Source organism: Trichoplusia ni, chromosome 5 (genome assembly GCF_003590095.1).
Source record: "Trichoplusia ni isolate ovarian cell line Hi5 chromosome 5, tn1, whole genome shotgun sequence".
Taxonomy (NCBI): domain Eukaryota; kingdom Metazoa; phylum Arthropoda; class Insecta; order Lepidoptera; family Noctuidae; genus Trichoplusia; species Trichoplusia ni.
In genome coordinates this window covers 1,160,323-1,430,609 of record NC_039482.1, presented here as the reverse complement: position 1 = coordinate 1,430,609, position 270,287 = coordinate 1,160,323, and the positions used below count along the sequence as shown (strand labels likewise).

At 34.8% G+C, this 270,287-nt stretch overlaps 10 protein-coding genes across 29 annotated transcripts in view; 5 read left to right on the top strand and 5 right to left on the bottom strand.

Annotated features, from left to right (window-relative positions):
* The first annotated feature begins 14,108 nt into the window (after positions 1 to 14,108).
* Positions 14,109 to 15,402, top strand: LOC113493864. Its single transcript, XM_026871896.1, has 2 exons — positions 14,109 to 14,150; positions 14,667 to 15,402. Exons 1-2 carry the CDS (start codon positions 14,109 to 14,111, stop codon positions 15,177 to 15,179), a joined length of 555 nt encoding a protein of 184 aa, XP_026727697.1. The 3' UTR covers positions 15,180 to 15,402.
* Positions 15,403 to 30,504: 15,102 nt separating this feature from the next.
* On the top strand, positions 30,505 to 31,642 carry LOC113493977 (flightin). Of its 2 annotated transcripts, XM_026872054.1 has the most exons (4): positions 30,505 to 30,617; positions 30,706 to 30,900; positions 31,132 to 31,392; positions 31,515 to 31,642. In XM_026872054.1, exons 2-4 carry the CDS (start codon positions 30,722 to 30,724, stop codon positions 31,528 to 31,530), a joined length of 456 nt encoding a protein of 151 aa, XP_026727855.1. In that variant the 5' UTR covers positions 30,505 to 30,617; positions 30,706 to 30,721; the 3' UTR covers positions 31,531 to 31,642. The 2 variants fall into 2 exon arrangements, with proteins under 2 accessions (XP_026727855.1, XP_026727854.1); XM_026872053.1 differs by having other exon boundaries at positions 30,509 to 30,617; positions 31,132 to 31,642.
* A 74-nt stretch (positions 31,643 to 31,716) lies between these two features.
* Positions 31,717 to 44,634, top strand: LOC113493975. 5 transcript variants are annotated; one of them, XM_026872050.1, is made up of 6 exons: positions 36,298 to 37,727; positions 37,807 to 37,919; positions 40,440 to 40,617; positions 41,352 to 41,901; positions 42,122 to 42,479; positions 43,287 to 44,634. In XM_026872050.1, the coding sequence occupies exons 5-6, from the start codon at positions 42,435 to 42,437 to the stop codon at positions 44,202 to 44,204; spliced, it is 963 nt and encodes a 320-aa protein (XP_026727851.1). In that variant the 5' UTR covers positions 36,298 to 37,727; positions 37,807 to 37,919; positions 40,440 to 40,617; positions 41,352 to 41,901; positions 42,122 to 42,434; the 3' UTR covers positions 44,205 to 44,634. The 5 variants fall into 5 exon arrangements, with proteins under 5 accessions (XP_026727853.1, XP_026727851.1, XP_026727852.1 ...); XM_026872051.1 differs by having other exon boundaries at positions 36,298 to 37,732; positions 37,847 to 37,919; XM_026872049.1 differs by having other exon boundaries at positions 36,298 to 37,732.
* A 170-nt stretch (positions 44,635 to 44,804) lies between these two features.
* LOC113493851 (vegetative cell wall protein gp1-like) lies at positions 44,805 to 48,021 on the top strand. The gene is made up of 2 exons (XM_026871882.1): positions 44,805 to 46,269; positions 47,093 to 48,021. The coding sequence occupies exons 1-2, from the start codon at positions 46,237 to 46,239 to the stop codon at positions 47,948 to 47,950; spliced, it is 891 nt and encodes a 296-aa protein (XP_026727683.1). The 5' UTR covers positions 44,805 to 46,236; the 3' UTR covers positions 47,951 to 48,021.
* A 14,814-nt stretch (positions 48,022 to 62,835) lies between these two features.
* LOC113493974 (protein grindelwald) lies at positions 62,836 to 83,486 on the bottom strand. Its single transcript, XM_026872047.1, has 5 exons — positions 83,208 to 83,486; positions 69,168 to 69,376; positions 65,350 to 65,415; positions 63,537 to 63,670; positions 62,836 to 63,269 (listed from the first exon to the last, which is right to left on the bottom strand). Exons 2-5 carry the CDS (start codon positions 69,367 to 69,369, stop codon positions 62,952 to 62,954), a joined length of 720 nt encoding a protein of 239 aa, XP_026727848.1. The 5' UTR covers positions 69,370 to 69,376; positions 83,208 to 83,486; the 3' UTR covers positions 62,836 to 62,951.
* Positions 83,487 to 85,399: 1,913 nt separating this feature from the next.
* LOC113493972 (period circadian protein) lies at positions 85,400 to 117,010 on the bottom strand. 12 transcript variants are annotated; one of them, XM_026872034.1, is made up of 30 exons: positions 116,737 to 117,010; positions 115,348 to 115,455; positions 109,411 to 109,494; positions 108,663 to 108,820; positions 105,989 to 106,083; positions 105,512 to 105,592; positions 104,895 to 104,969; positions 103,396 to 103,527; positions 103,233 to 103,311; positions 100,851 to 100,922; positions 100,532 to 100,735; positions 100,179 to 100,407; positions 99,812 to 99,923; positions 99,577 to 99,696; positions 98,592 to 98,741; positions 97,963 to 98,081; positions 97,020 to 97,115; positions 96,580 to 96,729; positions 96,183 to 96,360; positions 95,827 to 95,989; positions 94,764 to 94,925; positions 93,177 to 93,275; positions 92,883 to 93,043; positions 91,802 to 91,933; positions 91,298 to 91,390; positions 90,414 to 90,611; positions 89,975 to 90,064; positions 89,610 to 89,711; positions 88,794 to 88,925; positions 85,400 to 87,699 (listed from the first exon to the last, which is right to left on the bottom strand). In XM_026872034.1, exons 2-30 carry the CDS (start codon positions 115,434 to 115,436, stop codon positions 87,580 to 87,582), a joined length of 3,675 nt encoding a protein of 1,224 aa, XP_026727835.1. In that variant the 5' UTR covers positions 115,437 to 115,455; positions 116,737 to 117,010; the 3' UTR covers positions 85,400 to 87,579. The 12 variants fall into 12 exon arrangements, with proteins under 12 accessions (XP_026727835.1, XP_026727836.1, XP_026727841.1 ...); XM_026872035.1 differs by having other exon boundaries at positions 103,248 to 103,311; XM_026872040.1 differs by lacking the exon at positions 91,298 to 91,390.
* Positions 117,011 to 120,075: 3,065 nt separating this feature from the next.
* LOC113493971 (coatomer subunit gamma-like) lies at positions 120,076 to 124,279 on the bottom strand. Its single transcript, XM_026872033.1, has 2 exons — positions 123,616 to 124,279; positions 120,076 to 122,624 (listed from the first exon to the last, which is right to left on the bottom strand). Exons 1-2 carry the CDS (start codon positions 124,150 to 124,152, stop codon positions 120,576 to 120,578), a joined length of 2,586 nt encoding a protein of 861 aa, XP_026727834.1. The 5' UTR covers positions 124,153 to 124,279; the 3' UTR covers positions 120,076 to 120,575.
* A 3,707-nt stretch (positions 124,280 to 127,986) lies between these two features.
* LOC113493970 lies at positions 127,987 to 240,156 on the bottom strand. The gene is made up of 17 exons (XM_026872032.1): positions 239,420 to 240,156; positions 209,058 to 209,201; positions 151,426 to 151,494; positions 147,992 to 148,125; positions 147,243 to 147,433; positions 144,694 to 144,822; positions 144,263 to 144,380; positions 134,417 to 134,698; positions 131,989 to 132,181; positions 131,640 to 131,768; positions 131,290 to 131,521; positions 131,019 to 131,195; positions 130,705 to 130,913; positions 130,342 to 130,454; positions 130,098 to 130,184; positions 129,800 to 129,964; positions 127,987 to 129,670 (listed from the first exon to the last, which is right to left on the bottom strand). The coding sequence occupies exons 1-16, from the start codon at positions 239,895 to 239,897 to the stop codon at positions 129,812 to 129,814; spliced, it is 2,838 nt and encodes a 945-aa protein (XP_026727833.1). The 5' UTR covers positions 239,898 to 240,156; the 3' UTR covers positions 127,987 to 129,670; positions 129,800 to 129,811.
* Positions 240,157 to 260,468: 20,312 nt separating this feature from the next.
* On the bottom strand, positions 260,469 to 263,121 carry LOC113493863. The gene has a single exon (XM_026871895.1). It carries the CDS (start codon positions 262,982 to 262,984, stop codon positions 260,606 to 260,608), a length of 2,379 nt encoding a protein of 792 aa, XP_026727696.1. The 5' UTR covers positions 262,985 to 263,121; the 3' UTR covers positions 260,469 to 260,605.
* A 613-nt stretch (positions 263,122 to 263,734) lies between these two features.
* LOC113493967 (RING finger and SPRY domain-containing protein 1-like) overlaps positions 263,735 to 270,287 on the top strand; it is a 30,716-nt gene continuing 24,163 nt past the window's right edge. For all 4 annotated transcript variants that reach the window (XR_003400621.1, XR_003400620.1, XM_026872030.1 and 1 more), the window contains exons 1-2: positions 263,735 to 263,988; positions 266,363 to 266,541. Coding sequence is in view for 2 of the 4 variants with exons in the window: in XM_026872030.1 (XP_026727831.1) it covers positions 266,366 to 266,541 (176 nt within the window). In the remaining 2 variants the exon portion in view is untranslated. The remainder of the gene's footprint in view (positions 263,989 to 266,362; positions 266,542 to 270,287) is intronic.

Sequence of the window (270,287 nt, the reverse complement as noted above, 5' to 3'; positions counted from 1 at the left end):
CTTGCTCTCGATAAAGTCCTTAACAATTCTAACATATGGCTCTTGGTAAAGGCAAAAATCTCTCAAGTTCTTTTAACTATTGCTTATTGTATTCAAAGTTGAAGGATGTATCTCTTGCGCTTCTGATTGAAAATCATGTTACAGAGTTTTTAAATAAATAATAACAGAATTGTCGCAACTATACAACAAAGAAACACACATAAAAAATAAATAATGACGGGTAATTATAGTTTGTACAATGACTTCTGAAGGCCCATCGTTAACGTCAGATTTTAAACAAAATAAACTTTAAAACGGTGCCAGGGAAAATACATGACACAGTTTTTCTAACGGCCTATTTTTATTGACAAGTTGCCACGTTTCCGTGTGTTGGATTTCCGTTTACTGTCGTTAATGTATGTAGTTTGGTTTCTACTTAAAGGTACTTCATAAAATAACAATGATTTTAAAACACAACCATCAATAATTCTGAATACCTGCAGTGCTGGTACGAAAAAAGAACGAAAAATTCGGAAAACGTGAGGTATTTATTGCAAATAAAACGGGAATTAACAAACATTTTTTTCCGTTCTACGAATTGCGCATATTTGCTGTTGCATAGTTTCAGGTTCGATCAACAGTGGAGTCGTACATGCAAGTTCCCTCACCTGACGATGTCAAACAGTGCTTTTGAGTGCCCTCCAGGCTTTTTCCAATTTTTGTGACATGCGATCCACTCAACAGAGAAGGGCCCGTTTGACAGAAGCCTTTATGTATAGTGAACCGTTTAACTTAAAACTTGTAAATATTTAAAAATTGAAACTGGAAAAAATATGAATATTAATAACTTCCACAGAACGCCATCTAATTACAAACTAAGTAAAGCGCTATTTATAAAATTATGGTTTATAATAAATTGAACTAGTAGATAAAAAAACGAATCCCGTAAAACATTAAAGGACGCAAATAAACATTTTTTTATAAACTCAATTCAAGCGAGCCATTTATTAGTGTATGTTAGGTATGACGCAGTTTAATTCCTACAAGTTAGTGCAGAGAGCCACTGAATTCGAGAAATACGAAGCTGAATTCAAAAGCGAATATTGCAGCTTAGGGGCGATTCACACAGCGTTGGACTCACACATCGGGAGCGCACTGAATGACGAGAATAAATGTGATACATTTTGCATGAAGCTCGCCGACCGCATGGCCGTGCTTTTACACGTTTATGCTACGCGACGATATTTTATGCCGTCATTGTTAGGACACGTCTATGTCGCGACCCGCCGCTGCCCGCCGTTGCCCGCCGCGGATCATTTGCGTGACTCGACCAACAATCAATTGTATTCGTGGAGCTTCACACTTAATTTAAGCAATTAACATTTACACGTAATACAAACTTACTAATTCAACATCGAAAGCGACGTTTTTTTAACAATTAATTTTATTATAAGCTTATAGAAATCCTGTATTACGTACTTACTGACAATTTTCTACTAGATACTCCAGATAGCAAAATAAAAATGATATTGTAAAGCCTCTTCTTCAATAACAATGGTCATTGAAAATAATCCTATTATGTTACAAGCTTATACGTAACAACGGAACAAATAAGAAATTGATACATCATTACTATTAAAACAATGTTAATACACATTACTATTAAATGTGGATATAAAACGAAAACACTAATTGCAAAACCTATTTGAGTATGTGCAGTATGTTGACACCTTTAGTTTGTACGAAAACCAAATATTGCGAGAACGTTGCTTCGATAAAATACTGATACGTACTCAATGCCGTGAGTAGTGAATAAAAAGCATACACGCGCTCTTCAAGGGGTCTGCCGGTCAACGTATGCAATGAACAGCTTGAACACACTAGGCAAATAAAATTAAAATGCCTCTCTCTTAGGCCTCTTTGACATTTAGTGTTTGACTCACATGAACATTTTTAGTATGTACCTATTAATCATTTGATGCTCTTATTTTAATATTAGTATGTTAGTTTTCGTTTTTGACAAAATATGTGAGTTCAATTTCCTTACAGCCGTTTTTAAAAGAGAGAAAAGATCACTCATTTTTGATGAATGTTGGCATATCAGTTCGAAAGACCGCCAAATAAACCTGTAAATAAAAAATGAAATAAACATAACATAATAACTCCAAAACACGTGCCTACCTATATCATATCGAATCCGTACCCATTGTCTGTCCGTAGTAATCCGATATTTCCCTAGAAAAAAAACGCACTCGAATGCCAGCTGCGTAGAGAAATGCATCGTAATTTTATTATTTTTCCAACTACCACTCCTGCCTAGCCGCAAGGTATTTCGAATTTCACAATTTTTCCATTTGGGCTTTCATCTTTTGCCAGCAGATATCAAATCTCAATTCGGCTCCATGCGCTTTTGTGAATTTAGAAAATTACTAAAAATACGCATGAGAAATTCGATTCTTCTTTGTTACATTACTGTGCAGTTTAAATATAACGAACTATTTTAATGAAGTTGTTATGATCAGGATCGATAGTATTCGTAGCTTAATCAACTAAAAGCCGGTTCGAGTCTGAACTAAAGCTTGCACGTACATCAAAGGTAACGTCGCCGAACTTGCCGGCGAGTCCTAACTCGCCCAGACATATCGACGAACTTGGCAATTATTTTGTTACTTCCGACGTCATTCCTAATTGGATTAGACGGATTAAAACTACCACGAAACCAAATTGAATTAAGTTTACAAATAAACTTACTCATAGGTACGAATAGTTCACAAATACAGGATGTGTTTCATTGGTGTAATTTAAATTTAAGTATATTGTATCGACGAAAAATGTTCTGAAAATTAAAATGTATTTTTTATTAAGAAACTCATCAATTCCACATGTCCGTTCCTTTTCATACATAATTGACTTTGACGTTGATTAACTTTAAAGTTCCATAAAGGCATTAAAAATGATTTAATTAGGGACAAAAACTGTACTTGCTCGTTCAAATAACTGTAAGAATATATTCAAAAAGATATGTTGATAAACACTGTGTCTATTCGAGAATGTACACATTTACGAGCGTTAACAAAGTAATCTGGAACGTAGCCGAAGGTTACGATAGGACAGCTGATACATACAAAATTATTACGCTGTGACGTTCAGTCCGGTCTAAATATAAAATACGTTTCACCGTTTATGAAATATATCCATACGTTTATAAATAGATTCGCCTAATAAGTCTTGCGACCATCTTGCGACATTACGATTGTAGGTTAATAAAATTACAGTCAACAGTCTATATTTAATGTTATGAGCTGTTGAGACAGGTGTGCACGTGGCTGTGAACATGCGCGACTGGTGCAGGTGTTTAGCGCATTATATGACGCTAAGAGCTAAGCAGCCATGTATGAGTAATTCTAATTACCTATTCGCCTTCAGAATAGTTCCCTGTAATCTTTGATTTGTACGGTCGATGAAACGTGAGTGGACGACTGTGATTTGAAATGTTATTCGTTTAGTTTATTTAGTAGTTCATGTAATATTTTGTATATTTTTGATAATTTGCCTTGAAATGGCATTTAAATTTTGTTGATTACACTATTTGGTGTTTATAAGAGACATATTTCAATCAAAGAAAAACAAAACTAACCAAACCGTTACCACTTCATTTAAATACGTAAAATGAGACATCATTTCAATTTTCAACAATTTCTAGCCTCATTCATCATTTTGCTAATAAACCCAGGGACATGAACTAAATAATAGTTTAATACTTAGTAAAATAAAATACGTTCGCGGTACAGTAGACCACTAAACCCATTAACGTTATTAGGCTTAGTTCCGATGAGCGTCTGGATTCCTTAACGCTCGGTTAAAACGCTTTCATAAAACACGTTGTTTTAAATGCCTTTGCATAATTTAAAGAGGTCGCTGTATTGTAGAAGTGGGTCCCGACAACGCTTGTCAGTGTAGACTTAGCTTTATGGGACGCGCACATAAAATAGAGGTAAAGTGGGCACTAAAGTTATTGTCTAGGAATTGAGAAAGAATGTTTATTTTATTGTTATTGCTGTTTGTTCTAGCTAGTTTAGATACAGTATTGTAGACGATTAGGTGAATAAACAACTTTTATTTTATTTATTATTTATTTATTTATAAATTGGCGATTTCCATTTATTATCTGGAATTATTCACGATTCTCTTTTCAATGGACATCAAAAAGGAAATGGTTCTAGGTTTTTCTTGTTTGTTACTTCGGAACTTTGGACTAGATGAACCAGTTTAATTAAATCATTTAACGCGACGTTACTGACATTTTGTCCATAAAATTTAATCGATTGCAGCTCAGTAGTTTTTTACTTGATTGTTGTATGTTATGTTGTTTAAACTAAAAATAATTTTGATTGTAACGAGACATCGTCAAATCTCTGAAAAAAATAAATAAACGAGACATGAAAACTAATAACTCACACTAAGTCTACGACCATTCAATAAAATGTAAATATATTTTATTTTCCAAGATCATTACATACACATTTTGATATGTTGACACACAGTATATAATGTGCTATAAAATAATTTGATGTGGTTGAGAATACGCATCATTAAAATGATATATAGTTATTCAACAGAGTTAATCTGCTTTGGAACATTTGAAATCATTGATATTCCGTTCCTTTGATATAAGAAAATTATAAAGCTTATTTTAAATTATATTATATAGGTACTAGTGTATGCCCGGTTCACCTACGTAATTCTTGGAAGTTTGTGTTTCGTCGTTGTAGAGTATCGGTATTCATTTAGATTTTAAATTGTCATATTTTGTTACAAACACGTAAATGTTTACAAATTTTTAATACAATAGAAATGTCTAATCCCCTTTCTATGATCGTTTCTTATTGAACCTTTATAATACATTTTCTTAAATCATCAGCATTCATCTATAACTTAAAGATTAAGTTCGAATATATATAGGTTCATGAAGGCAGCATTAGCAATTAATTACATCATTGATTTGATGGACATCTTCACAAAACGATGTCATAACGTTTCAAAAATTATGTAATTATGACCGTTTTACAAAGAATACTTATTGAAGCAAACTTGTTAAGCGTACATATCTATACTAATATATAAAGCTGAAGAGTTTGTTTGTTTGAACGCGCTAATCTCAGACACTACTGGTTCAAATTGAAAAATTATTTTTGTGTTGAATAGACCACACATCGAGGAAGGCTTTAGGCTATAAACCACTACGCTGCGACTAATAAGAGCGAAGACACAATGGAAAATGTGAAAGAACAGGGCAGGTATAAATCATAACTTACCTATATCTTCTACCCACGGGGACGAAGTCGCGGGCAACAGCTAGTCATTCCATAAACCCAATGTTTCTTAAAATCTATGAAACATTAATATTTGCTCAGGTATATGTATAAAGAGTTAAATTTTAATAGTAATTTTCAACTCCCTTTCGCAAATAAATCATAACGTCTGCGAGTTACAGACGGCCGGTATTCCCTACAGACAATGAGGGATGGTTGCCATGACAACCGATCGCTTAATCACCACTGCGCGGGTCTAATTAGCCATGCACTGAAGTAATACATAATCTTTTAGGGACATAATTTGTCTTTGAATATGAATGCTACTAAAATTAATAAATCCTAACATCCTTGTTAAAATATCGTTATTAACTCAGGAACTAAGAGTACCTTAATTTCAGTCGGCGAACGTAAAATTATAACTTTTCTATAACAAACCTTCATACACTAAACTTATTTAATACTCATTATATGAAGTTATAGTTAAATATTGAAAGTTACTATAATGCAGAAAAACGAGGTGAATTGGTACAAGATGCATTTTAAACGTGTTCAATAATTTCAAATTGATTCATTAATAAACAATCGTCAATAACTTAAGCCCATGGAACATGAAAACATGATACTGGATAATCATTTTAAAATGAAAACAAGCACAAATCCCTTAATAGTTTGATCAAAATAGTGCAAAAGCTCACGCACAGCGCGTCGCGCAAAGAGCCTGAAACCTCCCCAAACACTAGTACGTGCAATTACACAAGTTTCGCAGACGCATCTCTGTAATACTTTAACAATATTTGCGCCGATATTACAGGCTGTGCTTGAAAAGCATTCTGGTGAATTACCAGTTGTTTGTTTGAGCCATAGGCAGAGCAAACAGTTGCTATTTACAAGCATAATAAAACAAACCGAACCAGACTATGTTTACGGGTGTTATTTGAGTTTGGTGTAAATTAAACAAGTACCGGTCGAGTATTGCTGGACGACGAGCAAACAAGGACTCGTCCGCGAACAATAACGAAAACAATTGACGAGCGGTTATCATAAAAATAATAGAGATCCGCCTAACGTGCTCTGAACGCATATTAGTCAGTCATTGATATACCTGCCATAAAGCAGATTAATCAGATACAGTAGCAATAATACTGATTGCATCAAACAGTGTCAATGTTGCTCTAATGCCATAGAACGCAGCGATCCGCATTCTGTGGCAAACATTTGCCATTCGCCAAACATCTATAGGGTAATATCTTAATGTGAGATTATATCAACTAAGTCCCTTTGCCGTCGCAAACAGATTAGATTCCTTGATAAGATACATCTAGACAGAGATTCCTATCGTTGCTAATATTGAAATATAGCTTTGTCGTCTGTCATTATAAAACGCAACTTTGTTAGAAATTATATAGCGCAGTTTTTCATGAAATAGATACAAAGATATTGATTGCTTCAATTTCAAAAGAGAGATAGGAAATACTGGCATTATTAAAAAAGCACTGAGCTTAAATAAACCATGGCATGAAAAATAAATGCAGTAATGTTCACTTCATGAGTACCACTTACCTCGCCACATTTACGTCCATCATTGCAAGGTATTTTCCAGTAAAATGGAGTTCAACTGTCCACTCTGTAAACTGTCATGTCTTTCGTTAAACGAATCATCTAGTTGTTCCAACGTCGAGCAGAGAAAAATGTAGATAATTTATGTATAAAGAAATTTGAACCGTATGCTCTTTACATTTTAGCACTCTATTCCTTCGGCTGTTTTAAAATAGTTTTACAAGTTGATGAGAACACCTCCTCGTAAAACATGCTTACATATTCAGCGTTTTAAATAAAACAGTGACGAAATTTTTATAATAACATTATAATATAAATTTTAATTTTATTATGGTAGTTATTACATTTTTGCACAGGAGTTTTTTTTAGTTAGGGCAGATTTAACAAAGTGATGTCGAGTTTCCAACTAGTTCTTTAATTTGAACGCTTCGAAAGTGCCAGAAAAAAGATTACTTGAAATGAAAACTCTTTGACTTCTTAGCTTTCACACACAAGCGATTGGAAATCCTAGAAATAGATACTATGGAGTAAGAATGGAGTATTATCAGTCGGGTGAAGCCCGTTCGGTTTAATTTGAATGTAGTCGATGCGACGCTCGTAACCAAAATCAATGAAGATATTCAATATATTCAATTCCTCAGTCCTTTGGTACGGTGCCGGCTGAATCTCTGAATTTCAACGCGAAGGCAAAATATCTCCAGAGAATTCATGTGAATGTATCTTCATATTGTTTTAGATGGAGTCCTATACGGAATGGTCGTCGCTATGAATAACCTAATCATTCTCATCTTGTGCGCCAAGCTAAGACGTTTCATTAGTCACGGCGGAGTCTAAGACAACATTTACATCTCCCATCATTTATTATGTGCAAGAATCTACGAACATACTTAAATAGACAAATAAGCTCTCAGTTGCTTCGGAGAGATTTAGTTTTAGAATAATTCAACCAATAGGAGACTACATTTATGTTAAACCTTTTTTTATTCTATCAAAACTTTATAAACACTCCTAAAAAAATCACTTAAATAAAATACGAATCCGCTGTCAAAGTATTGAAATAAGCAACGTTCCACATGAAAAGTCATGGCAATAACTTCACAAGGAAAGATGTCTTCATGTCAGTGGACATGAAAATTGCACGTAAATCAAAAATACTTCGACAGACAGGTTCCTTCAGACGTTCAAAGGCGGCTGAATATCAAATGACGTAACTTCAGAGCGAGAGTAACGTTACTTGCAAGAAAGCTCGTTATAGGGAATCAAAGATGCAAGGAAATATAGCAGACAGGCTATTTTGGAAGCTAGCTTACTTACCAGTATTTATAAACGTACACAGGGTGATTAAATACTCAAATACATGTATACAATCCGCAGAGATATATTTACAACACCTGAATCACCCTGTATAATGTTTTATTGTCGAATAAAGATTGCTGCATTGCTGTAAAAGCAATTTTATGATCAAACATTCCGTAGGAATTGGTAAAATTTTAAGCTTACGATTTTTTTTATTTTATCTTCTCTGTCTTTCTTTTTCAAGCTCTCTCCGACAAAATAATCTGTACTGATTAAAAATTATTTTAAGATTAAAGTATCGCTTTTGTTTTGAAATAAGAATACTATTATCACTGGCCAGTATATTCTAAAGAATGGTTAAACAAATTTTGATTTCAAGTTTTCTATTAGTTTTTTTTTTCTAATCAAAATGCGATTCCACTGCCTATAGGACCAGAGCTATTTAATAACATAAAAACATTTATTTTATAAAGCAAAATAAACATAAATACTCATACAAATTCCTGACTCATATTAAAGGGAATATTCATTTACAATGCTGTATTGTTCTGAACTTGTAACAATGCAATGTACCTTAAAACAGACGAATATTAGTCTGTAACAGATCCTAAAGGCTTTCGCTGAAGCACGTTCAACCTCAACCACGTTACAGCCTGTTTAAGCCCCATTTTCAGTCTCAATTAATTTTCCTTTAGAACACATGAAACAAAACCTACACAGTTATGATAATTAAATACTCAGACATGATTATAATTATAAAGAAGACTTCAATTTGGAATGATTTGATTTTGCTGTCTTATTATTGATTAAATAAACTAAAATTAATTTTATGTTAAGCGATACTATTTTTGTAAATCGTTTTAATGTTATTTGATTAGATATTTTTACTTCTACATTAATCGCCTACACGATTAATTAATTGGCAGCACTGTAATGGGTTCTATTTTTTTATCGTGGTATCGAGATTAATTTATTAAAAAAATACTTGTAAAAATAAAACCTTTTTAAAAGGTCGAACTATTTCATATTATTTGTTTTGATAAACATCAGATGATGTAAAACATTAAAGGACGTCACAAAACCGGTTGTTGTTCAAATAAATTCTAAATTTAAATTAGCGATTTCGTTCTTTCAGTTTCCGTTCACGTGTGCCAGTATTTTATGAGGATTTACTCAGTTTCTTTTTTCAATTCATCGATAGCTTGTTTAATAGCAATGAGTATTAATTAGTATTAATACATGCTGTTCAATCATTCAATCCAGATTAGTCAATTAGACTAATTTGATGAAATGATAATCGTGAATTTATCTTCAAACAATGTTGCATTCATCCAATCTGCTATGATGTAATGCTGATGTACCCAACATTTAACGTATATAATAATGTATATAGTCCTTATACGAATTATAATGATTGTTGAGTAGGAGGTATGGCTGGAATCAAACGATAATTGTATAAAAATGTAACTTACCGTTATTTAATTAAGACCGTGTTTACGTTGGTTCTAAGAAAATGCCTTAAAACTCGATAACCGAACTATTTGATTCTATTTGAAAAACAAAAACGGCGAAAACGAACGCGCTAACGAAACCTTATAATAAAACGATTTTTTTACAACTCGTGACGCAAGGTTCCGACAGTCGCTGACTGTACCTATATTTGTACTTGTAACTATTAAACTAATTGCCTTACAGTGCAAATAGTATCAACAATATTTCGAAAACGATCGACGTTATTCAAATACTCTGAAAGGTCACAGAACACGATAATTTATCGGGAATTCATATGAAATGTAAACCGCACACGATGGATTAACACGAAGCGAAACGCTAGCAAATAACTTTAGATACATTGTTCCATATTAATAGAATCAAAATTCTACAAACAGTTGAGGAATTTATTTATGAATTAATTACCAGAACGTCAGACACATTGGGACAAGCGGTATGCAGCCGTGAACGGGTATTGGTTGGTTAGTCTAATATGCGCCATATTTCAAATTTGGTCACAATAATGGCGGATGATTTGTATTTCTGTACACCAAAGACATTAGTTTGGTTTATTGTAAATTCGTTTTCTATATGTAGCCACACTAAATGTATGGGAGAATATTTTTGGTAATTTTCTTCTGCTATTCAGGATAGAGATCTAGGAATCTAGAAGTTCAAAAGAGTTTACAGTCTTTCAATTGATGCGTCCACCTATAAACATGCCTACATACATACATTTGTTAGCAGGAGTAGGTTTTCCACACAGACACAAACAGTTGAATTTACGAAAAAAATCGTGTAAATTTCTTGTCTTAAAAGGGAGCAATTTAAGATTTGACATTTTAGATTTGGGCATCTTATTCTGCAAATATAATATAGTCATCGGTGTGCAAGACTAACCTTTTACAGTTAATATGTATAGCCATACATAAAACGCGGTGGCTCGGTATCGTCTACGCAGCCATGTCGTCAGCCAAACTTACTTAGATAACACCTCAGTGAGCAAAGGCTCTGTGAATTCAAAACTATTCAGGCATTTACGAAAAAATCGCCCGAGTAAACCATACACATTCAGATGCACTTATATTTTTGTACTAAGATATAAATATATAAGAAACATCGTTTGTTTCGTAGTATTTTTTTTATTTCGGGCGAACAGATAAAAATATAGAATTTCTCCAAGGAGGTTGCAAGATAATTTCAAACTGATACAATAGCCGAAAACACAGTTGATGTTCTGTAAAAATAGCTATATCAATGACCTATTAATCATTTACCGCGGATTTTAACATTGTTTTTTAATCTCTGTATTAGCCATTCATACCTACCAGATCGGTTAATGCATACAGTTGTAATTCCCATAATTAAAAACAGGAGTGGAGATGCCTCGGATATATCAAATTACAGGCCGATATCTTTAGCCACAATAGTGGCCAAAGTATTGGACAGTCTGCTTGACCAGCACTTGAATAAACATATCAACCTCCACGACCAACAATTTGGCTTCCGGACAGGTTTGTCAACAGAGAGTGCTATCATGTGCCTCAAGGAGACTGTTCAGTACTACGTGACCAGAAAGACGCCGGTGTATGCTTGCTTTTTGGACCTGTCAAGGGCGTTCGACCTCGTTTCTTACAGAAAGTTATGGGAAAAGTTGGAAGATGAAACGTCTTGTAACCAGGAGGTTGTGTCCTTATTGAAACATTGGTACAACAATCAGACTAATGTAGTGAAATGGGCTGGGGCGTCATCAGCAGTGTACAGGTTGAATTGTGGAGTGAGACAGGGTGGCCTGACCTCACCCAGACTCTTCAACCTGTATATGAACGGACTTATTGGTGAGCTCAACAGTACCGGCGTCGGATGTCACATAGACGGTGTTTGTGTTAACAACATAAGCTACGCAGACGACATGGTGCTGTTGAGCCCTTCAATGGCAGCGTTAAAAAAGTTAGTTAGAATATGTGAAGTGTATGCGGAGGCTCATGGACTGAAATACAATTCGAGAAAGAGTGAGATTATGATATTTAAGGCTAGCAACAAAAGTTATGCAACAGTTCCTGTCACCTTAAGTGGTAGCGAGTTGAAGCAAGTCTCGAATTTCAAGTATCTCGGTCACTGGGTCTCCGAGGACTTGAAGGATGATAAAGACTTGGAGAGGGAACGTAGGGCGCTGGCGGTCAGAAGCAATATGTTGGCCCGCAGGTTTCGGCGATGCAGTGATTCGGTAAAAGTGACTTTGTTTAAAGCCTATTGCCAGTCATTGTATACGTGTTCTCTGTGGGTAAACTATACGCGGATGACGTACAACGCCCTGCGTGTACAATACAACAATACATTTAGGACGCTGCTCAGGTTGCCGCGGTTCTGCAGTGCCTCGGGCATGTTTGCTGACGCGCACACTGATGGTTTTAATGCCATCATCAGAAAACGCAGTGCTTCACTTCTTCACCGAGTGCGGACTAGCACCAATAGCGTCCTAAACGTATTGACTGATAGGTGGGACTCTCAGTTGCTTAGACACTGGTTAAGCCTTCACACTGTGTTGTAATTTGTATTTTATTTTATTTCTTTGATGTTTTGTGTTACCTACTTTTTATATGGACCTGGTCTGAAATAAAGATTTATTATTATTATTATTATTATTATTAAACATTTAAAAAGCAATTTTACCGAAAAGCCTTTAACATTGTTAAAAAATGTTGTTAGTAAATGCCATAGGACTCCACAGTCAAGCTCTCTGAAGTTATAACGCTTCCCTTTCAGACAATAATGGCGTGGTGGCCGGAGTTTAAAACCCTATAACTAATCACGACTCTCGTCTGTACAATATTACGTTAGAAAACTTTCTATCAACGGCTACTGCACCTACACTTTCATTTAAGGTTTCTCTTTGAATTAGGTTAGCATTCGTTTTTGGTCTTAAAACCACAAAATGCTAACTTAATTTACCGATGAAAATTACCTCAATTTTATAAATGTAAAAATGTTCCATTAATCTCTGTGAAACTAGAGGCTTTAACTATTTGGTATTTACTTTTATTCCTTCACACATTTATTTAATTCCTGCCTTATACTCTTAAAAGCAGGAAGATGGTAAACCCAGTACACGAAACTGATATGTTTATATTACATAATGAAATTCAAACACACTTAGTGAACACCTGAATATAGATTGTTCACAATACCAAACTCGAACTATCGACAATTGTGGTTTGGTACTCCGACACTTCCACTGACACGGCGGGCCATCGCTGTTCCAATTCAATTAGTTTAGCACTGATACTTCTAGCTATTCAGATACAGATCTAATTGTTACTTATTTAAGCTATTACAGATACAGTAAACAGGAGTTAATTTTCGTTTTGGTATAAACTAATATCAGTACTTGGGCACAGGTCTCTTTCCTCATGGTTAGCTTGAAAATTGATCATCTCGCCTTTCTCACGATGTTTTCTTTCGCCGTTTGTCGGCGGTGTCTTAAAATAATTAAGAAAGTACATATATCTAAGATTTGACCACCAATGTGTCTTACATTGGTACTTTTCCTGCGTTGGGATTGGCGAAGCAAATCCATCACTAGGCCACGACAACAGTTTTCAGTTGCCAAACAATTAATAAAAGAGATCAACACCTTATCAAATGTACGGCTAACCCGAAAAAAACAATGGAAGCTGAGCAAACAACAATTGTCAAAACAACATCCTTGAATCTATTAAAAGTCTGTCAACTGCCATATCACAATCATATCGTGAAACCGAATCGGAACGATTTATAATGGGCCGTCATTCATGTTTCACTTTTCTTCGGTTCTACCTGTGTCTACGCCAGTCGAAGCCGCCTTAACAGAATTGATGGCATCGAACCAAATCGAACATAGTGAAATCGAATTTCATTCCATCCATCCTATACCAAAGTTCTACTATTTACAATGGCCGATGAATTAATGGAAATTAGATTAAATTGAAACTATTCGTATTATTCTAATCATTTTCCTCACACAAAAATGGGAAATTCAGTACGGCGCGGATCACTCGCGGTCAATACAATGACATAATATAATGTACATACAATTATTGGGGTAGCAAATGCATAAGACAATGGAAATAGTTTCAATTACCTTTCATTAACCTCTCAGGTCTCAATAACCTCATAGAAAAATATTACCGACCTCTAACGTGTACAATCCGTAATTGAACAAAGGGTTAAACACACACACTCACGAGGCCCTCAAAGTGCATGAATAATGTTCATAAATAGGTGCAACCTTTAGTAGCTCGTTACTGCGGCACGTTAGTCTAATGCAAAGCCATGTTTACATCAAATAGAATAAAAAACCGTTCCCCGAACTCGCGCTAGTCATTACCTGAATGCACGTACATTTACGCAGCAAGATATATACAGAGACCGCTACCTTGTTTTGTAGGATCTAATGGATTCTTGTAAAGTAACTAGATGACTTAATAAGTCATGGCAGAGAAAACTAATCTGTTGAACAAGCTGCCTGGAAATGTTTGTACAAGTTGCATAATTGCCTAAGAATTTAATTCTAATATAATTCTTATTATTTTAACAGAGTCCACTTAGTCTTTTAGTTAATTTAAAGCTTCTGAGATGTTTTTGTCAGGCTGTGAATCTAAATAATTTATATTGTTTCGAAGTTAAATTTAACAATGAGTTACCGTTACACACATGTCGGATCGTCAGTAGTGTGACCGAAATAGCTCGGCAACGTCGGCAGATGATAAGACTGCCAACCCAAATGACTTGAGCCACTCGAATCCCAAACACATTTTTATTACATGCCATTATGACGTAATCGAGATGGTTTACAGAGTTATTGCGAAAGGGAAATTAAATACAGCTGCTATGCAATTGAATGATGATTATTCAGGTTTCGTTCAAATAAAAGTTGTCACTGATGCAGTATTCTTAACTAATCTATGTAACATTGTCTCCCGTTTCATAAATAGATTTTGTTAAATTTATTCTCTTTTATACGAATAACTCTTGAAATGTCTGCTACAGTTTCTAACACGATGTATTTATCATTTCCAGATCACAGAGTCACTCAAGCGTCTGCGCGCTGGCAAAAAGACATCACGTTTCTCTGAGGACATTGACTTCGAGAGCAACGTCTCCAATCTTGAGAACCGCATGAGGATTTCCGACAAAATCCTTGAGAGCGTCGGCATCGGCCAGTCTGAGGTCAGCGGTGCCAGGAGAGCGCTGCAGGAGAACGAGGAACGCACAGAGAAGAGGATCGCGCGCAGGCTAAACGAAGAAAACTCACTCACAAAGTGGACCGCGATCAAGTCCGACGATGAGACCGCCGCCGCACAGCGAGCGAAGGTCACGAGAGCGCGCCTCACTGACTTAGAAGACGAAATGAACGAGCTGAACGAAAGGACCGCGTTAAGGGAAAAGCGCGCCGCTCGCCTGCGGGCCCTGGTCGCCGACTCCGAAGCCACCGACTCCACCGTCGCCTCTTCCAAGATCACCATCAGATCCGAGAGGGAAAAGAAGCAAGTCACTTTCTAAATAACACCGCGACCCTCGCGCAGCTCCCTGTTCTAACGACACGTTTTAGAACACGACGAGTTCTGGTTTCGAGATAGATAAGTTTGCTAGAATGTGTTATCCTGCATTTGTCTATGTACAATGTTCGAAGTTGATGTCTATTTTATATTTGGATAGAATAAAATGCTATGTATTACCCTGTTTTCTATTTATTAAAGAATTAATAGAATAATTTTACATTGAATTATTTTCTTTTGTTTTGTTGTTTATATCTCTGAACAAATATAAAATATGTATGTAACGTAAAGTGATTAATAACAGAAAATTAAAATCAATATTCAAAAGTCCAAAATGAAGAAAATAAGAGAATATCAGAATATCTGATAAAACGGCAACGCAAATCAATATCTGTCAGAATTTTCAAACGGATAGAGTCAGTTGTAATATTAAGCAAACGATACCACTTTGGCGGTAAACCGTTTAGACTGAAAACACCTATACGATACCCTTTATTAATACTGAGCCCATGAAATGTACTTCAATAGAGAGAATGCGTCCGAAATCCTCGTTCACCAGGATTCCAATATACGCCTAATCCTCTTTACCTATAAGCGTTCATAAATGTTTTGATTGAAGGCTCAATATGTTGATGTGATTTCATCAGATGACTATTTCCACTCAAATCCTAATGGCAATTAATGTTTCTCAGTATTATCTGAAGACTTGCAAGGCTTCTTCTCTCTTACTGCAATACAAATATTAATTTCACTCAAAACACAAAGGTTTATAAGTCAAGAAGGTTTACAACACCATTCTTGTACCCAGTTTATAATCCTGCCTACAGCACACGGTCTTCCAATAACCCAACACACACTTCAGAAAATCACTTCAAATAGAAATGCACGTAAAATAGGCACGGCGTAAAGGATTGCAGAATTTTCAATCTCGGAGCGATCGTCCAACTGACATAGAAATACTTCAGCAATAACATGTTTGCCCATATTGCTGGGCCACAACACAATGCCGTTTCTTGAGTAATATTGCTCTTATTTCTAGTGACCCAAATACACCCACGTATTGAACAAACGTGTATCAGGAGACTGAATAAAGATATCTATATCAATAATATTTCTAATCGAAAGAGAATTTTTGTGTTGAAACTTTTAATGCAGCATTTTAATGCGCGTGCACTAAAATGGCTTAAGTTGTCACGAACATTTTTAAGACAGCAATAATCAACTTAATATTATAGGATCTGAATTGGCTAATGGGTTTGTAATCAGACTAGGTACTGTGGTGTAAATTCAATAATGCTCTCAATTTGCCCTTTGCTAGTAAATTGTTGCTCTGATAATGCCATGAGGGATCATTAGCGTGACGTGTAATTGTTTATTTATATGTCTGAATAGCAAACAGATAATCACGGATGAATCAACAGACACACAGCCGGACATAATCCTATTAAACACTATAAAATAAATATTGCGTTAACAGGATTTGAGTGTGGTTTCAACCACAGCATAAACTCTATACTACTTGAGTGATTAACCAACAGTTGACATTTCACTGTAAACAAGCAAACTAAACTTTAGACGTTCAGTACTTATTCTAAAATAATGATTTAAACAAATTATCTTAATCATCCTTGTTAGGTGTAACCTAATTGCTTCTATAATTAATTTGTTATCATAACACCTGCCTGATTTTACATCAAAACTTTCGAACCAGAAGTTATTTGACGATTCATTAGGTAAAGGTGCCTGAACAAACAAAACGAACAAATCAGATTAAAAAAATCGCACTCCAGTTAAAACGTTTTATATATTTTATTAGTTTTTGGTACACCCTAGAAGAATAAAATTAAATTATAATTACCAAGAAGAGTCCATAAGTGCGAGAGCGAAGTACGACCGTTTTGCAGTCGCTTTGTTTTCATGGTCGAACCTAGCACCTAGCTCCATCTATTTGAAACAGCAAGAAATATTGTGAAAATAGATTCAGTCTGACATTATTCACTATTGGATTTACAATAGTATTCTGTAAAAGATTCTGCCTTTGTCCACTAGATGTCTCTACGTTTGAATAAACAAATCGATTAGTATTTTAGAAAAATAAAATACCGTGAGTCTGATGTAGGAATTAAAGCAAGGTTAATTTATCTAAAGTCTACCCTAACATGGCATAAAATATAGTATGGAGCAAGGTCTAAGCGTACATTAGTAAATAGGGTTTCTTTTTTACTTTTTGAGTTACACTTTTATACCATTCTTCCTTCTTAACGGCTGGACCGAGAGGACTATAGACCGAGAGGATTATTCCAAATAAAAAAACTGTTGAAGTGGAGCCGTGATTGCCAGCCTGTTCTCTGGATCCGAGATTCCATGCCTACACCTGCTGTAGGGAGGTTGCCCTCCAGGTCCTTAAAGATACGTTCTGATGGAGTCCTCAACTTACCTTGAGCTAAAGATTCAGCCCCTACAACTCTGTTATGGCTCTGAGGTGCTACTACTGCACCCTACTACTTCTCGATCTTTAATCGATATTGTTGTTTTAAATTTTAGATACATGAATACATTGTTGACGTGTTTTAATTTGATGAGTTGAAAAAAAAAACAACAAATTGTACTAACACTAAACTTTGTTATCTAATAAGATACTGCGTGGCTGACTTCATTGCCTTTTTATAATTTTTCGATACAGTGGCTACAAAATAACATCTTTGTAATCTAGCTATCACGATTCGTGTGATACAGCCTAGGGATAAACGGTCAGGCTAGTGCGAATATTTATTAGGTACTTCAAAATATTATAGGGATATTTCTTTATACTACCTACTGAAATAGAATAAACGAGTGCTCTAAATCTCGTCGTCTCATCATTGAATTTTATGATTGCATTGTGTGCAGTGCAAATTACTACAAAACGTGATTATTTCCTAAACAAGGCAATATCGTTCACGCTGAGGGCTCTTATCTCTTAGGTAACTGTGAAAATTATGTGCAACTACACCTGATTATCACAATTTCTGAATACAACTTACGCAACTCATGAGTCATCTATAATTCAGTGTTATAGATGACTATATTACTTAAGGTTTAACACGTCAAATACATAACGCGACGTGTCGCCAGTTCGATCCCGGCGTAGAACAAGCGTTCGTGATCGCCTCCTATCAGAGTTGAAGATTAAATGAATTATTGCGGAAGTCGTTTAAAAAAACTGGTTGATATAATTAATTTTGAAGAACACATGGAATTTCTGTGCTGAAAACAAAATGCAAGTTACACAAACAATTTGTCAAATGATCTTCAGCTTCTAAAACAACGTTTCTTAAATATTTATAAGGTTAAGTGCAAAACTGAAGTGTTTACCTTGGCTGTTATATTACTAACAATGCAAGATCACGCTATTTATAGTACCAACTAATCTAATCAGAACATCGCTTTAAACATTTGACCAGCACTAACCCGTGTTTCTATCTGGGATGTTTACCATGGAGTTTGATTTAAAAAATACAATCACTTTATCTATAGAAGAAATGCAAAGTTAGGTAAACGAAGCAAATTATAATGTCCATAATAACAGGAAATAGTCTGATAAAATGTAGGTAAAACCATTGGTTACCCATCTAAAGCTATAACCATATCAAATTATGCTTGTCCTTAGTTTTTATTCTTAAGTTTTTTTGTTAAAGCGGCAACAGAGAACTTGATTTGCTAAAATTAAAATTCCAGCTGCCTAGCTATCACGGTTTTTGAGATACTGCCTGATGACAGACGGATAGACTTAGATATGGTTACGTTGTTATTCTTTGGGTACGGAACTTCAAAATCATTTTTCGCTTTACATCGCTTGTGGAGCCGCAGCTTAAAGACTATGAAGACTTCATTTCACATTTAAGTCTGACATTTTACTAATTGGGTAATTAAAACTTGACAAAACCCCCATATTTCGATCTCTATCACGCGCCGGCAGTACAAGGTCTGAAAATGACTAATTAAAACGATCGCTTCATATATTGAGAGCACACACTTACAGGGTGTGCACTATTAAATTAAAATTGGAATATGGATTTTAAGTGGAAAATTGGATAGGCAGACTTCACTCCCCTTGGACGCGGCAGTCAATTGCATTGTGGAACCACCATAATTGGTTTTTGGTCAACGACGCGTTATCTAAACCTAAAACATATCGTATATTCACTAGAACATTTTTAAACCCGAACACACTAAAAAAAAAACAAAAAAAACAAGGAGCAGACAACAAAAAAGGTTTATCTCTCTTGTAACTTTGCTATTATTACATTATCCTTATGAAAAGTGCAGCTTCTTAGAACCTAACAACTTTAATGGGAACTTAAGCAACTTCTTGATAGAATCTCGGTGTATAATAAAACACAGGCAGTAAATGTTGTTTCTCAAAAATGTTTTTTAGAAACTTCTTTAAATTGTCAGTCAAATTGTTTTATCTTGTAAGAACGAGACAATTTGATAAAACGTAGGTAATATAATTTGTGTCTCTTTAAGTGTGTTTAGAATATGTTTTTTCTATAGCACAAATAAGTGAAGATAAACCCCTCAAACTCCACCTACTTCAAATTCGTAATTTTTAGTTAGCTTTATACGTATGTATATTATAACATGATAATACTACCCATGCTATAAGTCAATTACCAGAAACACTAATTAAAAAAAGGAAAGAAAATTATTTTACGAAAATTAATTGGTAGTTAAATTATTTTAAACTACTTCATTTCCAGTTTGCGAATTTGTGACAGGTTGTCTACCTGAAACCGCAACGCCTGCGAAGTTACTGAAATGTCGGAAACGTAAAATAATTTATTAATTCCTCATATGTTTCAGAACAGTTTATAATTAAAAAGACAAGTATGTACTATTTATGTACGCAATGGTAGGAAAAGCAATGCTATGCAAAATCCAGTCTGAAAAAATATGTACTTTTTGTTAATTAAAAAAAAAATGGAACTACATCAGAAAAGAGAATATTAATACAAAGCTCTAACATTTGTCAACAAAAAACCATTCATAATATAAATCTGTTAATTCCGTCATACCGATTTCCAAAAAATATTGAATACGTATTTCCAATTTTATCACATCATATTCATATCATTTATTTCATTAAAAACTAAAGATGATTAAAAGCACTTATAACATCTAGTAACATCACTTGCTAGTAAAAGCTTACTGGTAAGTGACGTCACACGAAATCTGTCTTACGGACTAAACAGAATTATTTTTATCAAATAACCTGTTACAAAAATAAAAGAACGTTCAATGTCTCCAACAATGTCCTAAGTACCTACATCCTCCAAAATATCACTGTAAAAAAAATCAACAAACCATTACTCGTATTGCCACTTACAATAGTTTCAACCTTCAGTATTGCATCAAATGTAAATGGTAATAGTATGGAATCAACTAACCCTAACTCAAACGTGGTCTGTTGATTGGATTTAATACGTAGCGCATTCGAGAGCACGTGAGCCGTAGTTAAGATGCACATGTCCAGACGCTCGTGACTCCAGACCTTGAACTGGGATACTAACTGATTGGTGACAGCTCACTTAGGCCATTAGAAAACTGGTGTATATGAGTTGTGATTTTTATTTTATATTTAATTTAATTTATATTTAAGTATTATGACAGTTCATTATATTCTACTAGAAGACATATGATTCCGCTACGGCGCGTAAGAAAATTCAGGAGTACGGACATTTGGTGGTATATGTTTGTGTATGTGTATAACATTAGTAACATTACTCTCATATCATTTATAATACCAAATAAATGAGATTATATTACTGACTGTAAACGGAACAAGTAAATATGATAAAACTTTTTTTAATGAGCTTAAGACCTCTCTTTTCCTATGAAATTAACCGAAACCCAGAAATACAATCAAACGAGACTTAATCGATGGAATTTTTAGAGGAGCTCTTATGTTCACCTTCGGCATAAAGCATCAGATCAGCTTTATGTCATGACATAGTATTGACACGCAATATACAAATATTATGCTGTCAACATCTCAGCTAAATTGAAAGCCGAAAAGTGGATCAAGTTTAACTTTCAACATTTGATTACAGACAGACTAGAAGTCTGGTGAATTTAATGAAACTTGTAAAAATACGTTAAGGTACCATATTTAAACCGACTGTAAGTCATCATTATTGGATGACGTTCATTTACTATAGATAGAGCCTCGAAACAACAATGATCGCCTTCGTAGCGCATCGCTCGAGGGCGTTGAGAAACCTATTTGTTTAGACGTATTCTGCCAAGCAAACATCAATGCCAAACATCAATACCAAGCCTTGAATATATGTTGAGGCCTATTCAGAGTCAGGTTTCAATTAATACCCTGCAGCGTCTCCTCTTTCCATACAGTCTGTGTCTTGTCTTTCTCAGATAACCAAAATATCCTGTCAATGCCCATTCACGGCAAGAGTAATCCGTTTCACACAGTGGGACACAGGCCACAATGTTCTACGTCTGGTCACCTTGTGGGACCTCGTTGGCACCGCAATTACGTATGTATGTACATCGGAACAAACCGCATGGGCACGTTGCCTCCTTGTTCTCTAGTTTAGGAGAGCAGACGGTAAGATTGATGTGACACGTTTTCCTCGCCGTTTCTTAGCACGTGTTCTTATGTTCTTTTACACTGGACATTTATTTTACCTTTTTTGTTTTTTGTGTCATTAATAGCAATAGGGACTAGATGCTTTTCAGATCGTTTCAGGAAATTAAAGACGAGGATAGACTTTGTCTTTTAGATGAATTGTAAAGCGGATCTGACAATAACTTAAACTAAGGTTATAACTGACGTATTATTAATAATAGCACTAGAGGCAGGTATAGACAAGATTTTCACAACCGACGTATCGAAAGCCATCTAGTCATCCAGACCAGCAAAGACATTTTAGATGAACCGATAATTTCGTGCTACGTACGCTCCATAACCAAAGTTTTCGACCGATGTTCAAGTTCAAAAGATCCCTTCATAGAAAAAATGTTCAGAACATGACGAGAATAGTAAATTAGTATCACGCTGTAGACAATCGGCTAAGTAGGTCAGCGTATGACCCGATGATTGCAGCCAAATCATCCGTCAATATTTTATTGTGGGTGGCAGCATCAATCACTGTCGCGTTGTATGTACTCTATAAGTCGTCTAAAACCTATCCTTTCTCTGATTTACGTCGTCTGATTATGTAGCGAATGTCAATGTTATTTTAATGAGAGCAAAGGTCATTGTACTTGAATTTTCTTTTGTTTTGTAAATGTCGGTACTCTTTTGTACAAAAATGGAAGTCGGCTTCTGTATCGCAAGTTTTATTCAAAATTCGAAAATCATGGGTTCCATTAAACCTTCGGAGACGTCGCGAAGATCTGGATGCATACTACATGACAAAATATGGAACAAGCAATAGACAGAAAGCACAGAGAGAAAAAATCGAAGGGCTTCCCATAGAGTTTTCCACTCTCAGCCAGTTATTTGTTATTGCACTATGATAGTAATGGCTCAAAAAAAATATGCTGCTGTTTGCTTGAATATCAAACCCTTTATCAATCAGAGCTAGCCACTGAGCCATCGTGGTGTATTAGTCATAGCTATAAAAAAAAACTAATCGAAATGTACTTAGTCTAAAACTAATATTGGCAGGGTTTTTGTTGACAATTTACTACCTATACTTATCTGCGTCGTCTAGGCTATTTTCGGAGTCGTTGATGAAATCACAGTCCAGTCTTTTTATATCATTCCTTAATTGGAAAGTCAATGGTTAAAGAGGTACCTCCTGCAAAAAAAACATAGGTTGTATACAAATTCGATTCGATTGGACTGCACGGATAGTGTCACCAAGCCAAACCCACTGTGCGCGAAATATCGCGGGTTCAATCCCCGCCTATGACAAGCGTTTGTGTGATCACGAGTTTCTCCTGATTCTGTGTGTATTTGTGTTTACGACTTGACCGCGACTCAAGGATTAAATTCCTTGCTGAAGAGTCGTTTGATATTAAAAAATGCTTTATTTAGCTTGTTATATTTTAATAACTGTATTGAAGTTAAATTCCGTATCAGAATACTGCAAAATCAAACCTTTTTCATAAGTACACATTTAGCATTTACAATGAAGCGATGGACAACAGTCTAAAATGGACCAAAACTCCATATCATTACAGACTAAATGAATACGCAGTGATTCGGCATATATCCGGTTAATTTAGACACTAACTGACAGACATGCGGGCATGTTCCAACGGATAAGGCTTGACCACATAACACGGTGCAATCGTAGTGGACTGGGATGCATTGTGATCTGGGCCGGATTTAGCTATAGGCCGAATAGGGCTGGGCTTGGGGAAAGTTTTCATGCCCTTTTAAGGGCACCACTTACTTTATTTTACTTTATTTCGACAATTTCACCAATTTATGAGATAAAATCTGGTTTACAGTCTGGAATACAGTCTGGCTAGGACTGTATCTCATAAATCGTTATAGATGAATAGATGGATACGTATTTCTTTTGCTGCTATAAAAGGATACAATAACATGAATTTAGAGAGTCAACAATCAGTATTTATGGTTTAAAAATATATTTTTTTGTTATTTGTTTCCTTTGTGCGAGTTATGTTTAAAACATATCCTATATATTTTTTATGCTTTAACTTCTATTCTGTTTTTCATTTATTTTTCTTGTTATACATAGAATACGGGGACGACAATATTTAATATACCTATAGTCTGTGCTGCAACGCACCAAATCCGGCCCTGGCCATGGTGTGCTGTGTGACACCGGGACTCGGCAACCCCTCGCCTCTGATTCATTGTGACACTGAACACTCGTATTACAAACACTTACGTTCAACGACTATTTATTTGTGGTTGTGTATATTGACAGCCAATTACCGGAATTATCAGAATATCTACTAATTATAAGTACGTGCTTTTTTCTGTATTACTGAAAATACATTAGTGTTTAATTAGTTGATTAATAGTCAGTTGACTATAGTGGTAACGTTATAATACAAGAAAAAAATAGTGCACAATGATCATAAGTCCTAGAAGACTTTTTACCATTTTAACTAAATATTTTTTCGATCTCTACTTTTACGTCGACTTCTGCTAAAAAGAAGGATAAGTGTGGTAAACTGCACCTGCGCTTTGGATATATATATATACTACTTACACTTTAGGATCTGACATTATTATTATTTCGTTAGGTAATTGGATTTATCGGTGCTCTTGCTAAATTCTTTCTCCAACTTTAGCATTTATTCCAAACGAACGTACTAAAAAACAAGCGAGCCTCTCTCCAATGCAATGCAAGACCGCGTGACCTGTGGTCAGGTCGGGAGATGTGGGTACAAGTCCCGCCGCGGTCAAATCGCTTGAAAATTCGTACAACTCCAGTCCAAGTCGGACAAGAAAAATATTTTCATAATTTTTAGCGGCAAAAGAAATACGTCATCTTTTAAGGGTTCAAGTGTCTAGCGTTTGAAAATTTGAATGAAAATGCAAAATCAAAGTCAATTTGGAAAGAATATTACTTCTACATTCACGTGTCTTGACATCGGTTTGCATCCTAGAGCTTGTTATTTTATAATATTTTCATACTTGACTTAATAATTAAGGTTTAAAAATCACATCTATGTAACTAGGCAAAATTCACAAAAGAGTGACTATGTAACAACAACAGCAACAATAATGTTGCTTAAATTGCATATTAATTATATGTAATTTGTAACATTTAATATTAATTATATGTAATTTAAGCACTTTATTTCTTTAAATACTTTATTTCACCTACGGTATGCAGTAGAAAATTGTCTTTACCTAGAGAATAACAAGGGACTAGAAATGTTAAACTTAAGCATTTTCTTTAAACTTGCACCTGGAATTTTAAAGACCCAGATGATTAAGCTAACTCAAAGGAAAAATAGAGTCTCTTAAACAAGACTTCAAGTCACATTGAAAGGCAAAAAAAGTAAATATCTTTGGAGCAGGCTTAGGTTTAGCCTCTAGGGTGGATCTAACAAGAGCCTGTTGACCGGCTCGCAAGTATTGTTTGAAGACAAGACGGGACTAACAACCAGATCTACTGAATCATCTAAGAAGATTAAAGGAACATCTTTACATAAAAGGAAAGAATCGTTCGTACAAACGCAACAATATTCTGTTTATTTTTACGTATTTATTTTTTCAGATCTATCGTGTAACATTCCGCTTACAATTAATGTAAAGACAAACTAAGTACTTCTTTAGACTTCTCAGGTAGAAAAGGACTTATTAAATCACAAAATGCTTGTAGATAGATATGCGGGAATCGAACCCACAACAATGGTTTGGCTCAAAGGACTAAACCACTCGGCTTTCCACAATTACAATATTTCCATACCCATTTATCAGTCTCATAAATTAACTATTAAAAATCGACTAAAAGAAAACTTGAGCGCATCATTTGACAATCGTTATAGGCTTTATATATCGTATAGGCTATAATCGTCGGGCATATATCCATGATCTTAGTTCAAAATTAAAATATGCTGCCAGTCGCCACCGGCCACCACCCTACCTTCAAGGACACAATAACTTACGTACCGATACATAATATACATATTCATGTATATATATAAAGTAAATAATATTCGTAATACATGATGAGGGTGGTACAATTATCTAAAGTGCTGTCTGTACTACTAAGGCCGGCGGTACACGAAAATGTAAAGAAGTTACCTTTCTTCGTAAGCCAACGTTGACGAATTACATAAAGAGTATTGAATTGCTCAACCAAAATATACCACATATATTTGAAGTTTTTTTCCGAATGAAATTTAACATTATGTGTAACATTGTCAGTATCTGCTTATTTTCCTTAAAAACCGTAGTTAATTACGGGCTGTACCACTTACTCTCGTAAGCAAACTTGAACTTGACTGGCCTGTTGGTCTAGTGTTTAGTAACCCTTACTGCTATACCAGAGGTCGTGGGTTCGATTCCCACCCAGGACAAATGTTTGTGTGATGAGCACGATAGTTTGTTCTGTGTCTGGGTGTAATTTATCTATAATATGTCTGTATTTAGAACTATATAAGTATGTTTATCAGTGGTCTAGTACTCATAACACAAGCTCTGCTTAATTTGAGACTAGATGACGGTATGTGAACGTTGCCCAATATTAAAAAAAAAAAAAACTTCTAGAAGATTTTGCTTGCTTTTTGTTTCGATATAGGATGTGTTTAAAACATTCAGTAATGATTCCCTACAACTGCGACTGCATAATGTAACCAGTGACAGTGGCTTTTGTTCGCGAGATTTGTTCTATTCTTTTCTCATTTGTAGATGATGTCTTGACTTTTTGCCCGCATATCTTAAGTAACCTGCTCGAGTAATCAGTGTACGACCGGCCTTAAGCATCATAATAATAAGAAACAAAAGACTGCTGGATAATATTTGTTACACAAGAGCTCGGTATTGTTTATTCAAGAACTTTTTATATATTGATTTTTCATTAAAAACGTTCTTAAGCTAGGTTTAACAAACATGCAACAAGTCGCCGCAGCTTTATTAACCTGGCAACAACCACTCTTCATAGGATGTTCTGCAAAAGTCGACTGGAAACCATTCTTATCATGTACCTTTACGTTTGTACTTACTAACTTTTTGTTTTATAATTATACATGTAATAAAAATAACAGCCTATAGGTAAGGTTTCCACACGACGTTTTCCTTCACCACTTATCACTGGTGACTTAGGATAAAATTAGAAAGCAGGTAAAATTTAGAAAAAAAATGCATTGGTATATTACCTTCTTTCTAAACGAACCTGCACCTCAAAACATACCTACAATAGAAATCCATGCATTGAATGGCAAGACCACCACTACTCTAGATAGACTTCTGACGTTAAACGAACAGGTTTGCTGAAAATGTTCTAGTGTGTATCATAATGTATTTAACACGTTGTTTATGCAAGCTCTCCTCTGTCGGAACACTGCGTTGCTGCACCCGAACGATCAATCATCACGTCACTTTTTTAGAACTCTATTTAAATTCGCCATTGTTATGACTACAGAGTATACAAAGATAGAATCTTCATTTCAAAACATGTGCTAGGTGCAAAGTTTATGATTATATGCATCGATTTATTAAAAAAGTATGATCGCTTAGAACGCTGGGGAAGTTGCCATGGGAGAGAACATTCTGGAAAATAAAACCAAAATAGAGAGCGGTGCAAACGTGGTGATGTGGTTAAGGATACTGCAAACTAATTCGAGTCTTGGGTTCAATTTCCACGTACCAGCAGCAACATGTTTATGGTAAGCCTACATTTTTGTTATATATTCAGTCAGTTTCATATATCATTGATTGTCTCGTTATCATAATACAGGCTCTTCCTAGATGGGCTAGAGTTCGATTCCCGGTACCGGAGTGTCCAGTCAAAAGTTTGTCTATGAAGGTTTACAACGCATTGCCATACCGACACAAAAAAGATGACGTATCACAGCGGTTCAGGTTTAATCAGTAAGAGTCTGATTCTACCCATTTCTTCCCCCGAGGGAGTGGGTATCCATGAGGATTCCTCAGCGTTACCAAAAAAGAGGCTCTACCTAGATTCGAATCAGAAAAACATGTAATGTAATGTATGTAAAAACATGTATAGATATAAAGAGACGATGCTTGAATCACATGACTATACGGACGTTTATTTATTAACTGTCACATAGCCTAAATCTATTTACCTGAGAATATTCGGATGCCGATGTCTCTATCAATATCAGGTGACAACTATATTTAGATTTAATTAAATGTTCGTTGAAGAGAAAATGGTATAAGTCTTATTAATAAAATATTGGGACTTAGATAATGCTTGGGTTGGTTGGACATGGCGCAGGATTAATGATGTTAAAATAATATGACATAATGTTGAAGGATTCGAGGTGGCTTTACGCAGTGTGGAACGGTTACAAAAAAAAGGTTAACATAAAGTTATATGGGTTGATGGTTCAACATGTTTTTTTTTCCCACACGGTAGAATTTAATCTTTTACGGTGACAAACTTTGACAGAAAGTTGTACATCAACGATGCCAAGGAAGAAGAATTTCTAAATAATAGACATTAATACAAATACTGTCTAATGTACTAAATAAATGTTTTTTATTGCTGATGAATACCGTTTAGTTTTTCTCTGAAAAAGTTAAATGGGAATGTTGTAACTGTTTATTGAGTGTAAGTAATCGAATCGTTTTGATAATTGATGTCTGTGGGCGGTAGTACCTTGTTTATGTAAAAGTGACTTGACAAGAAATTATGTTCAAAAGTCCGCCGTAAAATAAAAAAATCTGGACACCTTATACGAGCACATTTTATTAAATAATGGGGGTGTTATAAAATAATATAAATATAATAATACCATTGTGATATTTGCCTAGATTGGAGATGTACGATACCCTCGGTAGGTGAGCCCAAGAAACACTTGTCCGGCGTTTTAAAGACATCCTTCGCCTTGCATTTTTGATGGAAACTCAGCCTTACTCAACTATTGAATAAAAATGTCTCGAGTAGTTTATTGGATGGTTTTTTCATATTTATTTAAAGTTGTTTGTGGTACGTTCAATTTGTACGTCTTTTCCAGTACAAATTGAAGGTTGTTTACGATTCCAATTGAAAGTTGTTACTTTTCCGTTATTTTTCTAATATTGCGTTGACCTACAACGTTAATATTTTGCAAAATTGCATTTTATGGGTTAATTGCCTACGTTCTGTTTGTGTTCGATTTTCACCTTTTTCAGAATGATGTAATCTATTTGAAGTAGCAAAATTATTGCAATTTACTTTAAAATCGTTTTGTACAGATTTATTTTACTCTAAACATATTTTTTAATCATAAATCGGTATAAAATATTTTTTGTTGCCCGCAAAACGCTGGATTGGGAAAAGTCTGACACTACACACTTTCTACCGCAAAAGATGGCTGTTAAAGAAGATTTTTATGCATAAAAAATAAAGAATCCAACCGTTAAAGACGTAACTGGTACTGTAGAAACATGACGTCACAATACTTCATAGAGCGGTGTCTTCCTTCCACAATTTCAATTAAACTTCTTGATGTAGTGTGTGGTAGACCCTTTGTCTTTCCGACCAAACAAATTTATTTTAGTCATGCTTGTATATTGACCGAGACGTTCTAAAGCACGTTTGGCATGCACTGCCTCCATTGATCGCACTGGTGTGAAATCTTCGATTATCGGTAATTAATCTCATCGGTAATTTAAACTCGAGGAATGTCGTAATTAGCTATCCTGGACTACATACCTCGTGGACTAATTAACTTTAGTATCAAAACATAGAGGACAATCTCAGTATTCCAATATATGGAGAACGATTATACGATAATTTATGTCCTTGGTTTGCTGATTCTTTTTCATAAGCAACTTTGGTTCCTAGCATCTACGTTAGCTAGCGACTTTCGTTTATGAAAGTATCTGAATGAAATTTGTCGTCCCTACCGAACTGGTAACTCGCCGGCTAGTAAGAGAGACTAGTGGAAGAAGACTTTAAAGGCCTTTGCCCAACTGTGGGACATTCCAGGCTAGTAAATGTATTCTTTGTTCAGCAAAATATTGCTATTTTGTGAAAGTTTGACATAAAAATATGTAAATACAGGTAGTATATAGTAACTATAAACATTTACATACTCACAGAATAATAAATAATAACCTATCAGTAAGAATCATAAAAAAGCTTTAAAATAATAGCAATCGAAATTTATTAATTTAGGTTGAACTTGATTAATTGGCACACCTATAAAACAATCGTTTACAAATTAATATGTATAAATCATTGAAGGTCTGCCGGACAACAAATGTAACATCATTTATGTAAGAGTTAGTGACAATCTGGCTCATTTCCACCCAACTCAAAGGCAATCTAACGGAAATTTATACGTTTGTTTTGTCTTTTCATCTGACACCCGTAACTAATGACCTCGGTACGATTAATACATTTGTGTGTAGATTACAATTATAGCATTCGTAATTTCTTATGAAGGTAATTTGTAATAGCAAGCTGATTTATTATAACAAAACACACCATACATCATCTCCATACATCCAATACTTATATCTTTTACACATAACATTATGATTCAGTCAACAAATATTTAAATTATGATGGTGAGTTTTCCTAGATCAAAAGAGACAATGCGTCAGTTGGCACACTAATTAAAAACGACTAGGAATTTGTCAATACAATGCACGGTCAGCGTATTGACAGAACATCATTGGCAGCGAGTCGCGCAAACATAGCGCTTGCGACAGCCAGGTGGGGTCAAAGGGAGATAAATCGGGAGGCTGCGTACGCCACCGGGGGACGGAGCTGACAGTCGTAGACGAACGAGCATCCGCACCACACGCTTCTCCAAACCCAGTTAGGTCTGTGTCGTAGTGCCTGGACTGTCGTGATTACTTGTGAAGTTTCTTTAGCCAGTGTTAACAATAACGAAGTGGTTTTTGATCGCAGAGTACCCCTTTGCGAGATGTGGGACGATGTAGAAGAAGAAACCCCTGCACCAGCAGAGCCTGCACCGGAGGAGGCCCCCGCCGCGGCCGCCGAGACTGCCGCAGCAGCCAAGCCCGAGGAGGCCGAGCCCCCTGCGCCCGAAAACACCGTGTTGGGCACCGAGCCTAAAAAACTAGTGTTCAAACACTGGATCAGGTGACCCACATAACACTTACCTTATACTTTTTTAAGAAGAAGTTGATAGTTACTAAATAGAACATAAGTAATAATGCCGGTCATTCACTATAAGATATTCAAAACAAAATTAATTTAAATGAATTTCGTTTGGAATAACCGTAGTCTTGAATAACTGCAGTAATTTACGATCGGAATTGGTTTATTTATCTTAAGAAGCCTTATGTAAGTGACTCGATTGGTACGTTTCAGGCCGAGGTTCCTCCAATACACGTACCTGTACGACTACCAGCACAACTACTATAACGACGTCATCAACTACCTGGACAGGCGGAACAAGGGCCTGCCCGTGGAGCGGCCGCGCGCCCAGACCTGGGGCGAGCGCGTGCTGCGCACCTACCTCTCCAAGGGAGGCTACTCAACCTCCAAGTCTTCCAAAGACTCCGCTCTCCTCAGACACATTTCGACGGGCGCCAGGTTCCACCGCTACCATAGCAAGTCCCTCATCTCGAGGAAGTATTCCAGACTCGGATTTAACACCGTCTCCATCTAGCTTCGCTCTAACACCCTCGCTTGACCTCGCTTGGCGGACTCCGTTCCGAAGTGCCGGCGTGACCTTTGTGTCGATGTTACAGGATTTCGTTGGTGTGATGCAGCAAACAGCAGCCACCGCCTGAACGGTACAATACAGAGTTCGGAAGCCGTCCGCATTCCTATTTTAATACCTGTCTTATTTGAGTAAGACAATAAAATTTTAAGTTAATTTAATTAGTTTTATTTGCTTGCGTTACCTCTTAGGGTCCCTAGAACTTTTTAATTGTAAGTTTGCAACATAAGAGTCATTAAATAATCTATCCAATCTTAAATGCATGGCGATGGTTTAATACTTTACTGCAATGCGATGAAGTATATTTCATAATATTTCAATAAAACAAGACAAGTACGGAGATACCAAATGCTGACTAAAAATATCAAGCCATAAATCTAAGTAAGCATAAGAGAACTGCAAACATAACAACAAGCAGTTCCTAAACACAAACTGTATACTGGGAACAGGATAATATATTCGCAACAAACTATGATGTAGTGCAGTGCTCATATTATTTACACGTGTTCACTCTGCATCTGGAACATAAGCCGACAGAACATCTGCTATTACACATACTTCAATTAAAAGCACTTGGAATACCGCACTGCACCGACGCGGGCCAACAAGTCTCTTCATTTCATATTTTCCTTAAAATTTAACATCAGATACCACTCGAAAGGAACTGCGATCAAAGAATTTATAGTGACGGAAACATTAAAAAGCTTTTAGAATGTTTACCTCTGTATCGCGTTACATACTCAAGTTTACGCACAAATTTACATGAATATATAAAACAATAATAATAACCGCAATAGCAATGTGTTCGCATATTTCTAGTCTCATACAAGACTAATGGTCTCCAATCGATCCTCAGCTTCGACTAATAAGGTACCGTATATTAGATTAATATCCAGATAAATTGCTCCCATTAACTTCGCTTAGAATAATAAATCTGAGCGTTGATTTCTTAATAAAAGTGATTTATGGGTGAATAATTAAAATTATTTATGGATAATCCGAAGGTCCGTTTAAAATTTTTAATTAGATTTGAACTGTTAAGTTAAAGTGTAGGTAATTACAAATTGCGCATAAAATATAGCTATAAGAACAGGTTCGATAGGAGGAGCTTCATAATTAGGTGGTGAGTAATAACATCGAGAGTAAGTGTTGTGTTAGAAACACTACACTGTAATCAAGTACGCGTGACAGCGCACCCGCATGACGCGCGAACTAGTAATATGGCTCTTAATACAAGACGTTCAATGTCACAATCGCGTGACACATCCACTCAGTGGGCGCACCACAAAATTTCAATGTCGAGATATCTAAAATAACTTATCTTTGACAGTTCAGTGAATGTAATCGCTTGGGCGTGGGCCAAAACGTTGGGCTACCTAGCAGGTAAAGCAGGCAATCAGCCAAATTGAAGATAATTAAATGTTACAATGACCAAGGGAGCTCAGACATCGATTGGGTACTCGATGGTTAAGAATAGATCGTCCAACTTGTGACATCGATGCTGTTGCCATTTTAATTACTTAAATAACACTGATAAATATTTATATAACAGTTCTGGCTCAGATATATGATCAAAGTCATAAGTGGGGTATAATTTAAGGCATCACAAAAAAAATATAGGTACATAGATATTTATATTCATCAAATTATAGAAGTTTTAATAAAAAGCTAGGTCTCGTTACGGGACCTTTGAGTAACAAACAAGAAGCATCGACGTAACATAACAAGGCTGTGATAGGATTACCTGTTTCGCTATTCCAGTATTCTACTATTCTCGATTCAAAGGAATGTAGTAATAACAAAATGACTGTTACCGCTCGCTGTCTCGTGAATACGACGCTGCTGCACTTTGCACTAAACTTACAAATAAGTATTGCATTGAATATAAAAATGGGTAATTCCAGAAGCTTGCAACATCTACAATAAGGGTATTTTATTTCATGACCACATTCTTCGCTCGTGAGGTGAAAGTATGCATCTACTTAATTAAGATCTTGTTGCTTGGTAAGTAATATCGGTTCACTTCAACGTTGTATTATTGATTGTCAATAGTAGCGAAGCATAAATGAGTAGTTGGGACGCTGCATCATCTGTCTGCATCATTTCTGTGGACAAGCCTCATCAATTCATTCATAAATGACCGAATAATTGATCGTTCTGGCAGGCAGTGAATTTTAATTACGGGTCATACCGGGCCTTCCATACCTATATGTATCTACTGCCGACACTGTTACTTTGCGATGAATAATAGTAGTTAAATTGAAGGTAAAATTAATTTTCGTAAAAAATGATAGCTTATTTTTTATGCAATCTGGATTTTCGTAAGCTCTTTTTTATTTTTTTTACAAATAGCAGTGTTAACCGCCTATCATTTAACGTTAACAAAGAAGCAATCTATTAACATATCAACCCTCCAAACGTATGCCAAACTCAATCTTATAGAGTGGTGACAGATAAACAGCTCATGCATGCAGCAGATGAAATCTCCTGTAATTTTCTCTTGTATTTTGTTTAAAATAGGCTTATTATTTTTGTTTTGCTTTTTGCAATTAATAGGGTAAATAGCTTTCTGAAATCTGAATCGTAGAGCCATTGATTGTCTGATTAAACAAATGATTGTTTAGGAAAAAATAGTCGATTGGAAAGTTATCTAAACAAATGCATATTATTTTTGTTAATTGAGATATTTCTGAGAGTCTTGTTGAAAATTTACTATAGTATTGAATTGGGGTCAATATTTTGACAACGAACTGATCACAAAATAAATTAATCCCGTTCTATATTACTTCGCAGACAAAACAAGTAGGTAAACTAAAGAAAGTAATTGTCGCCGGTCACCGCGGATGTAAATTTTATTACAAAATTTATTTGACATTATTGCAGTGCGTTTAGAAAACAGTAAATCAATCAAATCTAACGTGCTCAACATTCGTGTGATGCCAATTTGGCGGATAAACATGTGCAAATAGAAAATAAAAAAAGCGATGACGCAAAGGGAACTAATTCTGATGTTTACTTTTTAATTTTGTCAAAGTATAACGGGCCACCTGTATCTGTACATCAAAGTATTTTTAACTTGTGACATATAATGAACGAAATCCTCGGTTCTTAATGAAAGTGTTCTATTTTGAGAGACTCGCAATTATATACAATGTTATTCAACGGGATTTACGTCCAGTTAGTTAACAGAAAATAAACCATTCGATTTTCGAAACAAATAGTCGAGCTGCGAGTATTCAAACTAATGCAGGTAAATATAATATTTAATTTAGAACTAAGCGGGATCGAGTTAATTACTCTCGCATTTTACACGTTCCACATGACCACTATTCATCTAAAGCTATAATAAGTTACAGCATCCAGCACAAACATTCAGCAAATTTTAATGAAATTTCGAAATTAAATGAACTGAATTTTACTAACCGGAGTGCAAATATTATAACATTATACAGCCAATTTTGTTTGGGACAACAAATCATAATTTATGAATGCGATACGAATTCGTCAGAATATTTTATCAAAGTCGCAAATGCATGAATTTGTTGCATTATGAAATAGATGACCATCGTATAAATATCCCCTGGATATATGCAGCTGTAGGTAGGTATATCAAAAATATATTTGGTTCGGAATTCATACCTACGTCAGACGGATCAACATTAAACCACTTAGCATTGCACTACACACAACATTTATTTGCATTCCATTGCACATTCAAATCTCAGGATCCTTGAACCTGAAGATATTATTGAATTCGTGAATGGGCACGCGACCAGGGAAGCTCAAAACACAAACACAGGAAAAAGAGAAGGATGGAATGATCGGAAAACCACAAGAAGGTAAAGGACAAATAATGATGAGCAACAAAAGAAGAAGAATTCGCACTAGTCCCATGAGCTTAGAAATAAAGGTAGGAGAACTCATCAATTCAAGAACATTTGGAAAAAGGAATTTTCCTTGCGAGGCAGGTCAAGTAATAAATAATAGTATTAGTATCTATTTATAAACAATGATCAAATCAAAATCTCTGCTCTTGTCCCCTTGTAATGACATGTCGAAGATTAGATGTGGCACGTAGCTATTATTTTAAGAGCTTTTTGTGGTTACATATTATCTTGAAGTAGACGCTTAGTTGTTTCTTTACCGTTAACGTTTACGTAACGTGAGAAATATTTCGTGACATTGATTAATTATTGTTATTTTGATTTTGAAAATTTCCCAAAACAGAGAATTTTCTGATCAATTTAAAATTTTGAGAGTAAATCGTTTTTTCTTCACTCACTGACAAATATGTTCATTGACATATAGTATGGATATGGGCTCTGTATCTAGAGTTCAACCATTTTTATTGTATTAAGTATTTCCGTAACTTTAATAATACTTGTATATAGATCGTGTATAGATCTGTACAAACAACAAACCTGAATGGAAACGTAATACGAAGTTCTGAACATACGTATGTTCCGTCGATACTAAATTACTGAATTAGTTTTGACAAATGAGGTGACTATCGATTCATCTTAGTGACGGATGTGCGCGCCATGATAACACTTGTATAGCTACCGGACTGGTAGGGAATTGATACCAGAATAGAGAATATTGACATCATGTTCAGATGATCATGTGTTTGTGACATCAATGTGCTGTGATTTATTGGATTTGAACTCGTCGACCAAACGGCCTTTTATGGTCAAAATTGTGGATGATTTGACACTCGTATTCGTTGATTAGTGTTTGTTTAATGGTTAGACCGAAAGCTATCGATCTAAAAAAATTTCGTTTTGTTTCTATGACCAGTCAAAGGTAAGCAGTTTCGATACGATTATTTCTTCACATAGCAATGTTGACTGGTATTAGATGCCTAAAAAATATCACATATTAAACGATTATTTCAAATAGTAAAACAGAACTGTTTCAAAGCCATAGTATATTATTTGTAAACCCATGAACTTGTCCATTTGACCTTTCAATATTGTTACAAATAACGGCAGACGTTTCCAAGAATTCTGTATTCTTTTGTGTAAACTTGAAAACACGTGAGTTATGTCACTAGCGGGGAATAATATTAACGTTCTCACCATAGGCCAGTGTCTTGGACGACTATTTTTAAACATTGCCCAGCGAAACAATTGTGTAGAACTCTTTCGCCAATTGGAAAGAGTTGGGACTCGGTGACAGTTATAAATTGTTGTACATAAATATTTTCCAATGTCCCGCTTGAACTGGGCGACAACGGCGGAATGAATCACAATAAGGAAACTCAAGATAAAACTGACTGTAGGTAAATGAAGCGAATTTGAAATAGCTGAGGAGATATCGGCTTCCGATCAACGCCTGGCGATACATTTCAAAAGAAGCACTCGTTTAGAATTAATATTTATTTATTTTATATACCTTGATATTATATTTGATCTCTTAAAAAGATATGTCTAACAATCGAAAGATAAATTAGTTTTTGGACTTATCAAGAATCTTTGGAAAGTGGAAAGCTTTGTGATAATTATCTTGTTAATGAATAGTTGTCGCTGTCGTTTATCTTATCGAAGCTAGACTTTCTAATCCGGGACCCTGCGAGTTGTCTTCTCTTAGTCGGTCTACTTTAGCGGACACTTGAATCCTTCGAGGTCAGCCCCAATTAATCGTCTTAAAACAAATACTTATTCATTTAAACAATTGTTTGTCGCAGCAACTTTACTATTGCTTTGTTTTGGTCTATGCGTAGTCCAATGCGATCTAATTAGCCAAACCAAACTTCTCCATATGTTGGCAGAGTGAGGTAACACTGCCACTAAAATGTCACCAAGCCGATTAAACTTCCCGTTTTGTCGTGTTTGACTTTGTGTGGTCAGTGTAAATAGCTAACTGCTTAAACTAATAATAACTATGGCCAGGTACTGCCTCAAAAGAGCGATAAATTTACTATTTTGTTACACTTAAACTATGAAACAAATATAGCTCTGCCTTATTTTATTCTAACTTTAAGGTTATAATTTTGCATTATTCTATCAACAACTATTTAACGGTATATTCCAAATCTAAATTAGCTTAATCACAATAATATCAACATCCAATATTTGTTTAAACTACCTATTTAAAAGTAATCATGTGCAAATATTTTTTTAATACACGACGCAGTACCTAACATTCTCGTAACGTTAATATTCAATTTCAATGGAGAACATAAAACTAAGGCTCATAGCTACAGCGATTTGGTCGCGCCACTACAAACTTCGTAAATTACGTAAGGTGAAAATAGAATAAAATTTGTTCAAACTGATGATGCTGGCTTATCCGTATCTAAAAATATACACTGTTTTTAGTTCATTTCTACTGATAATTGGTAACGCTTTACGAAATCAGGAAGCAGCTGACATATTGGCTCAGGTTACGGAGGACGGCGAACAGTTTCTTAAAAGAATCTACAATGGAGAGAGTAAGTGTCTTATCAAATCATACTTTTGTACAATTCTACGGCTATCTCAAAACGAACTTAATTATCTATCGTAAATTCATTTTAGAAATATCTCAAAAACCTGGAGTGTTAATGTTCACTGCACCTTACAAGCTATGTGATGGTGGGTGCACCGGGAATCAGAATAACATTCAGATGCAGTTTCCACTTTTTATTGGGAGGAGAGGCCAAGATGCTTATCGACGTATGTTTCGGAGAGATTTCGAAGAGTTGCATTCGACAAGAGACATGGCTCCATTTAAAAAGAAAACCACTAGAGCCACCACGACGTCTTCTCCTTGCTTTATTTTGAAAATGACAGTGATTCCCAGAACGGAATCCACAACTGAAGCCACAACAACGCCTACGACCACGCCAACAACTACTACCACAACCACAACTACAACTACAATTGAAACTACAACTACAACTACAACTATAACCACAACCACAACACCTACCACGACAACACTTACAACCACAACACCAACAACGACAACACCTACAACGACAACACCTACAACGACAACACCTACCACGACAACACCTACCACGACAACAACCCCATCAACTACTACAACAATGACGACACAAGTCACTGCCTTAAGATGTCCATATTTTCCTCGCGATATATGCTTCAAAAAGAAAAAGAAGCGCAAAACGTCACCACCTGTCGCTGAAATATACGAAAATGCTATGCCCTATCCTGAAATGCCTAAAATAAATGAGCCTCCACCTGAAATGAGTGTGTATGCCCCTGAAATATATGGTCCTGCACCTGAAACACCTGTTTTGAGACCTGAAACAATAGTGCCTTCACTTGAAATACCTGTTGCTACACATGGAATACATTTCCCAGCACCTGAAATATTTCAGACTGCACTTGAGGCAAGGGATATAGAGGCTATGCCCGTTACTGAAATACGTCCAATGTCTGTGCCCTCCCCTGAAACAAGTGCGCATTTCCCTGAAATATATGTTCCTGCACCCGAAATTCCCATGTTTACACCTGAAACAGCAATTCCATTACCTGAAATAGAAGTACCTTCACCTGAAAGGCCTGTGAATGCACCTAACATACCTGCACTCACAAATGAAATACCTATGTTTGCACCTGAAATGGATGGGCCCGCACCGGAAATATATGGCACATCTGAAGTACCTATACCTCCACCTGAAGCACATATTTCCTTAACTGAAATACCGGCAAATGAAATATCTGTATTTAGACCTGAAATGACTGCTCCAACGCCTGTACCGGAAATATTTGAAATTACGATTCCTGCATCCAAATTACAGGAAACGAATACCCCGGTACCCGAAATACCTGTAATAACTGTGCCTTCAACAGAAATACCTGAAATGGGTGAGCCTGCACCTGAAACAGCAGTACCTGCTGCTGAAATATCGAAAATAGTAATGCCTGCTCCTGCAATGAATGAAATAGCTGAGCTTGCACCTGCAGCACCTGCAACAACTACAATTTTTCTAAGATATACTACAACACCGAAAAGCAGTGATGTTATTTATTATTTGGAAGACGTAGCAAGCGCCGCATCAGAAAATGTAGAACGTAACGGAAATGACGACACACAATTTATGGACATGGATACTTTATTCAATGAAGATTTTCAGACTAACGATCAACTTATTTCGAAACTAGATTTCAGCTCACTTTGACAAATGCTAACTACTGGCAAGTAGTTTCAACCCCTAATACAACGTCTTGAACTTGAATAGCCAAATTATATTTCTACCTGCCAACGCTGTGGAATCCCGCAATTGTATTGAACTGACAAGTATTTTTTTTATTTGTCGAAAATACATATAATTACATACATTTCAGGTTTTTTATTCGTTATTACGACAATGCAGTGTAACATTGTCTAAGCCACAATTTTACTAAATTGTAGTCAATTTTTATCACTTCAAATGATATATATGCCGGTAATCTCTTATTTAAGTCTGTCATTGTAATTTTTTGTGCAAGTTATTTTTTTCTTAAATATTTTTTTTATATTATTATAGCTATGTCCTGATTTAAAATAAAATCCGTGTAATCAATTTTTCTTACTCAGTTATTATTCATATAGTTGATTTCAACATTTCATCTTGAGAGCATGCATTTTATAGTACCTACAATTAGTTTTGGCCGACTGTTTTTCTAATAAAAGTCATCTTAAAGTAAGGACATGACAAAACACATAACAAGGCTTTCCGTTTTAAAGCTGCCATGCAAAAAACAATACTATCAACTATGCAATTGAAAATGTAACACTCATTAAGTCTTTTACGTTGTTCTATAGTTACCGTTTTATTATTTAAAACAGCTGGAATTTGAGGAATCATTCTTAAACTTTATATTTAGTGAAAGTCTTAAGGCATGTGCAGCTGAATAAGCCACGAATGTTTACATTGCTTCTTTAATACAATTCTATGTTTAACTTTCGTCATCAAACTGTTTTTTTTTTAAATATTCACATTTCTTCTTATTCTTTACAGATCGCCTTCGTCGTTTTTATTATGATGTCGTCTGCTAGTGGAGTACAACAGTCCATTATGCCCTGGGACCGATGGTCTTGGTCTATGCCGCAGGAGCCCATCGAATACTTTTTTAGAAGACAAGACAACGTGCCCATCAAAACGCCGACCTTTACTTGTGAATGCCCACCATATAAAGGTATGGAGTATATGATTTACGTTTAAGTTTTGTGGCCCCACAGCTTAGCCTTATTGGAGGCTTTGTCTGCTTTAAGGGACTTAAGCCTCAGCGTGACAAAGGATCTTTATAACACCAGAAATCATTAAGATACAGAGCAAGATACCCTAGCCTTGTCTTACGGATAATCAAGTAAATAGTCCTCCTCCTTTAACAGCCAAATGCAAGATCGACATTTAACTAAGTAATACATTTAAACATCAATTTTTCTCTGGTTACCAATTGACAATGACAAAAACCAGTTACGGTCATTAATTTTTTATTGTTTTCAACCATCTGGTTTAATAATAATAAATGCGGACAACATCACATACATTGTTCTGAACCCAAAGTAAGTTGCTAAAGCACTTGTTATAGAATTCAGATACAACGAAGGTACCACAAACACCCAGACCCGAGACAATGTAGAAATGTGAATTTATACATTGACCCGACCGGGGATCTAACCCGGGACCTCAGAGCTAGCGACACCTTGAAACTGGTGCGTAAGCCACTCGACCACGGAGGTCGTCAAAACTGAGACCTAAGTCGTTTGCTTGTTTCGTTATCGACAATTTTGGTAATTCCACTATAACGGTTGAATGCCAAAATCGATTTTCTTCCATAATTGCAGGTGTCTTGACGATATTTTGCAAAATCTAACAGGCATCTATTGTATGAATTGTCTCCTCGATTTCCTTGCACCTATTTTTTAGAATGCGTCGTTGAATTCAAAATCAACGAAGACATGGCCGACTTCCTGAACATTCGAGGAGTCATCAAAAAGGATGAATTAAAGACATTTCGAGAAGATTTGAGTAAGCTGGTGCGTAAGTCAGGGGCATATGATGGGGACGCGCAGAAAGGCCAGGAGCTGAGCAGGAAACGGCGCAGTGGATATGACTTGGCTTCTTGCTGCTGCCCACCTAAGAATGTAATGATGCCAACATTTATATCAGAAAAAGTATTCGACGACATGACCTCCAAATTTAAGAATAATGAAGACAATTTGGAATAGGAAATTCACGAAAGCAAAATAAATTCCGAAAATTACATTTTTATTTTATTGCCTTTATCGGTACATTTTATTTCCTTTATGTTGCCCAACAAACCTATATTTCATAAGCCACATCATAAAATCAGTTTCAAATAAAACAATGCTCGCGGCAGTTTTTTTTTTTAATCTTTTGCTAATCAACCATTCAATATGCCAGATCATGCCAGAAATAGCGTTAAAGGAATTGACTAATATTGTTCAACCTAAACGTACGTAATATATTGTATGTATGTTCTTATTACTTAGATTACAATTATTTTTCACGCCATATGATGTAGAGTGCTTTTCAGTATTGAGCCAAATTACTAGAAATAATCGCAGACAGCCTCAAAAACTTTTCGTAAAAACTTTGGTGATTGTAAAAAATGCTGTTGTTCAACTAAATAAATTGTTATAATAACGTTATAAAACATTATTTCGTTGTTTCAGCTGATTGCGCTAAGCCTCCAGTAGTAATACAACCTGTGGTTATAAAATTATTCCGATACCCAAATCAGGCGAACGACAGGAATCCATTCAAAGGACTACAAGTTGCTGACTTTTTGGGCTGAAGTGAAATAAAAGACTGTTATCGCAAAAACGTATTTTAATTTGTTAGTGTATTCATAATTCTTTCCATTAAATTGAACAAAATGCACTATTACATAACCACGCAGGTGGTAACACAATAGAAAACGACGTCAAAAAAGTGTCGGTAAAAATAAACAGAACAATGCGATAAGTAGGTGCCAATAAAGTGCGAATGAAAGAAGTTGACGTTAAAAAGCAAACACAAAGAACTATGACGGTGAGTCTTTAACTGATTAGGAGCCTTGCGCACGCGACGAAGTGAATGACGGCGCCGGCGACACCACGTACTAGACAATACAATGTTTAGATGAACATCCAGTGTGCTTGGGCTCTTAATCGTTCGTCTATTTCTACACACTTTTTTCTATTTCTTTACTTTTTGCTGATCTTTTAATCTTTACCAGTGTTTCAGCATTTTACTTCATTTCTAGATCCAACGTAATTTCTCAAAATATATTAAATCTGAAAAGAGTTATGGCCGACACTTGATCAAATGTTATTGGGCGTTGAAGATTTTAATGGGGATATTTATAATTATTTGCTATTTAATTAATATTAATTATGAAGATACATAAATTATAAATGCCGTACGCCTACATATTGGCATGAAGTTACACTGAATATTTATTTAGCTACGATTCTCGCGTGTTTGTAATTTCCATCAGATAGTGATCTGTGGCCCTAATGAATGAATATTATATTACTGATTCATATTCATATGTCAGTGTCCATCTATTGGCTCATAATTATTTAACGTAATTAAATTAATTTCATAAACAATTAATCCCTTTCAGACGGTGTTGAACGACATCGGCTATTGAGTAATTAATGTAATACAAGGCCCCGACATGTAGAAATTGTCACCGACGAAGTGTGATAAAAAAATGTTGTAGTATTTTTTTGCCTTAAATCAGATTTTACGTCAATTACGTCAATTTATGTCAACTCTATTTCATACTTAACTATATTTAACTAAAAATTAATCATGGTCGCAATTTGTATCAAAATGGTTTTACATTTTCAGCTGAAATGGAGTCTACTCATGTTGTTGCAATACGAAATCATAGTAACATCGCCATCCATCACAGGCGTCACGTATATGGACCATTTTGATTTCGAGGACAGATACAGAGATCTTAACGAATGCAATCCGTTCCACTGGCATCCTCTGCACCTGCCGGCCTACTGCACCAACATATTCGAAAAGCTGATACGATCCAGATTAGCTACCAAAACACCAATTAGGATAATGAGAGAAAGGGAAAAACATAAAAATAAGAAATCGAAGGACACTGTTTACTCCCTGAACACTCATGACACAAGATACGGATATCTAGGCTACAACAATGAATTCCAGTTCCCAATATATCAAATGAACAGCGCAGAGTACGAATCATTCAGTCCACCCTACGGTAAACCATTACCAATGACGCCGTACGAGAAAATCATAGAAATCCTAAAAGAGGACATTAAAAAAGATCCCAGTAGGCCCACTGTCACTGTCATGCCTAGTTTGGGACCAGTCGCAGTGTACAACCAAAGTATATCGAAGAAAAGTATGATTTTGATTAGGAAGTTGGCAGAAGCCTTCGTAAAAGAAACTAAGAAAAGTTACGACGACTATTACCGATCATTTCCAAAATACCCGACTGATGATCAATTATACGTGTACGATAGCGCTAAGAATAAAACTAAAGAAGAAGAGGAGAAAGACAAGGGACAGGAAGAAGGTAAGAAAGAGAAGAAAGATAAAAATAAAGTTTACAGAATGAAGACTAAGCACGGTGACGTGGTCACTATAGTTGAAACGAAGAATCTTGAAATGATGAAAAATGACGGGTATTCGTTCTTAAACGTCGATGCTTTAAAAAAACAACAACAACAAAAAATGCAGCAACAAAAAATGCCCAAACCAGAATTGGAGAATTTTGATGGACTATAGGAGTCAAGAAATTTAAATAGCAACATCTAAGTTAATGTTTTTTTTTCATTCCACCAAATTTTATTAAAATAATTTCAAATAAAATGCGTTTAAAATATATTTTCGTGTTCATTTAGCCTTCCTATTCTAAAAGTAACATCGTGTATGAGTATTGCTCAAAGCTCTTCTTGCGTAAGCTCCAATGGATTTGTTACAGCTTAAGCGAAATACGCTTAAACCTCGTATGAGCCGGTTTGAACTGGCTACAACCGATTAGAACTTGGAAAATCCGGACGTGTAGGTACATGAAATGCATCAAAAAATTCGTCATACTTTCAATTTACAACATTTCAAACGAAGAAAAATAATCTAAATATCCCTTTTGATATGAATGCCACTACTGTTATACTAAAACTAGCTGACCCGGCAAACATTGTTTTGCCGATGTTTTTTTTCTAGTTGTATGTATTTTTAATGCAAGAACAATTTCGTCCAAAAAATAAATTTTGGTGTGGGCAACCCTTATCACTTAGGGGTATGGAAAATAGATGTTGTTCTATTCTCAGTCCTACCCAATATGTATACAAAATTTCGTAAGAATCGGTCGAACCGTTTCGGAGGAGTACGGTAACTAACATCGTGACACGGGAATTTTATATATTAGATAACTAAACGAAAGGTTCGACTCCTGCCAGCTATCGATTCTTCTAATTATAGTTTTAAAAATAGTCGCAGATCATGGTGGCCGGCTAGTCCACAAAAAATAGTGGGCACAAAGTTTCTAGTTCAAATACGGGATACCTATACCAATATGGTATTTATTGCTTAACGTATTATGCGCTTATTGATCTAAAATTCTATTAAACTATAAATGTCTTATTCACATCAGACACAACCACTTACATAGGACAACACGAAAACATCACGAAATCTTGGATTATAATCCATAATTAGGAAATAAAAACATAAAGACCAGTCCTAAGGTCCAAAAATTGAATTTAAATGTTGTTTTTTTTTCTATTATGTGGGTGTACTTGGCCAACTGTAGGACATTAACAAATCTTTAAAGGATAAATAAAACAAAAAAAGAAAGTTTGGTATATATAAGGAAAATCAAAAATAACTAAATTATAAAGTATTGCAAATATGAGTAGTTCATACCTATCCCTTACAAATTACCTATTATTATATCTAGGATTATGAATTCCGTGGCTTGTGAGAACAGTAAGAAAACTCTCCAAGAAAGTCTAGAAATTTCCTCACCAGACTCCAGCCAGACGTAGAAATATCAAGTAAAGATTTTTAATACCTTAAACACCTTTTCAAGACCTACGTTAATATACAACTAAAATAGTACATTCTATGATTTTACTCTTTATAAAGCTTTAAAGCTATCATAATTAGCATTTTATGAAGTTTTATCCTTTATTGCGCCATTACATAATCTATTCTCCAACATAAACATCATTTAAAATAGGATGTCCACAGACAAACTGAGGAATAAATTTAATATATTTATAATAAAAAAGGCTTGGGTACGCTTGTGGAAAGATTCTTGGAAAACCCTTGGTTAGACACTAAAAATGTGTCAAACTGTTATCACATGTTCTACATTAAAATGAAATTTAATCATGTATTTTTTTTAAACCATGCTGTTAAGGTGTAAGAGAATCGTTACAATGAAAAGAAATGTACGAAACAAACATAGGAATCGCGGTCTCATTCAATGTCCAGACAATCCAAAGAATAAGAATCCTCTATCGTTTCCGAAATGCCACACTAAGCCTGATCAAATCACTTACCAACCAATATACCATTACTAAAATGGATAGGTCAGTTACATCTCCAATGACGTGTCAGTTATATCAAAACATAAGTCAATTACAAGCTTATCATGAAAAAAAATCCCAACTTAAAGGTATTGTAGTCAGAAAATAAGAAATTCCATTGTCTACTCATTAAAAGGCTCATTGTTCGGTTAAACTCGGAGCAGTGTTTATAAAACCCTCTTGCAGTTCTCACATTTTCAGTTTCAGTGCTCAGGACCAACATCATGAATAACTTTAAGTCAATGATAAAAAGAAAGGTAAGGTTTACTTACGTAATATTTTTTGTTACAAAAATATCCTATTATATTCTGTGCTATTCCATTGATCAAAACTTTCCGGTATATAATCCAATTCTCAATTGTAAAAATCGAATTTTAAAGAAGGTTCAATCAATACTAATACCTTTTTAATAGTAAAATAAATACGTAAAAAAACTTCAGTCTAAATAGCATGAAAATATAAAGCACATTGAGAAAACGACGGAAGGCTGTATGATCTACAAAAAAAATATTCTATTTCATATAAAGCATTCATATAAAAACTGGCTAATATTGTAAATCGATATTTTTCATTTATTCTTTAAATGTTAAACTCCTTTCCGAAAATTCACACCCTTTAGTATACCCCCAAAAAGAGACGTGTCGAGTACCGTCATAAATATTTTCATTTTAACGATAAATAATACACTTTCATCCATCAGAGATGAAATCATGTGCTTAACTGAACCTCGTTCGGTCATTACACATAAACTCTAATAACTCTAACACACGATTGGCCGCATCTTAGTTCTTTTTCCCCAGCATCAACGCGCATCAACGCGCACTCGTGTGAACTGTCGTATGTCAATATAATTGCGTTCCAGCGTGCGAATTTAAAACGAACGACCTATTTCGCTTGCCTGAAAGATTTCAAATATAAAATAAATATCACAGGTGCTTGTGCAGCTACATGATTTTCTTTTAATGTCGTGTCTTGAATTTTAAGAATTTTCGTTTTTCTTTTTTATGATCATAACTAGGAAATTCAACCTTAAGCGGTTAAGGCGTTTGAACTAAAGCTATGGGTACTATTTTGTTACAGCTTGTATTCATCGTCTTGACGTTACAAGGCATAAAATGCACAATAGATGGCACGATAAATTACCGCAATCCGAACGACACGAAGACTCCCGATGATCCTTGCAACCCTCCATACTGGTACCCCCAGCCTATTCCAGATTATTGCAAGTTTAAAAACATGCCCACGCCGACGCCTCCAGGGCCAGGCGATGACAACCCCGGGCCGATTCCCGTACCGATACCTGTGCCTTTGCCCATTCCTCCTCCACTTCCACTGCCAATACCGTTAATGCCTCCGCCTGTTGTACCTCCGATCATGATGCCTCCTTCTGTAATGCCACCGGGTCCACCAGGCCCACCTGGACCATTGCCACCAATTATGGTTCCTCAGCCAATGGTGCCTCTGCCAATTCCATTGCCTTTTGGGATTCCCTTGGCTCCTACAAACCCTATGGTACCAGTTGCCGGGATTCCATTGCCGCCTCAAGTGTATCCTTATGCGCCTGCTTTCCCCGCACCATACCCTCCTATGCCACCGATGCCGCCTATGTACCCTGCGCCGTACCCGCCGCCGTACCCCGCCCCGTACCCACCACCCTATCCGTCACCTTATCCTTCTCCTTACCCGATGCCGCCACGCCGGGGTATCGGCATGGTTCCTGGAATACCCGGCCTGGTGAGTCCCGACGGTGGTATAAACATTTTGCCCTTCTCAGATGCCTACTCTGACATGTTAGAGAAACATAAGCAGAAGATGATAAGGAAGCACCTACAGAAGTTGATCAGCGAGTATGACAATTTCCCGTTGAAGCTCCGCAAGAAGACAAGGCGTCACAATGCGAAGGAAGAGAAGCCAGAGGATAATAACACTATCGATTAATTAGAATTTGGGTAACTGTCGTTTTATATTGCTCTCACTAGTAGAGTATATTAATTTTTGTATTTCGTGTTAATTAAATTATTATTTTTAATACCTTCTTATTTTTATTTCTATACTAATTACGAATCCTCATTCTAATACTCAACATCTACAATAAACAGACCTTGTCAGTTTCATAAACTCTAAATCTTCGTGTAACAAGTGTACAAAAATAAAGCTAGGTACGGGAAATATTGATTTTGATCGGAATATAGTTCGTTGCGGTTTTGAATTCACATTTGCCAATCCAATTTTAAATCCGAGGTACAAATGGATCCCATATACCTAAGCCAGTACAAATCCACGAATCTAAATTAAAATCCAATCCACTAAATTTTACAAAACCCACAACAAGATTTTAGAGTCTAAAACCCAAAAGATTGTTCGACGATATTTTTAGGGTTCCTTACACAAAAGCCAAAAATGTCAACCCTATTACTGAGGTACCACTGTTTGTCCATCTGTCACCAGCCTATATCTCAAGGACCTAAGAGACAATAACTTAACAATTGGAATTTAAAGAAAGTAATTTTTTTTAAACAATGGATTTCACTGTCAAGAATTAATTTAGAGACTAATACATTTTTGGGTACCAACACCCAAAGTACTGTTTATCCAACTGATTTATTTTTAGTCTCTTTGTACAGAATTCAAAGTGTCGCGAATCCGATTTACACTTGACCGGTTATTGGAATTAGGCGAAAATACGGAACATTATTTTGATTGTATACTAGTACATACTACACTTAGCTTAATCCCAAAAAAAAAATTTATAAAGTACAAATTAAAATATTCTGTTCATTAAAACCAAAATGAGTCCTCGAACACGGTTATTTTCCTCTTTGGTTATCGGTTTGACCTGTCAGTTTCGAGGATCATACATATGTATGCACGCTGTGCTTGACACCAACGAAAGCCTGTTCTTTGAATCTGGGATTTCAGCGAAAAGTGTTAAAATCTGTCACACGCAAGCACCGTTCACATAAACCAATCAACAATCTACCCACCAAAGTAAACATGAAAACCATACACATTACATTCTCTTATGACTAAAAATAATCTCTTAAGTGCGACTTTAGTGAAATCTCAAAAGCTTTGATTCCAGCATTTCTGTTACGGTAAACGTGATCTACTCTCAGCTGCAATACACATATTGCAAGAGCGCGGCGTTTACGAAATGAATACTCTATATCACAGATATAGTAGGTACATGGAAATACGTTAGAAACCTTTCAGGATTAAAAAGTCCCGTACGTTTGGCGGGCACTCTATTGAAGTAGCAGTTGTTAGTAAATATTGTATGTATCGGATTCTATTGTGTTTTGACTGTTTTTCACAATAGGCGCTGAGTGCAGTTTGTTTTTATACAATACCCCACTTCAGATTGCGTTTTGTCGTCAGTACGAGCTCCAATTATGAGATTTGTTACCAAAAAATTGATACATCGGAAAGATCTATTGTAAAATAAAAATTAATTGAATTGTGTTCAAGTTTGTAAATAACGACAATAGTTTTTTTGAGACCCATTGTTTTAGGTCTCCACACAAAACCCACTGTGCGCGACGTGTTGCAGGTTCCAACCCCGAGTAGGGCAAGCATTTGTGTAATCAACGAATGCTTGTTCTGAGTCTAGGTATGTTTGTGGATGCGATCTGAACGTATGTAAAGTTTTACTGCGACACAAGATTTAATAATTCTTTAGAGCGGGGCTCGTTTTATATGAAAAAACTTAACAAACACATGATCAACTGAATAGAAAAGTGTTTGGAGTTCTTCATTATTTAATAAGTAGCATTGTTTAAACTGACCTTAACGAATATGAAATAACGCAATTTTCTACTAGCACAGTACGTGTATGTGGTTAAGGTACATGTCGAAAACGCCGCGAGTCGATTTCGTACTTTTACCACAATAGTAATGACGCGTGTATAACATTTCGAGTTATATACAGAAATTATTTAAACTCAATTTTACTTACATGAGGATAAATATAAGTAGAAAATAATATTGAACTTTAATAGCATCGCTCTACCTGTGTCTGTTACGTGATAGGTGAAAAAAGGTAGTTTTCTAAGTAGGTATTGTGTACCTACCTATACGAGTCTATTTCAAAGTATGATAGTTACGCGTTTGTGGCCTATATAATAACGTGGTGTATAATATAAGGAACACACTTTATTTACAAAAATAGTGTTACACAACTTTCACATAAACTAAGCAGAGCTGGTATGGCAATCGAACTCACGACCTCCGGTATAGTAATCAAGGCCACTGGCGTCTTAGTCTAGTGGTTAGACTAAGAGGCCAGTCAAATGAAACTATCCAACAACATCCACAAACACTGATCGACAAGTTGACAAATTTGTTCTTTCTCGTCCCCCGCCTCCCTTGCAAAACTGCAACTCAAAGACATAGTTATAATTCCCCATACTCTTTGTGTTACTGTATCCCCACTTAAAAAGCTTAGACGTAAGTTAGCAACTCATACACAAGATAAAGAACTCCCTTATTATAACAGATCCTAAACAAGAACAGATCATAGACTTTGTCTTAAACTAACTGAGTGTTAACTCGTCCGTGTTGCTCGCCTTAAACTTTTGACTACGCCGAACATGTTGTAAAACTGCATTATGCTCGGGATGTATCGTTCGAAATTTTTAATTGGGAATTAGTTAGGGATTAGTTTCATCGCCCTTCTAGATGGTGCAGGCGTAAGTGTTTCGTTGTAAGAAGTTTTGTTTTGTGACCTACTCTTGAACTGATGACCTATCTAGAGTGTTACATTCTCTGCTGTTTGGTGCAGTTTTATTGAACATTTTTGTAGCCAAATAGGCGAATCAATAGGTTTGCTTCTCTATTTATGACCAATACGAAAATGAATTACAGTGTCAAATGATCGATTAAGAATTAATGAGACGTTCATTAAAATAAATTATATTTAAGTCAATCGAAACTTGTATATGAATTTTCTCAAAATTGTTGTGTCGTTATTATTTCCACGATTAGCTGATAAACTCAAAATAAAACATGAATTAATAAAAGTTATTCTTTTAGGAGTAGATCAATTTTTTTGCCCATCCCTTGATTCTTATAATAATTCTTGAAGTTGAAAGGCACATACATTTACAATTTATTTCAAAATTATAACTATAGTAATGATTAACAATGTGAAAGAAAATGACGCAAGCATATTTCTTAGAAGATGACTTTATTTTAGAATGCTTTACATGTGGCGAGACCGACAACTGACTGTCGGAAGTGATGTGTCTTACACACGACGGAAACTGTACAAATGACATTTTAAGTGGTGTTTCTAATCAACTATTGTGTTTTTCCACGAATTGTTTCTATGGTTACCATTTTTACCACCTTTCTTTTATTAAAATACCTGAAAGAAAATTATGAGTTGATCAAAGACTGTAGTTGTGTAGTGAACTAGTGAATGACTGAAAAAAAAGTTTTTGTCATACATCCTTGTAATATATTGTTTCGATAACACAGAGCCGACCACTACAAAAAATATTAAGTGTCCAGCAAATTGAATAAACTGAATAAATATTTTTATTTGAATACATCGATACAGGTTGGCTCTTGAGCCCGGGTGCGACCTGGTATTTACAGAAAATAAATCATTTATCTGACATCCGTTTCGTTATCAAAAGCATTTCACATCCCACACACGAATCCTTTGTACACCGTCAACACAAAATATATTTGCCGAGCAATCTTTATGATGTAAAGTACTCGTTACTCAATGGATGTCCAAATGAAAATCCACTGGAAACTGAGAATCTCAATACTCATTAAAAGGGTGTTCATTTTTTGTTCCGTCGAGGTAATAATTTAAGTCGAGGTCCAATTTTAATTATTGTAGTGCGGGACCTGGGTATTCGTAGGTGGAACATCCCTGCATTCCACTGAACATATTGTGAAGGGGTAGCCACCAATCTGCTTTGAGTAAAGCTTGCAGTTGTTTACGCGGCACGGTTGCTCTGTGCCATTATTTTTTATAGCAGTTCCTATTTGTTTACTGTGTTTCACGTTATTTATTCACGTCTCAATGGGTTTCCATTACATAGTGTTTTTATTAAGTACAAAACGATAAGGGTGAAGTTCGTGAATGATTTCAGATTTTGATGACTTTTTTCGTTTATTACCAGCTATATGTGAATGTCTTTGTCATGTGTTTGGAATCAAATATTGAATTCATTTGGAGAACTCCGTCGTAACTGGAATCTGGGTTTGGAAGCTTTGCTGTAAGGAAATACACCTTCTCAATTAGTATTCGTATTGATCTATACTTTGATTTCCTAGGGAAAAAAGAAAGCTAGAAACCTTTTTTTTATATTTATCAACTTGTTCTGTTATACTCCAGCCCCTAAAAAAACCTTCTAACTGAGGGTGTTTTTGATTTGTTTGCAATTCCGATGACTAAATGTAATAACACTTGTATATTTAGAAAGGGCTAAATTACGGAATCTATATTTAAAATTTAGGTAATAAACGCATTAGGGATTTACAAGTTTCGCTCACGGACGAGTACATTACAAGTTTAAAAGTAAAATGAATAGAGCATAAAACCTTATTTATTGCACGGCTCGACCTGTAATTTAGAACTGAATTTAAGTTCCGTCGAGGGTACAGTCTCATAGAAATTATTTGTCAATGTCGAATGTTGAATAGCCCAATAGGCTATAACAGACAGACCTTTTTTATCCTACTACTTAATGTTATCAACGCGAAAGTTTGGATGTTTTTCCACGCAAAAACTTCTAAACAATTTCGGGTGAAACTTGGCACAGTCAGTACAGATTTTATTAAGGTATTAAGCTTTTTGAGTGTACTGGTAATTTGTATTATAGAAGATGCCACTCCGAAAACACATTAATAAATAAATCTAAAAATAAAACAAGTTATATTATTCTAAAACATTTAATCCAATATAAATTTCGTTAACAAATACACCAAGATACAATTCTCAGTAAAAACATGACCAAATGTTAAAATTTTGATGCTACTCTTAATCTATTGAATATTACTGTTTCTATATCTATATAACTTCGTGCAAATACCAACATGGCGTACAGTTTGCCCTAAGTGCTTGATGCGTATGACGTAATAACATAGCTTATAGCTTTAATAAATAGCGAACTACGTGTGATGCCTGCTATAGCAAAAACTAAACTACACGTAACAATATAAGTTACAAATTGCAATGGAAAATCGACCTTAAGTACATTCATCTTAGAATAATCTTTAACTTGAAATCTATCGCAATCTTAGTCGTAATGATTTAATAAATCTTAAAATTAACATTTATTTTATTTTAAATTTATTATACTATACCTTAACTATTGGACGGACTTCCTGAAGGCTTTAAACATTATATACAGATTAAATTTAATTACTTAGGAATATTTTAACATACTAGAGTACTAAAATAGTGATCGAAACGTGTAAAAATTACCGAAAACTACATTTAAAGTACATATATTTACGTTGATCCAAACGCTGAAATGTATGGAATTGACATCACATAATGTCAAATCCATACACGTTACGACGAAAAAACATATTTACTACAGAGCTAGTGACCATTAGATTCAGACAATCAATGCTAAAATGCTTCTATAATTTGGTATATACGAATTAAAATGTTATCCAAAATTGTTTGTAAAATCGTATATAAATAGACATGATAGTGGTTTCTTAGGTTTACGCGAATGTTAGACAGTCTGTCAGTCTGCCCGTGACCATGATACCTGCAAAGGTTTCGAAACGTCGGGAACTAAAATCTAAAATTAAACCGCGATAAAATCCGTAAAAGTAATAGACATGATGTTAACAAAAGACTACAGGAAAGCAATGACGTCATATAAGCTCCACTTATTTCTATCAAGAACAATGAAGCTCAGTTAATCTCTTAAAAATGAAAAAATCATTAGCATCAGGCTAAGAACACACTCACCAACGTAAAGCCACGTTAAATTGATGTTATGATGTATCTCATAAGCGCCCTCTCGAGCTCTTGACATTACAAGGGTACTACAAAACACGCATTTTGAACGAGCAATTAAGTATATATTTGAACTCGTTTTTACTTTTTTCCAGCTTAGTTTTAAGTTAATGAGTATATTCTGCCAGTGTTTTTTATCATTCGGTAATACCCGATAAGTGGATTCGTTTTTAAAAAATTGACTGAGAGTAATATTATTAATCTGTGGCAATATGTTTGTTGTGTTTTGTTGATTTTTTTGTTATTTTGAATTTTATCTTTTGTAGCTAGTCTCATTATCGTTGAGCAAATGTTAAACTGTTTCTTGATTTGTGAGCTGATGTAGAGTTAATTTAAATAATAAGTTAATAATTTACGTGCATCTTAAAATTTTGTGCTGGTGTAGAAACTTTTTTCGTTCAATGTCAATGTATTTGATGTTTTTGAATAATTGCCTACATAATTTAATCCTCATTTTTTCACCGTTTATATATATACAACCTCTTTAGTAACTTCTAAAATGTATTTTGTTTAAGTACATTCACGCCGATGGAGCAAATAAAATCTTAATTAAAAATCCGATATACAATACAACTTATATGTAAGATTATTATGAAAATAATTTCTAAATAATATAATTTCAATACCTGTGATTCTGGCGCTAATATTACTAAGCACCTAATTTCGCTTTTAAAGAGAATACGAGAATTGATATTATTTAAATAGACTTGGTTACTTAATACGCTTAAAAATAAACTTAGAAATTAATTGAAATACTTGAATAAATTAATATCGTGCATTTCAAAATAAAATTAGTGGAATGTATCGTATGGACGGTTCGTGAGAGAACTCCTAGCTTAGAACTATACTTAGCCTAATTATACCCTTATATTGCCCTCAAATATATTACAAATACTAAAATGTGATGCTCGCTTAATTAATACTTGTCACGATTATAATTCATTCCCATTTTACAGACATTTAAATGTTCCAGTACCTAAAACAGTGTATAGTCAGAAAAGAGATAAAGAGAGACAACACTATGTAGTGCTGTCACCCTTCCACAATTATAATGGTTGTCTCCAGATCTTCCAAATTCGAGATTCAAAACAAGTCTTAGGGTTAAGTTATGGGTTGCTTAAAAACGAATAAACGCTTAAATTAAAATAATGACAAAAAGTAATGCAACGTTTTGTTTTTTGTGTGATTCTAAAATTTAACGTGGAATTTTAAATAATAAAAAAAACAACTGCTCACTAATAAAAAGAGTAAAATTAATTATAATATTTATAACTCGCAGATTTGTATAACTAAAATATTGCTACTTTGAAATATCAAGTCGCCTCTCTTATTAATAATTAATTTATCTGTACGTGTATAGGATATCTTAAAACAGGAATATTGCAGAAGCGAGATGGTACTACATTGCTCGTAGCTGTCTCTTTCTTCTACACAAAACGGCCTATCCTGCTCCAGATACCCAATCCTAATAACTCCGTAATGTTTGTGCGTTTACAAATAAAGATGTCTTTTGAAAAACTTAATAATATGAATATTACTTTCTAAAACTATCTTACTAATATATACTATTGGTCAAATGTCAAATTAGTCTAAAAGCCTAATTATCCGATAACTATGATAAATTAGTTTATGTTTAAACCAAGTTTGAACAGCCGATTGCTTTTAAATCCTAAATAATATAGGAATAACTACAGTGATAATACAATATCTACTTATATATCAAGAGCCTTTAGTTGGTAGATCGTTGGAAAATGAAGATCAAATACTGAAACGTCAATTATGTTGGAGTCACGTTGATGTTTTTGTCACGTGACTATCAGATGTCTAAGCATGTCTTAGTCGATGGACAGACAGCACTGCGCTTCGCCGCGGGGGGCATAAAGACGTGATATAGGTAGATGATACACTGTGTTAAGCTTCAACAGATTAACTAAATACCTTTGAAACATGCAATGCGTTTCTACGTCTACCGCGGCCGTATGTTCATCACCTTAGAATTCAGTCAGATATTGTTCAGTATTTGTTAGCAAGACTCGCTATAAATTAGTATAAGTACAATTGAAACCAACTATATTAACCTAAATATTATTACAGCTACAATTAGAAAAGCAAGTCAACCAGTGCTGAAGGCAAGCTCTATACAATTTAGTTAACTAATACTCGATTATTATTTAAATCAGAGTGGAAACAGTACGAGTCGGAAGACGATGGATTAGGAGGCCGCAGCGCAGTTCCCTCCGACGTGCGAGAGGTGCTGTTATAAAACAAAACACTACATGTACTAATAAACTAACGGCTAATACTCCAATGTAACTCAAGTAGCTATAGGTGTGACCTATATGACCGGGTTTTTGTTTTTTAAATCGCCTTAAACGTCTTTCGAATAAAACGAATTCATTTGTTTTTTTGAGCCGCTTTTTAAACGACGATAATTGAATACAGCAGTATTATATTTACAACGCACGACGTTTGGTTTTAAAGTTGAAATTTGATTAGCAGATGATCTGTTATATTTTAAATGCGGCGTTTAAAAAGCATCGTATGCAACTGGCTCTTTACTTGATGGTGGATATTTCTTAAGCTGTGGCAGACATTCAAGAACTAAAGTTACATTTGAGTATAAGAAATTAGTCACTAAAGGTTCAAATCAAATAACTGTGTTCTAGTGAAAACGATACTAATGTCGAAATACCAACAAGAGCCCTTAAACTATCAACTTATTATAATTATACTATTAACAAAGATGGTTCTAGACTTTCACAACCAAATCGTTTAATTTGTTTGATAAATATTCAGTTATTTATACATAACACTGGCTTATAATACACTAATAAGGTTCAATATGCATGTACCTTAGGACTACAACTGTGGATTTTTAAATCAAATATCGTGGTTCTCAAAAAAAAGTCCTGAACACAAATAGAATATTAGTAAATATTGAAAAAAAAATAAAAAAAAAATGTTTCAAGAGATCGGAGGTTTGAAACGAGCTTAAATTGATGGGAATGCAGTTTGATTAACTGTTTTGAAGATATGAGCGGGACCTAAGAGATGAATGTTCTAATCATGAAGTGCGGGCCCAAATTAATTCATAGCCATCACTTGCTCAACATTCGGACATAAAACAAAAACCACAAGAAAACTTCTAAATTCAAAACACGTATTCTAAATAGCGCTCAATTGTTTTTACATTTGCAACACTGAACGAGGCTCACAACATAATACACACGAGCGGTAAGCAGAAGCATTATACCTAATGCCCTACTTACTTACATTAATTTCTATTATATTTAATTAAATAACCTTTTTTACAACGCTACTAACACGGTTTTATCTAGTATCGAAGAAGGTTTAGCATATTCACAAACTGAGGTAGGAAGACGGTGGATTACGGGGCTGTATGCAGTCATCCCGTCGTGCAACTTTGTGCAATATTTAAAAAAAAACCATCTAACCTACAACCGATTTTTTAATGAAATAAATGAACCGTGGTCTTGTGAAACCCTGTAGGCACTTACAGAGTAAAGATATAGCTTGAAAAAAGAAAACCACTCCATAAAGTATTACAATGAAACAAACGAATACTATTCTAATTCACCTTTAAACTATTTATGAATGTATGTATTTGTTATGTCAAATTAAAATAAAAAAAAACGTATTTTACATGAATACAAAAATAAAAAAAAACTATTATAAATATATGACATAAAGTATAGATAAAAAAATAAATAGTAGCAAGCAAAAAAGTCTAATTGTGTTTGATTGTAATTAAAACGTAATCATAAGACTTAGTATAATACAATACTATTACAAAATATATTATATTTCAGTTATCCTATATTATTTAGTTTAAAAGCAATCGACGCTACAATTAAATGTATTACTTTTTAATACTAGGGAAGGAAGACTGAATGTACTATTACCAGTGCAGAAAAAAAAACGAATGGAACGCCCATAGTGGTCTATCTTCAAATTAAGTTTTTTTTTCTTAAATATGTCTACACTATTTCGGTGAGCAATAGCGACTAACACAATAACAAGTGATTATTCTTATGGTTTACTGTAAAACAATAAAAAGTTAAAATTCTAATGCTTCATTGTGGTTTTTTTTTGCCAGAAAACCTAAATATAAAAGAAACTATGAATTTCCGAGAGAACTAATAACTGTTAAATAATAATGTCATTGTTTACGTGCTTTTAATTATTTCTATTTTATTTAGGTAAAGTGCAGTGTAGTGTAACCTAATAATAACTATAAATTTATTAAATTCACTACCCTTTCTTGCTGATACGAGTATCCGATACCTGACGTTAAGTTTTCATCGACCACCGCTGTCCAAAATCACAGAGATTTGCACGAAGGCACGTATTGGAAACTAGCCTTATGATGAACAATATTGAGGACAAACTTACAAAGCTTGTACATAGTTAAGTTACATTTTTCCAATCGCAACGTTGAAGAACCGCTATTTCATTATACTAGGTCGAAAAGGAATGTCACTCAACACTATTCGTCTTATATTTATAATCATCATATTATTTAAATTCAGTCTAACCGGATAAGCTAAGTACCAGTGTTTTAGAAGGAGCGACTGAATATCTGATCCCCTCAACCCAGTTACCTGGGCAACACGATACCCCTTAGTTAGCCTGTGTGTCAGACTTTGTAGGTTCTGACTACCGTTAGAGACTGACAAAGATGTATGAATAACAGCCGAAACGCACAATTTAACGTGCCTTTTAAAACACGCAATCTTTTCTTATATGCAACACTGTTTAGCCTGTAAGTATCGGACACCTATGAGAAATTAAATTTAACCTATTTGTGAAATTAAATATATTTAAGAATTAATCACAATCTTTTTGAGAATAACCGCAGCAGGTACCCTTAATTTTTTAAAGTAGCAATACGCTTAGTTATAATCTATAAAATCAATCTAAAATTGATTTAAACAATTCATTATTAAATTATGTTACAGATACCAATAAAATATCAATAAAAGCGAAAATAAATAAAAAAATAATTTCTATTCTTTTCCATCTATTTCCTTCCTCCATTACTTTATATTTTTCCAAGTCATTTTTATCAACGTAATGCATTGTTTCAGAGTTTACTTCGAGTTTTCCTCTAGCACTGCACTACAAGGCCACAATAAGATTTGTTTTACATTCAGAAGATTACGACATGCAACGCAAATACTTATGACGTCACGACTTCTGCTGTTATATAAGTATACATTGCTCATGCATAAGTATATGTTTTGCATGCAAATGTAATTATTATTAGACGATAGATGTTATAATCGTCAACAGGTAAGCCTATATGTAAGTTTACCTACTAATTTTATACTATTGTGTTCCGTTTGATTAACCGCGATCTTAAAGGTTTGACAGATATAGTACGCTCGTTAAGGAAGTCAAACAACACTGTATATATATTATATAACGTTATAGCCATAAGATTCGGAAAAACACGAGTGAAACCACGAAACTCAACTAGTCTATCTATAAAAGTTGTCAATAAAATCACTATGAATCAACGCATAACGTTTTCATTTTTATGTAACATAGCTGTGCCTCGTGACTTCACTTATATTTTCAGATATATTTAATAAGTATATAAGCCTTCCTTAACTATTAAGCTAACATAAACCAAGGGCAAATGGCTAATCTCATAGTTCTCAATATAGTCGCACTCAAACAAAACTCAATAGATGAATAAATAATTGAACATCAGCATATTGTCCCGTTTAGTTGACGAAACATTAATTAAACTACTTACATTGATTTGAGCGCACTCACAAAAGGAAAACCCGATACTCTGTCGAAACTTTTGCGTTTAAGGATAGCTGGTTAAGTAGTCGCCCGACCCTTATCAATACTCACTGTATAACTAGCCGATATATGAATGAAAATCACTTACAAATTCATTACTTACTTGTAAATAGAAAACTTACGATAATACTTAAATTATTTTAATAATTACGTTTATTCTAATCCACGTGTCACCACGGGCCGGGAGCTAAACTATTAGAAAAGGCACTGTAGGGAATGCTTTTATAACGAAACTAACCTTAACTTAAAAATTAGCTGCCATCAACTTAATCTAATTTAACCAAACCGTTCGTAACCAGCGGCTTAAGTCGCCTGCCGATGTGTGCGTTGCAAAAACGTGACTTATTTTTATACCTTAATATACCTCTAGATTACGAAAGTATTAATTTCGTAATATATAAAATATTTTGGTGAGCTTATAGGCTGCATATATTACAATAGTTAAAGCAAACAATGAAAGCAATACCAAAGTTCACTTCGATGACGTCATAGCTGTATCATTCAGTCGTAATATTCAAGTGAATACGAATTGACATTGTATTGTTAGGGAAGCATTGCGGTTGTGAGTTAATGTTCATGCGTTAACAAACATCATAATTAACCATTCATAGATCAAAACATGGCGGAGAGTCCATGGTAATTTGTTTTGAGGGCCCTTTCGAAATTACACGGTGTTTGGCACACATTGTTTTAGGAAAGTGTTTAATTTTATAGTGATTTAGGTAAATATAACATAATGCCTTTGTAGATTCTTTGACTTTAAATCAATCAATCGATTCAGCTTACTGAGGTCCGCTGCTCGATATACACCTACCCTAAGTTGCGCCACAATACCCTTTGCCTTTACGACTAACTCAATTCACATTTATCATGATGTAAAATATTCGGTCAATATGTATTTACACCTAAATAATACAGCTATTAAGTGTCATCAAAATAATTTACAAAACCAACAATGATCAATCCAACACCAACAATAAATATAACATACACAAAACCCATTAAATAAAAACACTACCTCAGCCATGCTGAATATTTATTTAACCCGAGTCGAACTCGAAAATATACATGATTAAATTAAAATATAAGCAGTAGATAATACCTTAAATACTGAAGCATAACTTTATAAAATGCGGGGAAATGCCAGAGAACGTTACATGGGAATAAATGCAGTGCAAAACTATGTAAAATATTCAGGCTAACGCATGTTAATATATAAATATTTGATATAATATTCGAACCGAAAGGCGTACAATAATATGTTAATATTGCAACCAAAATTCTGTACGGGGCGGTTTCCGCATTCGTTTTAAAACATTTACTACCAGTGAACAAAAGGTGTTACATAAAACGTCCAGATTGACGAAACACTTCGACAGAAAATAGCAACTTAATTAAACGTATCAGTCAGTTTAATTAAGCCCTTATATATCAAAATAGACTGCGGTAAGATTATTAAATTTTGCCCTTTATTCGACCCTTTAAATCCCTTCACATGCGGCTAACAACAGACTGAATACTATTAATTAGTCGCATCTAAATGCAGCAAACACAATACCGAATTAGTAACTTGATGACTGATGGCAATTAATACTATTATCTACGGAATAATATCGAAATATCAGTGGTCACATAATGTCCTAATACTCATCAATCTTGTCTGGCAATTCCCCGCGATATACATGTATAGGTTAATATTCAAAATCAAATTATTGCTGAACGAATACACGTCTGAAAAAGTCAACATTAAATAACCTAATTAAAATTATTATTACCAACTCGCTGCCCGTGTCTTGTCTATCAATTTCCATTGTTTATTTTTCGAGACAGTACACGGTAGCTGTGAGCTTGCCAAATTAGCAATGCTTAAAAAAAATCTCATTATTACACATTAGTAGATGATTTGAGCACAAACGAAAGATATTTTTGGACGGATCGTCATTGCTGTTATAAAATAAAATTTCAGAGTACTACTTTACATATCTGTCCCAAAGAACTGATGTTTGAAAGCAAATTTTCGAAAGATTTTGTACAAGGCTTTTGGTAAACCGATCTTGGGGCAGCCACTTCAGTACTGATATTAAAATCTAACTTTTCTAGCAAAAATATTGGATGCATATTTGCGTGAACTCGATAGAACCACCCCCGGGGACTATATTTTGAGAGTGACCTATTACATCAATAAAATATGGAATGCAATAAACTACTTCATATACAGATACAATAATATACAGATCAAAATATACATACATATATACTTTACACAAATATTTTGAATACTTAAATATAACTCTACCTTATAATTATTTAATTTTAATCTCATATTATATACATACATTTAGCTGCACTCAAAGGGCCTATTATCAAATATTATAATTATGAATCCTAAGCTATGAAATTGGTGTTAATCTTACAGTTTCTCCTTATTTGTTCTATGTATATAGACATTAATTCTTATAACTTTATTCACTAGATTACGACTAATGTTTTTACTTAATCCAGCTTTTATCTGTCGTCGTCCAAATTGATGTTCTCATCACAGTATTGATTGCACTTCTCGTACGTATGGCTTTAGAACAAGGTAGAAAATTTTACTAAGTTTCCAAAAGAGAGCTACAGATAAATACAAAGTTACAAAATGTTATTCTACATGTTTAATCTGATGGGCAACATAGTTTTTTTCCAGAAACTGATTATCGTTGGTTCGATTTATAACGCTCAGAACGGTGAACTGTAGATCTGTAGGTGAATTTTCTAGCATTTAACATCAGCTCAAGATGACTCGCAGAAATTCGTAATGAGAAATATCTGCATTCCAGCTGTAGCAAAGTTTAGTTTTCGAGAAAAGATTTCTATCTGCAATACTAAAGAGCAACAGAAATGCATTGTAGTCAAGATGGAAAAGGCTGCAAAATTTCCTGAAATCCTGTCATGTTACCTGTTACATAAGTAATAAGCCGGGAACGTTGGAGCGCATTGAAATTGGGTAAAGTTAGACCTTCCAAGGTTTGTAATAAACTGTGAACTTTAGCTTTTGGAGGTGGCAGTACTGGCGTCGCTGGTGACCTCTATAAACCTGATAGTTTCGCCGCCGAAGCTGACGGCCGGACCTCAGAATTTGTGGCTGGTGGCGGGTTGCTCGGGAGGCGTCACGTTCATGCCCATGTTGTCGTAGGAGAAGTCTAGCGTCGCGTCCTCAGCGGGGTGCCGGTTGCTCAGAGCGGTGCTGATCGTCTTTGGGGTGGTGGCTCCTTGGCTTTTCTCGGTTTGCGACGTTCTCGTTTCGAGGTCTCTCGCGTTGAGAGGTTGTTGCGGTCGTTTCGATGGTTCCGGGTTCCTTATCTCTAGTTTAAGCTCGTGCTTGGGTTTAGGCATCTCAGCGTGCGGATTGTGGTGGGTCAGATCGTTTGGGTACTGCTTCACACGGTTCTGGAATAGTTTAATATTTTTTTAAACAACTATTGAGCAATATTTGTTCACCTAAACAGCTAATTTCAACTTCAATTAGGTTTTGCTGAACATACCGATAGCTACGCGCCATTGCAACAATTTTAAACATGAAATTCAATTATCTGTAACCTTCGCGGAATCCGTTCATGACCACAAACTCGAGACCGATCTATGCGGGTATGTTGTGTACGCGAAAATTAATAGCAGGACATACATTGCGTAAACGTTATTCGAAATAATATTTACCTTGGCTGGTTGGAATTTTTGTTTGATGTATCTCCAAGAGAATCTTCCTCTGCAGACAATAATCAGGATGAGCACCAAGATGGCTAGAGCCACTGCGCTGATGATCAAAGCAGTTTGAGCTTGACGCTGGACACCTTTGAAATCACAAATTTGGTCAACCTCCTTACGACTTAGCGACTCTTATAAAAAACTGTTAAGTATTTGAAAAAAGTAAGAAACAATAGTACTTAAATATAGAATCATCTTTTGCATGAGCAGCAAGCTATCTTAGTTACACATTTGCAGTACTTCGCGTTTTGTCATTCTGTTCATTTTCTTCAACAAGGATTTGGACCTGCGACTTCATAATTAAGTATTGTCGTACAGACTGAACAGTAAAAACAGGTCTTACTGGCAATCTGAATAATAATGACTGTGAGGGTTGTCTAGCAGAGTTTATAGATCGGCAAATTTTTCAACCGAAGCAAATTCGACGCTTAGGGGCCCTAGGGGTGAACCCCTTGTATGCCCTACGTCTAACTTCACAGAATTATGCCTTCTATTACAAATTCGAAGCCGAATTGCGAATTCATGTTGTGTCGAGCTTGTGTACATTAATATAGTGCAAAATTAAAATAAGCAAACACGGGCTTGGTCGCTATTGCTTTAACGAGGCAGGAGCATGACATTTGCATTAGCAAAACAAATACAATACTAGGCTAGTCGTCAATCGTCATTTCGGAGTGAGCGGAAAAGTAAGATAGATATTAAAACACACTGAACAAGTCAATACCACAAGTAACAAATAAGAAGGTAACTTCACCGAACATTCGCATTATACATGTCTGCAGTCCAATTAAAGTCAGAAACTTGGATATTTGCAGCGCAATTTCTATCACTCGCTGAAATGTATAATATCAAGCCAATTCTCAACATTATTCAGGGCACAAAATTGTTTTTACTAGTATTTATGTAGTATAAAATTTGGTTCGTGCAGCTCAACAAAGTCTCGGCTTATTTAATATTAAACCGGCGAAGCGCTCAATTGGACAGAGAAAGGACATTCTCATATAAAAAGCAGAAACCAATTTATGTCTTGTTTACAAGAAAAATAAACTTGGGATATTTTATGAGGAGGAATATCAATAGATTTAGGATAAATAGAGTTACACTATATACTGTGATTTGGTTTTTAATGGGGCACGAAATTTCCGCATAAGGACCAGTTCCTTGCAATGTAAGCTTATACCAATAGCGTGTTTGTAAAATCTTTGAACATAAATGATGTACAAAGTGTAACACTTTTGTCAGATAAAAAACACATTATGGTTTAAGTAGTTATCGTTTACGGCGTCAGAATGTACTACTTAACTTTGCATTAAGCTTACAAAATTAAAGTAAACATGGGATTCTGACAAGACCTGTGGGTTAAGTCACTTACACAATGATAACTGTCTCTTAGCAACGAAGGGCTACGGGCATAGCTGAGGCAAACCTAAGGCCAGTGGGAGGTCAATGACCAAGATGCATTGGCGTAACTGCCGTAATACTATGACATTTCGGGGGGTCCTATTACGGCATCTAAAAATAAGGTTGGTGCAGTTTTGGAAATTAAATTTCCGTCTTGTTATGTATAAATGTCTTATATTGAGACACAGGTAATAGGCCCCCCATTTCTATGTGTTTGATTTTCACCTGGTTGGTTGTATGGTGTAATGAATCCTAAAGATAGTTTTTTTCATTTGTTTTTCGCAATAGCAAGTACACAGAATGACATCACAGTTGCATGAGCATAATACAATGTAAGATAGGATATAATAAAATAGATACTTACTGCTGAGATCGCCGGGCGGTTGCGTCTCCTCTGTCCTTCGCAAATATCTCAAGTCCAGGAGATAGCCTGGAAATAACAAAATACATGTTAGATATAAATAGTCCGTCATATTCTAGTTTTATTTTAAATGTTTTTTTTTTAATAATTCCAATGTTCGAGCACTCCCTATCTCGGATTTGGGAGCTAACAGTTGCGACACAGGTTTTTTTATTAATTGTGTCTGTAACAAGAAACTAATAATGTAAGTAAGAAATGATTAATATTATCACTAGTTTTAGTTTCGGTTACTGATATTGACTTTTGATTTTATTAAAAAATATTGAATCAGTGAAAATTAACTAGTTTTGTAGTTAGACTAGAAACAAATTAAACAATTTACATTAGAAAAATTCCGCGAAAAATTACACGATGAAATATTTCAACAAATTCTTTAAACATTGTTTCAAAAACATAAACGACAAAAAAACACTAATACGACGGTGGAAGTGTCGAATGATGCCGAACAGAAATATGTGTATTATGGTTCAAGACAATTACTAATTTTGAGTGATCACCCGGCTGTTTAGCGGTATGTGCCAGAAATTCTAGTACGAATGACAAGATTCTACTCGTTTCATTCTCGGCCCCAAGGTTAGTCCTCAAGAACTCTAAGAATCCCTTTTGCAGACGTCCTAGTGACTAGTTGCTTTAAATAATATAAACCTCTCCGTACTAAGACTAATTCACCCTTAAGGAGGTATTTCATTACGTCATAATTAATTTAGACTTAAAATTTCACGTTAAATAAAAAGCATCAACAAAATCGGTTTATCCAGTCCGGGGTTCTAATCAAACGTAACTAACATAAAAAAAAACAGTCGAATTGAGAACCCCCTTCTTTTTAAAGTCGGTTTAAAGTAAAATATTTTGTGGAAGACACGTGATAAGCATCTAATTATTTGAGCAATTCCTACCATATTACATGCGTGGGCTGCAAGAAACGTTGTCAAATTCAAATGTTTTTAGGATACGGAACAGAAACGCAGCAGTATACGTATCTTCGCTAAGAGATAACAAAAAATTGGGGCAGCGTATTATGTTGACACAGGTGAGATCAGGGGAAAAATGTCCCGAGCAAACAATTAGCAGGTCGAGCTGCGCCGACAGGTGCCCGGGTCACGCACACATATGTACACACTTGAATGCACTTCATAGAAAAAAAACTATAACTACGATTCATTCTGTTTCTTGTATTTATGTATAGTGTTGACCCTCCAGACAACTGATACAAAATTTCAAACAGATACAAAATATTTATAACGAATTAAAAAACGAAAGAATATGCTTGTTTGCATCACAACTTTATTTAAAGGTTGTGTACTTAACTTTGTTTACGAGTGAACTAATTGATAACTCGTTTTAATTGCATCGCGACGCAAGCGACAAAGGCAGATTACACTTGCTCAATTTATAAACAAGGAGCCACCTGTATTTGTACACACATGCTGTGACTTAACGGCGGCAGCACGCATGTGTGTATATTATTATGTGTGTGTGCGTACCGTACCTGTCGAGATCAACAGAGCATGACTTTTATGGGTATTGTTATACCCCCTACCAATGATCCTACGACCGTATTCTATTCAGTCGTTATAACTCGCGAAACAGGACGTATAACGAGCCGTTCGCCGAAGTTAAGATCTCGGGGTACCGGCATATACCCGATACATTAAAATTGTGCAGATATAAAAGTGGAGCACGAAATGTTAGTTTACTATGAAGATAAAAAACATATTTTTTTAGTTTATTACGTTCCGATGTATTATTTAAATATGGATAGTTACACTATTAATTAGTCTACAGGCTAAGGCTGTAGGGTTTACCAGGAATATTAATAAAGCGCAATATTGATAGTCTTCGATTAAATTAAACCTTGGGGAAGCCTTGTCTGGTACAGTCTGCTACTAAAAGGTGAACTTATGAGGCGATATTAAATTAGTCTCGATTGAAAGGTAGGTTTTATTTAATTAAAATTCCGTGAAAATGTTATTTATTCAAATGTCTGCGCGTTTTAATTGATATTAGTAAAAGTTATTCGTCTGTATGATTTAAAATTTCAATATCGACTTGCGATAAAATAATTTCAATAGTTTTTTTTCCCCTTCAACTGCGCATGTTTGTCTTCACTATTTTTTTTTCACAATTGTGGTTCCAAACACCTAGGTATTCTAAATCATCTATCATCTAAGGAGTTAATAATTTGCTTTCTGTCTCAGTGCATTTCCTGCTATCTGACTCTTTTAAAGGCTTGATGCCTGAGTCTCAGTCATAGCCTTTTAAAAACATGGCAAAAGAATTAAAAGTTTACAATTTTTCATTAAAATTCAATAAAGGCAGACTCAAAGGAGTTTTGATGAAAACTTATTAGTGCTGTTACAAAGGTTTATGATGAAGAACATTGTTTTCCGGGTTATACATGTTTAATTAAGGACAAAGTGTTCAGGAACAACCTGATCGAAGTCTCATAATGAAAAGATTTTTTTTACAAACGACGGCGTCTAGACTAATTAATATCTGAACGTTATATGAGGCTGGCTGACAAAAGAGAACATTTATTAGGACCTCTTTTAAAATCCTTTTGACTAAAATTTAATTTACTGCTTTAACAAACGTTTCGCAACAGGGTTTCTATGGCGATGGACAATGAGACGGAATCTCGGCGAAGTTGGAAGGTTAGTTATTATAGAAGTGACAAAAAACAATAGCAGATGAGTTTATAGTACTTTTACATAATATATTCAAACAGGTTATGTTTTTAGTGTTATACACTGTTATCAAAGGCTAGTTTGCGGTCATTTCAATAGCATGAATATTTTTAGCAGAAGTTTTCACATAACATTTTTCGAGCATTTTTTGTTGCTTACTTTAACGTCGATATAACCAATATATTAAAGAGTTTTAAAAGTTACTATTGCTCATTACAGTTAAATTTTAAATTGTTATGGGGAATATAGTACGAGCGAACTCAGAATGGTTCGTTTTCCGTTAGAAATATTGCAGTCACGTCCATGGTCACATTGTGTTCTATAACCACTACACCATTGTAGGTGCGTCGCTACTAAATGTATAAATGTGACTCTCGTCAGAGATGCTTGACCTGAAACCTACACATTCTTCGCTGAAGTGCGAGCAGGACAAATCATCAGACAGAGACGGAGGCAGTGGTAGGCGGCTTGCGGTCACGAAACTGGTTATAAAGCTTATTGTATAATGATAAGAGACTTTATAACCTAGACAATTGAGTGAATAATCGATTGTCACCGACATTAGGCTCCTATTATTATTTGTTCATATTAGTCATTCTCCAAGGATTACCGACAAATGGAAACACGGCAGTTTTTCTAAGAAATTAAGTTGTAGATAACAGACGTACTTCGTGAAGCGTGACGTCATAATTGGAGTGTTGACTCTCCCATTACAGAAGCGTGTTGGCACTACAGACTGTAGTTGGACACCCGCTACACTCGCTACTCCTTATGTCATAACAAACCGGACTCTCAAAAACATTGTAGTCACAACGTCCGCTTGCAACAGTTGTTATCTGATACAAACATACGAAATACATAAACAGAAATCTAATAATCTTGCTTTTGTCACCTTTCTCTACAAACTCAGAATGAACTCTACAATCCATCAAATAACATAACAAATCTTCGTACTTCAATAAATGTAGAAATGCATTCTGCTGAGCGTAAGCCTCTACTAAGTATACTTTTACCGTCGAATGACGAGAAACTGAAAACTGGAATTGCTACAATGCCTTAAACGTGGTAGCTTACCTTGGCACTCTTTGACGCAGAGCCCGGCATCGTAATTGTGGTTGGTTTTGTTACAAACGACATTGCAGGGGGCGCATCTATTCGTCTCCGGTGAGCAGTACTCCTCAAGCTGACAGAGCAATTGGCCGCACCTGATGCCGTCAAGCGTGAGCTGTGCAGACGCGGCGCCAGCCACGGCTAGCAAGCATGCTAGGCTAGACATGATGGATCTGCAAATAAATAAGAAAACGGAGGCATTAGTCAAAAATCCTAACATAATTTGACTGCACGGATAGCCCAGTGGTTGAGGTCAAAATGCTAAACTCACTAAGCGCTTCATGTCGTGGGTTCGATCCCAGCGTAGGACAATCGTGTGATTCACGAATGCTTGTCCTGAGTCTGGGTATTTTTGTGCATGTGACTTGTATGTTTGTGAAACCCCAGCTACACAAGGATTTAGTTCCTTAAAGCGAGAGTCTTTTTAAAAAAAAAAAGAGCTCTTAAAGAAACATAGACCGAGAATTAATCAAGAAGTATGTCTCAGTTCAGTGATATGGGAGTAGGTAACTATGTATGCACTTGATTTATTCAGGTAGGACAAAACAATTTCATCATCAAAGTTGAGCGAATCTTTAGGGATTTCGGCCTCTAACGTGCTTTGACGAAGCATAGCACAGGTGAAGCCAAAGTGAATTCCTATGTTCGAGCTAGAAATCCGTATATTAACAATGTACTCATTGTGGAGTGTTGCATACTATAAATTAATTTGGACTAAAAGGAAGAGCTAAAGAAAAATCTTCTATTGTATAAAATTCTTCTGTTCTGCTCTGAAACGACTTGAAAGATTATAATGAAAATTTGTGTGCATATTGGGTAGGTCTGAGAATACGATAGCATCTATTTTTCATAGGCTTTCTTTTTTATTATTGCCTACAAGTAATTTTTATGGCAATACTACGTTTGCTGAGACAGCTAGGGAGCTATTTATCATAGCTTATTTTGATAACCCTTTACGCATTTAATAAAACACATATGCATTAATCGTCACGCTTGAGCACGTAGCGTTCTGTTCCAGTTACACATTGCAATATAAGTAGGTACTTACAAGGCAATAAGGATCAGTTTCCTGCAGCAACATAATCCGCAATAAAAGTTCTATTAGACACATCGGTTGCGTAGACCTCATTGTAAATAAATTGCAACGGCAATCAGCTCTTAGCTGCCGATAATGTAAATTAAATCTTCTTGGGTCTTCGGTTTAATGGTCACTAGATAGCTGTGACTTCGTCTTATGTAAAATTCGTTTATTTGCACATTATATTGGCATATTTAACAAGCTTTAATAACTGATTTACATACAGCACAAATTAGCCCTTTAGCCCAATAAAACGCGTTAGTACTTTAAGTATTACTAGAAGAATATATTTATCTATAGAGTCTCCTCACAGAGCAATGTCATGGCTCTTTTCAACATCCTCAGCAATCCTGATTTGGCATTTTTCATCCATTTTATTATTATAGAAACCGCATTTAAGAATTGAATCTGTGTGTCGTGGATGGTTTCACAAACATTCAAGTCACATGCACAAAGATACCCCGACTTAGGGTAAGTATTCTTGGATCACACAAATGCATGTCCTGCGCTGGGCGACTCCCTGTCAATGCGACATTGGCAGGTAAGCTAGAGATGACTCTACGGCATTTAGAGGTAGGTATTCATATTTAAAATACTGTATGTAATAATCTATATATCCCTACTTTACAACTAAAGCATAAGAAAGTCAAGATCATTAAAATCATCAGAATAAATGCGATAAAATATTCTATTAATCTTTCAAAATAATTAAGTTTACTAACCATTATTATGTATTCTACAAAGGAAATTTCTGGAAAAACTACGCAATAAATTGTACTCCTACAACCATTTAATCAATTATTGATAACCAGTTTAAATTACGACACAAAATACAATGTGTACCTATATTGTACACACTCTTAAGACAGATTGTTAATTTTGCCGTACGATTGTTTGGTAATAATTTTGAAATGAAACTACTTTTACGGATTTTATCGCGGTTTTAATTTTAGATTTTTGTTCCCGACGTTTCGAAACCTTTGCAGGTATCATGGTCACGGGCAGACTGAGATGGTGTTCGTCTTGACAGAAGATGTTGCTCGTTCTACCTTCATATTTTAATTAATTATTTGTGGTCCGACTTCGAAGTCTGCAGTCGCCGAACATGCTGAAGGTTCCAGCCATTATATTAGATTTGACCAACCACAGATCCTCGCTAAAGAATCCAAATTCCTACCTAGGATGTTTCGCGAGGCTATTGAGATTAAAAAACACCCTAATTTCAATAGAGAAGATGGCTGGAAGATATCACCTACTTGGGATCCAATAATAAATAAACTCAAGGCCAAACCCAAGAGCAGCGCTGCAAGACATCAAGACACAGTGAGCTCATACTGCGTAGGTCGGACCACAAATAATTAATTAAAATATGAAGGTAGAACGAGCAACATCTTCTGTCAAGACGAACACCATCTCAGTCTGCCCGTGACCATGATACCTGCAAAGGTTTCGAAACGTCGGGAACAAAAATCTAAAATTAAAACCGCGATAAAATCCGTAAAAGTAGTTTCATTTCAATGTCTAACATTCGCGTAAACCTAAGAAACCACTATGGTAATAATTTTTTTTAAACATGCGACTTTTACTACCGAAGCCTCTTCGTCCGTTTTCTGTCAGTACTATTATTTACTCTTAAACAACCGGTTGCCTATGAGTCATGCCTCGTGCCGCCACCACATCGCGTGTGGCAGTCATTTGAAAAAATATTTTAACACACCATCGGACATTCTGAATATCTTTGGTAACAGTGTAACGAATTTAATAATATACACTTTTTGTTTTTCAAATAATTATTTTAAATTGTGGATATTGATTTAGGTCAATTTCTGCTGAAAAGCATTTTTTATTCTTGCACATTTTTTTAAACTGTTATATTTAAATCAGCCGCTTTAAGAAACAGAACCTAAACCAAATTACGTGAATACAATTACCGAACACATTAGCTAAAAGCAAACTTTATCAGCATCAAAATTACGTACCTCAAAATGACGCTACATTTTGTTTCATCTATTTATGTAACTACAAAAAAAAACCGTTGCACACAATTGAATAGCCACAGTTAAGGCGTCGATAAAAACAATAAAAATATTTAAGGCGATGTCGTACTTTCGCTGCATAGTAAGGAGGATGAGTCATACACGTTCCAACTACGTTCGTTAACCGTCACACCGGATTAAGGCACAACAATAGTTTACCAGGTAAAGCAAGGAGTTTTTACAATATTACACGTAAATAGGTTCATTACTGACCGATTGCGATGTGGTTAGTTATTCTGGCGGTAATTTTTTTTTTTCGTTTGTAGACAAATTTTTTTACAGACATAGCCGAATTTGAATATTGCATGGGAGGTTTATTACTTATAATATTTGCTTCTCAAAAATACAGTCGATGTTTAGTAACCCACTTTTACCACATCGTCCACAAATTTAAAATGACATTTACGTTCAAGAAATTACGTTACAAACATTGATCTGCCGTTAGTTTATTCTCTTTGACTCAGCAATAAATAGTTCGATAGTTAAACGTCGAGAAACATAAGACCTGTAGGTATTTGTACGTGATGGCGGATTGACCACGTTTGTATAGCTCGTGCTGTGTCCGACATCATCGAGACCGACGTGATGTTATTCATAAACAAAAGAAGAAAATAATTTCAAATATATTTATAATTACATTCACATTTTTCATTTTCAAACTATTATTTAATCGTTTTATATTTTTTTATTGTAATAGTAATTTGCACTCCTTGTAAAACACTGGCACTAAGCTGAATGCGTTTGGACTGTAAGCCGCCTCCAGCATATTTGTGAAAAGGCTAGGACGATGACGATTAAATTATGTTCCAGGGAAGTTAAATTACCTAATAAGTTTTTCTTGATGATAATAAAACCAATTTTTATTCGTCCCACTAGTGAAAGGCGTATTCCCGTATTAGAAAGGTTCTAGTCCTCATCAACACGCTATCTCACAGCGGGTGTCTTTTTCTTTATTATTTAAAATCAATTTATTACTACAACTACGAGTATATTATATTACGTCATAATGATCAGAGTAATCTATTTAAAATCTCTAAGCAACGATAAACAACGCTGCTTCCGCGTTGAAATCTTTGAAAAAAAATACTACGCCTCTGTAGTTTAACGTATGAAATAACAATAATGGAAGAAAAATTAGACGTGTATTCTAGCTTCTAATTGAAATTTTATAGTAAATATAGATATCCGTACCAATGTAACATAAAAATTAAGTATTTTCGTCAAAGAGAAGATACCTTCTCTTAATTTTGCGATCATTAGTTAATGGTCATTCTAGATTAGTCAAGGTTAGGTTTAGAACATAATTACGATAACAATATTAAATTGATAGAACGCATCGCTATCACGATACATAGGTGTAGTAACCTAACTAAAATTTTAACGCCAGAGGGAGTTTAAGTGATTGATGACTGCACATCCATTTGTTGTCACACCCGTCCGTTTATAATTAAGATTGATCAAAATGTAAATAAATCAAACTAGAACCCAGTAAAATGCCTATACTAGAAAATAGGTCGAGACACGCATTAGTCACCAAGTAGGTTCAAGAAAAGAGTTTGGTTACCTGACCCGAAACAAATGAAACTCCTGTCACTAATTCAAACACATACTACACTACACAATGTCTGATAATATTTTTCAGGGAGGAAACGGCGGTTCAAACATTTCACACAATTTACTCATGATTGTAAGCAAACACATTTGTTCTGAATCACAACTGAACTAGTAAGTTTTTAATTCGGTTGCTTAGCAACGGAAATCAAATATGCGTCGCTTGGAATCCATACTCGAAGCCAATGTAGTACACGATGGGAGTTCAACGAATTGAAACTCATGCTTTTTAAATCTTCATAATTTACAGGACGAATATATTGAAGTTATTTTACTAATACTACCCTTCAGACAAATTTTGCCGTTAGAAAAAACCAAGAGCCATTTTTTTTCCAAAAAGTGTTCGAAAAGGTAAAACAAACAATGAACTAGATAACTATTGTCTGGGACCGATAAACCTTTTTTTTTTAAAGATGCAAAGTAAAGCAAGTCGACTGTGTTTCCAATGCCTTATTATTACTGTTGTCTGCATTAAATTTAAAAAGGAAAAAACCTTCAAAGAGAAAAACAACATCGAATCACAAGGCGTCGGGATGTCAAACATGAAGTTATAGATTCTGCATGTTTATGGAGGAAGATAAAATAATAAATAAGACTGCAAATGCGCTGACGGCTCAACTTGTTTATTATTCATGCATCAATCGCTTTAGCCGGAGTCAGCTGTAGCCGAAAGTGTTTAAAGCCAACAGTCGTGGAATTGGTTTTGAGATAAGTGAGATGCATTTAGACTGAAATCCTAGAAATTGTCGCACTGTACAGTTATGTAGTTTAGGTAGATGATAATTTGTTGTTCTAATGCTTTAGGCTAGGTTAGGCTGTGTTTAGTTTCTTTCTACACAAGGCTGTTTTAATATAGAAAACATTATCAAAGTCAAAAGTTTTTATTTCAAGCAGGCACTTTAAAAAATCTTACAATAATATTATCTTATCTGACTCTAGGTGCACCGTGCACCTAGAGTCAGATGTCCAAAATGTTAATCTTATGAAGAACAACCGGCAAAGGTACTCCTTTTTAAATAAATATATACACAATATACATTATTATTTTGTACGCAAAATAGTAAAATGACAATCCATGAAACCATTTTTCTTAATCTGAGTGAAACTTTTTATATATATAGATAGCTTTAAAAGTCTATATTTGTATTTTATTTACAGTCGTATGCCGAAAATACTTTCCCAATATTTTATTCACAGCCACTCATTAAAAAAAGCATTTGCTTTTCTCCGAACCAGATAATACTATGATACAATGTGAATCCTGCGACCAGCTAATTAGACCTCATTGAAAGGTAGACCCTTAATCTCCTGCTAATCCTCTTTTCGGTTAAATCAATCGAGTAGCATTTATTGCAAGGTATTTGTACTAATTAAGAGAATGCAAAAAGGATCATGAATGCTTAATCACCAATTTGTTACACTTCTAAGAGAAATACGTAAACCTGTACGTAGGCTTTTGGTGTTTTTTCATAGGTAAGATAAGTTTTTGATTTATATATTTCTTGGGGTTTGATGGAGTGCTATCTTTTAATACAATAGGCCGATCATGCTAGTGGATTCTGACTTTTGGCTGTGTGGCCAAAATAACTCTACTCGCAATGTACCGAGTAAAAACTGCCCAATTTTTGTTCCCGGCCTGTAGAATGAAATCCGTCAGTCAGTTGGTAGGCCTCTTAGCCAATTTTAAGCCGACTCCATTATAAAACATTACTGCTCTATTTAAAAATAAAAAATATATTTTATTTCCTTTAAATATCGGCGAGTAATATGAAATAGAGTGCCCCATTAACAAGGATGGTGCAACCGCGAAGTCCAGTGCGCCTGCCGCGTACCACCAAGCCTTGAAGTTAAACCAGCATTAGTGGAAGCGAGACGGAATATTACACGGGATAGAGCGGCGTCTCTTTTCCACAACTGGATCTTTCTTATTTTAGATTGTTGTAGAGTCTTGGACCAAACATGTCTACCGCATGTCGGATAAAAGCTTAATATCTGCGAACGCACTTTTCCCATTTACCCTATTACCTAGATGTCAGTGCGGGAAATGGGGTTGCAGTAAGTACCGTTTAGTTATCAAACTTGCCGGTTCTCTGAAGTATTGCTGTTAATGTGTTGAGACTTTAAGGAGGCTTTTTGTTAATAAAATGATGATAAAGGCTCCGCTGTCACCCTAGAGCAATAAGGTTCCTATGATGATTTGTTTTATGGCAAACTAGAAAAATAAGGGTTGGACGCCTTAGATATAATTATAATGATGATTTGATTTAGCTAAAAAAAGTTATTTCGATATTTGTACTCGTGTATTATAATTTAAGGTAATATGTTTTTAACTCTCAATAAAAATTAGATGTAAATATTTTGACCATTTAATTTTCTCAAGGACCTAACTTATCAACTTCCTTAAACCAGAACACCGTTTAACACTTCATTTATCAAAACGAATAATTTCGACAAAAACCTTCAGAAAAAAATTCACCATATCTTTTTTTCTAATATTCTACTACGAGACAATTGATAAATCGGTCCTCATTTTAAAACAAATATTTGTAAATTGGCGGTCAGACTAAATAGGTTTGATAGGAGTTGAAAATAGTTTAAGGTGTATTAAACGTGACATGTTTGGTATGCTGATCTAAGCGCGGATCACCTTGAGGTGAGGCGCGCGCGGCACTTCTCGTGCATCTTTACTTACTAAAACATTAATGACAATATTTAATGTTCTATTAATTATTCAGTTAGAGCTGCGATAGTATTGGTCACGCGACAGTATATTGGTGTTTCGTTGGGTAAATGTTACTTGAATCCAAAGAAAAAAAAATGTTTTGCATGAAACGTGATTTTTTTCAGGAAAATTGACAATTTGAACAATGCCTTTTATGTTATATTAACCCGATGGTAATACAGTAAACTGGTAAAACATAAAACTTCAATTTAATAAAGTGTGATTTCAGCCAGAATAATATTGTCTAATATAATAATATCTGTCACAGAATAATATTGCTCTTCGATGTTCAGGAAAAAATTGTAGCTATTCATAATAAGGTAAGTATAATTAGCCGCCTTCAACGTGATCTGTCATTGACGAACTAACCTCACGTTTCTATCAACAAGGCCACGTTCTTCGGCGATGCGCCGCGACTCGGCTCGAGAAAGCAACGTATCGAAGACGCCTCGAACCTACAGCGGCATTGTACTCACTCATTTGTATGCAACTAATACCTCCATGAGTGTCCCAACCCAACGTTCTATGTCTTATACAATCACAATAACCGCACATCGTAAAACCAACTCTATATCTCACACGATAAGACCCCAATCTCAACAATCCTCCAATAAAACAAAAGTGCAATCGAGATTAAAGGAAACAACTTCGTGCACTACAGTTGTTTGTAATATCTGTACATTCTGGATGTCAACCGGCATTATAAAACCCGTTCCAGTTAAAACTGATATATAATGCAAGCGATGCATGTGTTATCGATCCGCGGGCTTCCCAAGACCAGTACATTATAAATTAACTTACATAGAAATCATTTTCTTTGTAGCTCCCCCTATATGGAATTGATATAAAATGCAATCAATACATTGCCGTATATCAATGGTGTTTGAATAATTAAGCGCTATTGGCATAAAATGTATTTGTGGCATTACCAAGCTGTGGTACTAGGTAATAACGCTAACAATAACTCTAGTATGTAACACAAATTGTATATGACATGTTTATAGTTATTTTTTATTAAATTGCGGAAGAGCTAAAAGCCTAGAACAAATTGAATGCACCAATATGTCATCGGGTGAACGAGGACCGGCCGGATATGATTGGGACATACTGTTCTGGCCCGGATATTGCGAAGAGCTGTCTCAAATACTATTCGCTGTTTGCTCACCTGCCGGGATAACCGGTTTGCACAAGGCTTTAAATAAAACTGCATTTACGTCACTATTTATTAAGCCTGTGGACGGATGTTTGACGGACCCGGTTAATATTTAAAAAGTTCATTTTCGAAATACTGCAGTACGGTGGTATATTGTTGGGCTATTTTTAGTTAATCACGCACTAAGGTACAATTAGCATTTTACTGTGTGAAAGCCTTTTGCGTTGTGGTCTAATTAAACACAAACGATTTGATAACATCCGTTTTTTTGGAATCTATAGGCTTACAAAAGTTAAGAAAAATTAAAGCCAGCTCTGCGCAAATATTCAAATGAAAATCAACGTCATATTAATGATAAATTTATTATTAATTTTCATGACTTTATAAAAAGGTCAACAAAGAACAATAAAAGACACGCAAACGTATAAAAAGAAACACACAATCAAGATTTTATGAATTTCTTATAACTCATTCCTCAAACAAATTCCATCTTAAATATGTCTCATGGTGGAATACCCGGATATGACAACATTAATTTAGTCATCCCATCCAAGGCCATGATCATTAGATGGTTTACTGATAAATATCAAAATATCTATAAAAAGCGTAGCAAAAAACAATATCACTGCGAAAACTAACATACCGTCATATAACAGCAACAGCTTTCTCTCGTAATTTTAATTCAAAAATTTTGACGATAGAAATTATGCAGCCTAAAAACTTTAAACACTCAACTTTCCGGATCCAAATGAAAAAAGAACCAATACCTACTTCGAAAACAGATAAAACCTAGTTATAAAGCAAACGCAATTCCTAACTAGTATTGTAAAGAAAATGTAAGCAAATTGCAATTATCCATAACCAATGGAAAATAAACAAAGCTGATGCCCGGTCTCGTTGACTCACTGTAATTGCACCTATGTCACCTATTCATTAATCATTCTTATTATAATTAAGATACGTACCTATAACGCCAATTTTCATTTCTTGAAACACAAATCTCTTCCTGAATTTATGAGTTTTCAATAAATGCAACATCATCACGTTATAAAAAACTAAATTACTAAAATCAAACTCTTCAAAAAAATCTGTTTGAATTTCGTTATTTAAAAATAATAACTTCGATTTAAAAACAAAAAAAAGAATACTGAATTCAAATAAATTGTTTTTTTTTTAAACTTTGTACTCTATGAAAATCGAATTGAGTTAATTTATTTTTTGACGTCCGGCCTGCATTTCTTGGATCGCTGGAATGGCGTTGCCGGGCCACCAAGCAAGTAACAATAAGTATGGGATATCCTACACATATTGACTATTTATTATTAGCTACAATCAATACTTGCACGGACTTGCCACTAATAACATGTCATCGTATGTGCAGTTTTCGTTGCTCGAGATATTAAACAAAGGGGTCGGAATTACTTGATGACTTGTACTTGCGTGATAGGTGAACAAACAAACAGTGGGATTATAAAATGCCATTGAGAACCTTAGGGTAAGAAAACTTTAGGTAAAAAAATATTGCAATTAATAAAGTCTTTAAACCTATTAAATAAAATGTATTTCTGTTATTCACTAAACTACGTGTAGCATGTTATTTTATGCTTAATTATGTGGGTCTTTTTTAAGGAAGGCAAAACATTGATTTTGTAAAATTAATTTATATTTAGGGTATCTATTTTTCTATGTTACATATTAAGCGGGGAGGTTAAAACAGCGGTTACAAGAGCGCCATTTAACTGCCACGACCCATTGTCCTGCGGCTGCGGGTTCGAATCCCGCATGTGAAAAATATTGAACTATAAATATACCTAGTTCTTGTTTTCCTACTTTACAAAACTCTATACTTAAAAGAGGGGGTTTGAAAAGCTGGTTTGTATTATACACAAATATATATTTCTATCAATCCATAAATAATTACTTAAATAGTGTTTAAACATGTCAACGATAATATAATATAATTAAATATATTCGTTAAGAACTGACTACCAAAATATTTCATTTATATTTTCTATTCCTATTTCAATGTTACGTTTCACGCTGTACATTTTACAATTTTCATAAATTAATTATAGGGAAAGGGCAGGTTCTTTTTACCATTTTCTTGACTTAACTATCTCCATACCCCACGTATGCAGACAGCCAATGTGCTTTGAAGTAATTGACTAGACATGACAGTAATAAGTTCCCTGTAATAGGGTTCCAACCAATTTCCTATTAAAGGGCAGAATTTAAAGCCTTGTCCGTCATCGGAAATTCCAAAGGAAATACCCCATAACTGTTTACATAATCTGGGAATCGAACATTGTTTCTCACGGTAAGAAACTACAAAGGATCTACGTACCGTACCTGTTTAAGGCAAAAAAGAATTTAAGAAAAAAAACTTTACTGTTCTATACTTTCTCTGTGCCTCGTTCAATATTTTCGAAGTTATGAACAAGAAAGTAAAAAATATGGAATTTAAAAAAAAAAAATTGAGTTTTCTTAGACATCTTTGATAAAAATCTTTTAAGCCGTTTAAAAGTTGTGAGGGGTGAAAGCGCACTGCAGTTTTTAGCTTTATACGATGATAAAACTAATGGTGGGAAAATGAGATATGGAAATCCGACTGTCAAGTATCTATAAGTATCAATGACTGCATCCAGGTCTTAAAATTTTGCCACAGATGATTTGTCATGTGTGTTATTATCGAGGGTTTTTTTTTAATTTCCCAACTTGTTATAAAAATGTTTAGTTACTAGGTATCTCGGAAGATCGCTACATCCACATAGTAGTGACAAATAGTTTTACGATCCACTTCCGAATCTTGATATGTGTTAGTCAAGTCTGATTCATGTAGAGCTCACAGTACAGGGAATTAACTATACTTAAGCTATTTATTAAAAGATATACCATTTACTCATTAATTACTCAACTTTATCAAATCTGTACTATGTAGCTTTTAGCCTAATTATATCTCAGTGGATGATAATTACAATTATTTCACGGATAAAGCACCATTTCCAAGTACCAAATTTTATGGAAATCGGTAAAGTATTTCATTGATAAAGCATAAAAGATCAACAGAAAAATCGCTTTGTAATATTAATCTGCATTATAATCTAATTACCCTAGCTTAAATAATCATTATGCGTATAATAATTTGTATTTTAATGGAGGAAACCCCAACCAATGACGTGTATAACCTACTTTCAGTAATTTATTGCTTCCTTCTCATACGCGAAATAATCCCACTTCATTGTTTCTACCTTTAGCAAAGCTTAATTTTGGCAACACCTGTATTTATTAATACAAAATATGAATATTAAAATTAAGCACAATTATTAGACTAATCTCGGGATAGCCCAGCATTTTCATAAGGAATGTTTTGCATTTGTATGTAAAACAATTGTATTTAAGATTTTTCTAAGTTGAGCATAGGTACTAGATAATAAGAAACAAGTCAATCTATGTTTTCTTAGTGAAGTTAGCTAATCAAGACCTGATCTTGCGATTATATCATCAATAGTAATTGTTTTTCGATCGAGGCAAGGACTTTATGTTATTTCTCAAAGATTTCTTTTGGAGATGTCTTTAGTTTTAAAAACGTAAATTTTTACTACAAAACGTGACTAGATAATTAAAGTTAAAACTAAAATTAAACTTCTACAAAATTATCTTTCAAGCCTTATCTTACAGGTAGTAAACTAAAAATAAATTAATGTAATGTCTACCTTGACCGAGTCAGATATAATGTTACAAGTATGTAAACTTGACATTCAATTTGTAATTAAAAACTATTTTCAATAACGCTGGATATAGAATGCAGTTGTTACTATAAAAGTTTCCTATAATTTTCCAAGTATAGTTTCAGCTTTATAAATATTAATGAAGTAACTATTTGAAGTAGGTACACATCAATTATTGTCTATTTTAGGTTATAAAGTACAAGTTCATACCTAATACCTACTCACAAGTTTGACAGTGGAATCTTCCGGGACCACGATTCTGCTATTTAAATGAATAGCAATCGAATAAAATTTGCAATTATTCCGCAAACTGTTAAGCATTTTGCCAATAAAATAATTGGAAAATGGTTGTATTTACTTTGAGTGCACCGTCCCTTACTGAATTTCCAATTATTTGAAACCCACATTATTATAAACTTAAGTTAATATTTCTGGATTATCTAATCTAATAATAATCTTGATACAACACCGACTGGCCGCCTGGGAGCTGGTATGGCTAACATAATGATCGAATTAAGGTAGTTTAGCAGATAAACTACTAACTCTGTCCTCTGGCCTAAGTGATTACTTGGAGATCATAGTTTCTAGTCTAGTTCGGACTTTACAAACTGAACTTGTACTATTCATTTGGTTCTAAGTTATTGTAAATGGTCGTATAGAACTAGGTATTACTAAGTGGTAAAGAGAGAATAGTTAACACATGGCAGCTAATTTCTAATCAACTTTCATTTCGATATTCGCTTGAGCTTGAGCAGAAGTGATTTGTTTATTGTTTTAGTGATATATAAATAATAATGCAGGTATTTTTATATCTTAGCAAACTTTAGCTTACTAGCTCTAACAGTTTGAAATTTATTTTTAGCCGATGAAGGTTCTCAGTTTGTATGCATGTTTTACCGTTTACTTATTTTTGCGTATGGCTCGCCAGAATCAGATTTTCTAAAGTCGAGAGTTCTATAACATTCTAAAAGTTTTAAAAAATAACTAAGCATTACAATGACTACCTTTTCAATTTCAATGACTTTCCTAGCTGTTATAAAACCTCGTTATGAAAACATAACGCATGTTTTAAAAGTAATCAATTCGCCCAGCAATGTAGTATTATCACATAGTTTACACTTAAAACAGCAGTCAAGTCAACATGCCGTGTTAAAAATACACTACGGCGACACAGTGAGCAGTCAGGTGATTACACCTGCTTTCTGATAACGACTATTTAGGACTCTCGCAGTTTACATTAGTCTAATGTTGCGAATTCCTAGAAATAACAATGATAACAATTAGTAATGACGAGCCATTGAATAATAAGTTAACTCGTATGCGTTACTTGCTTTGAAGAATTTCAAGCATTACTCATCGAATAAGAATAACTTAAAGAATGGGCCTCTATAATTGCTCTTAGCTTGTTCCATCACGTGATGACCGTTAAAACGTAGTTAAGCTGCTGTAACAATAATAAAAACTAAGATACTGGTTGTAAGGATGTTTAACTGCACATATACACTTAGACACAGGAGAAGTTAACCCACTTGAGCATTGTTTAAACTACAGACCTTATATACATCCGTCGTAGGCTATGTATCTGTGAGAAAATGTATATGAACTGTGCACACTAGTCCTTCGTCCCTTACTTCTTAAATTATTTCACTCGCAATATATTCAAAGTTAATTCTCACCTTATAACACTGTGGACATTATGCCGCGTACCGAACCAATCACAAACACTGAGGCAAACTTTCTAAATTTAAAAATTTGTAGCGCTGTTCGAAGCCTTCGCAGGCTCGGCGGCCAATCGCGGAGGTGGGTGACGGAATGCGACTCTTGCGCAGGTAGAGCCGCCCGTGTCCGCGTACCTGCCTGTGTGTGCGTGACTGTAATTACACTGTAATGTTATACTGTTGATAATGTGTGTGACGTAGCGAAACATTCAACTCTGACGTTTTGTATAACTCCCCGTGCATGAACGGGTCCCATCAACTGTGACGATATTATTACAATGACGCTTCTTTTGTAAATAGATAACAAGTGCCCGTTGTAGCACCTGTTTGGAATATTTCAATCGGAAGTTTATTAAAACAGTCATTTTATAAGTTGCTTGATATACAAACCTAACATAGGTACTACGTAGGTAGATTAGGTCAACTCTATGAAAATGTATCCTCTTATTATATTTCGCTCGTTTTTCTATTATACATATACCTACATAATATATATATATATATTAAAATCTTTTAAGGCTTTCTGCACAAGCTGTAAACAGCTCTGATCATTACAGAATGCCTTAAAGCGAGCTTAAATAATAAAGTTTATGTTAAAAGTTCGAGGAGATTCACACAACCCCGCCTGAACAGTTTTTTTATTAATCATTGTGTATTTTTTTAATTTGGTAGGGTACCTACTAAAATATGACTACCGATGCCTTAATATCCAAGAGCCTGGACCAACAACCTGAGGAGGTTTTCGATGGGCCAAGAGACGTATAGAGACATGAACAGAGAGTTCCTTCGTGACACGCCTCGAATCGTGAAGAGGTTCCTCTCTCTGGAGTCCAAACTAGCGTGGCCTGTATTCCTGACGCCGGCTGGAGATTGTACTTTTAAAAGCAGAATCTATATCTATATACTAATATATAAAGCTGAAGAGTTTGTTTGTTTGAACGCGCTAATCTCAGGAACTACTGGTTCAAATTTAAAAATTCTTTTTGTATTGAATAGACCATTCTTCGAGGAAGGTTTTAGGCTATATACTATATACCATCCTAATAGGAGCGAAGAGACAATGGAAAATGTGGAAAAAGCAGGGCAGGTATAAACATATCTTCTACCCACGCGCACGAAGTCGCGGGCAACAGCTAGTGTGATATAAATATATACTTACTGTTAATTTAATTAATATTTTAAATAAAGGTAATAATAATTAAAAAAGCGTTCTATAAATTAAGTATATGAGCTCTTAAGACAGACTAATTACGGTTTTATATGCCGAAGATATTAATTCACTAAGGAATTCATCTAGGTAACTAAATAAATTACGAACTATTTTCAACTCTGTTAGTTTTATCTTTTATCATTATTTTTTTACAAAGTTGCATAAAATTCATATACGGGAAACTAAAGCATGGAACAAGTTTAATGCAGGTCGTAACTGCAGATACGTATTACAATGTTAGCTCTTGAACTAACTTCAAATGGTTTTATAAATTATAAAGTGGCAAGCTTTAACTCGTTTATACATTTTTAAAACGCGCCATTTCGGGACGCCCTCTGGTGCAAATGTCCTGAGTTGCACAACCTAGATTAAACATTATTAGCTTTATCTGTGGCCGTATAGTACGTCAACCCTTCAATAGATGTCGCTTAGCAACGAAATATAACAACATAAAAGTACTAGATTCGATACTTGGATTCTAAGTTCGTATTTGACAACTTCTTCGTGTTACAATTACAAAACTTTTACTATTGATAATAATATATATTTGAACTATTGTAATACAGTAATTGTTGAGGCTATGACAATGAGAGCATTACAAATAGAAAATGACATAAAATCAAGGAATATTGTCATGTATAAAACGAAACAAAATAAACAATTAATTTTATAAAAGTCAAATTTATTTGCATGTTTGTTGCTCACGCTCAAACGGCATACACAATTCTGATAAAATTTGGTATGGAGTTAGCCGATACCCTGAATTAGAACATGATTATCAGACTGTGTTTTTTATCAATTTATGGATACCTAAGTAAAATTGTCCCTACGATTTGTTTTAGTTGCATTAAATTCCTTGTGCAATTTAATGCAACTAAAAAAGCAACAAAAAAAGAAAGCAGACACAAATTGAAGGAAAACTATCAATTAAACGAAGATACACTTTCAATCATTTATTTCACAGAAATGTCATAATATTAGCGAATTAAACTTACAATAGAAAATCTTTCATAACTCAATAACTAAACATAACAAAAGTAGAAATCTTTGTAGGTAAATGAGCAATAATGATAATCATCGAATTTTTGCTTCTTTTGAAAATTAGTAAATTTTTAATAACTCAGTTTATGATTCCGGTTTTATAACTACTCTTATATCAGCCGAATACTGAAACGTCAATTATTTAAAAATCGACTTTAAGTTTCTTGCAGTCTCATAAACTTTAAGGTTAGAGAGACATATCAAGAACGTGTTAAAGTCAAACTGCGTTTCAATCTTCGGGGCATACATACAATTATATCCTAACATAACATACACCAAAATTGTATAACTTTACGTACACAATTGCAAATAAATCTAACACACATTAACGAACGATATAACGTACATTTATGTATTTTAAATATAATAATAGGTAACTTAACACATCAACACAAATGTCGCCATTAATTAAACATTGCAAGCATATAAATGACTCGAATTTAAATAAGCACTAAAAGCCTGTAAACGAACATTTAGAATTATACAATAACACGAAAATTTTAAAGCATCACACATAGCGCGACAACATACATTAATTTAATTTGGACTAAAGTAACACTGTCATTAAATTAATTTTAGGAATGAACTTTAAAGACACATAATTACTACTACACAATACAATTTACGTAGATTTCATAAATATACCGGTAACTGAGTCAACAAACCATAACTTTCTTCTTTGCAAAAGTAACCAACCCAATAATTAACTAAATAATAAATTTCAACATTGATCGATTTATATTTTGATTTCTATTTCACTCTAAGGCACCCGTATAGATTTGTCGTTATAGAAAAATATGATCCATTTGTATAGAAAATATATTGGCAATCATTATTAGCATGTAACAGTCAATTGAGGTAAATAGTTGCTCTATAGAACCACTGTGCGAAACCAAAAGCTTTCCCAAACTCCATCTAAACCTACCTTATAAAATAATCACTCGATAAAGTCAAAATATGGTTCTAACACAACATAAAAAGTCCGAGAGTCTCTCGGACACATCTCTCTCCTATCACATAATATACGTTAATATCAGTCCAGCTAAATAGGAGTAAAAATGCACTAAAAAGGACATAGCAAGACATTATACTGGCAGCAATGAATTTAGCGTTTCTCGAAAAGAAATAGATCACTGTTTTAAGCGTGCTAATTGAAACTTTTCCAACTCAAAACGTAAAATTCACAACAAAATAGATTGGAAAGATTTGATATTTTTACTATGTATACAATCCGATGAGACATAAGTGTCATAGACACTGCAACCTATTATTTTAATAAAGGATAATTTTAAACTTATTTAAAGCTGTCACATTTTACAAAACATGCACGAACTCATTGCCGCCAGTATCAAATAATATTGTCTTGTGTATTCGAGTAAATGCATAAGGTTACAACTATGAAAATCTACGAGAAAGTAATTTGAAATAATACTTTATCCAATTCTAATACTTTATCAAACATTTTCATCATAAGCAGACATCGGAATGTTAAGCCACCCAACTTGTCAGTTAAAGATTTATTTTACTCTAACTTAACATTCCCTAACTAACGCACATCAAAAATTAATTATAATTTGAACAACTTAATATTAAATAGCATAAACTTATAAAATCTGATGAACGATTAAATCAACACTAACAAATAATATACATCTACAAAGTTTATTTGGTGCAAAAGGCAGTCAATAAAATCTGGTAATAGAGAAACAAACCCAATATGTCAAATCGAAGTAAATCTTTCAAACATGAATTGTTATTAAATCAGTTTTGTAAACGAATGAGATCTTAATTTATAATTTCCTTGATAATAACTGTAATATACTAGATCTTTGTTTTCCTTTAAAAGGTTAAAAAGAAATGGTGCGTAAATCTATCTTATTCTACGTCACCTGTTAGCCTGGTTGGGCATGATAGCTACGCAATTATAACATTTAGTCGCTTATCGTGCGTTTACTTTATATCTATGTTGCACGATACAATTTGTGCAACATTGGTACGAAGAATACTAACTAGGTGACCTGGACTTGCGACTGGACCTTGGCTAGGTCTCAATGTGCATTCTAGAACATTCTGGTTGGTTTAGAAGGTGGAGGTGCTGGAGGCCTCGCCCTCGACTTCCCCCTCCGGCGGCGGCGGCAGAGGTGCGTCCTCTTCGTAGATCATCACAAGTTTACTGTACTCGCGCTTCCTGCGTGAACTCTGTAAGATAATTGTTTATTTTATTAATAGTTGCAATATTTTAGCACATGTAAGGCATTTTATACAGATAGAGCGACAATGATAGTAGTCAATTGTTATGTAAGACAATACTTGAGATGTACAACATAGAGACTCCATAAAATGAAATGAGAAATAATAATTCATTAAAAGCAATTTCAATGCATTATAAATAGGTTCCCACCATTTTCCTTGTTTTCGTCGTAACGACCGGTGATTTGCTAAATGCGGGCTAATTAAAGAGAAAATTATACGTTAATAACTAAACTAAAAACCTAACAAGAGTAATTTGCATAGCTCACACTTTCTATGTCCTTAATTAGTATTGAATTAAAAGAAACCCAAAGATACATCTCGAAGATTGTATACATCTTTTTTTGAGTGGGCTATTGGATATTGATAGGATATTGTTATGCAACTTTATTTTTTAAGGCCTTCAGTTATATATGTTCAGTAGAAATATATTGCAATCACACATTTATGATAATATTTTTGAATACAAAAGTTTTTCAGTTGCTTGACTCAAAAATGTATGTTCACATAATATCTTGCAAAAAACTGAGAAATATAGGACCCGCAAATCTTGTCATTCATAACTTAATCTTTGATTTAAAGTGTTATAAGAAACGGTCTGATGGCATGGTGGGAAACATTAACAATGGCTTAATAGTTATCGATCGTTAACACATACAAACATTACAGAAATGTTTGATTTCCTAATAGAATAGAATATTCTTTATTGCACACCACATAAATACAGGATTTGACAAAGAAAAATAGTTACAATATGCCATAGTGAGCTGTCTTATCACTAAGAGCGATCTTATTGGTTGTAAACATAAGTACAATTGTCAACATAAAATTTCAAGTCGATAACTGCACAGAAGATATCTTAATTCATAAACCTGTACCCAACACTTACTGTCTGTTTACTCTCACAGCCTGATGAGATGGCAACCTAACACGACCAAAGAAACCAGGCACAAAATCCACATTATTACGTGTCATTCGAAACATAGGATCCGTCGAAAGCCTACATTAGTTCTACATTAGTTGTATAAAGTATGGTTATTCACCTTGGTAGTGGTGGTTTCTTCGCCGGAGCTGCTAGAACTAGTGATACCCTCCTCAAGAGTCAACCTCGCAGCGACACCTTCCAGTTGGAGATCCAAATATAACTGGCCGAGTTGTTCGTTTACAAGGGATGGCTGTAAATGTTTAAGATACATTATTTCAACCGTATTTCTTCTTTACTTTACTGGCTTCAAAAAAAAATCAAAATTATTCAAAATACAACCCACTATTTTTAAACAATAGTTCAACCTAGCTTTTCCTTCATAAAGCTTAAGACAGAAATTAAATCAAAACGCACAAGTATATACATTGTGTGATGAATCTATACTAATGGGCGTGTAATTCCACTCTAACAATTTATGTCAATTCTTAAGACATCCAAAGATATCTGAATAGGACTACATGTCTATCAAACATTAGTCAGTTAATTATTGTGGTCTTAATGTTAATTATTTAAATTTAAATTCGAAAGTAACTTATATATAGTCAACAACTAACATGACCATTAAAATCAGTGTTCAGTCCCTATTTTATAATAGCATTTAATGCAAAATTTAAATACCATGCAATAGAATAAAGAACTATTTAGATACATTTCGAAGATACTGATATCATACGAATAGGAAAATAAAATATCATATGCATGAGCTTATATAGGATGTAACTTGCAACAGTCCACGAAATTTTTGCATGCCAGTCGCAAGCAATGCATTATTAAAACATTAATATTTCATCACTTTACTTTTTTAGTATTACTTGGAGGCCTCTGCAAGTAACTAAACTTGTTAATGAAAGGTAGTTCGTATAAACTTTCGTACCTGCTCTAGAGTCTTCATTTTTTGCTTGTCAGCAGAAAGAACCTCTTCCATATTTTTGGTAAGCACTTGATACTTGTAGATCAGCTCCGATGTGACGCACACCTGTAAAAACACAAATAAGACTTTGTTAAAATTGCAGATTATTATTTTTGCTTAACTAATGCTGGCGTTGGAAGGTGGAACGTTAAACGTGCCTTCCGAGTTCCGAAACACGGGGGAATTCGTTACGACATAGATGGTCATCCATTCACGTACTGTCCGTATCAAAATTGACTTTTCCTGTGCTTGATTAACTTCTGTAGTTGTAGTTTAGCTACGAGAACTTCTTTATAACAAACTGATGATAATTTAATCAAAGAACTAACCTGTTCCATCCATGGTGGTTCCATTTTCCTCCTGGCGACCTTCTTGACGGGGTTGGGTTGGTAGTACGATGACGAAGCGTTCAATGGACTCTGAAACAACATTTCTTGTTATGGGCTGGACAGCAAGAAACGAAAACAAACAAAAATCTTAAATTAATTCGCTAATAATTTCTTATTTATTTATATCAAACGTCTCTAAACGTATGGACGTAGCGCCACCTGCCGAACAAGATTTTGAACTCAATCTTCCTTACGTCTTTTCTACAAACTTCCTCAAAAAACAGACTACTTAAGTGTCGGTTTTTATATAGGAAAATTACATTTGCCACACAATAAACATTGTTATTGGTAAAAATTGTTGCCTGGATTTCTAAGTGTGCTCTAAGTTGCTCCTAAATAGTTTTATAGGCGTAACTAAATTTTTTTAGCAAATAGTTACCCGAAATCTCTTGTCTTTATTAAATTTAGGGTCCCCGCTTTCCTCGGCACTGCCAGATTCAGTCTTAAAGAAGGATGAGTAGAATGATGAATAACTAGATTCTCCATCAGTTTTGTCGGGAGTTTCTTCACTCTGTCCTACTCTGCCCAGCTTGTTCACACGGGCCAAGGGAGGCGTCTTCGGTACAGCCTCAGTACTCTGTAGGCAAAAACGTCACGGATTTATTGAAACAGAGTTTTTGGGGTTCACTTTCGTAAAATATTAATACAAAAAAAAAACAAACTGAAAGTGCTTATTTTAACCTTCAATTAAAAATAAAAAGAAAATAAAAGTCTTTATCTTAACAAAATAAATAAGTGTTGTGTACATCAATTTTGATAACGGTAACGGTTTAAAAATTAATTGGAATGTTATGGTTAACACATTTGTACTTAAAATGAATACTAATGTACTCACATACTTGAAAATATTATGCCTTTTTCATGAAAATAAAGAGCAAGTTTGTAGTAAATTATTAAATACAGAGCCTCGCAAATCATAAACATGTATGGCGTAATTAAACAAAATTGTGCGTGAGACGTCCTACCAAAGTAACGTCACTACTTATATACATACTTAAATACTTCATAGCATTAGCTGCTTTCTTAAAAAAACAGGCGTATATAAAAGGCGCACAAAATAATAATCCCATAAAACGGGATTTTACTGAATGAACCGGTTACACAGTAAACAGGTAATTAACTGTTATGTTATCATATCCGGATGTTTGTCATAATGTGTTAGTATAACTTGAAAAACATAAAGAATCTGTGCTCAAACAAGAAGAATGTAATTTAAATTAATCGTGAATAGTTTCAAATATGAGCCACTGGTGCAGCTCTAACCTTAGGGCTGTAACTGTTTGACGAGGATCTGATGTCTGTTGAGTATTTTGTTGACTTCTCGTTTCCAGCATGACTATCGTTTGCCTCCGACTCCTATAAAAGCATTTAAACAGTGCAAAAACATAGATTCCAAAAAGAAAAAGAATTCTAAAAATATGTTGATTGCAGAACTCCAATACTAAATTTAGCAGAACATGCAACAAAAGATAATAAGCACAAAAGCTTACTTCATTAATATTTAGCTTAAATAGTTATGAAAAGTTTAAGAAACAAGATTTTGTAGTTTTGTGAATGAGTGACATTGTCTGTCACAAAGTGCTAATGAATCAAATTCCCTGAGAGGATAATCAAACAATATTATCATGTACACATGCAAGACTGCAACTATTGCAGCTTTTATACAAGCAACAAAACACCAGCGATCAAAATAACCAATCATTCATATTAATGCAACACCTGAACAATGTATGTAGGAATAATAACTCTTATGTCTATATTACATACCCGATTCAATGCATTTGTTGAAGAGTTACTATCGCCGCTTCCTTGGTCTAATTTGTGAGATTCTGCTCTTATCTTGTCGCGCCAGACACTGGTAAACTTGCCTGGCCTCAATGTTAAACTGGGCTTACAGGCCTGTGCAGGTTATCATAATCGATAAGTACTGTGTTACTATAGTCAATGCTAGAATATGCCGGACATGAAGAAAACCGTGATCGGGAACTCAAACAATACAATACTCTGTAACGTACTTCAAAGAGAATGAATTATAATAATAAATTAAAACTAATATAAAGTTTTCTATTCGTCCTGTTAATATTCCGTCGTAATATTGCCTGCTAGTAAAAGTTATAAATGAATATTTATTTTAGGATTTAAACGATGGCACTATTAGGTCTAACAGGTAAATAAATTTAATACACCGTGCCATTAATTTCATTTTCATTATTATATTTCACAACGATTGCAGTAGAATTCAACTTGCTGTAAAAACAATTTAAAATGACACTTACTGCAATCCTTGTGATTAATACCGACCTGAGTCTAATCTGACTCATCATTTGAAATAGTTTTTTCGTACTTTAGACATCATTTCGAAAGTTTTTCTAAGGCCACTAGTTTAGGTCTTACGGCACACCCTAAAACTTGTACCATCGCAACTCAATTTACTTACTCTTAGTGTTACTTCGCAAGTACCATAAATTGCGTAAAACAGCCGTATATTAATTATAGAATATTAATAAATCAGTCTCTCATAAAGATATCTAAGTAATGTAATACAAATTCGTCGCGTTGCCGTAAAATTCAGATCAAAACTGATGTTGATGCCGGACTAGTATCTAGATCTGGCAAAACAAACATTCAAAATACCGTCTCAATCTATTGCGACATCGACTTAGTTTAAGTCAGCTCGTATATAAAACGGAAGTTGTGTCTCCGAGTATGTTGAGTGACGTGTCTAACCAAGCTCTGTGTATGTTAGAAAACCAGTCAAAACCAAACGCTGTTCATGCTGAAATTCTGTATAGCAATAAGTTTGTGCCAATATACCGGGTTAGAGTAACAAAATAGTCGCGTGACGTACCTCTTCGTAGTTGCTGCTGGTTAGTCCGAGAGGGTTCATACTGTTAGTGTATTGCATAGATTGTGCCATCAATTGTGTTTGCTGCATAGGATATGACATCTGCGGGTTTATCGCCGAGTACATAAACGGCGATCCGTACATTGGCTGGCCATACATCATCACTGAAATAAAAGTAATACACTGTAAGTTTTCTGAATGTGATATTAGAGCTTTTACATATCGAACCCTTAAACAAACATTTTCGATATATAATAAACTTAAAAATAGCTCATAGAAAACACAACTTATACTAACTTGTTGGTGCCTGGAAATGGCCTTGTGGTGGATTTGTAGCCGACGAAGTCGACGGCATAGGTTGATGTGTGGCTGGTGCATAGTACATCGGAAACATGCCTATAAACAATACGATGCAAAAATGAAAACTTATTCATTCATTTTTTTTTGTATGAAACAAGAATAAAACTTGGTGCTGCCACAGATAGATCTATTAATGCATGAAGAAGCATGTCAATTCGCAGTATACAAGATAAGAACAAAGTTTAATAGAATGCCAACTAATGTGATTTGTTGGCACTGGTAATGCATTCATAAAACCCACTATTTTGGTACCCCACTCGATTCTTTCTGAGAACACAGAATATGAAGATAGGCGCCAGTTATCGGCCACTAATTTTCTACATTTTAACGAGCCTTAAATTTGATAATTTGACTGCCACGATAGAGTCGAAGATTTCAAGGTAAAACCGGGCATGTAAAGGAAACATGCATAATTATAAAGATGTTTTTGGCAGTCGACGGTATAAATGACGGTCGCACTTTCGAGTATTAACTAACCATCATTAAATGTAAAATAATAATTTAATGGTTCATTAGTTAATGTGAAATTCGAGTAAGCATTACGCATATGATAGTCTATATCGATAGGGTAGGAGGAAAAGGCAAAAATGTTAACTAATTATGATAATTTTTGCGTATTAGGACACTCTAGTGTTAGTTTTCACGAATCAATCTGTTAAACTTGTCCGAATGCAGCAGTATGAGTCCTATTACTAAAGTTAATGAACACTCCTTATTAGACTATCTTACTAACTAATGTACTACTAGCGGTGTTAACCACGACTATTTTGATACTCTAAAAAATGATTTATTTTACAGATGGCGTAAATATGAACATTACTAGAGAATGACTATTTCAAGTTTCTAACAGCAATTTATAAAGGCGAATGTTTGTGAGTGCGCTTAAATATATGCGTGTTATCGGTTGACGCTCAAATGGCTACTTACATACCAAATTTCAGAAAACTTGGTTTACCCATTGGAGCGTACAGGAATCAAACATACACAAAGAGACATTCGCATTTACAGTATTAATATGATGAAATGTCATGACAAACTTCTAATCCCTGTTTTTGCAAAACATTGTAAGTTCCGTCTTTATATATTACTAAAAAAATCTTGTAAAACCGTGGGTAAAAAGTAGCCAATGTGTTAGTCCATGCCCTCAGCTACCTCTATTTAAAATTTGACCAAAATTAGTCCAGCCAATTCAGCGAGAAGAGGTAAGAAACATACAATCTTTCGCTTCAATAATATTAGTATGAAGTATGATGTTTCATGATTATGAGTTACTTCTGAGAGTTGGCTTACTTTAAATCTTTACCAAGAAATTTCGTAACCATTCCAAGTGCGGCAGGAATCGATCTTGACACAAAATATGTTTGTGTTTTAAAAATAATTTTGTATATTAAATACAGAAGAAAAAGTGGAACGATCTCTGCGCGGAACGGGCCCCAATCTGCCATAGACAGAGTTAAGCGTAAAGAGAGAAGGAAAGCCTCAGCCCAGCCATTAGAACCTAACAGCGCCTAGTTATAAGGTTACCTGGCATTCCTGCCATGCCCTGCATGCTTGCCATACTTGCCATGCCTGGCATAGCGGGCAACGCGGAGACGGGGCTCATGATAGACATTTGCTGAGGGATACCCACTCCTAGGATGAATGCATTCATGTTGTTAATGGGGGCAGTGGGCCACTGATTTGTTTCTGTAACATAAAAAATATGATTTACTTCAATAAAAACAATTAAAAAAAAGGGTTGAAAAGAAGTAGAGACCTAAAAGCGATTGTGCCTTCGTGGCTAAGGTTGCCTATAAGATCCATAGATTGTCCCCAAAACAGCCTATCAATCTATCAACCTACTTTAATCAAATTCCGATTTCTTAATAGCTGGCCTAACAGTATAAAAATAATGTGATTTTTCTTAGTATTCCTACGAACATGTGGCATCATCGGCTTCCAGACTTACCATGTTCTATCACGATATCAATATTTTACATAAAGCGACTGCCCAAAACCACAACCCAATCACAGAGGACTACATTATTTTTGGTGCGATGAGACTGGCTGTCAAAATTTTGATAAGGGCCGGCGCATAGTAAGTCTGGCTCAGGGCAGTAGATTTTTTTACTTGAAATCAGATTTTAAAACCATCCGCATTAAGGGCAAACGTTTTCAAATTAGAGCTGAGAACACATAAGCATATCAGTTGACACTTTTTGTAGATCATATTGGAACTGTGCGCTGGCCCTGACGCCTATCAACAGGTCAAACACAAAAAGTGAGCCTTAACATCATTCGTACGGTAACCAAAAAATAGCAGTTTTACAAACAACCAATCACATTAGTTTTACAACATCGAATCACAACATTTAGTTATAAATACCTTGAACTTATTGATTCCCAGATCTATGCGAGTGTTACACATTAAAATAAAACAATTTTAAAGAACTTAATCGGGTCGTTATTTAAATTTACATAATTATGCTTACTATAATAATCATCCATGAATGCTATTCGTGAAAAGAGTCCAAACGTAAATTTGAATATGAGACCTCGATAAAATACGTTAATAATAGTTTTATTTTTAATGTGCTTTGTTACTTACCCATAGTGGTAGTGACTGCGGTGGACACGGCGGGTTGTGCGACAGCGGCGCTGGTCGACAGCGTCCTCTGCTTGCGACGCGCATTGCGCGGCGACGGGCAGTGGTGTTTGTGGTTGCCGGCTTCTGTGTCCAGATGTTTCGATGCACGTTTTGTTCCGTGTGCCTGTTTGTATAAAATAGACGACATTGTGAGACAAAACTAAAATGATTCAAATAAAGCTCTTTTGAAACGTTAATAGACCTAGTAAAAGCGGTCAAACATTGTTTTGTGCTTACGATATATGTTTTCTGATATATTTAGCATTTTATAATAAACACGAGCAAATGAAAGTTGGTAAAATAGGTATATAACTAACCTGCAAGGCTGTAGTAGTGACCCCAGCTGCTGTGGGATGATAGGACGCGTTACAGCGTGCTAAATGTTCCTTCTTCTTCTGTCTGTTTTCATTCGAATTCTTTTCTCTATCTCCCTTGCTGCTCGAGCGAGACTCACGATGTATCTTCAAAAGTTCCTTCTCCATTTCACTGTTGTGCCTAATAAATTTAAAACATCTATAAGAAAAGTTTTCATTAAACACCAAAATTAAAATATGGACAGGCAATAAGCATAAGACCGCGTCTTAAAAAATAAGTTTTATGTTGTCTGTCAGTAGGTCTGCAGCTGTCTATTATAAGGTACTTGATTTGAAAGTAAATTTTATTTTTGCGTACGTTAGAGTTGTGAATATTGTTAATAAGATTCTACAAACTAACTTGTTAAGCAAGGACTCTGTAAGGCGGATCGGTGGGTAATCCCCGAACGGCGCATTTGGGCTGTTAAGGCATAACATCCCATTGGAATCTGACGAGCAAGTCAAGTCACCGGAGTCACGGGAATGCTGCGCTATTGGCGAGAGGCAATGACTGAAAAAAAACAACACAAGTTATAGGAACATGCATAAATGATTAAGAGCAGATCGCAAAACAATTTGCTTGACTTGAATTTAAACGCGAGTTGAATATTACATAGCTTCTTATCAAAATACACATATTACTTCATAAAAAGAAATTTTTCTGAATTCCTTACCGGTCAAAGATAAGACCAGGTTTTAAATCCTTTAAAAATGAAATAGTAACTTAGCTATTTGGTTAATTACAATGTTAATTAAAAGTTCATATACGAGTAGCAATTCGCTAATAAGAATAACACGTACTTTGGAACTGGTCTCGCATCTTTCAGTCCAAGAATATTTTCGCCGGTGACAGTGTTGTAGTCCTCAAATGATATAGGTTGGTGACTATCGAAATACCTGAACACAAATATAAAAGTAAATACAGATCAATGATTAATAAATACGCATATATTATACAGGATGATGATTTTTGGACGGTGTAAATAAAAAAAATGTTATTTTACTTATTAACTTCAGTTTTGCCTATATACCTATCTCTCGAATATGGACAAATAATGGATGGGTTAACTAAATTAGGAGGTAAATATTTTTATTTCTGAGATCTCAATTCCGTAATTGATAAAGAAATAAATCATTTCTTAAAGCAAGCATATGTCAGCCGTCGCCTTTGATATTTCATCCGACAAATTATTTCGTTTGGATTGTAAAGGCAACTGAGTTTTTTATGAAGTTTTTCTTAAGGGTTGCGATTTGCGAGACATATGGATACATTGGATCGAAATGGATCCATTCAGGTCTTAGCGTTAAAGAGTAACACAAATCCATACATTTTCACAAATTCTTAGTAGACAATATTAGGGCTACATTTTAAGATACACATAAGATATGGCAACGAGTTTTTTTTTAAATTTCATATCACCATTCTGTATAAGATGCGATAACAGGATAATGTTTGGACTATAGGGCTGTCACATAACTATTCGTTTGACATGAAAGTGCTTTCCATTAACTAAAGTCGCGATGGAATGACGGGTTAAAAAAAGTGGATTTTGGGAAAACTCAAATCCGAGTCAAAGCAAAATAATTGTTTTAATAGGGAATCGTAACTCAAGTCAGGACAAAAACAAAAATGAAATAAATAACTAAACTATATAAAAACGGAAGGATGAGAAGGTCAATAAAAAATAAATTAAATATGAGCAAGAGTCGAGATCCTGATAAAATACATAGTTTAAAAGCTTACCGCTGCAATGTTTCATTGTAGTTGAGTTGGTTGTAACTCAACGGCGTTTCTGTGCTGGACTTGCTGTCATAGTAATCGTGATGCGGCGATATACCGCCGAGCATCACCGAGTCTCTCTCCTAAAACAAAACAGCTTTTAATATGGATTTCTCTTATAAATAACTGTGATATAAGAAAAAGAGATCGCTTTCTTATTAGCTGTAAAGAGTCTTCACTTAAAAAGTAATTTATCCTCCTCTGATCTTTTTTTAAAACAGAAGTCTGGCCGGAAATCTTCCTAATGTAGAATAAAGGTCATATCTCATTCCAAAAAGGGGAATTTAAATAAATCATCATGATAGCGCAATTCATAATTGAATTTATTATTTTAGTAAAGCAGTTAATAGCCCAGCCATCAGGGCCGGCGGTATAGACCGATCAGGACAAATGTTTATTTAATGTGTACGATCATTTGTTTTGTGCATTTTTGTACGAATAGTCATAGCCACCTTGGAGGAGGGAATAGTGTCAGACTCTAACTTAACCTAAACCTGGGTGTAATTTTTCTAAAATATGTTTTCTTTTGCTAAGCTTTGCTTACTATGATGTTAGAAGAAGTTGTGTAAATGATAAGAAAAAAAGGAACTTACATAGTAACTATGGTCAGGATCCTGTATCTCCAATCGGAGCTCATCATCAGTCTTAGGAGCCTCCTCCATAAGACTTTCCATGAACGAAGCAAGATCTTGGCAACGCTTGCTCATCTGTTGCTTTGCAACTTCAGCCGGCTTGGTCAAAACCTGTACAACAGAAGGACGAGTTATAATATCTAACATACATGGCGCTTAAGATGGGTTTACGACATTAACTTCTCATGCTTTTATTGATTAACATCAAAGTCAACCATGCTTTTGATAAATTAAGCAGACAGATACAATTTAATAAATCAGTCGTCCAAACAAATGTATTATTTATAATTTTGATTGTATTTTTTTTTTGGTTACAAGCTTCGAACAATTTATTACATGTGACATTGTTAAAATTTTTGTAGCTCAAATAATTACTAAGCTTTTAACATTTGTTAGGTCTACATGATTATAGCCAAACGATAAACATAAATTAAACATCAAAAAATGATAACTGTCAATTCACGTGCTTAAATAGGATAACCTTTTGAACACACGTTTTTTACCTGTTATATACTTTGGTTTTAAACAGAAAAACATTTAAAACATGATTGTTTGACTGCTTGTTACAGTGCACACCTCACACAACAGGGACCTGTTTACTCAGAATCTATCTGAGGATAATCTCACGTACTAAAAATCCTGCTCGGAAGGCTAAATTAGTGAACGAATTTTGAAAATAATTTAAGTGTAACCGAATGGGTTACCTATTTGGTTGTGTATAGGCAACTTAATTGATGCTTTTTTAATTTTTGATAATAGCTGTACAATGTGACAGGGAACTGAAACCCTATAGTCAAGCGGTAAAACAGATTACGAGTCGTCTGAAGCGCATTATGCTGACCCGCATATCATAAAACATGCATTTAGGTCAAATTGGCAACCGTTGAACCTATTTTAGTATTTAAGAAGAAATAATGAGTTAGTTTATGTGAAAAAGGTCGCATGCCTCATTCAAGGTCCGTATGATAGAGTCGCGGAGCTTTTGTATTTTATTCCTTTCCTCCTCGCATGATTTGGTGGTCTTTTCCGGCTCTGGGACTTGAAACACATCAGGGTTATTCGGCCCCTATAAACAATACAACATAACAATTAATTCGGGAACGACGATGAACTTGGACTATTAGATTGACACTTCTCTGGGTAGAATTTCAATATAAGGTTTGTTTAAAGAAAAAGCTTACCTCAATAATATGATGTTTTCCAATCACAAACTCTAGTTTCTTAGACCAGGGATTAATAAATGACGACCATTCCGTCTCCAATCTGAGGTAGTCTCCGTTTTGCGTCAACATCCTGTAAGAATATTTGGAGCGATATTAAACCATGCGCATCACGAATACTGAAATATTGGCTTGAAAAAGAATAATCGGACTTAAATGATTGTTGCAAATATCTTTTTACTATGATTTAACCGGAAAAACGGGTCTGGAAACTCTAGTAAATTTACCACATACGATCCCGAAGCGGAAAAAGTACAAAAAACTTCAACGAAATCCAACGGATAAAGTCGTGTATAATGTACAGAAAAAGCAGTTTCTTAAGACTGACCTGTATGGTTTAGATCTAGGCAGTCCGCCTTCCTTGACTATGGTATCGTATACTTGATGAAGGTAATGCAAGTCGTCCGGATGGTAGAGCTGTAGAGCTTCCTTGTCAGCCAGGTCTTGTGGAAGATATCCCAGGTATGGTACTGACTCGGGATCCACGTATTCAATATGACCATTAGCCGCGTGACGCATTACGAACGGAACCGCCTTGATTACCACTTCATTCGGTGCTTTAGGAAAAATATGATATAAGTTGGTTGTTCAGAGAAAACGTGTTCTAATGTTTTGTCAGCTGATAGACAAAAAAGCAGACTAAGAAAATTACAATCTGGAATGGTATGGAAGTGAACTTACTTTTAAAGGCCGAGAAGAATGGTGTAGCTTGTATGACCAAATAGATGACTTTGCCCTCTTCATCACTTATATTCTTGAAGGTCAACTTTAGCAGGAAGGGCATGAAGCTGACGGTCTTGTCCTTTACACTAAACCCGCTCGTGAGGCCCCTGTAGCGGCGTATGCGGCACACCATCGTCGACACCGAGTTAGCTGGGGATTGGGCTAAAGACAAAAATATACGCTTTATAAAGGAATAAGTTTTCAGGAACAGCTTTCAACAATAGAAAATGAATAATTAATGATTTTGATCGCTAATAACATATGTGCCGAGTCTTACCTATTTGAATAGCTTTATTTAAGTGTTCAGGTTCAGCGTCGAAGACAAACCGGTTTTCATAACCTTTTGACACTGTGTACAACGTAGTAGAAAAAATGTAATGTCTCCCATATTTAAATTTAAAATGAAAAATTCTTGTCAAAACATACTTCTTATCTTATATATCTTTTCAGGTTTGTAACGTACCGAGCATTGAACGCTACAAAGATGGTTTTGTCGCAACTCAATAGCGGGTCACCATAAAGGCCATTGTAGGTCTGCCGTGAAAAAGAGATAGCGACACATGTCTATACAGCTCCATCTCTCTCTGTCGATAGAACAATAAGGCTCTAGATTCATAATATGGACTAACCCTTTACAATAAAGTAGATTACATAACCTGAAGTCGGTTCAATTGTTTAAGTTTAATATTACACATCAAACAATACAGACTTCTACGATATATAAATGAACACAAATAAATACAGTACAGCTGTACTAACCTCAAGCCCAAGTCAATAGAAGTTTCTTGGTCATTCAATTGGTACAACTCCAAAGTGTCAGTTAACCGTCTACATTTTATTATTCTACGGTGTGAAACAGGCACTGAACAAATTACCAGTTTAGTGATTTTGACGGGCATCGTCTTACTTAACGTCTAAATTAAAATATTTTTTTGCAGAATTGTTAAATTAAATTGTACCAGATTCAATATGGGATCCATTAAATTCGATGCTACTTACTTACAACATCAAGAGCAGAACAACCATAAAGTGTACGATTTAAATAAATAAAACACTTTTTTCAAACCCGTCGGTAACGGCTTACGGTTAAATATTACCGTTTAAAACACAATACACGAATAACGAGGAGATTCACAAAGCAATGGAGACTTGAAAAGTCGAGACAGAATTGCAAGCATGAAGACCGGTCTCAAAGGAGATAGGTCGACAGTCGACTGCAGGAGATTTCCACAAATTTAATTTAAGGGTGAAAATAGCACGATCTAGCACTCGCTCATGTATACATAAAATGAGTCACTATATATAGTGAGATGGTAGTCTGGAGAGGAATCACGGGGTTTATTAACACCACTTAAAGTAAAACTGGTGCATTTGTGGAAGATTCTAAAGTGTCACAACTGCAACAGTCTAACTTTAAGAGTCCTAGAAAGTGACTTTAAGTGGTTAACAGGCGCAGTACTAGAATATCTACTTGTAATCTAATCGTTATTGAGTGAATGAGAAATATTCGTTCGATTAAAATGATGCAATTGATAACTACTATGTTCTCATTATATGTATGTACTGATAATTTGATCTTTGCAAAAAGCAATATCAAATAAATTAGAAACATACTTGCACCGTAACGGTTAAAATAACAACATATAAGTCAAAATTTTGAATTCATAGAAGAAAGTGAATGCTGGCCGAAACTGGTTAAAAATTTATATTTATTTTAAGACTAAAATTTTACAATTTAAATATCACATAGTATTAAGCATAGCTCCAATTTCACGATGCAATAGATAAGTTATGACTCTCAGGATGTCGGTATCGGGGTCACCAAAACTGGCAAAATTTTGAGGGTCCGAAATTTATTTGACTAAACACACGTGGCATATTGTTCTAAAACCAATAATTTGTTCCCTAAAAATTTTTTATAATACAATTATTGTGCGCCTGAAAGTTTTTAATATAACCAAATTCGCAGAATCTTGGCACAATTAAGATCAATCACAATAACAAATCCAATTTGTACTAAGTAATAATAAATTTAGTAATGAGCATTCTGTTTTCGAAACTTTTAAAGTCCATCAAGAAATGGTGAAGTTACTGAAGTATTTAGAACGACTTTTAAACACGCGCTTTCTGGACCGCTTATAATGACGTCATCTGTCGTAATCTGTGATTTATGTTACAGTTTTGAAATGTTTGTTATTCGTTATTCTGTTTCGGTTAATCACCAATCGCATCAAACGAAAATATCGATGCTACGGATTCGAATAAAAAAATCGGCCAATTTGATGCCACTACTAGGAAAAAAAATAGTAAGAACAATATAGGGCTTTTATAAAAATGGAGCAATTGCTTAATACTGAGTATAGTTTAAATATACATATGACAAGTTCATGGAAGAAAACAACAAAATGACAAGCATTCACTTATTCCATCCATTTGCCAATCTTTCAATTGAATATCCAAGACACATAATTTAAAATTGCCGTGCTTACACAACGCACAAAAGTACTAAATTAAGCTATCGCGTGATATGTTACTTATATATGCGACATTTAACTAAATACAAGGGTGCATGTAATTCCTATTAAACAAACAATTAGGCAAATATGTACATTGACTACGAGATAAAGATGGCATAATGGATTTAGTCAAACGGATTTACCTTTTTCTATCGTACCATTATTAACATTTTTTGGAACTGCCAATCCGTTGGTAATTTGGGACGCGAAGGTGCTGCGGTCCTGTAAAATTTTGAACATTGTAGTTCATTCTAGCATTCGTGAAATCCCGGTTTTATAGAAGTAGGTATATTAGGAATATCTTACCCTTGGGTGAACGAAGTCTATAAAAGACCTGCCAATCCACATGTCCTTCGGAAAGCCAAGAGTAGACGTCAATGATGATGTTGTGTACATTACGACGCCGTCATGCATTGAGATCACGCATGAAAATCCATCCTGTAAACCATCTCATAATATTACTTTTTGTCTCCAAGTCATTATAAAGCTTATTTTTTTAATCAAACGAAACCAAAAAAACTACTTAAACTCGACTAGGCTAAGTTTAAAAAGTTACAATTGTCAAAAATGTGTCAAAGCGGAAAATTTTTGACGACGTAAAGAAAACTTTTAGGAAAATTTTACGCACAGAAAATAACTTATTTCAATTGTATGAAATGGAAAACGGAAAAGTTTCGAATAATGCACGCTAAGAGAACAATAAAAAAGTTTTTAAAGTTAACGCAGAAGCACTACAACCGTCACGTGCGCAGTTCGAGTAATTAACTTTTATGTTTTGTCTATTCTTTTCGGAAAAGTAGGCCCGAATGACTCAAATGAGTTACACAAAACTAGTAAATCTATTAAGGATCTTTTTGGACCATGTTCACTATCAAACACACCTTCATTACATGGGTCCATAGTCGTAAAATATGAGCCAGCATCTAACAAATTTTGTCCGTCGAATTTGACGTATACGCCATACCTAATATACCCTTACAAAAGTACATAGATATCAAATAACATCAAAAACAACAACAATAATAATCCAAAATCATCTTTAAATTCATGTAGAATTGCTCACGACGATTACACGCACCTGAGTGTGTAATCGTCGTGAGATGTTGAGAATATAGTGGAATACTTCGAAACCTTTAGCTATTTCAATGATTTTCATTGATCTCAATTTGATTTGATTTTTCATCAAGGATTTTGAGGAATAAATGGTAGTGAAGCGGGAGCGTGTGAATTAAACTTAACCCGAATTTGGACGTATAAAGTAGTATCGATCTTCGGAAGGAAGGAGTCTATATTTTCGAAAGTAATGCCACGAATTTTGAGGATGATATGAAAGGCGACGACTATGCTAGACCGAAGACTGTGCAAGTATCAATGAAACCATACATTTTCCGAGAGAAATGTAAAAGGAACATAGCATTAAAATCGAAATTAACGACATTAAATGTTTTTCAAGTTCTCTTTATTATACCTAGGTAGAAGTCGTTCTAAGAAAAATTCCCTGAAAATCAAATAAGTAACTGGTAAAACTCCAATAATAAAAAACCATAGAAAGTAAGTCTCGTGCTCAACGTTTTAAAGAAACCTTATGACTTAAAAAGTGGACCTAAATTTGTTTAAAACGTGCTACACAGTTTAGAGGTACAAATTATATAAATAAGTTTTTAAGTATCCGTAATATATAATAGAACGTATACCTACTGATTTGCGCTACTAATTTCTAGAAATATATTCCTTACATTCTCTAGAACCAGTGAAGATAGAATAAGTGGTATAGTTTGATTAATAAGAATTAATTTCTAGCATACCTTACACCGCATTTTTTCAGTGTTCTCACATCGCATCTCGTAACGGCCAATCTCTTGGTATCGTTCAGGTGGTACCTTAGGATATTAAGAAAATTGAGCTTTGACAAGCGCGTTCACTACTAACTTTGTCCTCATTTATAGACATTTGTCATGTCGCCCATCACCATATCGGTTTTATTCATAGGCATCATCAACATATATTTGCCTAAACAGTAGGTACCATAATCTATGTCATAAAAAAGTCTACGTTCAAATGCACTCTATATTAGGCTCCTTTCTGCTACAAATATAACTGTTTACCTGTAAACATTATACAGTTACAGGCTATAAATACACACGATTTCCATTCGTTCTTAACGTTTTGCTCATAAATCTACCATGTCGAGCTTACATTCCGTGACCTGTTCTTCTAATATGTTCCTATAAATGTTATCGTTTACTAGAAGTATCTTTTGCCTGTACCTAATGTCAAACATAATACATGATTTGTCATCTGACTCATTTTCGCTTCACCTATGGTTCTGTATAAAGTCTTCGGTTGTCTCGTCTCGTCGCTACGAAATAGATTAGCTGCAGGTGTTACCTAATGTGATTGTAAACTATGCTTTAATATTTACCATGCAGAAATTAGCTGGGAGACTGCGGTTGGAGACGTAGTTGGCTGTCGCACTGACAACAGGCATGTTACAGGAAACCACCTAAAACAAAGAGGGAATTAATAAATAACATTAAAAAATCTGTAAGTACTATTTATAGTCATAGAACAAGGAAAATCTTATACGCATTCCTTGGTACTTCAGAAAAAGGTCAAAACATATTGCAATAGTGTTCATGTTATAAATAGCTTATAATAAGCTCGGCTAATTTTGTGCCGGCCGCTAGTCGCATATCGCCATTGTTATTGTAACTACTATTAGTTATTGGCGCTTACGTGGGCTTCGCGTCATCAGTATTCTACGTCAACACTTGTTGGCATCGATTGGTTTTAATATCCACTATTATGCGTAACCAGACGTCAGTGCAGGTGAGACAGAAATACGTCACGTTGCAAAACATGCCATGGAATTAAGAATAATAGTAAAATATATTAGTACCTCATCCTTCAGACTGTTCAGCTCCGACGTGCATATGTCCATATTCTCCACCCCCTTTTCCGACTGCGCATGCACCGATGGTGGAGTCGGGATAACTGCACATAAAAAAATTCTGACGGAAGATAAACATGCACCTACATATTTAAAAACATTTTATTATTATCTGAAAAAAAAGACAATGCCAACACTATGAAATACTCGAATGATTCTCAATATTTAAAAGAAAATAACTTACAAGTACGTACCATGCATTTCCAGAACCATAATCTTAACCTGTCTATACTTTACCTCGCCTATGTCTATATTGTCGGACAGTAGGCTACAAATCCGGCGATGTAGAATCTACAGAATATAATAAGAGGGGTAAATATACATTAAACAACTGACACGAAGTTTGGAATATCCGATCGCTCTGGCCTTCTGTAACGATAATTAATAATTGATTTAATACAAATTCGAGGCCATTAGCATCATCTATTCAAAGCCTCGATTGTGCTAATGTCTCGATATTAGTATATGGTAAGCAAACGATTAGTCGACCTTTTAAGATGGCGCGATCATATAAAATTACTGAATATTTTAAATACTTTAATATTCTTTCATGCACTTCATTGCTTATTTAGCACCTGAGTAAAGATGCAATACATAAAATAATTTATTCAATATTTTGTAATTTATATCAAAGCCTAGCACACGTATGGTAATACGATGGAGACATTGTTTTAACTTGTGACCGATCGTTTTACGTAATACGGCGACATCAGTATGAGTGAAACGAAGACGAGAGACCTTGTAAAAAATATCTATTAAAAATTATATCATAGTTATGTATGTATAATGACAACTATTACGTAAACTGCCAACAGTTGTGAAGAGCCGGACATTTGTAAAAAAAAAATGTTTAAAAACTGAAAAAAATACTGAAACTTACAGCAAAAAAAGATTCATACTATTTAAGAGAATTTGAAATAGATTTCTCTAAAACATTTCTACATACTATATTAAAATAGCTAAGCAAAGACAATAAATAAACTAGCGACAGCTGATCGGAAATTGAAAGGTTACTGTTGGGTCTAAATCGCCAGTATATGAAACATTAGCAATATAATATCCGAATAAGGTACGTACGTATTAAAAGTATAGAAAAATAGAAAAGATACTTCGCTACTCAATTAGACGTTGCAAGGATCATTGAAAGGCAATAAACACAATTGATGCTTCAACCAAATGAATATATTTTAATTGTAATTTTTTTATTGGTTTTAAATCTGTTCACATGCACTGATTCACAATTAAATCAAGTTTTTATTTAAGCCGTCGTTCAGGAACTTTTAAAACGTTACAATAAAGACTCTAGTTTCACGTTGTGTTATTATGATTTAGGTGTAGATAAGGGATTGATGTTATAATAATAATGCTTAACCAGGTGATAAAAGACAGCAAACATTAATGAAATAGTGACGAAGCTCCTTCATTAATTTGTAATTAACTAGCAGTTGCCCGCGACTTCGTCCGCGTGTTAAGCAAACCCGTAGTACATCATTGTGTTCTATTGTCAATAGTATTAGCAGCGTAGGCAGAAATAGGTTTCCGATTTTACACCTTTGGTTACAATATCGCAATGTTCTTACAGAACCCTAATATTTTTCAATATAAATTTTAGCCTATGTTCAGCGGGGATAATGTAGCTTCTCAACAGTGAAATATTTTTTCAAATCGATCCAGGAGTTTCGAAGCCTATTCGTGTCAAACAAACAAATCTTTCGTCTCTAGAATATTAGTATAGATAGAAAAATGTAGAAATATTTTTATCACATCTTGTAAAATCTTATGGCTTCATTTATTTTACTATCCTTTTTAATTTACTTGCATTACCGGAATACCAATGGACCATACCAATGGCTTATTCATATTTTAATGCGCCAGAAAGGACTTAGTTTTACGGGAAAGCGAGCATTAAAATACTGAATCTGGCTGAAGATCTACCTAATGACATCTTATACATCATCATTACTGTTGAAAAAAGAAATAGCCACGGACGATAATTTTTATATTTCTAAAAATATGCTAACATTATGTTACCCCTCTACTAAATCACCTACTAGTTACAAAAAACGTTTATCAATAATGAGTTTATTATCCACTGAAAACAGACGGACAAAAGTTTCTATGAGATATTAGAATACCTATTGAAGAACTGACTAAAAATAGGCTCTATAAAATGCTATCTATCTAAAATCTTGAATTCTTTTTAAATAGTACCGACAATCGCGCAGACGTACAAAAGTTTTCGAGAAATATTGGAATACCTATTGAAATGAGTGAGTTAAAAATAGGCAGTTCATAGAAATGCTATCAGACTAACATCTTGAAATCTTTTATTCAGTACCGAAGATTGCGTTCGGGTAACCTTAAAATTGTGTAACTTAGTATAAATTTTCCGAAAAACTTGATAAAAACAAAATTTATTCATTTGTGTTTTGCAGCGTTGCGTTTAACTTAATTGGTCCTTTTGTGTTTAATCGTTTATTATTGCTATTTGTGCAAATTTCGAATCATTTGCGGTATTCACCAGAAACGAAATTTAGAGATCTACGATCGAATCATTTGAAGCGGGATAAAGTAAGGGTCTAGAGATAAAAAGTTAGACAGGATCAATAGAAGCGTTACCCACCTTCGAGTTCTTCTTGTATGGGGGCATCGAAGACAGGGACGGGCTCGGGAGCCCGGGCCTCCGCCTCAACGATTGCATCGGAGACGATTGTTTCTATTTGCGGTAACTTCTTTTTCTTCGACTCCTTTTCTTTCTTGGGCGGCTGGCCCAAGTTGTTGCTGTGTAATAAATTTAAATATTAGCAAATAATCTTTCATTAGCAGTCTTAACTTAAATTCGATTTTTTTTTCTTATATTTCATGCGGAAACTTCAACTAATCTTTTCATCTATCACTATATTAAATAATTTATTGCAAGCTGTTTCTTTTAACTTTCTTCATTTAGGAAAAAAACAAATAGTAACTACAAAAAAATACATATATCTAAATAACATTGAAAACATCATAATATATTGTATTATTGGATCATATAAATTCACAAAATAACAGTCGCCAGAAATGTTTATAAAACAATGTAAATATCTGCCAAAAGTTAAACTCGAGTCATATAACATCCATAATCAACCAATATTACATATACCACGATGAGACCACAGTCTGTACTATTTAACGGTACAAATGCATGTGGGCAAAAAGAAAAAAAAACTATTTCACAAAACACATAAATCAAATAACGAAATAACACATGAAGATCCAAAAAATATTACTTCGCATGATTATGCACTGCAGGGTATAAGCCATATTTTTAGCAAAAGATCTTTTTAACTCTAGAAAAAAAAAACTCTAAAAATGCATTTATAGGAACTAACCTGCTTCCAGAAGTGGACGGCTTCCCTCCATATCCACTGCTTCCACTTGAGTTGCTCCCAGAATGTGTAGACTTGGAACTATGACTAGGGATAAAAGAATAGTCAGAATCAAAGTCACTATTTAAAATATAACTGTTCATGTTAAGCGTTTCAGTACAGGAGCTGCCTCGGGCACGTATCCCGACCGACTAATTAGGTAGCCGGCATATTCCTTAATGGAGCCAAAAGGAACACGTGCCGAAGGGTAACATGAACTTTACAGGGAAACATTACGAATGCCGCGATTTAAAAATAGATTCAATTGTTTAAAAAGTATTTTCCACAACCCACGGGAAAAGTTTTTCTTTACTGTTTTTCAGTTAGTAGTTTACTCAGTTGCTAATATTTAAATTTCTAGATTAATAAAATTAAGCTTCCGATGAAAAAAAACGCATCAGCATACTATGCCGAAGAAAAATCTATCGAAGACTATCTAGTTTAATACGGCAAGCACAAATTAGTCTCATCCATATGCCGATTTCAAATAGAAATTTACAATACCATCAGCCTTGATGTTTTTAATATTTTATTTACACCTGTAGAGGTTTACAAGTGAATATAAAACTTAAATTATGGATTCATAAACGCAACCATAAAGCATACATATTACCTATGCTGCAAGAATGAGTCGAGGACTACCTAAAACGTTCTACTGGAACTCAGTTTGACGAATATTGGTGCTTAACACCACTTCTTAAATTATTACTGTTGTGGAAGGAAGAAGATGATATATTAGCGTAGAGCGACGTCTCTTTTGCACAACAGTTAATTCTTTTTTAAGATAATTATTGGCTTCCATCCCGTTTGCTAATTAATCAATAGGAATTAGACTATTTCTGTAAAAGTATATCTTTGCATCAGTTTCGAAGGGAATATTTTAAGTGTTCCGTAAATGGAAAGAAAATGAAACCACGATAGGATCACTTCGTCTGTCTGTCAGTCAAGCTGAAATGCATATCAAATTCTCAGGTTTAATGTCCATTAAAGCTGTAAAAAGTTAAACACCTAAGCTAACGCAATAGAAGGGTACAGACCGAATCATAACCTAGAAACCACTTTTCTGTGAACTCAGAATCTTTAAAGTATGTAGTAAAATACGTAGTTTTGAAGTAGAAAAATTGCGGATACCGTACATTGTAAGTTATATCGTTAACCCCTGACGCAAATAGAGGTTTAATTAAAAGAAGTGGAAAGTTTTACAAATCTGAGTCTAGCTGTCTGTCCGTATCGTAGCTTTTTTCATTTAGGTGAATTATGTGCAAGTGTTCTTAACCATGTTCAATAAAAATCGGTTGAGCCGTTAAAAGTTGTGGGATTGAAAGAGGGGAAGATTAACCGATTGTCTGCAAACTTACTCGTGTAATTAAAGCGCATTGAAACATGATCTTGGAGACTTCATCAAGAGAGGTGGCGGGAAAATGGGATATGGAAACCCGATTATCGAGGGAGAGTATCAATTACGGTATAACAGCCTTTACAATTATAATAAAGATGTGGCTTTTTATCGAAGCTTTTGAAATTTTACGGTTTTACTACAACAACTTAATTTATCTAGCATCTTAAAATTTGATAATAAGCGTCGATTTATAACAGAAGTAAAAAATGTCACCTTTGCGAGAGACTGATTCGCACTCGATTTTAGATCGTTTGCTTGTCAAGAAGGGAACTCATTTACTTACTCAATACTGTTTTAAATGGTAACAGTCGTCTATTTTTGGATACAGAAAAATATCTGCATATTTTTTGTAGATAAGGAAAACGAATCACCGACCTTTCCAGGGTAATTACGTAAATAAATCCTCGAGTTGTTTCGCTCGGTTAATCCCAAATTGTACAAGTTTTTTTACGGTTTCCATTCATAATAAAAGGTCAGATTATCGAAAGTTGATGTTCTTCGGAAAACGTGAACTTTATATAATTACCTACAAATCTTCTTAATATAAATAAACAATTTGATAAATCGAGTGCAGTGTTGTACAAATACTGTTTAATTTACACAAGCACTAAACTCCTAGTACTTCAACTAAGTTAGAGAAGTAAAAAACCTTATTCAGTAATGAAGCCGAGCATTTCCTAAGTTGCTATCAACGTGACTGAGCGGACGTAACCTAACAGGAGACACATGGGGGGAAACAAGTCACGCGGAGCACATTTCTAACCGACCGCGTCAGGAGAGGAGTTTTATTTTTCTATTGTTTGTGTGTTTGTTTATTTGGTACGCCTTAAAGTCTGGACTGTTGGACGCTGGACCCTACAAACAGGACATATTTTGACATACTGGAAACTCCTCAGAATTTTACTGGCACTACTTTGATAACGAAAGACGCTTAGGCAAGAAAACGGGGCGGTACAAACCGTATCTTTTTTATTAAATTTTAACGTATGTTAGTACTAAAGGTATTTTTACTTGTTTTGAAGTTTGTGAACAATCAAAGTTCAGAAGCATATTCGCAACATACGAACATACCATTACTTATAGTACTTTTGAGTAGTTCCAATGGCGCTGATTTACCCTTATATCGCTTTAGGATGTGCCTTACACTAAAAGCTGATATTTTAAAATGAATGTGGAATTTTCATCGAAAGATTCTTAAAAACACGTTTGTTTTGAAGTTTCGAAAGTCTAATTAATTATATTAAATATCGTATCATCAACGTGCCACGGGAGTTTATGTATCCGAGTACCCAGTCACTTAACGCCGACGCCAACTAATGAGTTTCGCTATTCATTGGATTCACGTTCCTACAAACGTGTGATCGACCCAACAAATGCAAATAGACGTATTTCTGAAGGCCAACGATCGTTCGGTAACAATCATCCAACATCGATTGCCGGTTACCTTGCGAGTGAATCTAGGGTCAAGCATTGAGTTTACTTATTACAAGATTTTTCCTGTTTTTGCTTTCTATTGACATCATTTGAAAAAGTTTTATGGTCGAAACATAATACCGAAAATGTACGTAATGTTTGGATAGTTACACTTTATCAATTTCAGCGTTTAAAATTTAATACGATAGTCATTCTCAAAAAAATCGTGTTAGGTATACGTTTTGAGTTTCAATAGACGGTTAAAACGCATTTAAACATTATAAAACGTTAGCCCAACAAAAGCGCTTGTGGCTACCCATTAAACTAAATCAGGGATCAAGCTTTGTGTTCCATGCCTTGTAATAAGGATACCGCTTCCAGCTACCGAGGGCTACTAACTACATTTAGTAGGTACATTATGCAAGTGCATGACCCCGAGGCAGGATACGACGGATGAATCCGATGGAATTTATACACAGTATGTCTGATTAACGAGGATAAAGTTGCAAGAATGACCTACCACAATAGCACACTACCAATTACCAAAATGGTATTCCTTTCTACATTTTAATAAGTATTCTAAAGTACCAAAGTATTACAATACCAAAATATTAACGAAGATCTTTTAAATGAAACAAGTAATCTTATAACCGACACGTGCAAATGTCGATGCACGTGTTGATAATATTGTCCTATCTAAGTATCTACCTACATTGAAACTGCATCGTTACGTTTTATCTATACAGTTTTCGGAAAAATCAAACGTAAATAAGCTGACTACACCTTTAATTTTGGGATTTTTTGAATCGAGTTATAATTTAAGAACCGATAGGAGGAGGAGGCAAATATTAAAAAAAGAGAGACGAACGATTTACTTGTACAGTGACATATATTTATTATAAATTAAAACTGATATAAAACTTCAACCGCGACAAATTGGTGATCACTCTCAATCATCATATTGCTATGCGATGGCGTTGCCTTTAGCATGGCGCTGATTTTCAGGTTTCCCCTAAGTAACGGACGGACACTGAGCCAAATATAAACAAGATACGTAAAAAGCGGGAAAATAAAGATTCTTTGTACAAAGAAGTACCTTCAGAGTAGACTGTGACTTTTTCATACGTATCATATCTTAATTTCTACAGGCTCGCCAAAATTTGCTGGTGTAGTTCCGTCGACTAATTACCGTTTACAAACCGCGACAAATAAATAAAAAGAAAACAAATATTCCTTTGAATTCATGTTTCCAAGTCACGCATATCAACAGACTTTACGCGGATTCGACAGCTTTTGTGTTACGGCTTCATATTGTTTTAAATTGCGCGCAATTTTTAAAATCACTTGACCCTAAATTTTAAAATAAAGAACTCAGTCGACAAAGAAAAACGTGCAGACCTGAACTAAGGCGTAGGAAGGTACTGTAAAGCGTTTCTCCCTACAGCTTGCGTAAGCAACGAAGCACGAGTTGGCCTGGTTCAGGCTAGGTACAATATTTATAAAATACTTTATGAAATAAATTCATAAAGTTTTATTTATGACGTTATTAATCTTATTTGTACACAAAATTTAAGGTTTCGTTCGCCAATTATTATACTTGAGTACCTGAGCGACCTGAGTCAACGCTAGCTCGGTGAAGAAATTTATTTTATAAAAAATACTTAAACATTCAATTAGCTACGACGCAACGCGAACAACAACAACAAATTTTATGTCACGTGTGTGACGATTCTCGTCATATAATTGTACATGTGAGGTATCCTATCTTGTAGAACTGTTTTAACGATCTGGAGGGTTCTGTTTAGTTTCGACTGTATTTCTATTTTGACGATTTTCTTAGATGTTTTACTAGTTAGTGATATATTTATCGCTTTGCCATTACGTTATAGCTGTAGGAATTCGTCATAAATAACATTGGTCTATAGGTGTAAGACCTAAAATACTAACAATTAAATTCATGCCACACGAAAAATAAATACGTCTATTTTTGAAAGAAAGGTATACCATAATAAAAAAATGGAAACATTTAAAAATCTATTTTATATCATTTAATAAGCACATGAGAGCAAAATGATACCAATAAAGTCTGTTAAATCCGTCTTTCTATCGAAAAGAATTGGCTTATCAATTGGCTGAACGAATTTGCTCTAAGAACACTCGCGATTAATATTTTCGTTCAATCAATTTGGCGGCTACGACGCTACAGATACCGGCACGTGTTAAATAAATAAACCCCTCTGTTTACATTGAGGATTAGAAACTCATTAATAAAAAAGATAAACGTCAAAATAGTCCTCCACGAGCACTAAATAGCTGATAACACAATTTGGTTTTAATTTATGTACTTAATTGCATTCTATTACAACTTGTTATTGTTGCATCGTTAAAACACATAAGTAATTCACCTGTAAACCTTAATCGCAGGTTCTTATCACAAAAATGCGAAATCACTGACCTAAACGACCGCGCTTGTATTCTCAACCTTGTGTAAGGGAGTAGTGATTGCACTTTACACGGCGCGTGCATACAAGGACAGATGCGTCGTAAACTATATAGGAACAGTTTTGACAACTCGCTCGTTATCGATTAGGTACTCTCAGTGACGCGCGTGCCAGCGGATGTACTTCCGTATTCGCAAAGAAGATACATTTTTTAAATATTTCGTATCCTACGGCGATTCAGGTACATAAACCTTATTATGTGTCGCTGTTACCCTATATTTTCTTCTAACCTATCCCCTTGTACCAGTAGATTTTCTTATCATTTTCAACCTGAAACCTGCAGTTATTATTTATAATAATTGATGTTTAATGTTTTCTGCTTTACTAAATGCCTATTACTTCATTGTAAGAGCTTTTATTTAAATGTTGTGTACAAATCGGCGTGCGCTGTTTGACGTTATAAGAAGTGTTTACAGAAATTTTACAAATTTTGACTAGGATTTTAGGATAACAGAACTAATATGATTACATGTGCTTCCAAGGTGAGAAAATTAAGTGTCTCTGAACCAACTGTTCCATATGAAAAATGTACAATACAGTTGCAATAGAAATCAGGTCAGTTGTTAAGGTTATGATATTGAAACTCACCTCCTCCGCGATTGACTGTTGCTGCAGCTGTTTGAATAGGCAGAATCTGATATCTTCGCATTGTTCTCTGAATCGTCTAAGTGGTCCATGTTGCATTTATGTTTAATTCTGGCAAATGATAAAAATATATTGGTATCATGCTACAGTTTATCGCAAAGCATACAACTAGATTTCTGCATAAAAATTGCTGAGGCATTATTTGTCTCCCACATATTTTTGCAATACTTTCGCTTAAGGCACAAACATAGAATTTCTAGAAATTATAATGGGTAGCATAAGCAAATAATTGGGGAATTTACATTGAACCAGCTAATTTAACTGTTTAGGACAGCCAACCTGCTGTGTTTTAGTAATTTCCTGTTGAATCACAAAGTAAATAAACTTGATTTTCATAATCTGAAGACATGAAACTCTTATTTGAGGTGTCAAGCAAGCGCAACAAAGTTTCTATTACCAATAATTAATGGGATATTGAAGTTACTAATGAATATAGTCAGATAGATAATTATTTATGAAAACTGGTATCTTAATGTTCTCTGAAGCAACTTAAGCATTTTAATGCTGTAATTAAACACTTTTTAATGAATTTACTTCTAATGGAGAGTAAAGAGAGTAGTTTTAATATTGAAATCTCTTTTTATCAGATAATAAATAAATACTAGTTATTCAGCGTATTTAGAAAATTATTAGTGGCAATAGAATTATTTTGTTTCCGTTGACATGTCTTATTAGAATTTTACTTGCAAATTGCTGTTAGTGAAAGGATTTAAAGGCTTATATTTGTTTTTAAAAGAAAAGGAGGTATTTATATGGAGGTACCTATAACAAAACATACAAATTAGTTTTACTTAAATCTTACTTTTGAACTTAGCATGACTTTAATAACGCTCAGCATTAATGAAGCATAATAAAAAGACAGCTGTCTGAACTTCACATATCTTAAAGTTATCACACTTAAAGTCAAGTCAACAACATCCACATGCCAACACTATGTTAATTAGGTCACACTGTAATTAGCAAACAAACCAAAACAATGTGTTCTATATTATTTTAAAAACAGAACCTGATTATAACAATACTTAGAGTAATTAAAACAAAAGAGTGTTGCATGCTAGTAATATTAAAACTTGCCAGTATAAATTCTAGTTGGAAAGAGTTTGACTAGCAATTTTATTATGATTAAAAAAAGTTGGTTCTGTTTAGAAATTTGCTGTTATAAATAAGAAAAGTCTTTTTTTAGGTTATATAAATATTATGTGAGAACAGTATGTTAATGAAACAAAGCCGAAGCCTGCCGAAGTATGTGTAGTATTTATATAAGTATCATAATAATTATTAACAATAACCTTGAAAAATAAAAACAATCAATCATAAGGTAAAATTACTTACATATACTTTCACAAGCTCAAAAAGTCCACGGTAAACTTTTTAAAACATATAAGTCAAGGCAATATCCAAAAATATAAAGTTTATTTTCACCACGTATTAATTATTACCTACAGTAAAATCACAACGCACTTTTACAAATTTGTCTTCATTATCAATATTATATACCAATAACTTTTAAAGTAAAATCTGATCGTTACGTTTTAACGTAAGTTTATTGCTCAGTCCTCACTTCACTTGTCGACATCGTTTGGCTATGAATGTGAGTAGTTGAAGTTTGAGTACCTTCACTAGTGATGTCCATTCAAAACACTATCGTTACACAATGTCTTTTATTTAAACTGATCGAGTAAATTAGAAAGTTTTCCGTCCAAATTCAAAACAAATAAAAACAGTACCTAATGGAATCCACACAAGTAAATATTTTCTTTATTTCTTTCCTGCCTTCAAGAAAAGGTATTCAACATTTTTTTGAGAAGACATATAAAGTACACAACGCAGCATAACAATGCTGTCAAACTTTGTTATTTTTTATATTATTTCTCCACGAGCAGTATACCATTCGAGTACACTACGTTAAGTGCGAAACGTAAGATGTGGGCTAAACGGGAATCATACAAGTTTCTTTTGTCAAACCAGTACTGCGATAAGTGCTTAAAAACATAAAATAGGACAAGTCGACAGTTGAGTATACAGAGTGAAAATAACTTCTTGGTTTGTAGTATCTAACAACCTTTTTTAACTAAGATTTTGCACAATTATTTATTAAGCTATTTGTATACAGTTTCATAAGGGCTCTTAAATTTTTAAGAATCTTATAGTCATTGAAGATAAGCTTCTCTTTCTTATACTGAGTTGTTTGTTTGGAAAGTTCTACTAAGTTTGTAGTTTAATTTTCTGGATTGAATATTTGTGTAAATCAGATATCATTTTATTTAAATAAATAGACAACAAATAGTTTTGGGTTTTGCTTCATTGTTTGAGATATTTAAATACAAATATAAAACTATGCTATTGGATTTAAAACAAACAGCACTTCATATATTTTCTAATTAACGGATACTGGGACTGGTGACTACTGGGACTTTCAAAAAGTTCATTTTATTTATGGAATGACTTTGATCCAAAATAAAATTACACCCCAGTGCTAAATTTACCGCAAATTCTTCCTCTACCCTAAACTACTCAGTGGTGAGGTAGATCATCGAATTTTCACTTGAGATTAATTTAATGAGAATTAATGAGAAACATAATAGCTTATATACTAAGCGTCCGTATTTTACATAAATACATACGTGTCTAAATCTATCGTATATTCGGTCCTTTATTTTAAAGATTAGCGAATCCTGCAAACATTTAATACTCCTGTGTTGTAAAATGCATTTCAACAGAGCTTGCAAAATTGAAATCTTAGTTTATCTTATTTTGTTGTATGTACATCATAGTGAAATCTATTCTTATATGTAAAAAACACATTTTGAATTCTTAGAAATACTACCTGAAACATAATTCCATAAAATATTTTTTTCGGGCTCCAATAGCAAATATAACTATTTATTTAACATTACCTACGTATACACAACAACTTTATTAATACTGGCAGAAAATAATTATTTGGAAATACCATTAAATATTTTTATCGATATTATGTTTTATCAGTAAATAAATGAATGAACATCACTAACGTTCACGCACAGAAACACGTGAATGGTCTTCGATAGAGTGGGATAGGCGTTCTCCTTCTCGGATTATTCCTAACCGCACGTGGCTAGTGAGCGAGATAGCAATATTTAAGAACTTATCTGACTAGGCAGTCGCGTGGCCGTGACGCACTTTGCATTTACTACTTATATTATTATGGCCAGACGTACTTTTCCCTTGTAAATAATTGGAAAAAAATACGAATTTAGCGTTCGATAAAATTATAATTGTACAGATAATATTGTTTATTAAAATAACGCGCGTCCCTTCCTTTTACAAGTAAAAATAATAACTTACAGTTATTCGCGACCGCCTAATATGCAAAAGGTCAATCGCAAAGCCTAGCATTAGGTTCATTGACCTAGTCTACGAATTAATCTTAGTTTTTTTTCCTTTTAAAACTAGAGGGATTTTTAAACTAATTTTAACAAAAAGTAGTCACAAGGAATCTTTAGTAGGTACCTAAGTACTAAGAAATAATTTTACAGAATTTATGTGTATTGTATGTCATCAATCAATAACAACTTCTTGGGTCCAACTCGAGCTGTTACTCTATACATTATCTTGCAAGCAACGGTTTCCGTGCAGCTCTTTATATAAATTTACCTTTGCTTGGTCACCGATCCCTCATATAGTGTTTACCATTGTTGAGAAATCGATAGTGCTCAGGTACATGTACCTACCTACTACTGTAATGGAACATAAAATAAAGGCGCCATTTAACCTATTCTTACGTAACCTCTGAATACGAACATAGCTGTAGTAGTACCTACCTATATTACCTGACGGACGTAGAATTATCTGTCTTAGGGACTTAAAGAAAAAATCATCAGTAATCAACATTTAATTTGTCTGTTTTTCGGAGTGTTACAATTACGGCCACAAATTCAGGTCATTCAATATACTTATGAGTGTTATATACATTTATAAGTGAACATATTTCGAATTCGAATAACGTGTGCACTCATGCAGAGCGTTAAAAACAAATAAAATCAAACACTCTTGTTTGCCATAATAATATACCTAGAGTTCTTTGACCGTGAGTCATGCGCAGTAGCAAGGGGCAAATAGTGGAATGCCACGACGATAATGCATGATCATTACTTAGGATTTTAGCGAACTGTAAACCAAACGAAACCGGCCGGTTCAGCATCTACGATTTAAACTGGGGTTTTATATTGTTTTAAAGAAGGGCACTCATACTTCTCAGTTCACAACTATACATTTTAATTGACGTGTACTTGTAAAGCGTATCGTGTATAATATACAGGTCAATATATCTTGCCTTGTAGTTACCTTGCATCGTTTTATGCAGATTGCTGAGAAGGGCAATGACTAGATTTAAGTATGCACTACGCTAGATGTGGGTTTGACTTTAGAATCAGGAGGATAACTAAAGCATAACCTAAAACAAAAGAAATCGAATTATGTTGCATTGACTGCAAGTACAAACGAGGATACCTACAAATTTATTATATACTAAGAATGTAGTGTTGTCTCGTAAAATGACACTTGGCATCTGAAAAGCGTATATTTATAATGTTTCTTATCTCGTGTTTACTTTGTTAAACTATTCTGTTAAATAGGTCAAATCTTAGTCTAGTAGTAGTTAGTAGAAGGATATAAAAGTAACACTTCACATATGGTTAAAAGGCCTTTATTGAGAAAAATCATTAATTACAAATTGTTGTATGTAGTATGAAGTAGAATAGTAATAAGATGTTTAAAACGTCATCAGTAAATCTTAGTATATTGTAAATGTATATAATAGTATGTTTTCAATGACAATTCTTCAATTATAATCATGCCAAGGTAGGTTGTCCATTTCGATCAGAAGTCAGAACATTACTACAGTCTACCTTATAGAAATACAGACTTCACGATTACAATCAGTTTAATATATATTAATATGTAATTACTAAGATATAGGAATGTGTAAAATTTTACAAAATTTCCTTTAAAATTCGATATTTATGCATTACATATAGATATAGTGAAATGTATTTTAAATTTCAAATGTACGACATTGTTAGGTAGGACCCACTATGATATTAAATGTATCATAATAATCTAGGTAATTTTATTCCCGAAGGAGAAAATATAAGTAATTCAAAAATGTAAAATGATTGTTCCAAAGTGAATTAACCAACAGCGGCTAACAACAAAGTGGCAATGTCCTCGCGTGGTGAACGTGCCACTAGTTGCATAGTGACAGCTCCCCCAGCAACCACCAGCCTGGCTCTTACGAGCACTGGTGTGCCCGCGCGCCATATTCCTCCACCGCGGATCTCTTTCACTGCGTCGCCAGTAATGGCTGCCTTTGGTAGTCCCAAGTGCTCACACACTGCTTTGGCAGCCTCGCCGACGTCAGTTTGTGATAATCCAAATGTATCGCACGCTTCTGGCGCAGCGGCAGCTCTCTCCCAAGATGCTTCCCAATCATCAGTAGCAGCGCGTGTGCGAAATTGTTCAGCACAACTAACTTCTATCTCTTCCAACGGATATGTATCCGCATAACCCTCACCAGTATCCGGCAGACCTGTAGTGGGGTCGCAGTCGCGTACAACAAATTCGAGTGTGGCTCCGAATGTTCCCAACGTTTCGATCGGATTTTCAGGGAATTCCAAAAGGCAAAATACACTACCTTGTTTATCATAGGGCAGTTGCTCACAAGCAACTTCAGCCAGCACCTTGTAACCGGGAGCAGCTTCCAAACGTATATGAACTTTTTCAAGAAGCTGGTCGCTTAACGTATTAACGCACTCAAACTGGAAAATCAAATGACGTGCGAAAATATGTTTAACGCATTGAACGCGATATTCGGTTTCTGGTTCAGTCAAATCAACAGCATCACAGGTTTTGAATATTGGTCCCAATTTCTCAATACCTGGAATAACTTTCAACTGGTCGGCGTATTGCTCTTCGCGAGACACGGTCGGTGCCCGTGTTTCGATTTCCACAGGAGTTTCCTTAGTTTCTTGTGTATCTTCTTCAAGAGTGGGAACAGTAGCAATGTTGAAGGGTTCGGTGTTTCCAGAATTTATGTGGTGGTACAGTGCCCTCTCTAAAAGTACCGGGTTAGGTATAGGCACATTAATTATATAATCATTGATGAGTTGTCCATCTCCAGAATCTAGAATTGCACTATAATATATAGCACGATCGCGAACTTCGTCGTCATCATCTAGTTGACATCTAGCCAATAAAACTCTAATATTTGGCAGCAGTTCAGAGCGTGCTGCACCAAAACGAGCAACAGCAGAAACGGCAGCAGCACGAACTGGACCTGACTCCAAAATAACTCGATTGTAAATGTATCGTATATAACGAGATGGCTGACGAGCCTTTGGTCCTTCACGACCTAAAATATGTAAAATGCGTACAGCTAGAGAGGCGTGTTCGCAGTCTTCAATAAATTCACAAAGGTGTGCTAGGCCTGTTTCTTTGGCGTCTGGGTTTTCTTCCACGAGTGCAATGATAGCATCAGCAATTGCAGTTTTGTATTGAAGTCCTCCTTCATCGCGGAGCATACCAGCCAGGAATGAGGCAAGAGATTGGTGTTTTCTCGGGTACTTAGAACAAAGACGTCTAATGGCTCGTACAACGACGATTTTGAATTCATCAGATATTTCAGACATAAAGCTTGAAATCTGTTTCATTAGACGATCAATGGAGCTTTCTGCTCCAGTTGCTAGCAGAGTAGTTACAGCTAATGTCGCAACTGAACGATTAGGATCAGAGATAAGATTTTCCAAATCAACAGTGCAAGCAGCTACGGCGTTAGGGTGTTTAGTGGTGAGTTTTGCCAATGTGCGAGCACCCGCTAAGCGTAGTGTAGCTTTAGATGAGCCACAGAATATTTGAAGGACCGAAACAGCTTGGGCAAGATCTCGGGCAGATTTTCTTAAGTTGACAATTGCATGTGCAGCTTCATAAACCACGATCTCAGATTTATGGCGCAAGCAAGATTCAATGAACTCCATGTAAGGTTCTGAAGCATCGCTTTGGTCCTCTTCAGCCAACTTGGCTGCGTGACGTATCAGCAAGCAGAGTGCGAATGGTGATCGTAGAGGCGTCCTTGCCAGTTTTGTGACCAGCTTCACTGTAGAAAGGCGATCGTTGCGTCGGGCTCCAGCTACCACAGCCAAAGCATGGTATGAAACCATTGCATTGTCCGATGTTATAACACCCTGGAATTGAGAAAATAATTTTTTGTTAAAATTATTCACAATATTTTTAATTTTTGAATAATATTTATAGATGTTTAACGCTCAGCTTGAACATGGTTGAGACACAAAAAAATACTAAAATTATGTCAATCAGCAGAAGAAAAAAACATTAAATTATGAACGATGTTAACAGCACAATTCAGTCAGTTACAGATTAACTCTATGACTGCTACATAATAATTGCAAAAGCATACTTCTACTTCATGGTGCTAAGCATTAAAGCTGTTTAAGTACATTAGCCACAGTACTTGCTGATCATAATTGTGATGCAAAAGTTTTATGTGTGCAAAGTCATTTAGTTGAACAATTCGCAGTGCATTAATTATTTAAACTCTTTCATGGTTATTGCAAGTAGTACAATATAACAATGCAATGCAATGTAAGACAAATTGAATGTTTCAATGAAATCACATCTAAACCACACAGCACAAATAAATTCGCATTTATTGATTTGAGAGTTAATTGAGACAGGTTCACAGTAACATGTTCGCAATGACAAAAACGAAAAAGCATATTTTATTAAGATCTCTCAGCAGCTAAGTGGTAATCATTCTATATTAAGAAAGTTACAGTGCATACATTAAAAAAAAAATTGCTTAGGCATTTGCAAATAGGCAAAGATTAAGAGTCACCCATAGGAAAATAAAATTACAACAACAATTATCATAAACAAATGTATTATAACATGTTATAACCTACAATGCAGCATCTCTATGTCAAAACTTTCATTTAGGTATTTTATGTCAAGATGGTAGAAACAGATGCTTATCTAAAGTCTGCAGCAAAAGAGGTTAAGCAAACATAGAAATAAGATAATTTTGAGCTATAATGTTAAATCAATATAGAGAACATCAGGACCGAGTTTCTATAGTATCATAAAGTTATTGTCAACAGCTTTATAAGTTCAACACTATTTCATATAAACTCTAGTAAGAAATTGAATGTTAATTACCTGAGCTTCCATCACCCAGCGGCGAACAAGGTCAGGCACACTAGCTGACAGGTGGAGAGCAGACACAAGTGCTGCCGAGCTCACGGCAGGGTTTTTGTCCACTATTGCCTGCTTCATGTACCGTTCAATAGCTTGCAGCATAGTGCTGTCAGTTATTGTGCATAGTGCTCGAATAGCCGCAGCCCTGTACAGGTCTTCCTTGCCTGTCATGTCCTTGGTGAGGGAAGATGTCACAATTATCACATCTTGCGCCATTGAACTCAGTTCTTTGATACTCAGATACACCAGCCGGCGTAGCACTACATCTTTCGATTGAAATAGCTTTGTCGTAGCAAAAAATATGTCAGTTGCTTCCTGAGTAGTCAACTTTTCCCCTTGGTTCAGTAAATACAGAATTTTCGTAAGAATATGTATACATTTTTTGGGATTCACTGGCGTCGAGTTAAAGTATCTTGCTTCTTGCAAGAGAGTTGTTTTATCCAGATTTTGGAAACTGTTTCCGCTATCTTCGTCTTCTTTCTTGTCTCGGCGACTCATTTTGAATTAGTTAAAATTCTGTTTTGTTTAGTAGTCAACAAGTACCTTACAATATTATATTCCAACAGTACAAATGTTGAGTATGGTGGACAACAGACGACACGTCAATCGCAATGTGACATATGTGTGCTCAGTATTGCCATTTAAAAAATATGATTAGGTTATGACGTTTTAAAATCGGGAACTTAGTATTTTTGACTACGCTAGCACGAAACAACACATCTGCTTTGTTGTTTTAATCCAAGTTTTTAACAAATGGTTTAAGCAAGTTACGTTAGTGTTAATACTGTGCATAGAGAAACTATTCATTGTGTAATTTAAGTTTGTTCTAAAATAAAGTGTTTGTTAGAAAAAAAAAATTGAATATTAAATACATTTTAGTTATAAATTAGTTAAGACTCCATTTCAAGTAATTTTTTTTGTAATATTTTTTGTGAATTTTCGAAACACGAGCTATTACGCCTGCATAAAGATGTGAGGATTTATAAAAATATGTTCAGAAGCTACAAATTATTTGAATATATTTATATTCTCGAGTTACAATGAATTAAAGCGCTGAAAGTTTTATTAATAATAAAATTATATATATATATTTGAATATAATATACTTAATGTGTTCTTGGGGGTATCGTTAGATCAAACTATTTTCATTTATACTGTTTTTGGCTACTTAATTTGTGTTGTGTCGAAAATAAAAACCAATAACCATAGACTAATAATTGGTTTTTAACAGACAGAATGGCAAGTGGTTTGGCGGTAAAAATTCAAATGTTTAATGTTGAACGTCATTCACATTTGAGTTAATATTAAAAACAGTTTCAATAATGATAAATAAAACACGTTTTAGTAATTGTGATCGTGTATAGTTATTTTAAAGTTTAAGTAGTGAAATGCCCTGTCGATTCCTATTGTGTTCGTGGTCGTCACCACAACCACAAACTAATTTTGAAGAGGAACGGGTAAATAATAAAATGTAAACCTTTTTGATATTTTATTTGTTTACCGATCTACAAATACATTTGTACATGGGTATTTTGAAACATATTGTGGCGAATTTTTTGCCCTAACACTCATTATACATCTCAATTTATATTAAAACTACGTTTTTCATAATAGCGTCTAAAGAAAAGAAGGTGTTACATTATTCGTATCTTACTCTGGTATTAAATACCTAGGTTTTAAATTGAAATAAATTCTTTATTTATACATAATAACAATAATAAATAAGTAACAATTTTTAGAATCCGCATGCACTCAATAAACATATCAGAAATACCTAATAAAAATACATTGCTAATAAAACGATACAAAATTAAAATGGCTGCGTTCCATCTTAATAATATGTAAGTATGATAGATTTTCAATTTACCTACCAGTACTCTCTATCGCAAAATAAATAATATTAATCTTTATAAATTATGGTTTACATTAAAATTTTCACAATACAATTAAACGATTTGCTACAAATTGATGGCAAAATATTGATAGAAAAGGGCTAGTGAGCCTCGAAGAGAATAGGTACTTATGTACTATATTTTATGACATCTACGAATATCGATGTAGGTATTAAAATACTTACTTAATATTTAATTTACCAGCTAATGATCATTTGTAACATTTTTTGTGGTCGTTAAAAACCTTTTTAATCACAATTATGAATCTATATACATACATTATATGTATATAGTTGGGTATATTTAAATTTCTCAACATAGTCTCATCGCAATGTTAAATGTAGAAATTGTAAATGAAGAGTTATTTTTTTACGATTTAAATGAGTTCCATAGTTATATCTAAAATAAAATACATAGCCAATTTACATAAAATTTGTGATAAATCATTTAAATTTGGAAAATACGTCAGTCTATTTCAAGGTCCCAGACTTGCAATGAGATTAAATTACTTTACGATTTTTGGGATTTTGTGCTCTCTATACCTAAAATGTTTGTAACCGCTGTTATGACGCTAAGAAAGAAGGCGATCTTTCTAGTTGTTAACTAAGTACCTTGTAGGTATACATCAACCTACTCGTCTTGATACTTTTTGAAAGTGACATTTTTGAATGGATTTCGTCCATCTAAAATTTTTAACGGCAGTAGTAACGTTTCACATCACCATAGCTTCATGTTTAAGGTAAAAACTTTTTCCCCAAACTCTCTGGTAGGTATGTCTGCACATGGAAGAAATATATTTAAGAGTTCCTTACATTACAGGCAGAGAAAGATAAAATAAACCCCTTACATACCTACCTAATGTAATGACTACTCACAACATCCTTTTAGTTCTTATGTGTTAGTACTTACAAATTTTGCTCACTACTCAACACTAAAATACATAAATGGCGACTATACAATTTTGAAAATAATACTTCGCATTGAGGCCACTTACACGGTTATAACAATTAGCATTCCATATCAAAAGACTGCTTAACATGGAAAGGTATAAGGAGATTTTATAATATATGCCTAAAATTTAAAAATAATTAAACTAATTGGTCGCAAATTTGACTAGCTCGGCGAAAAGTAAGCGGTTTGTCTTTACTAAACGCTCTGGATAACATTAAAATATATATTATTTACAATGTAGCATTGTATGATATTTTTAAAGTTACACAATAAATAATCTGCCAAGCAGAAAAACAATTATATCACAAGGCAAAACATAACGATATAATCTAAACAGACATTTGTAAAACCATTAACGTAAAATGCAATTAAACTACATTTTACGGTCATATCATGGCAATTATCAGAAAGGCGTATTTAATCATCAATCTTGTAATAAATTTGTGATCGACATAATGTGGCAAGATAGAAACATCCTTTCATCTGCGTATCTGTATGGGACTTTATATCCATGTAGCTTTATTAAATACAACATTTAAGTGAAACCATCAAGGATACTTAGCTGTTAATGAACTTAATTTCTATATCATAATAGATACCTATTAGGACATTTAAACTGGAACGTCTTATATTCTACTCTAGGGATTTGGCTTCGAATTTTACTTATTCAGTTATTTACATAGCTTAATTTTACAAAATGTTACTCCAATTAACCGGCAACATGAATTAGCTACATTTTTAACACGAAAATGTATTCCTAGTACTTTTTACAAAATCATCTTTTCAAATACCACGATTCTTTCAATAGAAGACTATCTAATTTGTCAATTAGTGAAAGAATTTATTTCGTTATCAACTTTTCTATGCCCCAAATTATAGTATAATTACCGTACAACTTCCTGGTCTTGAATATCAGGCCATACTTGTGAGAGATAATTTTCAAGGGGCACTGTCTCTCATACCGATTCGACCCTTGATGACCGCGATACCAATTACTTTAGCTTGGAATTCTTTAAATCGATGTTACTTTTTCGAGATATCTGAATTGTAACAGAGCCTTGATCAATAAACTAGTCGAGGTAACATGCCCAAATATACACTATTATCATAAATTTCAATATCTCTACGCTTACAGAGATGACACTAAATTGGTGTACGTTTATTAGCATGATACCAGTGCCGATGTCTCAAAAATATTTTCTATCTTTTAACAGAACAAGCTTGAACTTTGGTCTCCCTTTTGGTCTAGCAGTTGTGCGACATTGCTTCGATTTCTATTGTAATTATAAATGAAAATTATGCCGAAATTACTCTTATATAATAATAATAATAATAACTACATGATTTAGAAATACGAAAGTCTACCTCATTATTAAAAATAATATCTTACGAGTCAGTAACCAATAAGCAAAAGCAATCTTATAGGTACGAGAACGTATTCTTTATTGTCCTAAAATGTACTGAATAACTTTATTGGTATAATAACAATTACAATAGAGGTGTCCGTTTGTTCAGTAAGCAGTTGCAGTTGGGCAGATAATCTTTAGTTCCTTATAGCGTAGTAATCGTTGGTGGCATATACCTACCTATGTTAATTACTTATTTATATTTGTAGGCCGGCCAGGAAATTACAAACGTGCCAATTAACCAATTTCAATACTTTTGCTAAAGTCGCTAAATCGTTCATAATAATTTGGCACTCGTTATAAATAGGTAGTGGTAGCCATAGTATTTTTTTATTACTGTTTACTAAATCCAATGAGAACTCAGTTCTCTATTTCTTTAGAAGTCAGTAAACTTTTCACTATGTTAGTGTTCAAGTACGGCGGCTTTTTAATCAATAACAGATTTTATTCGTGTGGCTTTTAATATTTTTTGTCAATCCGGACTTATTGCCTACTTACAATTATTTAAATAATCTCGGGTAAAGAAATCCATGACAGAGGTCAATGAAGAGTAATCTGATAGTAAATGTATTGTTTGTAAATATATACCCGGTAGGCCCCAATAAGGCCAATTCACGAACAACATCAACAATGAGATCAAAGTTATTAGGTACCTATATTTTCAATATAAAATACGTCAAAATCTTGGTTCTCGTAAAATGGAACAAGTAGATATCGTATTTTCATCAAAACTACTGGTTATTGATAGACATTAAAATGACATTAATATTAGGTGTATTCACTAAGCACATAAATTAATTATTCTTATACTTAGAAAATATCTCAGGTATTTTAGCTATTTAATGAAATGATTCAACTTTTGAAATGCAAATTCCATTTAAAGGAAGTTTTACAATAATACTTTTGCTCTACTTAACATAACCAATTCTTCTAGGCCGTTTCATTTTACACATACATATACAATACAGACAAAGCTGTAATAATTAAAATTATTTAAGCAGTACAACATCCTCAGTTGCCAGGCATAAAAACAGTAAAACCTCAACATACGCGACGAAAATCTTAATATGAGTGGATTACAGGTTTACATTAATTCAACTGTTCTTGATCTAGTCAACGTATCTAAAATAATATAAAAACAAAAATAATTAATTCACTCACTAACTCTTTATACTTTTTAAACCAAACAGTCTAGATACAGTACTTAGACTAATAATAAGTAAAACAAATTTATGTATGAAAAGTTACGTCAGATGTCCTCATACACTTTGGCAAAATATTCTTTGGTATTGATCTAAGTCGAGACTGTTTTGAGGATTAAGCTAATTTTTGAAATGATTGGCAAGTAAGTATTACCAAAGATTAGGAATCCCTTGCCAATCAGACAAGCAAAATTTTACATATAAAAGCAAATAAGTTTGATTAAAGTAAAGTCCATTTATCTACAACGAAGACATAGATGTGATTTTGTTGTATTCGGTCCCAAAGTAACGATCCTGACTCCACAGAAAGCTTGTGACAATCATTTTTCATAAACATTTCCCTCTGTGCCAAATCGATGCCTACATAAAATACTTTTCTTGTAACACTTCAACAAGCAAAGCGGAGACAAAGACCAAATAGGGACCTTGCCATCGAATCTGCATTTGATAGGATTCGATTATAACTACAACTTTATTTCTGTTTCTTTGATGATTCTGCAGAATTCGCTGGCGGCGGCTGAACGCTAACATGGACCTTGCCGGTAGGGTCCACCACGATCCTCACCTGAAAATTTAAAGATTTTTATGTTAAAACCATTCCCCTTAAATCAATAGTACTGTTTTTGTCCTGGTTATCTGTCCATTTTTCTAAATAAGATTATACTTAAATTGAAATTTTGAACGAAATAGTTACCTAGTCCCCCCGTCAGACATTCATCGCGTAGTACACGGGGTTGGAGGGAGGTGCCATTGGGGATGTGGCCGACTGCGCGGAAACTCCCGACGGTGCACCCTCAGGGGCTCCCCTTGCTACTCTAGACGGAGAACCAGGAGCAGGCTGGTACATTGGAGCAGCAACCTGTAGATTGAATAACAAAAACACCTCGTACAAAAAAGCAACTTAACTTTGTCAAAGATATATTGTGTATAGATTAAACTTTTAGCTTTCTTATTTATTAAAGCTATCTCCATATTTTTTTAGCCGTGTTTACCTTTTCGGAGTAGCAAATCATTTGTTTTCCGCCTCCAGGCTGAGGCGCTGGGACAGGCCTGTATCTTGCGGGTGCTGGGCACAGCGTCTGAAAATGTACAAGTAGTTCATAAAAAAATTGTTACCTGTCTTTTATTTATTTTAATAAAATATCAAATTACTCTCCAAATAACTGTCATTTTAGCCACTATACACAATAGATTTCGTTGAACTGATTATTTGAGCAGATACTTGTGTGTCTTTACCTGTAGCTGGAGTGAATGTGTGTAATGTGCCCGTTGCGGTTGCACGGCTGTAGATTGCGGCGTGCTTGCCCCACTGCGCGTCTGCTGTTGATAGTATGTGTGCATACGGTTGTCTGTAAAGTTACATTTACATACAAGTTATTATCACATACAAATATTTCATTAGGATTCCTTTTGAGAAATGCTGAAATGAATGCTGAAGAGAAATACTTATTTTTCTTCTATCACTAGAATTTATATCGTGTGGACATGGCTGTTATTTTTTTAATTGTCCTACTCTCCAAGAAAACTTAGACTGTCCAACTAGGACAAGTATTTTTACATTAGACATTTTACATACATTAGTAGATTTTGAATACTCACAATCGTTAGTCTGCTGCCACTGTCCCGCTGTCCCATAGTCATGGTGTTGATAATGGTAATGGGTGCTGTATGGCACATACAGCAGCTGGTGGTGATTTCTGATCGGCGGAGGTGATTCAGGCCGCCGGCATCGTGGAGCAGCTCGGACTGGCGATGTCTGTTCTGAGCTCGTCTGAGAACTGTATAGCTCCTGGCTGCTATCCGAACATCTAGAATATACACATGCGTCATACAGTATAATAATTTCATTGTTTTTATTTTTCATTGGCTTAGAACCATACAAAATCCATAATATCCGAACGATTAAAACTCACCCGATGTTAGCATACAGAGAGCAGTTTCTGTACATGGTTTCTTGTTGCTGCCTCTGTTGTTGATAATGAGCATAGGACGCCATATTCTGCGCGTGAGCGTAGCAAGCATCGGAGTGCTGTTGTGGTACCGGTGTTCCTCCACACGGGCGCGATGACATATAGTCCGAAGACTTCGACCTGTTATAGGTTAAACGTTTTAGATTGGACTAGATGCCCTCCAATAATCGAGATTGTAAAGGGTTTTAAGTAAGGTATAATTAAGTCTTCTCACCAGTTCGAATTGGCACTGGCTCTGCTTTGCGGCCTAGAGTTGAGATTAGCTTCGGAGTAATACGGCCATGAGTAGTTTGAGTTTGTGCGCTGGCAAGCATGTGTTGGCATTTGTTGAGGAGTCGTGCCCGGTGATGGCTGTAACTCGTTTTGCATCTGTTGCAGTATTTCGTCAGATGCCCCTAGCTGTTGTTTTATTGCAATGCCTCGAACGGCAGGACGGCGATGAAAACCTAAGATCAAAATAAACTTTTAGGATCAGAACTAGAAACATTTTTTTACTTAGTAGGTATTATATCCATTTTATGTTCATTCGATGTAATATGCTATTAAAGAAATAGGTTTTAATACCGTAATCATCGTGTTCATCATCACTGCTAGCTGGTTGTGACTCCTGGCCATATCGCTGCCTTAGTCTCTCTGTTCTCGGGGCTGTGGCTCGGGCAAAAGCAGCCAATCCATCGTCACCTTCACCAGCTCCTGAAAATATTAAAATTGCGCAGATAGTACATAAACCTTAATTAATAGATTTTTTTATTTCAATAACAACTTCTGGTTGATTTATGTCACTTTAGGGATAGAATTATATGTGAAAGTGTGTTAGACCACATTAAGTGATAATAAAATTTGTCATAACAAGTCTTACTTCATTACCTAACTCTCAAAACCATTAGAACAAAAATAGCCAAGCGTGTTTTACCCGGGGTGCCAGCTACCACATCTGGTGCTGGTGCGTCATTATGTTCCTGCATATCCAGGTTGGTGGCAGATGACGCGGAAGATCTGTCTCCCGGAGGCAGGTAGTAGAAACCCTCATGATGAGCTGCGCTACCAACACACGCTGTCAGCGGGGCTAGAGTAGACAGGAACTGGCGGCGTGGTTCGGACTTTGGCTGAAAGATATTTTTGTTAATGAGTTAATATAGTGAAATATCTAATTAGACCTTACCTTCAAAAAAATAAGGCGCTCATGTCTTAATTGTTCAACATTTATAATACAACATGCATTGTGATCTCTTTGAATTATTAAATGGTACAGAGAAATATGTATTTTTAAAATATATTGCTTAAAGCTTTTCTGAAAATTTTACTAGTAAAGAGTAATAATTACAATCCAATATTTAATCATAAAAAAAATACATCAATCAGTGTACTGTCTTACTTCTATATAACTATAATAATTTTCGTGAGTTTTAGTCGTTTAGGTAGTTTGAACATTGTTGGATACTGGCTACAGATACCAAACTTTGTTTCTACACTTTGACGAGTTTCCTGCATAGAATAACAAGCTATAATAGATAGATAATCTTAGCTCCATACCGCATATTTGCGGCTTATGGCAAACCTGTGCGCGCTATTAATTAGTTCACCTCCATTGGTTGCTAGCGGGATCCCGAGACTTCACCCGAGTTTTCGTAATAATACAGGCATATAATAAAGGCTTAGTTATTTGCTGGTCATGTAGTTTTCTATAAATGAAATTTATGCATAATTGCTTACCTGGTGGTTTATGGGCGCAAGAGTAAAAAAAAAACAAACTAAGTCACATTACCATTTATCTACCTATACTTTAGTAGGCATAGATGTAAAGGTTTAAAGTTTGTGAATTCTGAACTTGTAAGAGTTAACCTCAGGGTCTAATGCTAACCCGAAGAATACGCCGACAGGCTATCTGGTTACGTTATAATAAGCAAGGATAAAAAAAAAATGATAGCTGCTATTAAATCCTAATTCACAAAAAGGGCTAAATATAAGCATTTCCGGACAATCCCAAGTCTGAAAGTTTCTAGTCATTATGCCTAGTTGAGTAAGGGTTGTTAAAACAGCGGGCAATTGTTGCACAAACGTTTACATAACAAGCACCAACATCTGCTATTCAGCATTTAATTTCCCGGAATCAAACAGTCTCTTTTTATTCGCCTCGCAAAGTTACGCCACTGTTAAATAAAAATAAAACGAACGAACTTATCGTACTGTTGAAGTTTTTTCATATCGGTTAGCTATTCTCGGTAACTGGCGTGAATGAAATAGTTTTCCAAGTTTTTTTTTCATAACTTTTATAGGTGTTAACTTGTTGCTATGTAAATTTATCTTTAAGGTTACCCGTTTGACAATTCACACGAAACAAGTTTATCTTTTATTTTACCGAATGCACAAAAATCCAGTTTAAGTTAGCTTAACAGTCTTTTTCAACTAGACAACTTCATTCAGGTCTATAGGTGCATCCAAAAATAAAAACAAATGTACTAAGATTTGTTCCACTGTACTCGTATGTATAAGATTATTTAAGTAAGGAATAAGTGTAAATATTCTATACGTTCACCATTTTAAAATGCAGCAAATAAGATTTCGACAAACTTTTCCGAACGATTTAATTATTCAGGTGCTCACGAATAACCTACACCTATCGTCATTTTACCTGTCTTAAAAGAAAATTGACTAACATTTATGATAGACAGTAAAACAGTATATGATTGTCATACCTTGATGAAGCTACGAGCGTAGTCAGATCACAGGTAGATATCGAAGGCATGTTATATAACATACACGTCACGAACAGAGATACAACACTGACATGAATCGGTGATAGAAGTTTCAGAACATTTGCTGTACTGTTCACGGAACACCGCTATCGGAAATTGCACGTAAACTAAACACATAGGTGTATTGACAGTCCTCTTTTAATGGGTTTGTTAACAAACAGGTCCGTAAACAGATTACCCGAGGATATCTAACAGCTAAAACTCACTGAGCGTAAACCCGCTTTCAATGCTGTTTCGAAAAGCTTTTGAAAATTCGATTGGATATAGCTGTTGAGGCGCTCTCGCTGTTGTAAAACGCTAAATAACTTCCAATAAAATATTGGAACATAATTTAACATTAGCACAATCTATGTACAGCTTAACATTTAATACCTCAACAGATTAGTATAATTTCAAACATTTTAAAAACCATATAATACCCGGCAGACAAATCTTTTCCAACGTTATTTTAGAATTGACCAATCATTGCAACATCATAATTCTCTCGCGGAGGTTTAATAGTTCAAATGTTACGTATTACTTTAGTGCTTCCTCCAATCACGGGCAGGACCTAAAAATAAGATCGATTAATTTCTCTAGTCTCACCTTTTGTGGCTCCTGATGAACATCTCCCAAGTCTGGAGGTTGTTGGCGAGTGGGCAGCGGAGCCGATATTGTTGATGATGACGAGCTGGACGAGGCACTTCCAAAGGCCTTCTCGCAATTCTTGTCGATGTTAAGACTGTTGTAAGATTTGTCGCTGGACTTGTCACTACTGTTCGACATTTTGTCGACACTCGCTCCCGCCGGTGATGAGCGCTGCTCCTCTTGATCATCTTCCACGTCACAAGTCAGCAGTCGGATGCGCTCCGCAAGAGATGTAGTTTCCTGTTAAAAACACTATATTGTAAAACTGGTTTTAGAGTAAAGCTGGCCGCAAGATGGCTGCGCGCTAACCGTCGGTCTCGGATAAAATTTGTTCGAATTCTTAAAAAGTTTCAGTCTATCAAGACATAGATAAAGGGGAATCGAGTGTGCAGTGTTGCCAAATGTATGTATCAGAAAAAGACACCCAAAAAGTAAAGGTCGGTCATCATTATCCAATATAATCCGCGCGCTTAGTCCGAGGGGCATTTTCTACTTCTTTATATTCGACGATTGTAAGTATTGTAAGACGAGAGATCTGTACAAATTGTCTAGCTGCTGCTAGCAATCATAGAACAATGGACGTGTTCCCGTTTCACATTGTGCGGATTATGTTCGACGATTCTCTTAGCAAGTAACTTGCTACGGATGAATAGTATTTACTCGAGTTTGTTGTTGTTGATTGTTGGTTCAACTTAAATCGAGGGCATTTCAGTCGACGTAGAATTTCTACACAGATTTAATCACTCGTTGGAACTGGTATTTAGAGTAAAACGGTACAGTTAATGGCTATTACCTACAAACGATCCCTGATAATGTTATTTAAATAGGCTATTAAAATTGTATTTGATTTAAATTGCCAAATTGTTTTGCAAATACCCTTTACATTAGCAGACTATTGTGTGGTATTGCGAATACGTCGCATTGTTATCAATTGTATCAGCGTCGGCCAGATTAAAGCATTGTACGGCATTCGATCGGGGCTCATTAACGCTACAAACACGATTGTTGAGAGAACCGAGGCTTGAAATTAATTGAAAGACGAAGTACAAAAAAAGAGAAACCGGCCAACTCGTACACGAATATTTTTCGTGTAAAATCATGTTTGTTGAATAGCAGCCTCATGAATTTCAGTCAATGAAAACAATACAGTGGCAATATAAAAATTAAGTATGTCAAGTTATGTTATCCTTCAAGTTCTATTAAAATGCACACGGTGTGTCACAAATTTGTATTAATAAAATCGTTTATAATATGTAGTTTGAAGGCCTACCGAGGAAAAACAACTCGATGCTTACTTTTTATATAGTTATAAAGATTTATTTGTAATTTCTGATATAGCGGGAAAAGCCTTTGTGAAATTACTGTTGTAACAATTGCAGCATACATCCGACTTCAAATGAAAACCTACTGTTACAAAAAACTACTTTTTCACGTTAAATGAAAAACGAATCAACAAAAGCCGTTCATCCAGGCCGAAATCCTGTGGTAACAAACAGAAAAAAAGACAAATTTTAAACCTCATCTGTTTAAAGTCAGTTGAAAAAAAGGTATTTTATTTAGGCGAAAAAACATAAAATAAAAATAAATACCTAAATTGCATTTAATCAAGCTAATCACTTAATAATTGATTTATGATTTATGTTTCAATTAATAGTTGCCCTACTCATAACTGCCTTAAAAAAAAAAACCAAATAAAGCCAACTTGGAAATCGACCGCCAAGTACACATACTTTAATACCGTTACAACTTTCCCGACACATTCTGTCATTGTTTGAAATCAAATCCCATCAGATGTTGTGAATAAACTTTAAAAATACAGTTAATACTTCGTTGTATCGGTCTACCGCGGTCAAGTTATTTCGTGCAGCTTGACTTTATCCGATCACAGTGTGAACCTGTGTGTTTTACTGAATAAACGTATCCTTTGATCCTCTTTAACGACTAACTAATTTGTTTGTTGTTCCGTTTGGATTTTTGCAACTCAATTTTGGGGCACTTCCCGATAAGCTAGCAGGCCGGCTTCAAACCCAACGACAATGCACTTTCCAACTATAAAAACGGCTGGATTTTTTCTAATAGGAAAATTTTGTATGGAGTGACATAAAACGTAAGATTTTTAGATTTTTTTAGTCTTTTTATTTTTGCGGTTCAGATAACTATTACCTACCTCTTTGAGTTAAGGAACCATACGATTTGCACTCAAACGAAAATGCCGGGGGGTCTAGATTAACAAATGACCGCTTATTTACAAAGTAGGTCTTTAAATATTGTTACTAGCTTATAATTAACTCCGAACACGTCGAATATAAACAGGAAAATAAACATTGCAGCATCAGAAATAGGTGTCCATGTTCAAATATTAGCGGAACTCTTCGTAATTATTGAGTGCGAGACTTGGCGTCGAAAAAAGTAGGTCAAGCTCTTAATAGGAATATTTTGATCGACAAAAATATTATTATTGACTGCAAGCCGAGTCATTAAAATATTTGTTTTCCGATAACGATGTGTAACACTAGAATAACATGGAGGCAATTAACTTGTGTATATAATACTTGGTAGGGACTTCTAGGAGCTACACTTGATACGGTCTTTCCGTGAATGGATGACCATCTATGTCAAAACGTTTTTCTTGGCGTTTCGGAAGGCATGTAAAATTGTAGTGAGTCGAAGCTAAAAGCTGTTGCTAAGGTCAAGGTGATGCTCCTTGTAAAACACTGGTACTTAGCTGCATTTTGTTAGACTTTATGCCAAACCCAACATAGTTAGGAAAAGGCTAGGATGATGATGTTATAATAGGACTTGGAAGTGTACTAACATGAAAAGTAACAAAATACTATACATTTCAACATTTCTAGTTCACTCGACTCGTTATTCTGTGTAACCCAAGCAATGTCTATTATTCCACTGGTTCGGAAAAACAAACCTGAATCGTTAAAATGTTTCTTTCTTTTTATTTGTATAGCACAGGTATATACATACCCTTATCATGAAAATCATAGAAAAGTAAAAGTCTGATGCTAAGTGAATATTGAAAAAAAAATTGAAGATGAATTCTTATTTTACAGTTATAAAAATGCATGTATTGACAGCACACTGACAAATAAAGATAAGCTTAATAGTTAGCTGAATAGTTTGATTTTTCTGAAATACATCGCCTAATTAATTACTACCTAGTACCTAGCGTCTACTATACAAACTCTGCTTTGGATAAAGCGGCTCGCTTTGATTATTAAAAAGTACATCTCTCTTTATATATCTTTATAGTGGAAAAGCAGTCTCTGTCCTTGTTTTCTGTATTGTACTATTTTGAGTGTTTTCCTTTGATTCAAAACCAAAATCATAACCTTTTTTTTTCGATAAGCTTTTTTAGGGTCACTCGATTCGTTCATAATTATTACAACTCTTATTTCGTGGTTCCAAAATGTAATTTGAAGGTTATCGGTTGTTTTTTAAAACTTCTCTTTTTGCTTTAGAATTATTACATTGTTTTGTCATTGGTCTTCTTATGTACCTACAAAATTCACGTGTTTGTGGGTGGTACTTTTCTAAAAGTCTTCACGGAGGTTAATAGGTCCGAGAATCGGTACCATCTATTTTCACATTACTGAGTGTTAGGGTTATCCAGCCGTCAGATATTTTTTTCTTATATACATCAGCAAAACTAATTAGGCATATCAAAACAGCGTTCAGATATTATGTGTATAATTTCACCTATATAATATGTTTAAAATAAATTGAATGGTCACATCAATTTGAATTTGAGGCTTACGATCCGTTCGGTGTATATTACGCTAGCGGAATAAGTGAGTATGATACATAACACGGCCCACATAAAAGGGAATGATTAATGAAAATATTTGTAATCAATGATTTTCGTAGAATAATTTTCGAGTTAATTTCGTTTTACAAAATGCTATACAGTATGAGGGATTTTAGTAGACGCAATATTTAAAAAAAAATTATGCTGTTGATTTTCTGAAGCAACGACTTTAACGGTAAACATAACATTCGTAAAATCCGAACAAAAATAGAAGACCCTGAAATAATATACCCCGGACCGGGCGTAAAAGTATACGACATTTAAAAGTGCATTGCTATTGCTAAACTCAGTAGCTAATTATAATAAGTCCAAAGCCGTTTTACATGGCAAAGTAGCTAACGCACAAGCTTCGACTGCTTAAAACCAAAAATCTAATATAAATTCATCCGAATACGGCACTCACTAGTCTATTTAGTAACCTGTTCCACATTTAAATAATGAGAATAATTCAAAGAGAGCGGTTGTTAATTAAAATACCCTCTTACGTTCTGTATAATTTTATCTTGAGCTCGAAATACGTTCATTTACGTAAGCATTTTTGCAGGTTTTTGATATCATATTTTTCAGATAATTACTACTTACTTATGTGTCATAAGTAAATCTTATTTATTCATAAATATTGGGGCGTCCTACAAATTTTATCGTAGAGAGATACACGAAAATACGAAGGTATAAAACCAGCTTTAAGTGAATGACAGGCGTGAAGTTTACCGAAAATGCATCGTATTTATTTATTATTCGGAAAATGTTTAATGTTTTATCGTAATACTTCAAAGGTTAATCTGACGTTTTTTGACCTGTTGACCTGTCCCGGTTTCTCACGGCAAGCTCTGCATTATGAGGAAATGTTGTTCCGGTTATTTTGTTTCAAGTATAAGATATTTGAAAGATGTGCTTTCGTAAGCCGTACGTTCCGTAATTGTTGGCCGGGTATTCGACTGGTCTATTAGGTGCTTTGAACATTAACGTTACAAAAGTCCTATTTTAAATCTGAAGTAATCGCTGCAAAGTTGAGTCTATGTAGTATTATCTAGTACTAGCTGACCCAGCAAACGTCGTTTTGCCTAAATAAATATTTATAGTTGTATGTATTTTTAGTGACAAATTATAAAAAAATAAAAACAAAAAAATTCGTCCTAAAAATAAAATATATTTTTTTAGTGTGAGCAGCCCTTATTACTTAGGGGCATGAAAAATAGATGTTGGCGATTCTCAGACCTACTGAATACGCATATAAGATTCGGTAAAAATCAGTTAAGCCGTTTACGGTAACTAACATCGTGACACGGGAATTTTATATATTAGAAGAAGATTTACATACTCCCAATATTTTTTTTAAAGTAGACTATTGATAAGTGGTTAGACACAAAAGAAGTTTTCAATTCTTACGAAGAATATAATCATCTTAAATGACAACTCGTAAAGACGCTGACCAAGAGACCGGCCTCGCTGCCACCCACCATAATCATTATAGAAACACACATATCAGAAATATTACTGTCTTAATTGAAGCACGCAACATGCAACAAGCATTCAGTTTGTCAAGTCTCTGGTGGTGCGCGGTCAGGGCGGCATTTATTTCTATTTTTGGCATATTTTACTTTAAATGAAACCATTTAAATTAAATATGAAAAACAACATAACTACAACCACATACCTATTTTTGATTTACCAAATACCAGTACAATGAAAGCATGGTGTCAATTACGTGGCTGTAAAACAATAAAGGTAGTACTCAGTAAATAGTTTTTGTTAAAATGAAATTCGATCAAAGGCTTTTCGGTAAATGATAGGATCCTTTTGATTGTTCACGCAGAGCACGAAATGTAAACATACAAAAAAAAACGTTTTTTTATTGCACGCTTTTGGTTTATTATCATTCCCATAGCTATAGCTATAGCTCTTCGTATTGATTGTAGCTCTATTGATACCATTGTAATCGAAACAGGCATACTACATTTTTTTTTATTTATTCAAGGAACAATTTTATTTTGGTCTTACTAACTCGAATCACAATTACCTTCAAGCCGAAATTTAAAAGTGTTACCTAGAAAATTTACAACTAAAACAAAAGAATAATAGAAGTTAGAGTAAATAAATACTAGCTAATCTAAAAATAAAGTACCTATTCTCAGCTCAAAGTAAAGCGATATCTGCTACGTAGTGACAAGGAATCTTGTGCTAAAGAATTTTAAAGAAGTATCGCCACTTAACATCATTTTATAGAATATGTTACAGTACACCGTAAGAGCGACAGTTTAAAATAAAAATTTGAAAGGAAAGATAGCCCAGGGACTTAGAACTTTTTTTTGAAGTGAAAACTTCTTTAGCGGCGCTGTATACTTTTTTGTAATGAGTAAAATCTCGAGTGAGGATACGTCACCTGATCGAAAATTCGCAAGACGAAAACTTCTTTAGCACAATACTGCATCGATAGCGAAATAAATAAGTACCACATACATGATAGTAATTTAATAGTGACAATAAAAGCAATTCTAGTACTCCCAGAATGCAGCCCGTGTTTTTTTTTATAAAAATATATTTAAGCTCTCTCTGTCTCCTTCGTTCTTTAATTATTTTAGTTTCAGGTTTCATCCTCTCAAAGATCAGGTACTTAGTTTAGTTCGACATGTTCTAAGGAGTTCGTATATCGAAATATCAGTTTGTTGGTGAAATACAAACTGAATCTGTTTAAGCGGATATGCAACGTGAAATCTGTCTTTAACAAACCTCTCTTTACGTCTTCAAAGCTCTGTATCTCGATATAATATTTACAAGCTTAAACTTTACTTAAGATTTTAGTGACGATACGCTGTTTATTGGTACGATGGTGTAGTTGAAATTTGAATACTATGTTAATTATTGCGAAAATGTTCTATATAAGCACCCGTTTATTCTACTGGTAATCATGAATGAAACAAATGTAAATAGTAAAAGTAGTGTCGCAGTACCGTCCATCATTTCATTCATTATTCTATTTTTGCAATCATCATATATCCAGATAATTGGATGAAAACTTATTGCGAGAGAGAACAGAATAACAAAGGTATTTTATTGTACTTATATTCCAAAAATGAATTACAATCTTCTATATTTAACTTATAAAAGAACAATGAGCCGCGCTCTTAAACTGCATCACCGCTAATTAAAAGCCGAACATGTTGGTGTAATATTTCGTGAAGCTTTATAGAATGAAAAAAGAACAACGGAACGAAATGTCAAAATTTTAAAGTATTTACCGGACTGTTTGCTGATCATTCACATGAACATTACAAGGAATCTCAACGAAATGCATTGGCGTTACACCACGAAAAAAAGGAGAACTATAGGCTATGCTTATATTTTCTGCCTAGGTTGTTGTTTGAATCTTATCTTATTTAAAACGACTCCCGCATCAAGGAATGTAATCCTTTTGTCGAAGAGGGTTTCACAAACATTCAAGTCACATGCACAAAGGCGATGCTAGTTTACGGCGAAGAAAGCCGGGTGGTCAGCTAGATAAGCCAGTTTGATCCTCCCCTGGGACTATCTTCTATTTATATACCTACATAAAACTATACATTTAATGAATAGGTGTATTTTTAATATATTCTTTATATATTTACACCTTTTCTTCTATTTGAGATGCATTGTTCGTTCATTGGAATCCGTCCTGTGTTAAGTGCACTGATATCCAGTGTTTTGGTCATCATACGGTTTGCGGCAAGCGCCTTTTTGGATCCTTGACCAAGACGAGTATTTATGTGATCCTGATACATGTTCTGAATCTGGGTATCTTATGCTTTTTATGCATCTATCTGACGGACTGTTTTTTTTAAGTCATTTACCCTAATAAAAAATATCATGTTTTCATCTTTGAAGTTTGAACAGCTTCGTAACTTTCATTCATCAACATATATATTACGACCAAAGAAGTGCCTTTGTTGTGAAATATAGTGTGATATCGTGCCTCTGCATTTCAAGTCCGTAAATAATAACCGCACATAAGAAACTTGTGCAAATGTGAAGGAGAATGTAAAGGCTCTTAAAATGGAACCGGGTCAGGTCACGTTCCTCGCTACGTGTTAACGAATGACCGAATGATTTGTATATTTGGCTTTTAGTCTTGGTTATATAAACAAAAACGGTTTACTAAGAAAGGTAATTAGTAAATTGGTGATAATGATAAAAATAAGTATGATTTTAGAAGTTATTAGATTAGGTTTTCAATCTTTGTTTTTGAAGGTTTAACTTTTGCAATAAGTGTATGATTATGTAATTAATTTTCTTGTTAATTAATATTCTTCATATTAATATTATATAATATTCTTCATATTGAATCGAAAGCTTCCATAATCGACCGAACCCTCAAGTGATAATTTCTTAGATAACTTTTACGCTGTTCAAATTTAATTAACGAAAATAATATTGATGTGAATAATTTTCAATTTTGTAAGTTTCGTAATTTTCACTTTTAATTTTGGCTGATTGTCAAGGAGGTTATTACTCACAGATGTGCATACTGCGCCCATTTGCTTTTCGGACCCTCATTATGAATAAGATTAATCAGATGAAGCATTTGAAAGAAAAATTTGCAAGTACGAAATGTTTCAAAATATAAACGTAAGGTTTTCTAAATTTCGGGAGCCAACCTTCTGTGAAAAAAATTTGTATAACCCATATATTTAGGAAACTGCTATAAAATTTAAATATACTTCTGCATGTCGGATCAGGCGTTTTTTTCCTATATAATGATAATAACAAAGATATCTCCTTAAAATGATGAAGCATACAAGATGCCGTAGTGTTTAGAACCTCTTTCTTTATTGTTGGTTAAAAAGGTTTACATTGCATTTATATGAAATGGCAACTACGAATAAAGTCTCTGTTTGATGGAATATTGCGTGAACCGACTTCTATAGCTGACCTACATAATGTTATTATTGTAATAACATCTTTTCTTTTGTTGTGTAACTCTGCTGCCAATTTTCGCCGAACGTCCATTCATATAGAAATATTGTTTTATTTCTCTGTAAGTACTATTGCGTAAAACGGATTTATAACGCGCATATAATTTTAAAATAAATTCAATTGTACAGAACGAAAGCTTATAGGCTTAATATTTGCAAATAAATTAATATGGTTTTGCTTTTTAATCTTTTAACCCGCTAAATTTCATTACCGGTTTTACGGTTTTACTGGTTTATTTTTGATGTTTAAAACACATCAGTCCAAATAATACTTTAAAACTTTCTAAAAATATAAGTTTAACAAAAAAGGTTTCATATGTCACTATTATAAATAAAATGTCGTATCATATATTCAACTTGCTTTTCTGAACGTGAGAAAACCACAACTTCTTAAACTAAGACTCATGCAGTTGTGAAAGGAGACGTCGTAGCCCGTAGCAGGTCTACGCGGGTCTACGCCGCGTAGCGCACCGTCCCACTTCTAAACGTTAAGAGACGATGGCAGGTTCCCTACTCGATCTAAAGTAAACACTAACGCTGGAAGTGCAGTCATTGTGAGTAACCGACAGTATACCGATACTACTACACCCTTTAACATGTACTGGCAAACACATTTGGTTAGATAAGCATTTGCCAAGCAATTCAAGTAAGTTATGTCTGCCGAACGTTCGTTAGAGCTTGCGATATTGAAGTTGATATAAGTGCTTTGTGAATAATAGTGCTTATAATGTTCGTGTTTTAGATTTGAGTAGGATTTCTTAGTTACGTCTGCTTAGTTTAAAGACGATTTTTGAGGCAAATAATTGAAATGTAACTATAAAAATAATATTGGTGCGCTGTCGACGATTTTTAGTTCATTGATTGAATTATGATTACGTATTGCTAATGTAAGGGATTTATACCTGTAACGACTGGAAGAACAAAATAAATGCTAAGCGAGTATATACTTCTAGAGAATAAATTACAATGACATAAAATTTCAATGAAATAATATGAATATACTGCAGTAATTAAAGTGAAATATAGATGACTAACCTTTGGTTGTTGTTTCTTCCTGGCCTCACTGCGTAGTAACGAGCACCGTAGCGCGTTCCTCTCTGCTACGCGCCGCACCGCGGCCTCCTCAGTCTTAGGCCGGCCGGCATCCCAGGCTCTAAACAAAAATATACAATTAGGATTCAACCGACATATAAATAGGATTAAATAGCAAAAAATCTACAAGAAAAGCGCTAATATAGCAGTTTGTAATGAAACTAAAAATAATATTGAAAGAGTAGGAAAGAGGGGTTAATTAGAAAGAGTAACGGCTCAACCATTTAATATGATGTCTGGTTTGCCCAACAGCAGAATAGCTATTAAACAACAAAATAAAAAGACGATAAATAAATAAAAAGTTTCGTTACTGGTACTAGGCGGGTGAAACCGCAAGTTCTCAGCTAGTAGCAAAATAAATGAAGCGTTCATACCTTAGCGTTTCAGAAGTGACTAACTGTGGTTCGATGGCGGGTGGCGGGGGCCTACCGCTGTTGAACAGCTGCTGCACCGCCGAGTTTGCTTTGGGCGCGTGGATCGTTAGGATGAGCGGGGTTTCGAGTCTATTACAAACATACAGCGTTACAAAAATATATACGAAACATTATTCTCACATCGCTTCAGCTCTTCGCAAGTTTACAATCGCTTTGGATTTTCTGCTTAACTTTAAAAACTATTTAAAAAAAAAGAAATGTTTTGGTATGCTTAAAGTTGAACTTGCGAAAGTTCTTACCTGTTAACAAAATACTTAAAAAAACTTTACTTTACTTTGAAAAAAATCTCGCTATTGCGTTTTTAATATTATACCAAGGAACTGCACAGCCAGCGTACATACAACTCTAAAACACATGAAAAACAATTAACTTTTGTCAACACTGCTGTAGGAACTTAAAATTAATTACCATTGGCATAGAAAAAATGTGACCGTATAATTAAAAATTTCACGCCACAAATACTGTTATGAAACAAACGACTATTCCAACAGAACTGGCGTGTGGTTGTGTCCACAAAAGCCGAACTAGAGCGGTGACAATTAATAACTTACCGTATAAAATGTGTAACTTTAATTTAATTACGTCATAATTGAAAGCAAATTACACAACACATTTAAGGGAGTTTGTTTTTGTTTTATTATTGTAATAGTCATTTTGTATTTGTCACGTCTGTTTAAATGGAACTGGGTTGACGCATCTGCTGCAAAGCGGACTACTAATGGGTAACGCTCACGGTCGAACGGATCTCAGAGAATGGCAAACGATATCACGGATGGCCAAGATGGAAATAGCGGGACGAGCTAGAGCATTTTAATAAAAATTGCTCCTAAACAGCCCTGGACATAAAATATAAAGAATTTAAGCGGAATTCTTATAAAATTCTAATTCATATTTCAGGTATAAAAGGTGGCTAGAAACTATTTACCTATTAAAATTTTTGCCTCGTCTATAACCCGTGTGAAATTTTACCTGTTTTAATATTAAAGTGTTTTTAATAAAATGATGTTAAGCACTTATTTCAACGTAATATTAAAAATGAAGACGGTCTGTTGAATGTTGGAGGCCACGCGTTCTGCAGCAAATAATAGATCTGACAAGAAACTATAAACTACAGTTAATAGCGTCATTTGAAATGCATCCTCAAAGTGTTACTTGTAAATATTATTTCAAAAATTATACTCTGTTCTAACGTAGAACATGACGAAATTTCATAATTCAAACTTAATCGTTTCAAAATATCGACATTTAATAGATAGTCAGACTTTTCTGCATGGGAAATGCTAAACAATACAGTTCTGCACACTTCGACAAATCTTGTCAAATGTAATTTGTAGGTACAGAACTACAGACGCTGTCGATGAGTGAGATGCTCTTTCGAACGAGTTGAACGTTCTGTGACGTGATTGGCATGAAACAGACGTTCGTCAGAGGGACGTCCGCTGCAGGTACACGGCTTCCGTTGTGATTTAACAGGCGAAGTGCGTATTCAAAGGCTGTCGGTGACGCGAACTCTTTGTTCAATGCCTGACGTCATCCCCCGCATCCCCTTGACATTCGTATCAATCTGTTTTAAATTTGGAACAAAGGATTCGATGTGAGCTGCAAGTCAGGGCTCACGATCGGAATGATTTTTGTTTAATTTGTAGTGGTATCTAAATAATAGTATACTAAGGTCGATGTTGTACGTATCTCTTTAGGTGCTGACTAAAACATTAAGCAGTCAGTTGTCAGAATGCATTTGCTGCACACGTTTCTTTTCACACGTTACATATCTTTTTTTCTTTAGGAAATTGCTCAAGTTCAAAGACTTTCCAGAAATGCACACAAATTAGGTTCCAGACTAGATAAATAATGAATTTAATATATTTTTTATATAAACTTACTAACGCTTATTTTGCGTCACAAATAATTTGGTTTTGAAATTTGAACTTACCTTGTTACAAATTACGACGTAGCATGAAATTACTCACTTTATGCCACGTCAGCATTCTGAGATTATATCTAGTTTACAACTATAAAGCCCTAGTGCCCCGCGCCCGCTATTCCCGACCCGAGCTCTGTAGCTAAAGCTTAGGTAAATTTATTTAGTGGCAATTTCAGGTGTTTAGCTGAAGCCGGTGGAGGTAAATTGTTCACGATCGATGTAAAGTGCTTAAGGACCACAAATTCACAATACTTATTTACATCAGACTAGACGGCTATTTAACAAAATTCTTCTGTAAACATATAAATAGAATGTTAGCTGTGGCGAGGTGAGCAGCATTTGTTTCTAGACGGAAAGACTCATTAAGCAACCAGATCACATAAGTCATTTAAATGTTGGTTGCGACAAACTCTGCAATAAGAAGTTAGTGTCGATCGCTAAGGAACTAGTACTGTCAGAGCTGTTGACTTGGCGCGAGATTAATAGTTGTAGTTGAGCCTGAAATTTTAATGTGTCTTCGCAGCAGCCGCTGAGCTAATGAACAAAGCTATTGGAACGGTTTTACCTGTGTGTTGTACTCGTGGCGAATTCTTTCTGTGTGTTTTCGGTATCGTTTGTTTGTGTCTGAGCCGGTTCTGTTTCCTTCTTCGGGACCTCCTCCTCAGAGTCTTTAGGCCTTTCCAAGAAGCGAACGGAGCGAGGGGTGATCGACCCGTCCTCGTCACTAGCAGTTGTTGTTGAGCGCTGATCCTCATTCTGTATGTAGACCTAAATATTTTAGATTTACTAGTGACAGCTATTTTGTTCCATACATAGTCAAGATTTTGTGCGTGGAAAGTCCGCACTTGTGTATGTAAATTTAAAGCACAGCGGCAAAAAGAAAATAATATGTTTGATATCGACATCGATGGAAAGCTCATATAACTTGGCCTTAAGTAAAAATATTGAAGAGTGGATAAAATGACGAATATGGTAGATTATAATTTAATTTCATAACCTTTAACCTCTACCAGAGATTTAGAGTATTCATCGTGAATAATAGATTTTACAAAAGTGATAAAAGCTGAATCATCAATATTACGTTCAAACAGATTCTTAATTTTGTCCGCAATCATTTTTCCGAGTGGTAACATAACTAGAGTTTTCTCAAAACGGCCAGATTAAATTACTTAACGATGCAAAATTTCAAAGCCCTCTCAAAAATATTTTTCTTTTTAGTTTTGTCCGCGTTTTTTTGCCGAGTTGTACATACCTAGAGTACTTCAAAACGGCCGTGTTTTATTTGATCACGACGTGGAACTGTAAACAACTAACCTGTTCAATGTCTTTATCGGTGTCCAATGATTTCCACAACCTCCCCCCTTTGAGTATGCCGCCTCGTCGCTGGCGCAGCGGGGAGTTCTCAGCAGACAAACGCCCATCATTATCACCCGTGTCACTGTCCTCGCCTATTGCAACAATAAAACAACAGTTTAAATAATGATTTTATCGTTGTAAGGTGGTTACATTACAGGAGAATATCGAAATGAATTTGAATTTAGCCCTTATTGAGGTTTTGTTAAGGGCTAATTTTCATTTTATAATGTTGCTAAAATAAAGAAAAAATATTATGTAGATACCTACTGTAGATAGATAATTGACTAATTAATCATTTAAACGTTATGACAATTATAGGAACACAGGTTGTTGGAACTAGACTACAGTAGCAATTAAGTTAATTATTGATAACTTCAGCAACTTCTTCTAACTACCCGACTGGATTTTAATTATTGTATGCAAAAATGGGCTGATTGTAGTACTGTATCATTATAATTTACCACCTGTAACCTACTCAATCAACACAATAAGATATTTGGACTTTAATTAACACACAATTAGCATTGGCTTGTTATAGCCAGTAATAACTGTTGAAGTTGGCTTCTTGTCTTATCGCAAGCTTCTGGAAAAGTAGATAATCTCTTTAAAATGTAAATATTTGTATTTCAACTTTTTGTCCACCCATAGATAGTCTTTTTAAGCGCTTGTTATCCAGACGCGACATTTTGACAGTTTCAAAATGACTCCTCCGTTTGTTTAAATTAAAAACCCTATTTGTATAATGGAGACTACAAATTAAATTCTTCACTTTGGTGGTTTATGCATTAAAATTCAGCGCCTTAATTAGCTTTATTCTCTGCTAAGTAACGAAACGAGAACAATAAAGCATCATTGCTTTCGCTACGTTAAAGTACTAAAATGCTTGTTAAATAGCTGTGCTGAATTTCATAATTGCCAAAGTATGCCTATGCCTGTCCGTAGTTAGTGCGAAACGAAAAACGATACAAATCAAGTGCTTCATAAATGTTTCGCGTTTGTAACAAAATTGTTTTCAAACTGCTCTCTCGCAGGTACTCCGAATCCAATAACGCTCTTACTTTTGCAGTCCGATGGAAAAATAAAAAGCAAATGTATCACGGCTTTTTTTTACGTTTGCTTTTTGGTCACCTCTCTGACATTAGTTGTGACTGGCAATCGTTTTATTCGATTTACGCTGAAATGGATGCAAATATTTTTAAGCTTGCCCGTGTTTTATAGCACGTCAAATCACAAGTCATTTAACACTTGCCTTTCTGGTTTTATTCTGTTAACGGATTATTGTGCCGTTTTTTGTTGTTAAAGGATTATTTTTTATTCATTTTCTAGATACGGTGATTAAAATCTGCTCGTGTTTTATATCGTACGTCACAACTCTTAAAATATTATATTTTCGCTGCTAACTAACACTGTTTATGAATAAAGAACAATAGTAATGTTGTTTTTAATTTGGGTATAATTTACACCTTCGTAAATTTAATAGAGAGCCCCAGAGAGCGTAGAATTTACCACTGAATATCGAGATAAACTATTCTAGTTAGATGTAAATTATCATTGAATATTAAATTGAAATACATTTGTAAATTTCTGACCGCATTTCTGTGTGTAGCCGGGCGAGAGTTAATTAAATGTTTCATTATTAGATAATACTACACTAGGATTAGTGCACGTTAGAATAATGGACGTGGCATTAAGACATTTTGCATTCTCTTAATTAAACAAAACAGACTATTGTAACTACAAATACGTGCTAATATTTTTATTATTATTTAACGTTAGAATCATAGACTTCTTGTGAGATACATGCTCTGATATGGAGATACTACATTGAATTCTTTGTCGTGGTCAACAAAATATATTTAAATTTCTAATAATGGAATAAGATGCAAATTACGATTTTCGTAATACAACTTAATACAACCGCTTTGTAGTACTTATATGCTAGTACTGAGTATCAAAATTATAACACTTACTTCAAAATGTTGAATTCGAAGGCGATTATTTTTATCTTGACAACCGGATAGGAAAACTTTATGTATGTATATATTTTTTATCGATAGTAATACTAATATTAGAAAATATACATTATCTATAACTGTTCAACTATTACTGGCTGTTAATAGTTGGAAATACGGTGATATAGCGAGGGGAATTCTAAAAATATTGTCTCATTGCAATTCTCACTTCTTGCATATTTATGCTTCGTGATAAATACGAAATATTCAACGCTCCTCGTTGCCGATTTTACACTTGTTTGTTGTAATATTAATAGTGTTCAGAAGCTAATCCATTGGCCCAAGTACTGTTGAAATGTTCCGCAATATTCCCAATATTTCAATATTGTGCAGTTACAGTGGTGGTTGGTTAGGTTTGTATCAATTTGTCACAATATCACGCTGGAAGTGCGCTTATTTCCGCAGGTTATTTGATGAGCATGACAAGCGCTACCGGCGACGACGGACGGTATTTATTAAATAGATTCTCTACCTATTTTAGAAATGTAATTTGCATTTCCTTACTCGATCTTGTATATTAATATTTTATAGCTTTATTTTAATCGTGTACTCGAGAAATATTATTTGATTCTTGAAAATGTCTTCGTTAATTCAACGTAAAATTATTTTTGGTGCAAGCTCGAGACATTGTTTTAGAATAAACAATAATATATTTGATCTCCTTAAATGCAATGAAAGAAGAACCTAACTTTGTGTATTTATGTCTGTTCTATTTGTCTAGAAACACATTCAATTCACGCTTTTCTAAAGAAGCATACAAAGTCCTATCACTGGAAAGCCTTGAAACTTACCTGCGCGGTGGTATTTGCCATTATATTCAGTGTTGATGACAGACCTCAATAGCGTTACGATGCGGTTCACGCCAATCTTCCGCAGGCGGACATTATTTGCTTAGAGTATATGGCGTTGCCCGCAAATCTGTTATCCAATTGCAGGACGTTTATGTCGGCTAGTTCCCCGTACAATAAGACGTGTGCGAGCCGGTAATTGGTTGAAAGGGTGTTGTGTTTGCTTTCACAATTCGAACTACAAATACCTTTAGAAACTTTCTTCAATTCGTGTTCGGTTTCTATGTGGTTGTCGCGATGTATCGGAGGTTTGTTCGACATTGTATTTCATGAAAAAACTTTTTACTTAAGTTTATTTTTGGGTGAATATTTGTGAGATCGTTTAGGCCTTGTAATAATTGTAACTGTAGCTGGTTTTTTGTTCAATTACAAACTTTAAAAGTTAAAATATAGAAAAACTAAAGCTTATTTCCTCTATTCTAAATTGAAAAAAATCTGACTGATTGCGTCTACAGATTTAAAAAAAGAGTTCCTAGATTCTAGCTCAATAAATTCCTCTATAATACCTAGATCAAATAGAATAAGTACTTACTAATCAGAGGCGCTATGGGCGCTTCGATCTTGGCCTCTCTCTCTTCAATACAGACATCGGGGGCGCACTCTGAAAAGAAAAGAAAAGAATTTATCGTGATTGTTCAGCTCTATCTGGCCTCTGTGCGAGACTCGCTTCACTATTTGCATAGAGATCTGAAAACCGAGAAGTGTGTGATTTGAATTGAAATTCAGACGCCTGTTTCGTACGTTAGAGATGGTTCGGTTAGAGCTTTAAATAATCAGCGGTAATTAAACAAGCGTCTATTGTGAACATGTGAACGTACGAATGTTTAAATGCGTTCCCGTTTTCCGGTATATTTGGTTTCCAGATTGGTTGTTTTTTAATAAAATACAGAGAAATAGAGGAATTTAACACGAGAAAGAGGAAGCCATTGCATTAGTGGGACCAGCAGTGTGAGGACAAAGGGAGGGAGTGAGGGATTATAATGATGATGATGGAAATCTAGGTCACAGCATAAACGACAAATATGACCCTAAATTTTGGGAAACTTTCCTAAACTAACAAAACTCAATTTTAAGTAGTTACGTAGTTGTTATGATTTATTAGTTTTCAGTTCTACTAAGCAATCAGTATGATACTATCTAAAAATAATTTAATTGATCAAAGAACATTATTTTCTTTTTCTTCAATAAATTATTACAAATTCAACAATAAACCACTTAATTCACCGGAGAATTATTTTAAAATACCCTGTGGGTATAGTGTTCAAATTGATTGTGATTTTATACATTCAAATGATAACACAGAGGCCACATATATCATTACTGTTGTACTAATAAGAGCGAGACAGCGTACGTCTTATATAGCGCTGTCTCAAAGTCTCAGGTGGTCGCAGGCATCCACAGATATTAATATCAAACCAAACATCACACGGTCTAAGTTCCGTACAAATATTCAAATTAGTTTAATTTCAAAGTTATATCTGATAGTAATAGTTTCAGGTAGTCAACTATTATAACGTTGGTAGAGTGCCGTCCGGGGATTGTAAGTACTCATTTCTCACTACCTACTTGTACATAGAGTACGTATAAAATGATCTGTAATATTTTAGTAATGTTTTGTAGTTTAATTGTTAAGTACTATTTATTGTCCATATACATACGTCGGCCGTCGGTTGCAGAATATGGAAAACACGAGACACTACTTGACTGGCATTTTTTTAAGCCGCATTTTAAAGTTATCGATAAATTCGAATTTGGATAATCCGGATTCAAAAAATGTTATTATTACTTTTTTCCGAATTATTTATTTTAAATAATCATAAATAACAGTCAGGTGATTTATAGAATTGTTGTTAAGGAAAAAAACACATTCCGATAATGCTTGTTTCAACAACAAATCATACTATTCACACTTGAGTCCAGTGATAAGGCAAGTCATAAAACATTAATCTGATTATAGTGATTATAATTCGGCTCTCGCATCGTCTCGCAACCCGCGTTTCGTCTCACTGGTGGCACGCGAGTTGAGAGCTTTAACTTGTTTCCCATATCGTTCCTGAACCATCGCTACCATAGCCAGCAGCCACACAAACCGCGACGCGCGTTTCTATACGAATGTGTTAACGTTGCGCTCCTGACTAAATTCGTAGCTTCTCGTAGCTCTTCGTAGCTCTTCGTAGCTCATCGTAGCTCATCTTCGCTTCGCTTGTTTTGTGAGTACTAGACAACTGATAAGCATACTTAAATAATAACCAAATACATAAATCACCATTCTCCTGCCCTTATCCCAATTTATTTGGGGTCGGTGCAACATGTCTTCTTCTTCCATACCTTTCTACCGGATGTCATCTCACAAGAAATACACTTTGCAGTCATATCGTCTTTTACGCAATCCATCTAACGTTTCTTTTGATATTAATAAATTACACCCAAAACAAAAGACCGCGCTCATCACAAAAACATTTGTCCTGGGTGGGAATCGAAACCACGACCTCCGGTATATGTCACTAACAACTAGACCAACAGGCCACCTTTCTGATAAAAGGTGATATAAATAGCATAAAGAAACTTTTCCGAGGTTTCCTCAACATTTCCGGCTTTCGGTGAGGCAGTGACTGTACGAGAGCATATAAGTCGGACTAGCGACTAGTAAATAGCATTTGCAATACGCTGCGTCGTTTCCGTTCACGTTTTGCGGTATATCTCGTGATATACCTGAACCAGATTTGATAAATCATCTTTAAGAAATCTGTGTTAAAAATTCAACGATTTATCGATTCTATATTTAATTCTTCAAATCTCACCAAGATTATTTTACGTGCCTATTATTGGCAGTAAATAATCCTCAAATTCGGCAAAACATTTTGTAGCCATAAAAGTCCACTGAAACTATACAGTATAGCATTATAACTGGGCTAGCTAAACCGGAGTGATATCATCAACTAACATAACTTAGCTTAACAGAATTATCAACTAAACTCAGATCTATAGTCAATTTAGCGAGATTGTTTCACACAATATGAGATCGATGATTCATTACCAATAGATTGACATCAAAGCGTCAATATAGCTGCAGTTTATATAAGTGTCCCTAATTGAAGTGGCAGTCAACCATCCGTTCTGCAATAATTCATTAGGAATAGATTATCCTAAAATTAGGCAGTCACAGCTGCAGTTCCGTATAAACCCACCCTAATTGAAGTGGCACCGCGTCACTAGCTAAATCTATCAAAATGATGCCAGAAACTATCATAACTTAGATAAACAGAATTAATTAATCCGATTACGCATGGCGGCACGGCGCCGGGGTCCTCGGGCTCAGTCCTTCTCGACAGTGGAATTATAGCCGTCATACAAAATCTATTCATGTACTCGGGTTGGTACTCAGGTAGGCACGCAAAAAGGCCTTCGCATCCTTCACATTGTTGAGGATTATATATGAATTATAACCCTGTTTCATAACTGTCCCGAAATTCATCAGTCCATTAAAATTATTTTAACAAGATATTTTTTATTGTAAATTATAACAACAGATGTAATTTTTTGTTTTTTTAGCAAAATGATATTGCTTTAGCGATAAAAACATACAACCATGATAGATATTTCCCGTTAAATAAAAAAATCAACAACGTTCATCCAGTTCTGAGGTAACAAACGTAAAAAAGGAGAGAATAATTGGAAACCTTTTTTTGAAGAGTATTGAAAATGTATTAAAATCTAGCGTTTTTTTTACTAGAAATCAGTGAAACTGTCACTTTATTTAAATTTATTTTTATTCGAACCTAAACCCGAGCATGATCAGTCTATATCATAAAAGAGAAAAATTGAATCTCTCGAATCGCAACCCAGAATAGAGCATCACAAAGAGTCATACAATAGATTCGTATTGCGTTACGTGCATGAGCACATGCAGCGCACAAAGCGAAGTGGCGACCGCCTCGACACACTGCTAACACACCGAGATGTCGTTTCTACCGCCCTGGACCAATGTTCACTTCTACGATTTGCAATGCATGAACCGGCACTCGCATGCCATTGAATTAACTGCACTCTCCCACTCGCCACACTCTACGTGAAAGGTTTTTAAGGAATTTCTTTCTTTATGAGCATGCACAAGCTCAGATAATATCCATAAGTTTTTAACTTTACACAGGCCTGTCGATTTTCCACTCAACGTCGATAAATATCGATGTTATTATATCGAGCCACTCGAACCAATTCCCGTTTCCTCTTTGGAAAATGTAAACTCATTATTGTAACGTATTTGGCAGTAACATGTTTGAGTAACATAGCTTTCTGCGTTCAGTTTGGGATAATATTTAATGGGGTTAATTGGCTAGTTTATTACCAGCAATAACGAATTTATTAATACATATTTGAACATAAAGCTATTTTTCAAAGAATTAAATTATAATTTAAATTTTGGTATGTAGGTTAATTTATAATGAATTGGGTTATTTACAATTAATAGCATAAACAGGATGAAAACGTGAGAGGATCTGCAAATATATAGATAGGTTTATTTTCATAAATAGTTTAGTTCTGTCAATAGTATTAATAATGTGGTAATATATTACGACATTATTAATACTATTGACAGAACATATTATTAATACTACCCACTATTGGTATTTATTTTGGGGTATTTTTTTTCGGACGGGAAATCATCAAATGACTCATTCTACTTTGGCTTGAGTGGAAGGGTATGTATGGGTATGGTAAAAACCCACCCATGTTCCTTCCTTGGCCCTCCATGTACCAGGGCCACGGTCACCCCTTCGGACAGTCCCGCTGCCGCGCTGCCCCGGCAGATTTAGGATGTTGATTAGGTTTTTGATGAGTAGGTCTGGTAACAGAAACTCCCACTTTTTGTTAATCCTACATTTCACAGTCTTATTACTCCCGATCCGCGCCACTCTTGAAGGTTTACCCGTTCCTGTCACCCAGTCTGATAGGTCCAAATTATTATTGACTGTATTAACAGAAACAGCATTTAAAATACAACCGCTTTTTGATAAAACCCTTGTATTTCTGATACTGTAAATATTGAAAAAGTATTTCAAAAAATATGTGCGTTGCTAGGCAAGGATTACAATAGCAGAAACTATTGCAAACTGATGAAACAATACTGCAATCAGGAGTAGTGTGACAATGTAAGTTGATTCGGACCCGCGTTTTCCCAGTATTTTATTTGTCACCAGTAGCGGCCATATTAGATTAGGTTGACAGTAACAAGCTTATAGGAGTAACGTTAAAACAAAGCTCTTTATTTTAAAGTGATTATTTTCATTTGGTATTGGAAGCTACTTTTGAATTCATTGGATTTACGTATAGTATTGGATAAAAAAACGCTTGTCATAATTTAGTGCTTTGCATTGTTTCCAGAACTGCCACAATCTCACAGTCTTGTAAGCGATATATGCCTCGGCATATGTGGGTTAATTAAAATGTTATTGAAATTATATCCATATCAAATCTGTTAATATTCTTCGGAGAAATAAACGCACCTCAGCGTCCGTACAATTTTCGGTGAATGTGACAAAAATCATATTTCACACGTTTACTTAAAGTATGATATCCGACTTTCCAATATATAAGATTTCAACCGCTCAGAAAGTGTACGGAAATTACGTTTCACTTGCAAACAATTTTAAGAACCTTCTAGATGTCAGACTTACGACTTTAAATCCGACGTCTAGGTTGTTAATTTAGTGAAGTTACTAAATTCAAGTTTGCCATCGTCAATTCAATTTGACGCCCGCCAATTAGATTTGGTGCGTCTTCCTTTTAGGGTGCAGACAGACTAACTACAGAATTAGTTGATAATTGGTAGACATGTCGGTATTAACATGGGGATTAGTAGTATGAGCAAAACTCTAATTGTGTTTGTTTTGATTTACCTACAAATTGAAAAATAAAACGACGAATTTTTGTCTTATACGATGTATATCTAATAAACTCTTATTTGCACGTACTCTAAGCCAAAACCAAAGCAAAAAAGCTGTTATTTCAAGTAAATTCGAATTCATGTCACAGTTTATGTTTCTTATTTTGCTTCACCGTTTTTATCTGACTTGCAAATTAAATTCCCAGTATGGAACCGATTACAGATTAGGGATTTTTTGAGATAGTGTTGCCGGAAAACCAATCTCGTTTACAAACATCAGAAATACGTGGATTTATTAGTACAAACGTTACTGTCAATTTCAGCCAGTCTGTTGTTTAATCTGAGCTATTTCCTCCTTCGAACGTTTTACAGTGCTTTTTTCATATATTCACAAACAATAATATAAGTTTTTCGATATCATGCAAAGAGGTTTTGTCATTTTTCCATTTAGGCCAAGATCAAATTTGATTTTAGAAATTGAAAATAAAAATTCATATTTTTGGGTCGTTATCATTTCTTGTCTTGTTAAATTAAATTATACTACTAAAATTCTCTATACAGGGTAAAGTAGTATGGTTTTATCCATTGTACATATTTTTTGAATCAGCTTAATTAAACTGAAGGTCTGTCTTTTTAGATTTTTGTAACTTACAATCTCAGTAAATTCCCATCTGAAATACTTAGTACTACACTTACTGATACAAAGGCTTCAAACACTAGCCGCTTAATCAATTAAATCCGTATAAACAGGACCACGTTCTACGGCCATGTCGAACATGACACTATCACGTCCGCAAACCGAACTGGCACTACAACCTGAACACAATGGTACCCGCAACATATCGCGATCAATGTCAAAGCACCTGGAATTAGTCCTAGTAACCGCTTACCGAGCTGTCTCGGAATTGAGTACAGGCTTAAATTGAGACAATTCAAGATAGTTACAAGACAAACTGCTATATAATAATAATATAATATAATAATATCATATCTAATATCATTGAATTAATCTAATCTTGGGTTAAGTTTGCTTTCATACCATCTTATCTTCTTTTGTTTCTTTTCTACAGTCACAAGGCACAAAACTTAAAATTAGTTAAACTAATTAATTAATGTGTTTTAAAATTAAAAGGTTTCGCTTTTTGAGTCAAGAAGAAAATCTCTTTCTACAAGCAAAGGGACAATACTAGTCACAAGTGTATTTGACGACAGACATGATGATGATGATAATTATGATAATAAAATCCTGTTATTCCTCATCAGGAACATATGGCTCGCAGAAGATATTTCCACTCTTTTCGATCTTGAGCAGTAAGACAGACATATGGCTCTAAATTTATATAATTGTTAGAATTATTTTAAAATATAGTTTATCTACGGCAGCTGTTTCCAATTTGTTTTTTTTTCACACATTTGATATAAAATATTTTCTTCCAGTTCATCGGGGTTTGGAGGACAAGCTTCGCACTGCAGGTCTACGTGCTTCTTTCTGCCGAAACGACGAGTCCCTGTTACCTGTCATAAGTCGAAGATTGGTGATGCTGGCCGGGATTGGTCCGAGTGAGTTTACTTATTTATTACATTATTACATGCTGAATTTATTTCTATATAATATACTACATGTTCTAAAATCAGATAATCATTGGTTTGACAATGCGACGATCATGACTAATAGTAGTTTCCTGAAGTGAGAATTAGGATATGAATATAGGAAAATTTAATGAAGCTAGTTGTTTCTTTGTATCTTTTTTACTTACAATACGATTGCTAAACGCCTGCAGTTAATTCGACAGTCGAACAGAAAAATATAACTAATTGTTTTAGACTTTTACATTTTATTTTTTTACGTTCCGGACATTTAGATTTCAAAACCTTTTCAAGTATTGTTCGTAAATGTCCATGTGTTTTATACACACGTATGAAAGGGGATGCATTTAGATTTTTGTCAGTTTCACAAAATCAAATAAAATAGAGAGACCATGTCACTTTTAGTTTGGTTTTCAAACAACAGTCATAAAAACATTTTCTAACAATCGAGTTACGCCTACGACTTTTAAAATAATTTCGTGTTTTTAAGCATTTCGCATGACACTTATGTTTCGTACTTAATAGAACTCATAAATTCTTAAATCATTAGATTAATTTGTTAACAAATAAGAAAAAAACATTACGTAAGTAGGTAAATTACGTATCAAAATGAAAATCAATTGAAAAGGCCACTTCACAGTATTAATTTTAAAGAAATAGGATTATTTTTAAATGATTGGACACTCATGTTAGATTTTTTTGAGTAAGTGTCTAATAATTGCGAGGCTTAAGAAATTTCTTTTGTTTCATTCCACTCGACTTTCTTTTTTTTTCTTTTTTTTTACGGGGATTTTTCTGAAAAGAAGATGTCACCCCGATGATTGATACAGATATTTTTAAAAATTAACACTTACATAATATAACTAGTGGCCTGCCCGCAACCTTATGGCCATTATCATAAGTCTATTTATAGCATTCTCGCCTCGTCCGATAAAGGCGAGGCAAGAATGCTATTATTGCAGCCCACATTTTCACTGTTGGAAAAAGCTTGTCTTCTTCGGACCCCGACACGGACACACTCCGACAGGATATGATGCACATCTTCAATAACGCCACAAGCATCGCAATTGGGAGAATTGACTCTGCGCATCATAAACCCAAAACTATTCGGCGGAATGTGTCCGGATCGAAGTCTCTCGACTTTCATGTGAAATATTTAAATATATTTTTCTAATACCATATTTTAAACATATAACATACACATAACCTATGTGTGTTTTTAATTTTCGGTTTGTGCAAATTACATCTTAGTCGCAGTAGGTATCTAATCTACCATAGTAAGTAAAACAGTAGCACTAACGATCCATAGGTCTGGTAATTATTTTTTGCATACGTTTTTATTACCTAAAGGTTTCGAAGCATTTGTCACTGTCACTCATTATGTGGTTAATCCTTAATCAATAATTTGGCGCAAGAACACAAATGGTTCAACGTACGCTGGGCCTACCGCCAATTTTAAATTAGGATCGTTGCAGTCGTTGGAGCGAGAAGGCGTACTACAGGGATTAGAGTGGCATCTCTCTTTCGCATCGGATAGGCTCTTGTTTTTAAACCCCGTCGCAAAAAAGACGTTTTTTAAGTTTGACATGTCTGTCGGTCTGCCTGTGGCATGGCATCATGGCTCCCGTTTTGTAATAAAGGTGAATTATGTGACAAGGTTGATAAAAATCGATTGAGTCAACAGATTGGGTAATTTTACCGTCAGGGGTTTTTTAAATTTACTCATTTTTATTTGTGGTGAATTAAGCTTATAACAATTACCTTAGCGACCTCAAACTTAAATAGGTATGTCGACTCTTAACTGATTTTTATTTTAAGTTAGTCTTCCATCTAAACTTTTGATAAACATTCAACGAACTTAAAAATTTTATCTAAATATCCCAGCTGAAACGGCCGATCTCGGCTGGTTAACTTTAGTCACAAAATCCCTCAACAACACGTGACATCAATTAACAAAATTGTGTGAAAATACTGATAACAGTAAAGGCTTAATTAACAAATACGCTTTACATTTTCGGCAGGTAAACTGAATTTTAGAGATATAGACGTAACTTGGTGCAGCTTAATTAAACCAATGCTGTGTAAATTGAGCGAATGAATTTTGATTAACCGGAGTATGAACGAAGCTGGTGTAGTTGCTGTTTGAATGGCGGAGTTTGACTTTACACGCAGTTTTGGAAACTGACTCATCCCTCTGACCACTGCGCTTGCCAACCGCTCTCAAAGTTTGTGTTCCGTGTCTGTAAGCGAGACGCGGCTACAGCGACAGTATCGCGCTGTTTCATTTCCACTGCGGCAAGCGTTCCGACTAATAGTTCATGATACGGGCTGAGGACCAACTTCAATTTCTATCGCTTTCATATTTCAACAGGTAATTCAATTGCTTTTATTTTTGGTATGAGGTGCGGGGGCCCGTGTCCGGGGTCCAACTGCGGCAGTTCCGCTGTAGAAAATTCCATATTCTCAAATTTCCATATTTGACGTCGTCACCCGGGCGACACGCTTCGGAGGTGGGCTTGGCACCCCGCCAGCACATCGCTTCGTTCTCAATGTAATATCTGCGATGTGGTTTTGTTTGTTAAATCTTTGTGCAAATATTAGACGACTAACTAATATTTGTTTATGCATTATTCATCGGCGATATGTGAACGAAATGCTTCTCTGTTTTTATTTCCTTTCGTCGGTTCTTTGCTGGTTTGCGGCAAACTAGAAGGAGGTTATATTTAGGATTCTGAACCTACACGCTATATACCTACCTAAGTGAGGTAAAATGTTTGTTCGTCTGTACCGAGGCTAATCTCATAAACTGTGATGGCTTAGATAGATTATTTTTATGTGACATTTCAACTTCTATTGTTAAAAGTAAAGATCGAAGCTTAGTAACGTATGCTATGGTTATAAATTTGCTACATGACAAATCAATTTGCGGGTCCACCCTAAATTTGTATTGTACCCCAATGTATACAGCTTGACCATTGGCTTTCGGTTTACCCGAGTCATTCGACACCTTTTAATTCCCCAACTAGTAAAATTTGCAACCCCCGATTTATTATAAACCAAAAATATTTATCATGAAGTTTTATTTTTGTGTACTAAAATATATCATTCACATATTTTCTAGATATTTGCTTAGTAAATTGAAGCAAATACCAATTAATATGGAATCGAAATCATTACATTCGTTTTACAACTACTGAAATCGAAACCATGTTTCTTTGAAATACAAAAAGGCATCTACTCACATGATATTAAAACAAGAAAATAAGTAATGTTTTTACAATTGAACGTTATTACACTGAAGCGTTGCTGTGGGTCTGTCTGTCCGTTTGAAACGTGATGGCTTGATAGTGGTGTACAGATGATGTATTTCATTTCTGTTGCCCGCGATTTCGTCCGCGTAGATTTTAGTTCACAGAGAGAGACAGACGGAGAGACAGAGTTACTTCTTCATTTAACAAAAAAATTAATATCTAAGCAAAAATTTTAAGCCTAAGTCCATTCCAGAAAAAAGTTGTATACAAACGTTGACCCCCATTATCCGCCCTTACAGACCTTTTTTTCAATTACAAAGTCTATGTCCTTCCTCAGGCTGTAGACAATCTATGTACCGACAATAGGCAGTTTTGAAAGCGAGGCAGACAGACAGAGATACTTTCGCATTTATATTATAAGTATGGATTAGAAATGAAGCTAAGCTACGGGTTTTTACCTACAGTCATGATGCGTGATCAATTTTTGAAAATTTGTTCTTCATTAGCTCACGTTAGCTACTTCTTATAATTTGCTTTTCTTTAAGGTACGAGGAATTAATTATCTTTTAAGAAGCTTTCTCTTTACTTAATGTTATTACCTAAAGTTTAATATAAATTTAAGCATGAGGGATTATGTGTACCGTATTTGCATTAGATTTACGTCACTGCTTTTAACGCTTCCCATGTCTGGTTAAAAGCATTATTTACTTAAAACATTATTATTATAGACTCAGAATAACTGCATAACAATATTTCCTGCGATAAAAACTTGTTTTTTTTGCTTCCCAACACAATTTAAATCGCAGTTAAATAAATAGGTATTTCCATTGGTATGAAAAGTATTTTAAAAATGTATTTTGTTTTTCAGATTGCATGATGATTAAATGTAAACAAATGTATTTTTTTAAACAAATCGATGCACGATATTCATTTATTTGAAATTCGTTTATAGGTATGACTAGGTATATTAAGTGGGAATCTTTCTGTCCATTAGAAGGATCATTAACAAATATTAGATACGTATTCTTTACTAGAAAAAAAAATACAAAGATAAACTGCTCTAAAGTTAAAAAAACAACTTGTGACGTAACGACTAAGTAAAATTTGTACATTCAAAATTATAGTTGTACGTTTAAAATGTCGATTTGAGAGATCGATGTCACTAATAGACTCCAGTATCCTCACAAAAACGACAAAACATGAACATCCCGATATTCAAAAACATCTCCCGACTATCGAACCCCAAACCCTTTACTCGTTCTACGAGAAAAAAATGTCAAAATTATCTCAAAGTCCTTAATAGAAATTGAATCCCAATTTCCTCTTAATTCGATCCTGATATATTCCAAGTTCAGTATCCTTGGTCATAAAGTATGCAAACGTGAATTACCACTGCAGTACCGAGTTACAAATTCATGGAATATAATGCAGCATGTTCTGGTTTCCTATACCATAAGACGCATATTATACGGTTGGTAAAAAACTTGCTAGTTCACTCGCAATCGCTTTCGTTATAGCGTTCTTGACCAAAGGGTATTAGGGAAACTGTTACTAAGACTCCGCTTTCTGCCCGTCTGACAACGGCGTTTCATAAATCCTGACAGATAAATGAAATTTCCACAGATGACCTACTTAAAACACAACAAAAAACATATTGAAGAGCTCTTTAGATTATGGTATCTATATCGATTCCCAAAACCGATCTCTCGATATTAATAACTTATTCGCCTGTATATACGAGTAGGGATCGAGAAGCGAAAGACTAACACGACTGCCCACGACACCAGGCATTTCAGAGCCTGTACCGTTAAATAAACTCTACTGCTTTGCCAGAAATACTAAAATTGCCAATTCGCTGGTCGTTTGTAAATCTATTTGTATAAATAGTCTAATACTTGCTAATACAATAATAACTTCTGTTTCTAAAGCAATTTGTATTAACACGTGTATGAACAACTTGCGTAATATACCTATATACGTAATTATACTTTAGATTCACTCGTTTCCAATACGCAACTCGGCTAAACGTTGAAAAGCTCCACTTCGTTTTAAAGGCATACATTGACTGCTATTGAACAAGTTTTAACGTTGCGAAATTTTCTATTGCTTTAATGAAGAACTGTTATTGGTAGAAAGTTGAATAATGTAGAAATCGGAATTACTTATCTCGGTGTGATTCAAATATTTCCCTTAATAATTTAGTAATTTGAGCACCAAACCTGAACGAAATATATAGATTGTAGGCATATATGTCCGTATAGGGATTAAGGATTGCGCTCAGCCTGTTCCCATAGCATTTTTCTCGCAGCACACATAACTCATCAAAACCTGATACATGTCCAAAAACGTTACCTAGCCTAACAATACCACTTGTCAAAAGTATTATTCCTAACGGATATAAATTTAACACCCTGCATTTTCTATATCTCTTTAGTAACACCTCAAAACAATCCCCACAATATCTATTTCCACTTTCTTTAATCAAAGAAAAGAAAATGTTTTTTAAAAGATATTGCGGTTGCATTACTCGCACCAGATTTATCTAATAGCCTCGTGCCACTAAAGCGATGTTTATTTGCTTCAACTGGCGTCCACGTGGATACTAAGAAACGGTTACTGGCGTCGGGCTCATGAACTAGACATAATGCCAATCTACACTTGATTTCTTGAAACTATCTAAACGGTGATTTCTTTTCCTACAGCTCGATACTCTGTCGCCCGCTTCGGTATATCCTTCTAATCTTACTAATATGATAAACGCAAAGTTTGTGTGTGTGGATGTTTGTTACTCTTTCACGCATAAACAAATGAATATATGTAGGTCAAACTTAGTACACAGATAGTTTATGACCTGGATGAACACATATGATAGTTTTTCCCGATTTCATGTTCCCGTGGGATTATTTTTGATTATTAATGCGTTTATTAGCTGGTCCTTCATATTTATGCTTGATGATACAATATAAAGACTCATCAAAATTATCTTGAAAATTTAATTAAATGATAAGTTTCAAGACATGTTTTATGTTACATTTTCTTGAAATACGCTCAAAATTGGTACATATTTGTGTTGGCCGAAATTCGTAGTATTACGGCTGCAAGAGCTTACAGAAATTACAGAAATCCTTTCTAGAAATTGTACTCAAAATATATACGAGTAAAATAATAGTGCTGAAGAGTTTAGGTAAAATCTGCTTTCGCCAAGAATCGCTTACACTAAGTGTTTGACAAATGGTACGTCGTAAAGATATAAGGAGCGTGATCTATCCTAAGATGGCGCATAGTTACACATCCAGCTCTGTCGCTGAGTTCCGTAGCTAGGTGTTCAGTTAAAAGTAATGCTAAGTCGTAAAAATAAGAAATATCAACGTTACGTCGAGAGCTCACTCTAACATTCAATTTTATTTACTCAATTCTGAAAGCTACGAAAGAGTTTTTAAAACGATTGGTTTATCCGTGATGACGTCAATTCTATCCTATGAAGTAATACTGAAAGTATGGATTAAATTGGTTTTATGGGCTTTAATCTTAATCAATAGGATTATAAATCAATCTCTAAAAGGAACAGCGTTTTTCGTTTAAAGATTCCTCAAATTATTCCTTTTCATCAAATATTATTTTCTAAATCCAATTGACTATTTCCACATGACAGTACAAAACTATTAACGAAAGGGCACTGACAGAGAAATCAGAAAAAAACTGCGACAAGGGTTTAGTGGCACGGTTCTAATAAAGAAAACAACAGGCTGAATGAAGCAGCGTTCATCCAACCATACGAGATCTCTGTGTTCGTATTAACACATTCCGCATACCTTCCATTCGCATACATTCGTGGGGGATACTGTATGTCAGGGTAAGCTGGTGGCTTAAAATTCGAGATAGACGGTCTGGCTCTCAGCCAACTCCTTGCCATGTCTGTTTTGCTTGCGAAGGAGTATGCCTGAGGAAGTCGTAATTAAAAAATATGTGGCAAGATTTTTATGTACGGGCCAATGTTCAGTAATCATACATGCAATGTGTGTTTTTATGTCAGTGGCTTTATGTATTACTGCGGCAAAATAATTAGGTATTTGCCTCATAAAATCTAATTAGTTCGTCTGATAGGTTACCAAAATCGATCAATTCAATGTAAGTTGTTTTACCGACAAGTGACGTTATTAGCTCCCACTTCCATGTCACCTCAACGGATTAATAATTAGATTTGTTTTAGTGAAATACCTAATTAGGTTCGTTATAAAAATCGAACGTTATTTTATTTGGAGGATTATTGTACAGTTTTAAATAATGATTAATAGTTATAATTAAGAAGTTTTAGAAAATGTGATAAAAGTCTTCGTTAGTGAAACGGCTGAAGAATAATGCATTTCAAATAATTTAATTATTGATTAGATATTAGTAAATTTATTAATATTTAATTAAAATCATTGAATAAGATCCGCCTACAAACTGTTTTCGCTTCACATATTATAACTTACTATTTCATAGATGCTATTCTACCTAATTACCTACTTGTTTGTAGCAACGTCTCCGTAAAGGTTCTAATTAGTTTACTTGGTCGCACTGCAGTTATCCGAGTGTGGCGTAAACGTTTAATTGACGATACTCCGAGATAGAGACTAAGTACATTCAACCTATTTTTAAAGCCACTTGATATTTCTTCAACAAATGTTATCTAAACCCTTATCAATCAGTACCATATTTGACTACAAATGAAAATTCAAAGCAGAAAATCACTACAAAACTATAAATAGGGCACTATTTAGTCTCGTTCAATATAAGACGTGTCTTTGTTCTCCTAGAGCACGTTTATCTTTTTTAACGAACAAAAATATTGTTTCATCTGGTTCACGACATCATTTGTGGAGAGACAGGTTCGTTTTGTAAGTTAATACTCAAAGGTAGTTTTGGTATACGAGAGCTTTACTAGAAGCTCCGTTTCATAGCGATCTAAGTAACCAATCTCTGTAACGACCATTTGATGTGGACAAGATATTCAATAATACCACGTCACAAAGGATTCCTTTGACCGTCCTGCCTATTCGACAGATAATCCGAACAAAGCAAACGTCAATGGATGGATGTATGTATGTATTTGTAGCGATAGGTACTACTTGTATGGACAGTCAAATCGGCCAGTAATAATTGTGCCCGTTTGAAATGGCATACAAACGATGCGCCTCTGAGTTTGTACGAGGTATACTCGGTGCGACGGCAAGGGCACTCGAATCGCTATAGAACCGGGAGTTGACATAAATGGCAGTTTACACGGCTATCTGCTGAAAATCCATAGTCAGCACAAATACATGGGCTTAAAACTATCCTTTTCTGAGCAAATAAACAATTTTTATCAATAATTTTTTAGTCATTTCTTTCTTCACTTGACATCAGCCAAGGACTATATTGTGTGGTAAGCTCAATTTTCTTTTGAAAGTGGATTGGTTATACTGAAGAAAGTTGTTCATTTACATTCGCATAAGTAGTTTAAAGAAAAATGAAGATCAACTTTTTTTTACGTCACCTTCTATGTTATTGACGAAATACTCGTTTGAACAAAAAATAAATCCTACTTACAGAAAAAACGATTTAATTTCATTTCAAATTTTTACACCCGTTTGTGCGTGAAGGGAATCAAACAAGCTCACATACTTTCACATGAATAATTTTAGTGTAACCTTTCAGATAAAACAAAACCCGGCAGCAACTAACAACAATTGAAGCTTTGAATTCAAAAAATGTGAGGCAAAATACAAAGTACCGCACAAATCTTACGCAAGGTGAGATGAAACCCTTACACAGCGTCCTTGTTGAGCGCGCTTAGCTAGTTTCCTAATAAATCCTTGTTCGTATATTTAGTTTCTCCACAAACTTATGTGTGTGCTTATTCCTTTGACTCGAACGTTATAGCGAGGCAGTGTTTGCACAGTCAGTTTCATATTAAATAGGAATCTATGTGTTTAACCTTCTTCATGATATTCAAACATTGTTAATGTGCATCGAGATAAATATTTGGAATATGTAATGGGATCTACCACTGTTTGTATGTTACGTAAACAGATATTTTTATTCGCGACTGTTTGTAATACATTTTCCTATGCATCTTGAATGGTTATGCAGTATTAATCAAATGAAAGATATTAGGATTACCTTTTATTATTTACTTGTATAAAAGATATCGGGAGTGTGTTATTAGCCGCCATTAAGTCATAAATTTTGGATCAAACACACTTTTAACTTACACACATACTTGTATGTCCAGCAATGGACATGTGCGGGCTGACGAAGATTCTTTTGACAAAAGACGCTGGCGTAACAGTCTCCGTCTAGATTTCCAGCCAATAACTCAAACACACAGCTTTGATACAAAACCTCGACCACTAATGATATATTACATAACACAATTCTCCACAAAACAGGTACACTACGCTATTTCAGCTGATCTTTACGCAAACAATTTCTCGAGATATTTTTTTAAAACTCTTCTTATTAAAACATAGCTTAAAGCAATGCAAAGTGCAGATGTTGACGGCTGTTTTTATCACGTGACAGTTTGTCAGGTTGTCTCTTTAAACAATAGCCTTTCCTCCTACTTATAAAAGTTCCGCGGAGTGATAAAAGTGGGCGCCATTTTATTTTCGTTTTATTTGCAGGTGAACGTTAGCGTTCTTGTTTTTATATTTAATTTGATTTATTTAAAAGTTTTGAAGTTGTTTTTAAATCAAATAATGAATAGTAGTAGGAGAAAATAAAATTCTACGTGGTAAAGACGACTGCTTATCTACTTGGATCTAATCTAAAAAACCTAAATGAGATCAAAACGAATTGACGTTAAAAGTTCAAGTTTACCAAGATTACTGAGTGAAAGTAGTCCGCGCTCTAATAGACCTAATTTTAAATCCAATCTGTAACATTAGTATTATAAATGAGTCAGGCCTTCACTGGCGACACCAAGGCGATTCGACGAACCAAGCTATTAAACTACCGATCTGCCCCAAGCCTTAACTAAAACTGAATCAAGTCTGCTAAGTGCTCGATAAGGATTCTTACTTGGAACTTCTATCCCTGAGGTGTATTAGGAAAATAAATAAGTATTTCTTCATGGTAAATGATGGATTACTATCTATCTGAAACTTTAAATAGTAATGACATATTTACTGAGTAAAGTTATTCTAAACATAATAAAATCTCATTCAATTTATAAGCTATTACTTTTTTCAAATGTCCTTTTGTCTATGAATATAATCAAATCTTGTAAGTTATATTTGACCCACTTCCCGGTTTCCAATTTTGTTTTTTTTTCATGAATGTGTATTTTGCGTTAAGAAAGACATACGTAATATACGTATAGTTTTATGTTCACATGTGATCTGATTCTAAAGTTGAAAACTGAGCGAAAAATATTAGCAATAAAATTTGGTGTTATTCTATTAGTATTGACAATTACTTTAATCCCAAAGAACAAAGAGCGAAAAGGGGCTAAAAAAAATGATCAACAGTTTATATTTTTAATATGAGCTTGTTTAAACTCTACACCTTTACGTAAAGAAAGTGAATCTTATTAGCCTTAACCATACAACTACTTTAAGCATCGTGAGGTGTTTATTAAACACGCCAAGGCTAATAATAATATGCAAATAATGAATAACAGGGAGTTTCGCATATCACGGCGCGTCCAAACTTATTATGGAAGTAGACCGTCCCTGAACAAAGTTAAGACAAGATTGAATAAATTTGTATCGCAAGCCTCTTCTGAGTGCAGTCGGCACTTCAAAAATCAATAGAGTATAAAAACTAAGGAAACTAGTATACTTATATTACTAGTACACTAGTACACTTATATTACAGAGATGAGTGCTCCGTTGAGTTTAACGTTCTTATTTCGAGAACCATTGGGTTGTTTTTGTGATTAGTCTTTTCATCGGATAAGGTTATGTTTTTTTGTTACACCGACTTTCGAGAGTATATTTAATTATATCTGCTGTCGCATCAGCTCAAGGTGAGGGATTTCTTTTGGGCCCGAAACTAGTTGTGCAATATATATTCTAATAAAATATTTTCAATTGCACTACGGCGAAGTGGAAATACAGATGAAACATTGATATCGGCCAGCAAACTTAAAAATCATATCATAAAATTAGATCCTGTTCTTTCTTATTCAACGAGGTAAAAATCTTTGATCAAAGGAAAAATTCTTTTACAAATTAAATATCTAGAAGTGCTTCTGTTTCTGTTAGCAGTTGTTTCTTATAAAAGGTTGAAAAATCGCTGTTCCCCAGGATTAACAAGTGCAATGGGCACGAAAGGCTTTGCTCTGTCTAGTTCCTTTGTAAAGCTATCCTCTCTCCGAGTCAAGTCAGATGCACCACAAACTTAATTGTTTTCGTTTCCTCGCCTTCTTCAAAGGAATAATCAATCTGTTTTATTTAACGAAGGTATTCAACGCTGTCCTAACTTATAGAAGGACGAAGTTATAATTTGATTTCCACCTGGCCGCTCTCGATCTAATATCGAAGGTCTGTGAACATTTATAATTAGTGGAGATAACTCTTACTACAACTAAATTAATTATTATTAAAATTTATAGGTCAAATTTAAGGTATTCGTTTGACAGAAAATTTTGCATGATTCACGTTTTCAGTTGCTGCCCAGTTGATACAGAAAGGAATTAATTAATATTTAATTTGACGGTAGTTTCAATTTAGCTGATCAAGATCAAGAGGTATAAAATGCTTTGGTAATGTGTTTTGTATTTAACTAATTGTTATTACGTCGACATAATATGCCTTGACTGATTTATCGCTCTCGAGCTGAAATTGCTAAAGTTATAAACATGGAATTTCAGGGAGTGTTCCTTACTTAACTTTTACTTTTATAGCATAAGAACATTGGCGCAGAAAATCGAAGCGTCAAATTCAAATAGAAGTGCGGTCTAGTGAAAATATTGCTTTTTTTTCTTAGTCTCGCGACGATGACTTCAGAAAGAAATCTATTAAGATTCTAGTTACCTAAGTTATCCAAGAACCTTGAAATCTTGGGTTCAAACTAAGCAATATTTACTCAAGCGTAGTAATTTAACAAGAAAAACTGTTTCTTAACACGTGGTATCCAGCACTTGACCCTTAGCCGGCCGACCAAAAAGGGTTTTTCATATTTCTACCATTTAACAGTCAAAGAGGTCAGACGATGAAAGTTTATACGCTATACGCCACACTACTGTAACGTACACGACACATTCCGAAATGTGCTAGAAACATATTTGGGTTGGCTCACTTGCTGCATCTTATTTGCTTAATAGAAAAGGCCACAATACGACTCAAATATTCGACTTTGACCCAGCTATTCCGGGCTTCCAAATTTGGATGAGACTCAAACCTAATGCTACACGGAATATGTGTGGCCAGTCCGATCAACATCGTTCAGCATAAATGATTGCGCGGGACGGTCGGAGAGGTCGGCCGACTGGTTTGTCACACAGTTATCTATAGGTGAGGCAGGTACATTTTCGATTATTGTCGCCCGGGAATAGGGAAGGCCAAATTGTAGTGATCCGAATATTTGCGTACACGTATCGAGTCACACCTGGCTTATTCGTGACGGGTTCGTAAAGCAAATTGCGTTGTCAAATATTTTTAAGTGCTGCCGTTTTTTCGGTTACTTTAACTCTGTAGGTGTATGTGTATTGGCTAAATAAAGCATTGCGGAAGGTATGCAAGTAAAACGGCAACACAGTAGACGTTCCGTATTTTTCGCTCACATTTTAAATTAAAACATCTTGTACTAACTTTTCCAGCTTACTAAAATAGACCGCAGTACTCGAGCAACCAGTAGAGCACGGGAACGCCCGGCGGCGGGTTACACGCGGCCCTCCACGCTTTTATGTGGGGCCCGAAACACGAAATAATCAAGCCTCGGCCCAGATGCGCGTGAAACACATGTAGGCGGGTGGCACGGAGACAGCGGCGCTGTGGCGTGACGCCCGCAGCCCGCGCAGCCACGCCGCGCGCCGCGGACTCCGGCCCCTATTCTAAATGCACAATTCTAACCTCTTTGTCACGAACGTGTCGCAGACGACCAACTTAATTTCATCCGCCTCGTTTATTTAATAGTGTCCACTATTATTCGAGGACTCAATGGCGGTGCTAGCGCGTTCACTCTAACAATTCACAATTAGCCTGAATAAATCTAGACGGTTACGGTGGAAATTACTGCTTGCTAGTGTTGTCAACTTTATATTAGGTTTTCAAGTTTTTTTATGTATAGTCTGTGAATTCTTGTTAAAAACAACTTCTAAAAAGTTCCTTTGAATAGTACAGGTTTGTATTGTGACCCGACTCAACCGTACTGCGAGTTGGTCGTCAAGTGCCTTTTACAAGCAAACGTCGCAGCAAGTTCTGATCGGGTTTAAAGTGCTATTCGTTGAACTGGGATCAACTACTAACTAGTTGCTGTACAGTTCAAGCCAGGGTATTTCAATCACTAAACGATTTAGTTTATGTGGCTGTGGTAAAAACGAAAACATTGCGTTTTTTTTATAAAAATACAAACGCTGACGTTGAAACCGCTTGTTTGCTTTGGGATAGTAAATCATGGAACAGTGTAAACATAAACACTGTCACGCGTCGTTTAACACAAATGTTTGAAAGTATTTAAATTTTCCGTATTGCAAATTTTTAGTTTTCATTACACAGAATATTATGGTTTAATTAAGTTCGGTCGAAAAAATGTAAATGATTGGTATTATATGTAATTCTTATATAGATTTCTCATATGGTTAATATTATTACGGTCTAATATCACTATGTTAAGAGATACTGTCCCCTTTACAAAAGACACACGTGTGTCACGATATCCGTGGATTTCAAAAAAAGATTTAATATTACGGGTGGCATTAGGTACTTACATAATATGCAGAAGCAATTTCCACTTTCACTCATCCCTTCGACGTTCGAGTTTAATAATAAATATCTTTCTGAAACGATTCTTATGTATGATATGAGATTTCTTGACGCATAACCCATTTTTGAAAACTTTATGAACATTTTTTCGACGGAATTGAATTCACGTGTCGCCAGGAATGTCGCAAGCATTTAATTCACCAGCACAAAGACATTCAGATTTAGGACAGATATTATGGACTATACAAAAATTGTCGTTTCTTACTTTCTCAATAATTTACATTAGGTACATCTACCTCGTTGTATCGACTGACAGAGAATGCCTAAGCATTAAGTCCGTCTTTTTACTCGTTGTGCATAAAGGATAAATAAATGAGTAAAATGCCTAAACAGAAAGGAAGCTATGGAGGAAACTTTCCATGCGGGTATTTATGACATGTAGCTGGTCTGGCACTGAGTCTGCTCAGTGGCCGTGGGAGCTCCGCAATAAAACGTCACAATACCATTTGGTTGAGCGCTAAAAAGAGGTTTTATTAATATGTTTTTTTAATGACGCGGAGCAGAAGAGGATGAGAAAGTAAGAACGCTGACTGCACTACCGGTGAGCACTGCCTTTATAAAGCAAGCATTATTACAAAAACAAATATGTATTTTTCGAATTTCGAATTTGACTACTTAGTTTCGAACAAAACAGTAGTCATATTTGTAATGGACTACCGATCACGAAAATAAACGTTGTAAACCGTTTAATTCTGACATAATCTCATAAAACGTATTACAGTACAAATACACGCAATATTCATAGAAATATCATTCCATATCTAGATCGGGAACGCACTGAAATAGAATTTCTAAACGTGTATCATATGAAATGTGAAACGAAATGATGTTTATAAATTTATTTATGTTAATATTGAAATAGGAATATTTGATTACAAAGCTTTTACCTAGACTTTGTTTAGTGCATTGTGTATAGGTTATTTACGTGTACTAAATAACGTTTCATTATGCGTTCAAAGTATATTTTCCATTTAATAGAACAAATAGCGAGTTCAAATTCGTGTTGTTTGTTTAATTAATCAGCAAACACAGTGTTTGTTATTTCATGCTTATAAAAAAACGTTGTTGCAACAACATTGACGTTTGACGACCTCCGTGGTCGAGTGGCGTACGCACCGGTTTCAAGTTGTCGCTAGCTCTGAGGTCCCGGGTTCGATCCCCGGTCGAGTCAATGTAAAAATTCTCTCGGGTCTGGGTGTTTGTGGTACCTTCGTTGTATCTGAATTCCATAACACAAGTGATTTAGCACCTTACTCTGGGTTCAGAACAATGTATGTGATGTTGTCCGCATTTATTTATTCATTTATTTATTTATTTAACAATTTTTTACCTAGTGATTGAATATTATTATTACTGTAAGTAATGATTAAATGATTTAACGGTTTACTCACGCGTATTTATCGGGGTAGCCCGACTAGTTTCGGACCCAACCGGAGTCCTTAATCATGAGCAGACGCGGCGGGATCGCGAGTCGAACTGTACTGTAAGTAATGTTACGAGGTGTCTAATTTATGTTGTAGCCTTTGCTATAATATAATGACATGACATTATGAAAACTTCGTTTCGATTCGTTTGTCATAATGCCACCGACCTTACTAAATACACCCATAGCGAAAAGCACGTAACTTATACCTAACTAGCTGTTGCCCGCATTGTTAGAAGATTATAAGTAAGGAATTTTTGAACAGAAGCCCTCGAAGATAAGTGATTTTCCCTGCTTTTTCCAAAGTTTTATAGTATCCTCGCTCCTATTAGACGCAGCTTGATGGTATATAGCCTAAAACCTTCCTCGATGAATGGTCTATTCAATACAAAAATATTTTTTCAATTTAAACCAGTATTTCCTGAGATTAGCGCGTTCAAATGAACAAACAAACTCTTCAGATTTTGTCGAGATTTTCTCTCTTCTTCTCACACCTTCGCTATATGAATATAGCGAAGGTGTGAGAAGAACTGTGGGTCAAAATCTGTTGATATAACCTTACCTTCGTTAGATTCACACGCTTTATTAATTGAAGCTGATTTTAAAGCTCATTTATTTCATCAATAACCCTTATTTAAGACACTTAGTGCCACAGTGCACTTGACGTGTACAGAAAAAAATCCGCATCAACTTCTCGACAGACGATGTAAAAATAAATTTTTAAACTCGCAACATTGCAAAGCACGTTCAGAACATATTTTTATCGTTGACAATTTGTGGTGGAAATAAGTTTCTTATGCTTTGAAACGTCTGCCGCGGCCCAGATAACGCCGGGTCAAGGGCACTCCTCACTGCCGCGCTCGAGCTTCCAGACCTTTAATCAACCGTAAAATATCGCTCGCTTTTATTACGCCACCTACAATTGTATTCGAATTGGGAGTTATCGATAATTGTGGAAGTGACTTCCAGTTTTTAATATGATACTTCATGTTCATTTATTTTACTTAGCTACTTCGTTGGCTCAGCGATCCAAATTGTGTCTTGGTCTCTAATATGAGAATTAAAATTTTGGTTAAATTTAAATTCATTTGAGAAAGTATTTGATCTGAATAAGAATGATTGTCGATTGTGTGAATTCGCCGTTTAATTGTCTTGGTACTATTTAAAATCACGCATTTGAAAATATATTTCACGCTGCGTCTATTTTCCTATTTGTTACATCTCGTCGCAGGCAGAAATCTCTTAAGAAATAAGCTGCACCTCTTTACCTTTCGTATTTTTTATTAAATATGTGTTTCTCCTTGTATAAAGTAAGTAACTTTATAAAAAGAACAATAGGTACATTTACAATTGCCTTTTTTTCAAATCTCAGAGTTATAAAACACAATACATTTCATTGAATAACAATTCTCACGTGTTTCCGTCGGAACGGTAAAGTTATTACAGACTGCCTTTTGAATTTTAAATGTCGATAGGTATTTTTCCTAGTTATTTTCCTTCACCTTTCTAAGTAAATATTTCTTTTCGAACCCCGGTACTTTTACTTTCAACTTTGGTCGAAGGAATACGTCTAAATGCAAAAGTTGTGCTCGGCAACCGGAGCGCCGCGCCACCGCCGTGTGCAAGACTACGAACTTCGTAAAAAGGTTTAATTGTTTTCACTTGAAGTTTTTCCTTTATTTACTCTCCTAACGCTAATCCAATTATAAAAAGAACACGCTGTGGTTTTAACACATAATATCCGCTTTACTATCTCTGTGAAATGTGAGCAAAAAGTAAAATAATTGCTTCGCTCGCGGTATCTTGCAACAGAAAGTATTATTAAAAACAAATTAAGCTTTTCACATTCTTATTAATTAAAACCTCTTTCTTATTGCGTCATCAATTTATTTTTAATACTGCAATTTATTTACATTTTCTACAAAACAAAAAAATATAAAAATATTGCGTTGGAGTTAACCAGAAATTTTCGTGTTCATCAAACTTTGTCAAATATCATATTTTCGCCACTATCGTAGTTCGATTGAACCGGGAGATAGTTCAGTTTCCACTGTTGTCCGGGGTCTAGTGAACTGGTCAATCACTGTTGCGTTAAAAATGCTCCATTGGTACGGCGAACTCGTCCAACTATTACCATACCCAATATTGAGTATCCAACTTTTGTCACTATGCAATTTAATATTGCAACTTTTTTATTGAGTTCGGTACCCAAAAGGTGAAAATGGAACTCTATTACTAAAGCTCCGCTATCTGTCCGTCTGCCACCAGGCTCTATTTCAAAATCGTGATATCTAGAGAGTTTTTTTATTGTTTTTTAGATGTAACACCGTTGCCCACTTTTTGCCGATTGAACTTTTTTTGAATTTAAACAACGGCTTGCACGTTTATAATTTTTGATTTTGTTTCCTTAAACCTGTTTATATGGATCCCTTAGTTAGGGGACTTGCAATCCAACTATTATTTATCTGTCCAGGATTCTCGATTTTATATCAATGCATCATCACAATAACTTTTAATAAAAACCTACTCATCTTAAAATTAAGGGCAATGGTTAAGCGCAACATCAAATGGATGGGACGACAACAAGGAACGTGACCTTGTCAGTTCAATTCATTTGAATGATTCATCAGCGTCAGGGCTTGGAGAAACGTAAATTGTCTTCTACAGACCCGGTTTTATCAAAACTATTCCGTCGAAATCTTCACTCTACGAGTAAGTGGTTTCTAAACAATTGTCCGCGTTACTACAGATCTTGCCGAATAAAATATTATGTTACCTATAATATGAAGCGAAGGATCTTATCCTCCTAAGTTATCCATTGTGTGTGTCGCTGCGTCTGCGTATGATATATTAAGCATTTACCCTCCACCCTACAATCCTCGTCTTTAGACACTCCCTAAATGTTACAAATACGAACGGAAAAATACAATTTCCTTTCAATATTTCGGAGAACCTACATTCTGTTGTTAGTACTAGTTATACAGGCATTAATGTTTCAATAATGATACTTTGTAGACTGCTGAAGCATTCAAATCCTCTCTCGAGACCAGACAGACCTCTTCAAATTATTTTTTTCTTTATTTTAAATGAGCATTGATAATGAAACTCGGTCGCTATTGAAAATAAGAGCTTCTTATTTCATTTGTAGGGTTGCCATTTTACAATTGTTAATATAGTTGAAGATTCATCTATTATATAAAGATGTAATAATAGTCTTAAAAGAGAGGAAATTTTGAAATAATTGAACAATAAAAAGCCTCGTCATTTGTAAGTATCACATTATGAAACAGATATATAGACCAATTTTCTTATTACGTTAATTATTCTAAAGAAACGCCCAAAATGTATAAGCCATAATGAAATCAGAACTTTCTCATCACGAAAAGAATTTGCGAACTGTAAGATCTTTATCTTGAATCTTCAGAGAGCAAGTTATATGGAACATTGCTTATCAGACTAAGATATGAAGACTTAGCTACACAGTTAACACCATTCAATAGGTTGATCCTCAAACTTTGCGGCACAGGCTGGTTAGCTTCTTATAGACATGCCGCGGCCGCGATGTGAACCGAGCTGCGAACTTGGCTCTGGTTTACACGATGGGAACTTTTGTAGCGCATTGGCCGGTTATTCGGGCTTTTTAATATTTTCTGTTACTAGTCTATAAACAAACTCTTTTCGAGCGCTAATGCTGAAGATTCGCTTCAATGTATTGTTCTGACTGAAGTGAAAATTACATCACTTTAGAAATCTCATGTCACTCCCAAAGATTAGAGTAACTCAGGCCTCTGATTTTGGTAATTAAACCTGAAACATCTATACACAAAGATTTCTACTATATGTAGATAAGTATTATACTTATCCTTGAAAAGGTGACATGTTCCTGCCTCCAAACAGTCTCTGCTTGGAGTGGGGGCAGGGAGAGGCGAGATGACGAGTAAAATGGACGAATAGAATAAAAACATACATTGCGCTTAAAACGGTGAGGTATACTGTAACATGTATACATGTATCTATACAATTTCAATCTGAAAACTATCGCCCACAGAGGTCAAATTGCCCTGATCTAAATCTGTGAACGTTTTATATTTAGTACCACCTACAAGACAGCATGCCATACAACCTTGAACTTAAAAACTAGAACTTGCAGCAAGGCACACAAAAGGATTGCTGAATAGACGTTGTTAACGCTGGCCGAGTCTATTGTGTGTATGTCGGTCAGTGAAGAATCGTGTTCGAGTACGCACAAAATACGATGCTACGAGATTTTGTCTAAGGGTTCCCAAACCAAGTAATAAGTACTTAAACATAGGTGGAATAAAAATCAATTTCCACAATCACTAATTTTCAGCGCTAGCATCCTTGATATTTTTATTTTATTTTATTTTTAAGACAATTTTAAGGATTTTTAAGACTCCGTTGTGTGCCCGTTTAGAAGCAAACTAAAACTGATGAACCGCTAGAGGCTAGAGGCTTCTTTTTGTGCCTCTCGGTCGTAAATTTGGTGTACGGACAACTTTTTTTTGATTTATTCTTATGTACGCAATTCGCAAATCAGCAGCAATCTTAGCGTCGACAATCCGACTCGCACTCGACCAATTTTTATTTCGACTGTGTATACCCTCTTTATAATAGCTAAGGTAGAACGTTGTGACAAAATGTTAACAACTGCTTGTAATTTCACCGACGGCCGGAAAAGATTGGGAACCCCTGCTATACCGTGTTCTATAGCTAGGTGTATGTTGTAAGGCGGCGAGGCGGACCGCGCGCATCGGTCCCGCGCCGGCTCGCCTGCAAACTCCTGTGGCCTTGATCAAACGGGACGTTACAGTACACTTCGTTAGTGTTTGTTAGTTTTTAAATTACTTCGTTATTCGAATACTAAAAATACAGCTCTTATAGTAGAGTGATCCTCATGCAGTCGTTGAAGTTTAGAAGTTTACTAGCTGACCCGGCAAACGTTGTTTTGCCGAATAATTTTTTTTCTAGTTGTATGTATTTTTAATGCCACATTATATATAAAAAAAAACAATCATTTTCGTCCAAAAAATAAAATATATTTTTTAGTGTAAGCAACCTTTAACACTTAGGGGTATGAAAAATAGATATAATCGATTCTCAGACTTACTGAATACGCATATAAAATTTGGTAAAAATTGGTTAAGCCGTTTCGGAGGAGTACGGTAACTAACATCGTGACACGGGAATTTTATATATTAGAAGATATAAAACACTCTCTCTTTCTCTTGATCGTATAGAAATTTAATTTCATATCGATTAGTTACGTGAGCTAAACCTGCCTTGATAACGATAGATAGCCACACTATGTGATTTAGCCAGGGGTGCAGGTACAATACTTTTTCCTATTGCGGGCCGGTATATATTTTAGAAACAATCGTTACTTGTGCTGTTTTACCAGGAAAAGACAAAAAACAGAATGCTAAGCAAACTAAGAAACACGTTTAGAATACATCAATATGTTCCTCTCGGCGGTTTTAAGTATCATATTAAAAGTACCGTTAAATTTTATTTAAACATCGGGAATAAATTGTAAATTTAAATGCCTTTGTCGCTTAAATTCCTGTGTTAAATTTCGGTAGCACTATTGAGGGTTTATTGAATTGGAACTGAGTCAGCGGTTGACGGGTGTCAGCCATTAAGAGCTATCGTGGTATGTTTCATTTATAAAAACAATATCATGTTGCACGCAAATTAATTATAATAATTGTTTTTGTTTAAAGCTTGTAATAAATTTATCCATTCGAGTGAAATGCTGTCATTGGTCAGATTCTGGTTGTTGTAGGTACCTATGTATTTATATTACTAAGAGTTGAATACTTAATCATATGGAATTACGATATTTTACGGTGACTGTGGCTAAGCTATAACTACACAAGTTCATTGATAATCTCGGTCCGTGGATGGGTTTTCGTTGTTACGTTTTTCGGAAGGCACGTTAAACTGTGGTGTAATCTTACGAAGGAGTATCGTATTGCCCAGATAACTGGGTCGAGGAGTCAGGTTGACTTAGATAGACAGTCGCTCCTTGTAAATCGCTGGTACTTAGCTGTATCTAGTTAGACTGGAAGCCGACCCTAGCGTAGTTGGGAAAGATTAGGCTGATGATGTAAGACCTTAATATTTCTATAACAAGAAGCTGGTTAACATTAAGGTTTCGTTCAAATATGCTAAAAAAATGTGCAAATAATGTTCAACCGTGAAATTTATTTCCCTAATATCCTTTGCATAGCTTCTCTTTTGTCTTTAACTTGTTCTTATAGCGGTTCTCCTGTGAACATTTCAACTGCCTAGCCATCACTGTGTCATGAGATACCTACAGACTGTTGTTACAAACGGTCCGATGGACAGACAGTGAAGCTTGGTTCATAGGGTTTTACGCTTGTCGTATAGAACATCTGTCTCACTTCACAATAGTTAGGATACACGTGTACGGGCACGTGTTCGTTACTTAATAGAGTACCTACTTGTAGCAGGTAGCTCCTTTCCAAGAGCTGTCTTATACAACGAGATTCAATGAGGTCTTGTCATAAGTGTATTTAATATCGCTACTGTGCGTGGAAAAATAACAACCTTTGCCGAGTAGCTACTTGAACGTGGCTAGGCAAACTACCGTTGGTCTAGATAACTTAAATGGTTTTTCTCGTTTTTTTTATAGAGCTTGTCACCTACTTCATATTACAGCTAGATGATTTTGAAGTATATTTTTAAATTTAAGAGCAGTGCTTTTTCGGTTTTATTTTGTCATATTTTTAAGTACGGTCACATATAAGCTGAAATGTAATAAGCATATCGGATAGAAATGCTAAGCTGAGGCTTGTGGTCACTTCCCTATTAGTCTAAACTTATATTTACTGAGTAAAGTTTGTGGACAATGAAACCTCTACAATAGAGTTTAATATTTAATTTATACCACACATCATATTCGTGACCGTTGAGTGGAAAGAGCAAGTTTTGCATTCAGTTTCCTTGTTATTTGTATTATTTATTATATGCTTTGCCCATTATATTAAAAATAATTGGATATTTAACAAACATCGTTTATAAAATCCAACATTACGTCATGCGTACTCTGTAGGCACGTTACCCACTTGTCACGAGCAGATGGCGCCCAGCCTTAACTAAGTCGTAGCCAACTTGACCTTGACTGGATACAGGCTCCAGCGCGTTTGAAAATGTGCGGATCGACCCACAAGTCTTTTAGACCCGCAAGTAAAGCAAGAATGTTGAAACAGCTCTATATTACAAGGTACCGTAATTATTTCGTAAAGGCCCAAACATTACATTGTACTGGATTTCTATCCGAGCTTCCATGTGGGAATTATTTTAATAGTTTTGTATTCGGTTACGATTTATATGAAACAAAAGAAAGCTGTTCTTATTTTTTATTGTTTTATAACGTGAGAATGATTCATTTTGGAATGATCTATTCTTGCAGCTTCCTTAATCATGGGCCGCGACAGCTGATAATTAAGGACTTCGGCTGGGTCTGAAACGTGTGTAAAGAGTTTCAGAATTTAAGAAGCAGAATTTAATATTATTTATAGATTATTACTATATAATCAATACGAATTGTTATTGTTAAAAAATATACAATACATCGAATTCTCTGTGTTCCAAATAGAGCAGTCGTATCGCTTTCCACCAAAGTCGGCTATAACGGCGAGCCCATTGCCATTTAGCGGACACATTTCTAAACCCCAGTTACAACAAAGAAATTCCAAACAGGTAACTCAATATCGTGTTGGTATTGTCGCGTCCAATAGAGCAGGAGCCCGCGACGGCCAGACCGTCGTTATTTTGTCTAAGAAGTAAGTTCTGTTCACAGGTTAAATGACCAGCGATCATAAACTATGAGTTGTGGTAATAAGTTGTTTAGAATAGAAAAATTATTTTCAAAAAAACGCACTCCGAAAATTGCATGTTTAAAAAATAACTAGTCTATCTTGTAAATACCTGTCTTCTGAGCTAATTCATTTATATATTATTATGAAGCCGCGGCTTCTTATGCTACAACACAAGTCCACCGAATCTAAACTCAAGCTCGGTATTTAGTATCGAAAATGAGGCGACAGTAAAACAGTTTTATTTCAAAATAAACAAGAAATACACAGTATCCAGGAAATACGATTTCCTCGCGAGAAATTATCCCAGTCTTATAGTGGCTAACAAAACGAAACCTTATGAATTCATTGAGATTGACGGGATACTAAAGTAATTTAATCTAATCGAGTTTCCTATTCACTCTCTTGAACAGAGGTTCAAGGAATTAAAAGGCGTTTAATACATAATGTTGTATAACTGGGTACCTACGTGTAGACCTGTTAGAAACAAATGCGAGTTGTTTTTATTGTTTTGTTTATTCGGTGGAAAAAGTAAGCGGAGACAGGGCTCGAACGTAGACCTCTTTGGTTTTTATTACTCTCGTTACAGCAATACATTAGATTCGAAATATAAAGACAGTCATCCCATAAATCAAAACAAGACTTGATATTCGAAATATCAACTTATTAGGAATATCGTTAATTTTGTTGCTAACGTTCTTAACACAAACAAGACAACAGTTTTCTTTGTTCCACAAGCAATTAATGTGCTTTTAACACTAATTTGTTAATTAGGCTAGGTAGTATTTTCGTTATTTTCGCCGCAGGAGAAGCGCAATGCGACGAATTAGTTCAGAGGTTAATATGGCGCAAAAACTTCTCAAAAAGGTGCTTATCTTTTCTTAATGCCGTCATTTATAGCATTTTGGCCGGTTTTACTTATAAGAGATAAAAAAAACTCATCCTTATGTTTTTTACCGACTTGGGTCAACAATGAAACGAGTTTTCGGGTATTATAGATAAGAACTGACCCTAATTTGTTTTCGGCTTACAGCTTCAGCCGGCTTGCCCAAAACGTGCATACATACGTACATGGACATTTATTTACGTACTGTAGACAGACAGTTACACAATTGCAGTAATAAATACACGAGAGAAATATTATTAAAGTAGTTCTTTGTTCAAACTGTTGTGTTAAGAGTCGACTTCAGTAAACAGATTACATAATTCTCTTGACATTGTTGCTTCCAGGAATAATGTTCTATTTCCACTGTTATTTTACTTCTGTTATTTTGTGAATTTTGTAATCACAAACATTTCTTTTGTTTTAACGGACATTTAAAATGCCAGTTCCTACAATTCTACTTTAATTTTTTTTTTATAAACTCATTATAAACGTTTAAATTAATGTCCTTTTTAATTGTTCCCCAGATTTGCTGTGTTAAAAATAATTCTTTTTTCTCATATTTTAACATAATAGCTTCTTGGTAACATTTAAAAATATCAATTACGTAATTAAACAATTATCTTTCAAGTACCTTCAACTTGTATTGGCAATTTGTAAGAGACCTTAGCATTTAACGGCGTCAAAGCAAATTTTCGTATAAATGCAATGCAAGTTTCGAGCAGTCCTTCTAGTAATATGACAAAGACAAAGATAATGAACAACAGCATCGTTCACCGCGTACCAATTACGAGGGCGACGATCAAATTTGTGACTAAAACTGAGCTGGGCTAGTTTGGCAAACGGCACGAAACAATACCTCCGACTGATGCCGTAACAATGTCGCTATTAAATTGTTATTGAATAATTACAGCGTGATTATGTATGCCGATGTCGATGTTGTATGAGGCGGTTTTAATTATTTGTCAATTTTTTTTTGGTTCTACTAATTTCAGATAGCTATAGGTATAAATCACGAATACTGAACGCAATATTTATTAATTAATTCTTTTAAAAGAATTACACAATAAAAAATTGAGAATCGTAGTTCATTTTCCATATTGAATTGGGTGTTAAAACAAGGCAAGTTAACGTGCTTTACTTTAATTTGCCTTCAGCCTTGTTCAGCAAATAAAAGATTTCTGCCACTTTATGTTAAAATAAAAGATATTAAATATACTTTTCTGTAAAAGGAAAATACCAGTAACAATTAGTGCAGAGAACTTGTTAAGTATTTGTTTTATTCAAGCCAACAACTGTGACAGCCAGATGTAGTTTTAAGACCACTTTACTCTGGTTTTTGTGAAAAACATATTTTCTTATATTAAATTATCATTTTCACATTTAGTTTATTTAGGTTTTTACTTGTTTTAAGTGTTTATGTAAAAGTTACGTTTCATTGTAGAGTTTTCTTACTTTACTTTGAGATAACTCAAAAATTAGTTCCGTTTTTACCCTTTGGGTAATTGGAAACCATAAGACAGAAATACACTCATATATTAGCAAAGGTTTTATTATAAACATGCGGCTTGTGGCTAAACTATATATTTCCGAACGCTCACTCTTACTAATCACAACTTGTCAAACTGTATGTCATTTCCATACATATAATTCCTTCGAAAATTAATTCCGTTTTCCACACTCTGACACGACGTCACATCGTCAATCTTCTGGTCTTTTAATTGCTCATAAGTTCATACTAAAAATACCTTTAAAAGTTCCTAGCACAAAGGACACTCTTGCTTGATGCCTTTGATGTACTAACAACGTTTTATGAGATTTCCTTGTCACTAACACGCTAAACAATTTCCGATCACTTCGATTTGTGTAGAGCGATGCAGATTCTTGATACTCACGTTAGCAAGCGCTATCAAATTGTTTCTCAAGAACTTGCGACTGAACTTGAACCTGGTGTGTTAAGGTAATATCGTGACACTGTGTACAGCATAACTCTAAAGCACTGTTTTAATAGTAACTTTTGTGAGAATTATTGATACTTAATAGATAATACGGTTTACTTACGCGTATTTAACGGGATTGTCTGAATAATTTCTGGTTCTTCTTGCGACCCCGATGAGCTCATGATTAAGAACTTCGGTTGGGTGGGAAATCTTTTTTTTTTTCTTAAAAAAAAATTACTCCTCACGACTCCATGTGTCACGGGAGTTTGTCAAACATTCAATTCACATGCACACAGCCATCCAGACTCTAGAAAAGCATTCATGGATCACACAAATGGTTATCATACTCGGGGATCGAGCCCGTGACACGTCGCGTTCTGTGAGTTTGGCTTGGTGACCACAATCACTAGGCTATCCGTGTACTCCAACAAGTACAATTCCGATAACTATGCGACGTTAAACCGTTGCATCTTTTCTTTAGCTCTACCTATCTGCCAGCGTCGAAATAGAATAGGAACATACTACAACTTCAGTCCGGATTACAGCGTCTTCCTTATAAAGTGTCACGTACGTGCCGTTTAAAACCTAACAATTATAAAGCCGAGGCTGGGTCAAAGGCTGACGACTTAATAATATCTTGAAACGACGTCCAAGTGTCTAAGTTTGTACTTATACTTAAAAGGTCTAACTGGATTTCGCTAGAGCGGTCGACATGCATAATAGAGTTTTCTACAAAGGTGAAATATGGGTCACGTGTGTGCCATAAAAGTAGGGTAATTTAATAGGGGCCTACAGCCAGTACTAAAGGACTTAAGTGGCCGGTTAATTTCTTGTGATTTGCTGTTTGTTGCTTGTCTTTGTTCCCGTAGTAGGCTAGTATACGCTTTCGTAAGCATACTGTGCATGGCGCCGTAGTTAAGCTCCTCAAGTTCTCACGTAGAGCCGTCTCTCACGAGTTTTTGCTTTATGCTAGGAGAAATTTAAGTTGTAATATTTCGGAAAGGATTTTTATAATTATAAAATGAGTTTACACTGCTAGAGGAGCTGGTGCCTAAGTTACAACGACACATGTTGATCGATCACAGGTTAAGCTAAGGTTGACCCGGTCAGTCCGTGAATGAGTGACCACCTCAACCAGTCTTACCAAAGGGTATCGTGTTGCGAAGGTAACTGGTTTGAGGAGGTAAAATGCTGATATAGCTGCATCTGGTTGCACTGGAAGCTGACCCTAACATAGTTGGGAAAATCCTAAGATGATTATGATGAGTTGTCGCTCCTACCTATGAAATTAGGTGATAACTATTTAAAAACCACGGTTTATTGTGGTGATAGAGAAATTTACATTTATAGAATATTAGTGCCAAACGCGAGCGTTCATTTCAATTTACATTATAGGTGACGCTTTGATTAGCACTTCCATTGTTGTATTTGTTGATAATCACTGCGGTCAGTTGAAACCGTTCTTGATTAAACAGTTTTAATCAGTTTCTGGAAAAGCTATTTATTCAAATAGGTACTCAATTACGTGATCAAGCATCAGTTGATTTACAATTTTCGAGAATGCTTATTTCATATATGAAACAATTTATACAATTTATCCTGCAACGTTCGAATTAATGAATTTTTATTGAATTTTATTACATGAATGATCCCAGATTAACTTACAGCTTTACTGTTTTATTGCGTAGACTATTAAGAATAATACATTGTTTCATTTTTCCAAACAATTGAATAGATAAGAGCATTATAAAATTGCTAATTTATATTTATTAAAGTATGTATCTTTGTTTTAAAGAACAGTTTAAGTTCAATTGTAGTTTTTTAACACGCGTTCCTTTAAACCTTTTAAGAATAACAGTTAAAAAAATACTGTGTAGTATATAATCTCATTATAAAATATAAACAAATATAAGTCAAAACAAATGAAAAACACAGTTTAATAATATAAACAAAAACGAATAATATGTACAATTACTTAGAAAACGTTTACAAAGGGCTTAAGCTGTGTGTACCTCCTGCGGTAAAGCCAGATTTGTTTTAGCGGTGCTGTTGTGACGCGCAATGGAAAAATCTGTGGTACGCCGCACGTGGCTGCGGTGCCGCTCCAATTGTTCACTCGTCACCAACGTATGACACGAATGCCATGTGCACCAGGTACACCACGAACTCTACGAACACCATACACGCGCGTGTAACATTGTCGTAGTAGAATTTTCCTCACCTAGCGATGTTTTTGGTGACCAATATTTCTTTTCGAAGGATTTGGAATTGTGTTAGCAACTTAAGAGCTGCGTTTATTCATCACATCGTTTATACAAAACTTAAATTAGTTTTGAGTGTATTGTAGCTGTTAATGTGTACTGCCTTATTACGGTATTACGTCGAATGTTCTGGAATGTTGATCGATTCCAATCGGTCCTTTCAAATCAATTTGTTACATTAAATATTCAAGGACCCTTCGATTGACCATTAGTAGTAATTTCCAATTAAAATAGTCAAACGCCTACAGCTAGTTATATTATTCATTCATGGAATTCAATTAATTAAAAACTTTTTTATTAATATTTCAATGCTTAACTTGGAAACAGCCATTAAGACTGGCCAACATGCTCATAAGTAAAGTTCAAAGGTTTTGTAAAAAAAAAAAGTTAAGACAACTAAACTAAGAACATATCAGTTCTCAGAAAGGGAACAAGGAAGCAATATGACAGTAGCAAGAAAGAAAACAAACGACAGGACACGTCTAATTCTAAAAACAAAGACTCACGAACAAGGAAGTCGAGAACTAACATTAGCAAAAAGTATTTCATCGGAAACAGCTACATGGTACAAATAAACTTCTGGCCGTGACTGTCTGTACACAGAGAGTCTAAATAACAGGAAGTTCGGTTCATTTTGTTCATCAGTGTACGAAGATAAACAAAAGAAAGTCGAGTTGACCTGCATGCGACGGTCTCCGGCCAGAGATAACTGATAAACATTTCTCTGTATTGTCAGGGGGCCGCCGCCAATTCAGAGCTTCGCAGATGACAGACTTTGTTGGCAGATAGTTTGATCGGGGCTTGCTAAGTTTTTTTTTTCGTATGGTTGATGTACAGCCTGGTGACATCGTTTTTTTAACAGCTCCTAGGTATCTTTGGAGAATTCTCAAGTTGTTTTCTTTGCTAAGTTACTAGATATTATTTCAGAGAATTTGAGTGTTTTTCACCAAATCGACTAGTGTTTGGGTATTAAACGTATTTAAATGACGTCCGAGCTATTGACAGCATATAGATGGCTGTTCAATTTGTGTAATGGAAACTGCTTTACATCTTGTGACGCGTTGTCTTACTTCAACAGGGTCATAAATTAAAGACCGTTGATAGTTTCCAGGCCGCCTAATTTAATAATTGTCGACCTTTCCACAAAGGCAATCATAATCAGCCTGTCCATTACAACTATATTAATCAACCAAGTAAGCTATATTAACAATGATTAGACTACTCCATAATCTGGAATGCTGGTCCAAAATAGCAGATAGAATAGTATCGGAATATTCCCTTTGTCTGGCATAACTAGGGACGCATTAATACGAAGTTTACACGTACCATTTATGGTCACTTCATCAATAATTAATGTTTTATTAGATTACGTTGACAATAATATATAAGCTTTATTAAGTAGATTGTCGGTTGGATATATTGCTTCTATTATTATATAAGTTTTGTCGATACTATAAATGAAAATAGCTGTAACGGAAAAATAGTATTTAGTACAATAATTTTATGATTGAAATGCCAAAAATTGCCAATAGCAAGATGTTATAAAAAGCTTTTTATACTTCTTGCTGATAGTTACGGTACGAAAGATATTCTGCTTTAAACGACTGTAGTTATAATGTAGTGAAAAGTATCCAAACAATCCAAATCAATAAATATGTCATAAACATGTCCTAAAATACACATAGGCATATAAGTTTCAGCTCAGAAACCGTAGAGTAAGTTCGTAGGAAAAGAAAGTAGCAAAAATATGGCATACAAAATTTAAAAACAGACAAAGAATACGATAAAGTACCGCTTCAAGTAAAAAAACCTCTGAGCCTAACTAGTCCTATAAATGCTTGATGAAATTTTTAGCTTATTCAGGTTAAATTGAAAAAGAATCATCAAAATCAGTTTATCTAGTGTGAAATGTTGAGGTGACAAATATCAAAAAAATTAAACACAGACGAATCAAGAACCCCTGTCTTTTGAAGTCAGTCGGCAAAGTGCTAGTGCAAGCTAAAGTGCAATTACTATGCTATTGCTTTCGCCAGACATAATACCGGTGCGGATTTTCCTAAGATTCTCGGAAACGCGACCTTTACCCCGTTAAAGTTTAATTTGTGACTCGAGTTTCCCCGTAAGTTAAAAGTGTTCCTCGTATATTTAGACTGAGCAACTAAAGCCTAACTTACTTAAGTTAACTCCACTTTCGTTGAACGTGTCAAAACCCGCCACAAGTATCTTAATATTAAATAATTTTCAAGTGTGACTTCTTGAACGTTACTTACTGGGTTCACAATATTATTAAAAGGCTAATTTTATGATATTTTAGGTTAAAAACTATAGAATTAGTTTAAAGACAGCATATATCTGCTTTTTTGCTTCCGGATAAAAGTACTTGGCAAGACAAGCAAAAAGGAAAGAAATACAACTTGCAAGATTTGATATCAGAAAGACGGCAGGTGAAGCCAAAAATAATAGTTTGTAATAGTATCAAGCAGCTTTGCGATACGAAAATAAAAACAGGCCATACAAGAAATTCTCTTTTGTTTTCAAACATAATCGCAAAGAATTGGTAACCAATTCATTATTAATAATATAGATCAAACAATATGCTGCCTAAACCCAAAGTATATGACGACAATATTTGGTTCAGCGCACTATAGCTCAGTGGACGATAGGCGGGGTATACGCGTACAGGCGTCTCACTTTCATTATGATAACAGCTTTGCTTGAACAGCCTATGATACTGGTACTGGAGAGCTCAAATGTCGGCGCCCCTTTGGGCCGAGCACTTGAGCAGCCTCATATATCGCAAGAAGGTTTTACTATTAAACAGCCTCGATACTAACCTATAAATATTATATTCTTCCCCTACCCTTGTTTCATGAAGCACGGATTATAGTCGCGGAAACATACAATACTTTAATTCGATACTAAATTTGAACGAGAATTTACAGTTATAAAATTCCTATTGACTTTTAATCTAAAATATAAATTAGTTTGGCACCTCACAAACACCGCATTATTCATTCATGATCGGATAAATATATTCCATGTGCAGCCGTTACCAATTTTAGCGATGTGTGTTATTTTCCAATAAAATTTACAACCAGTTCATATTCGTTAGAGCTAAATTTAACAATGATTTTGGAGTATTTTGTAACTAGGAATAATGAAATAAGTTATTTTCTCTAGTGCGCTACTTCAAAACGCATTCGAATTAAAACAATTAGACGAAGTGAATAAGTTTGTACAAAGTTGCCGGGCATCGTGTCTTGCGACGGCGACCAGAGCAAGAAGATTGCTCTTCTAATTGAGTTATCTATTAGTTTTTATTACCTCTTGACCTGAATTTACTTCGTCTTTCCTAAAAATAAGTATTAAATTGAACCTTCTAGGGAAATGAAAAGGTAATTAATTATTTTCTTTCTATTCTTTGCGTGGATTGTCTCTTGGCAATTGCTCGTATGTCATTTGAAAAACTAAATTGACGTTTTTAGTATAGAATAGTGACTCAATATAATGTTATTTTCTCGAAAATATCATTTGTACCATATTAGCTGTTATTTGAGCGAACTATGTTATGTCTCCGGGTAAATGATTTCTCAAATATTTTGCCTAAATGATAAACATGCTGGGTTTTTGAAAATATGATATGTCTGATAGTTTATTATTATGTTGCAATTGACCAAACATCCTAAGTTATGCAAATAATTATTATTTAACTTTTTTGTTTACAATAGTTTTTCAGGAGAAATTTTAATAAAATATTTAGTTTGTCAAATGTCTATCTTCAAGTTATGAAACTTATTTTTTCCTTAACATATACGTATTATTATATTTTTAGTTGTAAGAACCCTATTTAATAAATAAATAAATGACGTTATTTTCGTCGGATTGATCTAAACGAAATTGAAGAGTGATCTTATATTATAATCTCTTGTTTTTCTATCATCTTACTCATTTCTTGGAAAAGTCCCGATAAAATGTTTGCAAAAGAAAAACAAAATAAAATTCATGGCTTATGCTCACAAAAACTTCTCACGCTGTTCATAATTGTTAGGCAAAAAGCGTAAAGTTGACTTCTAGGAAACCGATTTTTCTCGAACGAATATTCTGAAGTATTCTCAAATCCCGTTGTTGAATTATAAATATTTCTCTCCTCATTTTCTGTGGCATCATCAATATTTAAAAATACTGAAAATGAATGATGATGAAGTGAATTACAAATTTGATAATAGGAGGAGTAAAAAGATAAAAATCGTAGTGATTAGAGACGTTACACGAATTCGTCAAACGACATCTTAATTTTTGTTAACGCGATCAAATAATCTATATGGTTGAACATTGTATCCGACGCGCTAGTTAGTCTTTTAAATCAAATACCCATTTTTCCAACTAGAATCTTAATGCACAAGAAAGCGCCTTCAAGAACACGATTCAAATCATAGATACACGGCAACATGAAATATTAACAGCAAGTTAAAGTTGCTATGTTTTGCCATAACACGTCGTTTCCATGCAAAGCATCGTGTGCTCACAAGAATTTGTTATTATAACTTCCAAGTTGGAAAGTTACGGTGATACAACATTCTGTACTGGTACTTAAATATATGTCGTAACATGTTAAAAACAGTTCATCATACACGGGTGACTAAGCTTTCTTAGTATCATGATGTATGTTATAGGCTGGTGTTAAAACTTCTTGGAGATATTCTTGTATGATAATAAAAATGTTGTCGCCAGCCAGTGTTTTGGTGTACGAAATTTAAAAAGGTTGAATTAATCGAGTTCTTCAAAAATCGAAGACCATGTGGGTTTATAGATTAATTTTTTTCATGGACATGGATTATACAAAGCTATTATAAGGTTTGCTGTAATAACTACTGATTCACCAGTGTCTGCCCGTCTGTTACCAGGTTTCATATCACGTACAGTGATAGCTAAAAAGTAATTGAGGTTAAGCTTTGGTAGGTAAGGTTCGATGATCATCTATCAAAATTATAAGAAACACATAACCAGTTTTTATTACTTTTTGTTATTTTCACTCAAAGTTGCTAAGCTTTTACCACAGAATATTGAATAGCACTGAATTACACCTACAGGTACGACTTACAGATTGGATTTATTTTAGGAACTACCAAATAAGATTACAATACTTCTTCACTATTATTCTGATCAATGTAGATTGTCAACGTCCTACAGTACCGAGTCTATAAATAGTCCTTTGTTATCTATCTGTCAAAAACTTTTCGTAAATCGAATTTCGAATAACCAAGTGAAAGTTTCACTGTTTTTCTTAACTTAGTATCAAGCTGAATATGTTATACAGATAAAGTTGCAAATTGTAGCAAAGTGTGTCAGAATGTTGTCGTTTAGTTGTCCTCTATTTAAACACTGTTGAGTTTAGTTACGAAAATGTCTGCTGGAACTTATTTAATAAACAAAATGACGTGCAGTCGTCGTGAATGTGCGAGTTCTGTTGAGTTGTGCCGGTATTCACGATGTGGAAAGTGTGCTAAGAGGGTTCCAAATTATGTAATTAGTTCACTGCTTTAATGGTCTCTGATTGTTAGATTTCCGCACTCAAAAGGTAAAGGCGGTACCATATTGCTCTTATGAGGCTCTACTGTCTATGAGTCAGTTGTAATTTTCAGATAGCGAATTTCTGTTCTCGCTATAACTGAGATGAAACGTATTTTTATTAGTTTTTACAGAAACCCCAGTGTTGCAATTCAAACTCCCACTCACCAGCTGTAAAGATTATTGGACATTATTTTAGAAATGTACAAATGATACTATTATTAGAACCATCACTATAACACATCTTTTAATAGCTACATTGAAAATGTGCGGAATAAATCAAACTAAGCATTTTCCACGAAAACCGAGGACCGAACTAAACTGGAACATTATCAAACTTCTGTGTGAATAAATACAATGTTTCATCTCATTAAATATTCTGAGACTCAAAGCTCATTGAACTCTGCATAAACGACAGGAGAGAGTAAAAAGGCGTCACGATAATATCGTTCTTAATGTAGTGACATTAAAAACCTACTGCATGTACTATTCTTAAACTTTTCGAAGTAATATTTTGATGTAGAAATCTTCGTTTAAATGTAAAATTAGGACTTTTGAAGTGGCGAAATATCAGTGATATATTTGTCGGAATTGATCGAGGTTTTTAATATCTACTATACCTATGTAGGGAACTTTTAAGACTATTGCGTTTGGCTTTCTAGGAACTGGTTGCTTAGAAAAATGTTTTACGGTGGTTACAGTAATGAAAGAGGAGATGCGTAAATCATCATCAGACACGCGGATGAAATCTCGCGCGACAGGTAATTTTTAAAAGGAATGTTTTTTTTATCTTGCAGTAATATCTGTTTGTAATAAATTCTCTTGTTAACTGCACCAGTTTTCGTCAAGGGTTTTCCAATATTCTATGAGACCTCGATATCCGCCGACTGCCCTTTACCACAGCCGATCCTTCAGATGACTTAAAGCTTTGTTACGTCAATAATTAGAAAGTGCTCTCCGATCAAACATTTTGCTACACTGTCAACTGCTAAATGAATTTTATATTTTGGAATTTTGTATTTGGTGGTTGGCCAGGTTTGTTAGGTTTCCAATCTTATATCGTTACCCGCTTCCCTACCCACCTTAGCATTCTCATATATTTTCTCAATATTTCTTTGTACATTGTTAAATCTTTGTAGAGCTAACAAAAGCGCATACAATTGCTTCATTATAAAGTAATTATAAAACATAACAGCAGCAGAACCTTTAATCAAACATAATTTCTCCAAGTACTCGCTACTAAGTGTACTTCAAACAAGAAATTAATGCTTAAATACTTCGCAAGCATCACTACACTTGAAAGAGTTCACGTTAAATAGAAATAACTTTATCTTAGTTGCTTCATTTAAAATTCCCGTAGTTTTCTCTTACAATATCATAATTAACGGAGTTATTTTTTAAATTGTATCTGTAATTATGAACAGTTTATTTGATTTAATTAGTGTTTGAATGTATGACGTCATGAGGTTTTATCTCTCTCGTTTGATGTGCTCATAACAAAGCGCCGAAATGACGACGTCTGTTCGTTACAGCCGTCAAGAGCTTACATGGCCGTCGAAACACGGTGCTATTGTTATAGGAATTCGTGCTTATCTGATGTTTGTGACATAAGATCACAGAGTTCAGTACGGTTTGTACCTACCTAGACGATATGTTTATACAGAACCCATTCTTGTATTTATTAAAATAAATAACCATTCTTTTCGCAAAACAATTCTCAATAAATACTGTCGTTATATAAAATCTGTAAGCACTGTCTTCGGTTAACCGATGTTTTACTGGAAATATGACAACAGTTTACAAGTAGCCCCATAAAAGATGGCAACAGTTATCGTCATCTGATATAAACTAATTTTATTCACCGATTTTTTCCATGATTACTTAGAACTTGTAACCCAGACATTTTATTCAATTAGCTTTAAAAATCAAGAAACTTTAATACTAATATTGACAACTCCTCCCTCTTCACTGCTTACAGTATGATTTCGACGAAAACGTTTTACATTTGTTTCAATGACAAACATCAATACTGAATTTCATTCGAATAACTTTAAAAATGGCATAGCTACATACTTACTTTGAATGCCCTTTTAATAAATTAGTCCACTCATTTTCAAAACTTATGAAAGAAAATATATGAAAATCTTCAAGTTTCTACTTTTTTAGTTTGGTCAGTCAGACAGTTTTTCCTTTTAGATTATAGACTGAATGAACCTCTTTGGTGATACATGATTTTATATTTTATTTCCTATTAGGACTACCTATTCCGATTTTTAATGCATCTATAAACTCGTAAAGAATTTGCGGTGGTTAAATATGACCAGATTCAGTTGGATCACGCTGTGCACCGCTGTGAACCTTCAATCCCTGTAGAGTCGTAATTACTTAGCGCGGTTTCCATCTGGCTGAACGTTGCGGATTTATGCCGCCTTTGAACCGAACCGTACCGCGAAGAAGTTGCACTTTTCCTTAAGCCACTGTAAAAGCACTAAACACATTTGGTAATTACTTCCTCTGGCATTCAACTCCAAAGATTCTTTAAAAATCTACCATTTTTAGTAGACGCTGATATGTAACGAAAATCAATCCAAAACAAAAATATTATAAAAATAACCTAAATCCAAAATTCTAATTATATATTATCTAAAAATGTCACGTGACTCAGTAACCACGTACAGAGTAAAACAATTTTTATACGAAAATACCTGCCGTCGTAATTAAATCAGGGAATTGGGAGTAGCTCACGAAAATAATTTTTATTGCGAAATGTCTTAAGTGAATTTAAAGGGAAACAAATTAAATCATGTTTGCTGCAGGGATCGCGTGTGAAACCAATATTTATCCGGATCTTGAAGTGGGTCTTGAAAATGATGCGGAATATTTGTGTGTACTTTTCCCCTCTCACAGCGTCCAAGGGATGGAAGGTACCGTTCACTATAATAACTACTTTCATAGTTATTTTTTAACAACGTTGTTATTTCTAGATCGGGATGCTTACTAAACGTTTATACCCTTTTGTATTGTATCATACGTCAGTAACATTAAAATGGTCAACACTTTTATCCTATTGTCACAAGTTCGGGCCATCAAAGTAAAATGTTAGACGGGTTTGTTTTCAAAACTAACTGGCAACGAACCTTTGAAAATTGGCAAACAAGCAGCAATAACTCCTAAGGCTACGAGCTGCGTGCCCACATCTCTGAAGCTATATTTAGAGGGCGTGGGGTGGAACGGAAAAATCGTACTAGTTGAGGTACATTGCGTTGCCGCGCGGCTATGCTATCATTAATAACCGATCGTTCCCGTCAAAGTAACGCAACATATTCGATATTATAGCATCATCTCGATCGTTTCATGGGGTAAGAGAAGATCATGAACAAACGTCTAAAGCCCATGCTGATAATGATGTTATGTCCAAATAAAATAATTGTAAACAACAATTAGATTTCAATACATTATAATCTCCTTTACTCGCGAATATCAGAGACAACCGTAGTAAAAGATGAAGAACATTGAGAACATTGTTATGTGGAGAGATTTTAAATTATTCTTGAATTAATTTTCGACTTCACTGTCAAACACCGTGTGATGATTTTTACCATGTGCTTTAAAAAAAATTGAATCCTAATAAATAACCAACATTTAAATAAGGTTAGAAATCTAATAAAAACATTGCTGACTGTGACCCAGACAATTTTTTATCTAACTAATGCCGACTTTAGTAGATAAACCCTAACAGTAGTTTCTAGCTCACTGGTTGTAAAATGCAAGGCGAGGTCAGGGTTAGTCGGGCAGACAAGCGTTATAAACTTAACCCGGCATAGTTTTCTATTCGACTCGACCTTAATAATAACTGCATTCTTCATGCATTACGCTCGGGACGCGCGATAAATTACCTAATCAGGCTACGATGCGAAACGTCCTAGATACTGCCGGCAAATAGAATATCTTCTTTAAAACTATGTAGGTATTTTAGGACTCGTAAGTAAAAGAAAATATCTTTTGAAAACTTAAAAATCTTTTGTTTATACTCGTATAGTAATTATTTGTCTTCTAAAAATGTTTTATGCAGTCCGTCTGTATGTCGTTTAGAACTTAAAAATCATTTAACTGTTTTCGCGAATGTTGGTAAAGTGAGCCTATGTGATATTATGATAATAATCTAAGGCGTAGTACCTAAATACCAAGTTCCATCGAAGTCTTTCAGACATCTGGGCATGAAGTAGTCACAAACATACATACTCAAATACTTTCGCACTTATAATATTAATGCGATTAAGCACACTAACCTCAGCTCTCAAACCCAGCCTAATTAAATACGGCTTAAAACAAAACATCAATTAATAATATTCATAAGAGCACAATACAAAACGCATTCAATGATAAAATACCAGTTAATTGCTCAAAATTGCTTTCATACCTATCGGGTGAAAACATGCCTAATTGAATACAAACTGAATGGCTTGCGTACTTTGTTAGTGCAGTTTAGGTAGCTAAATATTTGCTAATGAACTATGTACTTATGCTGTGTGAGGGTAAATTGTTCCCTTGGCAAATGCCGCGTACAACAAGAACAATTTACCTTTGAACCTTTACAGACAAATTTAGTGAATCATTTTTAAGTAGCATTGCAATTATAGCTTACGCCTGTACTCAACTCACAACTGGCTCCATTGTAAGTTCGACTGTCTGATAGTCCAGCTGTGTGTCATAAAATGTGACAGCAAACGTTGTTTTTCCTAATGATTTATTTCTAGTTGTATGTATTTTTTAATGCCACATTATAAAAAAATAAAAACAAAAAAAAATCGTCCAAAAAATTAAATATATTTTTTTAGTGTCAGCAACCCTTATCATTTAGGGGTATGAAAAATAGATGTTGTTCTATTCTCAGACCTACCCAATATGTATAAAAAAATATAAAAATCGGTCGAACCGTTTCGGAGGAATACGGTAACTAACATCGTGACACGGGAATTTTATATATTAGAAGAATATTTATTTCTGTCTCCGCTATAAGTATACTGAACTAAAGATCCCGGTCAAGCATCGATAGTTACGGTCATAAATTCGTTGAAAGGTGACTAATTTTTAGGGTGGGTCCACCAACAACCCTGATACGGACTTTAAGTTAAGCTGCTTCAGGAAGCAAATAATGAAAGCTGTGATTACGTAGTGTTGAGTAAAAAGTAGTCTATGGATTATACAGGAGATAAGTTCCTGCCTGGGATCGGAGTAGTTTGTATCGCGACCCAGTGGTCTCAGGTAAAAGGAAAGGGTGAAGCACCCCAGTTTTAGCCTGTAAGAGGCATACCTCTCCGACTTCCTCAGAGCAGAGAAAGTCAATGAGAATTTCTCCGGAAAGAAAAAAATAAACCCAGATATTTCTTTGCATTCATCTAACCGCTTGAGTTCAAAAGTGTTATAAATATCCTAGTTCCACTGAGTTTTCCAAAACTAAAAACCAATGAACATATAAAAATGATACAAGTTTATGTGTTAAAGTTAATCAAACGAATACAATGTAGCTTTTAAATTTCAAACCTAGAATCACAACATCGGTCTTAATTTCCGTGCATTTTATAGTTTTCAACTAATTACATCCACGAGGAACTACAAAGGTAAATGTTAAGTGAATTTAAATGAATCTGGCTAATTGTTTTCATTGTTTTAAAGTTCAGAGATCGTACTAAAGCTTCACAAATTTTATTACAATAAGCTTAATTATTTCCAGAAAGCCGATTACGATTATTTGATATTAATCAGGGGATAACTTTTATCCGTCATTAAAACGGTTTTAAACTGAATTATATTAATTTATGCATGCAAACATTTTGCTGGAGATCTTTCGTATTTCGTTCCAAAAATCAAAAGCTTACAAACAATGAAATATTATAAATTGTGTAAATGGAATAATAAATTAATATGATTGAGATATGATTAAAGTATATTTATCACGAGTGTTCGTGTGCTATCGGCGGACTTTTCAATGCGTATGAAGTACATTGTATGCATTCTTTAACATTTTTCAGAGCAAGGTAAGCAGAAGATTTCTGCGATCCCTTTAGCGAATGCAAAGTGGTTACAGTTCCTGATATCGGTTTGCTACGGAAAGAGGTTTAAACTAGATTTCCTAAATCGATTTCTTACATTTTCATTTTATCGTAGCTTCGACTGATTTTACCTCAGTACTTGGATGTATAGCGCTTGGTAACTGTAAATGCTGACGTCTTATCAATTGACGTTTCATTTTTAAAGGCGTTTGTCCTACTGTAACCTAACGGAGTCTTATTGACACTATTATTACGATATGTAACAAAATCACTAAAAATAAGAAACAATATTTACACAATAATTCGAATCGAAATTTGTTCTATCTATTTATGCCAATTAATTTTAAGGATATTCTCCTAAAATCTTATCTGTATTTACTGTACCCTAAATTATTACTAATTTTGTCCAATGGTTAAAGGAGCATCGATACATGACGACGTGGTTTTGCGCCGAGAGGCTTCTCCCGTAATAATAATTGCCGTGACAACGTATCTTACTTGTTCCCAATAGGCCAACGTAGCGTAGCAATATCGTAGTACGTAGTAACTAGAACGTAAACGAACAACTGAACCGAAATATAATATGATTAATATAGACTATTTCAGTGAATAAATCTAACGACAACCCTGATTGAAAGCGATGTTACTAGTATTAATATTGTGAAGTTTAGTCTCCATGCAATCTTCGCACGTATTTTCCAATGCTATCTCAAAGAAAATCCTTGATAACGCTTGGCTATTGTTTTATCCTTGGCCTGGTATGATACGTTAACCTTTCTATAACTTTAGCAGAATACAAATAGTTCCAAACGAAAATAGAACATCGAAACATTTTATAGGCAGCCAGGCCAGGTAGCCAGCGTAGTCAATTCGTAGCAATCATTGTAGCCGTACTACGCTAGGCTACGTATCTGCGTAGCGCGTTCTACCATATTAATGTCTTGAAGTAGCGAATGTTAAATTTCTTTGAAGAAGTTTATTTATACTTTGGAAAGCTGTTAAACAAACTCAGGTTCGAAGTATTTCGATAGAAATTTTACCGTCATACGATTACAAGACTATCACTATTTAAAAATAACCGATATAGTCCATGTAAAGGAAATGTAGCGACATTTTATCTGATAAAACACGGGGAACGTTATGCAATATATATCGTAGAAAGTGCAAGCTCAAGGATATCATAGAAATTTCTCTTATAAATTTTCTTCAAGTTTTCTACGCAACACTTTCCATCAATTTAATAGACACGTTACTTGCTCCTTCAAAAGAGATCTCATTTAAATATGTAGTGAGGCTGAGCTATATTATGCGCTTCTAGGAAAAATGGGAGAGTGTAAGTATTGTGAGGTGAAACAGAAGACGAGGCGTTATAATACTGTTGAAGCTGTGGATGTAAAACGTAGAGCATACAATGTAGAGCAGCGTCACATTTCTTTATTGTGAATCTAAGTTATGTTGTTGACATGTTTTTTGCCTAAAATACACTAGCCTGATCAGCAGCGTGCTATCACCCGCATCGGGTGCATGTCAGGGAAAAACAGAGCGCTATCTGACAAGCCCAATTTAAAAGACTGAATAATTCAAAGGAAAATTTTAGCTCGGTTTTTCCTCACACACTGTTTCTTTTTTAGCGAACTGAAACCTTTCTGTGCAATTGTGGTTTTTTTAGAAAGAAAGGTTTAATAATAAAGGTAAAGGTTTAATACTTTAATGAAAAATAAATAACTTTATATGTAATGAAAATTACACACTAACCGTGAATTGAACGGTCATAAAGATAATACTGGCATTCCCGGTGCTGCTAACCCATCAATTCATAATTCACCCCTCGGTTTGACTATCACACAGAATCAATCAACGCTGCTATAGACAAATGTATTCATCCAAGTTTCGCTCCAATTCGGCATGTATTAACACTACATATGCAGCGTTTGAGTAACCCTGAATCATTTATTTTTCATTTTCTCAAATAAGCCAGTATTTGATCAGCTGACAGACGTCAACGATCACGATTATCGACGCTTTTTTCATTGGTATGCGGTGATCGAACATTGAGATTTTCATATTGAAACCTGTGATAATTTATTTGAGAACGGCAATTCGAGTCACGTATTTCAATGCGTGCCCTTAATAGGTACCTATAACGCAGCCACGAGGCATTTCGAAATAATCGCAATCGCAAGCAGAATTATTGAAATCGATGAATCCAAATTCCGACCGCATATCGCGGTTTGTTATGAAAAGCTCTAGAACAGATAGGTTCCACGTCTCTGCGTGTCTAACTCTGAACGTGCTCAATACATTTACTACCCGGACCATATTGATATAAATCTCACTTCAGTTCAGACGCGACCAGATTGCCCTCTGCCATCCATCAACATATTTCGCAATTCCGCTCCTATTTGGCCGCGGTGAAGTACGTGTACTTTGTTATATTTCAAACGTATTTCTCATTGTCCGCAGTGTTCACATTTGTAAAAATAAAATGCATTTTCGTATTTTAAATTTCTAATAAAAAGCCAGCGCACCTCTTTCCTATTTCAAGCGCCACTTGGCCGCTATAAAAACATTTCAAGTTTTCATAGCGTAATTTATTTCAAGACAGTTGCAATGATATATGTTTTTTTTAAATGTTTATTTCGGAAAGGTACTTTTGAATACTTTAACAGTCTTTTGCATGCATTGCTCTTCAGTCGAGTGACTGCTGGTACTTGGCTCGTTATCGATAAATCGAAGTGAAGGAACAATTATAAGCACTGCAGCGCCAACAGGTTGCCTTTTGAAGCATGTTATCAGTGCACGGGGTCGCTGACTTCTGCCATTAATGCAAAACATAAGTCGCTCTACAATACCGCGGGAGAGGATAATCCCTCTTCTATTTTCGCTATCGTTCGCCGCACAGCATTTTGTACGTAAAATCGCATTTAGCTTTTTTTTTGCACTTTCATGAATTTTATTTGAGTCAGACTTGGTGATACTATAGGGTAGTTGACTAATTTTGAAAAACAAATTCATAGTGTGCCTCATGGTCTAATTTAGCTGAAATATGAATATTTCAGTAAAATTCAATCTGTTACATATTATATTTTATATTTTTATGAACTATTTGACATTATGGCTAAAAAACACGATAAACTGTCATGGCGACTCGTGTTACGTCACGATATGCTAAACAAAGAACTGTTTGGTTGAGTGGATAACAAGTTTTTACAAATTATCTTTTAAAATGGATCACAAGTTTTATAAATATTGTTTAGTACCTCAGTGGGAACGTTCTACAATCAAAACACCAAAAAAACAATTTGTACATGTGCCTCAAAAGGAACCAATACGGAAAAAGTGGCTACAACTTGCAAGTCGTTACGTAAATGTAGCTTCGGATCCAAAATGTATCTTTGCGAGGATGATTCGACGTAAGTTTGAACTTTCTCGCTATTAATTATGTTCTTTAAATATATAAATGTTCCGAGACTAGTTTTTATTAGGTTAGAATTTTTATTGTAATATTTCTCTAACAAACTAAAACTTAACTTATAACTTAACTTGTGAAAAATGCTCCCAACATGATGACATCGATCTTGAACAGATTATTGCTATTTGGTTTTTAAAACCCGCTTCCATTATAACAAACTCTTAACTAAACCGGCACTTTTTGTAATAACAATAAATTAACAGAGATTATCAACAAAACAAATCAAAACACAAGTAGACGCGCAGTAGAGTATTATGACCACGATATGTCAATAATATTGTCAAATGTCAAGTTTGCTTTGTGTTGCAACAAGTGACGTCACGCGCCGTGATTGGCGTTCGTTGTCACGTGACTAATGACAGTATTTCTGGAATGTTATTTCTCAAAAATATTAAATAATCATGATTTATTTAATCACTGTGATCGTTTTTTCACATTAACAAATATTAAGCTACCATAAAAAATAGAAATCTTCAAAATATTTGCTCACTGTCAACTACCCTATTTTTGGGAAGTTATTGCAAGACAGTGTGCCGCAAATCAAACAGAGTTTCCTATAAAATATTTTATTAAACTAAAAGAATTGAAGTTTTTCTTTCGGTATTCATTAATATTCTTTTAAAAACTCTACATTTTTATTGATTTTTAAGTAGAGTACTTTTGTCAATGAATAAAAGCTTTTAACCACGAATGAAAGGAGGAAGTGCTCAATTCATTAAGTATGTTTTTTTGTAGTTTTTAAATCGATTATAATACAATTTTTTGTCTGCTTAGTCTACTTTTTTATTCATCGCTAACCAAATGGCATTTATAGTCATTTATCTAACAAAACTCAAAATAAAGTGGACTACTAAATATTATTTTACGACCTAAAAAATGATCGATCATCCAGCTTCAAACCGATCAGTAGATACCAACATCATTTTAATTTAACGATTTAGGGGCAGATGCACTGCTATTCGTATTTCAATTAAGAGGGCATACCTATCCGTATATGAAAAACTATGGCTTTTAGCCCGTCGAACATTCTCCGTGTAACGAGAATCCGTTGATTGAAAACGGCCTGTGACATCGATGTGATATGGCCGTGAACCAGTACGTGCCATCTGGGGTAATCACAAGGCTTAACACTTAATGGAAATATAGTTAATGTACTGAGTAAATTAGATGGAGTATCCGTGTAAACTAAGGAAGCGACGAGGAAAACTGATACAACTTAATTGAGAACATATTGAATAAAGTGAACGTCAGTTTTTTAAGTAAAACTTATTGTATACGAGACTAGGAGGTAACTGAACGTCAATCTTCGACATTGTGTAGGTTCTATGCGGTTTTTATATATTTTTTATTTTTTAAATCGATGGTTTATAAACAAATCAATCAATTAAAAAAAAAAGCCAGTTACACCAGTTGCGTGTGACGGTAACACGGAATCCTTTTTTAGTTTCTAGGTACCTTTCACTAATTATAAATCACGTCATCGTGTAATTAAAATGCCGCAGATTGTTCAATGCTTCAGGATATTTACATTTTTGATAGGGAAAAAAAAGTATTCTTACAATTTGCGATTTTCTCGGCAAACACTTAAACAACTATAAGCCGACTTAACTAAAAAACGTTTTTCTACATTTACTGTTTTCAATCAACATCGTACTAATGACACCTTTATAATACTGCTGATTGAAATCTGCATTACTTTCTCATGAAAATTATCTTCGCCTACGTCAAATGAGTTAAAGTCACCACAATACGGTACGAGAAATTATAATTTAATTTATTTTAACGCCCTTTCCCTTTGAGCGTACTGGAGCTAGTTTTCACACGGATTTTATTTTCTTTAAAGCAAAAGTTGTACAGGTTTTATGTTTATTCCGTGCTAAGACATTCCGTTCATAGAACTGTACTGTTAATGAAAGTCAATTAATTCAACGAATGAACTTCCCATGATGTAGGAATACTTTGAATACGTCACATTAGGAAGTCGATACATTTGTTATGTACCTTTTTTCCATTCTAAAAATCATTGGATAAAGACTATATAAAAAACAGTTAAAGTCACTTGCAAAGAGGATTGTTTGTCTCTTAATTTATGCCCAGTCTTTTTCTATATTGATTTTCTCTAAGCCACTGTTGTGTGCGAAGAGCGTCGGGTTCCGTAATTCGGCAAGTAGGTTTACTTAGCCAAAGCTTGCGGTAGGTGCGGCTTACGAAATCGATCTGGGATTGTAGCCATTCGGACTCACAAAACAAGAATAAGGCATTCATTTTGATTTTCGATTAAATAAAAACCAGTTTAGGACGTCAGGAAACTTAAAAATAGAATATATGACTTCTTGGAAATATAAAATGAATATTACTAGTCACGAGAATCTGGTATTGGTGCTTGGTGTCTCTAATATATTATGTACTGGACTTAGTACATTTCTCAAAAGTTAGAAAGTTTAATTTGGAATCTCAACTGTCCTTTGTCTGTTATCAATTTTGCAACTTAACGAAGCGAAAGCAAAGTTGAAAACGTCTTCATAATTTGGTTATTAAAAACTCTTTAAATATTCATTATCTAGAATCCGTTGATCTAAGAAAGAGTAATAATTACGGTTCACTTATCAACTAGTATTTAACCTTATCTTTGTAAAAACAACCAATAATCACTATCGCTGATTCCAGAAATAAATACGTCTTAGTTTTTCAAAATCAAGTGTCTTAAAGGCAACTAATATTGTGTACTTGAAACATCCTTCCACTTCAATAATTAAAACAAATAATATCTAGATGACTCAAGTGCTATTAAATTTTCTTTTTAAAATATTATTTCTGACATAATGCCAACAATTGTTGATCCTATTTTCTAATGACCTTCCATTTTCTTGTCGTTCAACAATTGTTCTCAAGTCACGTACATTCTACTGAAGTATTGATCTTAAAGAAACGGCCGACACCCGCAAATTACTAATAATTAGTACCTATGGACAAACTAGTTGTCAAATCGATACTCAGGCTATAAGACGATGAAAAATGTTTCATACAAATATATTGTATGTAGCTTTTGTTGACTCTATTACATTAAACGCCAACTTGACTCTCTACAGCGAATTCAATATTCACGATGTGGTATATCCGAATGAAAACTTTTTTAAGCAAAATCTCAATAAATTTACTCTAACTAGACTTAAAAAAGACTACACTTAGATTGCTCATTGTAAAGTGCTGCTTGCTATAGCTGCGGGAAAAGGAACACAACAGATCTTTGTAGTTCCATTTATAATGTTTATTACATAATAAAAGTAATAAAAGTAAGAAGTTTTCAATTTATCTAAGAAATTGAAAACTCCTTAGATAAACCAATCTTTTATATCAATTGTGAAAGGGTTGGAAAACTTTCCTATATTTTTATTGTGTGGGACATTTTGCAATCGTTTGATAGTTTATATTGAAGGATCCTTAAAAGAGCTTCAAACGGTTCCAAAGTACACGTAATGTTCGTGACAAACATTCTCGACTGTTTCAGTGGCTCTTAGATTTTTATTGCAATAAATTTCCCATCAATTTTATTTGGTAACATTTTAACACGAAATGTATTTATAGATCGGTAAAATTCACGATTTACAAACAGTAATAATTAAAATATAGAAAAACAGTTTTACCGATAGTAAAGCGAAGATTGACTAGTCCGCAAATTGCCAAAAGCAAACAAATAATAATCGAATAACAACTTTTTTAAGTAGAACATTTCTAAATAAAAGTGTTGGCAGATCAACATACGTCATCCAAATTCGCCCGACGTTCACTCGTTTACCTGTTTTACCGGTCTGTATAATTCAACTGCAAAACTGAATTTGATTGCATTCGGTTCTTGATGAAGGTGTCAAATACAGACTAAGTGCAGTGTAAACAGACAAACCAATTCATTAATATCGAACCGCATTAGGGGCCGCAAATAGTGTTCGTCGAGTGCCGCTACAATATACACGAAATATATTGAACTTTTGTATTTTTATTACAATTCAATCGGAAACTTAACAACCCTCTCTTCTGTGATATGCAACCGTTGGATTTAAAATTGCTAACAATTTACTCTTGAAGGTATTTAGGTATAAAATTTTGCCACCGGCAACTTACGGCTTCAGTATTTTTTTATTTTAATTATTAGCTGACCCAGCAAACGTTGTTTCGCCGAATATTTTTTTTTCTTGTTGTATGTATTTTTTAATTCCACATTATAAAAAATAAAAAAATAATTTTATTGTGAGCAATCCTTATTACTTAGGGGGGGGGGGGGTATGAAAAATAGATGTAAGTCCATTCTCATACCTACAGAATACGCATACAAAATTTGGTAAAAATCGGTAAAGCCGTTTCGGAAGAGTACGGTAACTAACATCGTGACACGGACCCTTGATTACAATTTGAACTTGCACTCCTAAAATTTCTCGGACAAGATACTAGCGTTGGCTTGATTTGGAAGCTACTGAGACTACAAAGAATCAAAAATAGATATGAAATAATTCCATACAAAATGAATTAGTGATAAAATAATTATTTCATTATTAACATATTCTGTCTATTTCATGTTAATGTTAAAATTTACTGGCAGGTTGCATGATGTTACTGCCAACAACAGACTGCCGCGGGCAGTTACATATCCTGCTAAACTCTGGCACGTTGATATTGATACGTGACAGATTGAATCTCACTACACTATAGTTAGTTGAATTTGAATACCAGTATGTTCTGTATTCGACATTTAGACACACATTGTTCAAAATAATATACTTCAGTGAGCGATGCAGCTTGTTATTGTAAGCCAAATGCTAGGACTATAGTCATGGCTCCATTAACGTAGGACAGTACATATGTACAGACTCATGCCGTTACCCGTTTGATTATATATAGCATTTGATATTTTATTAGAAGGACTTTTATCACTGAATTTCTGTTAAACGATCAAACTGTTTTTTATATACGTTTAGGTTGCGCTCTGGATGGTTTAGAATAGTAGATTGAAGATTTCCGAATCAGCTCGTATAAGTTAAGCTATTACTCATAATATCTTGCTATTTAATTGTTTTATCTACTTTTTAAAAGCAAAGGCTTTTAATTAGACCATATGTATATCTAAACTCAGTCTAGTTCGACATCTTTGTTAAAGTGAAAGCATTAACCAATATATGAAAAACACGTTGGAACGGAATGCTTGAACTTAAGATCGAAATGCAAACAAGTGATCCATTAAAAAGCGAACCAACTTTTCCGTTCCAATTTTACAACAAGTGTAAAACTAGTTTTGACATATCGGTATCGAGTGCAGAACTTTTGATAATATTATTTCGTACATAAATGCAGTTTTGTGGGGCTATTTTACTACTTTACTTTAGAAGTTTAAGCAATCAAAATGTCCATAAAAACTGATTTTTCTGAGGAACATTAAGTGTCGTTTTTACAATCTGTTATCGAATTCGTATATGAAAAACGACAAATTACGGACATCATTTCTCAAAGACTTTATTTAAAGATTTAATTTAAAAGCTGAAAAGTAATTTCGTTGGATTTATCGAAAATATTTCTTTTTTAATAATTGCTCGACCAATGAAAAGTTATTTATCCATTTCGTCGAGTTGAAAAGTCACTTCATAATTACATTCTATTGACGAGGTGCGCCTCGTCAGTTAGTCCAGAGCAAACTCACAATCAGTGAAATGCAGTTATTTGACAAAGCCAATACAGTTGCTGAAAGGTTTTTGTGTGACGAGAGTACTTTTCGACGGCACTCGTGAGTGGTAAAAACAAACGAAATCCGTATCTAAAACTTCCAACGTATAAAGGTATGCAAAACATTATTTTTAAATGGGTACAGAAAATAATCCTGAATTATCGGCTAAAAATCTTTTTAATTAAGCATTCTTACCGGAGCTAATTAACTTGCGTGTCAACAAAATATTGATCGATTTTCATCAACCATCTGGTGCAATTTCCTATTAACTTTTGTAATTATACCTCGGTCACAATATTCAATCAGGTTTTTACCCTATCCCGTGTAATGGGTAAAACGTAGCAATGTACAAAAGATTTAGGTAAATTTTTTAACCCGTCAGTAATTCGAAAATGTATTCTCGCGAGTTCTTTATGCAGTTTTGAGCGAGGATTCATATCGTGATGGAAATGTTCGAATCGACATTCCATTGCGTAAATCCTCTGAATAATTTATTATTAAATGCCTATCCATGGAATAAAGTAGACAATTAAAAAGTTGAAACTCGACTGACCTGCCAAATAAAGAACTAAGTTGTTTTCGTTTTTTTTTTCATTTCGGTTTGGGATTTAAAACTAAATTGTTACTCTTTTTTTTATTCTTTGCTTACTCGGACACGCGTTGTTCAAAGATTCTTCAGTTAAACAGATTGAGCAGCTTCACTCTTATCATCGGCGACAGTCTTGCTTTAAAAGGTGATATTAAATCATTTATAATAATCATGAAACAAGCAGAAGGGAATTAACACAGGCTGCGTGAGATCTCACTATTCGATGAAGACGATAGAACGTGTAAATAACAGATTTAAATAATCCTGTAATTAATAATAAAAGTTTGGCTCCAGACCTAGAAGTGACTACAAGGCTTAAATAGAATAGGAAAAAATCACCAATATCCTTTTGTATGCAGGGATACCGTTTTTAATATTTTGTACGGAACTCTAATAACCACAAGACAAATTCTTATTTCTATCTTGTTTTTTTGCATTTGAAAACTAAACGCAACGTACAATTTTTAATATTTTTCGACAAGTTTCAACAATTGTGGTAATTTTGGCTACACTAGTTGTAATACTACATACTACTTCTGCTACTAATACTCTATCTATGTTCCATGATACTAATAGAAATATTAAAGCATAGGCGTTAAGAGAAATATCGCGCAAATTACGATACATAGCCGGCGATGATTAATCACTTCTGATAACAGAGTTTCGTGGCTCCGCAATGTATTTCATCCGGCACGATATTTCCCGTATCGTTTATATAAGGGTCCTCACCATCGGTAGGAGTTGTCTGCTGGCTTGAGTTGATACGGGGTCGCTCTTCGCCGGCCGCGATGTGCTTGGCTGTCCTTCGCGCTACCGGCCGCAAGTCTGGCTCAACGTCACTCGCCTCTTCCTCTTCATAGCTGTATTCCATTTCTGTAACATAATTTTCTATAAGTATCTAGTTAAAGTGGCTTTAGAAGTCTGGGGGCCTACAACAAACTTCTTTCCTACAACAATACTCCGAGACCGATTTCGGTCAGGTTGACTTCAATTCTTTATTTGGTGTGCACGTGAATGGCTTACAGAGCCGATTTTATTGCTAGACGTTCGCTTCGCATTGTGTGCAGATGAGCACTCTATTGCAAATTGTAAGTGGGGCACAAGGGCGTGCTTTTAATTGATCGCCTCGAGCATACAGATTAAAACCACGATGGTCTTCAAAATCTTTGAGTATGCCTTTGAATTTGTTTCCCAGTTTTGTAGTAAGATTATAGGAGTATGGGACAGATGTTCTATATTATGTTAGACATGAGATGGGATATGGTAGGTGCCCGTACATATTTACAGTCGCTATAAGTATATTGGATGTAATACTACGATTGAAAGTCGGCGAGAACATACATAATTTGGGAAAAGGCTAGGCAGGCATTGTACATTGAAACCGCAGCAGCTTTTATTTAGATGAACGAAAAAGTTTGTAAACGCGTTGGCTTTTCAATTTACTAAAAGTTAGGTTAGCAACCCACGGTAAATGGTAGGAACTTTAAAGTTTTTACATATTCTTACGCTTTCAACTTTTATCGGTTTTTAAAGGTCATTCCAACCACTTTTAATGGCTTTGATCGAAAATCCCTTTGAGTAAAACGTTGAATGTTATAAATAAACGAGTTTTACAGTAAAACGGGGTTATTAGCAAACAGCTGGGGTTTGAAAAACAGCAATAATCACATCAACTTTCATTTTCGATCAAAGAAACGTCTTTTTCAATCCTACTTAAATTTTCTATTTTTTGATCCGGGATTTTACAAAAATAACTACACGATTTGTCACAAAAACCCTTTTAATTCTAAAAACGCCTTGTACACTATTGAAGTGTCCAATGGGAAAAATGAAAAATATACAGTTGGATGTTAAATATCGCTCTTTGAAATCCCCTATCCATTTTAAATCGGTGTTAAATCAGATCAACTAGTGCCCGCAACGTCCCTTGGTCTCCGACAGTCATATTTTTAGCTTCGATGTTCACGTCACTCGCTTTAGATATTCACAATCACGGAAATGGCTTCGTGTGCAAACAGCCGTTATCCATTCAAGGCTTAAACTGAACGCCTAACCGTTCGGCGATCGATCTGTGCCACCACCATTTAGCTTTGGTATTCCAAACAATGGGGGCAGACGCCTAATGTATAATGGTGAGTCTACACGATACAGACTTAAATTTTGTACAAATGTTTGTACAAACTTAAAGTGCCGATTTGTAGCGCAGACAATATTCAATGGAAAGATGCTATCGTGTGGACCTACCGTAATGTTTTAGATCTTCAAACGCCGTGCATCAATTGTTTAATATATTAAAAGTATTTTACTGATTTTTTTTTTGGACGAACCGTCTCTAAAGATTGAGTAAGTTCGAACGATCATTTTTTATCGTTTTAGCATAAAAGTTTTGTCTACCTACGCTATCTACCATATCACATACATTTAACAATTAATAATCACATTTCTATCAGAGAAAATATTCTGAAAACTTAACACCCAATACACATAAAAGCACCACATTGCTATTCCAGTTAAAGTAAAACATTATTGTATTTCTATTTTCGTGGAACACCAAGATCCATAAAAACCAAGAATAAGATTTCTACTAAAAGATTGAAATACGGTTTTATTATCCTTTATAGCAGTTCACCCAGGTTTATTTCACGGCGATATTTAAAGGAAACATTCATATCTCGGTGAACGAAACAATAAAACTTGTCTATCCGCCCACAGAGCCTTTGAGAGGAAGACGATTTCTCCGCTCCTATAAGACATCAAAGGTATGCCGCCAATATATGCACACGAGACGTATTGCCCGATATTCTGCCTCGTGGCCGTACACAGCCTCTTAAAGTGCGACTGTTGACGCTGTGGAGATGCCGATCTACGCCGTATAATGGCCTGATGGTCTAGGGATAGATGCCCTGACTGTTATATACTTGAGGTCGTAGATTCGATTCCCACAAAGAACAAATATTTGTGTGATGAGCGCGATAATTTGATCTGTGTTTGTATGTCTGTCTATCAGTTGACCACTCATAATACAATCTATCCTTGGTTTTCAACTAGAAGGCGTAATGTGAAAGTTGTGGAATATTATATTATTATATAGTGTAGTCTCGATACCACAAATGCAACGATCTAACCATAAGAGGTAGCGGTAAGACCCTCTTCCCGCACGGCTAAAGGTATACATAAGTGATAAAGTGTCTTCTATCGGGACATGCATACTCGAGATCGAAGATCGAAGAATCTCAAAAGCTTCAATATCTCTTCAATACTTAAATTATTTGATATCTTTGAAACTGTACGTAACAATTGATAGATCTTTAAGGACATCAGTGGTTACGTTCATTTTATCTGATGACATCTATTAAAAGTAATTATGATAAAACTCTTTGCGCTCAAAAAGAAATAAATGAGAAATAGCAAACAAGGGTGGCTCGTAATAATTTAATTTAGAACGAGGCGATCTCTGACTTTAATCATACACTGTCCTGATTCATAAAAGCAGTTCCCGTCTTTACATTAATATTAATGAACATTTATTGCCATAAAATATTTACGTTATTCCTTAGAAATATCTAACCCGTGAGATTAGTTCGTTGCCCTTTGTTACAGAAATCTTCAATAGCGTAGCAACAAGGAATTCACAAAAAAATATGAGCAAGTAAAGACTTGTGAGAGGGTATTTTCGTACATCAATTAAGTAAAAATAGGTTAGGTAGTCGACTGGAATCACTCACAAAAGTTTCCGTACCATTGCATAAATATTTTGTTGGCAACACTAATTTGTATCCTTACTACAAGTGAAGCAATGTGAATAGCCGACGACCATCCCTCGCTAATTAGGCAGTCGCTTCTAACCGCAAAATGTTTATTTTTAAATGTTGTTTATTTTGGACGCTGCATAAAGAAGTTCGTCGCAGTCGCAGCCTTCTAAAAGTAACAGATTTTTCTAGAGATTATATAAAATTCAAAACAGGTTTTTTTCTGCTTTTTAACATCTCTTTCCTCTCTGGAAATAGATGCGAAAAATATTTTACATCGAAGGCAACACGGTTGAAATCGACCTACATTGGAAGATGAACAAAACATAAAAATGTTTAATGGTACATCAATAATGTCACTGAATAAGTATATTTTCCTGGTAATGATGTAATTAATTAAGGTACAGAACCAATGCGTGTAAATTTATTGAATCACCCACTTCACTCTTTGATACGTTCCGCATTTTGAATGGGCTTGCAAACGCCGCACAGCAGGTACCTCAATAATATGAAAGCAAAAGGAAAATTAATTATAATATTTATTTCGATGTATTTCTGTTGTTTATGAAATAATAAGAGCTCTTTTGAGATACTTTGCGATGTCAAACTACGATTTATACTTTTAACTGCAGTTTTCCTGTACATTTATTACCCGACAGCCTTTTTGCAGTTTTATGCGTGTTACTTCGGTATGGATATATTTCGTTATCGCGGTAATATAATGGTCACCTAACGGCAGGCCAACGGCGACGACCTGGTTTTTTAAATATATTTAATGCAGTTTCCTCTTTACCGGGGTATAAGGAACACTCGGGTTTAATTTTATTACCGGTCAAACGGAGCACGGCTTACACTTAGCCTTAAGTACCGCTCTAGACCGATAGAAGTGAAAGTAGATTATCCAGCCTCGGCTTTGAAGTTAGCGCAAATAGGGATAACATTTATTTTAAAATATATGTCAGGTACCTAGATAAAATATAGGACAAGAATTTTTGTATTTTCCCACGTTTTTATACACTAACTTTTCTTGTTTGTTTATTTGTCGTTCCGGTTGGATTTTTGCAACTCAATTTTGAGGCACTTCCCGATAAGCTATTAGGCTGAAATTTTCAGGGTAGCTTTCAAACCGTTGACAATGCTATTGACAAAAAAGGATCGATTTTAATAAAACTTGAAAAGAGTAACATTTAAAACTTGCTACCCGTTCAAAGTTGTGAAGACAATATCTGAAAATATACTGAGTTGTTTAGCCATAGTACTTAATTTTCCTTTTCTAACATATTTAACACGATGTAGGTATCTGAAACTAAATTATCTGTTAATCACCAAAAGTAAAAACGGTCAGTCTGAAATTTTCCATCTACGATAATACGGATTTAGATGATATATACCATAGACCAGTCGCGAGTAGCGTGCACTTGACATTTTCGAAAGGTCACGCTCAAGTGTTGTACGAAAGTTGAGTGTATGGATATCCACAACACTGACAATGTCCGAAAACAAATAGCGGTACTACGCAGTTGTTTAGGGCGAATATATTCTATAAGTCTACCTAATGTTTTTATTGCCGAAATATCCTATGAGTCTAATGAAAGAAGTTATAGACTGCGTTTGGAGTAACTCTGCAGTTACTTTATTTATTCATCTCTGCAGATGAATAAATAAAGGCGCAAAAACAGAATTAAATAGGTAGGTATGTTAAATATTTTTTTAGCCTTTATTGAGGTAAAACTTCTTTAGGCGTTACTAGGAGGTAACTGGACGACAATGCAACGGCAGTCCGTGGCGCCAGTAAATATCGGCATCCGGATTTAAATATTTTTGATTTTGTCAATAGATAGTTTACAAACAAATCTTCAAACATTTTTAATTGATTTCTTCCGGAATTATTTAAAAATTGTATTATATTTTTTTTAATTTATTTTTTTCTCCTTTGTACTGGAACCCTGAGTGTCTAGAGTCAAGCTCACATTTGAAAGGTTTTTATTTCTCTTCATGTTCTATCCAGAATCAGACTAACTGTAGTCGGTGTAAGTAGCATGTATCTTTTACTGTAATAAATTGGAATCTTTCCGATTGCTTATTTTAGATGGTTTTAAACGACATCAAAAAGGTACCGGTCATGTAGAACAAATAATGTATGAAGGAAAATTGTTTGAGGCCTAGCAACATTTTCTCCTTACAAAATATTTTCTGTGAAATAATTACTGAAAAAATTTTAATATTTTAACCTGTTCACGTGTAAACTCCGCTGTTTACCGCAGATATGACTGACATTTTAATTAAATGTTCTTTAATGTTTAAAATAGCTTTAATGAAAGAGCATTGATATTTTATAGGCCCAATTGTTGCGGTTTTGGAAAAATAAATTTTCATTACAAAATTAAATAAAAACTCTTTAGTTATTTCACGATATATTTTCTTTTAAGTGTGATGATTTTCGTGAAAACGATAATTCAAAAATGAGAAAACGTTTAACAAGAAGGAATCTGCTATAGGAGAAAATGTATAAACACGACACGTTTGAAAAGTATTCGCTTGAGTGTTAGTTGCGGCGTCCCTAAAGATAAGTTACATCTTTGTTATTCGAGCGCATGAACCTTCACAAGTGCACGGTCTGTTTGCATCGCTTCTATTCGAGTGAAAGACTCCCTGACAATAGCAACCTTTGAAGCGAAGGTGCAGCAATATAAAATATTTCCAAGTTCCCAGCGCTACCAAGACATTTCCTTTAAATAACATTTCAATACGATCGTGATTTTAATGTGTGCAATCATTCGTAGCGTTGACTTCAAAGACTTATTTCCATGCTGTTAACTTACTCCTCCGCCGCATGCAATAGGCTTTGGTATCTGTTTTAATATTACTTTGCTGCGAGATATTTTTTATTTTATTTTCTAGTGTCCGTGTTTTTTGTTTTCGCTTCACTGCTTGCTAACAGAGGTCTTATTCCTATTTAACTATTGTACTTCAGACAACGTTAATGAAATTCTTTATTTGAATTATTTTACCTTCTATCAGAATCGTTGAAAATTTAAAATTTAATCGTCAATTTTTATAAACTATAACATCATTTTCAAGTGATAAACCTCGTAAACTATTGCAATGGAGTATTGCCGATATTTTAAAAACTTGGCGCATGCAATCTACCTGAATGGGTGCTTAACTTTCACTCATACTCGTGAACCAATAAACACATAAAAGTCAGGAAACTTTGAGTTTAGTAGCACCGTAGCATCGATTAGACGCGTCATCCGCGGACCCGGCTAAAACTAATAAACAATCGAAAATCGATTACTTTTGTTTCACGAGACAACGCATCTTTGTTCTAAACTGCATAAATTGATCGTGACGGCCCGATCGGCACGTTGATTGCGGGTGATCGCTGGGCAGAACAAATATTTGCCTAATCCACAGATATTTGTTTCTGGTCGGAGCGTTTGGATATTCGATATTTGAATTCCGTGAACTCTAACCTCACCATGGAATCCGTGTATGAAATGTCGAAATGTGTGAGAATAGCTATTGTTTTGCTGGCTTTATTACGATAACATAACACTATTGCAACGGAATAGTGATGTTGCACTAAAACGTCTACTTGTAGCAGAACAAAGAGCCGCTCACGGAAATTCCCCAGTATCTTACCATTTCACAAACCTAACCAATTGTTGAGCTTTTTGCGCAAGCGTGGGTCATTCCGGAGATTCGCTATTTCAACAAAATTATTGTGAGCAATTTCACCGAAAATGGTTCCAAGGTATCACACAAATGTTGAAAAAATATTCTTCAAGATATACTATAGTTTATCACCAGCATTATGTAAAATAAAGACACTGCATTAAGACATCCATGCATAAGGATATCTAAATTAATAGGTGGTCGCGTTCGTGCAGATGTCCGAGCAAGGCAACTAAATCGACTACTCATTAGTAACTACACAGGTCACTTAACTCCAGTAGTTAATAAGTACATCTATCCTCTGGACTCCGTGCAGTGATTAGTTCGTAATTGCAATTACGATGAGCATGGTGACTGGTCAAAGGTTATTTGATATTGACAGGCATTCATGCTAAACCGCAAGTGAAATCCGTTCAAATCTATTAATTTCTCATAGATGCCTAATGATCTAAGTAAGTATCTAATATCGCAACTTAATTAGACAGGATATAAACTTGATAAGCAATATATAGGACGCTAATTGATTGGATGATAGCTGAACAAACAGTTGGAACTTTATTAATGAAAATAAAATATGAAACAATTAAACGTTCCGTCCCGTTTGAAAGCTCATCCAATAACTGAATGCAGGAAATTACATTTAGTCAGAAGCAATTAATACACCCTCAATGCATTCGTGGATCTCCACAGAAATACGTTTTCATTTCGCTGCTGAAGGCAGACCGGCAAAAACCCTTGTTTGAAATTAGCAGTGTATTCCGATGCCGAACTCGGTTATAAATATGTAAATATCTCAAATTTTGCCGTTCAAAAAATACTGACCGTGGATTGCGTATATTTGGATAACAGAATTATCATTGATGTTTCGACAGCTGTTGTGAATACTATCGCGTTTCTGAATGCTTTATAATGACATTATGGCGGGAAATAAAATGTGCATGAGCACAAATTTATAACAAAAAAGGCAGTTTAAATTTTTTGTTAAATGTGTCTGGCAGATTGGTAAATAATTGGATATATTTTACTTTTCTTATGCTACTAACAGTAATTGACAAGATAAGGGAAATAGATATTTCTCCTGACGTCACTTCCAGCTACATTTTGCCACACTGTCACGTCACCAGGATCTTTTTTTAACTTCTTTCTTAGTGTTCTATTTATCCACTAAACACAAAAATTCCTGCAATGTACCTAAGAGTCTTGGTAAAAACTCTAAAAAAAATATAAGTAACACTTTACGGTTTCCACAGACCGTGTTTATTACAGAAACTGATTTAAATTAAAGTCTTAATGTTTTCACAGAAGTTGAAAACAATTTTCAGAAAAGATTAGTGCCTTTTCAAAAATTTCTTTCTATAAAATAAAATTCCGTGCTTAAAAATTCTGAGCATATTTATTTCTAAAACTTGTTTAAATACGAGTGTCTCCGGTTAAGTTCTGAGGATGCTGTGGTCTATACAGATAGCAACTAAGCTTTTCAAGTTTGAAGAGTGAATCGCTTTAACTTCGGTGTCTGAATAACATGGGGACAACTTGAATAATATATCCCTGTGTTTCACTTTCCAGCTGTATTCAAGAGTAAATGCAAATCTTCAAGGTTTCACAAACCGAAGTTATATCGTAGTTGAGGCTTACACAATAGCAAAAGAATTGGATTTCAATTACTGTACTAAATAGGTTTAGGTATAAAACCAAATTTCAACATCAGTGGCCTCTAACATCTATGACAGATGATTGAAACAGCAGCCCTGTGTGTATTTCTGATTTTGGCATTTGCGGTGATGGCTAACAACACCAATACCTATACAACACCATCAGTAAAAAACAGATTTACTACTAAAACATATAAGTCGTTTACTAATACTAATATTTCTGTCACATATTGACTTGATAATGTTTATTGTTGTCTAACAATGGTCTCAGTCGCGTTTTTATTTTTAACTCGTGTTTCAGACAAAACTATGCACCGAGTTTGTTACCTTTTCAAGTACCGAAACAAAGCGAGTATAATGCCCTCACAAGGGTCCAATATTTCGGCTGGTTTCAAAGCATTCAAGCTCCCGGAACTGATAAACGTGGAGGCTCGAACATCGGTTCCGATTTGTCTGTACAAGAACAGCTTGTGGTTTTCGTATAGAGTTACCGTACAGAATGTTGCAGTATTGTTTTAGAGTACTGCAGGAGGTTCGCCGTTCGTTGGCCCGTACAAGACTCTAGGAAAGAATACCTATCTATAATTTATCTACGGTACTTTTTTCTTTTTTTCCTTTCCTATACCTTTATCAAAATTAATACCGAGACATTTTTTTTAAAGCAGCCATCCTGTTTTTTTATACCTTTTGAAAGTCTTCATAATAATTTATTTATGACGAGATAATTATTAAATATATATAATTATTCTTAAATACTTTTACATTCCTAGACAACCTACCACCCCTCATCGTTTTGAAAGTGCAGGTGATGTCTGATTTGTGACGTCTGTTAGTATAAACTACTTAACAATACCGGACGAAAATCGTTACCATTTATTATTTTCACTCAATGGAATTTTACAAGTATTGAAAAAGCATAAATTGGTTGACCCCTCGTGGCCTTAATAAGGGTGCAGGCATCCAGGTCTTATTAATTTGTGACTTCTTGTAACCGACGAACGCGAAGCCGATTACGAGCTCATCGCTGTCAGAGTATTTAATTATGGCGTCTGAGACAGCATTACCCTCTATTCGATATTGTAATTGTTTAATAAATCATTTATATTTTTAATACTGAAAATTATATATTTACGAGAAAAATTAAACAGGTATTTGCCCGGCACTGGGACAATACTCGCTTTATAGAATTAGTCAGGCAAAACGTCTTAATAAAAACTTTTTCAGTGTTCTTATAAAGCATTTAATTTGTCAAAATCTGGGACAGCACAGATATTTTTTTTCTCTAGCCTACTTTGTCCCACTTCTGGGCAAAGGCCTCCTCCAAATCCTTCCACGATTCTCTATTCTAATTAAATATTATCGCACAGAAATAAAAAGACTAAAAACTTCTTCAACATTATATCACACCTATGAGTAAAACACGTGACTAGACAATAGACATGCCTGCCTAACATACAGATATCTCGTTCGCTTATCAACTTGGGTTTCGCGTAAAATTGCCAATCACTTTTTGCCATCTAAAAAATATTGAAATGTTCCCAAAAACAGAAAAACTGTTTCGTTCTAAACTAAAACGTAATCTATACTAATATTATAAAGCTGAACATTTTGTTTGTTTGAACGCGCTAATCTCAGGAATTACTGGTTCAAATTCTTTTTGTGTTCAATAGACCATTCGTCGAGGAAGGTTTTAGGCTATATAACATCACGCTGCAAGTAATAGGAGAATACATACAATGGAAGAGGGCTTCCGTTCAAAAATTCCTAACTTATATCTTCTAACCACGCGGACGAAGTCGCGGGCAACAGCTAGTATAGAATAACGAGTTTTAATTTGAAAACTTATTTGCAAACCTTTTTGTTTTCTTTCCTGTTTTTCGGAAACGTCACTTAAAAGACTTCGGTGTTCGTATTGTTATCAAAGCATTCCCTTACCGTGGTACCATTTTTAACGCCACTGAAATTAAACAAGCCAGTGTTCATGAATTATTCAAAACCGTTGCTGTATTATCAACTGCAGTGAGGTTTCCAATTTGCGGAAGTTTTAAGGCCTTCACTTGTTTAGCTGTATGAGGTTGGTTTATCGCAAAGAGTATATACTTTAAAATATTGGAAACGGATCGTGGATCGTATGCAAGTGGTTGAACGAGTATCTGGAAGTTTAACTTTGTGGGTATTCTGAGAAAATGTCGCTCTTTATCTTAAATTGAGTGAGGGAAAGAGACGACACTCTAATACTTTGTCTCGCTCTCACATAAGCAACAGTAAAATTTAAGAAAGGTATTGTGGCAGTTAGTAGTAGTTCTCGAAAATTACTCATGTTTAATTATAAATATCCCCTTATTTTTTGTAAACACCATCCGTTTATAATTGATGACAAAGACGTGATGTAAAAAGGATTAAAACAAATATATTTAAAATTTTCATAAAATTGAAAAAAGACTGAAAAACTGTAAATTCATTGTATACGAAAACAATTCATTTCGTCGTAAACTTTTCAAAGGTTATGAACACGCCTTTAAAATCCACTCGATACAAGCTGTGAATTTATTTGCAGCAACAGAAACACGCGTGACTTTTTCATACATTTCCGTTTCAAACTCATAAAAAGTAATTACGAACTGAACGTACAGTTACCATGATGTTTCTCAAACTATTTGTTGCACTCTACACGCCTAAAATGAACATTTTCAGCGCTTTTTAATATCATCCAATATCTCGGCTTGCTTCATTAAACTCTTAAACAAGTTTAGCCGTAACTGATCCTGAAAATCCTGAAATATTGGCCGGTCTTCATTTGTTTGTTACAGTTGAAGTTTTGTTTGTTCTTCAGGCTGCTCTTCGCCGGGTCAGTTTCAGAACAACTCTAATTTATATAAGTTTTCTTCTCAGGAAATCTAAGATCTTGGATCTCCTCAGACACGTGTATCACCTTGATTTGGTCTTGGATCTTGAGCTGTTTAAACTTTTAATAAAGCTAGTCTGATTTCTAGAAATAATAGAAGCTTGTCTAACTAGCATTGTTTGTGAAGTTTTAATAAATTGGTATACAATTTACTTTTAACATCTGAACAAAAAAAGAGAAAAGAAGGAGAAACTGATTTTCCTTTCATCTACAATTCCGCAATCAACCAAAAAAATACAAAATCAATCAGTATTTGTAAATATTACCTACTTTTTATTATTTTCGATCCCAAATCATGTTTGTTCTGCGCTATTGTTTTGTAGACTAGAAATAAATAGAAATCCGCCAGCTGCATTTGTTCAGATAATATGTGATGCAGATCCATCAATTGAAGTAGACATCGAGAGGGAAATCTCGTTAACGTGAGTGTAGCGGGGGACGATTACTAATTTATAAATCCAATCAAAAGCGACCTCTTGTTTGAGACGAAAACTGCAGCTGTATGGTCGCTATACCGTTTGTGAACGAATGCCGATATAAAAATGGTGATGGATCTGGCTCTCTCAAAAACACAAAGTACCACTCAAAATATTCTCATTTTCATGATATCAAAGGCAACAATATGACGCCCACTGTTAAGAGTTATTATATCTCACGGTGTAACTCTATAATTCTTAATTAAAAAAAACTCATCCAATAAATCAGAATACGTGTGTAATTTTCAATTTAAGGTATTTTTCTAGCGAGTGTAGCAACGCTTTTCAGTTGTTTACGAACCTACGAATTCGAATTTTCAACTGTCTCTACTAACATAAAACATCAAATGGTGGTTTGAGTATCACATAATAGCACGAAGCTATTGACTTTGTAGAGTTTGTAGAGTATTTCTTAAAAGGAAAATAAAATCATAAATCTTTCGCCGCCGGCCTCAAGTGGCTCGCTCTATCCTCTAGCCTCTTCTAGCCTGCAGCTCTAGTGGTTAAGTATAGGTAAGATGTCGAAGTGGTTGTCACGGCTCATCATATATATTTATTGAATTTCGAAGTATTTGCCGCTTTCTGCAATTTTCTTTCTGAATGATTGAGAACAGTTGTTGTGAATGCATTACAATTCTCGTCGTGTTATCAGTACAATATGTGTACTGTTGTTAACTATTTAGGTTTGTGCATTGATCACGCCGTGACGAGTTGATACTTATAGATTCAAGTATTTGGAAACTAGGTTTCCGCATGATGTTTTCCTTCACCAGTTGTTAGTAGTGTCTTGGAATAATTAAGAAAGCACATGAATCTTCGGAAAAGTGCCATTGGTAATTGACCGCATAGGGTTTCAATCAGCAAATCTATACATAGAACCGCAAGACCACCATGAATTGTAGCATTAGTAAATTTATTTTATACTAGTAGTGTTTGCTAACACGGAATCCTCAGTACAATCGCATTTATTTCTATTATTCATTGTTATCAAGCAAATCAATGGATGAGTGACAAACGAAAACAAAAACACCATCTTACTATATCAAGATTGCGGAAACTATAATAAAATACCCATTGTTAGCGAATGTTTGCTTTGCTATAAAAATGTTCATCTATTTGAAAACAAAATTGTTAGAAGAACAATCAAAGAATGGCGAGTGTAAAATCTAATCCGGTAAATATTCCGGTTTACTAAAATGTATTTTCCTCTGTAAATGTTATTTGTAGCTACAGTAAATATGCAAATGGATATCAGCTAAAGAAATCAAGATGCAAATTATATGAGAAGTGAGGGCGAGAATGTAGACGTCTCTACTCGGGGCCGCGCCGGCAATTAACCGAGGCGCCCCACCGAGTTAATTTCGGGGCCAAGTTTAAACTAATTCTGAAATCTTCTCTAGATGAAATTTAAAAACCGAACACGATGTTTGAATATTCACATGCAAATCCAGTTCATTTTCAGTGGCATGTGACTGCGGAAAAAGAACTGTTGAAATAAAGCAAAAAAATTGCTCTCGTTTCAAAATAAAACTGTGACAGCCCTGAGCCTGAGATTGGCAAACGCTGATCTACAGTTCCTGCTACACGGTTCGCTGTAAATTAAAATAAAACCTATGAAGAAGCAATGAACTCGTATCTAGCTGGAATGGATTTGATTTTCACGAAACCCGCAACGGAATTACAAAAAAAAAGAATTTGCGCAAAAGCGAGCAAGCAAACAAGGACTTTAACAAAATACACACTACTGGATTGCAAATCCGACATTGGAGCGATTTATTATTCAGCAAAATGAGCCCAGATTTTTTAAATTAATTATTTAATAGCGCCTGATATCTACCTTGATTGGTGTTTAAAACGAGCAAAGAGTACTTCTGATATCTGAATTTTTTCCCTTGCTCGTGTTCATTTGTACATATTTGACTAACATAGAGGTTTGCATCCAACACGTGTTGAAAAATTGCATATTGGTGACGTAACAGGTTTTTAGCTTTTCTTTTTGGTTTTAAATTTGCGTTTGTATAGCGTCTCTCCAACGCTCAATATCCGATGAAAAAAGCTTCTAAACGAGGGATCTAACGTGTGTGGGTGTACTAGTAATGGACAGTGTCACAGAGCTCCATATTATCGGATAATTTAATATTTAAACTCTGTAGTTCAAGCACTAAGTGCTAAACTACATCGCTGAAATGTTGAATTTACATCACATTAAAATGTTAGCATTTTAAATGAATTAAAGGAAGATGTTCGGATCTTCCGATACAGAGCCGATAAACATTTGGCAAAGCACTTAACGTCGATATTGTCTTGTTGATGGCTTACGGCGGTGTGCAGAGGGATGAATAGCGTTTCAAGGGCCTCGACGTAACTATAATTGGGACAGAAGCACTTCTGAGTCTCGTGTTTGACTATCACGTCGTTTGATTGATTTCAGGGGCGTTCTTTCAAATCTATTCTAATTATACCTGTTTCTCTCAAGCTTTTGATTTCAACTTCTTATCTGCAAGTACCAACATCAAACTGAATAAATACTCAACAAAATTCAGGTTCAAACTGGAAACGTTGACGTCATATCCGCTCAACTGTTTCTATGTAATTAGGTTAAATAAATTTACAAAACCATACGTCATTAATTTTAATATCAACAACGGCTGTAAATGTCATCTAGTGGGTACTCATCAAAGTTATTAAAGTAAATCATCCTCTTGAAATTTGTTGATACGAATTAAATAGTTAATGTGAAATGTAGGTCACGAGCGATTCTGCATGGAAATGTGGTTTAGGTCAGTAACGGGAGGAAACCGCCGCAAATTTTTGTCCCAATTGATGGAGTGTCAAGTTGACTGTTTTGCCATAGGCAGCGGGTTCGAAAATCACACTGAATGATAATCAGGTGAAAATAATAAACAAGAAAAATACTTGTCATATCAAATCAAATCGAACCAAAAAGGTTCCACTATTTTAAATAAAAACGATAAAATAATGACTCTATTAGCGCAGTATACGTAAACGCCCCTAGGAACTAACATAATAAATGTATTCATTCCGTAATAGGAATAGCAGAATGCATTGTACATTACACAATATACTAGCTAGTGCATGAGGCCTATAAAACGTAGGAAGTGTACAGTGAACCTGTCACAGCCACACACAAGGCACCTACATAGGTGACTAAGTAATGACGTAGGTGAACAAACTACATGCAGGCTTCACAGTCGGACTTTTGTTTGAAACCAACAAGGAATGTTAGATGAATAGATGCAATGTTGGTTATAGATCGGTTTATGAATATTTCATATTGGTTTCGGTTACGGGGATGAAATGATTTCGGACTATTCATTTTTAGGTTTGTCTGACACACAGTTGTGCTCAGTTTTAGATTTTTCTGAAATTTTCACATTTTGACACATCTCCAACTAGTTTTGTTTCTTCGAAAGATAGGAAGCCGGTTAAAATTCTTTTTTCAAAACAGAGCAAAATTCTTTTAATTCGTGTCAATTTTCTTAGGCAAGACCCTAAGATAAACTCTGTCCTCATCGTAAATTATATGAAACTTCAATCCGTTCCCCGTTTCTAGAAACATCGTTAACCACGCATTTAGTGTAGGTATTACATCTCCAATGTATTTCCAAAAGACAAATTGCTCGCTGCAAGGCGGCTTATTGACAACGTAACCGTGACCTTTGCACCACTTTCGCTGATACATAAGCTGTCTACTACATCTAACATAAACACATTTACTTTCTATCGTTCTCTTGAACCTAAAATGCTTTAACATTTCGATAGACTTGAGAACTGAAGTCTCTTGAACCGGTGTTATCGATTTGTCCTCGTTCTCTGATAAATGGAAGGTCCTAAAGGTTTACAGCTTAGAAATAGACCTCACGCGGGGACATGGAGATACTAGATATGTTTCTAAATTTGAAGGAAACGAGGTACTATCTTTTTTTTTAATATATAAAATTCCCGTGTCACGATGTTAGTTACCGTACTCCTCCGAAACGGTTCGAGCGATTTTTATGAAATTTTGTATACATATCGGGTAGGTCTGAGAATAGAACAACATCTGTTTATCAAATTCCTAAGTGACAAGGGTTTCTCAAAATAAAATTATTATTTTTTTCATTGCAGCTGTATGCATTAAAAAATACATACAGCTAAAAAAAAAAACATTCGTCAAAACAACGTTTGCTAGGTCAGCTAGTTTTTGTATATAGAATTTTAAATGTTTGTTCCCAGTGTTCCCACTGACACCTCTAGCAAAGTCTCTCATTTGATTTTATTTGCAAATTTATAAAATGGACCTCCTGATTGCTTTAAAATTCCAATTTTAAAATGCGTATTTAAGAACCATAGAAAAAGAATCAGGTGCCACACACATAGCGGACTGAAATGAAACATCCCAGCCTTTTTGAGCAAAGCTTTAAAACTACTCTAAGCACCAAAGCAGAATTTTTAAAAATAAAACTACTTTCTTGCCAACTTATCACTACTATAGAGTTCGCGTATAAAAACGTCTAACTCTTTTATTGGTACAAATGTGAAGTTATTTTATGATATCTCATTTGTAGTATTCCTCGAACCAATATGTCTAGCCTTCACCTTAGAGCGTATGATTACACAAAATGTCGTACGACTAATATAATCGTTAATATACTCGTATTTTTCGAGAGATAGTGAATGATAGTACTCGTCGACGTATAAATAGAAATGTAAATAATAAACATCAATTACGTGCTGTAAGTGGAGCGATGAGCCACAAATTCGCTCGAAGGTCAAACGTACAGTGGCCTCGCACTTTATCGGTTTTATTAAAACAGTTGACAATTCCACGCGGGATACAACATTACGCCGTTTACGTTCAAATTCGTGCGCAAACGGATCAAGCAACCAGACCAGGCTAACGAAGTAACGATTGACGAGAAACCTCTTTTATCAATCGGAAAGCTCCATATTTTTTAGTTTTATTGTTTATATGATCCACAGTTTAACTTTCCGTTTTTGCCTCTCCAATCTCGAAAAAGATTTAAAAGGGCATACGGGGAGCATGTTGTACTTTGTTGATTTGATCGTTTCAGGATTGCTCGGCAGACCCGAAGCCTTGCGCTTTATATTTTTAAACGAATCTCGTGTATGGAATTTAATCCCTGAATCGCGGTGTTTACCCGCAAACATTTCGTTCACATACGAGCCAGAGTTGGATCAAACATTTGTTGTGTACACAAATGTTTGTCCCGTTGTAGGACTGCGCGACGCCCACAGAGGTAATTGGCATGTGGTGGTCAACGGTTTCGTGGCGGTTCGTAATCTTATTGCATCGCTCTCATCAATTAGTACAAACTGGGTCGCCTACTGCTTTTAGTAATTACTCAAGAGCGTAAATGCACTTAACTTCTAGCGTTCTGTGGACTTATTAATGTTTTGTGCTAACATTGGAACTTGAAGATAACACATGCTTTCACTTTTATGTAGAAAGAGTATACATTTTAGAATTAATTTAAACGCTAGCGATATGGTGGTTGATATGAGGTGATGTTTATTGGTTGGGTTTTTATTTTCAAAAAGAAGCCTCGTTTGAATAATTGCATTTTTGATTGAATTTGATTTAATATACTGGATATTGAATCCAGCCAGCTATAATATCCTGGAAACCTTACATAACCCTGTTGAAACCCAATAAACATGTGGCTATAACATGAGCGCAATTAGTCAATATTAAACGCTTCACCGCCTCGTTGAGCCAACAGTCGCCAAACGAGATAGCTGAGTGTGATTATCGTTTTACATTTTGGCCTTAATGAGGGGTTTCTGTTAGAAAATTATCAGCGCCAGCTGTGCTTTAAATAGATTTGTCCCAAAACACAATACAGAGGCCCAATAACGTTAAGATATTCAGCCGAGAATACGAGCAAAATGGAAATTATTCTCAGCAATAATTAAAAAAAAAACGAAACGTTCCTGTTCCTTTCCACAATAACATTTAAGTGTTTTATTATAAATCAATCAATAAACTGAGAGAAAACCCCTCAGTCCTTATATTCATTTCAAAAGTAAAGACGGAGAGTACGTGAAATTTGCCCGCAGAAAACTGTACGTAAAAATATGTTGAACATTCCATCCCATTCCCCGCTGAATATGAGGGCAGCAACGCATGCGTGGAGCCGCTTTGAGATGAACAATTACAGACGATTCACACAGATAATGTAGAAGACTACTTGCTGGGTACAGAGGCTATACAAATATATCCAGCCTGTATAACCGTTCGAATTTTTATTTCGAACGATTTGACTCGTAAACTGGTTCCATTTTGCACGGCTGGAGAATTACTTGATAATGTTATGTAAGAGGTTGGACTTGTCTGTATTTATGACTTTTGTAGATACCAATTAGTCGTTTCTTTTATCATTTTTGTTAGGATGTCCTTCGTTCCCTCTGGGAAAGGTAAAAGGGTAAGGTGTGCGGCTGATGTTAGGAGTGTTTTTTTATCCTCTCGACCAAAACAAAGAATTTCGTCTATGATCTTAGGGTATACGGGCGTCGTTTTAACAACTAAATCTACTTGAAGATTATCAAAGCAGGACCAATTAAACATTATACTAGACATAACGCTTTTGCAAACAATTGCAAGACAAAATTGAGTACTTGAAAGATTTCTTACAGATGAAATTTGTGTTTTTATATTAATTTTTATATTATACAGACCTACCCTAATAGATGAATTTGACGCTACCGAGCCACGCTAAAGATTTTGTGCTTTCTTTTGTAGCGCCTTCATTTTGTTAATTAATTTTAAATCTCGTAAGCCAACTTCGCGTTCTCAAGAATAAAATGAAATACGCAAAAAGTTTTATCAGTTAACGCTAATTACTTTAAAACCTCGCATCCAATAGTTCTGCCGGCTAAAGGAAGAAAATTTAAGTTTGGGGAGAGAGAAGGTACCTACCTCACTATGAATACTGGCCGCTCTACTGATAGAATTATTTAAAAAATATGAGAACATCAAAAAGAGGATTTTTTGTAAGAAATTAAATTCTGATTAGTTTGGCAGGCTCGAATAACAAGTATCGAAATCATCAAAGTATTGGAATGAAAAACTTTTGCAATTACAAATTTCCCTAGGAAATTTATGTTACACATAAAAGTGACGAAATAAATTTATCACCTTATAATATATATTTATACCTGAATGCCTACTTGGCGCTCGGATACCGAAAAGGTCATGCTACGACGCAACGACTTTTGCGAATCCTTGCGGTTTAAAACTGTAAACAACCTCATTCATCACCGATTTTACATTATCCCATACACGAGGAGATTTCTGATAATCTGATAAAAGACCTGCACGTGTTTTGTATGGAAACACGTCTAAACGTATTGTTACCGAAGATAAAGGCATTAAAAGAGGAAAATCCTTCAGTCTTCTTTGCAGCAAGAACACGTGCGGAATTCTCAATGTTTACATCAAAGTGTATCAGTCTTGTTTGTGAGCACGTAGGTAGCGTTTATAACAGGCTGGCGAGATAGGGGTTCTAGGTCATAAACGCCATAAATAGAACCACGGTAACAATGAAACACATTTCCACATTGTCCTAAGAATCGATGCGGTGACCGTCCTTGATCCGTCGCCGGACTCAGGCGGTGAACCTTATTTGTGTTAGCTGTCTATAGTTAGTGTAGTTCAGGCTTGTCGGTGTGTCGTTCTAGACAATGGCGAGTCATGGAACGTTCGTCTGCTTTAATGTTCTCGACCTCCGCCACGATAGTGTCGCTTGCCGCTTATACCGTGGGGTGTGGGTTACGTGTGCTCGCAGCTTTATCTCGCCGTCAGGGTCACCTTACAGCTTGTAGTTCAGCGACACTCGATAGGTCGCCGCGAGTCAACGAACGTCGGGACTCGGCACCTTAACCATCTCTTGCCGCCGCGACCTTGCTCCCTCCGTGCAGTCTATGCTAACATAAACCGAATACGTTTCGATTAGTGGCATATTTTACAAGAATTTTAGGTTCAGCATTGGAAAATTATTCAGGTTACGAATCTGGTAACATCTTATTTCTTTTAACTATAATTTAAAAATTAAAGGAATTTATTAAAAAAAAATGATATGAAAACATCCTTCACAATGTGCAAATAAAATTCTCACTAAACTTGCATCTCACTATGCATCACTCACCATCAATAGTCTAAAAAAGATTTGAAACTAATAAACGTTTTTCCACCTAAGTGTTCTACATTCAATAAACATTCAACGTTCCATTTACCATCAACAAGCAGAAGAAACGATATTACATTTTAATATTGTTCCAATAAAGTCTCATTTGTGAAGATAGTAGAGGAAATAACTCGAAATGATTTCATTGGGTGGCTTGTAACCGAGCTTCGCACTCATAACCCACAATAGAAACAGAGCAATTTATCGCGGCTATGCGGCATCAATGAGTCCTGCCGTCCTGTCGGCGGCCCACCTCACACACGAGGCGTCTATCTATTATTAACCCTTTATTTTCTCATTGTGGAACTGACTGGTGCGGCCGACTGACTTGTATGATGCTTAATACTTTAAACGTTTGTAGGATTCCGCACCCTTAAGGACTTCTCAGGTATAGGTCCGTTTGTTTTCAGACCGTCTTTATCTTGAAATGTAGACAGTTAAAATTTTCTGTGATGTGTATATTTGATACGGCTGTAAAAATAAATAAAAAAAGCTTACAATAAGGAACCCTTTTTATTATATTGCAAACTGCACGGATAAACGTTTTAAATACCTACATGGGTAAAAAATATCTCATTTTCGCCGAACTGTAATTCATGTTTCTGGTTTTTAAGCGATTGGAAGTAGTCAACTATAAAAGCAGGGATTAAATTATTAACTTCATTTTCTGTACAAGTGTATTGTGTGTTTCGAGGAATATTTAATTTTGTATTCTGTTTTATTTCGGACGAAGCTCTTTATGAATGTTTTTTGAAATAATTGGATACTAGGAAAATTATTATCTGTCAATTGGTGCACATAAAGTTTATTAAAACAATTTATAACCTTATAACCGAATGCGTTATTTATTTGTTTTAATCCTAATTAAACTAAAACGAAACAGTTGTTTCACGAATAGCAGGAGGTTACATAAATACTATGTATACTTCGATTAACTTTTTAATGGGTTCAAAACTTTTCCTTAAGATGTCGCTTCAGTCCGTCGCGGTCGTCGCGATGCACATGAGTTTCCTCGCGCCGCAACCCAATAACTTCACTTGCTTGTTTCAAAACTATTGAGAACTGATCAAGCAATTATTTAGTTTGTGCGCTTTATCTCAAGCCACTAACTAATCCCTTAACACTTACTTTGGCTACGTTCAAATTATGATGTTTAAATGACATTAGATAGCAAAACTCAAAACTAAAAAAAAATCTTTATCCTGAAAATGCGGTTTATAGAAACTACTGGTGTGTGACAGAATCGTTTTGTAGCCGTAAATCGAATAAAGCAGACATTAGAAAAACATGCCTGAAGAAAAACAAATTGCAAGGGTGTCTTTTAAAATTGATTTTGTGTGACTTTCCACCCACAAATTTATTTTCCGCCCAACATATTTATGAGCGTAACTATTGTCACCTTAATATCAATCTTTATTTTTACAATCCTTTATTATTTCCGCAACAAAAATACGTCATCTGCGCAAAATTCAACTGTCAAGTTATAAAAGTACATGAGATTCTTTCTTTTTAACTCGAACAGCAGCTGGGCCACAGCAATAATGTCCTATTTTAACGTAATGCCAATTTAACGAACGTCCGAAATTTAAACTGTGATTTCGTCCGAAAAGGCTTCAACTAATACTATTGACGAATAGTTTAAACAGCTTTAGTGTCAAACCATCAAAGCAAATGTAATTGGAGAATGAAGGATTAATTAGTATAACATTAATTTGCTATTGACTAACGCCGGCATGGACGCTAGTACGGTCAGCAACAAAAGTCGCTAAACACTATTTAATAAATTCAATAAATTAATCTCGTATTTAGGGAGTAAATATACTTAAAATATAATATTATAAAAACGTACTAACGTTTTACGCATGTCAAAGAAAATACTGGCTTTTTCTTTTTTTTTAATCATCAACCTTAAATAGGCAACTTTTCTATCGCATTCTGTTTTCAAAATAAAATACCCGTTGTATACAAGTTTCATTTTGTATTGCACCATTTATCACTGTCTCGCTTATATTGCTTATACAGATTGTGTTAAGCTTGTGATGCTGACGGTACTGTCATATGATGATGTCAATTTAAAACTAATCAGTACGTACATTGTGTACTCGATGCACTATACGCTTTATGTTATTATCACTTGCGATAATAGTATTAAGCTATTTGCGGAGAATTCGAATAGAACGGTGGTTTAGCGGTTCAGTCAATACATACAATATCGGCTTTGTCTGATGTGAATATTGTTTGACTTATTACGGTTATTGTAATTTGATATTTTGAACTAAAATGTATTTATTTTAATTAATGGATTGTATTTGAAATGTCTCTTTAGTATCAACATATTTTAATGATCTAGACGCGCGTCTGGCCAAGTTCAAGCGTGTAATATTACACGAATCCCTTGGTGCCACTTTTAATCTTATATAAATTTTAAATAAATAACACTAAGTATATAAAATTGAAAGCAGAAGTTGGATGTTTGTGCATTTCGAGCGCTTCTCACCGTAACCGTTTCCCGACTAACATTGACAATATTTTCAGTCAACAAAAGAGTATACAATGTATTACATTATGTTTAGTTGCCAGAAGGGTGATGCCTACTCAACTTCGGGCTAGTGGTTCTTTGATGCACTTGAATGGCTCGCACGGCCTGCTAGGCTCAAACCTGTAACCACTCAATGCAAATTTCGTCTGACAGATTCTAAAAGCACCCTTAACATTTGCATTTAGTTTTTTTACTTTAATAATATCGTCAAGTTTCGAAGTCCAAATCAAATTGTTTTTCGTTAGTCTCCTAATTTGTGAATAGCTGAACCGATTTGGCTTATTATAGTTTTAAAATAATCTTAGATGTCCAGGGGAGGTGTAAACGGTGTTTTAACAGAAAAAATAAGGAAAGTACAAAAAAATACAATTTCAATTGTCCATGTTAACAGCTATACCTATTTTCCTGTCAATTTTTTTACTTTTTACTGAAATAATTGTTTCTTTAAATTAAAAGAAGTTTCTTTTGTTCCTTTCCACAAATAATATAAGAATGTACCTAACGCAGAAAACCTTAAAATGATCGCATACTACGCGGGAGAAACCGCAGAAAAGAGCTAATAACAAATAAAAAACAGTAGGCACAACTAATGAGTTCCGTAGGCGGCATAAAATGGAACGAAGAAAACACCGGTGATTTTTAAATCTGGAAATTTTAAAAAGTGTTAAATTCGAAAAAACTCGGCTCGTATAAAAAGAGATGAGCGTATCGAGCTCAACCGTTTACCTGGGGCTAAAAAGTACATCGAGAGTGGCTGTTAGATGAAAAATGAAATAGGGGAAGCCCAATCGAATAAATCTGGTTATTCAGTTAACGAGCAATTTTAATATTTGTTTTTCTATGATTTGCCGAATTGAATCGAGTTTGGTTTTTATTTCGCGAAATAGGCCTGTTTGCTTTCGTCAGTTTAGCAAATACACTTTTAATTTAGAACTGCACAACGTTTAAACAAACCTGGCTTTATCTAAAAATATTTATTTTTGAGCTACTAAAATAAATATGTTTGCATTAGTCCTAGTACATGCATATTTGTAGGCTTTTATTCAACTTTGTTCACGGATTTTGTCACGATTATTCGGATAAAAATTGATCAAAAATACCCCTCTTTGATATTATCCAACTTAGTGGTTTCTTAGGTTTACGCGAATGTTAGACATTTTAATATCTAACTTACCAAACAGCAATATTTGCTGCCAAGGAATGATATTCAGAAGTTGAAATGCCAAATGTGACAATGTTATCGTCCTCGCGTTTATTTTGCATTTCAGATAATAGCCCTGCATAACAGCTTTTTGCTGGTTTTATAACATCAGAAATTATGAAGCAAAGTGCATATTTAACAACAAAGGCTCACGGACATAATGATGTTACCAATTTCACGCTATTTACACGCATTAGTGCTCCGCTTCGCGTATGTTTTACTAGACTAGCAAGTTGGACGAGGCAAAGATTCTACCTTAAAATGTATTTAAACAGGTCAATGTTTTACTTTTGATGTTACTCTAATTAAGGCCGTTATTTTAATATTTTGATTGTATGGGTGATTTGTATGGACATATTTGTTTAAAACATAACATTTAGAAGTTTCGATAATTATTTCAACTTTCTCAAATATTATGGAACAAACTACTTACTATTTACATGCACTTAAAATAAGAAATACACTAAAATGTTTCGATTAAAATTACGAATAATAAACTTACTGTCACATATCCTACAATGTTTAGGACAAAACATACACTTCAGTCTTTTTGAAACGATAGTAAATTAATTTTTTAAACCCAATTTAACAAAAAGAAAATAAATAAAAAATCTTAGCAATTCAAGCAAATGAATCCAACACGTAGCTTCAGTTTGTTCGACGGTCAGCCGACAAAGTAGACCGTGTTCATTAATGCACTGGAGTCGGGCTCGAAGGCAATGGGTGCAGGTCGAGCAGGTAGCGGTCAAACGAGTCCCCTTGCAAAATTGATCAACACCGTCGTCGATGCCACGGAAAATAGATAAGCAAAGAAGAGGCACAAGTCAGGAGATGACAATCGAACTTAGCATGATATAAACTTTTTTAAGATCTGAAGCTGAGGTATATTTTGTAACGAACGAAAGTTGGTATTTCCGTCACTGTTTCTGCATTCTAAATTCAACCTATTCATAATTCTTCACGAATTGGACTATAGCGGCGATAGTGGACGAATCTTAGCACTCGGTGAATATTGGGTACAATGATTAAGGTATATTTATTATTTCGATTCTATAGTTTGGTTCATTTTAGTTTTGAAATGATATAATCCAACCCAACCAAGGGGTATAGTAACTAAGTATTTATTACATAATAATATAGTATGTCAGCTATCATGGCATGAAAAAGGGCTAGCAAAATTTCAACACGGTTTCAATTCGATTCAATGATCGATCAAACTCTATTCTACCGTCTGCATTTTGATGGCACTTCCTTCTATTAATCTACGATCAGTGTTCGATGCTATTTGTTTAGTAAACATCGTACGGGACGGTCAACCACGTTGCTTCGCAGAGCGCAACGTTCAAGGCTCTATGCGACTCGTACTTGTTGATACACCTTGTCTATTACCTATCTGTGAAAGCAATTTAAATAAGGATGTGTTTTGCCTGAAGCGTTTGTTTCCTTGAAAATCAAGAATTTGGAAAACGTAAATTCTCAAATTCTCTGTATCTATTGGAACGATTATGAACATGACTAGATAGATAGTTCCAATGATTCTTTTGTGTATTAGAAAAGCACTGATAACCACACAGATAAATGGATTAGTCCCCACAGCAGTCCTGTTTAGTATAGACTAGTAGTTTCGTTAAACGTTCAACCTGCTTGTCTACAAAATATAGTGTATTATTAAATCCTGTCACACCTCTGGAAGCCTTCACAGCACCCTCCACACTAAACGTTTACACGTGAAACTTTCGTTATAATTTGAAAAGTTTTCAACAATTGATCGCTTTTAAAGCTGATCCCTTTCAGGCAGCGGACTAAATTACCCCAGGTAGACAATGATTGGCGCCTAAAAATATCCTCCTGAAAAATGTAAATAGATTACCGTCGGCGCAAAACGACGGACAAAAGGTTTTTTTTATACGTTTCAGAACAGCGAGCTGATCTTGCAAATTGTTTTAGTTTCGTAGACAAGTATAAAGAGGAACGGCGATGTTTTTTTCGGTAATTATTTCTTTGTTAATGAGACTTTAAAAAATAAACTCAGTGCCATTTTCCCGTTATTAAATTTATGCAAAATTTATCAAGTGAATGAAATTAATTAATGGGAACTTATGAGGTCATTAAAATGCTATATCTCTTAAGAGTTTGTATCAATCAGTCAATGTAAGTTACCTAATTTTTAAAACATTAAAAAAAGCAAATGCCTCTCAATTTTCACTAATTGATTTAACAAAACTGCTGAAATCTCTATTATATATGTATTATTTGAGCATTGCATTGTTCCACTAAATAAAAAAGACCACCAGAACACCGAGAATTCCTACATCCTAGCCACAAGTGTCCGTGATATTTCTCGTTCAAATACGGGAACAAGTGCACAAAGAACTGATTTAATTTGCGTCAGTAATTACATAAATGTTTGAAAGCTTTGTAGTTACACACTAGTCGTTTCCAGTCCGTTGTTAATTAATTAACGTTCATTTCGGCACGTGCTAAGATATAAAGCGAACTTCTGTTGGTCGTAGAAATTATTACTGACTTATTAAATTGGAAATAATATTTGAAATGATTCATTTTTTTTATTTAGGTACACAGTCTTAGGTAATTTGGTTTGAAGACTGTTGAAATGAAGTATGGTTAAATTGGATTGAGTGCAATGCCCAGCTTTAGGTCTTTAGCGTCAACCTCATAAACTATCGTATTTTTTTTTAAAGTGGAAGACTGAATGTGATATATAAGGATTTTGGCAATAAATGTAAAATATTTGAAAAAAGTTTTATTTGTTATTTTTGAGTAATATTTTCAAAGTAAGGTATGAATAACTATCATGGAATTATTTGATCGTATTTTTTAACGTTTCAGACTATCTTTTTCTATATAGTGCTCGTTCGCTTTTGTATGGGGCTCTTTTAATTTCAACGTAGGTATTTTTAAATGCCTGAACACTTCCTTGTGTATGTTAACATAAGATATCATATCACTGTGATTAAGAGGATAATCATTTCTTTCTATGACGTTAATTTGCTAATTAATTTATAGTTACTTTAATCGAATCAGCCGATACATACATGCGGATCGATGTCTAATTCAAAATCGTTTCAAACTACATGTTATTTATTGTTTTATTTTTAAATAAATTCCGTTCGGCACCTGTAACTATCGCGCCATAATTTTTTATTAATTAATTTAAAGTCAGGTTGAAATGATTAAACGTCGAGCGGTTCCGCAGGTCCAGAATACAATAGCTTTCAGTTGAATGGTATTACACCATCAAAAATGTAATTAGTACCGAAACATCAGAGGTAAAACAATATGGGTGATTGCATTTATTCCATGGGAATGTGTTTTAAAACAGCATTGCAGGTGAAAGTAAAAAAATATTTGTGGTTGATTGAGTTATCGTTTTATTATTATTTAAACCAAGCTTTTATTTACTTTCTCCTGTCCCTTTGACCCACTTCCCAGTTTCCGATTGAGCTGAAATTTTGTTTGCATATGTATATTGCGTGACAATGCAATATGATGACTTGGTGTAGATCTTGTGCTGAAGCTATAGGCGCTCTGCAATAATCGACACTTCGCCATAGTTTGGTCTTTATGGAGAAACTATGCTAATAACAGCTTTTTTTCATTTGAAATTCGTTAACATTGTCGTATAGGTATTGGATTATTTATGTTAATACGTCGCGAAAATTTAATTAGTCATATTCGATATTGTCCATTATGAAGTGTTATTGCCAATCAACTAGCGGGCGCGACATGCATTGATTCCAATCTACTTGATTATCGAATTAAATGACAATGATTGTGTCAATATAACTTTGATATTTATATGTCACAAGGATATGTTCAGTTCCCGTTTTAAATGTTCATGCGACTGGCTTGAGACAGTTATGCTGTATCTAATTACCGACATAGTATATAGACTAAAAATTATACCATATATTTTTGATGTTAGTTCCGTTTTTAAGCATTACGTGAACTTGTTGGTTCTTTTCTTGTTAGTAGGTACGTATTGAAAGTTTCGATTTTATTTTATTATTTTTTCTTAAGACTGACCTATGGTCATCATAGAAACAAACAATGATTGATACATTAGCAGGCGAGTAAGATTATCGGAATGAAGAAAGAGTTTTATTATTTTACAATTAAAAAGAAATAGTCTTTCATTTTTAGCTGTCAACTTTATAGCGATGTATTATGAAAACCGATTTTGATTTAGAATGATTAAACCACCTCTTCCGTAATTACGGGTCGATCGGTCACACGATACTGGAATAATAACGATTGATATCAATATATGAACGTAATATGATCGTTTAAAAACCATAGCTATTATATAGTTTATAGGTTCGGTTATTGAACCGGCTAATTGCTGTAATATTTTATTTAAGTTTTTCTATATTGAGTTGTGACAGTTGAAGCTTCTTGTTTAAAAATGCGGGCGATTTCTAAATACAAACTCTGTATTATGAACAAAAGAAGACCAAAGATTGTTAACCGTCATCATCTAATCAAACTTTAAATTATAGAAATAACAGTTTTTTTTTAACAAATAGAAAACGAAAGCGATAGTTTCGTGGTTCCAATTATTTATAATATATGTTTTTGGATGTAATTATTTTTTAAACTAAAAAGGTTGTCTGCAATTACTTCTTCTTTATTTGAAAGTATATTTGGATAAATGCAGGCCAATATAAAAGTATTTATTTTATTTTTATTTCATCATCATCATCATGATTTTTATTCAATTACTTATAATATTATTATGAGAATGCGTAGCAGCTTATTCTCTTTTTAATAGGGCTTCCTCTCATTAGAGGCAGTGCGATGTTTGCTTGTTTATCGAGATTCCGAGTTTGATTGTAAGTGTTTCAGGAGTTTTTGTACATGATTATAATAACTGATTTTCATTATTTCACAGGTCGTTTCTCCGGCTATCATCATAAGAAGAAATGAAGGCGAGAGAATAAGAGAAAAATTGAATGGTCGTACAAGAAACAGGTGATCTTATAAAACTTTTAGGAGGTGTAAAGCTATTACTGTAGTAATTTGAATATTGATCAGTGACTCGAAAGACCGATATTTAAATTAGGACTTTTATTTAGCAATGTCGTAAAAGGACGAGTTTATCAGCACCTGTAGGCAATAGCCCGTTAGTTGGACGGTAGAACAAAAAATCCTCGTATTTTAGAAGCAATTTAACGTGCAATTTATTCGTTGTAAGTATTGATTTTAGTAGAGTATTTTCTGTTTGTTTATTAATTTAATGATTTAGAAACAAGTTTTTTCATACTAAAAAGATTTTCATGCGTTAAAAGATGTTCACACTTTTTCGTCTGGATATATCTTTGTGCTATTTATGTTTAATTATTTTATACTTCAGTTATTTTGTTGCTGTAATCGTCGTAAGCTTTTATATGCTGCATGAAGATATTGTAATGGCTATGTATGAAGGCTTGTCAAATAAAATGGGACCCAAAGAGCCGCATACCGCCTACGCGAGCCGACTAACAATAATGTCCCATTTAGATAGGCACATTTGCGTGCCTTGACATAAGTTCATGTATATCATGGTCGTACTTGAAATAGCTTCGCGGAATAATTAAAAATACTTCAATGTTCAATGTCCTAAAAGTAGTTTAGAAATTCATTGAGTTTATTGAATTGAGTATTTAGATATTGTGTTAGTAACATTCAATGCTTTCAGTTTCTATATTAATTATCCGACGTAAGTAATGAAATGACGACAAGGAAATCCTGTTTTTATTTGTAGTATTTATGTGTTTTTGTTATTATAAATTCGATAATTATTTTTTTATTTTATTTCAGGTTAGCGTCGAATATGCTATGGATATTAAATTTAATGTGCTGTGATAATTTAGGTGTATGTTAATGGATTTACGTTTTATTATTGTTGTTATTATTTTTTTCTTGTAGACATGTGTAGCAGGTTGATATTCAGAAAAATATGATTTTAAGATTTCTTTGTTAGTAGAAGAAGCTGAATATTTTTATTGAATAATGAAGTGGTTAGATCGTTTTTGTTTTTTTGGGTTTGGCTGGATATCAAAGCGGTAGCCCTCGAATAATCAATACATACTCGACGGATAGATACTTTTGAGTGTCTTAGCTCGAACGGTGAACGTTTAAAAATGAGAAGCCAAATAAGTGCTCTCACTGACTTTGAACAATAGATGCTGTTGTTTTAAAACATGACGTCACTTACTCACTTGTTCTAATAACGATCTAAATTGTTGGCAGTCAGTTTAAGCGTTCCATTGTTAGATTAAAAGTACTCATGATTTCGCCGCAGCTGTACCGTACATCACAATTATTATGATAACTACTCAGTCATCAACTCCTCAAATGAGTTCATGGTACCGTCGCATCGCAGGCTACATTTTTATACTATCGCTTTTGTAAATACAAGATAAATAAATTATTTTATTTTAATAAATACGTTCAAAACAAAGTAATGGTACATTCAATATATTTGCAGGTGACGAGCGTAAAAACGTGGATACTCGTAAGGTTTCCCGAGTGTAACGGTCATGATGGCAGAACGTGCGCGTTCAGTGATGACCGAGGAGGTATGTCGTCGCGTAGCCTCGTTACAAGTGAAACGTGAGAAGTCAGCGAAGCAAGGCCAAGCGGACGAGTTCGTCCTTGGCAAGGGCAGGCAGGGTGACTCACCTAGAGGCTGGTGAAGGGCCGCGTGTGCGTCGCAGTCGGCACAGATGGTGGAGCGCAGCATCCTCTCGCGCTGCAGGCGGCGCAGCAGCTGCAGGTGCTGTGGCGTGAACACCGTGCCCGAGCGCTCGCCCACCAGCAGCACGTCGCCCGCTTCCCACCAGGCCTGCTCGCGCAGCGTGCCGTCGCGGTTGAACAGCCCCATGTCCTTGTAACCCTCGGGCGGGCTGAGCGCGCCCGGCTCCGGCTCCTGGTAGCGCTCGCACGCGCCGCATCCTGAGCACTCGTCTCCTTCTCCCTCGTCAGAGTACCCGCACTCGTCGCGGACTACAATAATATAATCGGCCTCAAAAAATTCATTAGCGCTCTCATCGAAGACCACCCTATGCTTTTTAGCCTTAGTTCCCTTTTTAAGTGATGACTTTAAGTTATCGTGATCTTTATTATGGCGCGTGTCGCGCGCGGCGCGGTCGCCGCGCATCGTCGCGAGTTATCGCGGCGCGAGCGGTCGCCAAAGTGTCGGGAGGCGAGGACGCCAGGCGTCAGGCGGAGTATGGCGACTGCAGCGCCGCGCCCGCCTATCGATCGTCACCGCCCGCCTCGGTGGGGCCCGCCAGCGTTACGCCGACCATCGACACACAGCACCGAGACGATTTCCCACTTGCCAAGCTATAAACATTTACCACCGCGTACGCTTATTAATTGGACTCATCAAAATAATTATTTTTTTTTTTTTTCTAAGTTAGCCTTTTCTTTTCTTTATTAGATCAGATATAAGTCTAGACTAGATAGTAAAAAGATATAAAAATCTAATACTATTTTTTTAAACTAGTAATCAGCTTAAAAGACAAAGAGAAATAACATTCTTAAATATTTATGTTAGAAACGACTCGGTAAAATAGAAATGAAATATATATAATGACTAATAAGCTTACAGACTGTGATATTCAAAGGAAGAAGCCAGTTTCATAAATAAAATGCATTATAAACATAGTGTATTTACATGTTTATGCAGCGTGTTTACAGGTGCTCGTCAACATTGAAAGAGAAAGTGAACGTAGGGCTGCGAATACTCGGAACGTCACAATATTTTGCTGGCAGAAAAATATTTTATTCACCGCTTCGTGCAAAAGGATTACAGAACAGTTTGGTGCGTCGTCGCGCCGGTTTTTAATCGTTCTTTAATTTAACATACCATTTTTTACAAAACGATATCTTGAGCAACGCTAATTTATTCCTTAGTGGGTATGCTTAGTGGTAAGTATTATTCATAACTATGAACAAACTCCTCTAGCTTTTTAAAGATAAAATTATTTTTATTTCCAAACCTCGTAGAACAAAAGTTGTTTGTTACAAGTACAATTTTCCTACGGAAAGTTTCCCCAGGGTCTAAAATTGCACCGTGTATGAGCGAAAATAAGTAGAAAACTAATCTAAAGAAACAATTGTTGTTGAAGGACTATACTCTTATTATGTATCTGCAAAATGTTGTATGCACGGTATGTTTATTTATTTAGAAACCGCCATTTTGTATACAAACTCTTGTTTTACTTAACAGTTACTCAATTAATAGATCAAGCGAATGGAACCAAAAAATCCGTGCTCCAATTTGAGGCTACGCAAATAACTATCAATATCATTTTGACAGTGTAGCATTCATTGCATTCTTTTTTAATAATTAATTCCGAACGTGGGAATCCTGACGGCAACGTAACGTTTATAGAATAATATTTGTTCGATAAAATAACTTTAACTTATAAATATTATATTTTCGCTACAGTTTTCCGTAAGTCTGTGATAATTAAAGCACAAAATACTTTAAAGTCTGTTATATTAATGTGTTAAACTTTTACGTAAATATTTTACGGAGATACGAACAGTAAGCCTTAAATGATAATTCAATAAATGAGCTACTAATAAATCGTTAACTTTAACTCGCTTCGCCTGAACGGAACAAAATAATAAAGTGAATAAATCGCTAAGCGCAACAGTGCATTGGTTCCTTACTGGCATTCGCGGGAATTCGGTTGGAGCCACGCTTGCAGCGGGAAACAACGAACTATTAAAATATTCTGAGAATTTAATTGTGCAATAAAACTCCTTTTACATTCCATTCGTTTTCATCACTCGTAATGATGTATGGTGATAATTCTATGAACTTTCTGACGAGTAAATTGGCTGTTCTATTGAAACTTTGTGAAAGCTATTTAAAGTTCATAATTGCATTATATGATGCATGTGTTTAAGTTTGCCTCTTCTTGTAGCCATAAGTTTCAAACTATTGATATTGTTAGAGTCTTAGATGAAAATTACCCTTCTTGCGTCTAAAGGTGTCCGGTCTTTCGATGTTTGATTAGTCCGTGAAATATAAACTCTTTAGTTTACTTAACTATAGCCACCTCTTCAAGTTATTATTGCAAAGTGGTCTCTCTTCCACATCTGCGATAAACAAGACTTTTCGTGGTTACATTAGTTCGTAATTTTAGTTACATAAAAGTTAATTTTACATATTTTTCCTTTACGATCTTATCAACACCGTAATGGAATTTAACTCAAGAATGCAGCTATGTTTTTATTTGCCATCTTTGAGTCAACTTACAACACCTTTCCTTTGCAATCTTATGCCACCGTGTCTCCAACTTTCCTATAAGACTTTGCAAGTTTCCTTTCGTAAGGTATCCTAGAAAATATTGCCTCGATCAAAATGCCATTGTGCCCTGATAATACAGAATCTATTGTTACCTTTGTAGTTTCAATAAAGAATATTCTATTTTCAGTAGACATGTTTTCGTATTGAAACCTAGCAGACAAGACGTCAGGTAATATCATATCTGAAGTAGCCGATATGAGGAAATAAATATATTACAAATGCTTATTCTTACTTATCACAATTTTTTGTAGGTACATGTAAATTAACTTTGGCATTATCAATTAATCTTCTGTGATCCAGTAGGTGCTGCACGGATAGCCGAGTGGTTGAGGTTACCTCGCCAAATCCGCAGAGCGCGAAGTGTCGTGAGTCTGTGTGTCTTTGTGCATGTTAAACCTCCGGGGATACAAGGACTGAATTCCTTATCGTGGGAGACGTTTCCTTTTTTCTACTTTCGACATTTATTTGTCTCTCTCCTGTCTCTTGTCGTCGCCTTCATTATACTGCTATCATTTTATGTCATCTGCTTATCTCATCGTCCACTTACACAAATCACGCTGTCAGTAAGTATTTGCCACCATTCACTAACTTCTCGTTCTAAGTAAATAGTTTTCATTAAGTCTGATACCAGGAAATTCAGTCACAAGCTAGTGGGGAAACGAAAGTTTTTGTTATCTTACATACGACCTGAAACTTATTTCCTTGCAGAAACCGGGTATTAGAGTATTACCGAACACTAAGTTTTGAATAAAAAAGTAGAACTAGTTACATTTCCTTTAACGACTCCCACTTTAAGGAATTTAATCCTTGTGTCGCGGAGAGTTTTATAAACATACAAAATCACATGCACAAAGACACCAAGACTTAGAACAAGTATTAGTGGATCACACAAATGCTTGTCCTACGCGGGGATCGAACCCGCAACACGTTACGCACAGTGGGTTTGGTGTGGTGACCGCAACCACTCGGTTATCCGTGGAGTCTTACTACTACGTCAGACGAATTTTGAAATGTGATCCGGTAAATGAGGACGGATGATATTAATTGCAAACAGTTCGCTGTAAATAGTCCGAAAATTACCGTTAAAACGCAGATCATGGTAATTACGTGGCATTCCTTCCAGCACGCGGTCGAACGCTCCTCCCGTAATACTGTAACGTTAATTGATTCTGTTAACCAACCAAATGGTAGCGAAACTGGAATCTGCGCTACGTCACCTGCAACTGACAGTTTAGGATATTCCTTGGTAAAGTCATTCAATACTGATTTTGTACGAGTGAGTCGGCGTAATGCAACTTAAAAACAAAGGCTAAGACTATCTTATAAATTGCAAAACGAAAGCTACGTTTCCGTGTCAAGAAAGATTTCTAGGAATAAATAGCTGAAGGGATGTTTTAAATATATCTGGCCTCCGCCGATCGTGTTTTAAATACCGCGTCAGTCTAGCAAAAATGTTCTCCATGAAAGTTGTTGTCGAGTCTGAAAATACAATATTCTATTTACTGATGAGAACTTTAAATGGTGTAGCGTGTTACGATTAATAGCTACGGCTTTCTGAATAAAAAATGCTTATTACCATGCCCGAATAGGCTTTATCGTAGAACATTACTTTAAATAGATATTAACAATTACGATATACAACCTGTTCACACAATGATATGATAAAAAAGATGACGTTCGTGTTCGAACGTCAAAAAAAGCGCATCCGAAACATTACATTACAAATCGACTGACTCTAGATGCGGATTTCCACAATACAATTTCCATTAATAAAACGCGCCAGGAAATTCAAAAGGTTCCATTTAAGAACTTATTATATTTTATAAGCAGAACGATAACTGCGAAATCTTCTGTAAAAAAATACATACAATAGGATATGTTTAAAACTAACAAAGAAAAATGAACTTCTTCGGATGAAGAAGTTCTATGAGTATAAACGTATAAAACGCGAGAAATGCAATCCAAGTACGCTGGTAACAAACAAAAGCTATGAATAATTAAACAATACGTATTTTGTTACCATCCAGGCAGATTACTTTGGAAAATGAAAAAACTGATGACCTTTTGTCCAATTTTGATAGATAAATAGTAAAACCGCCTATCGACGACTGCGTGATAGATGGAATTACTAAAAAAAGATAGAAAGGTTTTACACATAAAAACGGTATTCAAAAAAACTTCCACGAAATAACTTTTGTTTTAAAGTTCCAAAAGTCAAAAGGGACTTCCTTTTTGAAACTACAGTTAGCTGAAACAAAAGCCAAGTTGTTGAAAGCCAATGCACAATGCTCCAAAAATATTGATCGGGATTTGTACACTTCAAACACACACAGATACCACGAATTTCTTTATCCCTATCTTGTTTTCGTTCAAAACATATCACTCAGTTTTTAGTATAAGAGTCAGGAATATACCGGAATTTTATTGAACCCGCAATAACAGAAGAATTCCACTTGGCTAGACGGCATTTTAAACTTGCAAGACTTTGAGAGGTTTATGAAATAGACAGACAAAACATTGTGGATATTTACCGGCTTGTGAAATGGGAGGTCGAGAACTTTGTTCGTAGGATGAAGCCATTTTTGCCGAACGTGGATGCAGTAAGCCCCGATTAGTGACGAGCCTGAACTCTTTACGAGACTTCAGAGCTTTTGGTTTTGAATCCTATCCTGCACAAGAGAAATATTTTGCAGTGCGAAAATAGTTCCGAGAATTTCCGCTCAGCACATTTTATTAAACTTCGTGAAATTGAACTTAATGAAAAAAGAATTTATATTATAATAAGTAGACAAAATTAATGTTTTAAAATACTCCTGAGTATTATAATACTTTAACTGAAGCTACAAACGCCACAATATAAGAATATTTTTCGGTACTGGATGTATTAAATTGTTTCGCCTCCGGCTTTTAACTGAGGGTTGTACGAGCTGTGACCAGGAAGGAAATATAAATAAGATTTAAGTACGAAAAAGCAGTGCCCAAAATTATATTCATGAAAGTACCTACTTAACGTGTGTTTTATACTTTAGCCCGGTATGCAGGTACGTTTTACCCGGAATGGGATTCTGTAGAGTAAGAGTATTTGAAAACTTCAAGAGTCTATTTCTAAATTTTTCAGTAATCTCAACGTCCATTTAAACAAAACAGAACAGCAAATAATTTGAAGTTGAAATGTTCCAGTCAGAATGCTGGACATAACTTTAATATTGTAACATTGAAAAGCGTCCCCTAAGGACGTCATCCGTTCACGAGCGATGCATGCATCAGCATGCATTAGTTCAACCATAGCGTATTCAGACAGCGGTCGGCGGACACAACACACATACCGAGATGTAATGCGATTTGTATCGACTTTATAATGTACACGTTAAGTTTATCTTATGTTAAGGTATTTTAAGCTTATTGTACATTGTTGAGTGTTCTGTTTCTGATGGTACAAGTCTTAAATCACATATGGACCAGAGCGTTTTTTGATCATGTCCAAATTAATTATAGACTAAAGCTCAGTTTTCAAAAGTTTTTCATGTTTGTTGTTCGGACAGAATGCATTTACCAATGACTAAAATTGTATTGTATACCTCTATTGAAATTTCGGATATCGCACGCATCGTCCTTTTTCGCCCAAGCGCTAGATGAAATGTAACACGAATACGCTCGTTCGTTAGCTTGTAACAAAATGGCGAGTGTTCTGCTATTCTGACACTTGGTTCGGTATGATATCCCAAAACATTTCATGAAGCAGCTCGTTATTTACAAGTGAAATCTCTAGTCTCCACACACCCTTTGTTATGAAATCTGTTTACCTTTTGAATGAGGACGGAAAGCTAGGGAATTTGGTTTTCTCCGAACCGGACGCAATTGGCGGTCACTCAAATGGACTCATCCTCAAGGATTTCTGGTAATTTAAACAGTTGAAGGACGCCGCTGGTTCCGGACATCGCAATCAAATTATGGCAACAAGCTGACATCTCAATCACGAACTAGATGACCCGTATTACACTATTACCCTTACTGATTTGACCTACACTGAGCCATCTTCTAGTGATATATGGTCCATCGACAAAATAAGTGAATTAATGGATAACTGTCTATAGATGAAAAGTGATCAAAATTTAAACAAAAAAAAAACACTTAATAACTATACAATATTCGATATAAAAGGGTGTTCAAATTAACAATAACATTTCCTAATTTTCTATCACGACCTGGCTTGTTAGACAACTATTTTATGATATAAACGCAGTGTTTTTATAATAATAAATTTGTATCAAACTTAAGTACCTTCTTAAGTTGTGCTAACTAAAGCGAATATGTTTTCAAGTTTTATTATTATGTGTTTCGTAATTACACCTACAAAATTTATAGTTTTCGCATGCCGGCTGAAGGTGAGATGCATCAAGAATGAACATTGTATTATATTTTAACACCTTTTGTTTACACAATGTCTCTTGAGAAGAATAAAGGTATATATTCTATTCTATTTTAAGTGAAGTGACACATTAACAAAAACCACAGGACGTCGACACCCAGACACAAGTATGCGTGGGTTCGATCCCTTCTACACTTTGAAAAGACTAGCCATTGTAGCCATGCTAAAAATAAGTCTTGCAGAATTATAAACCGTTTGAAAGATGACACAGACTGGTCAGGCTTTATATTTTTTACGCGTGAAGGTAATAACTCTGATTCCATACGTATGATAAAATAGACTTCGACTTTTACAGTAAAATGTAAAATGACTATAACTGGCCTACTACTCGCGCACCAGACGTAACCTTGCGCTTCATAAATGGGTCAGTAAACTTCCGGCCCATCGTAGCTCCAACGCCGAGTTGTATAACGTGTTCCCTTTTTTTGCAAAAATACACTTTTCAATACAGAAATAAAATACACATCAATCAAAAATATATCACTATAATATTTACAATAGATTTTGTAAAGAAGCTTCTAAGTAACAGGTATTTATATTTTAAAATATATTCCTGAAACTAATTCTTTGAACGACAAAATTAATCTAGTTAGAATTGCAGGCTCTGGAATCCAATTTCCGCAGTTTTTTCTTTGCGTTCTTTCCAGTACTAACATCGGGAGGATGCTGGAAGAAGAGGAAATCAGGTAATTGCAATAAACAAAGGAAATTGTATTAGTGCTCGACCCGTGTAATTAACGTAACGGTATTAGGATGTTGTGAACTTGTTATAATAGCTGACATATTTAAAATCTGTAGAGCATCCTACCGGAGCCTGCAAATAGGGTTTTTTTTATGCCTACGATATTAGAATCGAAATTCACTACACAATTTTTACATAGGTATTGTAATTTTTGTTACCATTCTCTAGAACCAATGACGTGATGGCGAAAATGTCTCCTCCTCTATCTTACTTTTGCTAACATTTTTAAAAGCCGTAATAATGTCAGCCCAGCGTGGTCGAACACCAAATTTACCGATATACGTAAAGCATAATATCAAAGGTATATAGAACGGGAGCTACCAATATGAGCGCCCCGGGGCGTTATCAGGTTCACCCCCTAACACTATTCCGCACTCTACAACTTTTCCTGGATTGCTAATTGGATTGGTATTTTAGTATCTAGTCTACGCATATCAATATTAATAATACAAAGGTCATAAGAAGAGGTTTTTGGCTATGCAGGTAAATATAGAGAAATTTATGCAGCACCTAACGAAATACAGTTTTTGTTTTTTAAATGACGTAATACAGGGTAGGCGAACCTTTAATGCATCAACGTGCCATTTTTTCTGAAAAAAAGTTTAATGGGGTCATTCGCGTGCCATCAAATAATTATAAATACTATCAAATTGATCGTCTTAAAATACCTAATTCTGCGACGTGCCCAAAATATTGTGTCGTGTGCCATCAATGGCACGCGTGCCATTGGTTCGCCTACCCTGACGTATTATATTGTTTTCAAGAGGTTTAGAGAGTTTTATTGTACGGATAGCCGTTGAGCCGCGTCGTGTTTGTTGCTTGTTCGATCCCCGTGTAGGACAAGCATTTGTATTGATGGTTAGCTTGAGACAGGATGTTCTTGTGTATGCGGGAGTGTTACTATCATTCAAAAAAAAGTTACTATCATTTAATACAAATTAATTGTCAGGTATCAAACAGCGTCTATCGACAGTACTTTCACCACGTCTCTAGACGAAAGAAATAGTTCTAAAGAACGACTAGTTCTGCACGGAAAAGTGGAAGGCAGTAAATGACTGCACAGGTCACCTATGCAATGCTCTGAACGAGTGAAATCTGCATAAGTGAGCCGCCATATGATTGCGCTTGAAAGTCCGCCAACAGGAAAAGGTGAAGGAAAATCGCGCGGCGAGCTGTTTCCGCATCTACTAGTAATATGGACGTGTCACCGTGACCACGATCTCTCTGCCAAGAGTCATCCAAAAGAGTAACGAACGGAACTAGTTATTAAGTATCCGATAATAAGTTTCTTATTTGAGTATAGTGGCAAAAGCTTAAGCTCGATCTTTATATATAACGAAAAATTTTATATCAGGCCAGTTAAAAAGCCAGCACGCCACCTCACTTCAATAATTGCAACTTGTTCTTTTCGGATACCTCTGATTGCCATTACAATGGTAAGCCCTTAAAATTGTTTTAACATGGAATTAATAAGCATAGACTTGATAATACAATTCGCACTACACTTCAATAGTTTAGGTTTTCTACATATTCTGCGGAGAACCTGCGATCTTTCCAAGACTATTCCTCCCAGACTTCTGGCGTCGACAAGATTGATTACAGTACTTCCTATGTTCGTATATCGGTCAAACTAAAAGAATAAAGCAACAGATATAAATAATACACAAGACGGTCATCTGTAACGTCTTTGCAAACTTCGCCGCTAACAAATGTCAGGATGGAAGAATAAAAATAACATTTTCGAAAAATGCATTTTTAGAAACTTTTATTTGAGATTACTTCCACCTGGTTCTTTGTGTCTTCAATTCTTTCAATTTCAAATTGATTGAACCAAAATTCCAGTAAGCTAATATTTTGACAATACTATATTATATTATTTTGACATCTATATCTATGTATATCTATATCTATTAGATATATATATCTTTTTTTATAGCTTAACAAAATTATTTTAATATTATAAGCTCAAATCTACTAAGCATGGCTTCGTATTCATGTATTATGTTGTTGAAAATTAAGCACTATTTAATTGAAATCTGTGAATTATATTACAGCTTCATCAGGCTCGCAATAATCGTATTGTGACACGATGAGCTGCATTGCCAATGAATATTAAATTCAAATTACATTTACTTAGGTATTTAGCGGTCCGGCTCTTGAAACAAATTATACACAGTACATGACAAGTAAGAAGACTTCCATGTAATAAAATATTTATTATTAACGTCCCTTTTCAGTCACGAGACAATTCAAAAGACGGGTTTCTCACCTTGAATAACTTCAAGGAAATAATCGTGTCTTTTTAAAGGCTTATACAGGGACACTGGTTCAACACGTAGAGGCTTTGAAGGAGAACTTTAATCTAAAGTACGATGGACCATCTACCGGGATCTATCCAACCCCGCTCTATGGGTGAAAAGATATGAACAATCTATAATAGATGCAAATATACTTATCATTGTTTCTTTTTAAGTGAAACTTCTTTACCGGTTGTGGATAATTGTTTTTCGTCACGTGCCCCTTTTTTTAAATTCACTGGATATGTTCATGGCAAGAAACCCGTCGTTTTTATAGCATGCTCAAGACGGATCCAACTTGAACAAGCTTCTTGATAACTTTAATTAAAAAATGTGATGCACTTAGCTGGGAACTCTTCAGAAGAACAGACTTGGACGACCCAAGTAAGCTACAAATATACAACTACGGAAAAAAAATTGGGTCATTGGTATTTATTTTTAATTGCTAATATTAATCATAAATACATTTTGACGTCTGTATTAAACTAAAAAGGTGATTTCCTATTCCTGTAAAATTGAAGATGTATAGATGCGGTACAGGTGAGCATAAATCGCGTAAGTTCACAGCGAGGGAACGGGCGAAACTTCTCAGAAACTAGCACCTACATTAACTATAGTGCAATGCTTCTACCACTACACAAAGTCTACTTAGAATTACCCTATTATAGTTAATTGAATAGTAGCATAGGAATTTGAAACTTCGCAATTAAAAAATAGTTCACGTCACAGTTACCTTCACAATAAACGGCAAACTTATACTATTATTTTTACTATTTAGCTGCAGCCTTAATCATATTTGTAAAAATTGGGAATTTATAAAATGTATCCATGCCAATTGTTGCACCTAACAAACATTTTTTTTAATTACAGATGGCCGGACAGTTAGCGGAGTCTTTTTATTAGACTTCCTTTTTACCATTTCTGTAAGGAACTCTAAAAAGTATAAAAATTAATGAGAAATCTTTTCAAATTTTTGATACAGCTTTCCAATCCGTAAGGCAAATAAAACCTTTTTTAATTCATTCTGTAATCAATGTCACATGTGTTCGATCGGGATTTCAAGCACAACAAAACTAAACCGGTTTTTGCAAAAACGTCTGATAAAATTTGCAGATGTTTGAGAATTTTTATAAATACTGATTTTCTGTTCTTCAAAAGAAAATCTATTAATTCGTCATTAACAATATTCAAAGATTATGTCTGTCTTTTTAACTGAAGCCAAGATCTGTGCATTTGTATTCGACGTTATATACGTAATTATTATTACTTCTTGTTTTGAAATTAAAACTCGGAACTAGTCAGTATAAATCACTGTACGTAATTAAATTTCGGGAATGGTTGGCGTTTATAAACAATACTCCAATGTGTGAAAATTATTTCCAATTGAGAGATTTCTATTGACATTCATGATTATAGAAATTATTCTTGGCAAGAGAAGCAGAAGGGTGATTCTCCGGAAAAAAAATACATAAGGAAACATGGCCGTACCATCACATTTTGAATACATAATTATCATAAATAGATTACAACATTTAACCATTACAGTAACTTTATCAGTAGAAATTTGGCGTGGGTAATGATTTCTTTACCTTGTTAGTTTTTCGAAGAATCACCCACTTTTCATATTGCTGGCAAATCATAGGTTGAATGCAATGTGGGACCTGTGTATACTACTTAGGTACGAGTACTTAGTTACGTGTAGCGAAGTCTCGTTAAATATTCCCGCACAGCTATCAGACATTCTGCGTCATATGGCAAACACAACATGCAGTCAATTGCGAATCTTATTTAACAAGCATTTTAGTTCAAAATTAAGGTGAACTATTACCACAGACTTGCTTCGACGTTTCTTCTCTGATTATCCGGTATCAGGATAGTAGGTAGGACTCCGACGGGACTGAAATTTCACGTTTTTAACAAGTACCTACTAATAACATTAACGAAATCCTTTTTGTAGAAGAAACTATTTCATTTTATACCATTAAAAACTAATTTACAATGTGTGTGTAAATATAAAACCTTTTTTATAATCTGGTTGGCTTATTTAGTTATCCGCTAACAACTTGCCGCCTTTTCAGGCTACTTTTTCGTATTTCATGCAAAATAGGAGCTGCTGAAAAATTTGTTTATGTGAATACATTTTTGAAAAGTTGCTTCCTTATTAAGACGCATATTTTAGTTGTAACACTCAGTAATGGTAATACCTTTGTCAATGTTATATTTGTTTTTTTTTTCTTTTAACCTTTTTTTCTATATTATTGGTATGACAAGCAGCTGAGCATCCTCTTTTTATTACGCGGAGGAATTCCCATGGATACCCGCCTCCTCGGGGGGTATGTCAGAGTCTTACTGACCAAACCTGAACCGCCGTGCAACACCTTCCGCATTTAGACGTGCTGCGCATCCTGTCTTGGCTCTATATTACCTATGACATTAAATGATTATGCAATGTATCCACGAATTGTAATTCTGCGTATTATGTATTAGTAAAGAACCTCATGAACACTAACGTAGTTCTGTTTCCGCACTACAATTTAAAATTGCTTGCTTTTGTTGACACGTCTCGCTTTTTTTATTATTATTATAAAATACTATCTATATGACAGTAGATGCCTACTGATTTAAACTGCAACGGTATTACTAATCCCTGAATGTAGCCAATATACCTGAATGCCATTTTGGGGACATTAAATGACAGTACATTGCAAATGCCAGTTGATTTTTTTAGGATGACGTTACTTGGTTGTTTCGTTCGTCGTTCCTGCACTTAAGCAATGTATGAGGATTATGAATATACAAGTAGGTGGGTGTACGTACATACGTTACCCCAGGGTCAGATGCGCTGCATCTAAAATATAGGAAGTTAGGAAGTTCGAGAGCCTTTTTGATAAGTCGGGGGAATCCTGATGGATACACGTTCCCGCAGGCGAAGAACAGGTAGTGTCAGACTCTTACTGAATAAACCTGAAAGGCCGTCCTACGTCCTCCACGCGTATGGCAATGCGTTGAAATCCTTCATAAAAGTTCAAGAGGCTGACTATTTGACGGGCAGCCTATAATAAGTACGTACGGAAGAACAAACTATTGCAGAGTAAAGTTTAGACAAGAGACCAAAGTCTTGGTATTAGGATAAGGACAACGCTTATGTCATATACTTTTGAATCTTAAAAATGATATAAATAACGCCCAATACCTAATTGTGATTTCAAATAATCAACAGCTTTATTTAATGCCTAAGTAAACAATATTGCCATGAATGTTACAGATTTAATCCCCATCAGGCTTTGATTGCATTCCTGTGGATAGAATGTGCATGTTAAGCCGAAAGCTTAGTGTTTACAACAAACATTTCCCATGGCAAGAACTATTTGCTAATGGATACATATGTTCGGAAACAGATATTTCAATTAATAAATAGTCAACATTTCATCTTTCATCAAATCTACAAAGTTTAATGAAGCAGAGATATTCTTCATTTAACATTGCATTTGTGTCTAGCATTTGCTTGGAGCCATTTGAAATGAGAATTTCGGGATTGGGATATGTTTTGCTTGGAAAGTCACTAAGAACATTTTGATATTTGACTGCGATACCTAGTGCAACACATAAGACTAATCACGCCTGCCGGGTGTGTTATGAAACATCATTGGCCTAGCCTTTTCCCAACTATGTTGGGGTCGGCTACCAGTCCAACCGGTTTCAGCTAAGTACCAGTGTTTTACAAGGGCGACTGCCTATCTGACCTCCTTAACCCAGTTACCTGGGCAACACGATACTCCTTGGTTAGACTGGCTGTCAGACTTTTCAAGCTTCTGACTACCTTGTAACGACTGTCAATGATGTAGGAATAACAGCCGGGACCCACAAATTAACGTGCCTTCCGAAAAACGGAGGAACGTTATGACAAAGATGGTCACCCATCTACGGACCAACCGCGTCAAGCATAGCTTAACCTGTGATCGATTCACTTATGCGGTTATAGCTTAGCCACGAGCTCCTCCGGGTGTGTTATGAAACATTGAAACTATAATGATTTGACTGCATACTTTACATTTACTGATAGCTGGGTACTGGATATAAATATGTATTTGAAATGTGTGTCTCTTCTCTTTCAAGCTTTCTCTTAATACGATCTAAAAAATGTGAATATAATCAAATGTATAGAATATCTTTGACACGCTGGATGGAGTAAGAAATCGAGACATGAGTGGACTTAAGTATTATAATCAACTAGCAGTTGCCCGCGACTTCGTCCCCGTGGGTAGAAGATATAAGTTATGATTTAGGTATACCTGCCCGGTTTTTTTTTTCACATTTTCCATTATATCTTAGCTCCTATTAGTCGCAGCGTGATGGTTCATAGCCTAAAGCCTTACTCGATGAATGGTCTATTCAACACAAAAAGTATTTTTCAATTTGGGCCAGTAGTTCCTGAGATTAGCGCGTTCAAACAAACAAACAAACTCTTCAGCTTTATATATTAGTAAGTAAGTATAGAAGTATAGATAATCCAATAAATGAAAATTCACGACTGACAGGAGTGATTGTGCGGTGACCATCTGGTGAACTCCTGAGAAGTTCCAGTCGATATGTGTTTACAGTAGCTGCCAAATAACTGTTGACTGTATGCCCTTTTAACCCATTGGATCAACAGAAAGGTAGTTTTTGGAGGGTATGCATCAATGTATGCATAACTTAAGATCGGCGAACAGTCCAAGCGACTGGACAGTTTTGAGATTTGGTTGAATTTGAGTATTGGTGATATGGGCTACTCATATACATTTCCAAAATTAGTATGCTTAGTAGCCTATAGTATTTGTACTTTTTTTATAAATAAGTATCTATTGGTATCATTTGAAAGAAAGAAAACAATTTGCCATGTTCATACCTGGAGACACAGGAGTGCCCCAAGACGAGCAAAGCGTAGCGAAACCTTTTCTCGAAACGTTACTTTTCGATGTTCGAGATAGTTCATATTCTCTAATATAATTAAAATACAAGCTTCTGCCTGCGGCAAGGCTCGTAATGTATGTAGTTACGTAATTATAAATTACTAGGTATTTGGATGAAACTAGCTGTTACCCGCGACTTCGTAATAAATCGTAGCCTATGTGTTAATTTAGGGTGTCAGCAAACTCCATAGTATGGCGTGGCGTACACAGAGATTTTAGTCAGGGTAGGCAAAAAGAAACGGCCAAGTGCGAGTCTGATTCGCGACTCTTACAGTTGGTACAAGATGTAAAAAAAGGTTACTTACCCATCAGATTTACGACCGTACCAAATGATGCTTAACCTCGATTTTTCTCGGTGATCTATGAAACTGTTCACTCTCAAAATAACTATCAACGTTGATATCAACGTCAACGTTGTGCGGTAAACTTTGTAGTTACCTACCTAGTATACCTAGCCTATGTATTTGAATATTAAACCTTTACATCTATCTTTTCGTCAGAACATTTACCATTGAATCGTAGGTAGTCAAAAACGTATACATTTCTCTAAACTTTTTTTCTATTGACAATATACCTATCATATTGTAAACACGAAAATAACCTTATCGTTGAAGTAGGTACCAAGCGGGATCTTACCAATAAATCGTGGCACACGTACGAAATATGTACATATTATATTATTGTTATTTTGTAAATAATTAAGTTTAGATAAGTAAAGTAAATCTTTAGTTCAAAATGAATGAGTATCAAAAGTACAAACGATTTCTCCGTATCTACGAGCAACTTGTTATATTTAAATCATTTTGTTTTCTACTTATTGTCTTTTACGATTGACTTACCTTCCTTATTTAGATATCTTGAGTCCATACCAAATTTCATTAAAATCAGTTCAGCCGTTTTGACGTGAAGAAGTAACAAACATACACACTCACAAACTTTCGCCTTTATAATATTAGTGGGATTAAAAAGTTAAAGTATTTCCGTACCCCAAATGATAGAAAAACCAACCCTTTTAAGTTCACCAAAACCCAACAATAGTCCTCGTCACCGCTCACCAACAGTACCTAATTATTTTGCTGCCAAGTAATATGCTGGTAATGTCATGAAATTAAATGATATAGGTAAATGGAAATTGACTGTTCAAAATCGAATACTTGTTCCGATTAACGTATTTATCATAAGGAACGTAGGTATTAACTATATCAACAAAAAGCACTTAGCATGAAACTCATTATTTCAAAACATTTTATTTAATATAAAAAAATCTACCTTTTACCATTTTGGACCTTTTTAAGGTGTATTTTTCAATACTTTAATCTATCTCGTAGATCGCACTACCGTCGTCGAATATAGGTACCTGGTTCGACGACACAACTTTCCGTCTCGCTGCTGCCTTAAGACTAGGTGCTTCATCTTGTTCTCCGCATCGCTGCCACTGTGGTGAAGTAGTCAACAGCCTCGGACACCACGGTCTATCATGCAGCCGTAGTGCAGGTCGCATGGCTCGTCACGCGAATATTAATGACATTATCCGTCGAGCTCTTGTTGCCGTCGGCGTATCTGCTGTATTAGAACCTAATGGTTTGGTACGCGATGATGGCAAGAGACCGGACAGTATGTCTTTGTTCCCTTGGAAGATGGGTAGGCCTTTAGTGTGGGACGCCATTTGTGTCGATACTCTTGCGCCATCTCACCTTCCCGGCTCTTCGAGCTGCGCTGGCTCTGCTGCCGCGGCTGCTGAAAACCTCAAACGGCGCAAATATGGTAATCTAGTTGGTAGTTACTTCTTTGAGCCGTTTGGGGTTGAAACTTTTGGGCCGTGGGGGCCGAGTGCCAAAACGCTTTTTAAAGACCTAGCAAATCGTCTCGTTGACACTTCTCGTGACCCAAAGGCTGGCTTTTACCTCGCTCAGAGGATTAGCATTGCCATTCAACGTGGCAATGCTGCCAGCCTTTTGGGCAAACTCCCAGCTGGCAGCGATGCCGATGAATTTTTTGATGCATTGATTTAATTATTGTTTATGTTTTTTTTTTGTATATAGCAAATGATTGGAAACCTCTGAAAAATAACAAAACCGTTTCTATTATTTGCACATACACGCAAATAACAAATTTTCTGGAAGTTGGAACTTGGCATTTGGCACTTCTTGTAGATGCCGTAGATAGACAACGGGCGACATCTGTATATCCGTCACGCTAACTTTCCATCGTTATGTTCATCATTCTATACACAGATGGCGCAGAATCACAATTCAAAGCTTCCATTTGATGTAACATTGTCAGGAGGAACGTACATTAAAATGAAAACGTGTTTTATCAACCTAACATAAAAAAAGTTATGAAATGTCTTAAGCATAATTAAAAATAAGCAATATTAGGTCATTATGATTAATATCTGGAAGGTACTTGGTTATTATTGTTTATTCAATATGAAGGGGATAAATATTATTTAAATAAAAATCCATAAATCTGTACGCTCTGACCAGGTTATATTAAATTGCTAGTTACTGATGTCACTTAATAGTAATTGCGAGATCGTATAGATGGCGCTTACTGCTAGACGTCTTGATTTAAATCTATAAATTTTTAGCCTGCAATAACAATGAAGTGCAGGAAAGAATAACTGTTTATTATGTTATTGGTAGGTACATGAAGTAATAAATTCTCGCAATATTTCACCATTATATATTTTCACCAAATTATCACCATTTTGTAAAGTGTGGGTGTGAAAATTATTATTTTTCCTCACTGCAGCTACTTTTTCTTTCTGTATTTTTTTTGTCTATACTACCGCGGGTATAGTATTTTATGAGTATAATGTCTTTGATTTTATTACTGAACGATTTTAATAAATCCTTATTTATATGAAAGCTTGCGTACAGAACTTGCGTAGCCATAGACATTTAATTACCTAGTTCCGAACGAAACAAACAATTTTAACGTCAACTGTCAATTTTGTCAGACTATGGTAATGCAGCAGAATTGGGCATAGTAAATAAAGGAAATAAACGTAAATAAAAATAAAGCTATAGTAACAATAAGCTAAGCTGCTTAGCCCATATAAACATTTTATCCACAACAGCATCTTTTTACTTTTGTTCTTTATTATACCCAGTTGATGAATTTCAGGTGATAAATGTAAACTTTATTACCAAGATCCGGTGAACTAGTCAATGCTTTCGCTCAGGTTATCTGCATACGTAAAGATAAAATTCGAACTGTCTTCGAATTTATTTGTGAAAAATGGCTTGACAATTGAATTTTAAAGCATTTCAATACAGAAATCTTTATTAGGTTGGTAGTTTGAGAGATACCTACTATCATGTCTGAATAATGTGCCTATGCAATTTCGCAAGCTACATCTCAATAGAATTAGAATGTAATTGTAGACTTCATCTCCGGTCTATTGCTGTGCATGCTGTGCGAACTATGGTACTCCACATATATGGTAGTGCGAATAATATAATATATATATAAAATCTCCTTGCGGCACAAAGCTAGACATTACCAGAATAGCTGTTGTTCTTTTTACAAAACTGGGGGTTCAGGAGAACCAATCTGAAGCCGAAATTAGTTTGAATACCTCATGATTTTCTCAAAGGAGTTGCGAAGGTAGTTTTCCCTTCATTCAATAAATTATTAAACTTCTCAACCTCTGTTTTGAGTATTCTCACAAAAAGACAAAATGTCAATTGAGGATTGTCTTGAAATGATAAGATATTTTACATTAAGTGTCGATTTTTCAATCGTCAGTTAACTTTTATCTGAGGAATAAATGTGGCCGTTTGACATATTTCCTATACAAAAACTTTCAAAATGTCAAATTCATCAAAGTCAAATTGAAAAATCGGCCCTTAGTCGCTGTTGAAAATATTAAATAGGTTGGAATAGTAGTTTTACAGACCATGTATCTTATTCCAAATTCTGCGACATATTTATTACTGCGCTGCTCATATTATCATATTATATAACCTATAGCCTTAATAAATCATCTATCTATCACAAAACAAATTTAGATAACTGACTAGTAGTTCCTTTGAGTACATTTAAACAAAAAAATATTATTTCTTAATATTATTACTATAGATTTTGCACCATGCTAACAAAAAATGCGAAGATATGAATGTTTGTGATATTTGTACGAGAACTTTTTAATCATATCTTAATATAAATTCATCTGATTCATGATGAATAATAAGTCATCTTAAAAATATACATATCTGAACCCAGATTCTGCCATTTACAGGGGCGATTAATGAATTGCAGTTGGATTAAATTTGAAACTATTCCAATTCCCTAAAGCAATTTGCCAACACAATAATTGGAAATTCATTGGTGTTAAAAAAATGCTTACAATATTTCAAATAGTGCCAATTTAATCCATTAGCCATTCATTCATCAGCCATTGTAAATAGCAGAATTGAGCCCGGAATTAGATATTATTGTAAGTGTAAGTGTATCTTGTTTGTATGCACATATATACCCTAGAGGGTTTGTATGAAGCTAAATCTATTATATTTATTTGGTTTGAGCTACACATGCCATAATTTAATAATTAAGTCACTCAGACCTCATGATCTATAATTCAAGAGCAACGAACTAATCAAAAATGTTTTTGTAGGTACCCATGCAATGTATTAAAAAGTAATACAGTGATTTTACTACACATTTATTTATTTCCATACTATGAAGTAAATGTAAGTATTATATAATTTATAAATTAAAATAATTACTATCACCAAACATTGAAATATAATAGTAGTTGTAAGTAAAATTGGAAATTACGATAAAAAATAAAAATTTAATTAGGACATTTTTAGTCCAAACAATAGACATTTTTGAATGGCAGAAAAAAGCTACTCACTACTGAGCTTCTTAAATATATAAATTTATACAGTTAGTAATAACATTTTACATACTAAAAATAAGAGATCATATAGGTATTATTACAACATATAGGTATTAATCTTAATGTTATTTGGTTTCTACACTACTGACTAGAATGACTAGATCAATTTCTACTTCTGACAAACATTTATAATGGAATTTCAAGAATATCATTAATGACAAAACACAGGCAAGCAGCGATTAAAAGACTATTTGTTATTTGAGTTTACAAGAATGTATGTAAATACATTAAAAGACATCATGATTAAGTACTAATAAATTCACAAGTAAAATATGTCATGTATGACTAGATAGACACCTAAATAGATTTTGACTATTACATCATATATCCTAATTTACTACCTAGTTACATCAATAAAATATTATTTCAGTGAATCTAAACTAACCATAAACACATGTTATTTACAATTAAACTTGATATTTCTAATTGTATGTGTGTAACACAGGTGAAACATATTTTTGGTATATTAAAATTACATCAAAACACCTACAAGAAATTTATTCAAACACATATCCAAACATTAATATAATGTTAGGTATGTTACACAGAAGCTCTTCATTTTACATTGAGACCTTACACAATAATATTATGTTAGCTGTATTAAAACACTTAAAATCTTATAGCAATTTAGATTTATATCAATCAGCATGAAAAATCAGCTATGCATGCATACAAATATACAATGTAACCTAGAATTTTTTCAATAAAAAAAAGTATATCACAGGACACAAATACGCAAAACTTGAAAACTGCAACACGAAAAAAGGATCTTCAAATTACATGACTTACAAAATAAATCTTAACACACACTTAATCGTAAATATTTGTTTATTCTCTAAGTTTAGTTAAATAAGTGATCTTGTTTTTTTATTATCTGATTTATAAGTTCTTATTGTTTAAATTTTTATTTACTGTTTTTATAATATAATCTTGCTCTACCAAATAAGAAACTATTTTAAGAACCTCCAACACTCAGGCCCCCAAGATACAAGCTTCAGCTTAGTTTGGGGACCACTGTTGATGAATGTATGAAGAATTGTAACTGTGAAACAATAAAATTATTCTTATTCTTATTCTCATTAAATATTAACTGCCTGTGCTAAATTTATTCTCATCTGTTGTAACTGAAGGTGCAAGGTTTGCTGCAACATTTCTTTCACTCTTGTGCAGCCTCCAGCACAGCCTCTTTCTTAATCTTACATATAGCCTCTTATTCAGGCTCCAATTCTATTTTAATCTCCCTTACCTCGGGTAGTGGCTCAAACTCTGCCTTAACCTCCGTTTCTTCAGGGATTGGTTCAATCTCTATCTTTATCTCATTACATTCTAACTTCCGGATATTGTGTTTAGGGCATGTTAGCAGGTGTCTAAATAAATGAGCTTTAGATCTAAACGTATTACAGCAGCACCCACACACAAACGGTGTATCCGGGTGGGTACGAACGTGTTCATTTAATAATTCTGGCGTTGGAAAAAATTGGAAACATTCAATACAAGGATGTTGAATGTTTATGCCCTCCTTAGCTAATTGGCATTTCCACTCTTCGAAACTCTTGTTTATTATAGCTAATTCTTTATCAGTATGAGATTCTTCTATATGGTGAACCCATGTTGCAGGTTCTTCAAAATATACTTTGCATATATAACAGCAAAGTGCTAGAACTTTATTAGAGCTTGGTACAGGTGTTGTGGGTTCAGTAGCAAGCCTGGCTACTGTAGAGTCAGAATTCTCATTTTGGTTCACCCACTCATTCGTTGAAGATTCATTTTTTATATCCAATAAATTATCTCTTTCAATGGAAATGTCTTCAACAGTTTCATTAGCTAAAAGAGGCTCTTCTTTTATTTTAATATTATCAGGCAATGGAAACTGGTTTTGATGTGTAAAAGCAACTGTTGAGGTTGTTATAGTTACATTTTCTTGCACAGAAACCTTACTCAAATTTACACTGTTGCCAACCTTTATCATCCTTGCAAATTTGGTTTCAGATGTTTTTTTTCTCAATGTTAATTGCCCCTGTTCAGACCGCTCAACAATAGCAGGGGTAGTAGATACTGTTACAGTTGTATTAGGGTTAGATGTGGTTACTGTATTCAATGTAATAGGGTAAAGTGTTGCGCCTGTAGAAGTTTTAATGAAGACTAATTTAGTAGGACCAAGATATAGACCATCAATATGACTTGGTTTGAGCACATCGCCTCTGTTAATTTTGATTGGTTTTGTTGGAATATTTACTGGTTTCAGTTGACTTGCAGGGTGACGCAATGTTGTTGCAGCCGCTGATGCATCAGGTGTAGCTAATATAGCAGGTTGACCATATGCTGATGTACAGTCATTTATCAAAGGTACTGTAAATTTCGTTCCAGACCCTGGAGGCCGACCGCGCCGACCCCCCCGAGTAGGTGCATCGCGACCAAGCCCTCGATCACCCTGCAGACAAAGTGTACCCCGAGCACCCCGAGCTCCGCTAGCACCGCGCGTACCCCGACCACCCCGACTACCCCGGCCACCACGACTACCCTGACCACCCCGACTACCCCGACCACCCCGACTGCCCCGACCACCCCGACTGCCCCGACCACCCCGACTGCCCCTACTATGTGTAGCATCCCCTTCATATCCAGAAGCCAGAGCAGGTGCAATAGGCCGATAGAATGGAGTAAGCTGACTGGTTATAGCAGAGGAGCCAGTAACAGCAAGCTGACCAGCAGAAAATCTACTTAACGCAGGTTGACTGGAGACAGCAAACCGGCATCCTGCAGCTGACTGGCTAGCTACTGTAGAACAAATAGTTGAACAGGATGGTCTTCCTTTGGCAGGGACAATACTCAGAGAAGTTTGGCTGAACACTACAGGCCATCTAATTTTAGAAAGTTCATATAAAATTGGAGCACTAGTTGTCGCTATAGGTGGACTTGATACCGGAGGCCAAATAGGTGGTACCGGCCGAATGGACACTCCTCGCCAATTTGCTGATTCTGCTGATGTATCAGTTATTTTATTCACCACTGGAACAGTTGACACACAAGAGCATGCATGGTTAGTGGGCTGATTGGGCCCTGGCTGAACAGACCCAGTTGAGACAGGAACCACCGCAGATACTTCAGCTGGACTAGCTGTTGCATGTTGGTTTGGAGGTGCTTCTATTTGTAGGACTGCCTGACGAGCATCGGTTGTTAGGGCAATTAAGCTTAGTATATCTTTTTTTGTCTTTTGCCAGACACCTCTGATTTGCAAAACTTTTGCAGCTAGTAAAAATTCGTCTAAAACTAAATTTGTGACGGTTGTTATCCCATGGTACATATAGTTGATTATTATTGTTAGAGCATTCTTAGATACCTCTGAAGGTAAAATGATATATATAACGTTTCCTGGTTGAGTCATAGACTTTTGTTCGTGGAAAAGTTGCCTCAAGTACAAGCTACATGAACTTAACACGAATTTATGTGTTCGAAATTGGTATCCGTCTTCAGTACACAGCACCACATCAGAGAACTGATCCGATCGAAGTAACGATGCTACGGCAGCGGCTATATGGAAAGCGTGTGAATCCCATTTTAACTCGTAAGCCTCCGAAGCACGGTTCATTTTTTCACAAGCACCGACACTAGTTTATCAATATTAATAAGTTTTTATTTGTGAATTTACTATCTACTGATTTGAGATTCCACTGATATTCACACATTTACTTCGTTTTCTACTGACAATCTGACACAAAGGATCCAAATGTTACCAGAATAAGAAATGTTTGAAAAATGCACAAATAGCAAAATCAATAAATTCCGGTGTGCCAAATTCGTGTCACAGTTATCTATCGATATTTATTACTAAAAACATTTGAAGTAAAGCAAAGTTCAAATCTCCGTTCAAGTGTTCTCTCTCATTTTCTCTTTTTACTTCGAAACAATTATTAATCAACCGAGAAAACTACACGGAGTGAAAAATCATTCTCTATTAGTATTAATTAAAAATTAATAATAAATCTACAACCGGAATCAATTTCTTGATAATACTAAGAATTTCAAGAACAAATTGTGGATAGGCAATCTATACGAAAACTTCACGTCTCAACTTACTATTCAAGGAAATTTTACATATACTCAGTCTGGCAAACTAGAGACTGAAAGAACGTAGCAAATTTAAAAACTCTCAGCCTAGTAAAAACAAAGCTAATAGAACGAACGAAACGTATAAATAACAACAAGGACATATTGTACGGCTTTATTAAATATTTTCTATTTTTTTTTGCAATCCAATTAGATCCGTGAATTGAAATGGTTCATCTTAAGCTTTTATACTCTGTGGAGAATATTCGATTCGACCGTATTCGACTCTTTCTGCCGAACGAACGTCGAACAATTCCGATCTCCACCAACAACGCTGAATCGCTGCCTGACGCCACTGACGGGCCTTCTCTTGCCGCGGCCTAACGTCATTGACGTTTGCACACCGTCCTGGAGAACTGTTTACAAAAGTTTTTAAATCATTCAAGTAAATACTTTAATTAAACTGTGGATTTAGTTGCCCCTTTCCAAATTAGGGCCCTGTGGATATCTGTCTGATTCGGCGACGGCCAATGTAATAAGGAACTGGTAAGATATTTTTATATAATGTCTTACACATGGTAGTCTATTATATTTTGATGATAATAATAATTGTAGTGTCAAAAATATCTAGATTTGTGTAGACTATTGTGTAGTGGGTCGACCATCGGCTTAGTATTTCGCCTAGATCGGGTGGAGTGTGTGCATATGCTTCTTGAGCATTAGTTGTCTTTGACCTTACCAATCTGCACGCAAATGCACTTCGCTGGCTATTTTTATATTTCAATTGCTAAATCAGGTGGAATTTTAAAGCAATTTTATTATAATTAAAATATACAAACAACATACAAAATTCGTGTAGGGTGAGTACGAATTCAAAGACATTTTTGTATCTTTTTTCTTTAAAACGATTTAAAATAATACTACATTATTACTAAATGTGATGTGAAGGGTTTTCATTTCTCAAATTTATAATATAATCAGTTGAATATTGATGTAACAAAAATTCATTTATTCTAACATCATTATATTATAATGAATTTATTTTGCACTATTGCTACAGGGCAGGTATTCAATCTTTTGCTTGCCAGCTTGCTGCTATGAGTTAGTACTGACCAAGACAGTGGAGAGACAAACTAGATTCTTATTGAAAAGTTGGGCATGGCATAATAGGGTTGCCAGATAGTGACTTATGAAGTCTGGGATAATTAAAAAAAAAAGGTCGGGTTGTGGCACTTGTGGCCATAATACAAAATGTCATATAATTTTTTCAAAGGATTCATGTTTGACATTTAGATTCATTTCTTTTTCAAAAAACCTAGTTATATCTTGTAGAAGATGTAATATACTTATTTGAGTTACAATATTTCTAAAAAAGAAGTCCAGCCTTTGGCATCTTAATAAAAATGCAAATACTTTTTAAAAACTTGGTAGTGGGCCATCTTAGAAACTTGGTCACTCAAGATGACCCAAAATATATTTAAGGAAATATATAATTATGTATAACAAAGACCACGCACCTCCCGCTCACCGGCAACCGTATTTAGCCATTCATAGCTAGTTTATTTTGTCAAAAAATCTGGGGCAATAAGCGCTTACTGCTGGACATGGGACAAGAGGTAAAATTCTGGGGCAATCCTAGATTTCCCGACGATCTGGCAAGCCTAGGGACAACACAGGCTCAGTATAATTTTCTCCTTGTAGGATACGAGCTATAAACTCAAACAAACTGTTATACAGCTTGGCGATTTTTTTGACTTTCGATAATTATATGCCTTTGTTTTTAATAAATTAATAAATAAATAACTCTTGATGTTACCTGCAGTAAATTACATTTAAAATTAAATTTGTTTTTTCTTAACTGGGTAAATTATCGCTGTTTTTGGAGGAAATATAACATTCAGTATTTTTAGCAGTTTATCTTAAGAAATTCAAATGAATAAAAAGACCATTGTCCTCTGTCCTCTCAAAGCATCTTTATATACTATTCTGACAGTGTGAGATTACATAGACACACTTCCTATCCCGTATCTCCATTCTTATTGCAGTTTTTAGCAGTATTTCATCAGCTTACTTTAAGCAATCACATTTTTAAATATTTCTCAGCAGAAACTTATCATGATTTACATTTTTTTTATGTCTGGCTTCTATTCTGCCCCTCCGTTTTCAACTATTTGCATTTTAATAATTCTAAAATATCTTGTCTATTGACTCTTATGGTTGAGTATGAGCAGCATATCTAAAAGGAATAAGCCCTGAGACACTCATGTTTAAAGTAACTATTGTAACAGTTGCTGTGTGGCTTCGCTTATTAATATTGTGGTGTTTTTATTCCCCATGAGTCCCAAATTTAGTATAGACAAATGTTATGACATTGATTTTGCCTGTGTTAGCATTAGAACCTTTATTTATGATAATTTTCTCTTTCTTTCTTAAGTTGTGCTCACATACTTTATAAAAAGCCAGCTCAGAGAGAGGCTAATCACTGTTTTGGCATAAGTAACCAATGGTCAAGTTCTAAGCTTAATGTTAAGTATAGGTACTCTGAAACGTTGCAAGTCAAACATAAGGCAGAGAAAGAAAAGAAGAGTTCGCACTTATATGACGCAAAAAGAACCAATTAGTTATTGAGCCAATTAATTCAATAATTTAAACTCGATCTTTATAGTAATTGTGTAGATTACACAGGGATACAATTGTGTGGTTCAAAGGTTTCACAAACATTCAATTCACATACTCAAATGCATGCGTGGATCACACAAATACTTGTCCTACGCGGGGATCGAACCTGCGACTCGTCGCGCTCAATAGGTTTGGCGTGGTGACCATAACCACTTGACTATCCGTGCACTACTTGTTTCGCTCGTCAGACACTTTATTTATTTATTTGAGAATGTGTTCTTACGTATCCTCCTGTTGACAGAAAATGGGTGCTTGCTGTTGCAAGAACGCGGCTCGGACTGAGTCGTACGCGCCTCCGGCGGGACCCATAATTGATCCTACGGAGCCCCGCATCATCGTGCCCAAATCCATTGTAGAAACCGTGATCATCGACAAGCTCGTGCTCGAACTCCTGGCGTTGATAGCATCCTTCGTAGACAAGTAAGTGGATAGTATTAAGTTGAGCAGTTGATGCAGCATAACAGGAAAGCAGTTAGCAGCTGAGCCCAAAAAGTCTAATTTAAAGGTTGACTACGGCTCTCAAGAAAAGCTACTAAGTCGCAAATCTCTTAATTTGAAACCAGTGTAATTATTTTTCCTTATTATATTTATAGAAATATTTCATTTTAACCGGGCTTATGTCACATGTAATGTTGTCATATTTTGCTTCATTTACTGCTGAATATTGGCTTTGCGTTGTCAACGTGTGCATAGCATGAGATGTGTTATACAATAGAACAGTAAAAGCGATTGTTAAAAATAAAATCTTTTTTGTTACCTATTAGAGTGGGTAATAAGATCGTAATATTTAGTATAAATGGTCAAAATTTATTGATACATATAAAGATGTGTAGAATTTTGGGGCTTAGTATATTTTCATGAGCGAATATAATTCCATATGGCTGGCGAGATGACATCTATTTGAAGATATCTATAAAGTACTAGCTAACCCAGCAAATGTTGTTTTGCCTAATATATTTTTTTCTAGTTGTATGTATTTTTAATGCCACATAATAAAAAAAATAAAAACAATCAACTTCGTCCAAAAAATAAAATATTTTTTTTAGTGTGAGCAACCCTTATCACTTAGGGGTATGAAAAATAGATGTTAGTCGATTCTCAGACCTACTGAATAAGTTATAGTTAGTAATTTTGGTAAAAATTGGTTAAGCCGTTTCGGAGGAGGACGGTAACTAACATCGTGACACGGGAATTTTATACATTAGATTATCAGTCCTATTATAGAGTAAATTTAGGATAGACAATAATATATAATGGCTGGAAGATATGGTGTTTCTTAAAAATATCCTCACGTTCTCATCAGTGCTTAAAGTGGGAAAAGTAAAACTTCAAACGAACATGGTTATTGTGTCTGTCTTAAGTTAAATCCTTAACCTGGCTGATTTTAGTTTTTTTACTGTTTTTTTCAGGCACTTTCTGCAAGTATCTTAGCACCAAGTAAAATTAAATTATCCCACAACGCCACCTAGTGTCAAACTAAGCAAACCATGTACTGAGTAGTAGACAACTGATACCAAAACATACTTATATATTTCTAAATACATATGTGTATATTTTAATACATTACACCCAGACACAGAACAAAAGCGAGCGCTCATCAAACAAACATTTTTCCTGGGTAGGAAACGAACCCACGACCTCCGGAATAGCAGTTAGGGCCACTGACCACTAGACCACCAGGCCAGTAAAAAAATGGAGTGACTTGAATTGAATCGGTATATATCAGTATACTAGCTGTTGCCCGCGCCTTCGTCCCCGTGGGTAGAAGGTATAAGTTATGATTTATACCCCTGTTTTTTTCACATTTTCCATTGTATCTTCGCTCCTATTAGTCGCAGCGTGATGGTTTATAGCCTAAAGCCTTCCTCGATGAATGGTCTATTTAACACAAAAATAATTTTTCAATTTGGATCAGTAGTTCCTGAGATTAGCGCGTTCAAACAAAACAAACAAACAAACAATCAAACAAACTCTTCAGCTTTATATATTAGTATAGATTCTACACTGAAAAATATTTTTTGCATGATTAGATAAAACTTTGGTCTTAATAATGTATTAAAACATAACATATTTTTTCCTTCACCTCTCCATTTCTATTCACTGCGTTTGACAGTATGTATTATACATGCGTCTGATGATGTACTCCCGTACGATATAAATTGTTCGTTTTAAAAAAGTTTAGAAATACCTAACGCTACTTTTTTTACTATTCAGTATTGGTAGACTGATATATATCGCTGCGGCCGCGATTTACTGATTAAACATAACAATGTCAAAATGAATAAATCTATTTTAATAAAGAGTGAATACCAATAAGAATAAAGAGTCGTTCCCGGAGGAAAACTTGTCTTTAAGAATAGAATTAAATTTAAAATGAAATGATGAACATCTAGGGTGTAGGCTTGTTCCAGCTAAAAGATGTCAGTGATAACTGAATTCCGTGTGGTTGTAACCAACACTGTCGGCAATTTTTATCACAAAACAAAATATGTTTTTTCTTATAATTTTTAGTCATATTTAAACTGTCTAACAATAATGATCAGATATTTTTTTAAGAATCCCATAGAAAAAAGAAAGCGAACATAAAAATATTATGATAATTAATTTTATTAAGTTCTGTCAACAGTTCTATAAAGACACGTAACACGTGTTACTGGTAACTGGAAATGACGTTCGCACGAATCAACTTATTTATTTAAAGTTAACGGTTTTAAAGATAATAGAATGTTGTTGTTTATAAATATGTTGTTGTCTTATTACCACTTGTTTTATTGTTTCAATTCTAACTAGGTACTTAACTTTTATTTGTACAAAACATGTTTATTAGGACCTACAAAATATAAAATGAATATGTATATAAAGATTTGTCTATACTATGATATTACAGAAAAGTAAAGTTTGCAAGGAAATAAAAGGTTTATAAACCACGTCATATTTTGTGTGACGGAGTACGCAGTTTGAAAAATACCGCCTACTGATCTAGGTACGCTCCCGGCTCCCGCTCACAATTTAAAGGACTCTGTAGGTATTGTTACAGCAAAATAAATCTAACAGATTGCCTTTTCTTTCTAGAGAGCTATCTTAAAATTAAAAAAAACCTTACAAATCCATATAGTTTTTCATCCCTCCTTGAAAAAAGGAAACTAGGGTTGAAACCCTAGTTTGTATTAAAAAGTAGCCTAGGTATGTCCTTGCTCAGGTTCTACGCTAACTATGTACCAAATTTAAATTGCATTGGTAGTCAGTAACTTAGGCTCGGGCGCATTTCATATTACTAAGAAATTTTGATCTATCATTTCATGTTTTAATCGTCTAAACCTCGAGAGAATCTCACCAACAAGAGCGAAGCTCGAAACTGTTAGGTACTTTCTATCTTATATAACACACAACTAAAAATATGAGGTGTTGAGAGCCAACCTTATCGTAAAAGATATTTTATACTTCAGAGTAATACATACCATTATGTTGCTAGATGCACTATCATAAACTTGTGCTAAGCTAATGAGAATATGAAACTTTACCCTACTTCCATACATTCTGCTATGCATAACCATAAATCCCTTTGATCTATTTATGACTCCCATATGCACATTTTTCTCCTTATTTTTACTACTAATATGCTAATTAAACCTCGAGGGAATTTTATTTGAAAAGTGAAGTCTTTATGTGTGTTAATACTTATTTTGCAATTCAAGTTTTATGCGGTTGCGTGTATTCTAGTGTCAGTCCCTATTGCAGAAATCCTAACAACTAGTGAATTTAAGTATCCTGTTAAAGACCTTTGATACAATCTATACATAATATAATAAATATGTAGAACGCTCAATTCTGTACATGAAAATATTGAAAAAATAAATAGCAGGTGACGGATCCTAGAAGTTGCTGACGTATATCTTTCCGCGAATTGTTCACACGGGCAACTTTACGTAGCTCTTTCCCGTGTGAGCAGTCCATGAAATCTTCATGTTCATATTCCGGACGAGCTCACTAACAATGTTGTGTATGCTGAAGCTCTCAATTAACTATCTGTCGCATTGTCACGCACGATCATTTTTTTATTTTTGCAAACTTTTCGTCACTGTCAGTAATTTACTGCTAAATGCTACTAACTATCAATATCGGAATTACCGTGAAAAAGATACTTAATACAGAACGCGAGCTCTACA

Bases quoted from the DNA above. Each gene is read 5' to 3' on its own strand.
- LOC113493864 (XM_026871896.1), top strand. From the start codon at position 14,109: ATGGCAGAGAAAACTAATCTGTTGAACAAGCTGCCTGGAAAT. The intron at 14,151-14,666 runs GTTTGTACAAGT...TGTCTGCTACAG, and splicing joins TGAACAAGCTGCCTGGAAAT to TTTCTAACACGATGTATTTA.
- LOC113493977 (XM_026872053.1), top strand. From the start codon at position 30,722: ATGTGGGACGATGTAGAAGAAGAAACCCCTGCACCAGCAGAGCCTGCA. The intron at 30,901-31,131 runs GTGACCCACATA...GGTACGTTTCAG, and splicing joins GTGTTCAAACACTGGATCAG to GCCGAGGTTCCTCCAATACA.
- LOC113493975 (XM_026872050.1), top strand. From the start codon at position 42,435: ATGAAAGAAGTTGACGTTAAAAAGCAAACACAAAGAACTATGACG. The intron at 42,480-43,286 runs GTGAGTCTTTAA...TTACATTTTCAG, and splicing joins AAACACAAAGAACTATGACG to CTGAAATGGAGTCTACTCAT.
- LOC113493851 (XM_026871882.1), top strand. From the start codon at position 46,237: ATGAATAACTTTAAGTCAATGATAAAAAGAAAG. The intron at 46,270-47,092 runs GTAAGGTTTACT...ATTTTGTTACAG, and splicing joins AGTCAATGATAAAAAGAAAG to CTTGTATTCATCGTCTTGAC.
- LOC113493974 (XM_026872047.1), bottom strand. From the start codon at position 69,369: ATGTCTAGCCTAGCATGCTTGCTAGCCGTGGCTGGCGCCGCGTCTGCA. The intron at 63,671-65,349 runs GTAAGTATCTAT...GTGATTTCAAAG, and splicing joins ACCGCCCGGCGATCTCAGCA to GTGTCCAGCGTCAAGCTCAA. The intron at 63,270-63,536 runs GTAAATATTATT...AAACTATTCCAG, and splicing joins AAAAATTCCAACCAGCCAAG to AACCGTGTGAAGCAGTACCC.
- LOC113493972 (XM_026872034.1), bottom strand. From the start codon at position 115,436: ATGGACCACTTAGACGATTCAGAGAACAATGCGAAGATATCAGATTCT. The intron at 91,391-91,801 runs GTATGTAATATA...ATGCTTTTATAG, and splicing joins CAACAAATGCATTGAATCGG to GAGTCGGAGGCAAACGATAG. The intron at 90,612-91,297 runs GTTAGAGCTGCA...TTTTGCCTACAG, and splicing joins CAAACAGTTACAGCCCTAAG to AGTACTGAGGCTGTACCGAA.
- LOC113493971 (XM_026872033.1), bottom strand. From the start codon at position 124,152: ATGAGTCGCCGAGACAAGAAAGAAGACGAAGATAGCGGAAACAGTTTC. The intron at 122,625-123,615 runs GTAATTAACATT...TCTCAATTCCAG, and splicing joins GCTGGGTGATGGAAGCTCAG to GGTGTTATAACATCGGACAA.
- LOC113493970 (XM_026872032.1), bottom strand. From the start codon at position 239,897: ATGCGCGGCGACCGCGCCGCGCGCGACACGCGCCATAATAAAGATCAC. The intron at 144,381-144,693 runs GTATGAACGCTT...ATTTTTGTTTAG, and splicing joins GTCACTTCTGAAACGCTAAG to AGCCTGGGATGCCGGCCGGC. The intron at 131,769-131,988 runs GTAAAACACGCT...TAATATTTTCAG, and splicing joins TGTGGTAGCTGGCACCCCGG to GAGCTGGTGAAGGTGACGAT.
- LOC113493863 (XM_026871895.1), bottom strand. From the start codon at position 262,984: ATGAACCGTGCTTCGGAGGCTTACGAGTTAAAATGGGATTCACACGCT.